This window comes from Cynocephalus volans, chromosome 1, assembly GCF_027409185.1.
Source record: "Cynocephalus volans isolate mCynVol1 chromosome 1, mCynVol1.pri, whole genome shotgun sequence".
Classification (NCBI taxonomy): domain Eukaryota; kingdom Metazoa; phylum Chordata; class Mammalia; order Dermoptera; family Cynocephalidae; genus Cynocephalus; species Cynocephalus volans.
In genome coordinates, this window is record NC_084460.1 from 58,157,424 (window position 1) to 58,401,216 (window position 243,793).

Consider the following 243,793-nt stretch of genomic DNA (forward strand, 5'->3'; position numbering starts at 1 on the left):
GGGTGGACTAGTAAACTGGCCAAAGCCAAGGACCGGACCTACCACAGAGATGCAGAGGAAAAAACAATAAAAAAGTGAATCCCTTTCTTCTATGCTTTAAAATCTCCACATACCTGGTCTTCATGGGATGAGATTATGTATGCATGGGGGAGAGAGAGAGAGAGGAGATAGTATCGATGCATGTTTATTTGCTTAATTGATCTTCAGCTCACAGTGTTCTCAATAGACGGAAGTTGTAGGAAGTTGGAATTTGGCTCTGCTCTGCTACCTCAGACACACACACTCTTACCTTTCCTTGGGAGCTGGTGGGAAGCTACTGAGCAGCCAGGCTAGCGGGACATCCTGGGCCCTGCTTTAGGAGGTGACAGCTCAGGGTGTGGTGGCACTCCATGCCAAAAGGAGGTTCAGCAGAAATTCCTCAGGACCTGGACCTGGGCCCCCAGGAGCTCCACATACCTGAAAATACGATAAATTAATGAAGAAATCTGAACTGACTCTCTTCTCCGTCTCTCCCCAGGCCCTGAATGGCTTCCTCATGGCGGTTACAGAGGATGGCTACGTTTTCTATGTTTCTCCCACAGTCCAGGACTACCTGGGATTTCATCAAGTGAGCGTTTTATTTTTCGTTTCAGGGTTTGAGTTGGGGGTGCGCATGCCCCTCTGTGGGGGGCTGCATGGGGGTCCCAAGCCCCAGCCTCCTGAGCCCACTGTGTGTGTGAAACAAACCTTCCCTAAGTACTGGCTTCCTCCTTTGCTGGCACCTACGGATCCCGGGCCTCTGAGGAGCAGGTGCCAGGGCAGAATGAGATGACAAGGGGTTCCTTGGGGGATCCTGCGAGCAAGGCGGGAGGGGCTGGGGAGGCGGCGGTTCCCAGAGGAATCGGGAGTCCTGGTTCAAAGTCACCATCAGAGGAGCCTGCTCCTCCTGGGGACAGGCCTGCCGGGTGCCCCCCACGTTGTCACAGGCTGGGGGTCCCCGTCACGGATGCCCCTCCCCTGCGCAGCACAGACTCACTTCTGCATGGGTGGGGGAGCAGCTCCTCCTCAGCTCCCCGCGTCCCTGTTCCTGAGGAAAGCTCAAAAGGGAGAGGTCAGCGGGGCCAGCTGCAGCCCCCGTGGTCGCAGTTACTGCAGGGCAGCCGTTGGCACTTGCCCTCCCCGGCTCTCCATGCTTGATCTGTCGCCCTCGCTGCCTCTCGAAGCTGACCTGGGCTGTGACCCAACCTTCATTCCGGAGTGTCTGAGCCCGGAGACGTCAGGGTGGGGAGCTACGGAGACCAGCTCAAGGCTGGCTCACAGCAAGCCCATTGAGTCCCTGGACCCACCCAGTGGTCATTTACCCATTCCCTGAGCTCATCAACGCGATAGATCTGGTTGATAGCTGGAGTAATCTTCAGACTGGGTCCTCGGCCTGCAGGGTGAGAGGTATCAGTGGAAAAGGCCTAGGGAAAATCTGTGAAGCTGCCCCCCAACCCAGCCAAGATGGTAAATTGCATCCCATGGAGGTGGCAGAAAGCAGTGGCACCATCAAAGGTCTGAGCATCCCAGGGCTGGTGGTCCCTTCACGTCCCCATCGAATCATCTGTCTGCCCCCTGGAGAAACAGGTGGAACCCGGTGATGACTCCAAACTGCTCAGATGTAACTACCTACTGGGCCTGATGTCAGCTGCAAGAAGAACCTGGAATCACTGCTGCAGCAGATTAATGCACCCTTGACAACAGGGTCCATGGCCAGCGATTTGGCAAATGCATTTTTATCTGTTGCAGTTAAAAAAAGGGAGAGAGAGAACCAGAAATGAACCACATTCATGGGGGAGAGACAGTATTCATTTAAACATTTGCCTCAGGGCCATGCTAACCTTTCCCCTCTGTCCTAATACAGTCTGAAGAGGTCTGGACACCTGCACATCCCACAGGACACAGCGCTGACCTGCACAGTGACCACACCATACCAACGGGGCAGGCTAGTTAGGTAGAGGCCTTAAGACACATGCTCCCAGTGGGTGGGAGATGACCCCTGTTAAAATGCAGAGAACTGCACATCAAGGATGTTTTTAGGGGTCCAGTGGTGAGGGCCACGTCAAAATATTGCCTGCAACATAAAAGAAGGCTGCCATTGTTCAGGCAGGGCACCATAGCATCAGCTTCATGGAGGAGAAGTGACCCAGGGTGCAAATGTGTGCAGATTCTTGAGCAGTGGCCAATGCTTGTCCATCTGGTCAGAGGCCTGCAAGGAAAAAGACAGGAAGATTGGAGACAAGGACATCTGAAATAGGGCGTATAGCTAGACACAGGGGAGTGGGCACCAGGGGTGAAGACTTCTGTGTTGCACATTAGTGTCCGTCAGAAAGCATCCACTGTAGAAAAGCAGACAGCACAACTGGGCCACACAACACCAGCCAGCCCTCATCACTGGCTGCCCCAGAATGGCACAGTGGGTGTGAATGGAGCAGCTACAGTGGCAAATATGTGCTGTGAGGTTCCCCCAGTCCTTCCCTAAATGTGCCTACGTGTATTACTCAGGTGACCATACCCTGGGTAAAGACTACCCAGACACCCTGTGTCTGCGGCATGGTCACCTGAAGTAAATATCTTGTCATGGTATTGCAGGGCACTTTGCCTAGGGACTCTGCCACCTCTTCAGTCAATGGATTACAGACAAGAAAATTGTCTCAGGCCCATAACTGAGCAAAAGCCCTCAGCCTCCTGACCTCCATTCTTGGTTTTTTTTTTTTTGTAAATGTTAAGCAGCAGCATTATTGGCTGCCCATATACTTTGCCCCTAGGGACATGACGCTCTATTAACTGTCTCCACCACTTCCTGTGGGCCAAGCCCCCATCCATCTCTGTTGCTTTAGCTTGCCTGTTGTCCCTGTGACTGCAGCCTGCAGGCTTCTGATGAACAAGCGTCTGTACTACTTTAGGGACCCATCATCCCCATGGATATCAGTGAGTCCAGCTCTGTGACTTCTCCTTTTAAGGTCATCCATGACCTGCAGAGGAGCGCTTCTACCACCAAACTTCACAGTGACACAGGTGCCCCTTCACGAAGGCACTCCCGATGGCCTTGGTGAGTGGTGTGTCCCAGGGCCCTCCCATGGAACAAAATCTCTGGTGGGTCTTCTGAAACCGTAAAATGCTTTCATTCCAGCACACCCATTTCCCACAGCCTTCCTTTGCCATCTGCCAGGACAACTCGGGTAGGACCACCTCCCTGACCACTGGATTTTTCTGGCTTCTTAGAGCCACCCCAGCAGTGAGTTTCACTATTTCCTGGAGTCCTCACTAGAGTGTGAAATCCTATGTCCTGAGAAATTAAGATCTGACACTTGCAAAGGAGAGACGGAAAGAAGTTTAAATGGGAAAGTCTTTGGTGGTGGCACAGTTCTAAAGAAGTTTGACAAAGCCAAAGGGGAGCCCTTGAGCCAAAGTTCCCATCAGAGAGGTCCTGGGTTTCCCAGGAGCATACCTGCCTTAGAGCCACAGCTGATGGATTTCAGAGTGCAGCTGCCGGGGACGTCTCATAGTTACACTCCCTGCAGTCGGAGATCTGAGGGAAGACGTCCTGTACCTCCTAGTGCTGCTGTGTGGACTGAATGGCAGCGGTGCACGTGCAAGCACATCACACACTGAGTGCTTGTGACAGAAGGATGTGTAAGATGTTGTAGCAATGGAGGGTTTCCTGAAGTCAAGGCAGCGAAAAGACTCAGGACCCCTCCCCCCCATCCTTCACACATTCCCACACCCCCCCACCCATATGTCCTGCAACTTGCCGAACACCTGCACTGGGACTTTTCCCCTCTAACTTGTGATGAGAAGATGTATGTTGAGAAGTTTTACAGTCTTTTCACCTTTCCTTTAGAAAAAAATTCATCTGTCAGTATCACTATGCTGTATCAAGTTTTCAGTTGGGAATCTGAGAAGGGGTTTGATTCGTCAAAGACAGACTTGAGACTGCAGCCCTTGCTGGAACCTGCACCCACACCCTCCGTGGGGCGACAGGCAGTAGACATCAGGAGTGGAGGCGCTTACCTGCCAAGACGCCCTTCTACTCCAGGGCCTCTGGGAGGAGTGAACAGAGCTTGGGGGGGGGAGGACAACAAGAAGGGGGATAAATGGGAGAGAAATCAGGATCACAGGAGAGAGCAGAGAGTGGAGAGCGGTGTGGGGGGTCAGGGAGGAAGTGGCCGCCAGCCCGGACCCTCTGCCCCTATGCATAGCTCCCCATAGTACTGGGTGTGGCTGTCCATCCCTAGGGCTTGGCCCGGCAGAAGCAGGAGCACAGGCGTGCCTGGGGCTGTGCTTGTCAGTGCTCGTGGCACTCCACGTTGTCTTTTCTGTTTTCCCCTGATGGTCCCTCTGAAGCTAAGCTCTGGAGCCCACCCCGTTGGCCTCAGCCCCGCAAGGTCCATTTTATGTTTTCATAGACCCTTCCTGATCCATTACTTCTCCTCAGGCTTTCCCTGCAATTTGCGGGTCTTCCTCGCACCTGCCCTTTCGTCTTGGAACCCCCGTTTGCCAGCCCCTTCAATGTCTTTGTTCTTCCCTGGATTAGCTTCCAAACCTTTTAAAATGTTTATCATCATACTGTGCCCTGGGGTGGAGAAGCTCCTGAAAAGCTAATTTTCCAAGTTCATTGGCAGAAAATGGTTATATACAACAGGATCCTAAAGATCGTGATCTGTGTAGCAGGAGGATAGTTAAATGCAGAAAAAGTGAAGAAGAGTATGACTTATTGGGGATGGAATTTGGTTCAACGAAAATTTTTACTACTGATGGGGAATTTTTGACTGCACATAATTCCTCCCAGAAGGTCAAGAAGAATCCCCAGCCATATCCAAATAAAGTATAACTTAACAATTTACTTACTACGTGCAAGGGTGGAGAGACTTATTATGTTTTAATTAAACTCATTTGATTTACAAATAGTACACTAAGATTTCTCAAGGCAAACTGGCTCAAAAACAATTTAACAGTCTCCTTATGTGTAACATATGCCTTAATTCTTGTTCACGTTCAAGTCACTACTTAGCCAAACCCAGGTTCTTTGAGATTACAGAGAAAACTTACCTCTTTCAACAAATGCCAGAGCACACTTTCATCTCCCTGGAAATGAGACTGTTGTGCTAATTCAGTTTAATTTCATCATGCAGCAGAGCTGATGACTGACTTCCAGGGAAACAACATTCTTCTTCTATACGACTTCAAGCCAACTCTCGAGGGCCATTTCCGTGCCGTCCTGTGGGTGTTCCCCTCTCAGGCATCTCCCTGCTACTGATTTGTGACTTATCTCCTGGGCTGTCATGCTTTCCTTTCCACTGCCCCCAAGAACTGCCACCTGTTTGCTGCAATACACAGGCATGGCCTCCAGCACCACAGGGTGCCCCCCTCATGTGATGTTTTCTGGGTCTGGGGACAGAAACAGCCTGAGAAGATGGGCTGTGCAAGACCGGGAGAGGGAAGCAGCCCCAGCTGGCCCCAGCACGGGGAAGGACAGCATGCCTGGTCCCCTGGGAAGGACATGGGAGGGGCTGGATTGGCTCAGGGATATTTGAGGTGAATGAGTCACACTGGCTTCAGGAAGGTGGGAAGCAGCCTCAGGAGTGTGACGCTGCCCTTGGTTTTTGCAGTCAGACGTCATCTATCAAAGTGTGTTTGAGCTGATCCACAAGGAGGACAGAGCCATGTTCCAGAGCCAGTTACACTGGACTGCAGACACAGCACCTGTCACCAGAGAGGCAGAGCAGGCCACCAGCCGTAAGTCACCAACACTCAGAAGGAAAAGGAACAGAACATGAAATCAACCCTGTACATGTGTTTCAACCCTTAGAGTCCATGAGGAAGAAATTACACAAGGAAGTTAGACTTTGGCCCCAGCCTGAATGTCCACTTCAGTAAGCACTCACGAGCATGCACTAAAGTCTCCTTATGTGAGGGAGGGCAAGCGCGTGAGCTGCACCAGGAGTGAAGTCGCGTGTATTGTCACAGGACTCTGCACCTTTTAGGACCCTCTCAGATCGGACCCTCCTAATAACTGGAAAACAAACATATGCCATGAATTTCTGTTGTTTTTACTCCCAGTAGGATGCAGGAAGGGATTTCTGATTGTCTTGTTCACTGTGTATCCCCAGTGCCTAGAACAGTACCTGAGACAAAGTGAGCACTCCGTAAGTATCAGTTGCTTGAAAGAATGAGTGTACAGATGAGGAGATTGAGGTTCCTCAGGTAGATCCAACAGGTGAGGGGCAGGACTCACACTGGAGGAAATGTCCTGCCTGCTCAGGTAGATGCAACCCTGAAACCACATCCAGGCCTCCAGAAGACTCACGTGTGTATCTGGTGAGTCCACAAGATGGGTGGCTATGGTGCCCTGGGCATGTGCTACTCTACTAGCTGGTGAAAAACACAGACAAAAGGCAATATTCTCATTTACAGGTAAAGGCCATTTTGTAAGCCCAGACACAGGTCCCCTGTCCAAGGATTTAGAATGCATTTAGTGTATCCACACAGGACGCAAGGAATGGCTCTTCACTGTTTTGTTGTGAAAGATGATCAGAAAAGAATGAAATACTCAAAAAATCGAGGCTTGACCTAGAAAAAAATGAAGCCATGTGCCAATATTTGCATGCTAATCATATCATTTTTGTGGTAGGGAGCCTAAAATATTAAACAAAGATAAAATTACAAGACTGACTTAAGGTATAAAATATGGTTGTGTAACTTCTTGAGATCTGCCTTTAATTCAGATCAACTTTGGCTACTGTGATTTTAGTCCATCTTTCTCCAAAGCCTGCTTCCTCTCGAGACACTCCACACAAGACGGTCTCAATCAGCCAGAAGGCCAGCTGGGTAGTTACTTATCACAAAATATATCTTTACTTTTTTCTTTCCCATCAGATTTTCAGCTCCTTGAAGTCAGGACTCTTGTCCTCAGCATTGAGCCTCTGCATGATGACTCTTTCTGTGCCCCTACCCTGTCCATGTTGACTGGCCAGGGGCCGGAGGGAAGGAATAGAAGTCTGAAGTTCAGCCTGGGCTGTGGGAGTGTGGTGGGCATCTACTCCAACCCCTCTGTTTCAGAGCTCTGGACACAAAGGCTCAGAGTGGGATGGGATCTTTCTAAAGCCACCCAGTGGTCTAAGGCCGAGACACACTACCACCAACCCAGCATCTGCCACAGTTGCTAGATCCTGTTCTGCTGCCCCCTCTAACTTAGTGGTTCTTTGTTGTTATTCATTTCCTTCTCAAAGAAACTGGTAACTCCCTGTTCCAACTGTATTTTCATACATAAAATATTTGAGAACACTTTAAAAATTGTCAGTAATGGGCCGACCCCGTGGCTCACTCAGGAGAGTGCGGCGCTGGGAGCACAGCAGTGCTTCCGCCGCGGGTTCGGATCCTATATAGGGATGGCTGGTTCACTCACTGGCTGAACGCTGTCACAAAAAAGGACAAAAAAAAATTGTCAGTAATAACTCAACAGACTTTTTGTTTAATAAGTTGAATATATGCATTAATAGTTCTTGGTACTTGTTCAGAAGATAGTGAGGTCAATAATACTCCAAATTATCTCACTTCATTCATAGCACTTGAGTCAAATAAATATGAAATGATGTCCTCTGAAAGAATTTTTAGTATATTTACATCGCTTTCATTTGTGCCTTATTTTATGTAAGGTATGATAGCATACCTTAAGGTAGCAAACCCTGTGGTGAATTTACAATGTGCCATTATAATCCTTGCTTTTACTTCTTTGGAATTTTCCATTTATTTTTCCAACCCCCGAATAAAACATTGACTGGAATTTTCATGCCCACTGAGGAAATATTGCGGATCTTAAACTGTAGTCAAAATGTATTTGTGAGTGTCACAGCGAGCAGCAGACTTTTGTGCACTTCCTGACACTGGCAAGTTCGAATTATGTCCTTAACAATGGATACTCTGAAATACTACATATAATTTCGTGTTTTTAAATTCTTTTCATACCCTTATGCCCCCACAGTAGCAGAAACCATGGAGTAGCATACCTACATGATTATAAATGTGTGCATGACAATATTCCTCTAAATACAAGTAAAACCTTACTGACTGCTATAAATATGCCATAAAAACATCTAAAGACCACCCCACATAAAACAAATTCAAGTTGATATATACTTTACACACTTTTGTATATTATATATCCTAACATTTACTGGGAGTGTACCATGTGCCAGCCACTGTGCTAGGGGCTTTATTAAATGATATTAAGAAGGAACAGTAGTAAAATCTATCAGATCGTACTATGATTAAGCCCTTCCATTCATTTCTCCCATTAAAACATTTTGGGTTGCTAAGCTATTGCAAGCTGGCTTTCATTTTATTCTTCTGCAGAAATTAAGTCTAGATAGATCAAATTTTCATGTGACACAGGGAAAACCATCAGTGTAAATATAATCTGACTTGTCAGGTTGAGAATTACAGCAAGGCAGAATAGATTTGGCTTTTGCATTCTTGACTTTCCAATGAAGCACAGATGATACTTTTATTAACCCCAAGAGTTTGGATTTCCTCTTATTAATCTCTGAGAGGGCTTCTCTACAATTCCTGGGAACAGAAAGAGAGGAGGCTGAATCAACACTTTACAGAAAGATGAAAGCAGCATCCTCCACAAAAGTGCTTTTCCTGGTAGGTAGGTGAGACCATCCAGTCACTTTTTTGTGCATAACATTTTCTTTTCCTGCCAAAGTGGCAGTAACTGACCCATTGCAACAAACAAGAGAAGATCGTTACTTCTACCATATTTGCTTCAGTCTTTCATTTAACTAATGTTTACTGGGCACCTATTATGTGCCAGGCTATGTTCCAGGTACAGGGTAGTAAGCAAAATAGACAAAGTTCCTATTCTAATGGATATTAAGTTTTAATGGGGTCAAGGGGTCAAAAATGAATAAATATGTAATATTTCTGGTGGGGAATAGTGCCAAGAAGAAACTAAATAAGGAGAGAGAAAAGTTACAGGGTGGGCACACTACCAGTTAAAGAGGTATGGATAACCACAAAAATATAAATATGTGAGGTAATGCACATGTTAAACAGCTTGATTTAGCCATTCCACAGTGTGTGTGTGTGTGTGTGTGTGTGTGTGTGTGTGTGTGTGTGTGTGTGTGTGTGTGTGTGTGTGTGTGTATAAATATGTTGTGTACCATAAACATATACAATTTTTACTTGTCGATTAAAAGTAAATAAAGAGGTATGGATAAATGGGAGAGAGCAATGCAGGCAGAAGGAACAGCAAGGATTTACAGTCCCTGAGGCAGAAGTGCACTTAGCACAGCTGGACAATAACAAGGAGGCCACAGAGAAAGGCAGAGAGAGAGTGAGGAGAAGAATGGCAAGAGATCATGGGTTTGGGGTAGGGGCACATCAGGTAAGCCCTGCAGGCCACTGTAAAGATTCTGAAGTAAGAAATCACTGGAGAGTTCTAAGAGAAATTACATGACCTGACTTACATTTTATTGTCACTCTGGCAGCTGAGTGGAGGACAGATGGTAGTGTGGAAGCAGGAATACCAGTTAGAAGGCTATGGAAAACTTAAGGCAAGAAAAAAAAAAATGATAGTAACAGCCAAGACTTATATAGAGGTTACAGTGTGCCAGGCACTATTCCATGTGCTTTATATAAGTGAAGTTGTTTAATTCTCGTAACAACTTTATGAGGTCAGATGACAAAACTGAGGCCCACAGGGAAGTTAAATATCTTGGCCAGGGCCACACAACAAGTGAGGCTGCAGTTTGGGCTCAGGGTCACCACAGTGTTCTGCTCATGTGATAACAAGGAGACTGGCCAGCATGGTAAAGGTGGAGGCAGTGAGAAGGGTTGGCTCCAAAGTAAATTTCAACAGGGTTGTTGATGGATGGATGGATGTGGTTGTACATCATCTCGCTTTTATCTTGATCCTTGCAACACTGTAAGAGCAGGAAGGCAGGCAGGACTGCTAGCATCGTTTGATGAATGAGAAAGCCAACCTGAGTGGCTGATCAAAGTCATCTTGCTGGTGAAAGCCAAAGTTCACTTGACCACAGGGCTTATGACCTCATATTCTCTCCACCCACCAGCTGCTTCCAGAACTCGATGTTTCAATTCTGTGACGATGACTGTTCTGGTAGAGTCTACTTGGTTTGTCTGTCTTTCCAGATCTGCCTGGGAAGAGGTCCCTCCCACTTTGTGACACCACCACTGACAGCCTGGAACATCTGCCCTTGGAGTACCCCTCGTATCTGGAGAGAAGCTTTGTCTGCCGGTTCCGCTGCCTGCTGGATAACTCTTCCGGATTTCTGGTAATCACACTGTCTTCTCAGGGTCAGAAACTTCCTAAACTGGTGTATGGCTCTGATGAGGTGGAATGCTGCCCAAGAGTTGGGCCAGGCCTCCTCACCACCCCAAGAAGGGTCCTCCGGCCTTCAGCTCACTGCCATTTCAGAGGGTCAGCCTGTTGAAGACTGAGTTGTCTTTTGAAACATCCTCTGCCTAGTTAAGATTTGTAACATGTTTACTCAGGATTTAGTTACACCTGTTACCCTCTGGTACAGCCCTAAGTGTGGGTCCCTGGTGAAATGAGGATGTTAATATCCACATTCTTCACCTGGAATTACACGCCCTCTCACAGCTCATTAGCTTTATATGCTCTGAAGCTCTGTGAAAAGGGATTGTGGCTCAGAGCCCCGAGAGAGGGTTGAGGAGCCATGAAAAATTATCAGGGCCAGTAGGGCAGAGAATAAGAAGGAGGCTCTAGGCCTCTGCACACCTGTGTTGGGGTAGGGGAGGAGTTGTATCCACTGCTTTAGCTACTTATTCTCTTTTCTCTGCTCATTATGTTTGGGGTCTTCTTTTTCCAGGAGTTGAATTTCCAGGGCCATCTTAAATTCATCCCTGGGCAGAACAATAAGTCAGAAGATGGCATCCTCCTGTCTCCTCAGCTCACCCTGTTTGCCATTGCAACACCCTGTCAGCCTCTCACCATCCTGGAGCTCCAAAACAAAACATTTCTTTTCCAAACAAAACACAAACTGGATTTCACACCTGTAGCTTGTGATTCCAGGTATATCCCTCTAACCAAAAATCGTGATTCCTACAGACAAAATAATACTCCAAGACTAGTTGTAGCCCAAGTCCTGAGCCTAGGACCAAATGAAAGGCAAGAACAATTGCCCAATCCTTAAAAATGGGTTCTGTGAAATAAGTCAGTAGAAAACATGCTGTGTTTATGGGGCAGTGTACCAAATCTTCCACGTAGGCTATGGTTTTGGTTAGATTGCAGTACAGACAGCAAATCCTGGGAAATACCTATCTACCTCTTGGAGACTCCCATTAACAGATTATAGTGAAGCCCCAAGAAATCCCACTGTGAAATCTAATTATCTAGGTTTGACCCAATTGTTTCCAAACTCACTTGACCATGGAATCTTTCTTGGGAGAACACCAATTAACATGCTACAATACCAGTGTTTCTTAGAACACATTGTAGAAAACACTGACTTAAGAGGAAGTGACCCAATGTACTGTTAGTAGTATGACTTTCAAGTTTATCTTCTCCTCTAATACACTGGTCCTTAGTATGTTGGGGCATCCCAGAGCACTTTGATGAAAGCTGTGGAACTTCTTAACAAAAACTCCATTTGCTCTTCCACACTTTTGCACAATTTTGTTTAGTTTCAGAGGTTCTCTACACCCTAGGACAGGAGCTCCTCTGCTCTTCAGCACAGGCAAATAAGCACAGGCTTAAAGCAGAATTTTGATTTACATGGTGGCGGAAATGTCTGAGGGGCACCACATTCTTCTCCATGTGGAGGCCCCTTAAAGTTCTTGCCCCAGCCTTGCTGGTAGGAGTGGTGCCCTTCCTGGACCTGGAGTGCCCAGAGGGGGCGCAGGAAAGATTCCCCCTTGACGGAATGAGGTCCGATGGGTAGGTGCAGGGCAGGGCTGAGAGGCCTGCTTCAGAGGAAGCTGTGGGGAGATATGCAAACCGTTGGGGGGGGGGGCAGTGGCTCTCCGTTCTCTTCGGCACTCCACTGAGGGGCTGAAAGACGAGGATGTGCGGCGTCTCCACTGCACAGAGGGAAGGTGATTCTGGGCTACACCGAGAGCGAGCTCTGCAGGAGGGGATCGGGCTACCAGTTCATCCACGCGGCAGACATGATGTACTGCGCTGAGAACCACGTGCGCAGTGAGTGCGGGAGGCGCCTCAGGGCCGGCACCGCCCCTCCCCGCAGCCCTGTCCCCGCAGCCCTGTCCCCGCAGCCCGCCCGCTCCCTCGTCCCTTGTCCCTCCTCCCGCGCGAGCCCGTGTCTCTCTCCGCAGTGATGAGGACTGGCGAGAGCGGCCTCACGGTGTTCCGGCTGCTCACCAAGCGCGCCGGCTGGCTCTGGGTGCAGTCCAACGCGCGCCTGCTCTTCCGCGGCGGCCGGCCGGAGGGCATCGTTGCGCGACAGCGCGTGCTGACGTAAGTGTGGGCGCGAGAGGCGAAGGCCCTGCCGTAAGTCACGAGGACCGTAACTCACGAGGGCCGGATGTGAGAGCCTGCCGGGAGGCGGCTGATGGGAGTGGCTTGTGCAACTCGCTGCTTTCCGCAGTGAGGCCGCCAGCCCGGAGGTCCCTCCGATCCTCTAGGCCCAGCGCCCCAGGGCCACAACTCTCCTCTTGTTTGACATTAGACAAGAGGCTAAACGCCGTGAGCCTCGGTTTCTCTGGCCAGCAAGTAGGGAGGTGTTCCCTTCTGGGGTGCTGGTGCGGGATGAGGCACAGTCCGGGAGGCTGAGTCCCGCACGGGAACCTGTCCATGGCTTTTAGCACTGTATGTACAGGCCTCATCTCTCTGCTGTGCTTTTATCCCAAGCATGTACATGTGCATCACTTCCTCCCTAAAGGGACGTGAGAGTGGCCTTTATCTCCTTCTGCTCTCCCAGATGGGAATCTCCTCATCCTCGTGGTTCATGGAATCTCATCCTCATGTATCGAATTCTCAGGACTGTACCAAATGACTACTAGTATTGAAGCCCTGAAAGCTAATTGCAGAGAACTGAAGACTCCATTTGCCAGAATTCAAATTCTGAATCTAGAATCTTCCATCAATCACCTTTAGAGGAAATTGCTCTGCAGCAATCTGGCCATGGGGCTCTCCTCAGAAATGGCAATCCATTGCACTCTGCAGAAATCTGGCCAGGTGCCTCTCCTCAAAAATGACAGTCTTTCAACCTACCTTCCTCTCTTTTTGCTCATCTGCCTCTGCTGTGAATCCATGCCATGTGGCCTTTTGCGGGAAAGGGAATCAAAACTTTCACTCTGTAGGCTGTTCTCAGTGGGACAGGCTGATAAACAGCTGAGAAAGCCGTGACACTTCCTGGGTAACACAGAGCATCTGATATTCACTTCCAGAAGACCAAGATTTAATGTTTAATTCTTCATGCTAACTTTCTCATTAACCTACGACATTCTCTGTAAACTATAATGTGCAAACAAAAAGTTTTATTGTTAATTCTTTTTACATTTCCAGGGTGTCAGACCACAAAATGTTCTCTTCCAACATTGTCCACTTTTTCTTATGAACCTGCATGGCCCAGCCCCCATGTGGATCTATGGCATGCCTGTATAAAATGTATTATTCAGATTGGAAACATAGGGAATGATCAAAGAGGCCAAAGAAGTTATCTGGCCCAGTTATTATTAGTGCCGTACTCTGAACAGCGACCAGAGAGATAATAACGCCACAATATGCCACATGTAGCAAACTTTTCTGCCTTCTGTGCCTGCAGTCTTGCTGAATAATACTTAGATCATGGAGAAATTACAGAACTGTGTCAAGCAACTTGGATTCTGAGCATGATTCCACCCTGGCCTCAGAAAAGCACCTTATAAAAGTGCTTCAGTTTCCTGCCTTTCAAAAATGAAAGGGCATTAGTATGCATTTTCTATGGCTCTTATCAGCTCTACTATTCTTTGTATTTACTAAGCAAGAGTTCAGAAATCAATGGTTTTGTTGGATGTTTATTTTATTGAGTGTAAAAGTAATACATGCCTACTGCAGAAAATTTAGAATATGATAAACATTGCAACTGTTGACCTAATAGAAACTGAGGCCAAACGTACAGGCATGGAGTTTTATTGAGCCACTGTGTTGACTGCAGCCAGGAAACACATAGATTAGATTTCCCTGATAAATGTGCTCCAGAGAGGGCCAGCATTTTATAATCACAAAAAGGGGAAGAGTTAAAGGAGTGAGAGAAGAGGACAGCTCCCTAATCACTACATCAGTTTTTCTATTGGTCAGTACATATATATATGATTTTGGATTGTGACTAGGTTGCATCCAAATGTAGGAATCTGAGGTTAAGTGTTACAGGAAGAATTGTACGTTATTTTATTATTTTTTCTGGTGCCTGCATATCTGGCTTCTTAAGTTAAAACAGTCTTATGATAGCATGTTCCGGGACATGCGGACATGACTACTGGTTTATCCCAGATTTCCAAGGCACTATCATTTAGCTGACCTGGCCTGCTCAGAACACACATTTTACTTATCACAACAGTGGAATAAAAACCAGCTGTTATTCTATGATATATTTTCTTCAGGTATGTTTTGACATATATTTAAATTTATACTTGAATCATGCATATATAAGTTTTATATTCTGATTTTTCCACATAAGAATAAATTCAAAACAATTTCTCATACCACAAGTACTCATAAAAATAACTATAAGATAGAAAAAATAAAACAACAAAAAAAGTATTCATAAGTACCTGAAGAAACTGTATTATATACTCCTGTATAGATACATCATGGCCTTTCATTAAATATTGAAATTTGGGGTGGCTTTTGTTTTGTTTTCATTACCATGAAGACATTATGATGAACAGATATTTTTATATGTAGATATCTGGCTGCTGTTCTGATTTCTTTAGAAAGATTCTCAAGAGTGGAATCTTTAGGTCAAAGGATTAAAACATTTTGGGCCGAGCCCGTGGCGCACTCGGAAGAGTGCGGCGCTGGGAGCGCAGCGACGCTCCCACTGCGGGTTCGGATCCTATATAGGAATGGCCGGTGCACTCACTGGCTGAGTGCCGGTCACGAAAAAGACAAAAAAAAAAAAAAAAGGATTAAAACATTTTAAAGTTGTTTCATACTATTGTCAAATTGTTCTCTGGAGAAGTTGTACCAAATTACTGTCGGCCCTTCATATCCATGGGTTCTGCATCCGTGAATTCAACCAACCACAGAATGAAAAATTTTTTAAGAATTGTGTCTGCAGTGAACATGTACAGGCTTTTTCTGTTGTCATTATTCCCTAAACAATACAGTATAACAACGATTTACATAGTATTTACATTGTATTAGGTATTATAAATAATTATGTCAAGGGTTCAGATCCCCACACCGGCCAGCCACCAAAAAGAAATAAAAGTAAGTAATTAGAGATGATTAAAAATATCTGAGGGGATGTGTACAGATTATATGCAAACACCACACCATTTTATATCAGGGGCTTGAACATCCATGGATTTTGATACCTGTAGGAAGTCCTGGAACCAATCCTCCATGGATATTGAGGGATAAGTGGTCTTCTCCAGACAGGATTAATGCAACACCAACTTTAGCATAGACTTGTCCTAACACCAGATAGAGCACTGAAGAGGCAGATAGTCAAGAAACATATATAGGTGGATGTGTAAAAAAATAATTGTTAAAGAGGAATTTCAAATCCATAAGGACAGGACAAGGTAGTAAGTAAGACTGGGACAACAGATTAGCCATTTGGAAGGTGGGGAAAGTTAAATTCCTACCTCATATCTTTTACCATGAAAATGTATTCAGGTATGGTGCTCTTTTTGTTAAATTTTCCTGGAACGGTTCTGCTACTGGTAATGGAGAAATGACTCTTTTTGCATCAGTCCTCTTATAAGTAACAGCTATAGTAACTATAACTAAAACCTCTGAACAAATTTTTTTAAAGATGCACTGGAGAATCTTGGAAGAAAAGAATGGCACTGGGTGAGTTTCTTGGTTTTTACTGCTTTTAGTCTGACAAACACTCTACTTGGTGCTGGACAGCTAAAAACTCAAATAGAAAACTCATGGTCTTAATGACTCAAGAACCAGAAAACAGAGTTTGGGTAACTGCAGCAGCTGCAGCAGTTCCACCACAAGTGGGACATAGTTTGCATTTTCAGTCCAGTCCAGTTAAACAAAACAAAACAAAAACCAATCATCTTTGGAAGGACAAAATAGAATCCCAAACCTGCAGTATATCCTTATAATGTCCAGGATAAAATCCAAAATCACTTGACATATGAAGAAATAGGAAAGAAAATCTCAAAAGGAAATCAATGGAGACCAACCCTAAGATGACCCAACTATTGGATAAGTATTTTATAGCAACTATTATAATTATGCTCATAAACATAAAAGAAAATAAACTTATGATGAGTAAAAAGATAAGAAATCTCAGCAGAAAAATAGAAATTATAAAAAAACAATATTTGGAATAATGTCAACAATAAGTAATTTACTAGGTGTACTTAACAACAGTTTGGAGATGACAGGAGAGTTTGTGAACTTGAAGACAGAGCAATGTAATTATTCAATATGGATTACAGAGCGAAAAAAAAAGATTGAAAAAAGAAATAAACAGCTTCAGGGATCTGTGGGACAATATTAAAAGGTATAACATATGGATAAATGGAGTTCCAGAAGAAGAACTGAGAAAGAATGAGGCAGAAAAAACAAAAAATTGAAGAAATAGTGGCTGGAAACTTCCTCAATTTAGTGAAAGTTATAACTATATAGATTCAGGAACCTCAGCAAATTCCAAGCAGGATGAATACAAAGAAAACTACTGCAAGGCATTTCTTGTCAGATGTTCAATACCAAAAATAAAGAGAAAACTTTGAAAGCAACCAAAGAGAAAAAGTGCATTACACATAGGAAACAGTGATTTGAATTATTGTGGACTTCTCATCGGAAACAATGGAGATCAGAAGACATTAGAACAATATATTTAAACTGCTTACAGAATTGTCAACTTCAAATTAAAACACCTTCACTAAACAAAAAAGCTAAGAATTTGTTGCTAGTATAGCTGCACTATAAGAAATGCTAAAAGAAATAGGCTGAAGGGAAATGATACCTGGTGAAACACTGAAACTTGAGACAGGAATAGAGAATATGGGAAATGGTAAACGTGGATAAACATAAAATATTATTTCCCCCTTTTAAAAAAATACATGTGCCTGCTTGAAGCAAAAATATATTTTAAAAAGAATATAAAACATAGTGTGGTATTTATAACATATGTGGATGTAATATATATGGCAACTTTAACATAAAGTACAGGTATTGGGGGACTAAACAGTTGTAAGGTGTATATGTTTGTGTAAAGTGTCACAGTACTTAATTCTAAGTAGACAATGAAAGTTAAATAGTGAAAAGTAATTCCTAGAACAACTATAAAAAATATAATGCAAAAGGAACAGCCAAAAAGTCAGTAGATAACATGAATTTCTTTTAAAAAAAAATATGCATATCTAGGCAGGAAAGGGAGGAACTAAAGAACAAAGAACCAGAGGGGACAAACAGAAAGCAGATGGTAAAACAGAAGATCCAAATCCAACCATATCAATAATTCCATTAAATGTTAATGGACAAAACACTCCAGTTAATAGATACAGATTGTCAGAATGGATTAAAAAACAGGACTCAACTATATACCTTTTACAAGAGATACATTTTAAAATAATGACACAATAGCTTGAAGGAATTGGATGTAAAAAAGATACATGATGCAAACAGTAAGCAAAGGAAGGCCAGAGTGGCTGTATTAATATGAGACAAAGTAGACTTAAAGACAAAGGATATGACCAGAGATATTCAGGTGAGACACTGGCTTCTCTAAAAGTCCCTTCAATGATAGGGTTTCCTGTGCCCATACCATCTTGGTCGGCTTCTAGCAGGCACTTCATTTTAGTTCAGTCTGTTTTCCTGTGTGGGGCTCCAAGCCACATGTGAGATTCCAGACGGGGTCAGGCCACTGAAGGAAGATTCTCACCTTATTGGGCATAGTATTAGTGACTGTCAGAGCAACCCTATAATAGTCATGTTACATGAGTCTGTTGGAAGAGAGGGAGGGAGAAATTATTTTCCCCATTGGTAAACTGTTGTGTGTATCATATTTGTGTAATGCTTTATTCTTTTCAAAGTAAACTTGAAGTTTAGGGAATTACTACATGGATTTTTAGGATACTCAAGCCACAGAAAAATAGTTTTCCCTGAGACTATTTCAGAATCCAAAACAGAAAGTATTGATAAAGAATTTTTTACCCCCCAAAATTCAAGAGAAAAGCAAGTTCAATAACATGACTTTTCTTTCTTCCTTGGCTGAAAAAAACAGAACAGATGATGTCTTGCCCCTTGTTTACCATTTAGCCCCTGGCTGAACAGGACACTCCCTTCCTGATTCATGTGCCCATTCCTAGATGTGATCTTGTGTTTCCTTAACCACAGGAACTCAGAAGGGGAAGAGCACCTGCGCAAGCGGGCCCTGCAGCTGCCGTTCACCTTCACCACAGGGGAGGCCATCCTGTATGAGAGCAGCGTCCCAAGCGCACTGACTGCCCTCCCAGACAGGAAGAGGACCAGGGCACGGAAGGGCCCTCCGACCAGCCAGGACCCTGTGTGCCCAGGCTCTCTCCCAGGAGACATGACGCAGCAAGATGAATCCAAGTGCTTGGCCTATGTTGCCCCCACCCCCCAAGGCTCACCCTTGGAGGGGCGGGCATCTGATGATGGTCGTGAGGACAAGGAAGAGGAGGAGGAGGAAAGCAGCTCACTCCTGGCCCTCATCGAGACCCTGCTGGAAGACAGAGAAGAACAGCCTGACCTCTGCTCCACCCTCCAGCACCTGGGGGTCACCGATCTTGACCAGCGTCTGTGTGAAGAGAAGCTTCTTGGGGCTGATTTGGGCCTTGCAGGGCCTCAGAACTGCCACCTGCTGCCACCCAGCCAGGGAGGGGGCGCTTTTCATGATAGTGGGAATGTGGGCTTGCCCTCACCAGGCAGCACAACTCCTGCACAGACCCTGAAGCCACGGTCTTCTCAGGGCTTGGGCCAGCTAGCCACGGAAGTAACTCCACTACAGAACGTGGGCATGGCGCCCAACTACCTTCAAGCACGTCCTTGGCACTTTCTCACCACTGGTCCTACCACCCCTGACCCCACACTCCAGAGCCCTCCACAGTGGTGGACTTGGCATAGCCAGGCAGAGCCTTTGGATTTCAGGGTATGCCAGAAACCAACAGTATTTGACTTCAGCCCACAGCCCAAGGCCTCCAGCCCCAGCCAGCCTGCCAACATGTGTCAGCCAAGCCACACCCCTTCACTCTCTTTAGGAGAAAATGTCCCTGGACAACTGGTTCAGCGAGGCACTAGTGCTTTGGATTTATGCAAAGTATCTATGCCGTGGACCCCCACCCACAGTGGTCAGTGTCAGGAGTCCCTGATCGCCTCAGACCCCATTTTCTGTGTCAACCCATGTGGCACCCACCCCTTGAGCAGCATTTGGGATTCCACCAACCATGGCCAGCCAGTTGTGGTCCCTGTGGAGGTGGGGGCAGGGCGGGGAGCAGGGCAATCCCAGCCTGACCCCTTCAGCTACCCATGGGTCGTCAACCCCTGCCTTCCATGGGCAGGGCCAGCCAGTGATCTTCCTCCCAGCTTGTGCAGGGGTCAGCCCCCATCTGTGCAGGGGGCACAAGAGACACCAGAGAAAACTCCTAGAGGTCAAGAGTACCCACTCCACTCCCTGGGGATGAGCCAGGTCTCAAGGAGCCCTGCCTGTCCTTCCCAGACACTTCTGCACAGACCCTCGGCTACATGGGGCTCTTACAATGCAGACCCTAGCCCAGCCACCAAGCAGCAGCAATGGGTGCAGATGAGGCTGCAGACCCAGGAGCCTTGCAGGCAGGTGAGAGAAAGGGCACCAAGTGTCCAGCACCCAGCTGGCCACCTGGAAGACACCATTCTCAAGGCCCCTGTGCTGAGCCCCTTTTCCTCCCCTGACGTCGCTAGCAGCTCCCCGTGCATAGGCAGCAGCCGCTGCAGAGGCCCAGCAGGGCCCATGAAGCAGACCAGAGGTAGACCACAGGTGCCGCCCAGCCTGCCCCTGCCTGCCTGCCCTCCTGCCCCTGCTTGGCCACACACATCCATGCAGGGCAGCTATGACATTCGGCTCCAGGTAGGTGTCAGCAATCGGGGTCACAGGCAGCCAGGGCCAGCAGGAAGCGGGGCTCCTCCATGCTGGTCAAGCACAGAGCTGCTGGCCAATCCTGACATGTCAGGGCCTCAGCCCAACTGGCCAGTGTAGAAAGTGGGTGATGGAGTCAGCCCAACCAGGCCTCAGCTCGGAGCTGCTGTGAGGCACCAGAAAGGGACATGTTGGGGGCATTTAGCAAATGCAGCAGGTCCCTGTCATTGCTTGTCGAGTGAGGCCAGTGATGGCAGCAGGAACAGCATCCCCCTCGGGGGACCCAGCTATGCACTGGCGGGCCCTCCAGCTGCCCCTCACTTCCACCCTGGTGTCCCCTGGATCGTTGCTAAGCCACCTGGACACTTGGGTGTAATTTAGCCCAGTCTTGGACACCTGGAGGTTGAACTAGTCATAGATACTTGAATCCAGCATCCACTTCTGCCCTCAGCCCTGCTGTGACTCCTCCTACGGGCGCCACTGCCAAGGCCACAAGCAGGTTCCTGGATGAGCACTTCTCCTCTGCCTGGTGCTGTCAGGGAACAGGGCCCCCATGCACATGGTCTCCGATAATGTAACTTCCTCCCTGAGATGCAGCGGTGGGTGGAGATCACACAGCTCTGTTGCCTCTCCCCCTTTCCTCCAGGGATGCAGAGCTGTTGCCGGGAACCCCCTCCCGAATTCTGCTGGGTTTTCTGCTCCCTCTCATGGTCACACTGCCAACCCTCCGTTGTAGGGCTTCCAGGCCGCCCATTCCTAGGGGCCCTGCTCACACCTCTTTCCAATTTTTTGTTTTCCATGTGTTATAGGTTAGACAATCAGAAGACCAAATTTATTAGACTTACCTGAAACCAAAGCAAACAGATTCCTAATTAAAGCTTCAAACTGGCATCGTTTATAAGTATCAATTTTAGAGTCCTTGAGTACCCCTTTCGTTCTCAATTTGTTCTCACGTAATGTCTCCTGTTTTCCTAATAGCAGGTGTTACCAAATTGGAGTGCTCAGCACCATGGCACTTAGCGTTCTAGGCCCAAAGGGAAGCACATTTGCCTCCAAATTCTGACTTAGAAAAGCAGTGTCATGCTTTGCACTCTATGTCTATATAGATGATCTGGAGCCTCAGATGCTGACATTTTCCCTAGAATTGAAGTATCTAAGCCATTAGATTGTTGGGTGAATATTTAATTTTTTTCTGTGTGTGTAATTACACATATCTGAAAGCTTAATTTCTAGATCCCAACTTCATTTAAGTCAGTGCGCTTTATACTCAAGGAGAAGCATACGGAATTCTCTTTGCTTAAAAAGTAACTGCTGAGTCCACAAAAACAATCATGGGAGAGGCACACCAAGCACACACCACCCACCCAGTCACGTCCGGCTGTTCACCTGGGAGGGGCCCCAGCTGTGTTTCTGGTAACCACACTTCCAAGCTCAGGGCTGAGGCTCAGCATCAGGTGAGTGTGGGGCCACAGGCCTCCTGTTTGCAACCAGGGCCATTCCCTATGCCCAGGCTAGAGGTCACTCGATGCATGGCCCTGACACCACTGTAGGATGTTGGCAGCCAAAGGTGGAGAAAAGGTGAGTGGGCTTTGGCCTGCACACCTAAAAGGGGACCACTCTTCACACAGTACCCTTGACCCAGAACACTGCAGAGTCCATGTGCAGGACTGAGAGGAAGGTGTGGTGACACTGTAGATTGGAAGATCCAGGCAATAGCACACCCTTGAGACAGGGTGCCTGGGGCCTCAGCCTCACAGCAGAGCAAAAGAAGAGAGGTTGGCGAGGCTCTCTCAGCCACTGCCTTCTTTCAAAAAGTATCAGAGAGGTAAAGCCTTCAATAGCACCTTTCATTTACTTCTGTGATTCAGAGCCACAGAACTGACTGGTGGGACTGAAGGGACTCGGGGACTCTGGGTATTATCCAGGGTGACTGCTTCAGTTTGGGGCCTGATGGCCAGGGCTCATCTGTCATGCTCACACTGTCACCCAAAACCAGGCACTCGGTAGGTGCTTAATGAATATTTGTTCTATGCATGAACCAATGAATGAGTGAGCAAATGAATGAGTGAATGAAGTAACCCCAGGACTAAAGCACAGAGAGGCCAGGGGACTTGCCCAGTGCAGAGACCAGCTGGCGTGGTACCTCCGGGTCCACCACCACTTACCAGAAACTTCTGACCTGCACGTGTGGAGCGGGTGGGGTGGAGGGGTGGGTGGTAAGAGGAAAGACACTCATGCTCATCCTTCCACAGAACCCTGGTTTCTGCTTCTGAATGGGAAGCCTGCCATCCTGGACCCTTGAGCCCAAAACACTGAGACACCAAAGGCCCTGCAGCCTGACAAAGAGGGGTGAAAACAGACACAAAAATGTTCACCAGTACTCAATAAATGCATTAAACTTTCTGTCTCAAACCAAAAAATGCAGCCCCATTGTGGGGTAAGGTTGGATTCTCTAACCTCACGTAGACTCTACATGGGCAGCATTGTGTTCCAACAGGTAATGGTGTACTTTTATGTTTTTCTCTGTCCCGCTCTCTGTCCAAAGAAAATAACTTAAAATAATCACAAAACAGTGCATATGCTTGAACACTCAAGCCAGCCTTGATGTAAAGAGCTGTCCTGTGGTATTTTCAACTTGATCATGTGCTTGATAAAACTTCTTTAAAGCATCCCTGTGAAGTGCAGGTTCATTACATGTATATAACAATGTGCACTTCAAATTTCTTTGTGTTTTGGTTACCCACAGAGTGTAATAAAACACTGAGAGTCAGTACACAGCTCACACGAATATATCCGCTGTTTCAAACTGCTGAGTAGCAAACCACCCCAAACCCTAGTGGATTGAAACTGCAATCACCTGTTTGCTCATGAGCCTGCAGGCTGGGCTGGCCTCAGCTGGGAGATTCTTCTGTTGGGCTTGCCAGGGTCTTTCATGTGGTCATACAGCAGCTCTGCTGGGGCTAGTGGGTCTGAAGTGGCCTCACTCACATGTATAGCAGTCTTCTGAGTGTCAGCTGGGACTCCTCAGTTCTCTTACCTGTGGCCTCTCTGTGAGGAGATCTGGAACTTCTTGGCTGAAACATGCTCCAGTGCTTGTCAAGCCTCTGCATGGACAAGTGTGCTGACTCCCACTGGCCAAGCCAAGTCATATGGCCAAGCACAGACTCAAAGTGGAGGGCAGTGCACAGGATGTAAATACTGGGAGGTAGGCTTCCTCGGGACCCCCACCAGCAACACTGATGGGAGTGGTCATCTCCAGGTTAGCAGGTGCGTAGTGTTTGTCACACCCACTTTAACGTGGTTGTTTGTTACAGGGACAAGCCTACAAAAGTCTAACACATGATGTAGCTGGATTGGTCCTCGAGGACAGGGATCATGGAACAGGAGGGCAGGAGAGGAAGACTCTGTCTCTGTCCTGTCTCCAGACACAGACTGGTGAGCTTGGGCGTGGGGCCCTGCTTGCACACCCCCGTCGCCTCTCTCTCTTCCCTTCTCTGCAGGAAAGGGTCCCTCCATCTGCCCCAACCACTGGCACAGCCTTGCTCAGGACCCCCACATCTGGGAAGAGTCAAGAAAAGAGAAGTCACTGGCTGAGCACCTAACTGAATGGAATCCACAAAGGCGCGAAAGGACCTCAGCCCTCCTGAAGTACATGTTTTCAAGGGGATATTTGTAATTTGTTGACATCTCCTTAGGGCAGTTTCCAAAATGCAGCAGAGTAGGAAAGTCTGTGTCATGAGGCAGAAGACGCTAACTCTAACCAGCTTCCCTACACAGCCCTGCCTTTCCCAGAGACTCTCAAAGGATCTCATTGATCTGCGTGTGCTCAGTGGCAGTAAAGATCATGAGGGACATCCGCATGTCCACCACTTGTAGGTCAGCGATCCCCAGCAAGCTAGGGTGGCCTGCAGGCAGCCAGCCTTCCAGGTGAGGAAGCCTGGCTCAGAATGCCTCAGTGCACAATCCCACCGGACCCCAATCTGTACCAGAACAAGAAGAAGGTGGTCAAAAATAACCAGTAGCATATAAACTATTTTTTGAAGTTTGCAACTCCAAGTTCTCTTCAAGAAGAGGGCTTGCCAGCTAATATTGCCAAATAGCCAGCTACACAACTGCCCTAGATGACTTCCAAATTGTGGGTTTGTCCTTTGCCTCCACAGAATGTGCTAATGTTGCCTGAAAGCCTTCAGTTTCTTGTGAAATGCCCTCTTGTCCCAGAAGTTTATGGATTCCCCAGTTAGATGAAGCATAAAGTCCTCCTCATCAGCACCCTCGGTGCAGTCAAATTGTCCCAGAACAATGAATCATTCAAAGGAACAAGATCAGTTTTCCTGACAGATGGGGTGTCCAGTATAATAGATACATTTGGTTTAATTAACACCTTGGAAATCATAACTTGATAATCAAATACGGTATAGCTCATGCCCTCAACAAAATATTATTACTCTTTATTTTTAAAAAAAAAAGTGTTACGTAGTCAATACTGAAACTTCTTACTGATGTAATTCATGACTCAGCATATTAAAGCAGATATGTAAATGTGTGTACATTTATGTGGATGTTTATGATTGTAGGTTTGAATCACCTTTTTTGATAAGTGCAGATTTCCAGAATCCTTTGTATTTGTGGTCTGTGCCAAGCGGTGAGAGTTAAAACAAATGTATATGTGAAAACCAGCCTGACTTGTGAGATCAGATTACTAAACTGTGCTCTTCCTTTCTACTAAGTATGATTTTTAAGTAATTTGATTATTGTTCTTATAAACTGGCACACATGTTGCAGGAGACCATAGACAGTTCCCGAAACATCTCTGGCAGCTACTATAGTTCGGGGATTGTGCCTGTGCTCTGGCAGTGCTGCTTCATTGAAGGTGACCGAGGACCCGGGCACACTCAGCTTCCCAAAGCCAAGGGAAGGACCCAGGCACACTTAGCTTCCCAAAGCCATGACTGCCCCAGGCTGGGACTTGCCAGGAGGGACAGAGTGAAAAGCTGGCATGAAAAAGGGCAGGGAGACTGAGAGGGCTTGTGTGATCACAAGCTAGAGGCCATGGGGGCTGTATTGTACTCTTCTGCCCCTTTCTGGGGTGTGGCACACACCACCCCCTAGTGTGCCAGGCTCCCGCCAGCTAGGGTAATAGAAGGAGCTTCTTGCATTACAACTCAAATACCCAGGGACTCTCCTGGCATAAAAACTAGCAGACAGGTCCCCACTGTTGCAGGGTTTGTATATGTTGAACTGGGAAAGGGACATTCCTGGATTGGAATTCTTCTCATGTGGATAACAACCTGACAGAAGAGAAAAACCCCTGGGTTCAAAGTTTGGAAGGAAAGGGAGGGGTGGGTTAAAAGCACCAAGGGGCTTAAGGAGATGGTGTGAGAAGGGGAGTCCTTGAAGTCTGGAAGGGGTGAACCCCTGCCCCCAAGCAGATGCTTGGAAGCACCCTTGACATCGGAAGGGTGGGGTTGAGCAGCCTTCCACAGAAAAATCTCCTGCTGGTGGGTTGCTGTATGGACTACAACTACGCAGGGGACACCTCACTTGCACCTCAGTGCCAGAGGAGCTCTGTTCCTGATTTGAGCTTGGTGGCAGGACCCCACCGGCCTGGGATCCCTGCAGCCCTCCCTTCCCCCCACAGGCACAGGCCCCAGCCCAAGGGTGTGGGCTACCATGTGTGTCCCTCACCTGCCACCGGCAAGGCCACTCCCATGTTGTTCGATTCCTGCAACAGCCCTTTGAAACACACAGAAAATATGAGTCCCCTCACTGTGACAAAATCGAGGGCAGCCAGGTGCCCCCACCTCCTGCCCCCCCTCAGCCCAATCTGCACTCAGGACGTGGGTCCCGAGCAGCCCCCAAATGGGACTGCAACAGGTGGTCTAGGAGCCAGGACAGCACAGGCCACAGGGGTCAGAGGTCGCTCAATCTCCATCCTCCACCCAGCCCCAATTCAGCCTCAGGCACAGCGATCCTGGGATAGCCAAGGTCTCAGGGTCAGGCCCAAGGCCAGGGTGAGGAGGACTGGTGGCCAGCTCTGTCCCCTGCTGCTCCCCCAACCTCTATCCTCAGGTGTGGCCCTCAACCTTCGCCATGAACAAGGTGACAGTAACTCGCCACACATCCAGGGCTGTGGAGATGACAGTCGTTGTGGATGTTCTCAGTATTTCACTGAATCCACCTGGCGACTTCCTGAGGAAGGTGCACTGTTATTCCTGATTTACACGTGGGGAAACTGAGGTGCAGTGAGGAGGAGCCTCCTACTCAAGGCAGAGTCAGGGCTTTAGCCAGGAAGTCTGGAGCACTCAGGGAACTTGGGGTGCCAATCCTGGGACCATCAGGCTCATGAGTCTGGAACTCAGGAGAGAGGCCTGAGGCCTGTGGGGCTGTCAGTGGGTGTGTGATGAATCTGCAAAAGCTGGCTGTGGGGAAGCAGGGGACCCTCCACAGGGAAGGAGGAAGGAGAGGGGGCTGGGTGTGAGGGTCTGGTGCACTGGGAGGCACCAGTTGAGTCTGGGGGTACAGTTCTGCAGGCAGGGGCCAAAAGTCCTGCCTCCAAAAGTCCAGGGGGGTGAGTACAGAAATTGGGTAGCAGACTCTGGAGACAGGCTTGATGGAAGGCAGCAGTCCCTGGGGAGTGGGACTATGGGGAACTCCTTTCTTCTCTGACATTGCAGTATTTTCCAAGTGGTCTACAGAAGGCATGCCTTGATCGTGCAATAGAAAATGCTTTACTTAATCAAAACAGGCAATACAATGAAGTAATGTTCCACCAATCCATGACATTGTCCTTTCCCGACACTGGACTCCTCACATCTCCCTCCTGCTCCCGCCCAGCCTCTGGCTCCAGCAGCCCTGCACTTCTGTGCTTTTGGCAAGGTTTCACACAATGAGAAAGCTCAGAGAATTGCTGAACACCCCTGCTGGTCCCTGTTAAGCTCCATGACTCGAATTTTGTTGCTCCATCCAGGGGAATTCTAGTGAAGAAAATGAAATCTGAAAGAGGCCCGATAACCCCGTCCATTTCTATGGTGGTGGTGTTTATGCTGTGAGCCTAACCTCCCCCTGCTAGTACATGAAGTGACACTCTTGTTACTCAGCAGGCGATCTAGGGAAGCTGTCTGAAAAGCAAAAGGAAGTAAGCTGTCAAAAATGTTTGTGTACAAGACATGCCTTCCAAAATTTAAAGGAACTCTTCCAATTTTCCTGCTTTTTATATTAACAGATTTGTTTGCCTACTTAAAAATAATGTTTTTCAAGATGCAAATTTATTAATTTGGGTCACATGTATCTTTTTTCTTGTGAACCAAAGGCCATCTAGTAAAGGCAAGGCTGCCATATTTGCACACTTTATGGACCACAATACACTAGTCCCCCCTTATCCTCAGGAGATACGTTGCAGGACTCTCAGTGGATGCTTGAAACCGTAGATAAGACCAAACACAACTGCTGTCTATTGGTACATGTTTCTGTTCATGTCTTTTGCCCACAAATGTAATGCCTTTTTCATCTTAACTAAGTGCTTATTACACACTGTGGCCATGGCTTTTGCAGGTTGTGGTGCAACAGCAAAACTAGCATGAATTTAATTTTCCTTCTTCACAATTTCATGGATAGAAGATTCATTCTTACCATAGATCTTAGCAACCTCAGCATATGATTTTTGTCTTTCTTTTAAGTTGAGAACTTACACCTTTTGACTTAAAGGAAGCACTTTATGGCTTCTCTTTGGCGCGTCCGAATTGCTAGCATCACTACTCTTGCACTTTGGGGTCATTATTAAGTGAAGTAAGGGTTACTTGAATACAAGCACTGCAATACCACGAGAGTCAATCTGATAACCGAGATGACTACTTAATGACCAATGAGCAGGTAGCATATACAGTGTGGATATGCTGGATAAAAGGTAGAATTGATGTCCCAAGCAGGATGGAGCAGGATGGTGTGAGATTTCATCACACTACTCAGAACAGTGTACAATTTAAAACTCATGAATGGTTTATTTCTGGAACTTTCTATTTAATATTTTTGAACCACAGTTGACCACTCCACAGGTGCCATGTTTCGTGGCTCCAAGAGGCCTGGAAGTTGCTGAAACTTCCAAAAGGTCCTTTGATGGCTCTGAAGCTTGAGATAAGAAATTTTCTGAGCAAAAGTTATGTAAATCTCAGAGTATAGGGTGACTTCAGCTGATGTCTGGATTTCAACTTTAAAAATTACTTACAGCCACATAGCACATAAAGCTACATTTTGTTTATATCCTTGAAGATCCCCTGAGGCATGCAGACTCAAGATGGCAGCTTAGAAATGGAAGGGAAGTGTCAAGCTGGGATCATCTCAGAGCCAGAAGGGACTTCCCGCTGCAGGGAAAAGGTAAGTGGAAAATCCCAGCAGTCCACATTCCCACCATGAACATCTGCAATCCTAGCTACAAGAGAGCCCCTCAGCCCTTGCAGTCCCTGAGCTCAGTATAGGGGGCTGCCTAGATTCCATGTGACTTCATTATTCCAGAGAGGAAATTCATACTGTCCCCCACCACCCTCCAGGACCCAGGCTGTCACCATTTTAAGAGCAGAGCCACCATGAGAGTGCATCCTGCCCTGAGGCCCAATAGCCCTGGCATCTCTACATCCATGGGGCTTCAACAACATCCCACCACATCCATCCACAGGGCTGCAGCATCACAACAATAGCTGGTCCCTGTGGTGCAGCCATAAACCTGGCACCTGAAGTCACACAGTGACCTGCACCCTGCAGAACAGGTGATTAAGCACAACAGAGAGGCCACCCCCAAGACAGAGCTGATGTGCACACTCCCCAGAGCCTGGGAGCAGATCACTTAGGGCCTGCCACAGCCACCATGACCAGCAGCCCTGCCCCCTCCCGTGGTGAAACCACTGAGTGTCCGTGACAATCCTCCCAGGGGCCTGACGATTGACCTACCTGGTGCCCCTCACAACTAAAAATACTGCCCACTTCTTTAACATAACCACCTCATGCCAACATAGATCCCCAGGGCCCAAAGACTGATTATCCAGGCCCCCACTGTCAGTGACCCCTCCCAATCTAGCAGTGGGGTCACCATGCACCCACATACCCACTTCCCAAGGAACCAAGGACTGGCCCACTTAGGGTCACCAGCAACACAACCCCTCTGGCCAGCCAAGCTGCCATACACCCATGTATGCCCCTCCAGGTCCCCAGAAATGACGCACCTGCTTGCCCCTACCCCCAGCAAAGCCACACCACAGCCTCCACAAACACCTGCAGCCTAGGTCACTGGGGCACTCAAAGACACTTCTGACATTGAATGCACACAAAGAAATCAAACTAAGCCTGCACTACTGAGCCCACCCAGAACCAAAGCCAAAGCACCCTACCCAACCAACACTATAGGGCACATCTACAGGAAAAAATATTTTCCTACAAAAGCTATTCCATAAAATTAGAAGAATCTGTTTCACCACATGTGCAGACATCAACATAGGGATAAAAGAAACATGGGGGGAAGCAGAAACATGACACCCCCAAAGGAACATCATAATTCATCAGTAATAGATCCCAAAGAAAAGGAAACCCATAAAATGCCTGAAAAGGATAATCTTAAGAAAACTCAGAAAGATACAAAGGAATAGATAGATAATTCATGAAACCAGTCTAAAAATTCATGATCTGAATGATAAGTTCAACAAAGAGAAAGATCTCATAAAAAAAAACCTAGACAGAAATTTTGGACCTGATGAATGAAATAAAAAAAGAAAATACAACTTTGAGCTTCAACAATAGACTAGGTCAAGCAGAAGAAAGAATTTCTTAACTTGAAAACAGGTCTTTGGAAATAAGCCAGTCAGGCAAAAAGAAAATAGAAAAAAAGAATTACAAAGAATAAAGAAAGCCAATGAGACTTATGAGACAATATTAAAGTAAACAAATATTCACATTATGAGAGTTCCAAAAGAAGAAGAGAAGAGAAAATTCACAGAAAATCTATTTAATAAAATAATAGCTGAAAACTCCCCAAGTCTTGGGAGAGATATGGACATCCAAATCCAGGAGGCTCAAAGATGCCCAAATAGATTCAACCCAAAAATGTCCTCTCCAAGGCTCATTATAGTCAAACTGCCAAAAGTCAAAGACAAAGAGAATTCTAAAATTTGCAAGAGAAAAACATCAAGGCACATATAAGGAATTCCCCATCAGACTAATAGCAGATTTTTCAGCAGAAACCTTGCAGGCCAAGAGAGAATGGGGATGATATATTCAAAGTGCTAACAGAAGAAAACTGCCAGCCAAGTATACTATACCTAGCAAAGCTATCCTTGAGAAATGAAAAAGAAATAGTGTTTCCCAGACAAGCAAAAACTGAGGGAATGCATCACCACTAGACTGGCTCTACAAGAAATCCTTACAGAAGTTTTGCACCTGGAAGTAAAATGACAATAACTACCAACATGAAAACACACAGAAGAATAAAACTCATGGGTAGAGCAGATACGCAAGTGAGAAAGAAAAAGGAATCGAACCTAATCACTACAGAAACCACCAAACTGCAAAGATCAACAATAAGAGAGGAAGAATGGAACAAAGGATATACAAAATGACCAAAAACCAATTAACAAAATGACAGGAGTAAGTTTACACCTTTCAATAACAACCTTAAATGCAAACAATTTAAATTCCCTAATTAAAAGACTGCCTGAATGATTTTGTTTAAAAAATGCTGCCTACAGGAAACTCAGTTCGCCTGTAAAGACACACATAGATTGAAAGTGAAGAGATGAAAAAAGATGTCCCATGCAAATGGAAACCAAAAATGGGCAGAGTAGATACTCTTATATCAAATAAAATAGACTTTAAGTCAAAAAATATAAAAAGATCATAGAAGATGATCACATAGAAGATCATTACATAATGATAAAGGGATCAATTCAGCAAAAGGATGTAACAGTTGTTAATATATATGCACTCAACACCAGAGCACCCAGATATACAAAACAAATATTATTATAGCTAAAGGGAGAGATAGACCACAATATAATAATAGTTAAAGACTTCAACACTCTATTCTCAGCATTGGACAAATCACCTAGACAAAAATCAACAAAGAAACTTTGGACTTAAATTGCACTATATACCAATTGAACCTAACATTTACAGAACATTTCATCCAACAGCTGCAAACTACACATTCTTCTCATCACCACATGGAACATTTTCCCATATGTTAGGCTACAATACAAGTCAACAAATTTTTTAAAACCCAAAAGTATATCAAGTATCATTTCAGATCACAATGGAATAAAACTAAAAATCAAGAAGAAGATCTTGGGAAATTGTACAAATACATGGAAATTAAACAACATGCTCCTGAATGATCAATGAGTCAATAAAGAAATTAAGAAGAAAAAGGTTTTAATTTTTTTAAACAAATGAAAATAGAAACTCAACACACCAAAACCCACTAGAAACAGCAAAAGCAATACGAAGAAGAAAGTTTACAGCAATAAATGCTTATATAAAAATTAATAATAATAAAAAATAGAAAGATTGCAAATAAACAACCCAACAATGTACCTCAAGGAACTAGAAAATCAAGAATAAACCAAACCCAAAATTAGTAGATGGAAAGAAATAATAAAGGTCAGTGCAGAGATAAACCAAATTGAGACTAAAAAAGCAATACAAAAGATCCATGAAACAAAAAGCTGGTTTTTGAAAAGATAAACAAAATCAACAAACCATTAGCTAGACTAAGAAAAAAAAGACAGAAGACCCAAATAAACAAAATCAGAAACAAAAAAGGAGACATTACAACTGATACCACAGAAATATAAAGGATTATTACAGACTATTATGAACTATATACCAACAAATTAGAAAGCCTACAGGAAATGGATAAATTCCTGGGCACATATAACTTGCCAGGATTGAACCAAAACGAAATAGAAAACCTAAGAGACCAATAAAAAGTAACAAGATTGACTCAGTAATAAATACCTTCCAACAAAGAAAAGTCCAGGAGCAGACGGTTTCACTACTGAATTCTACCAAACTTTTAAAGAAGAAATAACACCAATTCTTCTCAAACAATTTAAAAAAGTAGAACAGGAGAGAATTTTTCCAAACTCACTTTAAAAGGCCAACATTACTGTGATACTAAAATCAGATAAGAATCCAAGAAAAGTAAATAAAACTACAGGCCAATATCCCTGATGAACACAGATGCAAAAAATCTCAACAAGATACTGGCAATCTGAATCCAACAGCACATCAAAAAGATTATACACCATGATGAAGTGGGATTTATCTCAAGGATGCAAGGATGGTTCAACATATGCAAATCAATAAATGTGATACATCACATTAACAGAAAGAAGGGAAGAAAACAATATGACCATTTCAATGGACCCAGCAAAAACATTTGCTAAAATTCAATATTCCCTCATGATAAAAACTCTCAACAAATTAGGTATAGAAGGAACATACCTCAACACTATAAATGTAGTATAGGACAAACCCACAGATAACATTATATTGAACAGGAAAATGCTGAAAGTTTCTCCTCTACAATTGGAAGAAGACAAGGATGTACACTTTCACCACTCTTATTCAACACAGTACTGGAAGTCCTAGCCAGAGCAATTAGGCAAGAAAAAGAAATAAAGGGCATCCAAATTGGAAAAGATGAAGTCAAACTGTCTTTGTTTGCAGATGACATGATCTTATATGTAGAAAAACTTAAAGACTCCACCAAAAAAAACCTCTTAGAACTGACAAATGAATCCCAGTAAAGTTGCAGGACACAAAATCAACACACAAGAATTAGTAGCATTTCTATACAACAATACCAAACTAGTTGAAAAAGAAATCAAGAAAGCAATTCCATTTACAATAGCTGCATAAACAAAAAAACAACTTAGGAATAAATTTAACTAAGGAGGTGAAAGATCTCTACAAGGAAAACTATAAAACACTGACAAAAGAAAGTGAAGAGGACACACACAAAAAATAAAAAGACATTCTATGTTCATGGATTGGAAGAATTAATATTGCAAAAATGAACATACAACCCAAAGCAATCTACAGATTCAATGCAATCTCTATTAAAATACAAATGACATTTTTCATAAAAACAGAAAAGAATAATCCTAAAATTCATATGGAACCACAAAAGACCCTGAATTTCCAAAGCAATCCTGAGAAAGAAGAAAACCAGAAGCATTCACACTACCTGACTTCAAAAGCTATAGTTACTAAAACAGCATGATACTGGTATAAAAACAGACACATAGGCCAATGAAATAGGATATAGAATTCAGAAAAAATTGACAATTTACAGCCAATTGACTGTCAACAAAGGCACCAAGAACATAATTGGGAAAAGGACAGCCTCTTCAGTAACTGGTGCTGAAAAAACTGGATATGCATATGCAGAAAAATAAAACTAGACCCTTAGATCTCATCATAGGCAAAAAAACAACTCAAAATGGATTAAAGACTTAAATGTAAGACCCTGAACTATAAAACTACTACAAGGAAACATAGGGGAAATGCTCCAAACCATTGGCCAGGGCAAAGATTTCATTGATAAGACTTCAAAAGCACAGGCAATAAAAGCAAAATAGACAAATGAGATTATATCATGCTGAAAGGCTTCTGCACAACAAAGAAAACAATCAACAGAGTGAAGAGGCAGTCTGCAGAATGGGAGAAAATATTTTCAAACTATTCATCTGACAAGGAATAATTATCCATAATATACAAAGAATTCAATCAACTCAACAATGACAACAAAATCTGATTTGAAAATGGATAAATTATGTAAAGACATTTCTCAAAAGAAAACATACAAATGGCCAACAAGTGTATGATAAAATGCTCAACATCACTAATCATCAGGTAAATACAAATCAAAATCAAATCAAATACAGTGAGATATTATCTCATTCAGTGTGAATGACTACTATCAAAGAGACAAAAAATAAATGCTGTTGAGGATGCAGAGAAAAGGGAACTCTTATACACTCTTGATGAGAATGTAAATTATGGAAAACAGCATGAAAGTTCCTCAAAAACATTAAAAATAGAACTACCATATGATCCAGTAATCCCACTACTTGGTATTTATCCAAAGGAAAGGAAATCCATACATTTAAAAGACATCTGCATCCCCATGTTTATGGCAGCACTATTCACAATAGCCAAGATATGGAATCAACCTAAGTGGCTATCAGCAGAAGAAAATGTATATATACACAAGGGAATACCATTCAGCCATAAAAAGAATGAAATCCTGTCATTTGTGGCAACATGGATGAGCCTGGGAGACATTATATTTAGTGAAATAAGTCAGGCACAGAAAGATAAATATTGCATGTTCTTGCTCATATGTTAGAGCTAAAAAAATTGAGCTCATAGAATTAGAGTAGAATTGTGGTTACTAGAGGCTGAGAAGTAAAGGGAGAGGAGAGATTGGGAGAGTTGGTTAATGAATACAAACTCATAGCTAGACAGGAAGAACAAATTCTAGTGTTCTATAGCACTGTAGGGTGAATTTTCTCTCTATTTTCAAATAGCTAGAAGAGGGGTTTTCAAATGTTCCAAACACAAAGAAATGATAAATGTGTGAGGTGATATGTTAATTACCCTGATTTAATATTATGCATAGTACACTGTATCAAAACATCACTCTGTACTACATAAATATGTACAATTATTATATGTCAATTAAAAAATAAACTTTGAAAATTAAAAATAAATAAATAGGTCCATAACTCTTTTAGGAAGTAAAGAATTCCTAAAACACCAGGAGCAAATGGGATATGGATTGAAGTAGGAAACCACAGCCCCAAATGGACATAGGCTAGAACAAAAGGTGAGATAGACCATGTTAGACTGGGGCCAGGAGGTGTCAGGTGTGGGATGGAAGTGGGGCACCTGACATAGTGATCAGTGGGTATCTTAGTAGGAACACCCACACACACCCTCATACACCATACTCACATCACATCATACACACCACATGCAACACATGCATGCGTGCGCGCGCGCACGCGCACGCACACACACACACACACACAAATTCAAAAATGCAGCCAATATTTGGTTCTGGAGAGAATTCTATGAGTTCATGCATAGGGCTAAAACCCTTAGTACTAATATGACCACATCTAGGAAATAATCTCTCATATAACCAGGTTGCTACCAGCTGTACTTGGTGTCTCAACACAGTCATAATTGCTTATAACAGAATACCTGAAACTGGTACAATATTTGGCTAGCAAAAAATACATACATACATGCATGCATAAATATATGAATAAACTATGGTTGTTTCAGAAAGGTGTTTGCTACTTTATCTTGCCTTATGAGACTAATTTTATTTTTTAAAGTTTGGTTTATAAGTTTAGTGATGAGAAACAGAGATAAGTGGGAATGTGCTGCTTCTAATTACTAAGGAAATTACTAAACTAATATTTTCGTGTTGTGAAATAAACCAAATCTGGGGGTGGGTCAGGGTAGTGTAAAAAGTGGTTTTCAAGTACTGTCAGTCAAACAAAATCATCACATATTAATTAGCTTTTGCTGCATAACAAACTTCTCCAAAACTTAATGGGTTAAAACAATAATCATTTATTAGTTCAGGAATCTGTGGTCAGCAATTTTCACTTGGTTAGGTGAGATTCTTTGGTTGGTTTTATCGAGGCTCACTTCCACTTTGACAGTCAGCTGGTGCATAGCTGTGAGGCTGGTGGGTTGAGGTAAGCTGAAAATGGCCCCACAAAATGGCCCCTGTGTATTAGTCCATTTCTGTTGCTTATAACAGAATACCTGAAATTGGGTAATTTATAAAGGAATGGAATTTATGTCTTATGTAAATATATGTCTTACAGTCGTGGAGGCTGGGAAGTCCAAAGTCCAGAGAACACATCTGGTGAGGGTCTTCATGATGGTGGCTCTTGACAGTGATGCAGGGTGTCACATGGCAAGAACAGGTTGAGCAAGAGAAAACTAACCTTCTCACTCACTCTCCTTATAAAGCCATCAGAGCCATGCTCATAACCACCCATCAACTCACTGCTCTGTGAATAGATCAATCCATTCACAAGGGCATGGTCCTTGCAATTAAATCACCTCTTAAAGGCCTCACCTTTCAAATACCAAAATAGGATTTCCCACCCTGTTTACACTGTTACAATGGAGGTCAACAGTCCAATACATGAACTTTTGGGGGACACACTCAACCCATAGTACCCCGAAACCTGTAAATGTTATCTTATGTGAAAAAAATTGCCTTTGCAGGTTATTAGGTAAAGGAGTTTGAGATGGGGAGATTGTCCTTGATACCACTTGCTACCCTGCTCTTCTACATGTGATGACAATCAGGACCAAGACCAAACTCATTAGTTTGGTCTATAGCGTCCTGCATGGGTCTGGTGCTGCCCACCTCTCCCATATGCCCCCTGCTCCCCATGCAACTCTCACTGATGTCCCCTTCATGCCATGATAGTTCGCACCTCAGGTCCTTTGCATGTACTGTGTCTCTGATCTCACCACTTCTCCTAAATGTTCCTAGCATTATGCTGGCCACTAAGGGGTCTGCTCAAGTGTCACCTCCAGAGAAGCCTTACCTGACTGCCCAGGAGTTATACACAGTCCACCCCTGTCCCCACCTCTCTATCTATTACCAGTATCTGAACTTGTCTCATTCACGTTTTAATGTATTTACTGAATCTCTCCTTCACCAGACCCAGGCTCCAGGAGGAAGGGTCCTTTTCATGTTGTTCATGTATGTGTCTCCAGCACCCAGGGCACAGGAGAAGCTCAACATTCATTGGATGAATAAGTGGCAGCAGTTAAGGTATATACCCAAGGCCAAGTCATTGGTCACTAAGAGTGTTGGGGCTCTAAGTCATAGAGTTTGTCATTGAAAGTTCTTTTTTTTTTCCTGAGATTTCCAACTTCATCTGTTTGTTTTTCTTCAAAGCTAGTCAAGTGTGGTTGTGGGGAGAGGAAATGTTAATAGCCTAACAATAACCCACAACCCTTGGACCAGCTCCAACTTCATCTGTTTAAAACACCAGCCTGGGCAAACTGTCTTTCTTATAACCTCATTTTCTAATTGATCATACCATCCCCCCATTAGTGGGTAAATAATCATAACTTTTGGTTTATTTTTTATTTTTTTTTTATTTTTTTTTTTTCCGTGACCGGCGCTCAGCCAGGGAGTGCACCGCTCATCCTTATATAGGATCTGAACCCGCGGCGGCGGGAGCGTCGCCGCGCTGCTAGCGCAGCACGCTACCGAGTGCGCCACGGGCTCAGCCCATAACTTTTGGTTTAAAATTACCAGTTGGTTGGAGTTCTGGTCAAGATGGCAGAATAGACGGTCCCTGGTGTCACTCTCTCCCACAGATCAACCAATTTACAAATATAAAAATGTAACAACAGCCAAGCTGGGGCCACTGGAATTCAGGGGAAGAGGAGGAGAGACCTACAGAGTTCATGAAGGTGGGAGAAACCACAAGGAGAGAAAGAAAAAACTGCTTGGAGCATTTCAGGCCATGGCTGCTTTAAGGCTGGAGCTGCTGAGTGCATGGAGCAAGAGCTGACAGAAGCCACAGCTGTGCCCTTCAGATGGAGTTACTTGGAGGCAGCAGGGGAGAAAAGGGCCTGGGTAGCCCCGAGGACAGCAAGACCACTAATAGAGTTCCTGTGTACCCACACAGGAGTGAGGAGCCAGAACAGCTGAAAAAGGGGAGCCATTCAGAGGCCAGTGAGTCATCACAAGGGACCAGTGCAGGGCCTGACTCATGGGAAGTGTTTGCAGCACAGGCAATGGGAGAGACAGGCCCACTAGGAGAACACTGGGACACAGCAAGGACAGCCAATCTGCCCCCCAATCAGCGCAGGACCATTCAGAGGAGACTGGTCGGGAATGCAGAATTGCATGGGGTGCATTTTGATGAAAATCTCAGGCCCAGATCAGAGTTTCTACACAACCCAGGTACACCAGGTCTCTGGAGAGCCAGAAGTACCTGTAAGGTCAGCCATTAAACCCTGAGCTGCACAAAAAGCCTTTCCTAGGGAAACAGCAAAGCAGCAATTTAGCTCAACCACACAGCAAAAGTAATGGTTCCCTCAGGAAGTTCCCCAGTTGTAGAAGTAAGCAAAGAACAAAAAATTAGTACTGGCCCAGGTACACCACCAGTGCCTCAGGGCCCACCAGGGGACCTGAGGCATGGAACCTGGGACCAGAAATCCCTCCCACAAGCAGGCACACTGCCAGCTTCCTGGGGCCCTGCCAGGGGTCCCAGGGCATACAGCCAGGGACTGGACACCCCCATCCACAACCAGGCACACCGCCAGTGCCTCAGGGTCCACCTGGAGTCCTGAGGCATAGAGCCAAGGACCGGACCCCCGCCACAAGCACTCCACCAGTGCCAAGGAGCATGCCAAAAACATCACGTCCATGCAGGTGGCCCACCACAGTCACCACCATAACCATGGCTGCCGCAAAAGTGGCTAGATGTCACAACCAATACACAGATGGTCTACCAGCCACTGGAATGCATTGACACAAGGAAAGTCACCAGCAGAGACCAAAGAAAAGAAGTCTTTGTCTCTCCACAAAGCCCATTCCTGCGTGACAGATGAAGCATCTGCTCTACGATAATACTGAGTGACATGATCACACCTCTCAGCATTGGACAGATCACCTAGACAACAAATCAACAGAGTAACCATTATTCTTTCAGAAGGAGAGAAGAAATCTAGGGTAATTAGAGGGTGAGAGTGAGGGGTGAGATTGGACAAGGAGCATAAAGAATAAGTACAACCTGTAACAATACACATACCAGTAATATTGAAAAAAAATTAAATTAAATTACTAGTTGAACTGTGTAAAAGCAAACTTTTGGATTCTTGGATAAAAGGCCAACATTGATAGCTTTAGGATGAATAAAATATCAAAGCCTGCAACAAAGAAAAACATGACAGGCAATGAGATATAAAAAGGGACTGATCTCATAAAGCCAAAATATCCCAGTTGGATAAACAGCATTAATCTCTATCATGCTCAGTGTCCTCTACCATGCATAGCTGTACATTTAAGAGTAAAATATTTGGTATGTCAAAATACAAGATAAGCAAATAAAGAAACCAGTACCTGTCATTTAATCATTCAGTGCTTACATAAACCACTTATTTCGCTATAACAAACGTAGAGGACCACAGTACAGCAGCCTAATACACTTGGGAAAGTAGTTTCTTTTCACGAGAACAGCATTACTAGAGATAAGTACCAATAATTAATAACCTAACAGAAAATCTGAGAATTAACAAATCATAGTCTAAAGAGACACAGAAGTTTATCTGATTATTCAAAGTTCACATAATAATTTCCCCATGTACAGGAAAAAAAAAACCAAAAAACAGTTACCTAGAGGAGGAACAAATATAACTGGTTTGCTTTGAAATTCATGACTGCTTTCCTAAGACAGGGAATGTAAGTTGAACGAAAAGTGTGGAGCTAGACAAGAATATTTTTCTTTCAGGGAAAGTAAGATCACCCCTATAAGAAGGTAACTGAAACTCACCCAGAAATTTCCATGCTCCATCTTCCCACTAAGGGAGAACAGCAGCAGTTATGATTTACAAAGTTATGATTTATCTAAGTTATTTTGGAACTGGTATCCCCTCAGTCAATCCTTTCCAATCTCCTCAGTTTATCCCCTAAAATTTGAACCTGGCTACCATTTCAAATGAGACTTAGAGACTGGTCTAACAGCTTGATTTCAGAAGCATATTCTAATGAGTATACCCAATACAATTATGTTTCTAGTGATTAAAACCTGAGATAACTAGAGGACAATATTAAAAAAAAAAAAAAATACTGCACCTGGCCGGTTAGCTCAGTTGGTTGGAGTGCAGTGTTATATCACCAGGATCAAGGATTTGGATTCCCATTACTGGCCAGCTGCTAAAAAAAAAAAAAAAAATCAGACTGAAGAAATTAAAAATTTTAAAATCTAGCATCATGTTCTTTCTGAAAGTTGTTTTTTGTTTTTTTGGACTTTTTTCTTACTTGAAAGAGGAGGGGAAAAAACTGTATTATTCCTAGACCTCCTCTACACCACCAGATCAAGTGAGGAAGAGGACGAAGAACTCGCCACAGCAGCGCCGCCTCCACCGCAGCCGCGGCCTGGACGGAACGGCCTGGCTCTCCAAGGCTCCGCGGCGCCTCTGCGGGGCTGGGCAGAACCGCGTGCTCCCGAAGCAGCCCCGCACTCTCCCCTCACTGTTTCGGAGTCACGGGCTCACTCTGGGCAGTGGTCGGCGTCCCTAGGTCTACACCCGCCTGCGCCACACCACCACGTACAAGCCTGCCGTCGCACCCAGCGGCCTCCGAGGACTGTGGGAGACCGGAAGCGGAAGTTAGCAGAAGCGGTAGTGCCCGTGCTGCAAGGGCCTCTCGGGAGCAGGCGTTCCTGCACTTCTGCCGGGTTCTGGGTGTCACGACGGTCACAGGGCTATCTTAGATCCGAGTGGTGTAGAGGAAGTCTGAGAATAACACAGGTTTTTCCCCCAGAAGAGGGGGCGAGGCGAGGTCACACTGCAGAAGAGCAGGTGGGATGGAGCAGTTGCTGGCAGTTGACCCAGGGAAGGCCTGGCCACTGCAGGGTAAGCCTGAGGGCTACCTCCGCAGCCCGGCTCCTGGGAGGGCAGGGCGAGCCAGAGCTGCCATGGCTGGCTGACTGCTCCATGCAGCCACCGCAGCCCCCTACCTGTGCCCTGCAAGGTTATATGAGCTACTCTGTGGGCCCCTCCAGGCCCAGACTCCATGAGGGGCCTCCTCTTCTCCTTCCCCTATTACTTTCCAGGCTGTGAATCATCCAACACCACATGAAAGTAGAGAAACCAGTTTGAAGTCTTGAAACAGTTGTATATCTCCTCTCCATTTATTTGGTGACTTGAGCTGAATAAGCAATTAACAGCCTAACAGTGTTTCAAACCAAATCACTAGGATCCTCTTCTGTGGGCTAAGAAGCAACCAACAAGGAATTTTGTGGTTCAAAAAATTCCTCTTATCTGCTCTGAAGACAATTTTTATCTAATACTACTTTGGACTTTGCAGCGCATAATTCACTTCTTGAGTTTCCTAAAATGCCACCGTTTTATGAATGAAACAGATGATAAAGACACTCTTAGCAGTAGACCTGCCTAGTCAGGAAGCCAAATTGACTACTCATTACTGAGCCATGTTGTGTGTCAAGTTGTATGACTATCTGTATTTGAGAAAAGTGCAAAATGTTTTAAAATGTTTTCTGCTGTTTCATAAACATGCCTTTAGAGACAATACTGTTAAAAGCAACAATTTAATATGAATTTTATGTAATCTTCTACCAGCGATTTTAATATATGATCATACTATATTATCAGGCTTATCAAATGTATAAATTATCAAAAAGAAATTCTGAAGGAAGAGTACAGAACTGATGCATTATTCACCATTAATTACTGAAAAGTTGAATTAGTTCTTTGCCAGGCTGTGTCATATGGAAACATTATTCAAACTTATGAAATGTTTATGTGCAATGTAGAATATTTCTGGGAAAACGTCACTCATTCATTCAACAAATATGTATGTTCCAGTCATTGCTAGGTGTTGAGGTACATCAGTGAGCAAGCAAACAAACATCTTGCCTCATGAAATTTACATCCTAGTGGAGAAATGAGATTGTGGAGAGAATAGTTGGATTTATTAATGTCATAAACTAGGCAATACATGACTAACTCTTAGAGACAAAGAAAGTATATGATGCAGTTGGATGCCTAAAAGAATTTCAACAAATACAATTATACCAATACAAATTCAAATTGTTATATGTAGAGAGCACCAACGTTTATAAAGCAAATGTATTTCACAGGACCTATTTTCCAAAGCCTTGTAGTCTCAGGTTTAGCCTAACCTTTTGGAATTACATATAGAAATGTTAACCTTGCAAAAGACAGGAAACTTTCCTCAGGCTGAAGTCTTTGTAACACAGCAAAGTTGCTGGCTCAAGGACAGACAAGTTACTTGATTGATATGTAAAAATACTGGGGAAATTGCTGCAGGGAAAAACAGTGTTTGCTAAGATCAAGCTTTTGTTGGTGGATCAACTCAACCTTTTGCAAATTGCATTATGGAATGTCACTTTGCTTGTTTCACTGATGTTACCAGCCTCTGTTGTTTAATTAGCCATAACCCCACCTATGTTCTTTTCCTGTAACTTCCTGGTCTGGAGAATAAATGCGGGGAGAGAACCCGAGTTCGTGGTTAATTTCCCAAGGAAGGAATGCCTCTCTCTTGAGGGTTCTGGGAGATTAACCCCTTTGGGTTCTCTCACTGCTGGGAAGAAATGGGCTTTGAGTAATCCTTTTGTATCTCAGTCACCCAGGGGAAGAAAGGGGATAAATCCATGTGAGGCAAAGCAACAGTTGTATAAGATTTTAATAAGAAAAATCAGTATGGTATTTCAATAGATTTATCAATAACTATGTACTGCATATGAGTATATAAATATGCAAATGTTAATATTTAATAGATTTACTTATTTTATATTTTATTGGTGAAAATTTCCAAACATACACAAAAATGGAAAATGCAATGCACCCCACACACATCACCCAGATTCCACAATCATCAGCATTCTGCTGTACTTGTTTCGATGATCCTCACCTTTCTTTTGGTCAGAGTAATTTCAAAGTAAATCTCAAACATCATGCCATTTCATCAGTAAAAATATCAGTTGCATCTCAAGTAAGCAAATAAAAAGCTGGTTTCTTATTTAGCCACAATGGCATTTTCATATCTGTGAAAATTAACCATGATTTCTTAATATCAGCTTGTGTCTGGTTCACATTCAAACTTACTATATTGTCCAAAAAAGAAAATGTTTATTCACAGTTAGTTTTATTCCTATCAGGACTCAAACAAGGTCAACACATTGTATTTTGTTCCTGTGTCTCTGACTCTCTTCTTACTAACATAGACTCTTCCCCCAGCCCTCTTCCACCCCTGTGTATGGGGATTTGTCCTGTTACCGACATGTTGAGGTGACTGAGTCAGTCATTCCACAGAATTTACATTCAGACCTGGCTACTTTGGATTGCTGTTTAACTAGTCTTTCTGTTCCCTATGCTTTCTGCAGAGTAGAAGTTAGACGTAAATGCTTAATTAGGTGGAAGATCCATTTTTTTAAGAATATTTAAATATCTAAATATGATTTTTTTTCAAATTAAATGAATGGTATTTGTGATGTTTAATTTAATATATCAACATGACTAGGCCATGATACCTAGATATGTAGTCAAACATTATTCTAGCTGTTTCTGTGAAGGTATTTTTTTAAGATGAGGTTAACATTTAGATCAATAGATTTTAAATAAAATAGACTATCCTTCAAAATGTGGTGTCCTCATCTAGTCAATTGAAGACCTTAATAGAAAAAAACTGACTTCCCCCGAGAAAAAGGGAATTCTGCTAGCAGACTGCCTTGGACTCAAACTGCAGAATCAATTTTCTCTGGACTCCAGCCTGCCAGTCTTACCCTGAAGATTTTGAACTTCCCAGCCTCTACAACTGTGTAAGACAATTCCTTGAAAAATCTCTCTATAGGTATAAATATAAAGTATATATATTTTTATGTGTGTGTATACACATACATATACATGTGCATACACACACATGCACACATGCTATTTCTCTAGGAAACTCTGATGTATACAGTACTTTTAAGGGAATTTTGATGGAGAATATTTAAACAAATATATATCTCCAAAATGTGAAAAGGGCAACATGAAACATCAAATTACTAAAAATAATGTTTAAAATGTTGAAGTTATGTTTGCTCCACTTTATCTTCTGTGTTCGGACTTGATCAGCTTTTGTCCTTGGGGGTCAATTTCTGTCCTTGAATGGAAAAGAGAGTAAGTTGTTGAGGGCTATGGCTGCATTTTTCTATTATTTTGGTAGAAGTCATTTAATATTAATTTTGTCCAAGTGTGTTACAGACAAATGCATTTATTCCTATTAGGTCTTCACTGATTCTCCCACTTTTATGTATTTTTCAGTGTGTAACACATTTCCTCATCTGTGAAATTGGCAATAATAATACCTGCTTTAAGATACCTCACACAGAGTCTGGCCCTTAGTAATAAATGGTAGTAACACCATTATCACTATTATCAGCATCATCCTCATCACCACCATCACATCACCATCAGCACCACCACCATTGTCACCATCACCACCATCACCACCACCACCACCACCATTATCATCACCACCATCACCACCACCATTATCATCACCACCATCACCATAATCATCAGCACTATCACCACCATCACCACCATCATCATCACCATCACCATCATCACCACCACCACCACCACCATCATCACCACCACCATTATCATCACCACCATCACCATCATCATCATCACCACCATCATCACCACCACCATCATCACCACCACCATTATCATCACCACCATCACCATCATCACTACCATCACCACCACCATCATCATCACCATCACCATCATCACCACCACCATCACCACCATCATCACCACCACCATTATCATCACCACCATCACCATCATCACTACCATCACCACCATCATCATCACCACCATCACCATCATCACCACCATCACCACCATCATCACCACCACCATTATCATCACCACCATCACCACCATCATCACCACCACCATTTTCATCACCACCACCACCATCATCATCACCACCACCATCACCACCATCACCATCATCACCACCACCATCATCATCACCATCACCATCATCACCACCACCATCACCACCATCATCACCACCACCATTATCATCACCACCATCACCATCATCATCATCACCACCATCATCACCACCACCATTATCATCACCACCATCACCACCATCATCACCACCATCACCACCATCACCATCCACCATCATCCTCATCACCACCATTATCATCGTAACTACCATCACCATCTTTACCATCACCAACATCATTCAATCGACTTTGCTCTGAATCCATGCAGAGCTCCTCACATGGCAGAGAATGCACTCACTTCTAGAGTGAGGTTTAAAAAAATATTTTATTTTAGCTTTTAAAAAATTGGACACGTTGCTCCAGCCACACTTACAGGACTCCCAGCTAATATGGACAGTCTTCCCTGAAAGATGATCCCTCACTCTTGCCCAGCTCCTTCAGCATTACTCATGGCCCAGCTCCTCCAGCATTACTCACGGCCCTCTGGGCTATGTGCAGTGAAGCAGAACAGCTCAATTGAGGTTCATGCATTAGGGAAAAGGGAAAGACTGCAGAGGCAATGAAGAAGCCTGCCAATGCCTGCCCATCCCTACCCCTTTCCCAATCCACAGGGGACCTTCTCTTAACATAACTGAAATCACCATCCATCACTCCAGTGACTGTCACAACCAGTGGTCAGTCTGGTGCCTGCCTGGCGGCTGGGTGACCTTGGGGAAACCTCTTAACCTCTTCAAGCTCCATTTATTAATCTGCACATGAGGAGCAATATGACTTTCAGGGCTCTGTGGGCTTCCATAGGTGTGAATGGGCCTGCATCTAGCAAAGGGCTTAAGAGGGTTCAATAGTGATTTGGCAAATGGATGGACAGGAGGACAGATGGATAGACTGCAGTGTGTCTCTTGTTTTGCACATTCCTAAACATTTCCATATACTTGGTCCTTAACATATTCCTCTGATATAGGAAAGGGAGGAACAGTCCCCTTGCAAATAAGGAAGCTGTCCTAAGACCCTGGAGAAGTGGGTGTGGTACTGGTTTTCATGGCAAAGTGCAGCATATCCTGATTAATATCCACCACACTGCAAAGCTGTGTACCTGTATCCTGGGTCAGGCAAAATCAGCATTTCTTGCATGAAAAATGTATGGACAGTTTCTAAAGAAAAAAAATCTCATAATTACGAATGTCAACCTAAATTACCTTTATTATGTAACAAATACATACTAATATAAACTCAAAATAAATTTACAAATTAAATACCAATAAACCCACTGTGCCTATGACATCAAGCTGCAGCAAGCCCCCCTCTGGAGGGTACCCTCATGTGCTATGCAGCTTCATGGCCCTCCCACGTCTTTCCTTAGGTCCAGTCTGTGGGACACCTATCCCTGAGACAAGGTCCAAGGTCACATGGCCTTTACATTGGGTCTGCTTTGTGCTTTCTTAATTTCCTGTGCAATTAGGGAGGCACCTCTGGGCACCTGAACCATCATGAACACAGATGCTCACACAATGCTGTCACATACCGGATGCTGGGACACAGCAATGATCTCTGACGGGCTTTTGTAGACATTTTAGGTCATCACAGAGATGAGATAATGACATTTATCTTCCCAAGAGGGATCTGTGGGCAGGCATCGGTGCTCTCCTTACCAGTGGTCAACATCGAAAGAGGGAAAGGGCAGCATCTAACCCAACACCCCCAACCCTGGCCACCCCAGTCTTTGCTGGGGCAGAGAGCTCTTACTGTCACCTTCTGACCCCCTCCCCACACCTGCCCCCTGCCCAAGGGCCTCCTTGCTTCCTGAGCAGCCCCTCAGCAGTGAGTTTGCTCTTCACCCACATTATGGGGGATGGGCACAGGCCCTCCTTAGGGCACTGGCCATGCTCTGCCCAGGGACAGCTGCCACCAAGGACTCGGACCCTCCCTGCAGGGGCATGAGTACAGGAGACAGGGCAGAGGGCTGCCCACTCACCCGGGGCTGACGGGGCTGCTCGGCTCCTCCGACCTGTCCTGGGGTGAACTGTAGGGACAGCCTCAGCTGCCTCCCTCACGTCAGCTGTGGTTGGTCCTGTCTAACAGGAGCGAGAAGTTGGAGGCAACTGGCCGTGTCCCTCTCCATCAGGTGGCCCCACAGCCTCCTGCAGGTTCTCATCATAAACCCTTCACAGGACCCATTTGTGGGCCATGATGTCTGCTGGGGCCCTGGCCATCTGGGGGCCCAGAGCCTGGCCCCTCCCTCCTATCCTCTCACCAGCTGCTGGCCAATGCCTGGGTGTCAGCTGAGGGGTCAAGAGACCTCAGAGCCCACCAGACCCTGCTTGTTACACGGGGAGGAGGTGGGAGGAGACGGGTCCAGGTGGACGAGCCCAGCCCCCTACCCCTGGCAGTGAGAGAGGAGCCTGTGAGGGAGAAAGTCTGTGCACCACACAATTAATGGAAGGATATTAAGGCATCTGTGGCTGTACATAGGGTGTCAATCACCAATTTATCTGCCACCCTTAAACTGCTCCAAACATTAGTGGGCAGAAGCTGACGGTCTGGTTTAGCCACAGTGTGGGGCAGGGCCCCCGGAGACCCAAAGAACATCCAGAAAGGGTCGGCCCCAGGTGCACCCAAGCCAACGGCAGGTGTGGTGCAGGCTGAGAATGGGAGATTGATCCAAAGTCAGAGCACTATCTGGTCAACCTCCAAGCTCCATCTCCAGGCTGGGCCAGGATCCAATCACTAAAGCACCTCCAAGAGCCTCCGAGTTAAGGGAAAACTGCACCAAACACTTTCAAAGGCAAAGAACCCACCCACTTCTGTTGACTTAAGAAAAGGTCATGGAGTGGGGGAGACAAACTTTGTACCTAAGGGAGGTTGTCTCTGGGCCCTGGTATCTCCTGGTGATGGACGGGGCCTCCAGATCAATGAGATTTCAGCATGGCTCAGTCTCCCCTCATCACTGCCTGTCTGTCCTATTCACATTTACACCTGTGCTGTGCCTGGGCCCACGCTGGTGGTTTGGTGAGGAGGAAGTTTCTGTCCTTGGTGCCAGTTGTGCAGAAACTCTCGTGTGGAAGGCTGCACCGCACAGGACTAAAAACTTGACCTTGGTCTTGGTGCATCCCCGTCCCTCACCATGGGACTCCACGCCAATGAACAAGGTGTGGGGTTGGCATGTCCCCCACGCTGAGCCCAACCACACCCAGAAAACTCACAGTGAGGGAGCTGACCAAGATGAAGGTGACACCTGAGAGGCTGTCACCTGAGGTGGGGCAGCGATGAAGATCCTGCTGCTGAGAACCCTTTGGGGTAATTTCTCTCGGTCACCCTGCAGAGAGAGTGTGGTGGCTGGAGGTTCCTGGCTGGCTGGGGTTTTATCTGAGTTCATGTGTCTGCACACACATTAGCAAACTCCCTGCTGTGTGAAAAGGCCACTGATGCAGCTGACAGCTGAATTCCAGAGAAAGAGGCCTCGAGTGCACCGTCTGGACCCCTCGGGGCACTGCGAGGCGCACGTCTGCATGTGCGTAGAGAAGTGTATTTTGTAAAGAGCCAGTCAAGTGTGTCTCGGATGAGGCCTTCCTGTCACAATATTGTGATTGCTTTGTGGCCTCTGGGGTCAGACGGTCCAGCTGTCAGCTTGTGGATGTAAAGGACTCAGTGGCACAGAAATCGCACAAGAAGGGTGGAGGCCAGAAAGTCACCTTAACCCAACACTGACCAGGACCAGCGAGCAGCCCCCAGAGCTGGCAGGCATCAGCTGGTCTTCCTGCCAGGGCTCCCCTGAGACAGGAGCTAGTATCTCCCACCCCCTCTGGGTTTTGGTCTGAGACATTCACTGCAAGTTTGATTTTTAAAGATTTCCATAAAAAGAATATCAAAAATGCACCATAAACACCGTCCTCTGTGGACTGAAGCTTTGCTGCTAGGGGCTCACTATGATTTTGACTTTTTCAAGTATTCATATAACATACAATATTTGCCTTTTTGTGGCTGGCTTATTTCACTTAGCATAATGTCCTCAAGGCCTGTGCATGTTGTAGCATATGTCAGAATTTCCTTTTTTAAGGGCTGAATAATATTATATTGTATGTATATACCACATTTCGCTTATGGACACATGGGTTGCTTCCGTGCATTAGCTATTGTGGGCAATGCTACCATAAACATGCTTGTACGAGGTCTCATTGAGACCCTGCTTTCATTTCTTTTGAGTATAATCCAGGAATGGAATTTCTGGGTCATGTGTAATTCTATGTTTAATTTTTTGAGGAACCACCACACTGTTTTCCAAGCGGCTACACCATTTTACATTCCCACCAGCAGTGCGCAGGGTTTCAATTTCACCACATTCTCACCACCACTTGTTATTTTCTGCTTTTTGTTTAGTTTTGTTTTATTTTCATAGTAGCCATTAAAATGGGTGTAAGGCAGTGTCTCATTGTCATTTTGTAGTTTCGACTTGCATTTCCCTAATGGTTACTGATGTTGAACACCCTTCATTATGCTTGTTGGTACATCTCCTCTGGAGAAACGTCCTTTCAAGTCCTTTGCCCATTTTTAAATCAGGTTATTGTTGAGTTTTAGGAGTTTTCTATATATTGTGAACATTAATCCTTATGCGACACGGGACTTGTGAATACTTTCTTCCATTCTGTGGGCTGCTTTTTCACACTTTCATAGTGTCTTTTGATGCACAGCATTTTTTAATTTTTAAGAAGTGCAATTCGTCTATTTCTATTGCTGCCTGTGCTTTTGATGTCATATCCAAGAAATTATAGCCAGATCCAGTGTCGTGAATTTTTGCCCTATGTTTTCTTTTAAGTTTTATAGTTTTAGGTCTTACATTTAGGTCTTTTTTCCATTTAGAGTTAGTTTTTGTAGATGGTATTAGGTAAGTGTCCAACTTCATTCTTTTGCATGTGGATATCCAGTTTTCCCAGCACCATTTGTTGAAAGACTATCTTTTCCACATTAAATGATATTGACCCCATCATTGAAAATCACTTGAACATATATGTAAGAGTTTATCTCTGGACTCTCTATTCTGTTTCATTGGTCTATCTGTCTGTGTGGTATACGTGGTATGTACATATAAAATTCTATCATCTGCAAACAGATAATTTTATTCTTTCTTTCCAATTTGGATGACTTTTATTTGTTTTTCTTGCCTAATTTCTCTGGCTAGAACTTCCACTACTATGTTGAATAGAAGTGGCAAATGCGGGCATTCATGTCTTAAAGGAAAAGCTGTCAGTCTTTCACTGTTGAGTATGACGTTCACTGTGGGTTTTTCATGTACGGCTTTCATTATGTTTAGGTAGTTTTCTTCTATTTCTAGTTTGGTAAGTGCTTATATAATGAAAGGGTGTTAAATTTTGTCAAATGGTTTTTTTTTTTTTTACATCAGTTGAGATGATCATGTTTTTTTCCCTTCATTCTGTTAATAATTTTCATATGTTCAATCATTGTTACATTCCAGGAGAACAAAAATCCCACTTGGTCATGTTGTTGAATCATGTTAATATGCAGTTGAATTAGGTTCACTAGTATTATTTTGAGGATTTTTTCATCAGTGTTCATAAAGGATATTGGTTTGTAGTTTGTTTTTGTTTTGGGGGTTTTTTCGTAGTGTCTTTGTCTACCTTTGGTATCAGGGTAATGCTGATCTCATAGAAAGCATAAAGGAATGTTTTCTCTTCAATTTAAAAAAAAAGTTTGAGAAGGATTTATATTCATTCTTCTTTAAATGTTTGGTAGAATTTGCCAGCGAATCTATCCAGGGCTTTCTCAGGAGATTTTTAATAACTGATTCAATCTCCTTAATTGTTATAGGTCTATTCAGATTTTCTATTTCTTCATGGTTTAGTCTTAGTAGCTGTATTAGTCCATTTCTGTTGCTTATAACAGAAATGCCTGAAACTGGGTAATTTATAAAGAAACAATATTTATTGCTTACAGTTTCAGAAGCTGGGAAGTCAAAGTCCAGTGAGAGCCTTGCTTGTGGGTAGTTACTCTTTACAGGGTGTCACATGGTGGATGGCTGAGCAGAAAGAGAGAGAGCTTCTCAAGTGCTCTCCTTTTAAAGCCATCAGAACTATGCCCATGACTGCCATTATACCATCAAATGGCCGAATCCATTCACTAAATGGTCCTTACAATGTAATCATCTCTTCAAGGCCCCATCTTTCAATTACTGTAGCTGGATTTCCACCCCTAATAGGTACAGTGGGAATTTAGCTTCAGTGACTTTGGGGTGGACATACAATCCACAGCATTAGGTTTTGTGTTTCTAGAAATTTGTCTCTTCATCTACGTTATCCAATTTATTGGCATATAATTATTTATAGTAATTTCTTGTAATCATTTTATTTCTGTGGAAGTGGTAGTAATGTTCCCACTTTCAGTTCTGATTTTAGTAATTTGAGTCTTTCCTATTTTTTTCTCAGTCCATATAGCTAGATATTTGTCAATTGTTTATCTTTTCAAAGAACCAACTTTTACTTTTGTTGATTTAAAAAATTTTTTTTCTAGCTTCTTTTTCATTTATGTCTGGTCTAATCTTTATTATTTCCTTCCTTCTGCTAGTTTTGGCTTTAGTTTGTTCCTCTTTTCTAGCTCTTTAGGTTGTAAAGTCAGGTTGTTGATTTGAGTTATCTCTTGTGTTTAATGTAAGTGTTTAGAGCTGCAAACGCCCCCTCAGGACTTCTTTTGCTACATCCCATGTGTTTTGGTAGGATGCATATTCATTTTCATTTGTCTGTAAGTATTTTCTTCTAATTCTCCCTGTAATTTCTTCTTTGTGCCATTGTTTGTTTAAGAATGTGTTGCTTAATTTCCACAAATTTGTAAATTTTTCAATTTTCATTCTGTTATTGATTCCTAATCTCATCCCATGTGGTCCAAGAAAATACTTTGTATGATACCAATCTTTTTAAATCTATTGAGACTTAATTTGTGGCCTAAGATATGGCCTAAGATCCTGGAAAAAGTCTGTGTGCACTTGAGAAGAATGTGTATTCTGTTGTTGGGTAGAGTTTTCTATATATATCTGTTAGATCTAGTTGGTTTATTGTGTTGTTTAAGTTCTCTGTTTCCTTCTTATCTTCACTCTGGTCTTGATATTCATTATTGAGAGTGGGGTAGTGAAGTCTTCAATTATTACTGTAGACTACCTATTTTTCCCTTCAATTCTGCTCATCTTTGCTTCATATATTTTGAGTGTCTGTTATTAGATGTGAAAATGTTTGTTGTATCTTTTTGCTGTATTGAACTATTTACTAATATACAGTATCATTTTTTGTCTGTTACAATTTTTTAAATTTAAAGTCTATGCTTTTCTGACAGGATAGCCACCCTGCTCTCTTTTGGTTACTATTTGCATGGAAAATTCTTTCCATACCTTCACTTTCAACCTATTTGTGTCTTTGGATCTAAAGCGAGTCTCTTGTGAACAGCATATTGTAGGGTCATGTTTTATCATCAATTCTGCCAATCTCTGCTTTTTAATTGAAGACTTTAATTTATTTTCATTTAAAGTATTTACTTATAAGGAGGTACTTTTGTCATTTTACTCCTTTTTTCCCTATGCATTATAGCATTTTTGTCCCTCATTTCCTTAGTTACTGTATTCTTTTGTGTTTAGTTGACTTTTTTGCAGTGAAATTTTTAAATTCTTTTTTCATTTCCTTTTGTGTATATTCTTTAGCTACTTTCTTGTGGTTATCATAGGGGTTAATTTTAACATCCAAAGCTATCACACTCTAATTTGGATTTATGTCAGCTTAACTTTGATAACATACAAAAGCTTTGCTCCTTTAACAGCTCTGCCCTCACTCCTTTCAGTTGTTGATGTCAAAAAATTACATCTTTATACATTGTATATCCAGAAACATAAACTAGTAATTTTCTTATGCATTAGTCTCTTAAATTATGTAGAAAACAAAATATGGAGTTACATACCATTGTTACACCAACACTAATTTTTATAAATTCCCATGTATTTACCTTTACTGAAATCTTTAGTTCTTTATGTGGATTTGAGTTACTGTCTAGTGTGCTTTCATTTCAACATATAGGACTCTTTTTAGCATTTCTTGCAGGGAAGTTATAGTCCTTAAACTTTGCTTATCTGGGAATGTTTTAATTTCTTCCTCACTTTTGAGAGCAATTTTTCTGGATATGGGATTCTTGGTTGACAGGATTTTTTTTTTCTTTTAGCACTTTGAATATATCAACCCACTGCTTAGTGGGCTCCAAAGTTTCAGATGAGAAATTTACTGCTAATCTTCCTATCCATTGTATGTGACAAGTCACCTCTCTCTTGCTGCTTTCAAAATTCTCACTGTCTTTGGCTTTCAACAGTGTTAATGTGTCTTGGAGCGAGTCTCTTCCAGTTCATCATATCTGGAGTTTGTTGAGCTTCTCGGATGTTTATTTCATATCTTTCATTACATTTGGGAAGTTTTCAGTCATTAGTTCTTTAAATATTCTCTCTGCCCCTTTCTTATTCTTCTGTTTTTGGAACTCCCACCATGTATGTTGGTCCCATTGATGATGTTTCACAGGTCTATTAGGCTCTGTTCAATTTTCTTCAAAATTTTTTCTTTCCATTTCTTAGACTCAATGATTTCCATTGTTCTCTCTTCAAGTTCTCTCATTCTTTCTTCTGCCTACTGAATTCTGCCTTTGAATCCCTCTATTGAATTTTCTATTTCAATTATTATACTTTTCAGCTCCAAAAATGTTTTGTTTCCTTTTCAGCTTTTCATCTCTTTGTTGGATTATCATTATTTGCATACATTATTTTCTTGGATTTCTTCACATCTTCCTTTAGTTCTTTGAGCATCTTTAACACAGTTGTTTTAACATCAAGTCTTTTTCAGGAAGTTTCTGTTGGCTTATATTTTCCCTTGAATAGGCCATACTCTCCTTTTCCTTTCTATGCCTTTTTGTTGTTGTTATTGAAAACTGGACATTTGAATCCAATAATACAGTAACTCTGGAAATCAGATTTTCCTTCTCCCCCAGGGTTTGCTGTGTTTTTGTTTTTCTTTTTGTTTTTATTGATGTAGGATGTCTCTGTGTTAAGGAACATCCTGTGGTATAAACAATGTCTTCTTAGGTCTTTTCTGAGTCTGCACCCTTCCCCTGGGCATGCACAGAGATTTTTAAATTTCCCCATATACGCAGTTGCTTTTGAATGTTCTAGTCTTCAATGTCTTGCTCCCAAGGGGGGAAAAGAAACATAAATAGGAAAAAAAGGTGTGGGACCTTTAAATCCCCAGGAAATCACTTCAACTGAAGAGGGAGGGTCTTGCTACAATGGGGGAAGGTGCAACAGTAATGACTATGTCTCTTTGTTGGCATTCCTGTGCTCAGAAACAACAATCAGGGATTAGAGCACAGATCCCTGATATTTGGAGGACAGGCTCCTTTCTGCCTACCCCAGCACCTGCAAGCTGTGTACAAGCTGCTCCAGGGACACATGCATAGCTGCCTGCCACAGGGCTGAGGAGTGGGAGACAGATAGCTGCTACTGTGCTAAGAACTGAAAATGACCAAAATTAACTGCAGTTTACCATCCAAGATTTCAACAGATGCCAGGGTTTCAAAGTATTAGTATTAGGCAAATTCTGCCAGCACACTCGTTATCTGGGTGGGAGACAGACTCCTGGTGCTTCCTACTCTATCATTTTCCCAGAATCCTCTCTTGAATATAGAATTTTAATGGTATAAATTTTCCTCTAAATTCTGCTTCCCACAAATTTTGATATGTTACATTTTTGTTTTCTTTCAGTTCAAAATACATTCTAATTTCACATTCTTCTTCAACCCTGGGTTTATTTAGAAGTATGTTTTCTACTTTCCAAATATTTGTGCATTTTCCAGAGATTTTTCTGTTACTGTTTTCTTTCTGAATTAATTTCTGCTTTCATTTTTATGTGTACCTTCTTCCTTATTTGCCCATTTCTTGCCTTTCTTTTTCTACATGCTGGTAGAATTGCTTGTTTTGTATTTCCAGCCATTTTATTCAATTTTGGGCTAGGATTGGGCAGAGGCATATGGGGCTCTTAGGGTCACAAAGTCTATTTCTAGTCCTCAGTGGTGGTTACAAGGGGGGGGGTCCTTTTGTAATTATTTGGTAAATAGCACATCTGTTTTATGCCTTTTATCTGCAAATATATTGCATTTCACAACTTTTTAAAAAGATGAACAAAGTTTCTTGCCCTTGGATTGCTTCTTCTTCTCAAAAGCTGCTCTTTTCTGTGGATGCAGCCACTTCTTGAATGCAGACACTCAGAGTTTTTAAAGATTCTTTCCTCTTGCTATAATTGCTCTGTCCATCTTGGTCCTTTGTTGGTTCTGGTTTTCCTCAAGTATTTGGCCATCTTTGCCTACCATTTATGTTTATGAATGAAGGCAAGAGAGATGTTTTCTTTTCTGGCCTCTCCATGTGCAAGAAGGCATTTCAGTGCTGCCGAGTAGCTGGAACATCAGTGCATTGTGTAAGAGAAGAGACAGGCAGGCAAGGTGCCCCTCCTGTCTGAAGAAGAAGGGCTAGCATCTGTACGTGGCCCCCACCAGAAAGCACAGTCCCTTTCAGACAGACAACACGGTGTGCTTAGGGAATTCAATGAGTTCCCCTAGAGAGGAGAGTGACAAGGAGGGGAGGGGAGGGGACAATTTAGGGGCACTGGTGTGTCCCCAGCAGGCCCTTTGCAAAAGTCCTGGAGCCTCCCAACCTCCTCAGTGCAGGGAGTGTGGTTCTGGTGTTTAATGGCACATTTTTAAAGCACGGTCAGCCTGAACATGAGCCAAATACTTCATCTGTGCTGGGCCAGGGGTGCCGTGCTTGGTTCCAAAGCTGGTTAGGACTTACCATGAGGGCTGGAAGCAGCTGCCCAGCAGCATGCCTACAGGAGCTGGGATGTACAAGGCTGCTGTCACTCTGAATGGCATGAGATAGGGCTCTGCAGCCTTCTGCTCTACCTGGAGGCTCTAAGGGGCTGGGGTGCCAGGCACCACACCCCAGAAACCTCACACTGGATTCCTCGCTCCCTTCAGGTGATGCTCGTGTCACCTCCTCGCCTCAGCCTTTTCTGTCCACTGTCTATAACATTACACCTGGACCACCAGCCTCATTGTCCTTGACATAAAACCCTGGCACATTTCTTCACAGCTCTGTCACCAGCTGGCCTGCTGCATTCATTAGTTTGCTGTTTCTCCAGTGTGTGGAAGTTCCCTCATGGCTGCTTAATTTTGATGGTGGAAACAGAAAGCACAGCCTTCAGTTCAGATGGGGGTGGGGGGAGGGGGAGCCCTCAAGGGGCAGGACTGTGTGTGCAGAGATGACCTGAGGCCTTGCCCTGCTGATGGTCCCAGCCCATTCATGCCCCCACTGACCCAGATGACCCCATCAGCATGTTACTAATCTGCTGGGCATGTGGATGTGTGGAATAAGTGAATGGATCCAGAAATATGTTTATTGTAGTTTTAGCATGAATAAAAACCAGATTCTAGAAACATTTGAATATCTAATTTGATGTAGCATAAGTAGACTTCTCTTCTAAGCCTTTTTTTTCTATTCCATTTTTAGAAAAGGAGAATGTTTAGGTTACATCTATTTTTATCTAAAACTTATTATAAAGTAGCAATATATTTGTTCTGTCACCATTTTTAGACTTGTAAATATTTGCACAAATTCTCACTGAGCATAAAAAGAACACTTTAAATCTAGACAGGTAATAACATCTTTAACCAAGAAGGGAGGGAGAGTTTCGTTCAATTACTTTCACAGGGATTGTGGCTGGGCCCTGGGAGTTCACCTCCACATGGTCACTCTGGACTCTGCTGCAGAGATCCCACAGGAGGGCCAAGTGGACCCTGTGCAGGGCCTGACTGCTGCTCTGGTAGAGAGGCTGCAGTGGCCAGTGCCCTAGGAGAGGGGTGTGTGGCTTTACTCTCAGCAGCCCTGGGTCAGGGCATAGAGGTCCCAGTGAGCACCACCCTCAGTTCTAGGGTCATCATCTGCCAAGAAGAGCCTCATGTCACAGGATCAGCAAGAGAAGACTTTCTCTTCACAGCTTCCCAAACAGCTGAAAGTCAGAACAATAAAACTCATTCCACTAGCACCATTATTTTTCTCCATTTAAAACATGATCTATTGGGTGTAGTGAAGGGGTGGGTGGTGAGAGAGGGACCCTCAATCCTTGCTCACATCCCATTCCACCTTCAACACCCACTACTCAGTCCTACCACAGGCCTTACTGCTCCTGCTCCTGGGCTGAGAAAGCCACCCACCCCACCCCACCCCCATTCTCCTTGGCTGTTATGACCTTCATCCACTTCCCAAACTTCCTCTCCAAGCCTACCCCTCCTCACTGTCTGCAGATGATTCACCTCCGATGTCACAGGACAGAGACCTCCCATAGGTCTCCAGCTGACTAACCCTGGCCCACAGTTCTTGTGCATTCTATCACAGATGACAGAGTGCTCCTCAACCCTGCTGGGGCTTGGGATGCAACCCTTCAGAGCTCCAGACCCTATCTTCCTCATGAAGCTTCAACCTCTCTCTCTGGTATATCTCAAAATTCTACAAATATACTCTGGTTGCATCTACCAAGGTGACCTTTTCTTACTGCCATCAACATTCCTCAAATACACACACACACACACACACACACACACACACACACACACACAGAAAGAGAGAGAGAGACAAACACACACACACAGCTGTTGATTCTGCTTCTCTGGAAAACCCTGATGAATACAGATTTTGACACTGAGAAGTGTGGATGCTGCTGTAACAAATACTAAAGATGTGGAACCAGCTTTGAAACTAGGTAATGGGCAGAGGCTGGGATAATTTTAAGATGCATACTAGAAATATGGATATTAGGGCCATTCTGATGAGGTCTTAGGTGGAAATAAAGAATACCTTATTGAAAACTGGAGGAAAGGCCATCCTTGTTATAAAGTGGCAAAGAATTTGGCTGAACTGTGTTTTACTGTTTTGTGGAAGATAGAACTTGCAGGTGATGAAACAGAAAATTTAGCTGAGGAGGTTTCTAAACAAAGTGTTGAAAGGGTAGCTTGGTTACTCCTGACTGCTTATAGTAAAATGTGAAAGGAGATGAAGAAGACACAGTTAAGCAAAAAGGAACCAGAACTTGAAGATTTAGAAAATTCTTAGCCTATCCATATTGCAAAAAAAAAAAAAAAAAAAAAAATGAGAATGCATGTTCTGAAGAGAACACTAAATTTTAGCTGAACAACTATTTGATAAAGAAATCATGGGTGCAATTCATGGACTTAATCAGCCATCTCAGCAGAAACCATGAATAGAGATGGGATTATACCAGCAAAGACACAGCCAGTTTGAACTAAAGGGTACAGAGAAAGCCGGACAGAAGGGAGACAGGCTGTCAGACTTCGTAGAGTCTATAGGACCAAACTGCAGAACTATTTGGCTCTGAACATTCGCTATTCTTTCAGGGAAGAATGACCTCGAAGGTGATGCAGAGATCATCAGGGCTCACATTCCCACCCCAGGCCAGGGGTCAAGGCTATTTCTTCCTAAGTTGCAGAGGGAGGGGTTGCGTCTCCAGTTTCTGCAGGCCAAGATGACCTCACACAGTGCCTCTGGAGTGGGGCTTCCCTTGAAGAGAGCCATGTAGATGGGGCAGCCACACCAAGCTACAGAGGTGATACTGCCATCCCAGTGGCCTGGAGGACAGAGCATTGAGCCAAAGAGGATTATTCTCCAGGCTTAAGAGCTCATGAAATTTGCCTTGCTAGATTTTAGACTTGCTTGGGATCTGTGACCCTTTCTTCTCTCCAATTTTTCTTTTGAAATGAGAAAGTCCATCCTATGCCTATCCTATCATTGTACTTTGGAAGCACATTAACTGTCTGATTTCACAGGTTCACAGCTGGAGAGAAATTTTGCCTTGTGGTGAATTATAGCTTGAGTCTTATTCATATCTGATTTAGATGATATTTAGATGAGACTTTGGACTATAGACTTTAGAGTTGATACTGGAACAAGTTAAGACTTCTGGGGCTGTTGGGGTGAAATGAATATATTTTGCATATAAGAACATGAATTTTCAGGGGCAAGGAGCAGTATACTAAGTACTGAATTGTGTCCCCCCAAATTCATAAGGTAAAGCCCTAACTCCCAATGTGACTATATTTGGAGATATGGCCTTTACAGAAGCACTAAGAGTTACATGAGCTCATAAGGACAGAGCCCTCATCCAATAGGATTAGTGCCTTTATAAGAAGCCTCTGGACAACTCTCTCCCCCTGCCATTTGAGGACACAGCAAGAAGGTGGCCATCTGCAAACCAGGAAAAGAGTCCTCAACAGGAACCATATTGGCCAGTACCTTGGTCTTGGACTTCAGCCTCCAAACTGTGAGAAATAAATTCCTGTCCTTTAAGCCACCTGGTCTATGATATTTTGTTATGGCAGCCTGAGCTAAGAGACCTAAACCTTCCCTCTCTCAGTAGCTGGTACCAAACACGATTACCAAAATTTGATCTAACTGACATGTTTAGAGCCCTGCACTCAATAATAGAATACACATTCTTTTCAAGTACACGTGAATATAGCCGACATACGCTGAGGCATAAAACAAGATTCCACAAATTTCAAAGGACTGAAATTTCAGAGTTTGTTCTCTGGCCACAGTGGAATTAAGCTAGAGATCAATAAAAAAAGGTAACTAGAAAAATCCCACTGTTTGAAATTAAGCTACAGACTTTTCAGTAACCAATGGTGAAACACAAAAAATCATTAAGAAATTAGAAAATATTTAAAACTGCATGATATAAAAAATATATCAAAATCCAATGTTGCATCTAAAGCAGTTTTAGAGGAAAATTCAGTTTTTGATTCACATATTAGAAAAAAGAAAGATGGAAATCAGTGATCTAAGCTTCTATCTCAGGGGAAAACAAACCTTAACCTCTTCTTCATGTGAATGACAGAACTCAATTCTAGGTGGGACATTCATCTAAGTGCAAAAGATAAAACAATACAAGCTATAAAAAATATGTCAGGTTGGGCCACATAAAATTTAACAACTTCTGCTTATCAAAATACTCTTATTACGAGAGTAAAAGGGCTGCTCAGCTAACTCAGTTGGTTAGAGTGCAGCCTTATAACCCCAAGGTCATGGGTTCAGATCCCAATCAATCAATCAACCACACACACACACATACACACACACACACACACACAGAGAATGAAAAATATGCCATAGAATGAGAGAAGATATTTGCAAAAGTATATATCTGATAAAGGACTCCTAGCCAGATTATATCAAGAACACCTACAAAATCACTTAGAAGGAGACAAAGAACCCTAATAGAAAAATGGGTAAAAGACTTGAACAAGTACTTTAAAAAAGAGAATATCAGTGAATATATGAAACTAGTCATCAGGGAAATGCACATTAAACCCACACACCCACCAGAACAGGTAAAATGAAAAACACAATATTCAGTGTTGACGGGAACACATCACAATTCTCATGCACAGCTGGTAGGATATGACTCCTTGACTTTGGAAACCTGTTATTATTTGGTACAGTGTATACACAACAGAAATTTGTACCTACATGCACCAAAAGACAGAAATGTTCACACTGTCACTAATCATAATAACTAAACACTGGGGGGTAGGGGGGAGGGAGGGAGGTTTTGGTGATGGGGAGCATTAATCAGCTACAATGTATATCGACAAAATAAAATTTAAAAAAAAAAATAATAATAATAATAAAAAATAAAAAATAAAAAAATAAAAATAAAAAAAAAAAAAAAAAAAAAAAAAACACTGGGAACAACTAAATGTCCACCAATAGTGGAATAAAGCATAAACTACAGTTCATTCACACAGAAGAATAATGTACAATGATAAGAAAGTAAACCACACTGCCCACAACTCATACACATGATGTTGAACTAAAGAAGGCAGACACAAAAGAACACACACTGTATAATTCCATTCATATAATGTCCAAGACTGCACAAAAGTAATCTGTAGTGCCACAGTCAGGGCACTATCCCAAGAGGGTGAGTGCTGAGCAGAGGGGGTGTTTAGGGGTTTCCCACAGGTTGACATGTCTCAGCTTGAGTGCTGGTTACATGTGTCCAGTTTGTGAAATTTCACCTATCTATACACTCATGACTAGGGCAATTTTCAGTACATACTTTATACTTCAGTAATATTTTACTAAAAATTAAAACAATACAAACAAAAAAACCATGGACATGTATCAACTTGCATGGAAGTTTCTTCATAATACTGAAAAGGTTACAAAATAATGCATATAGTATGATGCCATGCTTGTAAAAAATAATGTATACGCATAGAAATAGGATATACAGAAACATATGTTCAGTAAAAAATATTTATTGAGCATGTACTAAGTGCTACCACATAATTTATTTGAAAGACATCGACACAACTGTACTATCCCATGCAGAGCTCATCACATGCACCGCCACTTGCAGCCCGGACTCCAGGTTGGAGCAGCTCAGCGCCCTACACACTACCTGCACAGTGTGGTGCAGTGCTACATCCTGCATGTTGAGTGGGCAAGCCGACAGCAGCAAGGACACCACTAATACATGATGCATGAACAGTCACTGTCACAGGGGAACACAGGCTGATACACGTGCATCCTAGGAGTTCAGAACTAGACCTAGTTTGGAAACACTGAACCACGACCTACCCACGGGTTGGCACTGTGGGAACCACGGGGTGAACACCAGGAAAACACAGCCTACTTCTATGGGCAGACACTGGGCAGTGAGGGTGGCAATGCAGCTCCTGCCAGCCCAAGCGCATTTGTCTGTGAAAGAGCCTGTCGTCGCTGGCCAGGCGGGGAGGGGCAGTGTGGAGTGGATGGGAGCAGCCAGGTGCATCTTGATTCACTGTGTTCCTCCTGCAAGGTACACACACCACCTCCCAAATGGAACGTCTCTGTTATCTCCAGATCGGAAAGACTTTTTCTCCAACCTGAAAGAAATAAAACAAATCATTCGAATAGTAAATTGTTTCTGTTTGATTAAGGTAGTATCTTCTACTAATTTAATATTGTACAAGAGAATGGCATTTAGGTGCAGAATATTTTTTAAATGACAAACCTTTAAACTTTTAACATAAAATTATCACAAAGCAAAGCACAAAACAGGTATTAAAAAACAAAGGGCAAGCATTGATTATTTTGCTTTTCTTTCCCACATTAACCCTCAATCCAGACAAGAGAAGTGCATTCTCAGCAGCCTCTGAGACAAAGCTGAGGTGAGAACCTCCCCGCCAACCTCCGACAGCCCCGGCCCGCTCGGTGCTCTCCACACATTGTTTCACGTGTGGAATCAAGGATTGTCCAGTGAGCACACCCACGCCACACCGCACCTCTGGGCTAACTATCGAGAAGCCGCAGGGTCTGGGTTGAGGATGCACAGCTAGCTCGGCTATCTCTTCTCTTCTGGACACAGCAGGAGACCAGCTGTGTCATCCCAGGAAATGACTTCCCTCTCTGAACCCTCCATTTCCTATTCTGTAAAATGTGAAAAGCAGCTAATAACAGCATTCACTTCCTGTGTGAGGATTAAATAAAATGATGCAAAAAAGGCATGAGCTGCAGAGCCTGGGCCCCGGCATGCACAAGCATTTGCCCGTCTCCCCAGGACCAGCATCCACAAGACGTAATTTTACAATCCAGTATCTTACTTTTTGAGATGTGGGGTCCTGTCTGGAAGTGACAGCCCAGCTCAGAGCAACCGACATGTGCCTTCTCCATACTGGATTTCTCTGCAACACAACTGAACCTGTGACCACATCTCCTGTGTGGACAGGGACTGGGTCATCCATCATAAACAGTGTCTGCTTCCAGTGTGTGGTGCTGTAAGACAGGGCAGTGCCGTGAGCCTCGGGCAGCCTACAGTCCTCCCTGGGAGCCTGGAAACCCAAGCTTGACTTTTCAGATTAATTTATGGGACGTATGATCTAAATGGTCTTTATGGGACATACTGGGAGCAGTTACAACGAGGCACCACCGCTGACTCCAGACACAACAGTAAGGACGTTTCTCCTGGACACTGCTCTGAATCCAGGAGGTGGTGAGAGCAGCCCACCCTGGATGGCCCAGCGGTCTCAGGGGATCTTGGGGGGAGCCCGGGCCATAGGCAGGGTCCCCGAGCGGTGCCTGACTCCCCAGGCCCCTCGCCGGGGTCCACCTGCCCACACTAAGCGCCTGGTGTGCCTGCTCCTAACATCCTGTCCCTTCATCGCCCCTGACTCTGGCCAAGTCCTCAGCCACTTTGTGGGGTGGGGTCCCTGTTCTCTGGCCTTGCTTTTAGCCTGCCATTCTGCTGCTCTGTGCCCTGCCCCTCACCAGCTACATTGACGTGAGTGGGGGGAAACCCCCACCTCTGCCAGGTGACAGCAGCACCCCCTGGGGACGGGGATCCCTGCGGCCACCACGGGGCACTCTGGGAACAGATCCAGCCCGGGCACTTCTGCAACCGTACTGACCCTGACGCTGGGGAGTTAACAGGGGCGGTTACTGAAAAGGGAACAAAGACAGCCCCCTGGGGAAGGGCGTCAGGACCGTGTCCCCTCCACCCCCCATGAAGAGCTGCTGGATAGCAAACGCGTCGGGAGACTCAACCACCTCCAAAGCAAGTCTGGGTGCAGGTGGGAGCCCCCAAGGTTCTGTCAGTTGTTTCTGTGTCAGCTCATGGGACGTAGGGAGAAGACGAAGCCGTCCCCCAGCAGCCCGGGGTCTGCTCCTCCCGGGTCCCCACGGCTGGGAAGCCCGAGGCAGGCGGCAGGGGTGAGCCCCGGCCTCACCGCCATGCACGGCCTGAGGCTCCTGCCAGGGGCACAGGGACCGCCCGCGCCACCCCCCGCGTCCCCGCTGGCACTCACGGGTGGAAGGGGCCCGTGCTGAGCACCTGCTGCGGCTGGCCCTCCTGCAGGCTCTGGAAGTGCACGCTGAACCAGGCCGTGAAGCCGTGCAGCGTGCCCGCCTTCCGGATGTCGAAGCGCAGGTCACCCCGCAGGGTCTGCAAGCGAAAAATGGAAAGGCTGGACACAGCCGGCGCCCCGCCCCCAGCCCCTGGGGAGGTGCCACCACGTGCCTCACAAAGTCCCCTCTAGGGACAGCAGCTCCTACACTTGCATAGCAAAGTCGGATGCTGCAGACGACCAGAGGACATTTCAAGCAACTGGTTTCATCTGTCCAACTTTTGCCCCCAAATCCCCGCGGGATGCTCTCTGTGCTGGGCGCCCGCCATCCACTGCCCGGGCCGCGCAATCACAGGAAAGATTGCCAAGAATTTTGTCATCAATGGCGTTAAAACACTTGAAAAACTTTAATTCAATTACCATGGTGAAATGGAATATAATTTATTGTATCTTGAAGATGGTGAGAATATTAAACATAAATCTAAAAATAATTCAATATGCTAAAGACATTAACTATAAAGAAAATGATGAAAAATATATGAAAGACAAAATCAGAATAGAACAAAAAAAGAAAAAAGAATGGGAAAAACCAATAGCAAAAAGCTTATAAATTCACTTATTTGCATAATAAAATAGTCACACACACAGACCTCCAGCACTCACTGAAGGTTTGTGATATTCCAGACCCAGTCCTCAGTGTTTTACAGGCATCGATCATTCAGGGTAAGAAGGAAGCAGTTCACCTTTTTCTCACCTCTAGATCAGAGATTTGCACAGTTCTCATGTCCAACTGTAATATAGTGCATGGTTCAGAGAGACAGTCTTCTGGTTTCAAAATGTGGTTATACTTGGGCTTTGAAAAAAACTCCTTAATTGCTAAAGATCTAGGAGAAAAGGTCAAAATAATTGCTCAATGTCATTTCAAACATCTTAGGCTCTAAAACACATGTGAGAGTAGTGCTTTTTCTCTTCTGTATTGGAAGGAATTCTAAACCACTGCCTGCAGCCCTGATGGCTGAGGCAGCTCTGCAGATGAGCTCAGCCTGAGAGCAGCCTGGGTCCCTCCTTCCCTGGAGGCTGCAGCCATCCAGAGCCTGCTCCTGGACAGCACCCGGACAGTGTGAGTAACTGGGGCTTCCAGTCATGTCCCATTCACATGGATCTGAGCACACGGAAACCAACACTCACCCACATAACCTAGAAGAGATGGGGGCTGCAGAATGTCTTCTTTAGTTTTAGAATCGATTTTATTTCAGAATACCTTTTGTGGGTCATCTGTTACATAGCAAATAAAAGATATTCCTGCTGTAGGTCACTCCACACAAAATGCAATGAGTCAGCAGAACCAAAGAGGCCCCCTGGAGCCTGAATCTCAGGAGAAATTCTTGCACTGCTGCTGCTGTGCAAATCCAACACAGAATCAGATCACTGGACCTTCTACCTGGCCCCTGCATGGCCCCTCTGCACACCATCCTGTTTGCTAACCTACTTCACTCCCTGCACTGGTACCTGCCAGAAGGACATCAATTATTTACCACAGAAATGCCAAAAAAATTAAGCACAACAGTAACTTCTGAAGTAGCAAATAAAAGTAAATGTTTTAATACAGATTCTATTACATGTACGTATTTCTAAATATTTTCTGATAACATAATTATGAATTTATAGGAAAGTAAAAAATAGACAAGTATAAAGAAAAAATTTTAATTCCCTATATTCCTGCCTTAGCATTTTTATATGTTATTTTTCTCCCCCAGACATATGTTTATTTATGCAAAATAGGAGCCATTCTGTATAAACTGTTTGTCCTGCCAGTTTTAGTATCACTTAAATGCTTTCTAATTTATTCTCTCTCCATATATATATTCTACAATATTCCTAAAAATCCATGGTTTTTTTTTAGACAGCTGCACTGTACTCCATCAGAGGTATATACAGCAATTTAACCATGTTCCTATAGATAGCCATCTGTTTGCAGAATTTTTTGTGTACACGAGCAAACCACAACACCATGACCTCTCGGGGGGAGGCTGTGGCAGTGACTGCAGGGTATATACCAGTGCCAATCTCTAAGGCCAGGCACCCACGATCTCCAGCTCATCCCTCTCCCACCAGGTCACAGGAGGTGCACATAGCACCTCTGCTGCCACCGGTCAAGCCCCAACTACTATTTCAATTTAATTTTTGCTCATCTAGTGGGCAAAAACAGCATTTGGTTCCATTTTCATTTAAATTACTAAAAGTGTAATTTTTAAAACATTTATTGGTAGTTTTACTTTGTGTGACTTGCCTGTTCCAGCGATGTGGCTGTCATGTCATGTGGATATTCATCTTTTCTAATTGACTCTAAGATCTGTCAGCAAGTAACTTTCTCTAATTAGTTTCTGCCTCTTATAATCGTGCTCAACTGGCTTCTGCACACAGCCTGTCAAGTCTTATAAACTCTAATCCAGTGTCTATTTCATTCTTCACTTGTGCTAATGTCCTCTTTTCCACCTAAGATCTGACACACAGGCCCCCTCAGATTCCTGAAGCTGATGTTGATGTTTTATGTTTTAACACAGAATTCTTAAATCTACACAGAATTAAGTTTTAATGTATGGCATAAGAGAAGAAATTTTCTCCAAAGGGCTAATGGGCTGTCCCAGGATAATCTGCTGACAGCCCTCACCCTCATGTGCAGAAACGTTCTGTTCCGTGCAATGTGTCCTGTCCCATCCTCTGCCTTTTCTTGCTATAGTACCACACTGTTTTAATTGCTCCACTCTATGATAGATTTTACTACCCTGTAACATAAGTATCTCCTCATTGTCCTTTTCAAAACTTTCCTGGCCCTTCTCACCTATTTCTTCCTAGATGAACTATAGAACCACTTTGTAAGGGAACTTTCCTCTCTATTCCCATTGGGATTCTGACTGAGGCTACAATGATTCCATATATTAACTGAGAAAGACTTCGTATCTTTACATTTTCTTTTTTTTTTGAATTTTTTAATAAAAATATAAAAGGCACAAAGACCCCATGCCTTGCCACCAACTCCTGGCCTGTGTGTATCAGCAGGAGTCCAGCCTCACTGAATAAACCACAAGTTTCCTGTCCCTTCTGGCCAATAAGAGGCCCCTTCCCTAATTTCCAGGGCTGATGTGGGTTTTCCCTGCTTCATTTCTACAGCACTCTCAGAGGGTGAAGCAACCCACTTAATCATTCTTCTCAGAACAGGCAATATTTAAAAGGTGAAGGCCTTATCAGGAAATCATTTTATGTTAAAAGCTGAAGCTTGACTGTACAAATACGTCCATATGGTCAAAACCAGGAGGTCACTATTTTGGAGTATTGCTCTGTCTGTAAAACACCAGGAATAGTACCACTAGCACATTTTCTGATCCCCATTAAAAACATATAGCACTCAATGGGAAGACACATTTGTGTTTTAACAGCCCACACATTTTTAAAGGCCTCCTTTTTAAACATAACCTTCTTTTTCCCATTATATTAGGGAACTTAGACTGCAAGATACAATACAATTCCCATCACATCTGTTATCAGTTCAACGGCATCAGAAGTAGAAAAGTTCTGAGGCCTATGGTGAGCTTGGATTAGCTAGCTTCCCGGCATGTCCTACAACACAGAGCAGTTATTCTGTCTTGGGAGCACCTGCAGTTTTCACAGTGGGGCTTTCTCCCCGAGCTCTTCTCACCCAATATCTTCCCTCAGGAGCAGGAGGGGGCCTGGTGGGAATACATCACAGGGCTCCCCTGCAACAACCATCTCACCCACTAGGAACTGAGCCAGGGGGGCAGGGCAACGAAGAGGGGGGATGGTGGGAAAATCTCAGCCAGATTCCCACAGTCATTCCATGTCACTAGGTGCATAGGGAACAATTTTCCTCAAACAAGAATGCCTACATTTCGGGCTGGCCCCGTGGCTCACTCGGGAGAGTGCGGTGCTGGTAGCGCCGAGGCCACGGGTTCGGATCCTATATAGGGATGGCCAGTGCGCTCAATGGCTGAGCGTGGTGCAGACCACACTGTGCCGAGGGTTGCAATCCCCTTAAACATCAAATTAAAAAAACAAACAAGCAACAACGAAAAAAAGAATGCCTACATTTCCACAGATGATTAACAGGATTACCTTCTGAGGACGGGGCAGAGAGATTCACGGAAACACAAAGGCAGCATTCACGTGAGGTCTCCAGGCCCCCAGCCAGAGCCCAGATCGCGGCCACCTGCAGACCATCGACCACGGGGAGGCCCCCAGGACAGCACCCATCTGGCGGTAAACACTTACTTCAGCGCACTGAGGTTGAACTCATAGGCGTTGTCCCAGAAGAGCACCTTGCTGTGGTAGTCCTTGTCTGCGCTGCAGGGCACAAGGTGCAGTGCAGCAGTGGTTGGCCATATGATCCCATCCTCCTTCAGCCAGGCATCCCGGGCGTACAGAATGGACTCGATCATGAATTCGAACTGAACAGGAGGGAGACACACGCAGGAGACATGGCCCTGAGCCCCCGCATCTGCACAGACCTCTCCACGCTACACTCAAAATGTTACAGTCAGTCGGAGGGTTTCACAGTTTTAGACTCAAGAATGTTACTGGGCATGAGAATGTTTTGTGGGATTTCTTTTATACCCACACATTCCTGGTTGCCATTTGTATCAGAGCCTGGGTTTAAGTCACACCATTCCCCACTAGAATTAAGAACTGGAACGTGGCTAAAGGCCAGGAGAAATCTTCACTCTGGCCCAATCTAAGCTACTCAGGAGTTACTAACTTTTAGATTTTGAAAGGGCCCCTAAGTGCTGCAGGGTTCTAACTATTAAATGAAATCAATTTGGTCTGGGTAGTCTCAGAATTTTCACAACCCTTTAAGTTGACTGAAATCACTCCTTAACAATCCTGAAGTCCAGCAGGTGTGCCACGTCGTTCGCGTGGCACTTAAGTTACAAGAGTGGCTGCTCCTCCTCCCACCCACATCCCTCAGAACACCTCGCATCTACGACTGGGCACATGGGGAGCTGGCAGTGAGAGGCCAGCTTTTCTGTGTGAACAGAACTTGCTTCCAATGCAGAAAGGAGAAGGAGCACTAGGGAGTGGGGGCTGGGCCCTCAGATCCACCTGCAGAACTTGCTCCTCATCCTGTAGTTGATGGGAATGACAGAGGGCCTTGCTTCCCTTAAATAATCTCAAGCAGGTTTAACATAGAATACATGTTCGGTATGAAAAATTCAGAAAACTAAGAAAAGCACAAACTAAAAGTCACAAGTAAACACAGTACCCAGGAGGACCACTGCTGTCACTCTGTGGTTTACGTTCCAGTACTTCTACACACACACACACACGCACGCATGCGCACGCACACACACACACACACAATTTTCTAGTATTATTTTTTCAGTTATCATACAGTAAAACTGAACTTTCTTGTTGTGCAGCCTGTGAGCCCCAGCACATGCATCCATCCGTGTGCCCACAACCATAGTCAGCACCACCACCCTAACGCTCATGCCCCTGTGGATGGCCCCATCCTCCCCCACACTCACCCCTGGAAACCACTCATCTGGTCTCCATCCCTCTGGCTCTGTCTTTTCAAGAATGCCGTATAAATAGAATCAGGCAGTATGAAAGCTTTCAAGACTGACTTCTTCACTCAGTGTAACATCTAGGGTTTACTCACGCTACTGTGTTTCGACAGTTTGCTCCTCTCCATTGCTCAGCAGTGTTCCACTGTATGCATGCACCAGTTTATTGACTAACCTGCTCAAGGACACTTGGGTTGTTTCCAGTTTTGTTTTGGGTTTTTTTTGGCAATTCTAAATACAGCTAGTATAATCATTCATGTGCAGGGTTTTGTGTGAAAATAGCTTGTACTTCTGCAGGGTAAACACCAGGAGTGGGACTGTGGGGTCATACAGTGAGTGTTTGTGTTTGTACAACTTTGTAATAAGTTGCCAAACTTTTCCAGAGTGGCGCATTCCCACCAGCAACGGATGAAGCTTAGTTGCTCCGCATCCTTGCCAGCACTTGGTATTACTGCCAGTATTTTTTTAAATTTTAGCCATCTTTCACTAAGTGTGAATGATATCTCACTGTGGTTTTAATGTGAAATCCCTGAAGGCTCACAATGTTGAGCATCTCTGTGTGTGCGTGTGCTGTCTGTGCGCCCACTCTGGGGTGAAATGTCTGATCAGCCTGTTGCTCATCTTTTGATTGGACTGTTTTCTCCCTGGAGAGTTTTGAGAGTTCTTTGTATATTCGGGACACACACTGGATATGTGACTTGCAATATTTTCTCCTAATCTCAGCTCATCTTGTCATTCTCTCAACACTGTCTTTTGCAGCAGACATTTTTAGTTTTGATGAAATCTAAACTATAAACTTTTTCTTTTGGAGTCACACTTAAAAACTCTTTGCCTAACTCCAGGTCATGAATATTTTCTCCTATGATTTATTCTAAAAGTTTTAGGCTGGCTGATTAGCTCAGTTGGTTGGAGCACCATGTTGACAACACCAAAGTCCAGGGTTTGGATTCCCGTACCAGGCAGCCGCTCCCCAAAAATTAAAAAAGTTTTATAGTTTTATATTTTACACTCTTAGATCTGTGATCAATTTTGAGTTAAGTTTTATATGAGGGGTGAGGTTAGGGTGAGGTTCTTTTTTGGGGTTATGAATGCCAACTATTCCAGTATCACTTGCTGAAAAGACTCTTTTCTCCATTGTAGAAACCTATTTCTCTACTCTGCTCCACTGACTTATGTGTCCGTCCCTTCACCAATACTACACTGTCCTGATCACTATAGCTTTAAAATCAAGTAGTGTGATTCCTCCAACTTTATTCTTCTTTTTAAAAACTGTATCAGTTATTCTAGCTCCTTTACACTCCATATAAATTTTTGAATAAGCTTGTCTATATCTACCAAAAAAAGCTGCTTGGATTTTGATTGGAATTGTATTAAGTCTACAGATCAATTTAAGGAGAACAGGCATCTTTATTAGATTGAGCCTTCCAGTCTACGAACACTGTACATCTCTCCATTTATTCAAGTCCTCTGTGATTTCTTCACCAGCATCTTATAATTTTCAACATGCAAGATGTACATGCTTTGTTAGATTTCTAAGTATTTCATATTTTTGGAGCTACTATAAACGGTATTGTTTCTTTAATTGCTGTTTCCACTTTACATCACTAGAACTTATCTTCTGACGAGATATTTTCAACAGGGCTCAAGGCCAATGTCACCTGCTGTCGTCTCCCTCAATCTTTGCAATCGATAAGCACTAGGGGCTCAAGAGTCTCTTGTTTATTATTTAAACAGGATGTTTTGCTGCAAACATCAGTCCTATTCTGCTCCCCTTCACCCAGATGTTATTTTTCTGAATTTTTACACAGAGACTAAATTTCAGGTTGGGATGTTTCACTGTAATGTCTGGTGTCCTGAGATGCTGAGTCCAGGTGTTCCTCCCTGAGAACAGGGCTGGGAAGACAATGTCCAACCACCTGTCACTTTCCCGCTAAGCTGACAGCATTTGTGACAAGGTGCTGCATGGGAGTATCAATGAAGAACCAGAAAACCATCCACTTCCACTTCATGTGAGACTCAGGGAAAGAGGGACCTGGGGAAGGCCACACGCTCACTGGGTTTCACTAGCTAAATCTGGTTTCATGCCATCCCTGGGGCCAGGCAAGTGAAGAGAGGAAACCAGGCCAGTGAGAAGAACAGGGCTCTGCTGGCATCAAAGAAAAGGCTTCTGCGTTCAGCACTGGATGCCTGCAGGTTCCAGAGGAGAACACAGTTTATGTAAATCACTCATGAGAAAGTTATAGTAACTCTGATTTAAATTCCTCATAAAGGCTTTTTTTTAATCACCTAAAAAGACAATGAGCCAATGTTCACATGAGAAATTAATTACATCTCACCTTAGGGAAAAAATCAAAATTAATCATGACTTTTGAAGATTGCTGAGATGGAACCAGCTGTTCTGGGTTCAGAAGCCCCGCAGTCCCTGCTGCCAACAGCATATCCCACCCTTACCAGCAGGCAGGTCCCCATCCACTCAGACACCAGCACGTCCACCTTCTCGGGCAGCACCACGTCCTCCACCTTCTGCTGAAACACGGTGATGGTGTCTGCGAAGCCGTTCTGCAGGACCAGCTGCCCCGTGTGCTGTGCCATCTCGCTGGCCTCCACGGCATATACCTGCCAGCGGTGGGAGCCCCGTCAGTGCATGTCCCAATCCTATGCAGCAGCCTATACCATCCACTCTGTTCCTCACCAGAACAAGAAATCAGAAAAAACAGTCAATGGCAGAAGGAAGCAGGATTCTGGACACGGCAAGAAGTGCAGCACAGCTCTGCACCCTTAGACAGTGCTGGGAAAGGAGCTGTCCCCAATCCTACCACCTCCTACCACCTCCCTCCACCTCCTGCACAAAATGCAGACACAGGGCTGTAGGTGGATAGAGCCTCACGCTGCCCAGGCCCGGCTTCCAAACATGCAGCAAACACAAGCCACAACCCACACAGCAGGCTCTCAGCACCCGAGTAGACAGCTGGACATAAGTGCGTCTGTGGCCTATGTGACGACTTCAAATCTGGGTTCTCAGAGGAGGGTCAGGAGGAAGGTACCCCAGTACTCAGGCGGCCACAGCACTGCACTTTCCACCTGGAAGCCAGGGTTTCATCCAGATGTGCCATGTAGGGGAGAGGAAGGAGCGTGCCATGGAGCAAGCAGCCTGGCAGGTCATCCACACGCGGCCACACACAGACACGTGAATGCTCCTGCTTCTTTATTTAACCACAGTAAATGTCCCACAAAACATCTCCAACCACAAGCACCTCACTCAGATATTTTCTGCTCCGTCCTGTTCCACTCCACACCGCTTGTGAAGCATCGAGCCCGTGTCACAGCCTCTCACGGCTCGGCCTGCGGCTCGTACAGGCTGCCTGTTTCGCTAACACCAGACATTCACCAGGACCAACCGTTGAGCAGAGGGACAATTCACAGACCGTCCATCAGTGAGTCCCTGCCAGCATGACAGCTGCAAGCCAGAACCCGCAGAGGCCACCTCTGACTGCCATCAGCCTCAGCACAGAAGTCACCCACTCACCCGCTCGCACTTCCCACTCACCGCTTTGGGCTGTGCATAATGTGCGCAGAAGAGACTGATGATCCCGGTTCCACAGCCAACGTCCAGGATGACTTTATCCTTCAAGGAATCTTTATTCTGCAGGATAACGTTGTGGTACTTAGTCGTTCGTGGCTGGTCTGCCAACATCTCCAAGTGAAGTTTCTAGAGGAAACACACATTAAGAATCACTGCCTGGGATCTGGAGCTGTGCAAGCTCTGGTCTGAGATGGAGGACTATAGCCAACAAACACCCCCATCCCACACCTAAAAATAGGAGCAACAAACAAGACCAAAATATGTCAACAGTTAAAATGAAAGTGGACAGTGGGATGAAAGGGAAGTTTCTGGAATACTTCCAGCTCAGAACAGCATAACCTGCAGCTTCTCCTTGCACTTCTCCAAGAGCCAGGTGGGCAGAGCAGCAGGTATGAACCACCTGGGTAGAGGCACAGACCCTGCCCACTGACTACTCATGCCTGGGTAAGTTTTCCCCTCGTTTGCTTGGGGAGTTCAGAAGCTGCAGTTCAGGGAGAAGGTGACAGCCCCACAGACCCTCAGGGCTGAACATGAAGCCCCCAGCCATGTCCTGAGGGGGCAAAACACCTCAAACCCTAGGACTCCACATGAGGACCAGCCAATCCCCACCAAGACAGGAAGGGCTCATTCAGGGCTCATTCAGGCCAACAAAGCCACAGACAGTGGTCAGAGCCCCAGCTGCCGGCACAGCTGCACCTGCTCCCCAGATGACAAACAGCATCACTGAGAAAGACAAGTGGCAGGTGGAGCACAGTCTAGGACGGCCGCCCAGACCCTGGGGCACACACAGGGGGTCTGGATGGGGCCTTCCCGACCTAGCATGGCTCCTCACAAGACACCACAGAATGAAAAACAGAGGGACAGACAGAAGGAGGCTGTCTGTGGACAGAGAATTACCACCATCCTGCCTACAGCAATCCACTTTCAATACAAAGACAGAACTAGGTCAGCAGCAGAAGGATGGAGAAGGCACAGCACGCTTATATTAACTGCAGGAAATATGGAGTGGCTGCATTAACATCAGACAAAGCGCATTTCAGATCAAAGAGCATTCCCAGAGCTAAAGAGGGTCAGTTCATAATACACAGGAATCAGTTCATCAAGAGGACATCATAATTCTGACTATTCTTGTACCTAGTAACAGCTCCAAATTACAAAGAGCCAAAGCCAATAGAAATGCAAGAAATAGACATACTCACATTACGGTCAGAGATTTCACACACCCTCCTCTCAGTAACTGACAGAAGCAGACAGAAAATCAGTAAGGCCACAGAAGACCTAAGCAGCACTATCCACCAGCTTAATCTAATTGGTATTTATAGAACACTTCACGCAACCACTTACAACAATAATAATAAAAAATATCTAGTCACTTAACAAGGAAGATACACAATCCTGTGAGATAAAACCTTAAAACTTTGGGATACATAAAACAAGACTTTAGTAATGGGGAGGGTGAGAGCCTATTATGAAGATGTCACATCTCCCTAAATTAACATAAACATTCCATGCAGTACCAACTAAAAGGTCAACCAATTTGGCTTGGGGAGGGGAGTATAACAAAATAATAATAAAATTAGTTTCAAAACAATAAACACCCAAGGCTAGCCAGGAAAATGCTAAAAAACAGAATTGCTAGAGACTTTGCTCTCACAGATCTTACAAAGCTACAATAATAAAAAGAGTTGTGAACTGCAGAAGATAAACAAATCAATGAAACAGCACAGAGATTCCAGAAAAAGACCCATGAGACGTATGGTAAATGTGGCATTTCATAGCAGCGGGAAAAGAAGAGTTGTCCAATAACTGATGCTGGGATAGCTGGATATTTGTGTGGGGAAATTAAGGCAGAATTTTACCTTATTCTTTACAACAAGTAAATACCAGATGGGGATTTAAATATTTCATTGTTTAAAATATCATAACATTTCTAAAAGAAAGTGGTGTATGCTGTGGTCTCAATGTCCCTGCAAATGCTTATGTTGAAACTTAACTGCTGATACCGTGGTACTGGGAGGTGTGACCTTTGGGAGGTGATTAAGTTACGAGGGTGGAGCCATCCTGAATGGGATTAGCACCCTTATGAAAGAGCTTGAGGTGGAAGGGAGCCCACTCTTCCCTTCCACCATGTGAGGACACAGCATCACGGCACCATCCTGGAAGCAGAGAGCAGCCCTCACCAGACACCAATGCTAGAGCCTTGATCTTGGACTTCCAGCCTCCAGACAGTAAAAAATAAATTTCCATTCTTTATAACTTACCCAGTCTCAGGTTTTGTTAGCAGCACAAATGGACTATGACAGTATATAATTAGCAAATCTTTCTAGAGGGCAAATTGGCAAGACCTACCAAAGTAAAAAGTACACACACACACCCCTCCTCCAGAAATTTATCCTAGGAAAGTCTAGCAAAAGTTTAACAGGATTTTTGTAGGAATCCATTACAGCATTATTCGCGATGACAAAAAACTGCTAAATAATCACTATATGTCAATATAATTCTTCTGAAACAACATAATACTCAGCAGCTGTTATAAAGAATTGCAAGTGTCAATATGCGGAGATCTTCAAAATAATACAGCCATGTGAAAAGAGCAAGGTGTAGACCTGTGTGTGTGGAACGATTACTTTTCTATAAATTTTCAAAAATAAGTGTAGCTCAGATGTGGTATCAGCACAGACACTACTACCGAAAGAAACCTCAGTGGGCGGTGGCTATCTTTGGGTTGGCGAAGTGCAGAGCAGGAGGCAGACCCTGGCTTTCCACTGTATATCTTTCCTTAATGGACTGAAAGCTCTAACTATCCGCAGTCATGCACTGCATAGCGACGCTCCCATCAACAAAGGACCCATATGTGACAGTGGTCCCATAAGATTATGGTGGCTGTACCACGCAGCCTAGGTGAGCCAGACCATCTAGGCTCTTGCAAGCACACATTATGACATCCACACTACAACGCACATCAGAACATGTCCCCACCATTAAGCAACACATGACTGTATATACGTCAGGGATTTTTCATTCAACATTTTTAATTGTGAAATATGGCATACTTAAAAAAAGTGCATTAAAAAGTATCTGTACAATTTATCAAATATATAGCAAACACTTGTGTAACCTACAGTAGAACTCTGCCAGCACCCCACCTTTTCATCCCGGCCATGCCAATCACAGACTCTCCCTCTTACAGGTAACTTCCTTCCCCAATTCTCAAGTGAGCCATCTCCCTACCTATTAAAAGGTATCGTTTATGAATGTACACATAAGTGGTAGAGTCTCCTCACTTATGTGTACATTCACAAACAATAACTTTTAATGTTGCTTTTTAACTTTATATAACCGAATCAAATGTTATATGTTCTTTGACATCTTCCTTCTTTCACTCAACATTATCTTCCTAATATTCGTCCTGCAAGTAACTGTCTCTATGCAGCTTTAAAATGTGAACGAGGGTTGTTCACTGGGCCATAGGATTACAGACCTTTCTCCACAGTGGGGAGAAAAACTAATAAGCTGGATGTTTAGAGGTATTACTGTTCATTGATTTATAGAATTTTTTTCTATTTTTATTTTAAAGTAAAATTTATTTACTTTTGTTAAATAGAGAAGCTCATCACCCCATTGCTCAAACAGCTCTAACCCAGGGCACAGCACACTATGATCAGGGGCCACAGCCAGCTCACCACATGTCTTTGTATGGCCCCCAACTAAGAATGGCTTCACATTTTTTAATGGTTTTTAAAAATCAAAAGAAAAAAAATATTTTGTGACACATGAAAACTATAAGAAATTTGAATTTCAGTGTTCGTAATTAAAGTTTTTCTGGAACACAACCACACTCACTTCTGTGTGTCATTCACAGCTACTTGCAAGCTACAATGCTGCAACAGAGACCCTGTGGCCTGCTAAGCTGGAGAGAAGGTTTGCAAGCCCTGCTCTAAATAACGAGTAGCAGCAGCTCAGGAATTATTTCTGAAAGTCTGAACCTGAAACTAGAGAGAAGAACCCACCACCCATCCGACTGCACAGGGAACGGGAGGCAGTACCAGCGTTCCGTAGCTGCCAAAGTACTCCTCATCCTGCCACGTGTCCTCAGGGTCGTACTCCTCCACATGTTTGCCAACGTGGTTCGCTGGTATGTACCCACAGTAGCCCGCACGTTCACCCCACCACCAATCGGCAGTGGTTTGTCTCAGGATAAGAATTTTTTCTCCTCTCAAAAAACTGAGCTGGGAAAAAAAAAAAAAAAGATGACAGTTAAAATTCAATAGGAAAAACAGTCATTGGTATTTCAACTGTGGCTCAGTAACAAATCCCCCATCACTGGTGACCAAACCACAGCAATTTCAAAAAGGAGTCAGTGGGGTAATCACAGCAACTGACAACTCATGAAATTGATGCCAGGATTCAGACATTTTGTGGAACATCCACACAGAAGGGCACAGCTTAACTGGTATTTTTAAAAAGAACAACTGTTTTCAAATGGCTTAAGACAGAATTTCTCAACAGCCTCTTTACCATAACAGCTATGCCATACCCAATTGTTAATGGAGGCTTACTCAGAGAAATTCCTGTCACAAAGTAAAGAAAGCCACATTCAAGCAGGTATTTTTACTTGATAGCCTTACTTTTCAGTAACAGGGTAGGTTTTAAATCAAGGTTTCCAGGCAGAAGTGGAACAGGTGCTTCCTCCCCAGCTGACAATCCCCCTCCTCAACAGGTACCCTCATTCACATCATGCTTGGGGTACGAATTTGTTAGGCTGGGAGGTGAAGGTAGCATGCAGGTCTTGTGTGGCTCTAAACATCTGAATACTTTTAACTTTGGTATGACTTCTGCAAGACTCACACCTAATTTTGCCATTGAACATGCTGAAATCCACAAAGCATGGACAGCTTGATGCTACCTGGGTCTCATCGGTGGCGGAGTAGTCTGCTATGGCCACGAACTCCTCTGGCTGAGCCCCCTCCTGGAGGAGCTCTTCTTCACTGCGCTCGACAGGCTGTTCTTCCTGTTCGAAGCCAAGGAAAGCAGAAGGAAAAGACTATGGAGCTTTTTTTCCTTTCTTTTTTTGGCTAGTTTATTAGGATGATTTCAAATGAAGATTTGTGTGACCAAATATTTATTACACAAACAACTTGCGTCATCTTTACTAGCATGATTGAGGGCTATCCCCTTCATTCATCTTTACTTTACATCTCTAATACAAAATGGTTTGTGAGAATCCTGACGAGAATGTCAAGAAAGAAGCAAGTGAGAGGCACTTTAACGTCTCTGTGGCAACAAAGCCCCAGCCTTCACCTGCAATGCTTCCTGAAAGTGATCATTGATCTCATGAGAAACTATTTGCAGGAGTTGGGCTCGGAGACCTCTTCAGGCCTGAGGACAGAGCTGGGGACCCAGAGCTCCAACAGGGCACAGCCAAGGGCCTATGGCTGGTGCTGGTGACGTGGCTTAAATCTCCACTACATCAGTGGAGCCTAAGCAGCCTCGGCTCAGACCCCGTTGCTGCCCAGAACCCAGATGGTGGCCCTGGGACCTGGAAGGAGTGCTGGCACCCTGCCCCATCTCCACTTTATATTAGAATAAACTTGCTTGGAAGACATCCATTAGAGGTGGCTGAACCTCAAACCACACATTCCCATTCAGTGAAACATTCCTGCCCCAATAAATACATTTTAAAACAAATTTTCCTTAACATAAAAGAAATTCATGTTCACTTTTAAAATGTGTGAAAACATAGAAGTACACAGAAAAAAATTAAATCCTCCTGTAATCTCACTCACTGACAGAGATAATGATGGTTAACACACTGGCATTTATCCTTTCAGATTTTTAAGATGACCGGTAAGGGGATCTTAACCCTAGACTTGGTGTTGTCAGCACCATGCTCTCTCAAGTGAGCTAACCGGCCATCCCTATATAGGGATCCGAACCCGTGGCCTTGGTGTTATCAGCACCACACTCTCCCAAGTGAGCCATGGGCTGGCACTTCCTTTCAGACTTTTAAAAGCATACGTATGTACAACACATACATACAGAGCATCTGTTGGGAGCATACAATACTGCTGTGACCTGATTTTCACTTTTGAAATTCTGAACGTTTTTCATTATTAAACATACTTCTAAACACCACATTTTTAATACCTGTATAGCATTCCAGTCTACAAATTATCATAACTTACTAATCCAATCTCCTAGCTTTTGACATTTAGATTGTTTTCAGCTTTTACTATTATGAATTGTGTTAAGATGAACTTTCTTAAACATAAATCATTCTGTATGTCCCTGATAATTTTCTTAGGATAAATTCCTGAATGTGAAGTTGATGGACCAAGACTGTGCATACTTTCACAACTTTTGATTTTATATCAAATGCCCTCCAGAAAGGCTGTTCCTTAGACTCCTCGGTGAGAGCAGCACTTGGCCACGTAAGAGTGGACTACCAATTTTCCTACATCCTCACCAACAATAGACATTGATCACTTTAATCTCTGCCAACCTAATGGGTAAAATTACCTCTTCATTCCTTCCATTTGCCTTTCTTTGATTATTAGTGTGGTTAAACATGTTTTTTAAGTACTTATTGGCCACAGCTTTTATTTTGCTAAATGCCTATGTGCATCCTGTGCACTTCTGCCTGTTACAGTGACGTGACCAGTTTCAGAGCAGCATTGTTTTCTTTCAGCTTGCCCACCTCCTGGCCCTGGACAACCCACACCATCACCCTCACCACCCTCCCTAGGTAGTCCACATTAACCTCCTGGTGTATACCCTTCTGTACTTTTTCCATGCTTATGTCATATATAAACATCTATGTACCTACATTCTCTCTCTCTTTCTCACACACACACACATACACACACAGAGGCATGCACAGTGTGGAGATTTTTTTTCTTTCTTCATACATGGTTGGGTTTTTTGTGTTTTTCTGTTTTTATTAAGGCTATCATAAACACTTTTTTTGCACTTTTTTCTTATCCACACAATACCTTGTGGAAAAAAAAACCCCACCTGTTAGAACTGCATTATTTTCAATGGCTATCCAATATGCCATAGTAGAAATTCTGCTTGATTTTTCAGCCATATCTACTGGTAGGTTTTCTCTTGATATCCAATATTCTACCATCATAAATGATGCTGCAACAAAAATTCTGTGCACACATATCCTTATGTGATGACATTTTATTTCTACAGGATAGATTGCCAAGGGTGAAAAATAAGCATATTTTTTATTCAAACATATGTCAGATTCTTTCCATAAAAGGCATAACACTTCATACTGCACTAGCAATGCATGGGGTCCCCCATGCATGAATACTCAGCTGCAACAGGCATTATTACTGGCTTTTCGTTTTGCTAGGGTGATGGTGTAAAGTGGTAGCTCACAGTTATTTAATACCAATACCCTGACTATTGTGATTTTGCACGTTTTTTGGCTGCTTGGATTTGTTCTTCTGTAAACTGCCTATTTATTTATTTTGCCCATTATTCTATTTGGCTATTTGTCTTCTGATTATCAGGTTGGAAGAACTCTTTTCATAATATAGACCTTAGGGCCGAGCCCGTGGCGCACTCGGGAGAGTGCAGCGCTGGGAATGCAGGCAGCGACGCTCCCGCCGCGGGTTCGGATCCTATATGGGACTGGCCAGTGCACTCACTGGCTGAGTGCTGGCCACGAAAAAGACAAAAAAAAAAAAAAAAAAAAAACATAATATAGACCTTATTTGAGATCTTAGGCAAACATTTTTTGCAAATATGTTGTTTTTCAAGTTATTTTGTTTAGAATCAGTAAATTCAAAGTCAGATCAATAGAAATTATCCAAACTGAAGCACAAAATGGAAAAAGAATGGGGAAAAAAATGAGAATAGAGTGTGAGATATGTGAGACAACAACAAATTTAACTTATGTATAAGTGGAGTCCCAAAAAAGAGAGAAGATGAGACAGAAGAAATAACTGAAGAGGTAATGGTGGACATACATCAACTCTCAGGTTCAAAAAGCTAAACTAACCCCAAGTAGGATAAATACAAAGAACACTGGTTTACAAAAAAAAAAAAAAAAAAGAGCAAGAGAAAACCTTCAGTGTTGCCTGTTGGGGGGAAATACATTACATTTAGTAGAATAACAGTAAAATACAGCTGACTTCTCACCAGAAACAATGGATGCCAGAAGACAATGAAGTAATATGTTTAAAGTGTTGGAAGAAAAAACCCCCAAGCTTAAAATTCTGTATCAGGCTAAAATATTCTCCAAAACTATAGGCAAAACACATTTTTGTTCAAACCAAGGTTGACATAATTTGGCACAGCAGACCTATACTACTAATACAAAAATAAATAGTTGATTGAAGGGAAATGATCCTACATGGGAACAGAGAATGAAGGAAAAATGGAAAGACCTCAGAAAAAGTAAATATGTGAGAAATAAAGACTTTTGATATTATAAAGCAACAATAATAATTTATTGCAGGGTTTAAAACACATGAAATTAAAATATGTTACAATAGCACAAAAATATGGGAGCTGGTAAATGGAACTAACTTGTGAGATTTTTACATTGTGAACTGCTCAAAAAAAAAAAAAACTGGAACAGGTTAAGAATGCATATCACAGTATCTTGGCAAACAACTAAAAAAATATAAAAAGGTATAGCTAACATACCAATAGAATAGATAACATGGAATTATAGACAATATTTTATCAATCCAAAAGAGGGCAGAAATGCACAAATTTATAAAGAAGAAATGTAGCAAACACAAAACAAAAAGCAAGACATTGGACTGAAAACTATCAGTCACTACATTAAATGTTAATGGACTAAATACTCCAATCAAAGGGCAGAAATTGTCTAACAGAAAAAAAAAAGACCCAAGAGCATTTAAAACAGGGACTTAAGATAAGTTGAGGGGAAAAGATACACATATACACATACACACACACACGCACACACACATAACACACACCCCCCCCATGCTAGCACTAACCATAAGAAAGCTGGTACAGCTATATTACTACAAGAAAAAGTAGGTGCAAGGCAAGCAGTATTGAACAGATAAAGAGATTTCATAAAAATGAAAAGATCAATTAATCTTGAAAATAAAACTATCCTAAACATATGCACCCAATAATAAGGATTCAAATTATATAAAGCCAGTGACAGAACCAGAAAAATAGACAAACCCAAATTCATAGGTGTTATTAACAGGATGAACAGGAAATGTTTTAAACATATCTCTCAGTAATTGACAGAACAAATAGACAAAATTTCAGAGATATGAATACTAATAACCCATTTGACCTTAACAACATTTATAGAACACTACACCCAACAACTGCAGAATACTTAGTTTTTGCAAGCACACATGGAACATACACCATATGAATGTTCCTATGACCAGGCCATAAAAGAGACCCAAATAAATTTCAAAGAATTAAAATTATACAGTATGTGTTATTTTCTCTAACCAAATGTAATCAAACCAAAATTAAATAACAAAAAGATAAGTAAAATTTCTCCAATGTTTTGAAATTAAGAACACACTTCCAAATAGCCCAAAGTTCTAATTTCTATGGTGATATATTAAAAAATTTTTCAACTGAACAATGAAAATACAATGCATTAAAATGTGTGAGGTGCAGCTAAAGCAGTGATTAGAGGAAAATTTATAGCTTTAAAGATATATATTAGAGAAGAAAGATTTAAAATCAATGATCTAAGCTTCCATCTCAAGAGGCTATAAAAAAAAGAGAAAATTAAACTCAAATAGAATAGAATGAATAAAGAAAATCAACAAGACAAAACTGGTTCTTTGAAGAGATAAAATCAATAAAACCATAAAAAGACTGATCAAAGAAAAAAAAAGCGATAAAACATAAATTGCCAGTATCAGGCATATCCTCCGTAATGGAAGGTGTTATTAACAGGATGAACACAAGTATTACTGAAATATTACCATAATTCGTAAGTAATCAGGAAAATTAAAATAACAAGATACCATATCTAGCACATCAGACTGACCACAATTACAAAGTCTGATGCCCTCAAGCATTAGCGAGCACTATCACGGGCTACTGGCAGAACTGTGAACCAGCAGGTACAGTCATTTGGGAGAACAACTGATCATTATCTAGTAAAACTGAAACTATGCGATCCCTTTCACCCTGCGGTACCATTACTGAGACTATACCCTAGAGCATGGAGGCTTGGGGAAGGATGTTCACTGCAGTACTGTTTGAAATAGAGAAAAACTGGAAACAATTTAAGTGTCCAACAAAAGGTAATAAATAAAATGGGGTATATGCCTACTGTATAGCAGTAAGACTACAACATATCTACCTACATATCTATGAAAGAGATATGTTCACAGAAGGAATGGGCTACAGGAGTATCCTATAGTAAGTAGGACTAAACTAGTGCTACACACACATAAACAAGGACAAATCCCCCAAAGTAACATTAAGTGAAAAAGGCAAGCTACAGATGACAGAGTATGACACCACTTGAGTAAATTCTAAAAAGCACACACAATACCATATATTGTTCAAGGATGTCTACATAAAGTATAAAGGTATAAAGAACGGCGCAGGTGCAGAAATGCATACATCAAATTCATAAGACACACTAGTTCTTGAGTGAGAGGAAGAGGAATAGGACTGCAGTTGGGGAACAAACTATTGTGGTGGTGTTTTTTATATATATTCTGAAGCAATTATGACAAAATGTTAACAAGTTTTCAGCTCTGCATAATATGTATTTGATGTTTCCAATATTATTCTGTAAATGTAATATTTTTTAAATTTCTCCAAAGAAAAATAAGATGTCCACGGAATTAAAACATTTCATAATTAATTTTAAGAAACAGATTAATAAAATAAGCTAACTATAAATTCCTATACATAAAAACCCAAACTAAAGTAGACCATTAGAATGAAAGGAAAAAAAAAGAAAATGTTAAAATTGATATCAAAGACATAAGAATGCTTTCTTTTTAAAAATTTATTTATTATTAAAGTATTGATTATTACTTTTACATAATCAACATTCCTCAGTCTTTCACATGACTTTTTTTTACTGCTAACTTGAATGAAACCATATGTGTATTCCACACAGAACAGCATGAATACACAAATCTTTTCTAATATGTCAAACCTGCCTTCAACATTCTGCTGGTATTATGCCTGGGACTTTATTAAACAGCTAAGAAAATATGCTTGCTTCACCAGTTCAGATACCAAAACCGGAACCCTGGATTACTTTGATGTTCTGAGGCATCCTAAGTATTTCCTTAAAAGTATTTACAATGCACAATTCAGAATATTGTTTTATGAACACTTCATTTCCTCTGGTCCAACATTCTTTAAACCTGAGCATCCTACTGTTGGTGGCCACCTCCAGAGGTACAAGCAAAGCTCCATCCCATCTGTGACTTGGGGCTTCACTCTCTGCAATGCTCATGTTCATTAAAAGCAGGTTCTTACATACGAGAGTAGAAATTACCTGTGATTCACTTCTGGGACAGTCGCCTGATGTTGCCATAGTTCTCTTAGGATCTGCCTCATAACTGCTGCTTTTATCATTTCATATTCCCCTCCATTTCTACTTTTAAAAAGAGGGAGAAACACAAAGTGTTTGTTACATCGCTTGATAATTAAGTTCACTTAATGTTTAAGTTCCATGAGAAAGGGCCTCTACCAAATAGAAGTAAAATGTAGATGTGTGAAGAACGGTATAAAAATGGAATTTATCATCACGATTCTTTACAGAAACAATTGAAAGCATTTAAAAATCATAAACTTCAAACAGTGTTTTTTTAACTATGCAATTCTTATTCATCTACCAAAGTCTGTTTAGTTTCAGTTAGATCACTGTGTTGATTTAAAACAATAAATCAATGTCAGTGCTTTCCTTGGAACTCTGATAGCTTTAACTCCAATTAAAAGCAAGGTCTGCATCTTTCAGAATCTTTTCCTTCTCCTTCCCCGTTCTTATTTTTCCAGTGACTACGCTTTGGGATGAATATGTTTTTTCCGTTACACAATTTTTTGTTTAAAATGCGTGCTTCACTTCTAAATCATGACCTGATACTCATTTTTGTGATAGTTGTAGTTACAAATACTGGTTTACACACATTATATTTTCCCTGGAAAACCTTGGGCCGGAACAGACGCAGCTCGGGGCCCACCTAAGGCGCGAGCAGGAGCAGGTGGAGGGGGAGGGAGGGAAAGGAGTGAGACGCGCACTCGGGTGAGGGCTGGCCCGGCGAAGGGGCGTGGCACCGGAGAGGCGTGGCACAGGGGCGTGGCTGGGAGGAAAGAGGCGTGGCTGGATGAACGTGAGGTGAGAAGTGGGTGCGGCACTGGAGGGCGTGGCCCGGGGAAGGGGCGGGGTGCGAGGGTGGAAGGAGCAGGGAGAGGTCGAAGGGGCGTGGCTGAGGATGGATATCGAGGTGAAAAGATGGGCGTGCCCAGGAGGGCGTGTTGGGGAGCGCGGGAAAAGGGCGGGGCGCGCGCCGAGCCGCCCTCAGTCTCCACAGCGCGGCGGAGACCGTGAGGCCGCTCGGAGGTCCCGGAAGGGGGAGGAGGCCTCGGCCGTCACCGATGCACACGCACGGCGAGGACCCCTCACCGGGCATGCCCTGCCTCACGTGCGGCCCGGCCTCCTGCGCTGCCCAGCAGGAAACCTACCTCAGCCGGGAGTCTCCGCCGAGGGCCGCGTCCACACCGCCGGCGCGGAGGGGCCGGCGGACGGTCGCTGCCAGGAGCCTGAGCCGCCGCCCTCGAACCGCGCAGGCGCGGTGCTCTCAGACTGTCCACTGGGAAGGCCCCGCCCAGGGCCCGGCGACCCGCGCAGGCGCAGTCAATGAGCGCCCGGCTTCCTGCAGAACCGCCGCCCTCGACTTGCGCAGGCGCGATGCGCACAGGCCGCCCACAGAAACAGCCCCGCCCTGGGCCGGCGCACTGCGCAGGCGCACTTCGTGGGGCTGTACCTCCCGCCCGGCTCGAGCGCCTCCTGGTGTCCGGGCTGGGCCTCGACGTTCCGGGAGGGGCAGGTGGAAGGGACTCTGGCGGGCTCCGGGTGGGGTCCCTGGCCGTCCTGGCCTGGGGGGCGGGAACCCACGAAGGGCGACAAAACGGCTAAGATTCCTGGCGGGGGACCCCGTTTGTCGTGTTTTTCTTGTGAGAATTCGGTTGACCTTCCCATCCAAGCTGCGAAGTAGGAGCCGTTTGTCATTCTTTCATCCTGACAAAGGGACGCAGAGTGACCGAACTTCTGTGCGGCCAAGAGGGAGTTCGGGGTTGCACGGCGGCCTCGGTGGGCGCGGCCGGGACTCGCGCTCCGCGGGGACGAGGTGAGCTTGCCACAGCTCGAAATCACAACAGCAAACGCAGGTTAAAGACTTTAACTGGCTTTTTAAATCAGTGACTCTAGAATCGGGCAACACCTCATTCTATAAAACAGAATGAATGTTTGAGTGAGCAGAGGAGTTTGGTTTTATAGGAAGAAAAGGGCTAAGGAAAGCAGAAACAGAACAAAAAGCAGACTGCTCATTTTAAACTTAGCTTTCCCCGTAAAGTTAAAGCACAGGGGACTTCCTTACAACGGCTAAAAGTGGCCTGCTGGGGGATTTGGCTATTTCTCTCTCCTGATTTCTTGGAAGGTCATATATAATCAACGTAGTTCTGTCTTGGCGACATTTAATGAGTGACTGCATTTTGATTTGGTCGTTGGGCCTACTGCAGGATGCTCAGTCCAAACCAATAACCTCCTATGAATTCTATTTAACAACCTGAAATGCCAGCCCCTCCTGGCACTCTTGCCGAGGCACACCCCCATACGGTGTTCTCCACCTGCAGATTGTGGGCTCTGGCTGAGGACTCAGCACGGTCCAGGCAGAGGAACTCCACTGCGAGCGAGTGAACCAGAGGAGCTTTGGTGCCATGTGGCAACCATGGTGGATTGGAAATGAGAACCCCAAAGGCAAGAGCAGGATGTTGGCTATTTCTGGGACAAACAGAGGCAGGGGCTGGGCCTGAAAGGCAGAGGAAAATTGCACAGTCTCCCAGCTGCAGACTACCTGCACAAACAACAACCAGTGTTCCCTCAAGACAAAGTTCCATCAGATGAGAAGCTAAAGAGCTAAGCCAGAACCTTCAAAAGGCCAACAGACTGAGTCTCCTGCAGTCTTTCAGGGCCAAGGAAACTAGGTTCTCAACCAACAGCCCAAGAGCAACAGGCTGGAGGACAGCAGAAGTAGACAAGTCTTGCTGAAACTGTTAACTCAGCACCACCCAACTCAATCCCCAGCTGCCTTGAGGTGATCACCCCCTCAGGAACCCTGACTAATAGAGGAAAGGGGGTTCCTTTGGTGGTTAAAATGCCATCTGGAACTTGTGTGGGTCTTTTATGCATAAATCCAACATGCAATAAAAAGTTACTAGACACCGTGAAGAGGCAGGAAAATATAAACCATAAGAGAAAAAAATTTAAGTAGAAATATAGATAACGCAGTTACTAAAATTAGCAGACAAGGACTTTAAAATAGTGAAAATTGATATATTCAAACTTTTTGAGGAAAAGCTGGACAAAATGTATACAAAATGGGAAATTCACGTAAAGAATAGGGATGTATATATATTTTAAATCAAATGGACAACTTATAACTGCAATCATATCGGAAATGATGAATACACTGGATGTCTTTAACAGCAGATCCAACACAATAGAAGGCAGGAACAAAGAACCCGAAAACAGATCTAAATAATTTATCCAAACTGTAGCACAGAAAGAGGAAAAAAGAAAGAACTGAAAAACAAGCAAAAAACCAGGATAGAGTGTAAGAGATTATGTGGGAAAGAGAAAGTGTAACATATATGTTATCAGACACCTAAAAGAGGTAAGAGAGATTGAAGCAAAAGCAATATTTAAAGAGAAAATAGTTGAGAATTGTCCTAAGCTCAGTAAAATCAAAGCAGATTTGTGGGGGGAGGGGGAAATGCAGATATATATATTATATATATATATGAAAATACATGCAAAGAAAACCACACAGTCACGTAGTAAAACTTTGAAAATCAAGAGTCAGTAAGAAAATCGCAAAAGCAGCCAAAAGTAAAAGACACATTACCTAAAAAGATCAGCAGTAAGACATGGCTTATTTAGCAGCAGAAATTATGGGAACCAGAAGACAATAAAAAGCAGTCTTAAAAGTGCTGAAAAGAAACATTTGCTAATGATTAATTCTAAACCCAACAAAAGTATCCATTACAAACGAATTCAAAATAAATTCATTTGCAGATAAACAAAATCTGAGAGAATCATGCACTAAAGAGATGCTGAAAGAAGTACTACAGACTGAAGTAAACTAATATAACTGCAGGAAGGAAAGAAGAGTATTAGAAAGTGTAAGTAAGTGGATAAATATATTTTTAAAATTTTTCCTGACATTGACAATAATTATGACTTGTCAGGTTTATAATGTGTAGAGATAAAATATATGCTAAGAGACAAAATATATGCATAAAGAGCAAGGGGAATAAATGGAATTAACCTGTTGTAAGGTGCCACATCTTTATAGGGAAGTGGAAAAGTATAACTTCAGGTAGGTCAAGGGTGCATATTAGAATCTCACAAAATATACAGTGAGGTATGACTACAAGCGAAATAGAAGATAATAGAAAAATAAAATATTAAATTAATAGAAAATAAAGTGGTAAAGGAGAACTAATGTGACAAAGAACAGACAGGACAAATAGAAAACAAATAGAAAGATGGTGGAATTAAACCCCACTACATATGTAAAAACATTAAATGTAAAGTAGTAAACATGACAATGTTTTTAAAATATGGATTGTTCTGGAGATTTAACTAAATTCTATTTATAAGAAGCATGCTTTAAATATAAAAAAAAATTAATTGAAAGTAAAAGTATAGGAAATGCTATACCATACCATACCAATATTTTTAAAAGGAGACTTTAAGGCAAATAGTATTACTAGAAATAATAGAATTATTTCATAATGATAAAAGGTAAATTTAATAGAAAGATATAGTAGTCCTAAATTTGTGTGTCTATTATAAAGCTTCAAAATATATAAAGCAAAAATTCAAAAATTAATATTTCTCGAAGGAGAAATAAAGTAATTCACAATCATAGCTGGAGAATTTAACATAACTCTTACATAACTCACAGAACAAGAAGACAAAGGAAATAGATTTGAACAACCCAATCAACCACCATGACACACAGCATGTTGGTGTATATCACAAGATTGTGTGCGAGTGTGTGTAACACTATATCTACTATGTCTACCACTAACAGTTCATATTATTTTCAGCACACATGGAACATTTACCAAAATAGCAAAATAGACTTACAGTGGGCCACAAAGCAAAGCAAAGCAAGCATGGCAGACTCAGAGGCCCCATTACCCTACCTCCTGGTGCTCACTCCCTTAATTCAGGATTGACCCCCTGCCAATTAGTAGGGGGGATGTTGAGACTGAGATTGCCGGGAGGAAACACACACCAGGAGGAAATGAAAAAAAAAAAAAAAATGGATTCCCCCATTGTGTGACTTTCTGGGTAGAGCAGAGCTGGTTTGAATGGCCAGAGCAAGAATGGCAAGGGGGTACCTGGTTGTCCAGTGGTTAGGGCACAGGGACAGGGAGGAGTTCACACGTGAGGGGACTTATGTGCTCTGAACCTCGCACTGGCTCCAAGGGAAGGCATGTGGAGGCTTTCTTACCACGTTGCCCAGCTGTGTGCAGAAGGGAAGAGGGAGCTAGGCCTTTGTTACGATGCCTTAGGACTTGCTCTGAACCAACAGAACACCACAGGGGTGAAAGGATGTCAGTGTGTAATATGACACTATGACCTCCATTTTGCAAGGAAACTCTTGCTGGCTTTGAGAAAATAAGTGGCCATGTTGGTGACATCTCCCCAGCAAGCACTGAGTGCAGCCTCGAGGTACTCATTGAAGCCGACAGCCACAAGAAATGAGGACATCAGTCTCATGGCCTCAAGAGAATGAATTCTTCCAGTAACCAGGTATTGGTCAGCTAGAGCAGCCATAACAAAATACCACAGACAGAGCAGCTTGAACAACAGAATTTATTTTCTCATAGTTCTACAAGCTGGAAATCCATAATCAAGGTGCTGGAAACTAGGTTCCTGGTGAGGGCTCTCTTCCTGGCTGGTGGATGACAGGCCACCTTCTCACTGCATCCTCACATGGCCTTTCCTCTGTGTGCACAGAAAGCACTATGGGGTCTCTTCTTCTTATGAGGGCATCAGCCCTATCAGATTAGGATCTCACCATTATGACCTCAGTGAACCTTAATTACCTCCCTAACAGCCCTGTCTCCAAATACTGTCGCATTGTGGATCAACTTCAACATATGAATTTTGAGGGGACACAATTCAGTTCATAACACACCTACCTACCCGATGGCTTAGAAAAACTCCAGGGCATATGTCCAAGAAAAATGAAAATATATGTCAATAAAAGCCTTGCCCAAGAATGTTCCTGGCAACTTTAGTAATAATAGCAAAAAAATTGGTAACTGTATTAGTCTGTTTCTGTTGCTTATAACAAAATACCCAGAACTGGGTAATTTGTAAGGAAACAAAATATATTGCTTACAGTTTCGGAGGCTGGGAAATCCAAAGTCCAGGTAATGTATCTAGTGTATCTAGTGAGGGTCTTCATTGGTGGTGGCTTCAGTAACACAGGGTATCACATTGTGAGATGGTGGAAGGAGGGGGAGAGAGAGAGAGAGAGAGAGAGAGAGAGAGAGAGAGAGAGAGAGAGAGAGGGAGAGAGACTCTCATGTGCTCTCCTTTTAAAGCTCTCAGAACCATGCCCATGACCAACATTATTAATCCATTCATTAGGACATGGCTAATCTAATTACCTGTTCGAGGCCCCACCTTTCAATCATCATAATAGGATTTCCCACCCTCTTAACAGTCACAGTGGGGATTAAGCTCCTAATGCATAAAACTTGAGGGACACAATTCAATCCATATCAGTAGCATTCCAAATGTTAATCAACAGTAAAATAGGCATACAAATTGTGGTATATTCATACAATGGAACACTATTCAGGAAAATTTTTAAGAAATTTATGTTGGCGAGAGCACTACCAGCTTGGACTAAAAGGGACTGAGTTCAGATTGAAACAAGGTCTTCTTGCAAACCTCCAACTTGCTGTGGGCAAGAATCATGCTGAGGAAGCTACTCCGCTGCAATGTGGACTGTTTCTTATGAAAAAGGAAGATCATCTCACAAGGCAGAGCCAAGTTGCCTTGAAGAAAATGAACCATGGTACCACTCCCAGTAAAGAGAAATGGATTGGTGAGCCACTTCTAAAGAGCAGAACTAGGCTCTAATCAGAGAAGATTTACTGCCCTAGACCAGGGGAACCTCAGAATATTCCAGGATCATCATGAGCCAGTGACTCCTATGTGCTCTGCATCTTCCCCTTCGGAATGGGAGTGTCTGTTGTCTCACGACCACACGCTGGGTGTGTGGAGGGAGGGACAGACAACTTGTCTTTCTGGTTCACAAGTCTCTGGAACAAGAAGAGGAGCATTCAAGGGGCCTCCACTGCTTCTGGGCTGACGTAAGTCGTGAGACACTATGCTTCAAGCCTGATGCCATAATTAGATGAGACTTTCAGGGGGGCCTGGGATGGAGTGAGCAAATGTTTTGTGTTCGAGAAATGTAAATATTTTGTGGCTAAGGGATCAACTGTAGGAGATTACAAAATGGCCATACTACCCTTCAACTCTTCCAGCAAGAGGCAGGCCACTTGGGTCTGGCTGGCCTTGTGATATGCTTTAACCTATAGAAGTGGCAAAAGTAACCATGTGCAATTTCCAGTTTAGGATTCAAGTTTAATTTCGAGTTTAGGATTCAAGAGCATGAATTCCCATTCGCATGCTCTTACAACCCACACCACCAAGTGAAAAGGCCTAGGCTAACCTGATGGAATATGAGAGATATATTGCTGAGTCTCTCGTACACATGCATGCACACACGCACACACAAAACACATGCACACAGAAATACATGCATACACATATGCATGCACAGTACCACCAGCCACACCCAGAAGCAGAGCCGCCTAACTGACCGTTATTGACTATAGAGTGAGCCTTGCTGAACAAATCCTAAATAGCAAATACACAGAATTGTGAGCTGAATAAATGACTGTTGTTTTAAAACACTAAATTTCAGGACACTTTGGTATGCAACAAAAGCTAATTGATACATCAAGAAAGTGCTAATTAAAATCACAATGAAATACACCACACACCCACCAGAATGGATAAAATTTAAAAGACTGAGGATACTAAGTGGTGGTGAGTGTGTTGAGCAATTAGAATTTTCATATGTCGCTGGTGAGAGTGTAAACTGGTACAACTGTGTTAGAAAACCATTTGGCACTTTCTAGTCAAATTAAACATATGTCTACCCTATGATTCAACAATTCCACTCATAGGTATATATCCCCCCAAAAATTATATATGTCCATCAAAAGACAAATACAAAAAAGTTTCATAGGAGAGGGATTTGGTATGAAGGAATCTTCTGGAATCCTGGAATGTTCTATATCTTTAAAAAGTTAAAAATTTGTGTAGTATACCACAAGTATATATAAATTATACCTCAATTGAAATTAATTTTACAATATATTTTAAAAGATCTGTGCCCTCTACTGTATGTAAATAATGTGCGGCTAGCAAATAAACCATGGTAGTTTTTTTTAAAAATGCTGCAAACTCTTTAACACCCTGCCCACTAAGAAACAGTGTCCACGTTCCCTCCCCATGAATCTGGGTGGGCTTGTATCTGCTTTAACCAATAGAAGTGGGAGACCTGCAGTGACTTCCGAGGCTACCTCTCAAAAGGCCATGCAGCTTCCTCTGGTTCTCTTGGAATGCTTGCTCTCAGGACCCAGTCACTGTGAAAGCCCAAGCCACACGGAGACACCATGCACAGTGCTGCAGACATCGGTCCCAGCTGAGCTCAGCCTTCAAGTCATCTATCACCAGATGCCAGGCATGTTTGAAGATGCTTCCAGATGGTTCCACCCCAACCACTGGAGCCACTCCAGCTGTTCCAGTCTTCCCAGCTGAGGTCCCAGACATCACAGAGCTAAGCCAAGCCATCCCCACTGGGCCCTGACTCACTGTGCCCAGGAGGATAACAAAATAGCTGAGGTTTTTATGCTATCAAGTGATGGTTCTTATGCAGGAACAGCAACCAGAACAGAATATAGTACTTTCACTTTTATTCATATCGTTCCTAAAAGACTTACTAAAAAAATATTAAATTTGCAAAAAGAACTATCTCCAAAAAGTAACAGAAAAAAATTCTTTTGTTTCTCTGAAGAGTAGGGCTTTTCCACACACCATGGTGTGTGAAGGCAGTGTTTCAATGTGGTTAGATCTTGGACTCTGGAAGTTTTGACACTTATCGCTGATGAAACCTTGGTAAACTATTTCCTTTCTCTGAGCCTCAGTTTCCCCATGATGATGATGAAGTGCGTGTTTCCCAGGCAGGCTGAGCCTGGGGATGCCTGCTCAGCTTCTGTTGCTTTGCCTCCCATGGATTTGTCACTCCTTTTCCCCTGGGTGACGGAACCGCCAAAGATTACTCAAAGCCCATCTCTTCTGAGCAGTGAGAATCCCCAAAAAGCAGTGAGAATCTCCCAGAACCCTCAAGATAAAGGCATTCCTTCCATTTGGGAAATTAACCACAAATTGGGGTTCTCTTCCCGCATTTATTCTCCACACCAGGAAGTTACAGGAAGAGAACATAGGTGGGGTTTTTGCTAAGTATAATTTAACAATAGAAGCTGGTAAATGCAATTTTCAAGAAGTTAAGTTGATCCACCAACTAAAGCTTGATCTTAGCAAACATTCTCTTCTTACAGCAATTTCCCAGTATCTTTACATATCAATCAGTAACCTGTCTGTCTTTGAGCCAGCAACCTTGCTGTGTTACAATTCTTTATCTTACAACAGAGACTATAGCCTGGGGAAAATTTCCTGTCCTTTGCAAGGTCAACATTTTATATGTACTTTGAAGAAGTTAAGCTAAATCTGAAATTACAAGAAACTAGGCCCTGTGAAATATATTTGCTTTATAAATATTGGTATACTCCACAAGCTTCCTCATCTCAAGGATTTCCTTATTCATGCCCACCCCCAGGTCTCCTTTGGGAATGACTTGTCATGTGGGTGATATGGAGCCCTGGCATTGAGGATGACCTCTTTGTAGCAGGGGATAGGCTCAAGAGTGCTCCCATGAACAGGAAAGAGCCCAGGGCTGTGCTTATCAGATCACCATCTGAGGAAACCCATCCACCTCCAGAATTCAGAACTCTGCACCCTTAATTGTCTCCTGGGGTGACCAGAGCACACTGAGGTTTGAGATCTGCTTACCATACAGAACCTGGCAGGAGCACACTGCCCAGTGGAAGCACTGACGACCAGCATGCCCAGGAGCAGGACACTGGGGCTCACAAACCACTGTGCTGGGGTAGGAGTGGCTGTCAGTAGAGTTGCAAAATCTGTCGCTGAAGAATCACTGTGGCCTCACCCCAGGGTGGGCCCAGCAGCCTTACCTGTGTCCTCACCACACTCTGTTGCTGGGAGAGGTCTCCTGAACCTCCCTTGTGGCTGGGGGACCCCACCTGTCCCCACTGAGGGCAGAGCCAGCACAACAGGTGCCTGGGAAACAGGTGTCCTTTTGCTGTTGCTGGTACAGGCAGCAGCAAGGTCAGCAGGTACCTCGGTCTGTCCTTGGAGGGGGCTTGGCACAGGGTGTGCCCTCTCTCATCCCCGGGTGCCTGAGTTTTCTGTTTAAAAACTGTGATCACCAAAATGCTGTGCTTGTCTGCCTCTGTGTCCCATGGTCCCAGCTGGAGGGGTGGGCCCCACAAGGCTACATCAGCCTTGCTTTAGAAAGGGGAGCACGTGCACAGCTCAGGCAGATGGGCCCCTGGCCTCCAGGGCCCCAGAGGCTGAATTCAGAAGCCTGTTGCAAGAGTCCTCCTCAAGAAATCTTGAAAAATGTTTCAATATGTTAAGAATACATTAGTTAAACTGATGAAATAAAAATATTACATGAGACACATTTAGAAGTCTAATAACAGATAATTAATTTTAAATGTTAAACTTAATGTTAATACACATGTTAAAAGAATTATGTCAACTTATGCAAGTTTATTATGGAGGCTACTTTATGTTTAATTCCAAAAATAGTATATCCTTCCAATGATTTTATCTAAGTATCCTTTAATTTTTTATTTATATTAGCACTCAGTTGAGCTAGTAGACACTAAATATACCTGTGGGTATATTTCAGTTATACTACAAATTTAAATATAGCACCATTCTTTCAGTGTCTTTAACTTAAAGTTTGTTTTTCAAAAGCAAAAGATGTCATTGAACTGCAGTAGTAAATCTATTAGGGATTAGACTTCCAGATTTACATGTCTTATCTTTCATATTCTCTCTTTTGTTTGGTTTATTCTTTATTTGAATCTCTAAAATAAATTAACTCATCTCCGCCTGGATCATTCTTGTTGGACATGGTGCGATTCCATAGAGGCATTTTTAAAATCGAGGTATATGACTTCTCATTAGTTAAATAGTTTTAACAATTAATTGATTAGATTTTCATTGTTGTTGTTCATTTAGCTTAATGTAGTTGGATACTGTGGGCTGTTCTGGGCTCACAATGTCCTAAAGGAAGGCACAGAGCCATAAAAATGTGCGATGCTTCTAGAGTGGTTAAATAAAAAATGTTCCCGTTGAGTGAAAAAACAAATAGGCTAATCCTGTGTTTATTTTAACTTTAAACATGACATGATTTTATGGCAAAGCTCCAAGAGTTCTTAAAAGTTATAAAAAGTGTAATCAAAGTAAATATTAGCGGCAGAGTACTACAAAAGGCAAAACTCACAGTCGTCCTTTCGACATCTTTCCCTGGACTCAGTATAAGCACATCACTCACATCTCATGGAGACGCTCCTGAGCAGTGAGCCTCACACATGCAGCAAGCGCCACAAACAGTGGCACTCTGTGTTCCAACCTTCTGTTCCTCCTCAAAACTTAAAAAAAAAAAAAAAAAGCTGAAAAACAAAACCAGAAACAAAAGCCCCGTTGTTCTGAGCTGGGCTCTGACGTTGCCATGGATACACAGCCATGGGGATGTTCCCACCCGCCCCAGGCTCGGCTCACGCTGGGCCCGCTCTTCTGGAAGGCAGCCACAATTTCGGAATGACTGGTTAGAAACCAAATGAATTCATGAAATTTGATGTGGTGCAAAAATAACAAAACGTGATACTCATGAAATACTGATATTCTATCACAATTTGCGCAATTGGGGGCCCCCTGGATTCGCAGTCCTGTATTCTAAATTAGCCAATGAGTTCATTCCGTACTTTTGGAGGACACTAATGCATCTGGCTCAGAAAGAGAATCTCTGTCCTTCAGTTAACTTGCTGTTCTTGGCTTTGTCTTGTCTGCCTTGTGTACCAAGAGTTTGCCTGACAGTTCCAGCTTCTTCTGATAGACAAAACCAGTAACTATTATGATAATAACAATGATCATTAACTGAGTGCATCAGGCACTGCATGCTATACATACATGTGTACGTGTGCACATGTATGCTCTAGTAAATTTCACTTACTCCTCCAACAATCCTCTGTGGGCTACAGACTTTGCCCCCTTTTACTGAGGCTGAGAAAGTTTGCCACTTGCTGAAGGCCTCTCCACAGAGGCAGGACTTGAACCCAACTTGACTCCAGCACCCAAGTCCTTGCCCCACGTCTCCTCTTTGCTGGTGGTAGCATTCTTTAAAACAGGAAAGGCAATTAATTTTCATTGCACCAACACTTGCATTCACTACAACAGAAGCTTTTTGTCTCTTCTCCCACATTCCCTCAGAACACAGACCTCCTTTTCTTCCTGTGGACATCGGCAACCTCGTGAGCAGCTTGGTGGCGGATGGCACTGTCCTTTGTGTGAGAAAACAATGTTGCTTGCGTCCGAAGGCCTTTCTTCCTGGAAAACAGAAGCCAGAATGACCTCTTCCTGACCCCGAGCAGACCGGACTAGGGTGGGGACTGGCTACCTAGTTAATCGGAGTCAGGGATTAAGGATGGATGAAGGGTGGGCTGAAGGGGGAAGGAGATCTGACTGAAGAAGATCTTGGCAGAGGTTTTGTACATCCAGAGAGAGGTACCAATTGATCCCCCAGCTCCCCGTCACTGCCTAGTGGAAAAGAGCCTGGGTAGCAGAGCCCTTCCCCTGTCATGACAAATGTTGGATTCCCTGCCACAGGGGAGCCTGAAAGCCACAGCACCTGACTTCTCTCAGTCAGCAGATCTTCACCATGAGGTCAGAAGAACAGAGAAGTCACACAGGCTGCCCTTGGCACTCGGGTGCTGGTGACTAGACACCGTGGGGTTTGAGCCTCCTTCTGCCCTCTCCCAATCATCCCCAAAGTTTCACAGACAAAAGCGTTGGGCAGTTCTCCATAACGCCATGACCACAATCAAGCAGGTGGCTCTTGGCTGCAGAGTCAGCAAAGCTGTGGTGTTGCTTCGTTGTGACTCACAGTAGGTGCCTTTTCCAGGTGTCATGCCCCAGTTCCTTGTCTCAGCCTCTCGGGAAACACCATAGTGATCAGTATTCAGCAACCAGCTCCTTGTTGGCACTCTGTCCCTATAAGCTTTTTTATTGTTTGGGTGATAGTACATGTTTCTTTTACAGAGGGACTATTTGTATTTGCAATGTCTTATTATATCGGTTTGGGGATTTTATGTATTAAAAAAAATATTCATTTCTGGTTTCCAGCCCAGGACATAAGGAGCTTCGAAGTCTTCACTCCATCCTAACAAGCAAAAAGCTGAACAAACTGAAAAATCAACAATTCTCTTTAGATCCATCAAAGAAGTGAAGTCACAGGACAAACTGTTTTCCCAGAAATTGGAGAGACAGACAGGTGGGGAAGGAGAATCTTGACTTACCTGAGCAGAACCCCGGTGTCAGGAAAACCTGGACTGTAATGGATGAGCTGCGGGAGGCTCCGTGTGGCAAAGCCTGCCAGTAAAAACTCCAGGGGGACCCAGTGATAGCGGGCCCCACACTTTCGTGAGTTTTACCTTCCGGAGCTCTACCAGGTCCTCATGGTGAACACTGGAGAAAAATCCCCACGTGCATCAGCAGGCAGAAGAAGAAAGGAACCATTTTGAAATACAACAGAGCATTCTGTTCTTCTTCACAATGCCTGTCCTGAGGAAAAACTGTTTACCACAGCCTAACCAGCCGGGGTTACCTCAGAGCCTGACCCGTCTGGAGGAAAGGAAATACCTAGCTCCGGCTAGCTCCTGCCTTCCATGTGGGTGAAGGGAAATGCACACTTCCAGCCCCCACCAGCCATCCTGTCCCACCTGGGGGAGGGGGTGAGAAACACTTGTGACGGTCACAGTCCAGGGCACGGGCTCACTGAAACACTAGACTAGTCACAGGACTAGGAATGCTTCCCCTGCCCTCACACCCTATGAGGACACCACTAAAGGCCTATTTACACCTGTTCCTTTTACCCAGTACATTGTGTCAGCTTTCAACAAAAAATTACAAGGTGTACTAAAAAGTGAAAAAAAAAAAAAAAAGAAAAGTTTGAAGAGCCTTACTAAGTATCAGAAGCAGAGTCAGATAAGGCAGGGATGTTGGACTTATCAGACCAGGAATTTCAAAAAGCTGTGATTAATGTGTTAAGGGGTTTCATGGAAAAGTAGATGTTATGCAAGAACAGATAGTCAATGTAAACAGAGAGATGGAAATTCTAAGAATCAAAAAGAAATGCTAGAAATCAAAAACACTGTAACAGAAATGAAGAATGCCTTTGATGGGCTCATTGGCAGACTCACAGCTGAGGAAAGAATCTCTGAACTTGAGAATGTGACCATAGAAACTCCAAAACTAAAAAGCAAAGAGAACAAAAGCCAGAGGGAAAACAGCTTTACCCATAGAAGAAACAGGAAACGAATTACATCCACCTTCTCCTCAGGAACTACACAAGCATGAAGGGAGTGAAGTAAAAATCCACCAATCTAGAAATCTCTACCCTGCAACACTGTCCTTCAAAAGTGAAGGAAATGAAAACTTTCTGAGACAATTGAAAATTATTTCCAGTGTTAAAAGAACCTTTTCAGAGGAAGTAAAAATGACGTGGGTCAGAAACTTGGTTCTACGTAAAGAAAGGCTGTGAAGCAGGAGCAGGACAAAGTGAAACACATTCCACCAGAAGCCAGGAGAAGCTCATTCATGGCCGGTGGTGCAAAACACAGCAACTTAGCATTCACTTGGAGGGGATATTTCAACATATTCCAGACCACTGAACTCCCCAGAAACTTCATTGAGGTGGTGGGCCCATACATTTTTGTGAGGCTTATGTCTAGTTTGCATATGTCTTACTAAGGCATCTGAAGTACCTGCTACCTCCTGTTCATCAGACCCCATCGGCATTATATCATCAATGCAGTGGACCAGTGTGAGGTTCTGTGAACTGTCAAGACGATCAAGATCTCTGCAGACAATGCTACTGCATGGAGCAGGAGTTGACATTCCCCTGAGGAGCACTGGAAGCGTGTAGTGTTTGCCCTGCTGAGTAAGAAAAAACTGCTTCTGGTGGCCCTTGCAAACTGATTTGGAGAAAAAGGCATCAGTCAGACCAATAGCTGCACGCTAAGTGCCAAGGGTTATGTTGATTTTCTCCAGTGGAGATACCTCATCAGGCACAGCAGCTGCAATCGAAGTTGCCAGCTGATTACATCTGCAACAGTCCACTCTCCACAATCCATGTGACTTCTGCACAGGCCCGGGTGGCCATTTAAATGGGTTTGTGATAGGTATCACAACCCCCCTTATTTCGACTCTATGATGGTGTCATTAATCCCTTAAATTCTCTGAGGGATACAATATTGTTTCTTGATAAAGGGATGTTCTAAGGACTTTCACCTAACTTTTCCTGTCGTGGTGGTCCTCACCGCATGTGTAAGAGAGCCAGTGAGAGGATTCAGCCAGTGGCCAAATATGTTTGTTTTAAATATACATTCAAGAACTAAAAAAATAACTATATGGAGAATCCATGCACCAATTTGGCCCACTGTGAGTTGGTCTCAGGTCAGGACCTCTATCAAGTTAAGACCTGACCATCACAAATCCCCACTCTGACCAGTGAGCCACAGTGTCCCTTTGGGTTCCCAGGAATTAGTGTTGATTCAGAGGCAGTATCTGATAATCCCAGAGAGACCCAGCTTATTTCCTTTTCATTAATAAATGGCTGCAGGTCGCTTTGGGGAGGGTGTGGAGGAAGATTTGTGGTATGCACCCCTGCAATAGTGCAGGTCCTCTCTCAAGGGGACCTGGATTTCCCTTCAGTCAAGATGCTTTGGGTCTGGAAACTTGGAGAGGCCGTAATTCTCCATGTGGTGATTCAAGTCAGGTCTTTGGCTACCAGATCTAAAGTTTTTCCTGTTGCATGGATTGAAGACTACTCGGTAGGCTATCTATTTTATTCTTAGTGACACTATGATCAATTAACCACTGCCAGAGATCTCTGTGGACTAAGGCATTCTGATTACTGGCACGTCCCTTCTGTTCTCTACAGTTGACATGACTGCCTTCTTTCTGAGGGTTAAGTTCCATCACTTAGCCTCTGCTACTCTCAAATCCCATCTGAAATTCCCATTGAAATCAGGAAGCCTGTTTCAATGGCAGCCGCCTATATGGTCATATGCAGGCTACAAACTACAGAGCTTTTCAGGTGTCCCACTCAGTAACTTATTTCTCATCGCTTTAGGGACGAGCCCTCCGTGGAGTACAGCTGCAGGGAGGGAGGGAGGGTGCAGGTCATACATGGCTGGACCATGGAGGAGGGAGCCAGGGTGACCTGAAAGCATGAAGGTCAAGGACGAACAACCAGAACAACCCTGTGAGATGGGGAGTATGGTCACCCCTTCACAGAAACGTTTAGTAATTTGTCCAGGTGGAACTACTGTTAAATGGTAGAGCTGAGATTCAAACCCAGCAGCTGTATGAATCTGTGGGAACTTGGTGAGGTCATGTCTATGAGTTCCTGGGAGCCCCACAGCACTTGAAAGCCCTTCTCATCCTGAGAGTAGATCCTCTCCCAGCCTGTAAGCCCCAGCATCCCCATTCCAAAGAGCCTGGAGCAGGCGGATGAACCGCCTGGCTCTCCCAGGAAGCTGTTGTGTCTTGTGTCCAGGGCAGGCCCGCTGGGCCCCAGAGCTCAACGCAGCCCCCGAACATGGGTGTGCGGTAGCCGCATGAGAGGATTCTGCAGGAGCAGGCTGACACTTCCTTTGTGTAACTGAAGGGTGAGCCCAGAGTCCAGGCTGCCACTCTGGAGAAGCAGTTAAGGCCTGCAGGAAAGGCCACTCCGCAGCCTGGCACCCAGCATGGCTGCTCCTTCCTGGGGTTTGGGCAAGTCGTGTGCTTCAGAAAGCAGGCACGTGTCTGATTCATCACCAAGGCAGTGGAGTAGATGAGAAAGCAGGGTCCTGACCACATTGCTCAGACCACCTCACGGGGCCGCAGAGGTGGCTGTGATGACCCAAGCCCCATGCTACATCCAAGGCACGCTATGGATGTTAAGTAGTTAAGAACTTCCCTGTTAAAACAAATGACAGCAAAATAACCACGTGCACGGGCATCTTCCTGTGATTATCTTCCCATGGCCACTGTGGACCTGCCTTGGCAGAAGGACCTGATCTGGTTCAGACATCCTTTTGGGAACTGTAGACTGATCAGCTTGGGCCAGTTACAAATTTCATGTAATTTGTCGAAAGAAATGCCTACTTCTTGACAAGAATCCACAACCTGGTTTCTATGTTTGGAGGCTCAGACAGAGCACCCTTGAAGATGAGTAGGGGAGGTCTGGACTGTGCCCCCTGTGGCTGGCTGAGGGGCCTCGTGAGGGAGGGGTCCCACCTCACCTCTCTGTAAAACACGGCATTTGGACAGGACATTTCTAAAGGATCGTCCAGCTCTGACAAGCTGTGATCTTTCACCCCGTAGTGAAGGGAGAGGCTTTGGGATGCAGCTGGCGTGTCCTCAGTCACATTAAACAAGGATTTTCCCTAAAATCATCAAGTATCCAGTTGACCACACGGTTTAGTCCCTGCAGACGCCGGGCTCAGCAGCTTCTCCGAGGCATCCCTGTTCGCCCCAGAAGAGCCACCCCCGAGCACAGCACCGAGCGCCGCCGCCGGAGCGCCGCTCACAGGGCCTGTCCTGTGACAACGGCGGGAGCCACTTCATCTCCACGTGCAGCCTGTCCTCGGAAGCGTCTGGTTCCGGACGTGCATTTACTCTGTTAGAATCAATGAATCCACATCCCTTTCCTCTCCCCACCCCCAACCTTGCCTTTAGAGGAACGTCAGTGTCCGATCAACAGATAAAAGCAGCACAGAAGGCTGAGCCCCCGCTCCTGCTCCACGGGCCTCGGGACGGGGACGGGGACGGGGGACGGGGGATGGGGAGACGGGGGGACGGGACGGGGGCGGGGACGGGGGAGGGGACGGGGGAGGGGCGGATGCTGGGTCCCCGCGGCTGCGTGCGGCCCCGCCCCGCCCCCGCCCCGCGAGGACCGCATAAGGGCGGCCCGGCCCGGGCTCCGTGGCTCAGGACGCCGAGAGGAGACGACGCGGGAGCCGCCCCGGGTGAGCAGGGCCGGCGGGGTTGGGGGTGGGGGTGGGGGTCGCAGAGGAGGCTTTGCCAGCCCGGGAGGGACTGAGAAGCCGAGGCTGGGTTAGTCCCGTCACAGACACGTCCCCTCCTCCTGTCGCTCCTCGGGGAGGGGCTGCGCGTGGTGGTCCAGTGTCCCTCGGTTCGAGGTGCCAGGGTCCCCACGTCCCCTGGACAGAACCCAGAAGTCAAGTGGGAGCTGAGAAGGTCTTTACAGACAATTTATGAAGCGGGTCAAGGAAAAGCGGGGCTTGGGGCGGGTTTCACGTTCCTCGGTCCTAGTTTCTCAAGGAGGTCGAGACGCTTCCTCACGTCACGGGACGCGTGTCTGAGGAGTTAAAGCCCCAGAATTCTCTTGTTTCCGCTATAAAAAGTGAGGAGACGAAAGTGAGGAGAGGAGTGTAAACTTCCTTTTCTCTTAGAAGGTAAGCGAGGAACCATCAACTGGTTCTTAAGTTAAAGGGAAGAATTTAACAGGAAAAAACTGTACTGTGGTTATGAAGGAAACCACACTGTATGGAGTTTTCTAACATAGGGAAAATATGTTTATTCCTTTGCTCTTCAAAAATCTCATTAGTCAAACTTTACAGAAAAATGTCATCTCCCTCTCCCCAAAGCATCAGGACGAGGCAAGTTTCTTGAGTTTTTTGTTTTGTTTCTTTAAGAAAAGATAATATCAGTAACTGAAAACTTGAGTGCAAAGAATAAGAAAGCATAAAATGTTAAACATTTTAATCCATCCAAATTGATCTATAGGTGATATATCAGACTTTTTAGGGACTTAAAAGCAAAGCAAAGTACACTGATTATTAATAAGATGACTTTAGCAAAGATCAGGCCACAATAAAAATCTTCAATCCTCTTTCCTTTGGAAGATCATAAATAAATAAAATTTTAAACGATTTATTCCTAATTATTTTTAAGATATGATATATTAAACACGGGAATAATTTTCAACAATATTTAATTTTTTAATTGATTTTTAATTATGACAGTGCAGAGGTTCTTATTATAGAACTCAAGGCCAAAAGCTGGTAAATTTCTCTGCCTGATCATCTCAGTTTTGGGAAACAATTGGCAAGCCATGTTTATAAAATATTCCCAGGACTGACCAGATACTTCCCTAGTTTGTAGGCCATGGTACCAGGTGCACGTTGTGGGGGAAGTGGGAAGTTTCTTAGTCTGATTTCTGCATTTGTCCCAGATTTTCACATTAGTACGTAAGCCACCGTTTCTCCCACTTGCTCGAAGTGGCACCTTCCTGAATACTAAATACCTGGGCTGTGTACTCTGTCTAGTGCTGAAGCAGGCCACACCAGTTTAATTGTATAACTTTAGAATACGTTTTGTTTCTAGTAGATCAAGTAACTCTCATTGCTATTTTTCAAAACCAAACCAAACCAAACAAAAACTTGTGATTCTACCACATTTATTTTTCCTCATGGATTTTATAGCTGTTTTTGTCATGTTCCATACCCATCCAAAAAAAAAAAACACAAAAAACCCCCATGAATATTTCTATTAAAATAAATAAATGATTTAAATTTATATATTGATTGAAAAGAAAACCGGTTTATGTTGCATAGAATCTCTTGGAAGAACCTGCATTTTTCTTCCTAAACTTACTCTTAGATATGTGTTATTACTGTATGAATATGACATTTTCTACCATATTTTCTAGTTTATTGATAGAATATAAGAATGCTATTGGTTTCTGTATCTATCCTTATTTTGATCCTAGTCATTTTTCTGCTTTCTGATTAATTCTAATAGCTCACAGCTGATGCTTATTCACCTGAACTCTATCACTTCATCTTGGGGCCCTGCTAGATATGCATGGCAGAAAGGCCTATGGAGAAGGAGCAGGGACCTATCCCCAAATTCCCCACTGCTCTGCTTCTGTGTTTTTGCTGACGTTTCCCATTGGCCAACCCAACCAGAAGCCAGGGGGTATGGGAAATTAACCTGTGGCCCACAGGGAAAGAGAAAGGAGGGGGAGGGTGTTTAATATTGTTTAACATTACACACAAATACTTAATCAACTCTGTACCCCACAAATATGTATCATCAATGATGTTTCAATAAAAGCAGACAAAAAGAACATCAAGCCAGATGTGACAACCAAACGTCCGTAGCAGCCATTATGCCTATTAACCGAAACTGAAAACATAATAGAAAAAAATAAGTAAGAGGCAGATGGGAGAATTGTGACAGATGGGCAAATTCCCAGAATGTCCCTCCAGGCCATGCCCACCTGCTCTAAGCCTGAAAAGAGAGAGGAGCCAAGGTCAGTCTGTCCCTCTTACCTGGGATGGCATGTGCAGAGGTAACACATCACCTGTTCTATGTACAAACAAGGCAAAAGCATGAGAAAGTGTCTCCTTTGCGGACCCCTAGGATGTCTGAGCTAGAGAATGCCGTGGAGGCCCTCATCAGTGTGTTCCATCAATATTCTGGAAGAGAAGGTGACAAGCACAAGCTGAAGAAATCTGAACTTAAGGTGCTCATCAGCAATGAGCTTTCCCACTTTTTAGAGGTGAGTCTTGCTTTTTTAAATCGAGTTTATCTATTCTCCTCACTACTTTTAAAACCACCTGTATGCTTTCTTTTCTGAGCTGCCCTGAAGGTGATTCCAGTTCTGTTTTGGGACTCCTAGGTTGCTTCCGAAAACTTACTTGAAAACTGAGCCCTCATTACGGAGTCTGGCTTAGATGGGCCCCACTGTCTTCATTTTCTTGTTATCTGTCTTGTGTACAGTAGGTGCATCAAGGAAAAGCTGTCTTAAAAGCAAAAGTAAAGGTTCCCCATAATACTGACCTTTTCGGGCCGACCCCGTGGCTCACTCGGGAGAGTGCGGCGCTGGGAGCGCAGCAGCGCTCCCGCCGCAGGTTCGGATCCTATATAGGGATGGCCGGTTGGCTCACTGGCTGAGCGCGGTCACAAAAAAGGACAAAAAAAAAAAAAAATACTGACCTTTTCCAAAAATCTAAGGATTTACAAGCAATAGTGATGCCAGAACAGTATGGAAAAAATACTCATGACTTATCATGGGCCAAAGAGAACGTATAAGGAAACTGTTAAAAGTAAGTTTTGTTTTGGGGACAAGGATATATGTTGGCTTTAATTAGACTTTTAGTATTTACCATGAAGATAAAAGATGCCAGACATTCACTTGTAAATATTTACTGAGCACACAGTAATTCAACACTGTGAGAGATGCAAGCCCAGTGGACATGGCTTCTGCTTGTGGGGCACCCAGCCTGGCACATCAATGAATGACCATGGCCTGCCTGCCTGTGGGCATGGCAGATGTCTGTGTACATCCTCTGGAAGCCCTGTGGCCTTGCAGGGGGCTCCATGGAGTAAAGGGTACTGGTGAGGAACTGTCTTTAGTTTGGGCCCCTAATTTAGGAAGCTGCATGAGGGCTCCTGATGAGTCCTGTCCTCCGGGCAGTCCCTGCTCTGGCCTGTGGTGGATGTATGTCCAGACACTTGCACTGAAGACTCACTTCCCCACCTACTGTCTACACCGCCCTTGGATCAGCACCTATCGTCTCTATTACCCACCTGCCTCGTGTCCTCGTGGAAGTGGACTGTAATCCACCTGGTACCTGATGTTCCCTTAGTGCTCAGAACCAAGGCTGGCTTGTGGCACACCTTGAGCCAGACTGAAGTATTGGTGGTGTGCCCATGTAAGATGTGCTTCCTGCCAACAAGGAGTTTCTGGGGTCATCAAACACAGGAGACCAATCACACACAGCAGAAATGGCCAGACAACAAACCAGTGCACTAGTGTCTGAGCACGTGCTCACTCTGGAGAAATACCAGGGCAGGGCCCTGCCCCGTGGTGATGGGGAGAGAGCTACCCTCTGAGCTAGCTGAGTCTCTTAGTGCAGGACAAGCTCTGAATCCCAGCAGCGAGGCGGTACATACTGTCTGGACGGCTGGCTGGGGTTCTCCTGTCCCCATCCTCACCCAGCACTCCACTGCTGTGGATGCGCCACCAGAGGAGGAAATAGGAATACAGGCTTGCTGGGGCATCGCCAAGTCTGATTCTGGGGTGTTTTCTCAGGCATTCAAGTTCACAGAGTGACAGCTGTCCCACCTGCATGATCAGTTATCTTTATCAGAAGGTAGAAGGCACCAATTCTGCCTTCTGACTTAACAATTTGAAAGTCCCAGTTTCTTCTTAGGTAAAAAGGATTGTTAAAGGAAGAATGAGACAATGTTTGTTGTTTAATGTAAGGTGGAAGCTCAGCAAATAGTAGCTGCTATTGTTAATGATTGATTTTAAAACACAGAAAAAGCACGTGGAAACCACAGCTTATAAATGATAATTTATGGTCAGCATATCAAAGTATCATGAACATTTGTTGGCCTGGTTTTTATCAAGGTAATTTCAGTTTGGAGGCAAATCTGTGTAATTGAAATAAATGCACGGTTCCTGTGCATCTTTCAGCAGGTGTTTACAGATTCCACTCCAACCTCCACTGGAATCACAATCTTTTATGTGTTTTATGTACAAGTCAGCCATTGTTCATTACACTTGACTTCTTCAGACCAAGCTCTCCTGTTCTGGGAATTTGTTATTCTGAACAATCTGCGTTTATGCTCTTCATCAGCATTCAGTGCCCACATTCTTTCCACCACATTTGTAGCCCTGCACTGTGTTTGTTCATCTGAGACTCTGTATGTCATTTAATAACCACACCATTTATTTGGCTTTGGTGTGGGTCAGAACTGTCAGGAAAAAGTCTCATGACACCTAGAAAGCAACTCAAGAGGGAAAAAGAACACAAAGAGCAGGACATGTTCCCAAGAATTATTTCAGCAACAAAGAAATCTTTCAAAACATTAAAATCCACTGGATGCCTCCACTGTAGGGACTTCTACAAAGAGAAACAGATGAAAAACTCAGGAGGGCAAAAAGTTTTGTTTTTTTTCTTTCAAGACATTTGCTCAGGCTGAACTAGACTATATTCTTTTTTTCCGGTATTTTGTTTTATGTATGATGACAGCCTGCAGTTGTTCATGTCTTGGTTGTTCTGTTCAATCTTCTCAAGTAACCCAGGTCCCACTGGACCTAAAGTGAGATGCAAGAGAAGGCACAGACCCCCAGAGACTTCCACCTGGCCAGCAGTACCCCAGCCACAGGAGAAATCTTTTCTGGTATTTTGTATTTTGTATTTTAGGTTATTTCTGGTACATAGTATAAGTCATACAACTTTTAATTATTTTTATGGCCCTAAATTCCATTTAAAAACAAACTGGGCAACTTCTCTTATCTCTCTTAGGAAGTCAAAGAGCAGGAGGCTGTGGACAAAATCATGGAAACACTGGACAATGATGGAGATGGTGAATGTGACTTCCAGGAATTTATGACCTTTGTTGCCATGGTTACCACTGCCTGCCACGAGTTCTTTGAACGTGAATGAGACAGAAAAAGCAGCCAACCTGTTCCTGTATCAGATGAAGGTCACACGAAGAGGCAGAAAGCAAGGGATTGCAGGCTGATTGAAAGTGCGCTTTCCAGACACGTTGTGGCTAATTAGAAAGCTTGATTTGCTTTGTAAGTGAAAAATTGAAAACCTCTTTCCAAAGGCCATTTTAAACAGCCTGCATCATTATTTCTGCTATGTCAGGCATATATGTAAGCTGGCTGGTCCCAGGGACTCTTGGTAGTAATCATTTAGGAAAATCAATTCTCAGTCATAAAGCCTGTGCTGAACAGACAACAATGGCTGTGCAGAATCCTAACCCAGAAAAAACATAACTACCTGAAATTACTCTGGGGCATCTTAAGTCTTCCACTACATTTAAAAACACAAAGCCTTGCTCACCATTATTTGAAAAGGCTGACCTTCTTAAAATTTGTTCATCATTAGAGTAAATAAAATCTAAAGTACTCAGATGGTCAGACTGCCGTCCCACCTTCCCAAAGGAGCATGGTCATGGTTGTTTTCCTACAGTGAACTGTGATTACTGAGTAAACATGTAATGCTAACAGTTCTAAATGGAAAAATATGTCTCATGAACCGATAAGTACTGACATTTTAACTAATCAGAACAGAATCAAAATTCTATATTCAGTAGAACTCTCCGGACAGGATGACGCCTGCTGGATCTGGGGCATGCGTGTGTAGTCGAAGGGATATGGCTGGGCTCAGGACCAGGGCTTAAGCTCTGGCTTTCCAGCTAGTTGTGCCACAAGTAATTTGGTCTCCCTGGACTCCTCTCCTGTCGGTACAGCGATAGCTGACACAGTGGGTCAGATGTGTTACTACAGACTTGAGGGCCTCTTTGATGTGCCTGGTCTGTTGGTGAATGTCACTCCTGACTTGTTTGTGCAGAGAGAGGGTGTGCTCGCCACTGTTGGTGAATCGATGTACGATGTACGTGGGAAGCTGAACTTTATGCTTTTATATCCATGAATTCAAATAAAAGTTTCAAATAATTCAAGTTACAAATACATAAATCAATCAAATAAGCCATGTTACAAATATTAGAATCACTTCCAGGAAAACAAATTAATCTTATTCATCCCTTTTCCTGTTTTGTTTTTTTTAAGGGCATAGACTTAGAAATTCATAAACCAACTGATTGCTTGTATTTGCATTAAATAAAAAGAGCACTGCAGCAATTCTCTGTAGCTGTTGAACATGAAATAGAAACAAAATGCCTGCAAGACTTGGATGGTCAGTGAAAGTCCCAGAAGTGGGGCGTGGTCCTGGCTCCCCTCCCACCAGATACTCCATTCCCCAAGGCCAGGGCGAGAGGCAGCCTCGCAGCACAAGAATCTCTGGGGTCCCTCAGTGCCCTGGGGCAGACCTGGCCTCTGCCCCACGCCAGGCAATGTCATGTGCCCTCCCCCAACCAGTCACCAGGGAGGGGAGCTGCAGTTGGTCTGGCAGTCATGCAACGGCCACAAGAGAAGCCAGGAGGCATCTGAGACTGGAAGTGGAAAAGCTGTGGGCTGTGCTCAGCCTGGGCCAAGGAGCCCAAGGAGGACCTCCCCAAGGTCCTCCCGCCCCATCCCTCCATGTCCCAGCTTCCTAGCCTCATGAACCTTCTAGAAACAATTATGCAACTGCATAATTGCTTCCATTTCAGAAGTGCTTTAGGGAAGACTGCCATGTGGCTAGAGTGGCACAGGACTCAAGCACCAGCATGGCATGTGGGCAGGAGGGCCTGAGCCTGCCCCACGAGACGCAGGTTTTCTCCAGCCTCATCCTTCACACAGGGAGAGCGCCCCCTATGGTGGTCACTATGTGGGACTGCCCCTGCCCCAGTCCCTTCCAAGAAGCCTCAGACAAAACATAGAGTACAGCCAGCAGGGGAGCCCCAGGGAGGAAATTTGTGCCCTCCTGGTGGTGAAGCACCCACACTGCCTGTGCCTGGGAAGGTGCCAAGCAGAGGTCCCAAGGAGCAGCAGCAGCCAGCCAGGGAGTGCCGGGGAGGGCCAAGACAAGGAGCTGCCAGGAGCTGGGTGATGGCTGTGGTGGTGGGAATGCTGTAGCAGCTGACCACCTGGGGCAGATGGGGGGCTCCCAGAGGGGTTTCCCCAGTGGAGGTCTACCGTGTGGGAATCTTCAAGATGGTCTCTGGATGGTGCAAGGCACGAGGGTAGCAGAGCAGAGGCAGGTGCAGCAGTGTGGCCCTGGAGAGATGATGGGGTGGTACCACAAGGGTGGGGGCAGCTGGGGTAGGGAAAGGTGGGCCAGTCTGGGCACAGCTCAGGAGGGTTCCAGTGTCAGTGGACATTGGGGGCACTGGCTGGCCGGCTTCCCTAGGGCCTCACGCTCACTTCATTGCTGTGTTGCTGCTATCTTGAAACTCTTGGTAACTCTTGGAAGGGCCTGGTGTTTTGATTTTGCACTGGGCCCTGCAGATGACTCAGCTGGTCTTGGGCACAGGGGCAATGGTGTGGACACACCGGGGGCTGGGGAACATGAGGGTGGGGGACTTGGGGGCCCAGAGGGCAACAGGGTATGTGGAAGGAGAGGCGCCTGCAGGGATACGAGGCTCTGGCTGCTGTTGGTAGTGTCTGAGCCTCCCTAGCTGCATTTACACGTCTCTACCAGAGGAAGCTCCTGCCACATAACCTGGAGATTGAATCCGTCCCTCCCAGGACCTCCCTTGCCCCCACTGATCTAATAAGAAGCCCAAGGTGACTCAGTCCCTAGAGGTCTGCCCTGCTTCCAAGGCAGACAGGGAGAACACTGACCCTCCAGGGAGCCTGGCTCCAGTGCCGCTACTACTCGTGCCATGCCCAGGTATGTCTGAGCACGTCTGCCCACCCTGTACCCCAAGATGGGAAGCTGCTCCTCGATCTCCTTCACTCAGCCATCCAAGGGGGCTCCCGCAGGTTTCCTTGAACTGACTACAGCTACCTCCATATTGCAAAATGACAATCATCCTCCCCTGACTCAGGAAGAAAGGACCCTCTGACCATCCTTAGGTGACCCTGACCTGCCCTCACCTGGAGGCATCATCCAGTTCCATGAATGGCAGTGTCAGTAACAGTAACTGAGAACGTAACTGTTACTCTTATGGGGGCTCCCTTGTGACAAGTTGTTTTTCTCTTGCTTATCACAAGATTCCCTTTTGTTTTTGACTATCAGTATTTTTACCATATGTGTCTGTGGATCTCTTTGTGTTTGTCCCACCTGAAGTTCATTGAGCTCTCTGATTTGTAGGTTAGTGCTTTTTAATGTATTTGGGGAGTTTTCAGCTGTTATTTCTTCAAATACTTTTTTCTGCTCTTTTCTCTCTCTCCTCTCCTGTGGTACTCCCACGGAATATAATGTTGGCGAGACTGGTGGTGTCCCGCATTTCTCAGAGGCTTTATTTTTCTTCATTCTCCCCCCCTTTCTTTGAATTCCATAATCTTTATCTACCTATCAAGTTCACTAATTCTTTCTTCTGCCAGTTCAAAACTACTATTGAGCCTCTCTACTAAATTTTCATTTCAGTTATTGTGCTTTCCCTATTCCAGAACTTCCATTTGGTTCTTTAAAAAAATATATACATATATATATATTTTTTTTTTTTTTTGAGAATATCTTTATTGATATTCTCTATTTGATGGGGCATTGTGATCATACCTGCCTCTACTTATTCAATTGTGGTTTCTTTTAGTTCTGTGGCATATTTATAATGGCTACTTTCAAGTCTTTGTTAAATCCGACGTGGCTGACCTGACAGGTAGTTCCTGTTGTCTGGTTTTTCCTGGTCATACTTTTTTGCTTTGTTACATATTTCACAAGTTTTTTGTTGAAAACTGGACATTTCAGATAATACATTGTAGCAACTCTGTATTTTTGCTATCCCCCCTCCAGAGCTTCTTGTTATTATTTTTTATTTGTTTAGTGCCTGGCTGGATTATTACAGAGAAGTCCATCTCCCTCTCTCCCTGATGGTAAACTTCCGATGTTGCTCCTCAGAGAGGTACAACTTTTGATATGACCACAGTCACACTGGGATGACAGTGATTTGGGCAGTACTCTCTAGTCTTTCCCTGACCACAGGAGATGTTAAACTTCACTAATTGCCAGCTGATTGCTTTATTATTTTCAACAATGTCCTGGGGTCATAAATTGCTCCACAGACTAATCCTATCTGATTCTGGATCCCTTGAAGGAATACAGTCATGTGCCACATAACAAGCATTATAATGTTTTGGTCGGTGATGGACTGCATATACAGTGGTGGTACCATAAGATTATAATGGCTATTCCATATAGCCTGAGTGTGTAGTAGGATATACCATCTGGGTCTGTATAAGAACACTCTGTCATGTTTGCATGATGACAAAATCATCTAACAATGCATTTTTCAGAATGTATCCCTGTTATTGACACGTGACTGTAGTTTTCAAGGTCAGTGTTTGAGATGTTCTGACCCAATGTCTCTTTCCCTGGTTCTCCTGCAAACAGCTGAGCTACAGGTTAGCCTGTATCTTCCCTGACTCTACTAATCTCCTCCCAGTTGTATTTTACCATAACCTCTACTGTTTTTTTGAGAATGCTCTTACAGTTGAATTTCCTCACATTCTGTTGCAAATGAAGTCATTTCCTTTTCAAAAAGATTGGAAGCTATCTGTTTTACAAGACTGTGCCCTCACCTAGGCAAAATTTCTGATCCAGAACTCTGGACCTGTGGGTGTGGATTATGGCTTACTTCTAAGTGACAACTTCACTTTAGGAGCTGAGCATTTATGGGGGAGAGAGTAGCCTGATGTCTTCTCATCTTGCCTGTCCTTGCATGTAAATACCATCTTTTGAGCTGGGCAAGGGCAATCAGGGCCCCCATATTTTCAGTTGCATTTCCCTAAGGCAGAGTCTTTATTCCACAAGTGGAGGCTGGATGGAAGAAAGAAGACCCAGACTTCTTGGATGCACTCACCCAGAATTTAGCCTCAGCAACAAGTAGCTGGGAGCAAGAGCCTGTGTTCTTGGCTGTACCAGGGTACAGTGGAGTTTCTGCCCTGCTCAGCCAGGAAGTGGGAAGGAAGAAGGAGTCTCAGTTCAAAAACCAGATTCTTCCTTTTATTACGGAATTGTCATGTATGGATGTTTCCTCACTTGCTATATGTTCATCAGATCATTTCCAAAAGCTTTACATGTGTTTCATTGTTTGTTTTAAAAATAATGTCTCCAGTTTCAATGGCTAGTATGTCCACAGAACTTCTCAGGCTTGCATGCCTGAAGTTGATCTTCTGTCCCTACCTTTTTAATTTTATTGTGGTAAAATACGCATAACATAAAATTTACCATATTATCTATTTTTTAAGTGTAGGGCTCAGTATTAAAGACATTCATAATGTTGTGCAACCATCACTACGATCCACCTCCAGAATTATTCATCTTGTAAAATTGAACTCTGTACCCATTAAACAATAACTCACCATGGTCCCCTCCCCCAAGCCCTTGGCAATCACCATTCTACTTTCTATGATTTTGCCTATTCTAAGTGCCTGTATAAGTGGAATTATACAGTATTTTTCTTTTTGTGACTGGTTTATTCTATTTAGCATAATGTCCTCAAGGTTCATCCATGTTGCAGCATATGTCAGAATCTTCTTCCTTTTTGAAGGCCGAATAATATTCCATTGTATGTATATACCACATTTTGCTTATCCATTCATTCATCAGTGGACACTTGGATTGCTTCCACATTTCAGCTATTGTGAACAGTGCTGCTATAAATATAGTTGTACAAATATCTCTTCAAGACTCTGTTTTCAATTCTTTTTGGTATATATCCAGAAGTGCATTTCTGGATCATATAGCAATTCTATTTTTAATTTTTTGAGAAACCTCCGTACTGTTTTTGACAGGGGCTGTACCATTTTGCATTGACAGCAACAAGGCACAAAGGTTACAATCTCTCCATATCTTCACCAACACTTATTTTCTATTTTTTCATTGTAGTCATTCTAATGGGATGATATCTTGTCATTTTGATTTGCATTTCCCTAATGATTAGTAATGTTGAGCATTTTTTCATGTGCTTATTGGCCATTTGTATATCTCTGAAGAAATGTCTGTTCAAGTCCTTTGCCCATTTTCGAACTGGGTTATTTTTGTTATTGAGTTTTAGGAGTTCTCTATATATTCTGAATATTAATCCTCTTTCAGATAGATAATTTGCAAATATTTTCTTGCATTCTGTGAGTTGCCTTTTTAATTCTGTTTGTAGTTTATGATACACAAAATTTTAAAATATTCATGAAGTCGTTTGTCTATTTTTTCTTTTGTTGACTGCGTTTGATATAATATTTTTAAAAATCACTGCCAAATCCAATAGCATGAAGCTTTTGCCCAATGTTTTCTTCTAAGAGTTTTATAGTTTTAGGTCTTACATATAGGTCTTTGATCCATTTAATTTTTACATATGTTGTTAGATAAGGGTCTGACTTTATTCTTTTGCACGTGGATATCCTGTTTTCCCAGCACCATTTATTGAAAAGACTGTCCTTTTCCCTATTGAATAGTCTTGACACTCATGTCAAAAATCGTTTAACCATTTATATGAGGGTTTATTTCTGAGCTCTCTATTCTGTCTCATTGGTCTATAAGTCTGTCCTTATGCCAGTGCCATACTTTTAACTAATGCAGCTTTGCAGTAAGTTTTGAAATCAGGAAGTGTGAGTTCTTCAGCTTGTTTTTCTTTTTCAAGATTGTTTTGACTAATCAAATTTCCTTGGTATTTCATATAAATTTTAGGGTTATTCCATTCCTGCAAAATATGTCATGGGGATTGTGATAGGAATTGCATTGAATCTGTAGATCACTTTAGGTAGTACTGACCTCTTAACAATATAAAACTTCTAATCCATGAACATGAGCTACCTTTCCATTTATTCTGAGCAGTGTTTCCATCTTTGAGCAATGTTTTATAGTTTTCATTGTACAAGTATTTCACCTCCTTGTTTAATTCCTAAATATTTTCTTCTTTTTGATGCTATTGTAAAATAAATGGTATTGTTTTCTTAATTTTCTCTTCAAATTGTTCTTTATTAGTGTATAGAAATGCAACTGGTTTTTGTGTGTTGACTTTGTATCCTGCTTTGCTAAATTCAGTTATAAGGTCTACCAGGTTTTTTTTGCATGTGAAATCTTTAGGATTTTCTACATACAAGATCACATCATCTGCAAACAGAGATAATTTTAATTCTTTCTTTCCAATTTGGATGCCTTTTCTTTCTTTTTCTTGCATAATTGTTCTGGCTAAACCTTCCAGTACTGTGTTGAATAGAAATGACAAAAGCAGTCATCCTTGCCTTGCTCCTGATCTTCAGTCTTTAACTATTGAGTATGATGCTCACTGTGGGGTTTTAATATATGGCCTTTATTTTGTTGAGGTAGTTTCCTTCTATTCCTAGTTTATTGTATGTATCTTGAAAGGATATTGAATTTTGTCAAATGTTTATTCTCCATCAGTTAAGATGATCATGTTTTTTTCTCTTCATTCTGTTAATATGGTGAGTTACATTGATTTTTATATATTGAACCATCCTTACATTTCAGGAACAAATCCCACTTGGCCGTGGTGTATAACTTTTTCTCTAATATGCTGCTGAATTCAGTTTGCTAGTATTTTATCAAGAACTTTTTCATCACTGTCCATATCAAAGGACATGGTCTGTAGTTTTCTTTTCTTGTAATGTCTTTTTCTGGCTCTGGTATCAGGGTAATGCTGGCCTCATAGAAAATTTTCCTTTCTCTTCAGTTTTCTGGAAAAGTTTAAGAAGGATTGGTGTTAGTTCTTTTGTAAATGTTTGGTAGAATTCACCAGTAAAGCCCTCAGGTCCGGAGATCCTTTGCCAGGATATTTTTGATTACTGAATTAATCTCCTGATTAGTTTTATGACTATATTTTCTATTTCTTGGTGATTTAATCTTGGCATGTTTTGTGTTTCTAGAAATTTGTTATTTCATCTAGGTTATCCAATTTGTTGGTGTACAGTTGTTCATAGTACTGTCTTATAATCCTTTTTATTTCTGCAGAATCGGTAGTAATGTCCCCAGTTTCATTTCTGATTTTAGTTATTTGTGTCTTCTTTTTTCCTTGGTCTGTCTAGTTAAAGATTTGTCAATTTTGTTGATCTCTTTGAAGAAACCACATTTGGTTTCATTGATTTTTTTAATTGCTTTTCTATTTTCTATTTCATTTATTTCTGCTCTAATCTTATTTCCTTCCTTCTAGCTTTGGATTTGGTTTCTTCTTTTTCTAGATTAAGTTATAAAGTTAGGTTGCTGATTTGAGATCTTGTTTTTAATGTAAGCATTTCTAGCTCATTTTCCCTTTTAGTACTGCTCGTGCTGGATTTCATAAATTTTGATACACTGTGTTGTTTTCATACACCTCCAAATATTTTCTAATTTTCCTTGTGATTTCTTCTTTGATCCATTGTTTATGAGTGTTAATTCCTGCAAATTTGTGTTTTCCAGTTTTTCTTCTGTTATTGATTTCTAACTTAATTTTATTTCTAACTTCACCCCAAGAAGAGACTTTGTATTTCTATTTCTCAAACATCTATTAAGACTTTAATTTGCACCCAAACATATGGTCTATCCTGGAAAATGTCCCGCGTGCACTCAAGAAGAATGTGTATTCTGTTGTTTTGGGGCAGAGTGTTCTGTATATGTCTGTTAGATCTAGTTGTTTTTTTCTGTTGATTAAGCCCTCTGTTCTTATATATCTTCTGTCTTGTTCTATTCATTATGGAGAGTGAGGTGTTGATGTTTCCAACTATCATTATAGAACTGTCTTATTTCTCCCTTCAGTTCTGTCAATTTTCATTTCATATATTTTGATAGCCTCTCATTAGATGTGTAAATGTTTATAATTGTTATATCTTCTTGGTGTATTGATTGTTTTTTATTAATATATAATGTCCTTTGTCTTTTGTAACCTTTTTGATTTAAAATGTTTTGCCTGATATTAGTATACTTATCCCTGCTCTCTTTTGTTTACTATTTCCATGGAATATCTTTTTCTATCCTTTCACTTTCAATCTATTTGTGTCTTTGGATCTAAAGTGAGTCTCTTCTAGACAGCATATAGATGAACTGTGTTTTTTAAATCTATTCTGCCAATCTCTGTCTTTCAATTGGACATTTTAATCCATTTATATATAAAAATAATTACTGATAAGCAGAGACTTACTTCTTTCCTCTTCCTGTTTGTATTCTGTACACCTTACAGCTTTTTTGTCTCTCATTTCCTGCATTACTGCCTTCTGTGTTTAGTTTTTTTTTGCAGTGAAATATTTAAATTTCTCATTTTCTTTTAGGTAGATTCTATAGCTATTTTCTTTGTGGTTACCATAAGGATTACATTAAATATCCCAAAGTTCTAACACTCTAACTTGAATTTTACAAGCTTAACATCTATAAAAAAACAAAAACTTTGCTCTTCTGACAGTTCCATCCCCACCTCTTTCTGTTGTTGATATCACAAAACTACAACTTTATACATTGTATGGCCTAAAACATAAACTAATAATTCTTTGAAATGCTTCAGCCTCTTAAAGTATGTATAATACAAAATATGGGGTTACAAACTAAAGTTACAATAATAGTAGCTTTTAAATTAATATATATTTTTAATCTATTAGTCTCTTACATCACACAGGAAAGAGAAAATATAGTTATGAACCATTGTTACAATGCCAGCTTTCATAATTGTCCATGCATTCACCTTTACTGAGATCTTTATGTCTTCATATGGCTTCCAGTTACCATCTAGTGTCCTTTCATTTCACCCAGCAGGACTCCCTTTAGCATTTCTTGTAGGGCAGGTCTAGTGGTAATAAACTCCCTCAGCTTTAGTTTATCTGAGAATATCTTAATTTCTCCCTCACTTTTGAAGAACAGTTTTGCTGGGTATAGGATTCTTGGTTGACAGTTTTTTGCTTTTTTTTTTTCTTTTAGCACTTTGAATATAACAGCCCACTATCTTCTGGCCCCCACTTTCTGGTGAGAAATCTACTGATGATCATATCGAGGATCCCGTGTATGTGATAAGTTGCCTCTCTTTTGCTGCCTTCTAGATTCTCCATGTTTTTGGCTTGCAAAAATTTGATTATTATGTGTCTCGGTGTGGCCTCTTTATTACTTGGAGTTTGTAGAGCTTCCTGGATACTTATATTAACGTCTTTCATCAAATTTAGCCAAGTTTTCAGCCACTATTTCTTCTAATATTCTCTCTCTCTCTCTCCCTCTCTTCCTCCCCCCACTCCTTCTGGGACTCCCAAAATGTGAATGTTGATCTGCTTGGTGGTGTCCAACAGGTCCCTTAGGCTCCATTCATATTTCTTCAATCTTTTTTTTTTCTTTCTGCTCCTCAGACTCAATAATTTATATTATCCTATCTTCAAGTTTGCCAGTTTTTTTCTGCCAGCTTAAATCTTTGAATCCCTCTAGTGAATTTCTCATTTCAGCTATTGTACTTTTTAGCTCCAGAATTTTTTTTTTTTAATTTCTTTTTAGGTTTCTGTCTCATACTGATATTGCTATTTTCTTCATACATCAGTTCTTGACTTTCCCCATGTCTTTTTAGTTCCTGAGCATCTTTAAGGCAGTTATTTTCAAATCTTTGTCAAACAGATCTGCCATTGGGTCTTTTTCAGGGACCGTTTCTGTTTATTTTTTTTCCTTTGAATGGGCCATATTTTCTTCTTTCTTTGTATGCTTTGTGATTTTTGTTTTGCTGAAAACTGGGCATATGAATCCAATAATGTGGTAATTCTGAAAACTAGATTCTCCCCCTTTCCCAGGGTTTGTTGGGATTTGTTATTGTTTTTCTATATTATCTTTGTTTTCTTTTATTGTTCTAGGCTGTCTCTGTACCAAAGATCAGAGGCATAAACAAGGTTTTCTCAGGTATTTTCTGAGTCTGTGCCTTTTCCTTGGGCATTTCCTCCATATATGCAGTTGCTAGTCTTCAATGTCTAGCGCCAAAAAGAGGAAAAAGAAGAATGAAATAGGGTGGGGAGAATGGCACTGGACCTTTAAGCTCCCTAGAAGTCACTTAGGCTGGATGGGGAGGGGCTTGCAACATGACAGAGGTGCAACAATGGCTGCTCACCTTTTTAATGGCCACTGCACCTCTGTAATCAGAAGTAGAAATCAGAGCACAGATCTCTGATGTTTGGAAGACAGGATCTTTTATGCCCACCCTGGCTCTAGCAAGCTGGGTGTAAGCTTCTCCAGGAACATGTGCACAGCTGCCGGCCATGGGGCTAGAGGTGGGGGAGCTGCTACTTGACCATAATTAACCCCAATTTGCTATCTGAGCCTTGCTTGCCCTGGAAGCTGCAAGCCTTCAGTGGACTCCAGAGTTCCAAAATGGTCACATCAGACAGATTCTGCCAGTGCAATTTCTGTGTAGGTGGGGAGACAAATTCCTGGTGCTTTCTACTCTGCTGTCTTTCCAGAATCATCTCCCTTCCTTACATTTTAATGTAAAGTAAATGCTAAAATTGCTTGTCCTTGAATTTACCTTCCACTCATCAGAGCATTACATTCAGCCTGTAGATGGCCTTATTTTGCTGCTCTCCCTCTGGACCTCCTATAGCACCTGGGTGTACCCAGACCAGACCTGGGAAGGAAGGATAGCCTAGCCATCTGCTCTAAGAAACAACAATGTATAAACAATTGGTTTTGAAAGTTTCCACGTACAGTTGATGCTTGAACAATGTGGGAGTGCGCAGTCAAATATCTGAATATAACTTTTGAAATACTTTCCCCCAGGTTGTGGTAGAGCTGCTATTTGGGTCCTGAGCCACATGGAGGACTCCGTGTCTTACTTAAGTACTTAACTATTTAACTATTTAACTACTAATAGCCTACTGATAGCCTACTGCTACGCAGGCTACTTAACTGTAAAAATTTTCAAAATTAAAAAAAAATTTCCAATATATTTATTTTAAAAATCCACACAGTTTAAACCCATGTTGTTCAAAGGTTTGCTGTGGTTACCTTTTTAAAGAACTCTCCATTACTGAAACTGAACATTATGCAAGAGGATCAATGCTATCCATGGTGTTATAACACCATTACTGCATCCAGTTTTCTCCCTAACCCTTTAAGACCCCAAACTTATGTAAAAGGATCTCAGATAGAAAGGAAGTGCTTCTCTCTATTCTTTCTGTACACAGCAAATAACATGCACACAATATACTCACAATATTTACTGACAGTGAGATACAGAGGCACCAGCAGGTCTCTCTGCCCTTTTTTTAGAACAATCTGGAAGGCCTGAACCAAGCTCTATGGCAGAAATTGAGCAAACACTAAAGATAAGTTATTTCTCTGCCATGTACTGCCCCATATGCTGACCATTCATATAATATAATGGTCAGGGCTATGCTGACCATTCCAGTAGAACCACTTTGAAATAAATCAGCTATATTCATAATCTGAAATTAAACATATTAAAAAAAACATTTTGAATTAAAACAAATAGATCCAAGATATAAATGACCCATTAGAAAAAGTACGAACTATATGGAGGTTATGATTCCTAATAAAAATGGTTCCTACAAATCAATAAGAAAATAACTGAGCATAAGAACTGCCAAATCTGAACAGAATACATCAAATGAGAAATAAAAATGGCCATAAATACATGAAAACACAATTTAAAATGACTAGGCACAACACTTATTTGCCTATCAAATTGTCAAAGACTTATTTTAATCTCGAGCAAGAGCCAGCATTGTTGGAAAGCTGGAAAGAGGCCTCTTCCACACTGTCATTCTGCCCTTATGGAGGGCAGCAGGTACCCAAAGCCTCACAGCTACCATAAATTCTGACCCATGTACTCTACCTGTAAGAACTGAGGCTGAGGAAGTGTAAACATCCATCTAAGACAGGGTTCACTGCAGCACTGCTGAAACAACACTGATGTCAGCAATAGAGTAAATACTACATTTAGTCATGGCACACCCAGCTGATACAGTCATTAAAACATGTAGAAGAATATATGTAATAGATTAAAGTCTGTAATTTATTAAATACAAAAATTATAAAGTATGATCCTAATTTTGTTAAAATTAAAAAGAGAAAATAATAAATCCCTGAGAGTATTTATGTCGAATACTAATATGCTGCTATTAATCAGAGGTAAGACTGTAAGAGATTTTAATTTTCTTTTTTACACTTTAATGTACTTTCTAGATTTTATGCTGTAAGCGTAATTGCTTATATATTCAGAAAAAAATAATGTATAATAAAATACATTCTACTTGGGGTAATATTAAAAACCTTTTCACATATTTCAAAATGCAGAATTACAAACAGTCAATAACTTTTATTAACATAATAATATAAAAAATTTTAGTGTGATATACAGAATTCCCAGAGAGTAACTTTAAAACATTTTAATGCACTTCTTAAAATCTGAATTTACAAGACACTTTGTCTTATTACTGCCACTGACCTTTCAATACAAAAAGTTTACAATTTTTGTTTGCTATAAAACTATAGCAGTAAGATTGGAGTTTTATGTAGTTTTTTTTCCTTCCCCAGCCATTCTATTGTAAGGAATGTCCATTGGTCCACTGCTAAAACCTCTGTATGTCAAACAATAAGTTACATAGATTCTGTACATAATTACAACAGGACATTAGAATTCCGGGATGTTGCAACATACTATACCGCAGTCTTACACCACTGGCAAACAGGGCTACTATGCACAGTGCTATTTGTAGCCAAATGCAAGTAAGATGTGAGAGCTGGCCCAGTCAGCCAGACTCATTTGTGGAGAATTAATAACAGCTTCATTAGGCACTGATCCAGGCTAATTTCAGGAAAACCTGGTTGTTTCTGTGAAACATGCATGATTAATAAACTTTCCCATCCCCAACACCCCAAAAAACCAACAACTTCATAACATACTCTTAATTAGGTATATAAAAATAATCTGTGTCTTAGATTCGTGCTTGACTTCAAATTCTTAGAAATATCTAAGGGATTTTACATTCTCTTCTTTGATTTAGGTTCAGTATAATATCAGATAACAGCTTAGTCAAGTTTGAATAAAATAACTGAAAACAGTTTGGCCAAATTTATTGGCACACAACTGAAAATGCAAAAGCCAACAATGATTATAACCATCCCCACCTTCCACGTGGGACAAGGCTCTCCTTGCTACTCCTCAGCTGTACTGCAGGACTCTGACCAAACAGCAGTAAACATGTGAAAACCTCACACTTCGCCACCAATTCTTCCAACTCTGTTGACTTGGAATAAAAATAATAATCCAGTACAACTCTATGAGAAGAATTAATATTGTAGTGTTACGAAAACTAGCAATTTAACTAAACAGCATAAAGTTACAAACCAGGAAGGTGATTTAAAACTAAATACTGGTTTACCTTCTGAATAGAGCATCTAACTTGACAGTCCAAAATGGCACTTAATGAGTATTACTGACAACATATGCAGACATGGGGGCACACCTGTTTCAACATGGAAACTCGCAAAGAGGAAGCACCGGTGAGTGCCCACAGTGCAGTCGCAAGGGGGGGTGGGGCGGTGGGACATGCTCCCTTTTCCATCAGCCTCACTGGGCTCAGCTCCACCCTGTGAAACAGAAGCCTGGCAGCTGCTCCAGCAGCCTTAAAGTTCTCTCCAGCATAAATTCTATATATGAACTTGTCATTCGAAGTGGGAATAAATAATTGAATTTTAAAAATCATGAACTATATTTAAGCCTAAAAAAAGTACAAATTCACAGTACAGCAGAGAACAGCCGTGGTGTCTCGTTCCTCATGATGTCCACGCCCGGCCTTCCCTTCCTTTGCCCAGTCTCTCCATCTGTTAAAATACTGACACCCATGTTTTTGTAAATGTACTTGGCAGACTCAAAATATTTCTTTAAATAATTCAGGAAGTGCTTTCTAAAATGAGGTTTGGGGAACTTTTGAGAGGGATCTGTAAAAGCACAGAAGGACGCTGTTGTGAAGACTGCACGCCCTTCTCCTAGTGGTGGAGACACCGCGGCGTCTTCATGCGTTGCACTGGTTCCAACGCTTTGACATCCAGGTCACGCCCATCTCAAGCACTGGGGGCTGGTGTGCTGAGCTTACATGTTGTAGGCAACATAGATTGGGTCCAGCTGGTCAGCCAGGAAGCCGTCTCGAAGGTGCATACGCTGCTTCTCACCCCGAGAGTTGATGGGGATCACGCCCGGGTCCACAATGACTACCACGCCCACAACCAGGTAGTGCTCCTCCAGCACCACGTTGGTCACCAGAGCCACCAGGTCCAGCGCATCCTGCTCCAGCCCATCCAGCTCCACCACTACCACCAGCAGGTTGGTCCAGGTGAACACAGCACTGTGGGGAGAAGACAGACCACAGACTGCACCACATGGCAATAGGCACAGGCTTTGGGGGCCAAAGGACATTTGGGTAAGAGTGCCAAAAAAAAGAGTGAAAAGAACTGGTATATGTTCATTAATGTTACACTACCCTTTAATACCATTAGCAATTTAAAGGTCAGGCTGAACATGTTTTACAGGAGAATCTATTCTAACTAAAGTTCTTGCTGAGAATCAAGAGTATTATTTGATGTTGAAAGCTGTACCTGTCCCAACCCAAGTTCCCTACCAGGTGAAGAAATCATGAGTCACAACCATTTAAATTAAGAAATGTACTAAACAATTAAATCAAGATAATTTAAAGTTTCTGTATTAAAAGTAGAAGCTCTTTAGGATGCAAACTATGAGATCTTAATGTTTTGCATGCACATTTGGGGATGGTCCCGTGGTTTAAAACTGATTAGCAAAAGAAGAAAAGACAAAGACAGCTGGACATGCTGTGGCACCATTTTTCACAGAGCATGTCCAGAGGGAGAAGGACCCCCAAGAAGTCCCGGAGGGTGGGTAGCTGCCAGCATATCCAAGGTGGACAGCATTTGTCTAACATGGCAATCCAGCTCCGCCAAGGGCACAGGTGACCATACAGAAGCCCGTCTCATGACCTGGCACTCCCTGGCTGGCTCTGCCCCAACTGACATAGTGCTCATGCCCAGAGGAAGGGCTGGGTGGACAGTGCAGGAACCGCCCTCCACCTGGGCTCTTACCACTCGGCAATGCTCCTGTGTGCTCGGATCACAGATGTCTCAATGTCGATGGGGTGGTACCGCATGCCTCTCAGCTCGAGCGTTTCATCCAGAGAACCAACAACATACAGTGCATCATGCCGCTCTATGAACAGCACATGTGTCCACATACGCAGAAAGACAGAGTACTCAGTGATTCAGGACCCCCCTGTGTTTGTTTGCATGAGCCCCAATAGGAGCTCTCTGGCACAGGGAGGTCCCACCTCAAATATCATATGGTGTCTGTGCCTTGCACAGAGATGGCTGGCAGAGGTGCTGGCAGCTCAGTCTGTTATCTCTGCAGTGAGTAGCCACCTCAGGAAAGTTACAATTTATCTCTGGAAACAAAACACCTACAGGGGCTACCAAAAGTTCTGACTTGCTCTGGCTGGCCTGCTGTGGCTGCACAGGGGCCTCTGAACACTGGCCACACTGAACAGGTTCAGTGTGGGGAGTGCACGACACATGGCTGGTGAGTCGTGAACATCACCGTTGATGCTGGTGAAAACGTAGCTGCTAAGAAGGCTGGCTCGGCCTGGGGAGGAGCCTGGTGACCTTTTCACCAATAACCACACCTCCCACCTTTACTACATCCTCAGCAGAGGCCAAGGGTCCAGGGACAGTGAGGGAAAGCCATAGAGGCAAAAACAGTAATTGTCAGAGAAAACTGCTATCAAAGTATGTCTTTTTTCCCCACAATGAACAAGATCACAGCAAGGAGTGCGGTGCACCAGCAGCAGGTAACTGAGGGCTCTCACAAAACCCAAGACATCTCAGCATGTGAGTCAGGCTCACAAGCTGCAGCATCACAACTTCCTGTGGGATGCAGCAAGACCCTCCCCCCCCCCCCCACACACACAATGCTGATGGGGCACTTCCCCACAACCTCTCACCTCCACTGGCATCAGTGAGCTCTGTTCTTCGGAGGAAGCCGAGGTAGCCAGTCCTTGCCCAAATGGTCTGCGTGTCTCCAAAACTCAGCCGGGCACTGAAGTGGTCAGCATGAAGTGCCTCCTCCCCATAGACTGTGTAGTATCCAGTGGCGTTGTGCGGGCTGCTCACCCAGATCTGGTGGGGCCCAGAGTACAGGAACATGGGTACATTACAAACCCCCAAGTACAGATTCTGTTGTAATGCTCATGAAAACACTGAACGGGGGCAGGAGGGTAATATGCAGAGTCTCTTACTTTGCGAATTAAGTTAAAATTATATGCACAGAAAGTAAACGTAACTTTTCTCTCCTTAAAGTGTTCCTTCCTTTGACCAGGAATGATGTTTGTTGGACTCTATCCTAAGTGCATGAGTGCAGCAGTAATTCCACAGTCCTCACCTCAGACTACTGTTAACAGTTAAGGGAGAACTGAGAGAAATCTAAATGTGCACAACAGGGACATGCTGAAGGTACGAGGGTCACTCACAGACTGGGGAGTGTACAGCCCTCAGACTCACACTGAAACAGATGATGAACCCACCACACAGGCGACCATCCCAGAGTCCACGTGTGCCCCATGCTTATGTGTTTATGTGCACAAACATGTTTATGTGTCCACATACCTGTGCGCATATACACGTTTATGTTCATGTGTGTATGTGCATCCACATATCTGTGCACATGTGCTTATGTGTCCACATATCTGTGCACACACAAGGGCTTATGATCAAGTGTTTATGTGCACCCACATATTTGCATATGTATGTGTCTACATATCTGTGTGCATGAATGTTTACATTCACGTATTTCTGTGAGTCCGCATATCTGTGCACACACAAGTGCTTATGTTCAAGTGTTTATGTGTGCCCACATAACTATGCATACATTTTTACGTGCGTCCACATATTTGTGCACATGTGCTTATGTTTGTCCACATATTGTGCTCATGTGAGAGTTGATGTACACATGTTTGTGTCCACATATCCATGCACACGTGTTGATGTTCATGTGTTTTTGTCCACATATCTGTGCACACATAAGTGTTTATGTGCACCCACAAATCTGTGCACGAGTGTTGATGTTCATGTGTTTGTGTGTCCACATATCTGCGTACACATAAGTATTGATGTTCAAGTGTTTATGTGCACCCACATATCTGTGCACATGTTTATGTTTGTCCACGTGTGTACATATGTTTATGTGCATCCATATATCCATCACACATAAGTTATGTTCACGTTTATGTGCATCCACATGTCCACATGCACTTGTTTATGTGCACCTGCATATCCGTGCACATGTGAGTGCTTGTGTGCATCCACGCACAGAACAAAGGCTGGAAGACTGTGTCTTCGATACTCAGAGGGTTATGGGACCTGTATTAGTCTGTTTCTGTTGCTTATAACAAAATACCTGGAACTGGGTAATTTGTAAGAAAATGAAATCTACTGCCTACAGTTTCTGAGGCTAGGAAGTCCAAAGCCCAGGGAACACAAACAGTGAAGGTCTTCCTTAGTGATGGCTTCAGTGACACAGGGTATCACATTGCGAGACAGTGGAAGCAGCAAGAGACTCTCATGTGCTCTCCTTCTGAAGCCCTCAGAACCATGCCATTATTCATCCATTCATTAGGTTATGGTCCTCAGAATCTAATTACCTCTTCAAGGCCCCATCTTTCGTCCTTCTTTCCTTCCTTCCTTATTTATTTTTATTTATATATATATACATATAAAAATATCTATCTATCTATCTATCTATCTATCTATCTATCTATCTATCATCTATCTATCTATATCTAATTTTTGTAAAAAGATGACCAGTAAGGGTATCTTAACCCTTGACTTGGTGTTGTCAGCACCACGCTCTCCGAAGTGAGCTAACCGGCCATCCCTACATAGGGATTTGAACTTGTGGCCTTGGTGTTATCAGCACCACACTCTCCCAAGTGAGCCACAGGCTGACCCTAAGGCCCCACCTTTAAATTATCATAATAGGATTTCCCACCCTCTTAACACTGTCACAGTGGGGACCAAACCTCCAACACATTAAACTTTGTGGGGGACACAGTTCGATCCACTACAGCATTCTCCTAAACACAGGCCTGTCCAGAACCCATGGTTAGTTCCCCACACTTAAAATGCCTGGCTCTAAGATGTTCCCACATGGTGGCATCCAAAAGAGGAGGAGGGGTTGGTCAACAGGGGCTTCTCCCCTTCAGCATCTGCCATGAGAGGTGTGTTCCCATACTTGGCTTAGACCCTCCATCTTCTGAAGTCACCCTTACCCTAATGGACCTAGGTTGGACTCACCAAGAAGCAGGACAGCACAGGGAAGGCTCTACCTGCTGTCTGCACTCAGGATTGGGACCTGGGGTGCCTGTCCCATCTGGATGTCCCAGTCAGGTGGAGCTGGCCCAGGTGGCGTCTGTGTGACCCTGGCACTGCTCACCAGAGCCCCAGGCTGGCTTTGCGGCAGAGACCACTTGGCACGTGGACGTTGATTTGATGCCACATTTCCCAGGGGCATGGACTAGGAATGTGAGTTCTCTGCCCCATAGTCACAATCACTCTGGGCATGTAGGGCATGATCTGCACCTTGAACTGCCACCAATGCTTGCAAATAATAGGTCCTACTATCCCAAATTATGGTGAGATGCGTGTGCATGAATGCAAATACATCACCACAACTGATTCCCACACAGCCTCTGTATCCTTGGGACAACAAGGACCCCTCCCTGCCCCCACCCTCTGTGTCCTCAGGACAAGGGTCTTATCAGTGGCCTTGCACTCCCTCAGCCTCCCTGTCATAGGTGGAGTCCCCACATGTCCCCCTATCACCAGTTCCCTCTGGGTCTATGCAGGAACCACTTTTTAAGGAGCAGCTGACATACTCTGCTCGAGGCAGCTGTGGCCTGCTCTGCCACTGGCTCCCATGTGGCTCCTCCAGCCTCCCAGTGCCCTCAAAACGTGAGGCTTCCCTCTGCTGGTGGGGTGGCCCAGGGAGGGGTCAGTTTGTCCTATAGCACTCCTAAATCCTACCCAGGATCCAGATCTGGGAGCATGATGTGCACAGGGAAAGAGACCACAGTTTCTGGTAGATTCCCAAAGACATGTGTAATCGCAAAAGATTTAGAATTCCCAAATCTGAGGCAGAAAGGGAAGGAGGGTGAAGCCGGTGAGGCTCAAGAGCTCCCCCCATCGCTCACACACAGGGCCACTACCCCAGCCCTGGCCTGGGGCCTGGTGCTCACCTCTCCCAGGTGTGAGTCTCCAAGGGGCCCTTTGGTCTCGGTGTGTGCAATGATGACCTTCACTCCAGGGAGGATCTGGAAACAGGAGAGCTGTGTCCCTCATTATAGAAAACATGACATGAGACTCCCTTGACTTAGTGACATTACAACTAATGTTTCTTGGAAGCTGGTCCGCAGGACTGATGTGCCCATGTCAGGTTTGGAGGTTTGGAAGCCACTCCAAATTTGACTTGGAATTTTAAAAGGAGTAAGAGACATTAATAGGTAGAAATAAGTTGTGAATCTTAGCAAAATGACCCCAGATCCTAAGAGTGGACCCTATCTGTGGACGTCAGGAGCAGGCAGAGGGGTCGAGGAAGCATCCTGCTCTACCTTGGGGCCTTTCACTAAGGCTGAAAACACTGCTGGCCAGATGAAGACAACACACCCCCTCCAGGACACCAGGTCACGGGGTGCCCAGCACTGCTGTGCCCCAGCCCTGCAGAAGGCGTGTGTCTGCTAGATCCATCAAGTGCCTGGTTCTTGACCGCGAGCCTGCTTGTGAGGAAGCTCTTCCTGCCCCTGTGGCTTGGAATCAATCTGCCTGCTGAGCGCCAACTGTGCTGACTCCACACTCGCCACCCTATCATCCAGCCTCCCACACCCAGCCCAGAGGCCCGTCACTGGGCCCAGGTCAGACCATCTGGCTGCATAGGGCCAGCACACTTGTTCAGTGTCCTCGGTTTCCCCACAGTTAGCACCAGGCCCCTCGATGTCCTGCCCTGCTGGGACTACCCTGCTCACCTGAACACTGTTGGAACCTCCACCCTCTTCTTGTGTGGCCCACCTGAACCCTGAAACCAGAGCTCTCTTTCCAGAACACAAATCCATCAGGCCCAAGTTACAGTAAGAGCAAAACAGGAGAGGTAAAAAGAGTCCAACAAGAGGAGGTGAGTGAAAGGACTGCAGGGCAGCTGCCCTGGCATGACAGGAATGGGCATGAAGAACCACACTGAGGGCTGATGGTGCAGGGAAAGCACGCAAAGTTTACAGAAAGACAACACAGAACTGAGTGTGGAGTGTGAGTGGCAGCTTAGCAAAGTGCCCTCCTCTCTGTGCTCAGAAAAAGACAGGGCGGAAACCTGGCAGCCACGGGTCCTCCCTCAGACATGTTGTCCTATCAAACCCACCTGATTCTATTCTCAGCTGTCTACTTCTTAGAGTAACTTTTAAAAGGGGACATGGGAGATGAATTTTTCAAGACCTTGCACCTGCGTGTGAGTTCATTCATTCATTCTCTCTCTCATTCATTCTTTCTGCTGCCCCTTCCTCCCTTTGGCTTCCACCCCAGGACCTTTGCACCAGCTGTGCCTCCTGCCCCAGATCTGACCCCACTGCCCTGTAGGAATCCACATGCTGATCATAACATGGCTTGGCTCTGTCCCTCTTTGGGCACCTCCCTGCCTCCCTGAAGGGAGCTACGGCCATGGCAGTGAATGAGCAGAGTCAGAGTGGCCAAACTCCATTTCTAGCCTCTGGAGTTGTAAAGGTGCAGAGAAGAGGCCTCCCAAGTGCCCCCATGGATGCACAGCAGCTGCCATGCACAACCCTTAGGCCCCTGGCCATGCTGGGCATGTGGCATCTGCCATTCACACCAAGCCTGCCCTACTTTTTCACCACTACTACCTAATTGGGCCTTGTGGTTTTCTCTCCTTCCTCTGAACCTTCCCTGGTTCCAAGGATGCTAGTTCTCCTGTGTCTACATCTGCTGACCCCTCATAGCAGCTCATAGCTTCTACCTGGGCATTTTCAGGCAGTCCCATGCGACCCCCAACCCCCAGTTCCCACATGGGGTCCAGGACTCCACCTCCTGCCTGAGGCCAAGGAGTGGGGGGGTCTCTTCCTTGCCATCATTCTGAACCAGGGCACAAGTTTTTCACATCCCCAATCCAAGGCCAGTGGTACCCTCTTGACTCTAGATGTCTGGGTGGTCCAGGCCCCTAGCTTCAAGGCCCTGACCCCAGAGGCCTCACATCTACCAGTGCAAGTTCCTTCTGCTTCTGCATCTGAAGTTCCCCTTTCTTGGTTTTAAGCTCAGATATCTAAAACTTCTACGTGTCTGCAGTAAAGGCAGAGCAGAGGCTTCTGCAGCAGCCCAGCCCACCCTGACCAGAAGTCGACCTGTGCTCATTAGAGAACAGCAGCCCCCAGCACCTTCATAGAGTGATGTTTGAGACAGAAAGAACTCAGACACATTGCAGAATGCATAAGTCTCAGCTTCTACTACCTTTCCAGACTCCATCAATGGCAGACTGTGCGGAGAACCCCGTTCTACCAAACGTACCCTAAAAATTAACAAGGAAAACATTTCAGACTAAAGTTTACTACACAGATAGTAATTTCCAAAAAGGTAAGTTATGAGGTTATTAGAAATTAATTACCACTCTGAGGGTCAGCCTATCAACAACAGCTGGGATGTTAGCCTTTCAGTAACAAACCTGCCTGTGACCATCTTGGGCAATGACTTCGTCTGCTACAGAGAACCCCTGACAATGCTGAGGGTCCTGCAGCGCAGGTGCCATGTACACTCTCTCCATGCTCTGTGGGCTCAGGGCAGGAGCTTGTTCTATGTGTCTTTTGGGTCCCCCCACCCTGGCTCCGGCAGGCCCCTGGCACCCAGTAAGCTGCACCTACTGTTTACATCAAGCTGCAGCATGACCACATTTGAGAATCTGGAATTGGGATCTGAGCTACAAAGCTGAGAGAGACCCTGAATACACATTTGAACACAGACCAGAAGGCACACACTCACTGATGTAAAAACCAAGTCAGATATTAAAATGGCACCAGTAAAAAAGGCTCTTACCATTAGTTGGTTTATTTGTCTTCCACACCTCCCCATAAAAAGGAGATATCCAATGTTTAGTCCCTCTTATCACCCTTCTTGGTTGTGTGAATGATGGATAAAGGGACATGTGCTGCATCCCTGAGGACACAGGGGAGCAGAGAGACAAATACACACTCCCTCCATGGAACATGTCTGAGCAGAGCCCACAGATCTGCTCCCTCGCTTGATGCAAATGGCCCCTGACTCAGTCAGCCCTCCACTAACATCCAGGTGCCTTGGTGCCAGTTGTCTAACGTCTGGATGCGCTGGAGGAGCACAGTCAGTGCAGACCCAGCCTGGGGCTCTTTGCTATGGGGAAGGACAAGGGTGTGCAGGCCAGGGACATTACCTGTCATGGCGCAGTGCCCGCATGTCCACGTAGACAGTTGTAGGGTCTGGGCCAGCCGTGCCCTGGAAAGAGAACAGCAGAGGAACTTCTGTTTGGGGCCCTCACACTCACCTAGTCTTCACAGGCACAGCTGCACAAAAACTCCTCCCGGGCCTTCGGAGACACCCCAGCAGCTCTGCTCCCTGCAGACTGCACCCAGGGGCTCAGGGTCCTTGGGGCAGGGCTGATGCTTTACATCCAAACATCCACATGGCTTGATGATGTTGAGTAGAACGTTCACCAACAATGAATGAAAATGTCAAATCACACAATTTTACATCTCACTTCTGACAACATTCTATTCCCACTGGTCTCTTGCTGTGATGACATCACCATTATGGTTCGGGACATCTGGCCTTTCACCATCTGACCTAATTCTACTGGCGACTGAGCACAGCCAACACTCACTCAGATCGGATGGATGATAGTCCTCACCTCTCTCAGGTCTTTGACACTGACCTGACTGAAGGACACTATATACCTCTTCATTAGATACGGAGCATCAGGTTAAATGAGCATCTGCTTCACTCCCCAATGGTCCCAGACACATAACCTATGTCTGCCCTGGGACTAAACCGAGACTTCTGCACAGAGAGTCAGCACAGTCCTCCCTCCCCTTGGCAATACTAGGAATGTTAAACTTTTTTGAAAACAGGTCTACTTTTAAATTTGGTTACAAGGAATCTTTTATAATATATCAAATAATATCCACTGTGAACAAAGTAAGACAACAAAAGAAACACTTATTTGTCCAGAATTCACAAGAAGGTCACATGAACTTGTGGGGTGGGGGTGGGGAGCACAGAGGCAGCAACAAGGTCAAAGTCAAGGTCATACCTGCTCAGCCAGCTTTCCCAGCCTGTTGGGCTGACAGAGGCCAAGGAGGCCCGCAGAGTGAGACAGTGAGGAGACAGCCACAGGAGACACAAACGGAAGGCCACAGGCCACATGAGAAACACATGATAAGAGAGAGCAAAAGGCATCGCTGTATCTTAGAGCGCAAACATTGAGTATCCCACTAAGATTTTTGCAATCACATGTGGCAGCCGACAAACTGAACAGACAGCTTCCAATATCTGAAGAAAGGCACAGGCTTTCAGATGCAGAGCAGACAGTAGGCTCTTCACTCACAACATATGTGCCAACACCCCATGCCAAGTCACACATTCTGCAACAGGAAGGGAAAATAAGAAAGAACCCGACCCAGTCCCCTGCAACACAACAAGGGTCTGAGGCTCAGAGCAGTCAAGGGTCTTCTCATGGTTGAGTGGTCATAAGCAGAAATGCCAGGAAAAGAGGATGAGGCTGTTGTGACAAACGTGGTCTCTGCAGTCAAGGCCTGCCCCGCACATGCTAACCATGTGAGGACAAGGCACAAGGCCAAGCAAGGGCTTTGGAAACTGAGGAGCAGCCCCATACCTAGGATCTGTTCTGGCACAGGCAGAGGCCTTTTCCTCTCAGCTATTCTGACACTATGTGGGTGAACAAGGCATTTGATATGCAGGCCATCTAATAGGCTATTTGGTTTTAAGATATTCTTAGGAAGAAGTAAAATTGAGATACAGTACAAAATCTGGAAAACAGTTGTGGCCATCTGGAGAACAGTAAACAGCCCTGCAGTGAGCTGCTTAACTCTGAAACTTTCTGTTTTCTTTTAATAAGTAAAACGCCTCATGGTTTGAAAGATAAACAATAATACTTACCTGGCAGGGGAGATACCATGATCATGAAAGATAAACAATACAAAGTATCATACTTATTCATATGTCTCCATTTAAAAGTACCAGATGTCTTAAAATGATAAAATTGATCCTGTTTTTAAAAATTAGCTTTGTATTACATTCAATTTAGAGATTCTTACAGGTAATAGTCACTGTTCAAAAACAATTTGTGATTTTTCCCAAATAAGCCTTTGTTCATTGGTTAAAAATCCTTTATCTTTTAAAATAAAACCCTCATAGCTCACAAAGCTAAAATGCTAGGTGGATATCGTTTGTAGAAACATCAGAGGCTCACAGAAGGAGAAAGAGAATAGGCAGATACAAAACTACACATTATGGACCGGGAAACTTGGTCTCCAGCTACACTAGCAGGAAGCTTCCACAACCCTATGGTCTGCAGCCTTACCTGGAGGCAGATGGCCACATTGACCCTGCACCCAAACGTGGTGCTCACAGCACGCGCAGGCAGGCCCAGGTCCTTGAACAGCTTGGAGAAGGACTGCGTCAGCGTGATCCTGGGCCGCTCCTCGGCGACTACCATGCATGTGCGCACACACGACAGGTTAACTCCCTTCATCTGCAGGAAGACCAGGGAGTCAAGCCCACAGCATAGTTAGGTCCCAGAGCCCTGAACACTGCCTTAAGAAGTTTCCAGGTGGGAACCACGTGTGATTTGGCCCTAGATCTGAGTGCACAAAGTCAAAGTTGAACGCAAACCTCCTGTCTCCTTGGCCTCTGTCTTGGTTCCATGAACTCTTAAGTACGGAAGCACTTGAAGGTACCCATCTGATCTGATCCGCATCCCATACCTGCCCTCCTACACAGCCAGGCCTCTACACAGCAATCTTGAGCTGGCCCCAGGCCCTCAGGGAGCCTCTGGAGTGCTCAGAGCTAGCGCCATACTCTGCCTCTGTCCCTGACCCATCGCCTCTACACCCTACCCCCAACACACAACAAACTCCCAATCCCTGCCCCACTAAGTGTGCAGTGGCTGGAGGGAGGGATGTCATTAGATGCACTTGGAGCTCATGCAGCAGGGGCTCAAAGCTCAGGAGCAGGGGTGTGTACACAGTGGCTCAGTGCAGGGAAAGAATTTTCTCTGTTTCCACAAACTGTGGGTAGGGGTCTCAGGAATCTTTTTTTGCTTTGTTATTTTAAGCTTCCCAGGGGTCTGGGAGCCCCATCCAAGAACTCACCCTGAGGACGCCTGTCTGCGCACCCAGGCCCTTGGTGCACATCTCCATCACCGAGTATGAGCAGAAGGTAACACGGGCCTTGTACTGGCTGACGGCTGAAAGCCACAGGGACACGTTGCTCTCCAGCTCCAGTGGCGGCACCAGCACCGATTGGTGTCCTGAGTAGACACTGTGGGAGCCAGGGCCTCAGGGCTGGGAAGGTTCCAGGTCCCACCTGGCGAACCCAGTGCACCCAGCACCTGCTCTTTCCTTTCCCAAGGACACTTCTTTTTAGCCAGGACAGGGAACATTTGTGTTTTAACATTGAGTGGGAGTTCCAGTAGAAACAGGCTGCAGGGTAGAGATGGGGCAACGACAGGCACAGGGTCCTGGCCTCTGCTCCAAACTTCAAGGTACCCAGGGAGTACCGCCATGGAGGCACTCTGCTAGAGGTGGACTAGTGACACTTTCTCATATTTGAAAGAATCAAGCAGATTCTTCCCAATTATTAATAATGGCTAGTGCTTGTATTTAATAAAAAATGATTTTACTCTTTTACTCAGTTTCAGACCCAGACTCCAACCCACCACATCCCAAAGAAACCATTCAGCTTCTTGGGAACTCAAAAAAGGCATCTTAGAATGTTAAAGTTCCAAAGAACTACAGGAGCAATTCCACACCCAACAGCGGGTGGGCGGACAGCAGGCAGCACCTGTACACTCACCTGCACAGACACCACAGGGCGAAGCCAAGGCCGCAGTAGGGGTCCAGGCAGATGGCAATCTGCCGTGAGGGGTACAACTCACACTGCAGCTTTATGGAGCGGCACAAGGCACTTGTGGCTGCATGTGACATCTTAAGGATAAAATAAAAGGTCTGTTCAGTGATGTGAAGGAGGAGAGAGGGTGAACGGCAACATCTCCTGTCCACGGCTGCTGGAACGTAGCTCCAAACTATCAAATGTCACATTTACTGCCTTTAAAGATGGTTGGCTCAAATCCCCATGCAACCTAAATAATACCCAGGAAATAGCACACTAAAAATCTCTGAAACAAAATTTCAGGACAGTAAAGAATGTTAATTGAGCTCTTAGCTACTAGTAAGGAAACAGACTCATTAAAGCCATGCGCTCCTGCAGGCCAGTAATAAATCAGAACATGTAGACAGTACCATAAAACATCAAAATACGCATTACTCTCAGGTTAATCTATTTTGGGGTAAACTGGCGTTAACACAAACTTTAAGAAACAATACGGTTGCTTTCTGATTTGGATGAGAAGTACCTGCCTAAACCTGCACCTGATGTCCTTTCTGTCCACTCCCTCTGTGTTCCAGGGGCTGTGCCCAGAGGACCTACCTTCACTCCCGCTAATATCCCTGTGGTTGACACGCTGAAGTCCAAGTAGGCAAGCACATCTGGGGAGGGGGGTCGGAAAATACCAGCCACCTTCTTTTTCGGTATGTCATCTGTTAAACAGGAGACATCAGCGATGTTAGTGTTCCTGCATGTGTTGTGCACAAGGTAGAAGCTTCAAGCTTTCACAGATGAGGGAAGAGACACAAGTTTGACTTGGGCATCCTGCAAAAGGCGAGCTCAGACAGAAGTCGGGCTGTGAGAAAGCAGGCTGTGTGTGTTCACGGGAAAGCTTATTTTAATCTTCAAGGAAACATTACCCAGTGCACACCCACCAAAACTGTGCTGAGTGTGTAGTGACAGGAATGGTGGGGTGAGGTGGGGCACAGAAGGGCAGGGACAGGTCATAACAGCCACACGGGAAGTCACTACATTTACAAGTGAGGAAGGTTATAGGATCGAGGACTTGCCAAAGTCCAGAGCCTGTGGCAGAGCCAAGATGGAGCCAAAATCACAACCACAAAAGCCAAAGCAGCCATGGATAGCTCCTGGGTTCTAGGTACTTCTTCAAGTTCCTGCAACCCGGTGAGGGAGACACAACCACTGACCCCATGTAGACTGGACACAGGTTGAGTGAAAGCAGGCACCACCCACCTCAGAGAAGAGTCCAGGAGGCTCCAGCCAGTCTGCCCAAGCCTGCCCTGAGCCTGCCCCCTTGGCCCCATGCCAACTGTCCTGCCACCAGCTGCCCGTGCCCATCACAGGTGGCCACAGACAACACTGTTTCTGACCCCCACTCATAGGTGGCATGGCAGAGTGGAAGGACAGATGCCCCTGTGGTGCGATGGGGAAGGAAGGACTCTGGTCTGCTTATTGGCCAGCACTCAGAGCACGGGGTGCTGCTCGGTTGGGGTGCCCTAGGCTGAGAGAGGTTTGACGGAGCTGACCCAATTGTCAAGGCAGTGGGGGTGGTTTCAGCCCTTTGCACTGGCCCACAAGCACTTCATGGGGCATGACAGCATTCACCAGTGATGGGTACTGGGATACTGGGGGCAGGGGAAGGGGTGGCAACTTCATCCCTGAGAGATCAGCAGAATGCTGCAGACAGCTGCCAACCTGCTGTGCCAGCAGGACAGAGTAGCAAAGGCTGGGGTCGTACTACACAGAGCGCCAGGGCCAGGGGACCGAGTAAGATAGGGGAGCGCTGGCCCCAAACATGATCCTCGGTCCCCACTAGAGCCTTGGAGACACTGCCGTACATGACACGAGAAGTGCCCGTGTTCTACTCCATTCTGCGCAGGCTCTACCAGAAGGACCCAAAGCCCAGCACAGGGGACACGTGCCTGTATCCAGAACGGTGGGCCAGGTCCTGACGTCCACGGCGGCGGCCGCCTCCCTGGACTTGAGCAGCCGCGCAATGGTCTGCGTGGTGAGGACGCACGCGGACTTGCTCACCTGTGCGCACGGGACGGGGCAGAGTCAGCCACCCGCCCGGTGCCCGAGGCTGCCCCGCCTCCCCGTACCCCGCACTGCCCGGGCCCGGCCCGCCAGCGAGCACCTCCACGATCATCTTGACGGTGGGCAGCGTGGTGCCGAGGTTCTGCGGGTGCGGAGGCCGCACGGTGACGGGCACGCAGCCGCAGTACAGGCAGCCGTAGAAGGCGGCGATGAGGTCCACCCCTGCGGGGATACGTGGAGACACGTGGTTGTGCGCAGGGGCGAGAGCGCGCCAATGCGGTTTCCCTGTGACAGAGCCTCTACCGCCCCCAAACCCACTACTGCCAGCGTGGACAGGACCCGGGGGTGCATGGGCTCCAGCTCGGCCCCCGCGTAGCCTCCAGACACGGGCTCCCGCGAGCCCAGGCCCGGCTCCTCCACGGGCAGGAGAACAAGAGTACACGACAACCACGCAGACAGACATTGAGGACCTAACCCACGGAAGGCAGGAGGGACGTGCTCAGAGAAAACGCAAGGGAAGAGAATGCATAGAAAAACTATGAGTCACGAAAATTTTCTTGAAATTAAAAAAAAAGATTCAAAGCTACATGTTTAAAGATACCTGTGCATGAGATTGCTGACCCATAACAACTAACATCAGGACTGTAACACACTGAGCTTTAAAGGAAAAGGAAAAAATCCTTTGGGCATCTAGGCAGAAAAGCAACCAGCGCACCAGAAAAGGAAAATTAGATTATCACCAGACTTGTTGACAGTAATGCTTCCTTCATGCCAGGAGAAATGGAGTGACATATTCAAGATGCCCAAGGAAAAAAAATGCAAATCAAGGATTTTTCATCAAGCAAAAAAGACTTTCAATTATAAGGTACACAGACAAACTATTGTCAACAAGCAGGAACTCAGGGAATAGTTCCCAGGATTCTTCCTGAGGCACCAATTTGAGAATGAGCTTCAAAAAATCAGCATGAGGAGAGGGACATGGACATATGAAGTGATGGTGAGCATTAGATACTAGTTACTTACTAAAACCAAATGAGGATAGAAAAGGAGAGGCTGGAGTATGAAATGCCATCCCTCTGGTAATACAGATAGAACACAGCTAGCAGAGAAAGAGGGGATGGAGTGAGCAGGTGCAAAAATCCTAAGCCGGTTTTCAAGATCACACGGGTGTCGCAGCAGGCCCCTGCTGTTGAGATGTGCGTGGGGGTGGGATGAGGCAGATGAGTGGTCATGAATGTTCCCATCCTTCACCTCCTCTGTCCTAAAGAACCAGGATTCTCAGTGTGGAAAAAGGAGATACAGATACATTGTAGGAGAGGTGTAGTAAGAATCCTACATCCTGGGCCGGCCCCATGGCTCACTTGGGTGAGTGTGGTGCTGTTAGTGCTGAGGCCACAGGTTCAGATCCTATATACGGATGGCCAGTGCGCTCACTGGCTGAGCATGGTGCAGACCACACCAAGCCGAGGGTTGCAATCCCCTTACCAGTCAAAAAAAAAAAAAAGAATCCTACATCCTGAATTTGAATGTAACAGTATGTAACACTAGGACTCATGAGCTACTGCATGTCTAAGAGAGATGAATTATATTGATTTATAATTCCTAGCTCTGCTCACTGAAAATGCCAAAGAACCACCACCAGCCCACTAGCAATGAGTTTCCCAAGTGCTCAGATTTTGATATTTCTGGAATTATCAGACCCGGGGCTCATGGAGAAATGGCTGATTCCAGGTATTGAGAGCCTGGAGCATGTGCCACACCTGGTAAGGAAGCCATCAGGCTCTAGAGGCCACAGGTGCAGGAATCAGGAGCCAGCCACAGAGGCTCCCATTGACCTCTGTGCAGGGTAGGGGTGGGTTCCAGCAGGAATCTCAGCTGAGGGAGGGGCTAATGTTGTAGGGGATTGGAGGGGGAACATCTCCGGTGGCTGGTACACTTACCTGGGGGATAAACCAGAGCCACATGGTCCCCAACACTCAGTCTTCCCTTCTCTGTCAGAGCCGCAGCCACCCTTTCAGCCCTTTTGTGCAGCTGGACACAGGTTGCAGTACTAGTGACTGTGCCCTAGGAGAGTGATCATCTCGTGGTCAGTGTGCCTTCATGTGCAGACAGACACATGGCCTGCATGGGGCTGCACACTGTGCCCCGTCATGAGGAACCACAGCAACATGCTAGTCCCAGACAAACACCACGTGTCTTTTCCAGTAGCGTGACTTCTCTCATCGGCAGTGGAGTGGCAGCATGTGAGCATCTCACGAGCAGCCCCATGGAGAGCTGGGGTACGGGTGCTGCACTTATCCAGGACAGAGCCAGAGACACACAATTAAAGAAAATCTTTTTGGCCTTTTTAATAAAATATTCAAATTTCAAATTTAACAACATTATAAAGAATAATAAACACCCAGGTTCTCTTTATCTAATATTTTTCCATATTGTCTCTACTCCCCCTTTTAAATAAATCATCGTGTTTGAAGCCTCCTGCCATCCACCCCCCATTACGCACCCCTTTCCCCAGAAGCAACTATTATCCTGAGTATAAATGCATATAAATAAGCAATTAGGCGATAAGCAAATATCCCTAAGCTACATTATGCTGCATGCTTATGCCTCCTGTGTCTGTCCACAGCCACTCTCTCAGAGGTGACTGTGCAAGTGCCCCTGTAACCCCACCAGCTCATTTCTTCACCTCATCTCTGCTAAAAGGCAGGCATCTAGGCCATGTGACCCACTTAGTGCAAAGAGAAACACCTTAACCTCCACCTGCTCCATGAACCCATCTTCCCTGATCCCATGCCAGGCAGGCCTCATGGCTTTTCTAGTCTTTACTAAGAAATAAAAAGGCAACTCAGTCTCATAATCATACAACTCCAGGAAAAGGCAGCATAACATCAAAACTCCTCAATTCTTGATTGGTAGCTTCTACTGAAAGCAGACAGCGGAAGAAAGAGACCGTGAACACATTTGTCTGTTGTGCCCTGGTACAAAGGCAAACATCAGGGCTGGGCAGATCCTGAGAGTCCAAATTCCAAGAGCCTTGAAAGTCCCCATGAGTCAGGGCCCCATTAGGACAGGTCCTGAGAGCTAGACAGGGACAGGGTTCAGACGACTCAGAGTCCCCTAAGGCCTGGCAGCTGCCCTGTTGCACAGCTGCCCCGCCTCCCACTGCTGTGGCTGTCCCCCCGCCCTCCCCCGGCACTGCCACAGGCTCCTCCTGGGTCAAAGGCCAGCTTGTCCTCTGGCCCAATGACAATCACACCTGAAGGCTGACAAACCAAAAGGAATGCAAAAACTTCGGAGTGTCTCTGAGCCCAAATCTGGAGAATGGGTTTGGCTGTTCCTCTAGAGATGGTCTGGGCCTCATGGTTCCAAGGAGCACGATCACCTGCCTATGATCGTGCCTGGGCCTGGAGAGCATCTCTATTCAGCCCCACTGTGGCCCCCTTGCCCTTTGTGACATCATCCCCCCCACACACAAAGCACTCAGCCAGATGCCCAGAGTCCAGTTTTCATGTACATGCAGGACACTCTGGGTTATGCAAGTCCTGCCTCAGACCACAGGCCATGCTTGTCCACACTGCCACTGCTCTACTCCTCTCTGAGCTACCATCCACGTTCACGTCCCCCCTTTTCCCCCTGCTCCCACACTCACCCTCTTACAACCCAGATAAATCTCCTGTAATCATAAACCACGTCATGCCCTGGCTGCTCCATCCCACCCAGGGCTTCCCACTGCACCCTCGGGATAAAACCCAGTGTCCTGGCCTCCTCCACATCCCCGCCCTCTTCCTGGCCTACCAGCTCCCACCACTCTACCCAAGCCCACCAGGTGTCATTGCCTCAGAGCCCCTGCTGCACGTGAGCCAGCTCCTGCCCTCTACCTCGAGCCCCGCCTCAGTATCTCCATCACTCTCTCGCTCTATTGGTGAGGTCTTGAAGTTGTCACCATAAGCTGATTGTATCTCAGTCAACTGTTAATCATTGCCAAACTGTATGCTTTAGAAATCAATCAATCATAAAAGAAATGTTGACTGAATACCATTCAGTATGCTGCCAACACACCACTGAACAAGGCAAAATCTCTCCTATGCAACTTGTTTTGTAGCAGGAAAGACTTATTTTAAGCATCCTGGGAGCAGGGATCTTTTTTATCTTATTTAACACTGTGAACACAGTAGACATCAGTGAATATTTTTAAATTAATGAGCAGCACCGAAAGCTCGACCAGCATGTCCTAAGACTGCGGTGACCTTCCTTTCACTGTGTCAAAGTTCATGTGTTCTTAGAGCCTGTATGATACATTTGACAAGGAGTCATGCAGGATTTTTAATGTTATTTAACTTTTTATGTTTAGATATTTTGTATTCCTGCCCATGACCTGGATGTGAGGATTACATCCTAAACATTCCTACCACTATGCAATGCACATTAAAAGGTACAGTAGGTCCTCCCTTATCTGCAGTTTCAGTTACCCTTGGTTAATCATGGTCTGAATATATTAAATGGAAAATTCCAGAAATAATTCATAAGTTTAATATTGTATACCATTCTGAGTAGCGTGATGAAATCTCCCACCACCCCACTGCTCCACTAGGGACATGAATCATCCCTTTGTACCGCTTTCCCACCCTGTAGACGCTGTCTGCTGTCTTGGGTATCAGATCAGCTGTCACAGGATCATGGTGCTTACATTCAAGTAACACTTATTTTCCTTCACAATGGCCCCAAAGCACAAGAGGAGCAATGCTGGTGACACAGATATGCTAAAGAAAAGCTGTAAAGTGCTTCCTTTAAGCAACAAAGTGAAAGTTCTCGACAATAAGGAAAGAAAAAAATCATATGATGAGGTTGCCAAGATCCGTAGTAAGAATGAAGCTTCCATCCATGAAATTGTGAAGAAGAAAAAAGAAATTCATGCATCATATATGTAGGGTTCAGTACTGTCCGTGGTTTCAGATGTCCACTGGGGGTCTTGGAACGTATCCCCTGTGAATAAGGGGGATAACCACTGTATTCAAAACACACGAGTGTTATCTCTGAATCAGCCCAGGATAAGGGCAATGGCAGCAATTGTCATTCTAAAGCTGTAAACAAATGTAGGGAGTCTAAATGCCTAGTTTTTACAAAATAAATGTTTCCTTTTAGCTCACAAACTTAGGAATATTTACATGTACACTGTTCTTAATAAAAAACTGGAGCTGATGAGAATTTTCCTGCTAAATACAAAGTTGATAGAAATACTACTGTGTGAGTTGTGGGAAAAACAAAGGCCCTACAAAGAAAAGCGCAGGCAGAGAGAACTGCGCCAGGCAAGGGCAGCAAATGCCTAAAGGCATGCGATTCTCTGGACATAAAAATAATGAGGATACTGAAATTACAAACTAGAGGAGCAATGGGTTCCACCAGCCCATGTGGTGTTTCCAGGCCTTGCAGGGCAGCAGCCCGGCCCTCACCTTGGCGTTCAGCAGCAGAAACAGTGGGTGGTCAGGGGTAGTGTGGGCCCGCCACTGCAGCACGTCAGCAAGGAACAAGAACTGCGAAGAGAGGGCCGGCTCAGTCCCTGGCAGCCTCGCCCGGCAGCCTAGATGCCCACCCTCCCAGGAACGGGCTTGTCACCTTCCGTGCCTGGTCACTGTCCTCCAGGTGGGCGAGCTCTCTCCCAGAGGCCTGTGCAATTCTCTTCCCAGCAACCAGGTTCCCAACAATCATTGAGGCTGGTCCAACCTCTAGACATGGATGAATTCTGAATGAGAAGCTGATAGCTCCTAATATGTAATCATCATGTGACTTTATTTCCATTACACACTTGACTTCCACATTTAACTCTCCTACTAAGATACAGATATTCAGAAAACCACCTACAACATATATGCTAAGTGACAAAGAGAATTTCTCAAACATAAACTATGCGATACTGAGAAGTTTATGACATGTTGTACAGTTTGGGAGATATAATTTGGCCTCAGCCACAGCCAAATTCTTAATATATTTTATTGTTTTACTGTATTTTATGCTTCCTGATGCATTTTACTTTGTGAATTTTATGTGCTCAGTAATTAGCAAAAGAAAAGTTAACATGTACTAAAAATTTATGTAACCAAAGGAATGAAAAACTGCATATATTTAAACCAGACTTTAAAATTAGTTTTTAAATGTGTTAAATCAGGGAAGGGAAATTAATCTTTTGTTGAGAAACTTCCAAGTTCCCATCACCCCAGTGCTTTGGCAGGTCACAGGGTTGTGGCAAGCAGCTAGCTCCCAGGGACAGGCACAGCTGCCCGCCTCAAGGCGTGGTGGCAGCCAGCAGAAGTTCTTTAGACCCTGGGGATCCAAGTCTGCTCCTGGTCATCATTTCTATTCCAAGCTGTCCAAAGCTAAGACACTGTCTTAAATTTATCATTAAAATTGGTTCCTAACAGGCAGGTGGAAATCACTGCACGGGTGAAGTGGCAAAGTTCTCTCATTCGTGGCTCAGTTGCAGGAAGGCAGGAGGAAGTAACCAACCTCGTGTGCACACACACCCTGGCTCTGAACCTCAGCCCCAAAGACATGGGTGGTTACTGCTGCACAGTTGAGTGGGACTGCCCCCCAAGCATGACTGCAGCTACTGGACAGGAGGTACTGGTAGGCACAACTCACCTGGCTGTTTCTGACGAGGTTTGGGAAGGTTGGTGACACAGGTGTGAGGGCACATCAGCACATTGCATGGGTGCAGCATCCCCTCCAGAAAGCGCTGTTTGGTTTCAGAAATGTGAATCCCTCCAAGAGGAGCCTTGGGCAGGGTGTTGGCAGGAACCAGGGCCAGGCAATACACACCCACCTGGTGAATGCTGTCGACAGCCTGGAAAGGAAGGGCCTCCTGAGCAAACGCCACAACCCAAGGCTGGCGAGAAGCTGGTGGAGAAACCATGCTGGACGTAAACATTAAAGTCCAGAGGTCCAAGAGACAGAGTCATCTCCAGGACATTTTGTTAAATGAGAAAACAAGACAAGGAGAAGTGTGTGCAGTTTTCTACCATTTAACTTAGAAAGGAGAGACAGACACACACATACCACACTCTGTGTGCACATGCATGTAAATCTGTGATGCCTGCATTAGAGATATGAAGCCAAACAAGCCACAAAAGCAGGGCTAAGTGATGTCCTACAGGGAAGGGCATGACAAGCAGGACAGAAGCTTACATCTCTGAACACACCTTGCTTTTTTCAGATTTGACTTTGAAACCATGTGCACATTCTACATACAACAAACAAAATTTTAAAAAGCAATCCCTAGCAACTATAAGTAAAATAAAATAAATGAACCCAAACCCAACTAGAATCAGGTTGGTGGCATAGCCCTACAGAGTCTATCGAAAGTGACTTTAAGCAGTAATCTGACAGTCCATCCCTAGTGGGATATGCCCAACGGGGGAAATAATTGCTAAAACATCTTCAGCTGCTCTCAGATCTCATGTTTTTGAGTACTGTGGAGACCATTCTTTGAGACTTTTCAGGTGTGCAGAGTGGCCTCAAATGAATAATTCTATTGGGGTCATCAGCAGCCACAATTTTTCAGTGTGGGAGAAAGGAGATCAATGAGTTAAGTAAAAACCCTGCAGTCTTGAATTTCAGTTGGAACTAACAGCATAAACAAACCCATGATGTAGGGGATCTTAGAAAAAAAAGACAGACATCATTTTCTACTCTGCCCACTGAAAAAACCCAGAAACAGTGACTAAACCAGTAACATCAAGTGCCCAGATGTTGGTCTCAAATATCATTTCCCCTGAAAGGCAGTAGGGCCCCTGGGGTCCCCGATGTGGCAGGTCTAACATAGGAAAGGTGTCGCCCACCCCGCCTCCGAGCTCCCATTTCTGCTGTGGCCTCAAAGACTCCCACGGTATGTCAAAAGGACTCAAGCACTAACCAGAAGAGCCTCCCACCGACCACTGAAAAATAAAATAATAAATATCATAGACTGAAACACAGCCAATATGTTTAAATCCACTAGTTCATAACAGAACAAACAAAACTCAGGGGTCACTTCTGGAGGGTTCAATAGTCTGAATCCATCCTTCATCTTTTTTTCCTGCAAAACCTGCTCTCCAGGACCCAGGCAGTTAAAAAGGACACGGCACTCTTTGCAGAAGAAATTTCTAAAGCTGCTCCAGTTAATGACAAAGATAGAATGACAGAGCTAAAGTCTCACCACTGTGAAGTCCTAATGAATCAACAGATACAGGCATGCCAAACCACAAAGAGACACCACAGCGACATGCCATCCTCTAGGAAGGCTTTGCGGGAAAACTGGCCGTGAGTCTGATCAAGCCTCTAGATGTAACCAAGAATGCATGGGAACTACAAGGTGACACAGGAACACATTAAATGACAGCATGAAGGTGCAACCATGACAAGCCAGGCTGCAGAAATGCTACTGCACAAACAACATATTGCCTTCAATAAATAAATTGCAAGAAAGACATGACAGAAGAGGAGTTGATAGGTTAAAAAAGCCTTAAAGACCTGTCCCCACCAATCATAATTTATGACCTTATTTTGGTCCTGAGACTAACAAACTAAATAATCATTAGATAATCAGGGAAATTTGAACTGTAATTAGATATTTAGTTATATCAATAAATTTTTGATGGTACAGATGGGACCTGAATTGATCATCTGGAAGCACAGTGATGGGAACATGGAGGTTGTTACACTATTCTCTTTGAGTTTGATGTATTTGAAATATTTCATAATAAAACACTTAAAATATTATTAAAAAATAAATATTGTGAAATATTAGTGGAAAAATAATACTCTGAAGCACAGGGTCCTTCTATCTAACTACCTTTGTCACTCACAAGCTTCCTTTTCCAGGTGGCCGTGGGGCTGTGCTGAACTTCACACAACCGATCCAGAGATGCTCTAAGAAAAGCTGCCAGAACTAAAACTCACCCAAAGATTTTTACACTGTTTTCCACAATAGCTTTATTCATAATAGCCAAAAGTGAGAAACAACTCAAATGTCCATCAAGATGTGGAAAGACAGGCCAACCCTGATGGATCCGCACAATGGGACATTCTCAGCAACAGAAAGGAAACACCGATCACACAACAACATGATGAACCTCAAAAATGCACTGTACTGAGGGAAAGCAGCCGGATGGAAGAGTGCAAACTGCGTGATTCCACTCACACAGAGTCTCCATGAAAGACAAAATGAGTCTGCAGCCACACGAAGCACATCCGTGGTTCTCGGAGCTGGGGCAGAGCTGGGAGCTGGCCGCAGTGGCAGAGGAGAACTTGTTGGGAGGATGGGAACATTCTGCATCCGACTTGTGGTCATTGTTGCCTGGATGCGTTCATTTGCCAAAACCCTTAAAAGGGCTCATTTTACATGTACAAACTGTACACTTAAAAGGGCTCATTTTACATGTGAGTTATATCCAACAAAGTTGACTTTAAAAACACTGAATGTGAGATTTGTGTACTTTACCGCTTGCACATTTTGTCCCACTCTCTGCAAAAGTGAGCACGCTGAACTCTAGTTCTCAATGCAGTTAGAGAAGTGGCACCAGCAGTGTGTATGCACACAGCACTGCTGAAGGTGGACAAAGGCAGACATGTGAGGAGCACACACAACCATGGGCTGTCCACTGCAGAACCCAGCGCTGTCATGAGGAATTCACTACACAATTCTTTCAATTTTGCTGTATGTTTGAAATTTTTCATAATAAAATATTGCAAAAGGAACCAGTACAGCTGCGTACAATTTCTCATTTTTTCACCAGTCCAACCTTAGGGTGTTGGCCTACTCAGAATCTAAGTGATATTTTCATTTTAAATTATTCTAATTGATAACAGCTTTATGGTACTGCTATTTAGAGAACAATGACACACTAACCCTTGCATAGCATCACACAGTTACAAGATGCTGTTCAACGAGTCCTTATGAAGCACACGTTTACTTAGCGCCCACTATGTGCAGCAGCAGGTAGAGGGGATCCTTGGAAGCAGTGAGGTAAGGGTCTCAATAAGTCAACCCAGGGGTCAAGAAGGGGCTACAGGCATCTGGCCTGAGCACAGGTATAAGAAGTTAAAAGTGTTTCCAAAACCAAGCTGGAGACCCAGCAATCCCAGTTCTGGGTATTTACCCAAAAAATCTGAAATGAGTTTGTCAAAGAGACGTCTGCATTCCCACGTTCACTGCAGCACAATGCACAGTAGCCAAGCTGTGGAAGCAACTGAAGTGTCCATTAGCAGATGAGTGGATAAAGAAAACATGGTGCATACACATGATGGAATACTACTCAGCCTTAAAATAGTAAAGAAATTCTCTCATTGGTGACAATATAGATGGAACTAGAGAAAATTATGCTAAGTGAAATAAGCCAGGCACAGAAAGACAAATACCACATGTTCTCACCTACATGTGGCATCTAAAACAACCAAACTCAAACAAGCAGAGAGTAGAAGGGTGGTTACCAGAGGCGGGGGGAGGAGGAGATGATGGTGAAAGGAACAAAGCCTCAACCAGACAGGAGGAATAAGTGTTTCTTCATTGGAATATATTGCACAGCATGGTGAATACAGTAGATAATAAGGTCCTGTACATTTCAACATCTACTGAGAGTAAATTTCAAATGTTCTCATCACAAAAAACAGTAAGTATTTGAGGTGATGTGTATGTTAATTAGCTTGAGTTAATCATTCCACATGAATTCACAAACCATAACATCACTTTGTACCCCATGAATATACACAACTATAATTGGTCAATTTACAATTTAAAAAATTTAATTAAAAAAAAAATCAAGCTGGAGACAGAGCAGATGGGTGGAGCGAACACAGTACTCCATGCAGAATGGAATGGGGACCCCATGTATGTACAACTGCACAACAAGCCCATGAGAGTCACTGGAGCCACACCAGGCCGCGAGTGGGGAGTGCCTATCCCCAGGGCGCTCACCTGCAGCACGCGGCTCATCCACTGGAAGCTGTCCTCCTCTGAGGCATCAGGCCGCTGCTCAGCCACAAGGACAATGCGGTCATCATGCAGCACAGTCACAGAGAATACGGCGATCCTGCGACAGGACAGCAGCACAAATGACCACGCAGAAAGAGGATACCAAACAAGACACATGCAACATGAGGCCCCCTGAAATGCAAGGCATGGATGGACTGGCATTTAAAACCCAGTCCAACAAATGGCCTGCTTGCTGCAAATTCATAAAACAACCAGTCATCTAATCTCCCCAAGTATGGCTGAAATAAGTGTCAGTTAACAAAAACAGAGAGGACTTCAGAGCAAAGGAGAACAACCAGGCACACGTTTTTAAAAGAAAAATTTCCTTAATTCTAATGTTAATATATGCAATACATTTCTTTGTGCACAAATCTTAGTACCATGTCCAAAAGTGTTTTCAATATTGATCTTTTTATGACAAAACTTTTGAAATTTATATACCTGAGGATATTTTTACTATAACTCACACTTAAATGGCAGTCTGGACAAACATAAAATGTAGGTTAAAAACTTTTAAAACTCAGAAGACACAGCCATACTGTCTGTAGCCTTCTCACACCAGCTCTCCTGGGGGCTAGGCTAGTGAGTTCTGCTTGGCTTCCTTGACATTGGTAAACTCGACACCCTGGAGCCCTCTGTGGACCCATTCCCTGGTCCAGAGAACTCCAGCCTCCTGGCCCTCAGACACTCCGGGCTCCGCTCCACACCCCCTTCTCTCTGAGTCTGCTACCTGAACAGCAGCTCACCTCCCCCGTCTCTCTTGATAACTCTTTGAACCTCCTCTTTACTTCTGCTCCTTCACCCGACTGTCCCTCTTCAACTTGTTCTCTAGCTGTGTCCATTCTGTACACGCCTCTATTGCATTCTTTGTCTAAATGATCACTTTGCCGGGATTTCTTGATTTTACTTCATGTTGCTAATATTCTTGGCTGCTCTTCCTCCACAGGGACATACATTCCGTTTCTTGTGGTTTTGCTTCCAGGTCCCTGTATTCCTCAGTTCTTCCCTAGCAGGAACACGCAGGTGACCCCGCCCATGTATGCAGTCCCTCACACCCAGCTAATCACTCAGACTGTCATCACCTCATCAGGTGCCTGTTCAGGGCAGGTTTCACCTCCTGGTACCATCAGGTACAGGTGGCTTAATCTGCCCCAGAAGCAGGGTCTGGGCTACCTTCATGTCTTCCCTATGGACACCTGTACCAAAATGTTGCCAATTTCTGTTGCAAGGGACAGGTCCTCAGTGGAGGTGCCCTCACCCGGGCTGTGGCCACACTTCCCCACACACATGCACTCAACAGCCCTCCCTGCTCGTCTCCCCTGAGTGGGTGTCCCATGTTCCCTGTCATCCATCCTCTGTGGCTTCTTCTGGACTGAACTGAGGGAACGGCCAGCAGCCCCTGATAACCCATTTAGCAGAATTTCTTAATGATTTCTTTAAGGCCTGGCTCGTAGGTACCCTGGTTTGAGTAACAAAAGGCACCCCTTGAGAAGAGTAAAAATTTAAAAGGCGGCTGAGTGGATCAGTTAGGAAGGGCTTTCTCCAGAACAAAGAACTCAGGGAGTGGAAGGAGCTGGATGAAATTCCCCTCTGACCTCTGTGCCTGCTGGGGCAAGAGGCCCAGAGGTCCATTTACTTGCTCAACAGAATGAGAATCTTGAAGGTCCCTGCTTAACACATGCAGGACCCTTGCTAACCAAGAACGAGCCCTTGGTGACTCCACAGAGGAGATGGTGGTCTTCTGTCTTCATCTACTCTTCTGAGGTTATTAGGAGCCTGGGCCTGTTTCTCTGTACATTGTTCTCTCTGTGGTTGATTTGTCCCCTTCTCCAGTCATATATTTGGACCATACTCTCTTAAGGATTTGAGTGAAATCTTTGGATTGGAAGGATATTAACTCTGGTATCATGGCTACAAATATTTTTCCTTATGAGGTATTACTGATGTACAGAAGTTTTCAGTTTTTACAAATTCAAATGTACTAGGCTCTGCTTTCACTGAAAACAAACTTCCCAAACTGTAAATAGAGAAGGGTTCTAACACCCACTGCAGAGATCCGCAGCATATTACCTGCCTCTGTAGACAAACTTCATGGGCTCCACAGCCAGTGCAGTGGCCACGACGTCATCTGCATTATGTCTGCGAACTCCAACGACCATCAGCCCGTCCAGCTTGCCCACGATAAAGACCAGGTTATCCTGCAGACAGGGTTGCCAGTCAGGACTCAGCCCACGCAATAGGTGCTGGGTGCATGACGCACCGTGGGCAGGCCCACAGGGAAACCAAGGGCTTCAGACAGAGGGTCAGTGCCCACAGGCCAACAGGCAGCATGCACACAGCCAAACTCAGGGCAGGGGTGGGCCATGTGGGTGAAGAGTGGTAGGGGGTGTGCACAGGGAGGGAGTCAGCATGAGAAAGGCTCAGAAGTGAGACCAAAGTTGTACAGGACTCTGAACACTACTGGGCGATGGCTGGGTTCCCAAACTCAGCCACAGGGGGGCTCTGGGCTGGCAACACTGCCACAGGAGCTGTCCTGAGCACTGCTGAACTGGCCTCCAGGTGCCCATGGGATGCCAGCAGCACTTGCCTCCCCTGGGTGGTGACAATCAAAAATGTCTTCACAAGGGCCGAGCCCGTGGCGCACTCGGGAGAGTGCTGCGCTGGGAGTGTGGCGACGCTCCCGCCGCGGGTTCGGATCCTACATAGGAATGGCTAGTGCACTCACTGGCTGAGTGCCGGTCACGAAAAAGACCAAAAAAAAAAAAAAAAAAAAAAAAAAATGTCTTCACAAGTTGCCGAACGTCCCCTGGGAGGGAGGGGGCAAAATCGCCCAGCTGAGAACCACTGGGCCAAGATACTACAAACAAAAGTTTTTATTTTAAAATATTTTAGACATCCAAAATAGTAAAGAATGATGTCATGAATAACATGCACCTGCCAGCCCATATAAAAACCAAAACATCCTTATCTCCCCCAGGGACCATCACACAGGGCCTGTGTGGGTCTGCTGACTGGTCCCATTGAAGTGCTGGATAGCCCTGCACAGATGAGATGATGGGACAGCCAGCACGAGAGCCCACCTGAGACAGGGCATCCTTATCCACGTCCCTACCTTCCCCCTGCCTGTCCTGATATGAGAGGACATACTCACAGGCCCGATGAAGCCCAGCAAGCCAGTCCTGGTAAAAGGCCTGTCAGAGACAGGTACTCCTTCTGCAGTGACCGGGACAGTCTGTACAGAGCAGAGAGGGGCATGATCAGGCTTCAGGCAATCAACCAACTGACCAAAAAGACCCAGAGGGCAGGCAGGAGAGCTTGGTACCACAGACACCGCCTGTGATGGATGGTTTGGTTGTCACCAGTGTTTCCGTGGACAGGGAAGAGGCTGCCAAGGGGCAGGAGTCTCTGGGCCCCACCTGGCCCTCCTCAGGCCCGCTTCCTTAGACTTTGCAGCTCCATCTGCTGCAGAAGCCTCCTGAGGCAGGACATGAATGTGCTTTTCATCTCTGTGTTCCTACTGTCTGGCCTCACCAGACTTATCCTGCACAACAGGCATTGCGACAATGTGAGCAGAGCTGAGTGCCAGTTTCCCTGGGGCCACCCTGAGTACCTTCCTGTTGGCGAAAGTCACCAGGCAGCTCCACTCGCCCTTCTCTTATCCAAGGCTGCAGGAAGCAGGCAACCCACGGCTCTCAGCACGTGCCAGCTGCCCTTGTTCTGAGTGAATGGGTGCCAGGGTGTGCAGGCTATGTGCTACAGCAGCCCCTTGCAGCTGGTGTGGGAGGGAGACCCTGCCCCTGAGGACTGCTCTCCCCACAGCGCCCTGCACACCTGGGCCCCATCAGTGCTCACAGGACTCAGTTTCAACACAAAGTACAAACCTCAAATATGTTCTTTGTGATTCCAAGCAATCCATAGTATGCTGTACCAGTTGCACTGGAATTGACACATATTTCCCCAACTTCATCGGTTTTACAAAGATAAGGGGTACCTTCCACCTTCACAACACATACATTAGCTAAAAAGAGGAAATAAACTTCAAAATCATAAACAAAAAATACATTTAAATAGATCATTCACAAAGATCTACTAGCTATTCTATTTGCAGTAAATGGAAAAAAGATGTTATACATGCAGTATGTTCTTATAAGGAGTCTTATGACACGGACAGAACACACCTAGTCATGAGTCTGCATATTTTATATGTGATGCTTTCTACAACCAACGTGAGATGTCTGGAAAGTGCAATGTGCCCTTCATGTGGTGAGCCCAGGCTGACAGAGTGCTTCCTTTCAGACATGCACATCCCACACTCTCTCCTCACACATCCTCTCAATACACAAGGTACCATCATAGCTGCCTGCTGACAACAACCCTCACATGATTGCCTTGAGCTTGACATGCCTAGGGGAGCACATGCCTAGGGCAGTATCATATACACGCCTGGAGGGCACCATACACATGCGTAGGAGAGCCCTGTGCACATGCCTAGGTGAGTACCGCACAAACACCTAGGGAAGCACACACACATCCCTAGGAGAGCAACATACACATGCCTGGGGAGCACATGCACGCACACACCCCTATGGGAGCACGTGCATGCACACATACCCCTGCAGGTGCATGCACACATACACACCCCTGCAGGAGCACGCACACACCCCTAGGGGAGCACACGCATGCACACACTCCTAGGGGAGCATACACACACACACACCCCTAGGGGAGCACATGCACACGCAGTGAGCCTATATGCCTGGGGGACTTCTAATGCAGCTGGGGCAATGAGAATAGAGTGACTGGGCTTAGAGTTGGGGCCCTGCCTCTGTATACCAAGATGGGTCAAGACAGCTGCCCATGAACCCCAGAAAGGCCACCATGGGGAGGAGGAGGAGCCAGAGCAGCTGCAGGGTAGCTATAATGAGGGGTGGTCTCAGAGCAGGGCGAACAGTGTTCTCTCACTTGCGACTGTCACCGGGGGCCTCCTGGTCCAGGTGTGGCCTTAATTTTACACCTACATGGAAACTCAGCCATCGCCCTCTCCTCACTGCACAGCCACAAGGCCGGCAGGAAGCCTCCCGGCACCTGACGGGACCTAGGGGAGTGCACACACACACAGGTGACTCTGCAGGCTCATCTGGCCTTTCAAGAGCCCGTGGGAATTTCTGGGGTGCTTCCACATCAAGTGCCTATACAACATGCACTTGTTACAACTTACACAGATAACCTAATTATCAAGTTATTCACACACATCATCCTTCTACTCAGAGGTATCCACATCACAGGGCTGCTTCATCATGTGTGAAGTATGACGCCTGTGACTGGTGTGCAAGGAGCTATTATCACATTTCCTCAAACACGAAAGAACTGCAAGTCAGCTTCACGAGCCATAAATACTACCTTGTATCTTAGCTCATCTTTAAACTTAATACAAAGAGAGAGAAAAAGCTGGAAAAATATTGTATAAACTAAACGTGTTTACACTGAGAATCATTTCTGAGAAACCCCTTCCTTGCACGCTTGCTTCTAGAGCTCTGAGACAAAGCCTGGAGCATCGCGGTATGAAGATGCACTCTGGCTATACCCCTTACCCCCAGGCATCGCCTGACCGACGTCCTGAACAGTAAGGACTGAGAGCTTTTCCTCGGTGTCAACTCTGATCACACCATAACTTAGACCGTGCATTGATAGGACAGCTTTTCTTGGAGGAGGTCCTCCCAGATCAGGTGGCCTAGAAAACAAAACCACCACTAGGTTAACTGGCCCACCTGGCCTGCAGCATGACTCTGCACCAAAGCCCCTGTTCCATGTCACAGACATGTGTTCCACAGATGCTGTGACAAGGTCTCCATACCATGTGCCCCTCTGCAGTGTGACCTTGACACTCCTCCCATCAGGAGGTGGGCCCATGACTACAATGGAAGTGATGCTATGTGGCTTCCAAGGCAGGTCACGAAAGGTGATTCAGCTTCCCCCTCATTGTCTTGGGACACTTCCCTGGAGCCCTGGGCAGCCAGATAAGCAAAATAACTGTGCAGAGGTCACCATGCTGCAGGGTAGCCCAACCAGCCCAATCTGAGAGACCAGAGCCATCTCAGCCCTGCATAGTTCTAGTCCAGACACCATCTCACTGCAAGACAGAACCACCCTACCCCTTTCCAAGCTCCTGGCCCACAGACAGCATGAGAGATCATAACAAAATGACCACTGCCATTTCAGGCCAATAGGTTTGGGAGTGATTTGTTAGGTAATAATAGTAACTGGAATGCTGAGCATCAAAGGTCAATATTTTCTCCAGTAAGAAAAAATTATACTGTCAAGGGAGAGTGCTGCCTCAGAACAGCAGGGTCAAGGGTTCAGATCCCTGTATTAGCCAGCCGCAAAAAAAAAAAAAAAAAAAAAATCATATTGTCGAGCAAAATAAATCACAGTAGAACAAAGGAAAATAATATAGTTGGTAAAGAATAAGGATGTTATTTTCAATGCTAAGTTATTAAAAGTTTAGGGTTGCTTAATACTTGCATATATGTAAGCACATAGTATTTATGAATACATCAAACCCTTAAACATGGGTTTGAACTGTGCAGTCCACTTACACGCGGATTTTCTTCAACCAACCACAGACCAAAAATATAGCACTCATAGAATGCAAGACCTGAGTACACAGAGGGCGACTTCCCACATAAGCTGTTCCACTTATGTCTGACTGTGCTGCAGTCAGTGCCCCTACTCCTGTGTTGTTCAAGGGTCAACTGTAGTATGAATATCTGTGAATAGAAAACTACAACTGAGATCAATTTTATTATGACTGAGTTGAGGGTGGAAAATTAACACCGAAGACACCCTCGGTTTTCAGCACACTGACCTCTACCCACCCACGATAGTGCTTGGGGACAGGCGGGCAAAAGCAGGCAAGAGATGGCCAGGGCAGGAAAAGTGAACCGAGAGGCCCACTTGTGGCCTGAGGAGCAATGTGGTGTGTGGAAAGGAAACAAGAAAGACCACAAGCCAGGCACCCATGTACGAGGCAACTAGGGGCAGTCTGAGGCCTTCCAGCACTGCCCTCCAAGTTGAAACGGACAACCCAAAGAAAACAGCCATGAAAGCAGCGGGATCTTGGCAGGCCAGGGTGTTTCCCCAGGCAGGTCAGTGGTCCCCCACAGACACACATCCACAGCTGATAGTAACCTACTTTGGAATAAGGAACAGTGGCTAGATTATAGCATTTACCACAGCTAAAAATGAGATGACAAGGTCTTGATTTGGGAAGAAGTGCTTAGGAAAACAACCAGCCAACATATGGCAAGAATCCAGAAGACACGGCCCAGGGAGCCACTATCCAACGCCCAGCACACACCCAGGCTGGCGAGGGGCTGGGGTCCAAGGGGCCACCCTACTGCTGCGCAAACATGCCTGGAATACTGACACAGGAACAGACTACCTCAGGATTCCTACTGCTAAACAGATTAACCAAACTTGGTGCTGTCCACAGGTAACTCAGTTGTATGTGGAAGACCCAATTAAGTACCCATAAGATGTAGCAAGTAATTAAGTTACCTGCGGATGGCAACTGTTAGTGCCTCAGGAGAACTGGCACAAGGACAGATAACCTCTGGCCTCAGACCTCGGGACTGGAAGACGTTGAGGAAGGCATCACAGGATGATATCGACCCTGCAGGAAGCACCAACAGTGGAACAGCAGAGGTAACTGAAGGCCAGCGTAGAGGGGTTGCTGACCCCTGACACCCAGGAACACGGCACACCAGGCTGTGGCCTGGTGGCTGCACATTCTGACCCACCTTTCCATCTTGCGCGTAAACCCCATCCTAACTAACATAAGATTGCTGCTACAACATGGAGGCAAAGTCCTATGGGGCAAGGGTGGGGCTATTTCCATGAAACACATGATGCATTTCCAAATCACCAGCAGATAAGAGGGTGGAAATCTGTCCTAGAAGGTCCATCTTGAACCCTGCGTTTGTCACTGTGGTCCAATCTGCTCTCCCCTGCCTTTCTGTGGACCTGGCAGTGGGAACAACCTCATGTCCTGGGCGAAGTCCGGAGTCTACCAAGTGCCTGAGGAGCATCCCTGGAGCCAAACTTTCCATGCCCCACAGGCCAAGTCAGGGCACTGGATGGCCCCATAGGATAGGGGCTCCCAGCTCCCAAGCGGCCTCAGAGCTATGCAGCCTGTGCCACTGGCTGCAGGGACCAACTCTGCACTCTGTCCCCAAGGCTGTCCCACTTTTCCCAGGATATCTTCTCCTCCAGGGGCTGAGGGGCCATAGTGGTTGGTGCTATAGATATGTAAACTCATCTCCAAGGAGGCTCTGCCTCCTCAGTGCTCGACTCAAGTCAACACAGCCCTGCAACCACCAGGACCCCAGGGCTTCCTCATAAACCTCCTCTGCCCCAGCGGGGTACGCAAAAAGGAAGGGATGTTCACAGGTCCCCTCAGACTTCACGCTTTTCAGGGGAGAGAGTACCCCTTAAGGAAAGAAGACAATCACAGATTGTTCAATGCTACAAGTGCTGCACACAGGCTGAGGTGAGAAGGCTGCGTGGGGAAGCAAGGATTGTGGACTGAGCACAGTGGCTGGGGGCAGGACTGTCAGAGCTCATGCTCATTCCCGGAGGAGGCACAGAGGAAGCAGCTGCTCTGACTCAATCACATGGACTTCAGCAAAGTGGACGAGCAGACAGCCAGGGCCATGGCGGGTTCAGGAAGGCGTGAAGGTGGTTGAGGGGTCAGGGGGCAAAGAGGCAGAGACGTGCACAGCGCCTCAGGACTCAGAGGCAAGGCCCTGGCTCAGGTGTGAACCAAGGGTACAAGAAGCTTTGGTGGTGCTGGGAGGTATGGTGCTCCCCAGAGAGATGGGGTATGCAGGGGGTGTCAGTCACACTGAATAAGGGTAAGATGAAAGGCCAGCTTCTGGTCCAGGGTGGTTTCCAATGTGTAAACAGAGATCTGGGTTTGCTTAACAAATAAGAAAACTACTCCCTGGTCAACAGGTAGGTGCTGTACAAGAAAACCCCTGCTCAATCAATGTCACCTGGGGCTCCCCTGGAAGTCCTGGGCCCCATGAAGCTCACACTTGCAGCCACTGCACGAGCAGTTACCACTCAGAGCACAACACACAGGGTGGGCACTGGGTGCTCAGGCAGCAGGCAGCAGACACAGGAGAGGACACGGGGCTGGCCAGGCCCATGGAAGAAGGACGGTCAGATCCTGGTGAGAGAAGTCAGGGCCAGGAGCCAGCGAGGTCAGGGCACAAGGCCAAAGGGCAGTAGGCTCAGGGTGAGGCCCAGAGAGAAACAGGGACCCCCGTGCCACAGCACAACCTGGCCATTTCTTATGAATGACAGCTCTCATCACAGCCTGTTCCTCTTGTCAACTATGTTAAAACTGCTTTTAAGATTAGTGCCCTAATCAACATGCATGAGACATACCAGGGAGTCACCAACAAGAGGACATAGGTCACAGAACATGACAGGACATTTGTATTTCATGTAACATTGGCAGTGAAAATGCCTTGATTTTGTTTCTTAACATATTCTCTTTCAACAGATTGCCTTGTTCACCTGGCAAGTTGGGGTTTGCAAGAGGAGGCGCTATGCCACCTACGCCCTGACTGCAGGGGCTTACTCACACGGGTTGGCGCCATCGGCCACAATCAGCATGCGCAGAGAGCTCAGGCTGATGTCCCTCTGCCCTCGCTGAGCCAGGAGAGACCAGTGCATGTCACGGGACTTCACTAGCGCGGCCTGGGCTGCAGAGAGAGGGCAGCACAGATGTCCATGCGTCAGGATGAGGGTGGGCACCCTGACACGCTTCATACCACATGGAGGTGCACATGCACAGGGCAGGACACAGCTTACCCTCTAGGGCACAGTCCCTGTGCAGCTGTCTCTCCTGTGCAATCTAACTTGCCCTGAACCCCTTTGAGGCATAATTCAGATATAATAAACTCAGACCCATTTCCAACCTTAACTTTTTCTCTACACTGCCCTTTTCACATCCACCTGTCTTGTCTCACACTGTCTCTCCCCAAGATGCTGGTCCTGGCTTAGTGATGCCCACCGCTCACACAGCTTCTGGCTGCTGTGTGCTGGGAGACTCCAGGTCATGAAGTGGGAGGACCCTGGGATCTGAACGAATGGCCCCCAGTTTGTAGCACCCAGCAAATGCCCCTCCACCCAGGCTTCGGGCTTCCTCCCTAAAATAGGATAAATAGATACTGCTGCTACTCCTATGCTGCTCTGAAGACGCCTAGTGGAGGGCAGCCATCACTGGCAGGAGCACAGGATTCATGGCAGCTCAGGGCAAGTTGGTGCCTCAGGGGCTGTGAAGGCGCTGTGGGGCTGCATCGGGGCAGAGACAGGGGGACGATGGATTGTGCAGGTGTGGCTGTGTGGGGGCCTCCTCTCAGTCCTGGGAGGCGCCTGAACCGTGGGGGGCAGGGGAGGGAGGGGGGCCAAGACACCACCACTACATCTCACCCCATCTGTTGTCGTTTGAGCAAATGGATTTGCTACTAGTGCCTAACTTCAAATTATAAAACCGTCTCTAATACTAAGATTAAGAATACTGATGTCATTGTAAAGGAAATTTCAAGAGAATAAAATCAGTAGTCTGTGGTCCCACAGAAAAGAGCTCAGTCACATCTTTGCAAGTGTCCTCCCAAGCCCCTGATAACCTGCAGGACCACACCAACCCCTCCCCACCTCAGCAGGACCATGCCAGACAGGACCACAAGAGAGGTCCCAGGGCTACTCAGCCCACAGCTGCAGTTGCACACACTGGCTTTATTATTTTTTTTTTTTGGTCTTTTTTGTGACCGGCACTCAGCCAGTGAGTGCACCGGCCATTCCTATATAGGATCCGAACCCATGGCGGGAGCGTCGCCGCGCTCCCAGCGCCGCACTCTCCCGAGTGCGCCACGGGCTCGGCCCACACTGGCTTTATTTTTTATCAGAATCACTTCGAAGAGATTTCTTTAAAGAAGGTGAGTCAAGCGATGGCAGCGTTCTGGTACCTTTGTAGGAGCACACTTTCTGAATCCAGGAGAGTGGGTTGACTTTCATCAGTGCGTATGGGACGCTGACCACATGCATCCTGTTCACCACGCTCTGCAAGAGGAACAACTGCTCAGGGGTGAGAAGGACTGAGCCAGGTCAGAAAAGCAAAACAGAACTGATGCACTCCCACAGCAGTGCTTCAGGCACAGGACTGCACTCTCATCTCTTGGTGTGAAATACCCGCAACCCCTTGTTCCAACCATTAGTCATGAGCAAACAGCACTCACTGTTAAGACTCCATGCCAGAGACCAGCATCCCTCTTGAAATCCAGCACGTTTGTTAAGGTCTCAGCTGAAAGTGCACAAAGAAGTTTAATGGGCTGAGCAACCTCTTCACAGCCCTGCACATTTCCTGGAGAAATTCTGAGATGAGTACAGCACCACCCGCAAGTCTCAGGAAACAGACATGCCGTTTCCAACTACCATGTACCAATTAATCAATAATCTTGGTTATCTATTCAAATTACTGAGAAAACATGAAAGTACAAGGTCATACAATTTTGAATTAAAACAGAGAACTGTGCTGATCACCAATCTGAAAATATCAGGAATATGATATAGTACTTAAGAAACTGTGTAAGGACTTGTCGCATATTTTCATCAGATGTTTGAGTGGACACTGTTCTCAGCATCAAGGAGGCGGTGAGGAACTGTCACGGATGTTCCTGATCCTCCAATTCTCACACTCAGAGGCCATAACCCTGCATCTCCCCTCTGGGAGAGCTGGTGGCTCCATCACCCTTCAGAATGCCACTCCTTCTCCTCTGCGTTTTAGGGAGCTGGAGTGGGTGGGGGTCCCGAGGGTCCCAGCACAGCCCTCTGCTCAGAGCCCCTGCCAAGTCTTCTCTTGGACCTGGCTCCACCTTGCACAGGGCAGAGAGGACAGAGCCATGAGCTGTGGGCAGACCTGGTTCCGCACCAAAGGCCACAGCAACCATAGGGCACCCACAGAGAGAGACCCTAAGGTGAGCAGGAGAGGTGTGATTTGTGTGCCAGGAAACCTGCACATTCTGAATAAATGCTACTGTAGACATCCTTTCTTTGATAGCTAAAGAACCCAAATTATAGGTGATATATGTAAGATTAGCACTGGATTTGAAGAAAAAGAAAACCATGGGACTCGATTTAATAGATCTAACTTTTTAAAATTATTAAAGCTCTTGAAAATACCAAAAAAAATAGTCCTTTTCCAAATCTCCACTAAAGTCTTTAGCCATGCTCTCAAGTTACCCTTGCTTTTAAACACCCATATTTTAATATTCAAACATACCATTCAATTTTACTTTCTAGTTTTGTTCAATTCTAGTATTGCAATGTAAGAAAGTTACCATGACTCCATTTTTATAGTTTTTAAAATAACATTTCTCACATTATACCTCATAAATACATACAATTAGTATCTATCAATTTAAAATAATATTAATTTAAAAATTAATTTAAAAAATTTCTCTAAGTTAAATATCTGATATTTAATAATAAATCAGAGGCTGCCTATACTTTACCAAGAGATAATCTATGACCATAAAGATTCCACTTGTATATTTACACGCATGACAGCTTAAGCCAAAACTATAGTTACAAAAAATTGTTGTAGAAAATATGTCCCTGTAAAAGTGGTTTCCAATTTTTTTAAACACAAAACACACCGCCCTTCAGTACATCAGACTGCGCCAGCCTACCAGGGCCAGCTAGTGAACCTCGCACTGTGCATAAATGAGTCGGAGCTCCGTGAAATCAGCACCCATGTGGACTTATGGAGAACAACCCTGAGTGGGGCTGCCTGGGCTCTGCTGAGAGACAGCTCCTACCCACCAGCCCAGCACAACCACAGAGACCCACAAGCATGCCTGCCTGCACGACCCAACTTAAAGGGTAAAGGCACTACCTAGGGTGGATGCAACACATGTATCGAGTTTCCGGGCATGATCAGGTCTGCCAGGTACCTACAAGGCTGAAGAGCCATGGCCCGCATGCAGGTGAGAGACCTTACCTTCTGAGTACCCGCATGCCTGGGTCAGAGCCCGGCACTGTGCCAGCAGGGAAGCGTGGGACACCGTGACCCCCACTGTGCTGCCTTCTTTGCTGGTTTTATACTGAAAGATTTCAAGGGAGAAAAATGTCATATGGTATTTCTAAAAGCCCCAGCAGACAGATTAGGCAAATGCACTTCACACCCTGGCCTTTGGGGGCAATGGTGACCTCAGGTCCACCATGACTATTCATATCCCCAGGGTAGCCAGTTAGGGGAGAATTAGGTAAGAGTGAAACCTGAAAGGATCTGAGTAAGGTTCTATATACTTTATATTTTCTGGGGCAGAGATGAAACATAAGAACTGTTGGCCTCAAATTTTTTTAAAAAAATAGCGTCTTATTTATACCATCATGAAAAAGAAGACCTAATCCTGTGGGGGCATGTTTTCGCATGCTCTGAGTTAGGAGTGGCCATTACCTCAATGTAGGCAGTCCTGGCCCCTGCATCCTGGGCCAGGGGGTGCCAGTCCTTGGGGGGCTTGGCCAGATGCTTCCCATCAATCACCAGCCAGGTGAGGGGGGGCCAACCTGTATCAGGACAGAACACACAGCACCACCAGTGTCAAAAGGCTTCTGCTCCTCACATGTAGCCACTAGCCACTGAGAAACTGAGAAATTCAAGTTTTAGTCCCATTTCACTTTATTTAATTTAAATAGGTCTGTCTGGCCAGTGTCTACCATTGGGAACACGTGAAGAACTAGATGAAAACTGAGATTCATTCAAGCCTTGAACAAAGTATCAACTTTGATAAAGACCCTTCAGTCTCTGTAATGTTTAACTTCTGGAACACTTTGACTAGAAGGCACAATCTAACAAAGATCACAGTCGGGATACTGATTCTCCTTGCCCTCACCTTTGAAAGTCGCCACCTCTCCAGTCTGTGCCTTGGGAAGACCTTTCTGACAAGCATCTGTGGTCAGGGCCAGGGCGACTCCACAGCTGCCCAACAGAAACCCAACCTGCTGGCTGCCTGCGTCCTACAGAAGACAGTAAGGGCGGTAGGAATGGGGCAGTGATGGAGAACTCTTTTTTTCACCCCTCCTAAAACTTAAGAACAAGTCAGTCCTATTATTGGTATGGAATAGTCATGAAAATAAAACAACGGTTTTTAAATTTAAAAGATATTTTTGGTTTGTTTTGGCAGTGAAATATAAAGTTCTGGTCAGTGGGCTGATTTCTCAAAGTTTATTCCTGCAAATGACAGAAGCATTTTAATAAACTCTAAAAATAATAGCATTAAAATTTCTATTGAATCATGTTTGAAATTTACAAATTAATCTGGGTAGGCTTGATCTTTAAAATACTAATTATTTCCACACAGAAATACATGTTTCCTTTTAGTCAAGTCTTCTTTGATATGTGTCCCTTAGCAAAGATTTGTCATTTTCTTCATAAAAGTTTGACAAATCTCTAGTTTTTTTCCCTAAGAATTGCTGTGTTCAAATATTTGCTCATCAAATATTATCCTTTGAGATATACTGGTTTCATTTGCAAACTTTACTTTTGGTATTCTTGTTTTTTTTTTTTTTTTTAATTTTATTTTGTCGATATACATTGTGGCTGATTATTGCTCCCCATCATCAAAATTGGTATTCTTGAATATTTGTTGTTGATTATGCTCACATTAACAATTGCCTAAAACTCTGATTTCCTAAAATACATGCCTAGTGTACTCCTCAAATGATTTTTTTTTTTTCAATAATCAGGTTATGGATATTTACATCTAAAATGTTACAGCTACACAAAACATCAGCAAGTCCCCCACATTAATAATTTATCAGTAACAAAATCTACCTCCCATCATGTAGGTTAATAGAAATGCAAGAAAATTTCCATCTTATTTATTCATAACTGCCACTGAGAAGTGAGCTATTAATATATCATCGTAATAACATACTTATCTCTAAGAAATGAAAATTACTATAAACAAACATATGGTTTTGAGGAAAAGTTTATCAAAACACAAATTCTATTCATTAGAGGAAAAAAATGCCCATTGCTTCTGTTGGGAAATTCAAATAGGCGATAGCACAGCTCCACCTAACAGGCGCAGCGTAGGACTGTGCCCAACAAGACAGAGGAAGAGTGTCTGTGGACAACACTGGCCAGCCTGATGCTGTCTTTCTCTTTTCTGTCCAAACAGCAGCCTAGAGTGAAGGGAAAGTGAGTTCAGAATAGAACTGCCGAGACAGCTACCTTTCTTGTCAATGGCACTTCTATAGGGACAGGAACCAGCTCTGCCAGGAGACACCCATAAAACGCAACCATGAACATCACAGGGTCACTATTTGGAAACACAAGCGCCACCTACAGCAGTATGGAGAGAAACCATGAAATCTACCTGGAAATGAATCTTTTCAACTTTCAGAATCTCTGTTAATCAGATGGAACTCAGACATTTTAGGTTTTCTTACAGTTTTCCAAATTTAGTTCATAAAGTCTAATTTGAGGATTAATTCGTGGTCCTTAAGTTTCCTTATTCATGTAACTTTTAATAAATAGCTTTTAGGTTGAGGTCTTTACTCCACAGGCAACAAAATAATTTTAAATTTCTGGGCTTAAAGGCAGTCCCACAAAGGTCTGGCTGGGAGATCTAGATCCAGTTCACATCCACACTGACCCCCACCTATCATCAATTAGCCCAAGTGAAAAACACCATTACCAACATGAAAAGTGAATCAGGGCCGAGCCCGTGGTGCACTCGGGAGAGTGCAGCGCTGGGAGCGCGGCGATGCTCCCACCGCGGGTTCGGATCCTATATAGGAATGGCCGGTGCATACACTGCCTGAGTACCGGTCACGAAAAAGACAAAAAAAAAAAAAAAAGTGAATCAAATTATATCTAAAATAATAGCTTCCAAAAGAAAAAATCACAACACCCAAGTTTTCATTGAACAGAGCTTCATTCAAGACTTAAGTGCATCAGCAGGGAGGTGGAGTATACAGAGGAGAACTCACCACAACATCACAGCTACCCTCCCCAAGTCCCCATGGGAGGCCCGCTTGCTGTCACTGCCTGTCACCATGCTGCCACTGTGTCAATTATAAGTCCTACTTTATTTACCTTACATTTTAATTTTTATCAAAATTTTGAAAAACATGGGGGCCAGCCCATGGCTCACTTGGGAGAGTGTGGTGTTGATAACACCAAGGCTATAGGTTTGGATCCCTATATAGGGATGGCCAGTTAGCTCACTTAGGAAAGTACGGTGCTGACAACACCAAGTCAAGGGTTAAGATCCCTTTACCAGTCATCTTTTAAAAAAAAAAATTTTTTTTTTTAAAAACACGGAATTTAAAATGACAAAAGTACTAATGAAAAACAATGGCACCATGCCCCGTCCTTCCCCACTCTCCAAAGCAATCACTTTAAAATATTCTAGATCTTTTTTTGTCATTTATGCTCATATTCTTAAATATTACATTTACACTGCTATATTCTATTTTTTAAAAGAATGTAGGCATATATTTTACCTCCTGTGACTGTGGATGAATATCTGGCCCTCTGGCATTCCTCCCCCTTTGCCTTCTCCCATCATCCCAATTTCCATTTTTTATAATATCTGGTTAAACTGAAAGCTATTTATGGAATAAAATTTTTGTAAGCCCCAAATATTATAATAATTATACTTGAAACCATAAGTAATAAGTCACAATAGTATTTAACTGAGTAGACTGTTAACACAGGGCCTTTGAGATCTCAAAATGATGGATAGCCAATAACCCTCCACCTTCATAAGATAAAATTTAAGCTATACCTATACTTATTTTGTACTTGAGGACTGGAAGTTGAATTTCTAACAAGTCTTTTAAAAAGGGCAACATTCTCTTTCAAAAGTTGGTTTGGGGCTGAGCCAGTGGCGCACTCGGGAGAGTGCGGCGCTGGGAGCGCGGCGACGCTCCCGCCGCGGGTTCGGATCCTATATAGGAATGGCCGGTGCACTCACTGGCTGAGTGCCGGTCACGAAAACGACAAAAAAAAAAAAAAAAAAAAAGTTGGTTTGAATAGTTGTTGCCTCAGAACTGTAACCTATAAACTTGTGACTAGATGTTTGGTATGAAAATATAGTTTTAGGGAAATTGTTATGAAGAGCTGTGCTTGTTCACTTTCATAAAGTATATTATCATAGGAGGTTGAATTTGTCACCAATCTCTGATAATTAGCTCACTCACAGTGACCTCATCAATCTTCTTATTATTAACGTAACTACGTGGGTTCTCTTGCAAGTTAAGAAAGTACCCCCGGAGGTCTTCCTTGCAAGAATTTTCTTCAAGAAAAATAAATGAGTGATTCTTAGATTCATCCTAAAGCATGACATAAAGTCCCATCTGTAAGTACAATGCATCCTTAAGTACTGTTCTCACACTGTTCACATTTTTATAGCCAAGCATCCGTCCCCTCCTTTCAGATGGTAGTGCTATCACTTTTTACTCATTTCACCTTCTGTGTATGCACATCCATCAGATGTGTCAAATACTAATTGATATTATTTTCCAAATAACTAGCGAGTCAAGTTCACCGCAAGTTTTACCTTCAGCTTACCACTCCACGCCATCCTGGGGCCTCGGTCCTCCTAGTCCTGTCTGGGCGGGGACCCCCACTGTGGCCTTCCTGTTTGCTTCCCCTTCCTGCCCTTCCCTCTCCCTCTCCCCCTCCCCTCCCTTCTCCCTCCCCCTCCCCCTCCCTTTCCCCCTCCCTCTCTCTCTTCTCCCTGTGTGCACACTCTCTCCCCTTTTCTTCTCTTTGCCTTTTGGTTCTTTTCTTTCATGTTGAGCTTCCCTCTTAAATGGCTATAGTTCACATTAAAGGGTGAGGCGCTGAGGCACTGACTAGGAACTCTGTCAGCCTGTTAAGTTGCAGTTTCATTGCTGGGGTATCGGACATAGGTGGTTGATTTTCAGCACTTTCTCCAGTTTTCTACCCTAACTTTCTAGTATCTCCGGGGTACTCAAGTCTAGTTCAGCTTGCCTAGATCTGTGCTGTTCAATAGAACTTTCTATGATGGTGGAAATGTTCTATCTCAAAGCTATCAAATACAGTAGCCATTAGCCACATGTGGCTCATGTGACTGAGGAACTAAATTTTTAATTTTAATTTTAGTTAATTTAAATAGCCCATGTGGCAACTGCCAACCATCTAGGGCAGCATAAGATAAGAAAATAAGCCTCTTGTTCCCTCTGTGCTCTATTTTGGTAGATAGGGCAGGAGGGAAACATAAAACATAGAATTTCAAAGTAAAGTCAATGTTAACTCCTAAAATGCAAGCTTTGGAGATTTACCATTTATTAATGCCAGCATATATGAAATCAAACAGAAAATAAGCTGAAGAATCAGTGGAAGGACAATGAGAGAGAATAAGAAGAGCAATCATTTTACTCACAATATTTAATATTTTTTCATTGTTGACTTTAAATCCCTTATATGAATGCTATAATTCTAACTAACTCATAGAACACTGATTTCAGACAGTTTTTTACAGTCTCTGTTTTTGCACTACAATACAGTTATATGCCAGTTACTTACTCTGTCTCCAGGTTTCAGTAGTGGTTCATTCTTACTAGTCAGTTTATTAAGTAAGGTATAAGCCAATTTCAAACTCCGACTCCAAAGTTTGCCTTAAATAAAATAAAAATACTAAGCAATGTGAAATTTAAGAAACTTATAATTAACATTTTAATGTAACAATCAAAATACCTCATAACATACCATTACCCTATTACTGAAAATTCAGGTACTTTCCAAGTGATAAATACTCTGCCCAGTGCAGTAATGAACATTACAGTTGTCTCTAAAAAGCAACTTACAGATTTATTTTTCTTACTGAGAAAATAAAATAGCATATTATAGAAAATTTAGAATATAGAAAAGCCAGCAGAAAAGTCAGTATTCTGTTTGTATGTATACGTATATACATGTGCATGTGTGTATATATACACACACATACATACACACACATGTATACATATATGTGTAAGTTTCAAGAAATTAGATCATACTTCACCCTGCTTTTTAAATGAACATTGCCTTGTAAATGCATTTTCGTAACACTAAATACCCCTCCACTTCATCATGGATAAGTGTAGCACACAATCCATTTAATCTTCACAACAATTCATGAGATGGGTTATATCTTCATCTCCATATTTTACTCAAGAGAGCCAACAGCTGCTAGAGCAGCACATCTGGACCTCATGCCAGGCCCAGTCCCATGACCTGGCCCTCAGCCCTGTGAGGTCCCCAGCACCATGCTCCCTTCCTGGCATGCAGCCTCTACACGGGTGCCCAACCCTGGTGAGTGAGCAACAAGGACAGCATCACAGAGGAAGGCAGGAGACGACACAGAGGAGAAGTAAAGAGGACTGAAGGTGTCAGAGGAGGCAGACAGAGGCAGGGTGATAATGGGGTAGGAAGACTGAAAAACCTCAGTCCACCCCAACACCTAAAGCAGCCTGGTCGCCACACTAATGTTGTGGGGTGAAAGCCAAGCCTCACACTGCAGGAGAAGACATCTGCAGCAAGTCACTGACAAAGAACTGGAATCCAGAACAAAAAAAATTTCTACAAATAATCCTCTGCAAAAAATGTGCAAAAGATTCAACCGGTGCTTAACAAAAGAGAAAATCTAAATGATGGGAAAAAATCTCAACCTATTTAGTCATCAGGAAAATGCAAATTAAAGTAACAATGAAATACCATCATATTCTTACTAGATTAGTTAAAATTAATAAGCCTGACAATACCAAGTGCTGACAATGACAGGAGGCAGGTAGGACTCACACACTTACACGAAGCTACATAGCATCCTGACCTAGTGCTTCCACTCCTAGGTGCTTTCCCACAAGTGTGTATGTTTATGTACCAGGGGGCACACCCCAGACTCTTCCCAGCAGTACTGTTCTTATAGCCCAAACTGGAAATGACCCAAATGTCCATCAACAGTATAATGGACAAGTAAATTCTGGAACAGTCATTCCTTGACAGCAATGAATGAACTAAAACTATACAGAGTAACATGGATGAATTTAAGAAGCAAAATGTAAGAGACTCTGTTTCCAGGTTGGGAGAGAGCACTGAGGGCAGACAAGCACTGCTGCCTAAAGTGAATTTAAAACCTGGGTGAAACGTAGAAATCATATATGGAGGCAGCAAAGAGCTGCTCAACAAAGATGACTGGGAGAGTTAAGAATCCAGAGAGGGGAAACCCTGGGGAGGTGAGCAGACCTCTGCAGCTGTTTCACGCTGCAGGTGTTGATGGGTCCCGTCCTCTATAGGAAGCTGAGCATCTGCCAGGCCTCATGCCATGCAGAGTGCCTCCAGGGCATGGAGAAACCCACAGAGCTTTCAGCAGAGACTGGGAGCCTCAATAGCATAGCCAGCTCCCTTGGGAAGTGTGCTGAATCCTCAGGCTGTGTGCAGCAGGAGGTTAAAAACACACATGGAAAGCCTCTGAAAATCAGAGTGGGGACCTTAAGCAGTCAGATGAGAGCAGCACTATGACTAGGGACCACCAGAGGCAAGAGACATGCAGAAAACACTGGGCACTCGGTGGAAAGCCCAGGAGGTCTACAGGAGGAGCAGAGGTAAGCTGAACCAGCCTCAACTGGGTCATAGTGACCAGCCGCTACTCCACTTGCCTAGTGGAGAGGAGGGAGGACTTCTCTCAAGGAAGATGACATCATCTGGACCCTCCATAATTTATACACAACGCACAACGTTCAAGCAAAAAGTACTAGGCATCCTAAAAGAAAAGTTTACCTGACTAAAACCAAGAGAAAACAGAGAAGAGCAACAGACCCAAAGGTGATCCAGATACTGGAGCTAGCCAACAAAGACTCAACTACTATAATCAATGTGCATATTCAAGGCAACAGAGAAGAGGAGGAAAATGTATAGAATGATAAAAAATTTTCCCAGAGAACTGGAATAGGAATTAGAATAGAGAAATGAAAATTCTAAACTAAAAAGACAATATCTAACATTAAGAACTCATCAGGAGTTTCACAGAAATTTCAGAAGACAAGTTTAAAGGATTTAAATAAAGGAAAATAGAAAATATCCAAACTGAAGTATATATAAAAAAGAACACAGAACGTAAAAAGAACATTAAAGGCACATGGGACTCAGAGAAAAGGTATTACTGTAACTGAAGTGCTAGAAGTAGAAAAAAATGGGGAAAAAGAAATCTATCAAGAGATGATGGTTGTAATTATTGTAAAACTGATGAAAGACACCATTCCACAGATGCAAGAAGTCCTGTAGGCTTCTTGAAAATTTCAGAGAACATCACATCTAAATATATCATAGTAAGACAGCAGCAAGCCAACAAAAGAGAACATTTTTAAAGCAGCCAGAGAGTAAAAAAGACATTACTGTCAAAAAAGCAATAATAGTCTGGCATCTTCTGATAAGCCAATAACAATATCTTCACAGCACTGAAAGAAGATAAATGACCACCAAATATATCCTTCAAGAATGAAGATGAAATAAACTGTTATCAGGTGAATACTGAGGGACGTCCTTGCCAGAAATATGCAGGAAGTTCTGCAGGCTGAAAGGAAATGATTACAGAGAGAAACGGAGAATTGCAGGAAGGAATGTATTGTAAAGGGAAGAATAAAAAATATATGAACTGACTTAAAAAAACTAGCAATGGTATCTTATGCAGCACAAATGAATACTGACTTAAAATACAAGATGAGGACAATGGAAAAACAGAGGCTGGGTTCTTCAAGAAGCAGACACTGAGACAGAGTTATGCATGCAAAAGTATTACTGGAGAATAAAACCCATGAAGAGAAAAGGGAGGTAGCAAGATCAGGCAGGAGTAGCTGTCAGACCACAAGATAAATCTGACAGTCTCCAGAAGCTCAACAGAGAGATCCAGAGCAAAGGCTGTATATAAGGAAAGTTTGTGCTGAGCAGGAATGACTGGGCCCTTGTGCCATACCTTATTAGTCATTGGCCATGGGCTGTCCCACCAACAGCATGATCTACACTAGAAAGCTAAATTTAACAGGTGAAAGCCGTAAGCCAACCCTGTTCCTCCCAGGTGGGCAACAAGATCCTTTCCTAAAGAAATACAGATCAATCTTTCTAACAAACACAGAGGCAAAAACTATAAACAGCACATTGGCAGATCAATTCTAGATATCTATTATCAAAAGATAAGATATTATGGCCAAGTCAGATTTATTCTAGGAATGTAGCATTGCTTAACATCTGAAAATTAATCAATGTAATTCACTAAATTAATGGGGACAGGGGAGAAAAATCTTCTGACAATCTTGCCAGGGCAAAAAAGGCATTTGATGAAATTCAATCCCAACTGACTATAAAAACTTTTAGCAAAATGCCCTTGCTCAGCCCTGCCCCATGAATCCCTGCATTGCCACAGGACTGTAGAGTTCCCACCAAGAAGAAGGCCCTCACCAGATGTGCCCCCTAGACTTTGGACTTCCCAGCTTCCAAAACTCCCATTTTAAAATTTACGATAATCCTTGCAGTAGGTATAAATACGAGAAACTAGGGACTTCCGGTCAAGATGGCAGAATAGACGGTCCCTAGTTTCACTGTCTCCCACAAATCAACTGATTTAAAGTATAAAAACATAACATCAAGTGCATATGGAACGGGGAGACATCCAGTAGGGGAGGCAGAAGCTCCGCGGAGACCATATGCCCTGTGGGGCCGCCGTCACACGATCTGGCAGATAGGCTTCACCGCCGCCACCCGGCTCCATTCCCAGCCCAGCCCAGTGTGCACAGAGTGGGGAGACGTCCGGCAAGGGAGGCGGAGGCTCCGCAGAAACCACACACCATGTGGGGCTGCCACTGCGTGATCCAGCAGGTAGGCTTCACTGCAGGCACCCGGCTCCATTCCCAGCTCGACCTAGTGCGCTCGGAGAAGGGAGACGTCCGGCAGGGGAGGCAGGAACTCCATGGAGACCACACTGCTGCCGCGCGATCCAGCAGCCCGGCCCAATGCGTACAGAGCACAGAGACGTCCAGCAAGGGAGATAGAAGCTTGTAGAGTCCACACACCCTGTGGGGGGGCCGCCACCACGCGATCCAGCAGCAGGTAGGCTTCACTGCCGCCACCCAGCTCCATCCCAAGCCTGGTCTAGAGCGCACAGAGCAGGGAGACATCCTGCAGGGGAAGGGGAAGCTCTGCAGAGACCACACGCTCTGCGGTGCCTCGGCGCATCCCAGCAGCCCGGGCCAGAGTGCACAGAACAGAGAGAAGTACAGCACGGGAGGTGGAAACTCATCAGAGACCACACACCCTGCGGTACCGCCCCATGATCGAGCAGCCTGGCAGAGTCCAAGCTGACAAGAGAGGTGGCTTCCCAGAGAGGACCAAGACCCGAGGCAACCACACACGCAAGGCACTAGTGGCCAACTGAGCAGTCACTGAGGTAGCCATACCAAATTCGCAATCACAGCAACATCTTAGTCAATAGTGTCAAAGCTGTGGACTGTGAAACCCCCTGCCACAATGAATAAACATCAAAAAAGATACCAGAAATATGAAAAATCAAGAAAGTACACCACCAAAGGATAATAACTCTCAAGCTCTAGCTCCTATAGAACAAGAAGCCCTTGAAATGACTGACAATAAATTTTGAGTGGTAATTCTAAGGAAACTGAATGAGATACAAGAAAACTCAGCTAGACATCATGATGAAATGAGGAAAAGTATACAGGACCTGAAAGAGGAAATGTACAAGGAAATCAGTGTCCTGAATAAAAATGTAGCAGAACTTGCCGAACTGAAGAAGTCATTCAGCAAAATAAAAAACACAACGGAGAGTTTAACCAGCAGGCTTGTGGAAGTTGAAGAGAGAACCTCTGAACTTGAAGATGGGCTGTTTGAAATAACACAAGCAGACAAAAAAAAAAAAAAAAAAAAAGAAAAGAAAAGAAAAAAGAATCAAAGGCATTGAAGAAAATCTGAGAGAGATATCAGACAACCTTAAGCGCTCAAATATCCGAGTCATGGCTATTCCAGAAGGGGAAGAAAAAGGAGATTGCATTGAAAACATATTCAACAAAATAGTGGAAGAAAACTTCCCAGGTATAGGAAAAATCACAGATCTTCAGATCCAGGAAGCTCAACGATCTCCAAACGTATTCAACCCAAAAAGGTCTTCTCCAAGACATGTTATAGTCAAATTGGCAAAACTCAAAGACAAAGAGAGAATATTAAAAGCTGCAAGAGAGATGCGTCAAATCACCTATGAGGGAGCCCCAATCAGGATAACATCAGACTTTTCATCACATACCCTAAAAGCCAGAAAGGAATGGGATGATATATTCAAAATATTAAAAGACAGAGACTGTCAGCCAAGAATATTCTGCCCTGCAAGGCTATCCTTCTGAAATGAACGGGAAATAGTATATTTCTCAGACAAACAAAAAATGCGGGAGTTCATGACCACCCTTAAAAGAAATCCTCAAGGGAGTACTGGGTTTGGTTTCTGAAAAATAACTACCACTGCCATAAAAACCCAAGAAAAATCAAAACCCACTAGTATAATAAAAATGGCATTCATAAAGAGAAAACAAAGAAACAAAAAGGTTATCTACAACCTAAGGAACCAACAAACACAGAAAACAAACAGTAAATCAGAAAGCAAGGAACAAAAAAGACACCTAAGACAACCAAACAATAATCAATAAAATGCTAGGAATATATCAACACCTTACAATAACAACTCTTAATGTAAAAGGCTTAAATTCCCCAATCAAAAGACACAGACTGGATGCCTGGATTAAAAAGGAGGACCCAACTATATGCTGCCTTCAAGAGACCCACCTCACCCATAAAGACTCACACAGATTAAGAGTGAAAGGATGGAAAAAGATTTACCATGCAAACAGAAAAGAAAAACGAGCTGGAGTAGCTATTCTTATATCTGACAAAGTAGACTTTAAACTAAAAACCATAAAAAGAGACAATGAGGGACACTACGTAATGATAAAAGGACTGATCCATCAAGAAGACATAACAATCATAAATATGTACGCACCCAATGTTGGAGCAGCCAGATTTATAAAACAAACTCTATTAGACCTAAAGAAGGAAATAGACACTAATACCATAATAGCAGGGGACCTGAACACACCACTGTCAATATTGGACAGATCATCTAGGCAAAGACTCAGCAGAGAAACACAAGATCTAAACAATACTCTAGACCAATTGGAATTGGCAGATATCTACAGAACATTCCATCCAACAACCTCAGAATATTCATTCTTCTCTTCAGCACATGGATCATTCTCCAGGATAGATCACATATTAGGTCACAAATCAAGTCTCAACAAATTCAAAAAAATTGGAATTATCCCATGTATTTTCTCAGACCACAATGGATTAAAATTAGAAATCAATAACAAACGAAATACTGGAAACTATACAAACACATGGAAATTAAACAGCATTCTACTTAATGACATATGGGTCCAAGAAGAAATCAAGCAGGAAATCAAAAAATTTATTGAAACTAATGAAAATAATGATACATCATACCAAAACCTGTGGGATACTGCAAAATTAGTACTAAGTGGGACATTTATCTCATTACAGACTCACTTCAGAAGAATGGAAAGATGGCAAGTGAACAACCTAACACTTCACCTTAAAGATCTAGAAAAAGAAGAACAATCCAAACCTAAAGTTAGCAGACGAAAAGAAATCATTAAGATCAGAGCAGAACTGAATGAAATTGAAACTCAAAAAACAATTCAAAAGATCAATGAATCAAAAAGTTGGTTTTTTGAAAAGATAAATAAAATTGACAAACCATTAGCATGGCTAACAAAAAAAAGAAGAGAGAAGATTCAAATAACAAAAATTAGAAATGAAAAAGGTGATATTACAACTGATTCATCTGAAATACAAGGAATCATTCGAGACTACTATAAACAACTATATGCCAACAAGTTTGAAAATCTGGAGGAAATGGATAAATTTCTGGACACACACAAGCTCCCAAAACTGAGCCATGAAGACGTAGAAAATCTGAACAGACCAATAACAAGAAAGGAGATTAAAGCTGTTATCAGAAGGCTCCCAACAAAGAAAAGCCCAGGGCCAGATGGATTCACAGCAGAATTTTACCAAACATTTAAAGAGAAACACTTCAGGAAATAGGACTGGACACAGACTTCATGAATACGACCCCAAAAGCATGGGCAACCAAAGGAAAAATAAACAAATGGGATTATATCAAACTAAAGAGCTTCTGCACAGCAAAAGAAACAATTAACAGAGTTAAAAGACAACCAACAGAGTGGGAGAAAATATTTGCAAAATATACATCTGACAAAGGATTAATATACAGAATATACAAGGAACTCAAACAACTTTACAAGAAAAAAACAAGCAACCCAATTAAAAAAGGGCAAAAGAGCTAAATAGGCAGTTCTCTAAGGAAGATATACAAATGGCCAACAGATATATGAAAAAATGCTCAACATCACTCAGCATCCAGGAAATGCAAATCAAAACCACATTGAGATACCATCTAACCCCAGTTAGGATGGCTAAAATCCAAAAGACTCTGAACGATAAATGCTGGCGAGGTTGCGGAGAAAAAGGAACTCTCATACATTGTTGGTGGGACTGCAAAATGGTGCAGCCTCTATGGAAAATGGTACGGAGACTCCTCAAACAATTGCAGATAGATCTGCCACATGACCCAGCTATCCCAATGCTGGGAATGTACCCAGAGGAATGGAAATCATCAAGTCGAAGGTATACCTGTTCCCCAATGTTCATCGCAGCACTCTTTACAATAGCCAAGAGTTGGAACCAGCCCAAATGTCCATCATCGGATGAGTGGATACGGAAAATGTGGTATATCTACACAATGGAATACTACTCAGCTATAAAAACGAATGAAATACTGCCATTTGCAACAACATGGATGGACTTTGAGAGAATTATATTAAGTGAAACAAGTCAGGCACAGAAAGAGAAATACCACATGTTCTCACTTATTGGTGGGAGCTAAAAATAAATAAATAAATTCACACACACACACACACACACACACACACACACACACAAAAAAAAACCTGGGGGTGGGGGGGGGAAGAAGACGTAACAACTATAGTTCCTTGAAGTTGATACGACAAGCAAACAGAAAGGACATTGTTGGGTGGGAGGGGGGAGAGGGAAGAGGGAGGGAGGTTTCAGTAATGGGCCACAATAATCAACCACATTGTATATCGAAAAAATAAAATTAAAAAAATAAATAAAATAAATAAATAAATGAAAAATTTTTTAAAAGAGAAAGAAACTAAAAAACCAGGTATTGGCATTCCTAATCATATGCTTGAGTGATTTGCAAGGGATGACCTCTAAGAGGCAGGTGATTTTTCTTAGGAGCTCAAGCTTCTTTTGGAATCCTTCACTGTGGGTAGGCAGAATAATGACCTTCCCACCCCAACATGTCCACATGCTAATCCATGAAACCTATGAATATGTTAAGTTACATGGCAAAAGGAAAGTAAGAGTGCAGATGGAATTAAGGTTGCTAATCAGCTGATTTTGAGATGTGGTTTCTTTTCTGTGGCTTATAACAGAATACATTTTTTTTTTTTTTGGCAGCTGGTGGTACCAGGTTCTGAATCTGTGACCTCGGTGTTACCAAAAATACCTGAAACTGGGTAATTTATACAGAAACAAAATTTATTTCTCACAGTTTCAGAGGCTAGAAAGTTCATGGTCTAGGGGTTGCAACTGTTGAGGGCCTTCAGGGTGGGAACTCTTTACAGTGTCCCATGGAGATGCAGGTAATCATATGGCAAGGATGGCAAGAGCTCTTTCATGTGCTCTCCTTATAAGGCCACCAGTCCACGCCCATGACAACCCTTAAACCACCCACCTTCTTGAATTAATCAATCCATTCACAAGAGCATAGTAGTTACAATCCAATTCTCTTACAGGTCTCACCTCTCAACACTGCCACAGTCAGATTTCCTAGGCTCTTAACACTGTTACAATGGGGATCAAGCTTCAGTGAGCTTTGGGGGGACATACAGCTGGGAGATTAGCCTGGAATATCAGGGTAGGTCTAATGTAACCATGAGGTTCCTTACAAGTGAAAGAGGGAGGCAGAAGAGAGAGAACCAGAGAAATGGAGCAAGAGAAGGCCTCAACCAGGTGTTGCTGGCTTTGAAGATGGAGGAAAGGACCATGAGTCAAAGAATTGGGTGTCCTCTAAAAGTAGGAAAAAGCAAGCAAGTGGTCTTTCCCCTAGAGTGGACCCCTTGATTTTAGCCCAGTAAGACCCCTGTGATTTCTGACTTACAGAAGTGTAAGACAATAATATAACATTGTGTTGTTTTAAGCCACTAAATATGTGGTAATTTGTTATAGCAGCAGAGGAAACTACCTGTATCTGTCCTGATACCTCCTGGAGACCCCACTTACTGTCTTCTGTACTATTCTTATCCTGCTATCAAGAATTGGAGAGGACATTTACATCTCAGTGCATGCTGACTTACCACTCTATACTTGTATTTCAAAGCCTTTGTCTAATAGATTTTAACTGTACAAAGAACATATCCTATGTTAAAGAAATTTAGGAATAAACAAACAGGTGGAGAACAATGTTTGGGGAAGAGGAATGATCACGATTTCCCCTAAATCTCTGGTAACTAAAAAATCCATTCATCCAGCACACGGTCAGCCTTAACCACAATGAATGGTATGGTTTTCTGGGGTTTAGCAATTCTTTTTTCTTCTCTTTCCTTATAATGACTCCCTTTTTCGGAGGTAAAATGAGCTGTATTGCTTAGGGATAAATATGCTGTGCCAACTTTGCCTAACCACACACACAAAACGTACTCGGTTCATTTTTTATTTCCTTTAATTTTTAATTAATTTATTGGTTTTATTCATTAAAAAATTACTTTTTCAAAAAAAAAAAACTTTTAGCAAACAAAGAATAGAAGGAAACTTCCTTAATCTGACAAAGAATTTTTACCAAAAATCAAGCAAACAAAACTTCAAAAAACATCACATTTGATTACCAAAAGCTTTCCCCCAGATGGAGAAGTAGGCAAGAATGCCCATGCTTCAACACTGTTTACCCAGCACTGAATTGGAGGTTCCAGCTGGTGCAAAAAAGGCAAGAAAAAGAATAAAGGTGTAAGTATGGGAAAGGACAAAATTACACTGGTACCGTTCACAGACGACATGATTTACAAAGGAAATCCAAAAGCTATATGGACCAACTACTAATCAGTAAACAATTAATAAGTTAACTTAGCAAGATATCTGGATACAGAGTCATTTAAAAAATCAATTGCACTTCTATATACACACAAGTAGAAAAATTTTAAATTATATCATTTACAATGAGATAAATCAAATGACAGATGCTGAACACTTCTGTACTCAAAAGTATAGAAACATTACTAAGAGAAATTAAAGAAAGCCTTAAAAAGAGGAAAATATTCCACAGTCATGAAATGGAAAATTCCATAATCTATATGAACTATAGATTCAATGCAATGCTGATCAATATCCCAGCAGGAACTTTTATGGAAACTGACAAGTTGATTCTATTGTTTATTTGGAAATATAAAGGGCCAAGAATAGTCAAGGCACTCTTGAGGGGCAGTCACAGAGCTGGAGGATTCGTATGCCAGACATGGAAACTCATAACGCTACAGCAATTCTGAGAGTGTGGATAGACAACAGCCTGATGAATAAGAAAGGAGTCCAGAAACATACCCACAAGTGTATTTTTTCACCTGATATACGACAAAGTAACGATGCAGTACTTTGGGGGAAGGAATGCCTTTTCAGTAAATGACACTGAATCAATCAGATATTTGCAAGGAAAGCAAATGACTCCAACTTCACACCACACACAAAATTAAATTCTAGATGGATCATAACACCTAAATGTGAAAAGTAAAATAAAGTTTTTAGAAGAATATCTAGGAGAATAACTTCATGACCTTAGGTTTGGCATAGACTTTCTAAGGAGGAGAAAAATTAACTACAATAAAGGGAAAAATAGACAAATTAGATTACATTAAATTAAGACTTTTCATTCATTCAAAACACGTATCTGACAAAAGACATGTATCTGAAACACATAAAGAAATAAGAAAACGTTAGCAAGCAAATGAAAAAATAAGTCAAAGATGTGAATAGTTCATAAAAGAGGATATTCAGATATCCAACAAGCACATGAAAAACATCATTAGTCTCAGGCAAATGCAGACAGAATCATAACTTGTAACTTCAACACACCCACCAGAGGGACTAAAATGAAACAGACAGATACCATCAAGTGCTGATGAGGATGTGTAATGAACAGAGCTCTTCACACATGGCTCGTGGGAGTGAAAACTGCTGCAACTCCTTTGGAAAACTGGCAGTAAGTCCTAAAGCCAAACAATCCTACTGCTACGTTTACACCTAGCACAAACGCCTATGTATGCTCACCAAGCGACTCACCTGAGAATGTTCATAGCAGGACTATACACAATAGTCCTAAAATGGAAACAAACCAAATGTCCACCTACTGCAGCATACATAAATGAGTTCTGGTATATTCATGCAATGAAATAACATACATCCATGAGAATGAACTAACTACAATGTCATATAATATTATGCATGAGTCTCACGTGCTGAACAAATGAATGCAGACACAAAGAACATCTTTTATATAATCCTGTTCACATAGAACTTAAAAACAGGTGAAGCCAGTAGACTGAGTAGTCAGGACAATGGTTCCTCACTCCCTAGGCACAGGGGCCTGGGACCTGCAACACTTCTGCTCTGAGTGCTGCTTACAGGAGTGCTGCTTACAGGCGTGCATTTGCTCTGTGAAATGCATCAAGCTGCATATATGCTTATGATTTATGCTACATGAAAACATGATATGGAACCAAAAAGTGCCAAACCCCAAAAAATATATCCTGCATAATTCCATTCTCACAAAGTCCAAAATAGGACACAACTACACTACACTGTTGAGAATGCACACATAGAACACTCAAAACCAGTGCAGTGGTGGTCACCACCAATCAGGGAGTGATACAGTGAGTATGAGTATCAGTAGTGAGGCAATGTTCTTTCCATCTGACAGCTGTGCTGGTTTCTCAGGAATTTGTTTTATAAAATTCACCAAGCTTCATGTCTATGTTGTACTATATCTATAAGATTTTATAGCTAAACCGGAAACACAACTGCTTTCTGTTAACACTTGCCATAGGTGAGGGTGCACATGGCCTTCCCCGTTGTATCCAAGGCGGTCAAACAGGGGGCTTTGGGTTGCGTCGTACCCCACCGCTGCAGGGCAGCCAGCAGTGATGGAGGCCAAGGAGTCCCCAGAGCCAGAGGTTCCCCTTTCAGCACCCCCATCTGATTTCCCTCAGGTTTTGGCTGATTTGGATCTGGTTGTGGAACTATAAGCAAAAGCAAAATTTACAAATCAACATTTCAGAATACCATGCGCATATTCTGTTTTTAAGCACTCATATTTTATAATTTTGTTGTTTAATCCCAACAGTAAAAAGCTTACGATTATTTGTTCAGATTTCTTCATCACTATCATAGTCACAGACCAATTAACCAAAGGACTAAAAGATATTCATGGATAATGATGGTTTTGAAATAGAATTAAAAATAATCCATCATCCTGGTAATCACCGCCTCACACGACAAAGGTGACCTCTGGATGGTGTTTCTACCTTCCCACTCTCTGGACAGGACTGCAGCACCTTTCCTGCCCCACAAGGCCAGGGGAGTAGCTGTAACAGCCAGGCTTTCACAGCCTGGGAAGTGGGGCCTAGTGACCTGCTCACACAGGGTAGAAGCGAGCAGAATCACCACCTCAATATGGCATCGAAACGACCATCACCTTGTTGAAAGAAAAAGAATAAAGTAAAATCTATTTCTAGTGGCTTTGTAACCAAAATTTGCCCAAGCGTTAAGAAAGACTGCTCTAAGAAGTATCATACCATTGAACCCTGAATTTGAAAGACACTGTCTGGTTATAAAGGGGAAACAATGTCCTAAAAATCATGTCTAATACTCAGGTATGAGCAGACACTTGGGCTGGTCTGCTGCCGGTGACAATGGACAAAAGAGGTGATGAGCTGAGGGTTGGGCCAACGCGGTGCCCCTGTGGCTTTAACAACACATTCACATGCTTGTACTGGGCTTCATTTCTGTTCCCTTTCCACAGGTTTAGACAAGGGTACTTCAAAAAGTTCATGGAAAAACACATTGAAAGATAAAAATGAATATTTCCATGAACTTTCTGAAGGACACTCATACTTCTCTCTACTTCTTGCTGGTTTTCTTTTTAAAAAATAAATCTATATTCTTTTTTCCAAGTATGTATTTCATTAATAAACGAGAAACTAAAATTCTCAAAAGGGGCTAAACTATGCTGAAAATTGAGTACTTTAAAGCCATGGGAAGGTAAGTATTTCAGATTTAAAGTGTAAATAAAAATTTAAATAATGTAAGTTTAATGAAACCTTAGAAGTATGTTTATAAAGTACTAGCCACTGGACCAGATATAGAGAGAAATGCTAAGTCATTTTAATATCAGCAAAATTTTCTACCTGCTCAAATTAAGGAAGTAGTCATGTGACTAAATTTACCATTACACATAATGACTACAGAATCTGAAAACAGAAAGAATATTACTTTGCTGTGTTAAAACATAACAGCAAACACGAAAGCTGAAAGTGAGAGAACTCTTACCTCCCAGCAATTCCTCAAAATCGTCCACAAAGAATTCCTTCAGGGGAGGGCGCTTTGGCCTCTTCAGAGTGTTTAGAAGCTGCTGGATTTTGGAGGACACTCTGCTGTTCACTGGGACACCTGTCAAGGGAGGAGCGGAGGAGCACTGAGGGCACAACACATCACACCCTAACGTGGAGATGGGACAGAGATGCAAGGCCCGAGGACAATCCACAGGAATGCATCATACTTTACAAATCCAGGCGCTGGCCCCTGAGACAGTCACTCTGGAATTTATTAATTCATTTAGCAAGGGTTTACTGAATGCCTTCAGGAAACAGGACTTGTTCTAAGCCAGAAGTTTTCAAAGTGGTTCAGGAAGCCCAGGGGCACCAAAGACCCTCCAGGGGTTTCATGAGGTCAAGACTGTTCCATGGTAACATTAAGATACCATTTTGCCTCCTTGGCTCTCCTCCTGTCACGGGTTTTCCAGAGACCACACATGTGTGATATAACAACAAACTGATGTGAACCCAATGTGACAGCCCAGGTGCTCTGTTACGCCAGCCAGGAAAAAGATCAGCAAAAACATAAAGTAAGCCCATTCTTCTCACTAAAATGTTTGTTGTTTTGGAAATTTACTTTCATAAGTATGAGGGTATTTTGAAACATTCATGGAAAGATTCATATTATCTTTTATTCTATTTTTCCACAAACTTTTTAAAGTACCCTTATATGTGCTTTATATTAACATGTAATGAGTTTATTATTTTTTTAAGTGAGTTAATAAATTAAAAAATTTTTAGTTTTAATTTCTAATATGGTAAATATCAAGAGATACAACCCATGCAAACTAAAAGTTCTTTAGTGTTCTCAATAACAGTAAAGAAACTGCTGTAGGAGATGGAAAGTCAGCAAAAAAGACAGAGAAGAGCCTGCCTCAAGTGGCTCACCATTTGTTGGGTTAAAACAAACAAAAATATACACATATGCCAAAAGCAAGAACACTGCACGCAGGGAGCAAACAACCAAGAGCACCTGTCGACACACCACTGTAGAGGAGGAGCAGGTAAGGCCCCTGAGCCCCACACTCACTCCACCAAGGGAGAAATTTAGCTGATCTTCCTCCCAACTGCAAGTATGGAAGTTGATGCCATGATGTCCTCTTACTGCATTTTTTTCTCCAATAAAGATGTCAAGTACTCCACCATTTACTTGTCACGTCTCTCTAGCCTCCTTCAATCTAGGACATTTTCTCAGCCTTTCTTTGTCCCTTGTGACATTGGCATTTTGAAGGAGTACAGTTCTTTCTTTTCATTAAGTAGAGTGTACCTCATTTTGAGTTTGCTTAAGGTTTTCTCATGACTGGATTCAGGTGCTGCATTCCTGGCTGAGATACTGCCAGAATACCATGTCCAGAGCTATGTGATGTCCACCTACCTTGGTGTGGTACTGATTCCACCACCTAGTCAGAGTGCTGTCTGACTCCTCCACTGCTGTGCAACCAAAAAGCAATGTGTGAGAAGATACTTCAAGACCGTGTGAATATCCTGATCCTCATCAAACTCTCTCCCTGGATTTAACAGCCAATTGGATCATTCTTGCCAGAACCAATTTTTACTGAGATGGTTGCAAAACAATTTTCCAGTTCATCACTCCATTTACATCTACCAGTCAGCACCTGGCATTCCATCTGTCTCTTTTTCTATCTATCTGGGATGACTCTCACAGATAGCTATTTTTTACACTGTTTATAAATCATTATGGTTCTTAACTATTTTGATGCACAAATTGTCCCAGATTTAGCCACTGGGAGCCCCTGAAAGTTGACTTGTGGCATGCTCCAATCATTTATCTTAAGCACTGCCTTACATTCTGCCATAAGGATATGTTTCAGTGTCATCCAGTGCTACCCTGCCCCAGCCCTGGAATCAGCCATTTCTCTCAGGAGCCCTGGTCCTCCTGAGCAAAGAAAGACCAAGATGCGGGTCCTGGGTGTGCTCATTGCTATAGCAATGCCTTCACTTCTTTTTGCAGACAGAAGTAAAAAGCACACATGTGTATATATATGTACATATGTATGTAGTCACAGATCCTACCTGTACAATCTACATATGCTCACGGGCCAGCATAAACAGACATATTCATATTTTAGAACTCATCAATCCATACCAATATTCTCATTTCAATCTGCCCCACAGGGTCCTCTCTTGCCTTTCCCCACTCATGCATGGATGTCCCTTCTTCGACACTGAGAACCCCAGCTCCAGCAGCACTGATACCCTTGCTCACTTGCTCGATACTATCTTATGTCTAACATGACTTCTGAATCGCTTCACCCACACGACTACAAAAAACAAGCCAACCAACAAGAGTTCAGAATTTGTCTGCTGTTCCTCCCAACCAATCCCGTCCAAGACTGAGGGTGTACAGTCAAATACCGTGTTTGTAACTTACTTACGTTAATTAGCTCTCTCTCTCCATCGACCCCTTAAGTGTGGCTATGGTATTCATTTGAATTACAACTGGGTTCATTTATTTCCGCTTGCTTTCTGCTTTAGGGGAGTTTCCTTCTCTTCCATCCTTTAAGTCTATGTTTTGAATATATAGAACGTTAACAAACTTCTATAAGTTACAACTACATAAATAGATAAACTCCCTCTGTGCTCCTTCCACCCACTCCACCTCCTCCTGGAAGTAACCACCGTCATTGTGCTCTGATTTACCCTTCCTGGGTTGCCTCCTACAAAGAAAGGCAGCTATATGCATGATTTGTTATTTTCCCTTGTTCCTCACACAAAATGTGGTATACCATAAATGTTCTACTCTTAACAATATCTGTAAAAACACCTCATTACAGTTTATAAAGACCTTTCTCATTCATTTTGAAAGCTGCAAAGTACTCCATGATGTGAATGTATTAGCTTTATTCAACCAATTATTCAACCAACTTGTGACACTTGGATAATTAGGTAGTTTCCAATACAGTCAGCCCTCCTTATCCATGGGATCCACATCCACAGATTCAACCAACTATGAATCAAAAATATTCAGAAAAAAATAAAAAATAAAAAAATAAAAATACAATAAAAAATAATGCAAATAAAAAACTATACAGTATAATATCTGTTTACACAACATTTACTCTGTATTAGGTATTACAAGAAATTTAGAGATGATTTAAAGTAGATGGGAGAATGTGCATAGGTTATATGCAAATATTATGCCATTTTATATAAGGAACTTGAACATCTGTGGATTTTGGTATGGGGTGGGGGTCTGGAACCAGTCCCCGGTGGATACTGAGGGGTGAACTGCATATTGCAATTGAAAACAGTGTTGTGATAAATAATCTAGTAACATAAGTATTTACTTCTTTTTGGAGGTGTGTGCTCAGGGTAAATTCCTAGATTGATCTTTCTCATTCATTTTGAAAGCCGCAAAGTACTCCATGATATGAATGTACTAAGGTACACTGGGTCCAAAGGTAAGTGTTTCACCAATTTCCCCTCCAAAGGGGTTGAACTATTTTACATTCCTACCAACAATTTGTATTTCTCTAATTATGAAAAAGGTTGAACATTAAATTTTAAAACTATCTTTATATGTCTTTTTGTGAATTGCTTGTTCATATTTTTTGCCTATTTTCCTATACCAGGATTTGCAAACTTTTTTTTAAAGGGCTAGATAGTAAATATTTAGTCTTGTGGGCCATACAATTTCTGCTGTAACTATTCAATTCTGCCACTGCAGCATGAAAGCAGCCATATGCAATATGTGAAGGATGGGTGTGGCTATGTTCCAATAAAACTTTATTTACAAAAACAAATGGCCAATCTATGAGCCTAGTTTGCTGACCCCTGATCCATATGATTTGAGGGTATTTTCCTCTTGATTTTTAAGAGTTCTTTTTGTGTTAGAAATATTAGACACTTACCCATCCCATATGTTGTAAATATTTTCTCCCAGTTTGTCAAATCTTCGTTCAGCTTTCTTTATGGCATTATTTTACCATGCAAAAGTCTTTTGTGTAGTTTCAAGTAGTCAAATTCATCTATCTTTACTTTTATTGCATATAGATTTTTAGTCATATTTAGAAAGCCTTTACCTATAAACGGGTTAAAGAGAAATTCACCAACTTTTTCCTTCTATTTTTCATTGCTTACACTGAGATATCTGATTCATTTGGAGTTTTTCCATGTCAACAGTGTAAGAAAAGAATCAAATCTGAAGAAAAAAGGTGGGGAAATTAATACATGAGTAAAATGGAAAAAAATATAAAGGAGTCATAGATTTAAATCCAACAATATCACTAATTACATTGATTTTAAATGGCTCAAATGTTCCAATGAAAAGCCAAAGACTGTCTGCTTAAATAAAAAAGCAAGAATGAACAAAATGCTAAATATAAGAAATACATTTTATTAATTATAAAGACACGCATGGCAAAAGTAAAAGAATGAAAATATTAACATGTAAATACTACAGATACTCCTTAACTTACAATGGGTTATGTCCTGATAAACCCATTGTAAGTTCAAATTATCATAATAAGTCAAAAATGTATTGGGTGGGGAGGAAGGGGATAAAGGGAGGAATTGGTAAAGGGCCATGAAAATCAACTACATTGCAAATATATATATAAATAAATAAATAAGAAAAAGGAAAAAATGTATTCAATACACCTAACCTACAGAACATCATAGCTTAGTCTAGCCTAACTTAAATGTGCTCAGAACATCATAAGTTAAGAAAAAGGAAAAAATGTATTCAATACACCTAACCTACAGAACATCATAGCTTAGTCTAGCCTAACTTAAATGTGCTCAGAACATCATAAGTTAGTCTAGCCTAACTTAAATGTGCTCAGAACACTTACATTAGCCTACAGTTCAGCAAAATCAACATAAACTCTACTTTACAATAAAGCATTGAATATCTCATGCAACTTACTGAATTTACTGTACTGAGAGTGAAAAACAGAATGATTATATGGGTACTTGGAGTATGGTTTCTACTGAATGTGTATCACTTTAACACCACTGATAAAGTAGAAAAATCCTAACTCAAATCATTGTAAGATGGGGACCATTTGGGCTTATAAAATAGCTGCAGGTGCTATAATAATATCAAGAAGATTTCAGAACAAGAAATATCATGCAGGAAAATTTTGTAATAATAAAGGGGTCAATTCATCAAGACATAATAATCTTAAACATGTACAGGCCGAATAACAGAACTTCAAAATACATGAAACAAAAACTGACAGATCTAAATGGACCAATTAAATTGACAGGTCCATAATTATTGTTGGAAACTTCACCTCTCTCTGCAAGTTATAGAACAAGTAGACAAAAAATCAACAAGGATAGAGAAGACTCAAAGAAAATTATCAACCAACTGGATATAACTGTCATTTATAAAAAAATCTCCCAAAAATACTCACCAAAACGGACCATGTGCCCGGCCACTCAAAAGTTTTAATACACTTAAAAGGGCTTAACTTACATATATAACAGAATCATATCTGAATATCTAGAAATCTGTTGAAATTAAACAACACACTTCTAAATAAAAATTGGGTCAAAATAAAGCATAAGGGAAATTTTAAAATACCTGGAACTGAATGTTAAAAATGAAAAGATAACATATCAAAATATGTGGAATGCAGTTAAAACAGCACTTAGAAGGATATTTAGAGCTTTAAGTACTTATATCAGGAAACAAGAAAGGTATAAACTCACCTTAAAAAGGTGGAAAAAGAAGAGCAAAGTAAACCCAAAGTAAGTAGAAGGAAAGAAATAATAAATATAAGAATGCAAATCAACACAACAGAAAAAAACAGAAAACCAATTATACCAAAAGCTAGTTTTTTGAAAGATCAATTCAATTCAATAACCCTATAGCTAGACTGATCAAGATAAAAAGAGAGAAGATATTAACTACCAATGTCAGGAATAAAAGAAGGAATAGTAACACCAATCCTACAAACATAAAATCCCGTGACAATCTGGGTACATCATGAAGAACTTTATGCCTCTAAACTGGACAGCACAGATAAAATGGGAAAATTCCTTCAAAGACATGAAACTGACTCAAGAAGAAATAAAGTCAGTTTTCTCTGACTAGAAAATAGAAGAAGAAATACTTCTCAACTCATTTTGATATGAGCATTACTAGGATCTCAAAGCCTGACAAAGATATTATTACAAGAAAGGAAAACTACATATCAATATCCTTTTTGAAAATAGAAACAAAATCCTTAAAATATTAGCAAATTGAATCTATACAACACACAGATACACATACAACACAGTGGGGTCTATCCTGAGAATATTACTTTGGCTTAACATTCAAAAACCAATCAATGTATAATCCAGATAAAAGACAAATTCCTAGAAATACAAAACATACCAAGACTAAATCATGAAGAGATAGAAAATCTGAGTAGACCTATAACTAGTAAGGAAATTAAAGCCCTGAACCTGATGGCTTCACTGATAAATTCTATCAAACATTTAAATAAAAACTAATGCAAATCTTTCCCAAACTTTTTTTAAAAATTGAAGAGAAAGGAACACTTCCAAACTCATTCTATGAGGCCAGCATTCTCTGCTACCAAACCCTGACAAAGAGATTACAAGAAAAGAAAACTGCACACCAATATCCCTTATGAACTTTGATGCAAAAATCCTCAAAAAAATACTAGCAAACTGAATTCAGCAGCATATTAAAAAAACTACACACCAAGTAAGATTTATTCCTGGAATTAAAGGATAATTCAACATTTGAAAATCAATCAAAATAATACATCACATTAATAGAATGATGGGAAAAACCACATGATCGTTTCAATTGATACAGAAAACGTATTTGACAAAATTCAACATTCACGATAAAAACATTCAACAAACTATGAATATAAGGAAATGACCTCAACGTACTAAAAATCAAAACCCAAAGCAAACATCATACTGAGTGATAAAAGACTGAAAGCCTCCTGCAAGATCAGGAACAAGGCAAGGATGCCCACTTTTGCTACTCCTGTTCAACACAGTGGTAGAAATCCTAGCCAGAGCAACCAGGCAAGGAAGAAAATAAAAGGCATCCAAATTGGAATGGAAGAAATAAAATTATCTCTGTTTGCAGATGATATCTTATAAGCAGAAAACCCTAAAGATTCCACAAAAAATCTTTTAAAACTAATAAATGAATTCAACAAAGTAGCAACATACAAAATCACCACACAAAAGTCAGTTACATCTCTGTATACAAATAATGAACAATCTAAAAAGAAAATTAAAAAACAATTCCATTTACAATAGGATCAAAAGAAATTTACTTACCCAAGGAGGTAAAAGACTTACAAACTGAAAACTACAAAACACTGCTCAAAGAAATTAAATACATAAATAAATGGAAAGGCATCCTATGTTCATGAATTAGAAGTCTTAATGTTAAGATGTCAATACTACCCAAAGTGATCTACAGATTCAATGTAATCTCTATAAAAATCCATCGACACTTTTTGTAGAAATAGAAAAACTCATCCTAAAATTCATATGGAATCTCAAGGAACCCTGAACAGCCAAAACAATCTTGAAAAAGAACAAAGCTGGAGGACTCACATGCCCTGATTCCAAAACTTACTACAAAGCTACAGTAATCAAAATGGTGTGATACTGGCATAAAGACAGACTTGTAGACCAAAGGAATAGAAAAGAGAGCCCAGAAATAGACCCTCACCCATATGGTCAAATGATTTTTGACAAGAGTCCCAAGACCATTCACTGGCAAAAAGACAGCCTTTTCAAGAAATGGTGCTGGGAAAACTGGATATGCATATGCAAAAGAATGAAGTTGGACCCTTACCTAACACCATATACAAAGTTTAAAATAATCAAAGACCTAAATGTGAGACCTAATAGTATGAAACTCTTTAAAAAAACAAAGGGTGGGCCGGCCCGTGGCTCACTCGGGAGAGTGCGGTGCTGATAACACCAAGGCCCCGGGTTCGGATCCCATATAGGGATGGCCGGTTTGCTCACTGGCTGAGCGTGGTGCTGACAACACCAAGTCAAGGGTTAAGAAAAAAAAAAAATAATTAAAAAAAAAAAAAAAGGGTAAAAGCTTCACAACATTGGATTTGGCAATGACTTTTTAAAAATATGATACCAAAGACACAGGCAACAAAAGAAAAGACAGACAAATTAGATTTCTTAAAAATTTTTAAATTTTGTACATCAAAAACCACTATCAACAGAGTAAAAAGGCAGCCCACAGAACGGACAAAAAGTATTTGCAAATTATATATCTGAACAGGGATTAATATTACAATATACAGAGAATTCCTAAAACAACAACAAAAAACCAAACAACCTGACTCAAAAATGGGCAAAGACTTGAATAGACATTTCTCCAAAGAAGACATACAAATTGCCAAAAAGCACATGAAAAGATGCTGAACATCACTAATCATTAGGGAAATGCAAATTGAAATGACAAGATATTATCTTCCACCCATTAGGATAGCTACTATTAAAAAAAAAAAAAAAAAAAATAGGGCCGACCCCGCGGCGCACTCAGGAGAGTGCGGTGCTGGGAGCGCAGCAGCGCTACAGCCACGGGTTCGGATCCTATATAGGGATGGCCGGTGCGCTCGCGGTGCAGCCGGTCACAAAAAAGACCAAAAAAAAAAAAAAAAAAAAGAAAATAAGTGTTGGTGAGGATATGCAGAAACTGGAACACTTGTATGTTGTTGTTGGGAATGTAAAATGGTACAGCCATTGCGGAAAACAGTAGGTTGGTTCCTCAAAAAATTAAAAATAGAATGACATATAATCCAGAAATTCCACTCATGGGTATATGCCCCAAGGAATTAAAAGCAAGGTCTCAAAGAGATATTTGTACACCCATGCTCATAGTAGCATTATTCACAATAGCTACTACATGGAATCAACCCAAGTATCCTCTAACAGAGGAAGAGAAAATCATCATGTGTGGTATATATATATACAGTGGAATATTATTCAGCCTTAAAAAGGAAGGATATTCTGGCATATACTATGACATGGATGAATCTTGAGGACATTATGTGACAGTAAACCAGTCACAAAAAAGACAAATACTGCATAATTCCACGTATACAAGGTACTTAGAGCAGCCAAAATCAGAGACGGAAAGCAGAATGATGGTTGCCAGGGGCTGGGAGGAAGGGAGAATGCTGAGTTAGCACTTAATGAGCATAGAGTTTCAGTTTTACAAGATGAAAAGAGCTAGGGAGACAGATGGTGGTGATGGTTGCACAACATTATGAATGTCTTCAATGCTACTGAACCATACAGTTAAAAATGGTAAAGTTGTTAAATTTTATCTTGTGTGTGTTTTACTATAATAAAAAATACTGGTAAAAAAGCAATCAATGTAATTTACTATATTTAAAAACTACCAAAAAAATACCTTATGATCACTTCATTAGATTCAAAAAAACATCTGACAAAAATCATGATAAAAACTTTCAGAAAACTAAAGAGAAAAAAAGGGAACTTTCTCAACATGATGAAAGAAATCTGTGATAAACCTACAGCTAATATCACAATTAAAAATAAAAACCTGGGGGCTGACCAGTTAGCTCAGTTGGTGCTAATAGCACCAAGGTCGTGGGTTCTATCCCTGTACTGGCTAGCCACCAAAAAAAAAAAAAAGAAAGAAAAGAAAAGAAAAGAAAAGAAAAACTGAATGTTTTCCCCCTAAGATTGGAAACAAGTCAAGAATATCCACTCTCAACATTTCTAATCAATATAGTACTAGAAGTCCAAGACACTGCAATAAAGCAAGAAAATTTAAAACTTCTGTTCTTTGAAAGGCACTGTTAAAAGAATGAAAAAACAAGCCACAGACTGGGAAAAAATACAAATGACAAAACTGATAAGGGGCTGAATATATAAAGAACTTTCAAAACTCCATAGGAAAACAAACACCATGTTTTTTTTTTTTAAAAAAAGGCAAAAAATTGAACAGACAACTTTTCCTAAAAAGATATGCAGATGACAATTAAGCACATGAAAAAAATGCTTAACACATCATCATTCACTAGGGAAATGCAAATTAGAACTATAATAAGATACCTCCATATACCTATTAGGATGATTACAATTTATAAAACACATAATACCAATTGTTGGAGAGGATGCAGAGGAACTGAATCTCTCAGCACTAATGGTGAGAATGTAAAATGGTACCAACCACTTTAGAATTAAACGGTTTCTTAAAAAATTAAGCATACGCCTATAATATGATCCAGCCATTCCACTTCTAGGTATTGGTCCAAAAGAAATGAAAGTATACATCTACACAAAAACTTGTACAAGATTGATTATTCATAGTAGCTTTAGTAATAGCCCCAACCAGAAACAATCAAAATACCCATCAACAGGTGAACAGATAAACAAACTGTGGTACATCCATACAATGAAACACTGCTCATCAATACAAAATGAACTACTGACAAGAACATGGATGAGTCTCAGAATAATTATACAGAGTGACAGAAGCCAAACCATAAAGAGTAAAAACTGTATGATTCAATTTCTATAAAATTCTAGAAAATGCAAACTACAGAGTCCGAAAGTAAATCAGTGGCTGCCTGAAGGATGGGGAGAGCCAGAAAGGGCAGAAGGGTGGGATTACTAAAGAACATGAGCCCGCTGTGGGGAGTGCCGGATACATTCATTATCTTGATTTATAAAACTGTATACACACTTTAAATAAGTGCAGTTCATTATATGTCAATTACCCCTCAATTAAGCTCTTTTTTTTTTTAAATGTAGAGAGTAATAAATCAACTTAAAAACATGTCTAACCAATGTACAGCCTGCTTCATGTTGACTCAGTATTTTTCTTTTGCATCTGAACAAGGAGGTAAGACTTTGACAAAATCTGACATATTGCTTAAGATATAAAAATATACATTAAGGTTCTAGATCTAACATCCTCTGAATTTTTTTTTTTTTTTTTTTTTGTCTATTTCGTGACCGGCACCCAGCCAGTGAGTGCACCGGCCATTCCTATATAGGATCCGAACCCACGGCGGGAGCGTTGCCGCGCTCCCAGCGCCGCACTCTCCCTAGTGCGCCACGGGCTCGGCCCATCCTCTGAATTTTTCTATGATTTAAATTGGTACTTTGGGAAAAAATTTGACATGATTTTGATAAAAGACATTGAAAACTGTTTCAATAATAAATGGTAGACAAGGACATTATGAAAATCACACTGACATCTCCTCGCCTGCATGTCAGAACCATCATTGCTGTTGTACCAATTTCACAGGCTGCTGAGGGTGGAGGGTGCCAGGGACTGTTCTGCTGCAGGTGCGTGCACTCGTGCTGATAAGACCTGCTCCATTCTGCCACACTGAAGCTAAATACAGAAGCTTCCCATAGCTTCTCATTTCCCTACTATATTGTAGATCCAGATTCCTTTTGCAGTCAATCTAAATTTAGAGATTTTTTTCCTCTCTACTCTCTCCATCTGACCAATTCCAAAGATATTTCTGATTACTTTTCCACATGCTTCCTGTAATAACATTCTCTGCACATGCTGGTTTCTGTTTACCTGCACTGATAGATCACACCTGATGCTGGCTTAGACTGTCCAAGGTGAATACGCTAAAGTCAAAACCTGAAGAGAAAACCTGTGCTCTGATGTTTCAAAGGGGAAAAGAGGCATGCTCACCATCTGCCGTTTCCAGGACGCTCCCACTGTACCCCCGAGGAACACCTCTCACAGAAGCCACCTGTGGACGCTCATAATGGGAATGCTCCATGAGGCCTGTGGTGACATCGGGAGGGGCAGAGTGCAGATCTGTTGTTGAAAAACACACCCAAAATGAAAGTGGCAATTAATTAAAACAAGTATTAAGTTGCTGTTCTAACCCATTAGTCTAAGGCTTCACTAGCTGAGCTCTAAGCAGGGAGAATGTGGTATGCTGATTGTTTTCCTGGTTGACCAAAGGAATACTGGGATCCTGTGCACTCCCAGACATATTAGGTAGAGATTGATGTGCATGTGGATGTCTCAACTCTCAAAAAACCTAGACCCAGAACTGCCAACTACAGTACAGACAGGTACAGAGTAAATTTGTCTGTCATCACAACAGCCTAAGAAAACTTTAGTTACAAACTGTCCCTCAAGGAAACAGAAACAAATTTCAAATCAATCGTCATTGAAACATTTTTTGTTACATTATGAAAGAAACAGCCAGGCTTCTATAACCTACCCCCAACTTCCTTTGCAGCCCTCAAAGAATAAAACTACAAAAATTAAAACTGCCTCCACTACCAGTTAAAGTTACAGTTGGTCCTCCGATCCACAGGTTCTGTATCTGCAGATTAAACCAACGGCAAATAAAAAAAAAAAAAAAGTACCACAATAAAAAAACACAAATTAAAAAACAATATAGTATAAAACTATTTACATAGCATCTACATTATATTAGGTATTATAAGTAACCTGGAGATGATTTAAAGTATATAGAGGATATGTGCAAGTTATATGCAAATACTACACTATTTTATATAAGGAACTTCAGCATCCACAGATTTGGGTATCTGTGGGGGTCCTAGAACCAATACTCCACTGATACCGAGAGATGACTGTATCTGCAAAAGTAAGAGACTGTGATCAAGTTCTTAAAGTAGAATGTAATAATGTCACATTTAAAGACAGACTACATCAGGTATAGAAATTATTTAAAAATCACTCCTTCTGTATGAATATACAAGAGTACTTCAAAACATTCATGGAAAAACTGAATTATAGAAAAACAATAGTGAGATAGGACGTGCTCAGTTTCCCTGGGATTGGGTTTCAAGCCACTCCCCTGAGTCTCAAACCACTCCCCTAGGACTCAAGCCCCTCCTCTGGGCCCTGAGTTACTACTGCATGTGGAACCTATTTTCAGCACCAACAAAGGCAGACTGAGACCACAGGAGGCAGGCTTATGTAATTTCAGTGGCCAAGCATGCTCCATAAAAAGGAGTTTATCCTTGAATGACCTTCCACAGCAGGTGCTAGAGAGCACTAAACATATTGTGAGTGTTTTCAGTGTATATATTGGAATGTGACTACTGAGCATGCTCCAAAGAAGGAAACAGATCACTGCAGGGCTAAGTTACATAACCAGTTATGTAACGTGGAACCATCCCTTAGTTAAATATTCATCAGATACCATGAATACGTACAGAATGGCCAACTATAAAGGTGGAATCCAGGAAGAAGGCGGGGCTATGCTCACTCTTGAGCCAGCCCATACTTTGCCTGTGAAGTGTGTATTTCTTATTTTTCACATTAAACCTATTATCTCTTTCTACTCTGACTCTGCTCTTGAATTCTTTCCTGTGGCAGAGGCAAGAACTTGGTAGAGGATGAGTTGCAGCCAGGTATTTGACCTCCCCAGACCCTCTCCTCTGTAGCAACAGAACTACAGATAGAACTGCAATACAATCCAGCAATCCCACTGCCGGGTATTACCCAAAGGAATGGAAATCATGATGTCAAAAGGACACCTGCACTTCTGTGTTTATCACAGCTGTATTTACAATAGCCAAGAGTTGGAATCAACCTAAATGTACATCAACAGATGACTGGATAAGAAAAATGTGGTATATATACACGATGGAATACCACTCAGCTATAAAAAAGAATGAAATTCTGCCATTCACAGCAACATGGGTGAGCTTGGAGAAAAGTATGTTAAGTGAAATAAGCCAGGCACAAAAAGAGAAATACCACATGTCCTCATTCATAAGCGGGAGCTAAAAAATAAAGGAGGAAGGAAGAAGGAAGGAAAGAGAGAGATAACAATCACAATCATACATTGAACTTTCAGAAGGAGAGAACAGAACTGTGGTTACTAGAGGTAGGAAAGGGAGAGGGGGAGAGGGGTTAGTGAGAAATTGGTTAATGGACACAAATACTGATTACGTTTTGTAATGATGAATACGCTAACTATCCTGATTGGATCATCACATATCGTACACAAGTATTGATAGTCAACTCTATACCCCACAAATATGTATAACCAATTATATTTCACTTAAAAAAAAAAGATAATAAGAATCTTTGCATAAACTTTTTGAAGTACCCTCATACATTTTTCTGTTTAATTTTCATGGTGCAGCACATTTATCTGTTCCGAATGCTGGCTAACTATAAATTGCTAAGGGATTTATTATTAGAATTGGGTCTAAAATTAGGAAATGCACCATGTATGTACAACTATCAGAAAATGCTCTACCACAATGAATACACAGATACTTGTTCACTTGTAAGAATCAGTATTGGTCTATGTTGGGTAGAGATTGGTAATAAATGTACTTTAATAAATGTACCTGCCAATCTCATTGTGACACTCTAACACTTTAAAATGTTTAAATTCTGATCATCTACCTACCATTTAATTAACCTAAGGACAATGCAAAGTAAGAAATTTTTAGATATGTAGGAAGCCAAACTTATTTAGAAGCAAAACACAAAGTCACTACAATAACATAGCAGAATGTACCTTTTGGAAAAATCTAAAGCTTTAATGACAGTTTCCACAACCCCTGAAAAAGCTTGATATTGATTAAATTAGCATTTTAAAGTATGTCTATCAGGAGGTTCCTCCAGTTTATTTTTTTATTTTTGTTTGTTTGTTTGTTTTTTTAAAAGATGACCAGTAAGGGAATCTTAACCCTTGGCTTGGTGTTGTCAGCACCACGCTCAGCCAGTGAGAGAACCGGCTATCCCTATATAAGATCCGAACCCATGGCCTTGGTGTTATCAGCACCACACTCCCCCGAGTGAGCCACAGGCCGGCCCTGTTCCTCCGGTTTAAAAAGAAATTTCCCCTGTACTGGCCAGCCAAAAAAAGATAAAAAGAAATTTCTTCACTCTTCCAAATCTAGCAAAAAGAATAAATGATTTTAAAAGTATACATGGAGAAAAAAAGGTATACATGATAACTTATACACTACAAAGTAGTTTTAAAAATAGTTGCATAAAAATAAACTACATTCAGAATAAAAATGAACTACTATAACTAAAAGTACTACTTTTAAATATAGGTATTAAAAACAAAAATACAAATACAGGTATTTATATTTGTGTCACAACGTTTAATGTATTTGATTTCCTTAATCAAAAACTAAAAAAGATATATTTTTTAAATTACCTATACCTGATAGGTCTACCTCAAATATTTTACTTAATATATTCTTCCTCTTTCCATATTTTTTTCCTTAGTTCAAACTGAATAATTATCTAGAGTTAGAAACTAAAACAAAGGAAGATTTTTGTAAATGAGAGGGTAGTTGAATATTTTGAGATTAAAGAATTCAAGTTACCTATGTACAGCAAACATTTACCATATGAAAACTACAATATGCAGTAGGGTATTATATAGAGCCTGAGTTCAGATTTTTTAAAAATTTACTAGAATTACGTGGAGTTGAGGGAGGCTGAAACCACCTGCAACTAGGCAAGCTGCCACCACCACCCTGGGCCCTGCTGGGGTCCTGAGGCATGAAGCCGGGAGAAGCTGAACCCAGCTGCGACCAGGTAAAGAGCACACCAAAAACACCATTTTCCTGCAGATAGCCCACCGTAGCCACAATTGCCATGGCTGCCACAAAAGCAGCCAGTATCTATAGCAGCAGTCACAGCCACTGTGCAGATGACACGCCAGATTCTCAACTGCATTGACACAAGGAGAGGCACCAGCAGAGGCCCCCCCTGCAAAAAAGAGATCCTCTCTCTCCACAAAACACATTCCAGAATAATAGAAGCAGCATCTGATTTATGATAATAGGGGAGGACTTGATCACACCTGTCTCAGCACTGGATAGATCATCTAGGCAACAAACCAACAGAGGAATAGTTAATCTATCAGATGGAGAGAACAAGTCTATGATTATTTGGGGGGGAGGGGGGAGGGGAAGAAAGAAGGGGGAAGAGGAGGGGGAAGGAGGGAGGGGAAGGGTAGAGATTGGATAAGAATAAGTATGATTTGTAACAATGAATATGCTAATAAAAAATAAATTTTAAAAAATTTACTAGCATTAATCACAAAATGTCTATGCTAGGTGAAGCAAATAAGAAAGGAAAGCAGATTTTTACAGGTACATTTGCAGAAGGCAGGAGTCATCATGCATCACCACAGGTGATACCTACGTTATAAATATTTACAGCCTTTTCATAGAATGAAAACACCTAATTCAAACACACATTAGAGTTAAGTACTTTGTTAAAAGACACCCCACAACGACTGGAAAGCTGTGTGGTTAAACATTTTGAAATGTGGCTAATTTTTCATGTTAAATATATTTTTATTGCAGATCCACCAGGCAAACATTTAGACAGCTCTGCAGTGAGAGGCTAACAACCATAAACACTGTTTGCTTTCCTACACCACCTCACCTTGAAAAGAGCTTCAGGAAGCAGAAATAAGGCAACAAAACATTCAAAAACTACTATTTTTCTCACAGTGGAGTTAACTGTGCGCATCTATAAAGTTAAATCACCGCGACTCACAGAGAAGGAAAATAACAGTGTAGAAGATAAGCTGTTTTCAAGCTATCGACTGTAAGCCTCCCTGAGGAAAGGTGGACAGTAGCCACAAGCCATATGTAGGACACCCAGGAAAGTTACAAAAACAATCAGGCAGACTGTCTTCCAAAGGGGCACTTTCTCATGGAAAATGCTGCCTTCTCCTGCTACTCTAATGGTCCTGGCACTTCCTGTGTGAGCTGGAAGCACAATGTGGAGGCAGAGTGAAACATAATGAGTTTTCATCTAAGACTTATGTTGTAGGAGAAAAGCATATATTCAACAGAAATACACAGACTTGGCATACTGACTCAAATAAAAAATGAAGAACAGTGACATGCCTACAGAGGACACTGAGAAGAAGCTGTAGGCCACTTAAAACACCCGATTTACTCCCAATCCAGCCAAATGACCAAGATTTTACATGAAAGTAGCTCAGTACATGAGCCCAGTGCCCACGTACAGTGGCCCGTGGGACCCTCTCCTCAAACAGCGGCCTGTCAGGGGTGCGCTGCAGGTGCTCACCATGTCAGTGTTAGTAGAAAAGCAACAAAAAGCAAAATAAATAAATAGGGATCAAGAAAACTGGGGTCATTCCTGGCATCGCCACTAAGCCAGCTGTATGATCTCAGGCAAGCTATAGTCACCCGACTTTTTGACTTCCTTCCTCCTCTAGAAAAGAATGAGAGGTTAAGATGAGTTTTCCACAATACTGACTGTACTTTAAGGTGCTAGTGCAAGAATGTGTGTGGGCTTCACATGCCAACCACAGACAACTAAGCATGCTACTGTTTTTATTAAAAAACAGGATTTCAAATAATGAAAGATTTGCATTTTTTTCTTTCTAAGATTAATGTAATTCAAAGGACTGCGTGATCTGGAAAAGATCCGTGCATCTTGATGATCAGCTTCAACTGACATTTTGTTTCCAGGTTGAAGGGTTATTTAACCCATTATCTGGAGGAAGAAAGGCCAGACCACAGCTGCGGCCCCAGTCCCTTGCCTCAGAAACCTCCAGCCCAGCGCAGGGACAACTGATGGCCCTGCAGCTGTGTAGACACACCAAAAGGAGAGGCAGAGACAAGAGAGAGACAGCCAGGCCACGGGTTGCCATCATGACCACCAGCAGGTCTGTGTACTGACCATGTGCCCTGTATCTGCCACTTGCTCCAGCCCACGTGTGCCAGCCGCTCCTCAGGAGCAGGAAGGGGTGATACAACATCAAGAAACACCACTCTTCTGGGGGAGCACAGGGGAGGTCCACACGCCACAAGAGTCCAGGACTGCCAAATCGCAAAAGCATCAAGAACTACTTTTGTTCCCAAAAGGACATTTTCCAGATGAAAAAAAGGTGGTGCTTGACAGGAAAAAATTTAGCAACTGAGCCATACTGTTCAAAAGGTTATTAAGGATTTAATCTGGATGATGATTAACCATATATTACTCCCATTTCTTTCAAGTGCAATTATTAAAAGCTCAAAACCAGTTACTGTCTCAGGCAAATGAGCCACCATGTGATACTTGGGCTGCCTGACTTCGGTCACTGGGAGAGAGCTCATGTTTGCAGCTAAGTTTGCAGGGAGGCATCGTGGCTCAGGTGTGCTCCACCTGAACTGCACAGAGGGATGGTGCTGCAGCTGGGGCGCAGCACACCTCTGTCCTGGGCACTCCTGACTCTGCTGGCACATGGGCCATGGCAGCTCGTTACTGACCTATGTGGGTGTGGGCCGCGAGGCCTGTGAGCGCAATGGCGGCGGCAGCCCCTGGCGTGGCAGCAGCACTGGGAGCGGTGGTGGGTCTCCCTCCCGGGTGAGATGAGGTGGAAGATGCAGAGGATGAGGTGGACGAGCCCTGAATGACCCGGTCGAGCCAGGGCTCGACGCTGGAATGGCTCTGGAGCAGAGTGGAGGTGAGTCGCCCAGGTCGCCGAAAAGAGCCCTCATCTTCTGAGGCAGACGATGTGTCTGTGGTTAAAATAACGACGACAGGCATGATGTAGGGATGAGTCAAGAGGACGACGGAGTTCCCACACTCGCACTGGAGCCTCCCAAGCCTGCGCGTAGCATGCTGTTGTGCACGTGGAACAGCTCAGCCCAGAAGAGGCCAAGTGTAACATCAAAGGTCACCCTCAATCAAGAAGGGCATACAAGGAGCCCTATTATGGGAAAAACGGTTCCATGAGCACCCAACTTCCCCAGAAAGGACTTAGCCACATGGGCACCATACACCAGAAGTGAAGATGCCTCTGGTCTCCTAAACAGCTTCAGCATATACCTGGGGTCCCGCATGTCAAAGGAGATCCCCAACAGTTAAGTGCTCTGTAAATGTCCAGTGCTACTACTGCATGTCCAACACAGAGCCCTGACACCACACTCACACAATCGCTCGACACACTCAGGGAGCCTGCACTGGGGCCTACACCTGGGGAGGTAGTGCAGGAGCCTCATCTGCTGGCCTGTGCACAAGTCCCAGAAGCACCATGGTGGCTGCGGGGGGACTGCAGCCCTGTCCTGTGTGTCCTCTTAAGGAAATCACAAGAACCATCTCCAAAAAGAATTTCTTCTCCAAGACAACTGCTTCACTCAATAAAATTAACTGTGAATTAAGGTTCCATCAAGTCAGCACATCTGTGCATTTTATTATGGGTTTTACAACTGTTAAACATTCTTTAACAATTGGATAGTGTCTATAGCTATATTTAGTAGCAACAATAATTTGATAGCCATTACTAAGTCTTGTTTTTAGTAAGGAAGCATTACCAAAGCCACTAAATCATCTTGTCAATCTGGTGTGTTTCATTTTTACTGGGTAGTAATTCCAAATGCATCAAACCGAAAAGAAGCGTTGCCATCTTTGTTACTGAAATAACATGATGGGCAATAGCAGAAGCTTGTGGATCTGACATCATCAAACACTATCTATATCTTAGTGAAGCTGAAGAGGAAGCTTAAAGTATGTTACTACTGAGGAGAGACCCCACACAAAAGTTTTCATTTCTAATAGTAACAACAACAAAATAAACAAAAAAACTCTCCAAACAGACTTATCTGTCTCGTTTAAGTCCTGGTAACAACGTATTAAATAACAGGTAATAAAATAAGAATAATTTTAGAATTCTTAATTCAGGAAACTTTAGCATTCCACTAAGTGTTTCTTTTAGGTTCTAAAAAGATATAAATAGCTTCTTAGTCAAAAACATTAAAATCCACACAAAAAGTCCTATAGAAAGCAAGTATCTGTTTGGGTAAGAACAATACTATATATACCACGGATTTTTAGGTAAGAAATATGCACATATACAAACATTTTTAGTCTCCACATTTTCCAGATCTATGCTACAGGACAGAAGGATATTCCAACTCAATGGAAATAAACATTATAACCTCAGGCCTGTGAAACAGTTCTAAAAGCCACTCCTGACACTGTTTATCAATACCTGGAGGGGTGTAGGTTTCCACGGAGGAATGCACAAGTACAGAACGTCTTTTTGAAGGCATAGGCATCTTCCTCTCCTTGTATCTGGCCAAAGCGGCTTGCACAGCTTCAGTGTGGACATCTACACAGAAAAAATAGCAATAAAAATACTTTTTACAAGATTGATTATGAAGTAACAATTAAGTTTCATGTTTCTGCTTGTATTCCTTGGGTATAAAAGGAATAGAAGTTCTGCCTACCAGTCTGTCTCCACATGTAGGTCCTAGATTTCTTTAAATAGTCTCCTCCTTTGTAGATTTAACTTTGGAACCATGTAAATATTTCCATAGTTATAAATCAAAACTAAATAAAAAAGAAATCCCCCAAATTGAAAATAAAGTGAAACAAATGAGCCTAAATGTGTATCCAGTTGTTAGCTTAAACTATTCCAGCTGACTTTAAAATATTGCAGTTAGACTGCTCAATATGTTCCTCTAGAAATATCTATTAAGAACAAAAAGAATGGCATAAAAATTTTTTAAAGTGAGGGTATTGTTATGCCAGGGTGTTTTGAATGAAGAACATGTGGTGCTGGTGACCTGGATACTCGTGAGGAGAGAAGAGAGGTAGATGAAAGAAGGGAGCTAAAAACCCTGCAGTCCTGGATCCTCATGGGAAATGTCACTGCAACAGAATGTGGTGCTTCATCTTGAAAAATACATCTTACCTCTGTACACTGACAATGTCTGGAAACAATAGCAGTCAGCATCCCCAGTGCCCAGACTGTGGTCATAAACACTACCCTCACTGAAAAAACCTGAGAGATGGCAGATTCTAGAGGAGGGGAGGAGATGCCCAGAAGGAGCCTGGAGCATCTGATCCTACAGCAGCATCAAACAGCCAGACGCCTCAAGCAACTCTGGTGCCAGTTGAAGAGATTCCCCATGGCCAAGGATGGATTCATTTGTATATCAATAATGATAAATGCTAGAATGAGTTGAAACATCAAATATGATGCTTAAAAAAGATAAAAGAAAGGAAAAGAAAAGAGGAAACAAAATGAACTGGTTGCCACTGAAGGATGCCAGTGGCCCAACCTATTACTTTGAAAACTAGTAAAGAAATGGAAAGAATTAAGTACTGATCTTGTCTTTCCTGTACCAAGTAGTAAAGTGAGGGTTAGTTTCTCTTTTACAGAAGTATTCTGGCCCTTGAATGAAGAAGGAATGACAGAATCTGAGTCTCACTATTTTGAAACTCTCAGTAATTAACAGATCCAGGAAGTGAGAGCATCACTGGCTTCCAGCATCAGAGGCAGACAGGACATGCCTCTGGGTGGAGGGACGTGGGGACTCAATCTGCAGCCCGACTCTCACCAAGCCCACAAGAGAAGGAGTACATTAGACCTTGCCCTAGGGGTGCCGTCAGAGGCAGCTTCGGTTCTTCCACAAACTACAGGTTAAGAAAGACGGAAAGCACTATCAGTCCACTGCTATGTGTGTATCTAATTTAGATCCTGGGTCCAAATAAACTGGTTTGTAAAAAGCCATATGGATGTTGGCTGGATATTTCATATTAAAGAATTATTGTTAATTATTTTGTGATAATGGCTTTCTAAAATCTTTTTAAGAAATATATACATTCTTTTTAGATACGGACACCAAGAATATTATGACATCTAAATGAAATAATGCATCTGAGATCTGCTTTAAAATCATATTTTAAAGGAAGGAAGTAGGCAGAAATCAATCCGAGACCTAGCAAGGCTGTGAGCTGCTGGGGCTGGACAAGGGTTCCAGGGGGTTGGACTATAATGTCCATTTCTGTATATATTTAAATTTTTCTCCAACAAAATGTTTTAAAGACATTCAAAAACCTTACATTTAAATGGTTTACATAGTGCTAATCAGGAAAGATGAAAAATTCACACCTAGACACATTAAAATAAAATTTACGCACATCAAAGACAATAAGACAATTCTCAAAGCTTCCAGAGAGAAAGAGCAAATCACCTTGAAGGGTCAAAAAACTGACAATGCTCAATAGCAACACTGCAAGAAGGCAACATACTATTGAAGGAAAGTGTTGAATTTTATATCCAGCCAAATTATCATTTAAACATGAGGACTTAATAAAAATATTCTCAGACATACAAGGCTTCAAAAGCACTGCCACATGGACTCAACCAAAAACACTCATGGAAGAAGGTACTCAATAAAACAGGAAAGAGAGATAGCAAGAAACAAACCCAGGAATCCTGCGACAGATATGGGGGTAACTGTGATCACATGCTTTAAACTTTATTGCTGTCTTAGAAAAAAAGAAAAACATAAGTACAGTCAGCACTCCATATCCACAGGTTCCACATTCATGATTCAATCAACTGCAGGTCAAAAATATTTGAAAGAAAAATAAATAAATAAATAATACAAATTTAAAAAATAATACAGTATAACAATTTACTTCGTACTGGGTATTATAAGTAATCTAGAGATGGTTTAAAGAGAGAATGTGCACAGGTTATAGGCAATCACAATGCCATTATATACAAGGGACCTGAGTATCCATGAATTTTGGTATTGGCAGGGGTCCTGGAATCAATCCCCAGAAGATACCAAGGGACGACTGGATAGGTAAAAACAGCCTAGAACTAAAAATCAGGACAATATCAACATGATAGGGATATAAACCAAAAGATCTAGGAAACACAACAGATCCCAAACACAAGAAACAAAGAAAACAACACCAGGCACATTATAATCAAATCACTCAAAACCAGTGTATCTTAGTCTGCTTGGACTGCCATAACAAAATACCACAGACTGGGCAGCTTAAACAACAGAATTTATTTCTTGCAGTTCTGGAGGCTCGAAGTCCAAGATCAAAGTGCCAGCGTGGCTGGATTCTGGTAAGGGTTCTCTTCCCAGCTTGTGGCAGCTGCCTTCTCCCCGTGTCCTGATATGGCAGGGAGGAGAGAGAACCAGCTCTCTGGTGTCTCTTCTCATAAGGGCACTAATCCCATCATGAGGGCTCCACACTAAGGCCTCAGCTCCAAACACCATCCCATTGGGGGTTAGGGCTTCAACATATGGATTTTTGAAAGGACTCAATTCAGTCCATGGTGATAAAGAGAAAAATCTTAAAAGTGCCAGAGAAAAAAAGACATTACATACAAAGAAACCTGGATATGAAACAAAGTTGGAGAACTAACACTGATTTCAACACATTATTAAGCTACAGTCATTAAGAGAGCATGGTTTTGCCTTAAAGATAGATGAATCCATTAATGGAACAGAACAGAGAGTCCAGAAACAGACACAAGCACACATGCAGAACTGCTTTTAGAAAAAAGTGCAAAAGGATTCACTGGAGAAAATACAGTCTTCTTAACATATGGTATAGGATCAAGTGAACACCTATATGCAAAAAAAAACCTCCCCAAAACATTGATCTATACCCTGTACTTTCACTAAAATTAACTAAAAAATGGATCATAGACCTAAGGGTAAAACCTAAAAACAATAAAATTTCTACAAGAAAACACTAGAGAGAATCTTTGTGACCTTGTGTTAGGCAAGGATTTCTTAGATATAAGAACAAAAGCATAATCCATTTAAAAAGTCGATAATTTAGACTCATCAAAATTAAAAACTCCTGCTCTTCAAAAGATACTTTAAGAAAATGCAAAGATAAGGGCTGGCCTGTTAGTTGGTTAGAGGATGGTGTTGGTAACCAAGGTCAAGGGTTCAGATCCCTGTACCAGCCAGCTGCCAAAAAAAAAAAAAAGAAAAGAAAATGAGAAGACAAACCACAGCCTGAGAGAAAACACTGGCAAGTCATATTTATGATAAAGAACTTGTATTCAGAAGATAAAGAATTAGAACCTAGTACAAAGTTCACAAGGGCAGAAAGAAGTTTATTAAAATCGACTACGTGAGCATAGGGAGGGGAGGGGGAAGAGAATGGGGAGAAGAGGAAAATGAGGAAGGGAAGAAGGGGGGAGGAAGAAAGGAGACTTTTCACACGATCCCACTCGTGGAAAGTGTACATACATGTGCATGTGTCTGCATCCAGGCCCAAAGGAAACGTGCTCAGTAAACGAGGGTGGTTGTCAGGATTCAGCAATTGCAGTGATTTTTACCTCTGTCCTTAAACTTAGGGTAATAGTTTATATATATTTAACACTAAGTATATATTATTTCCATAATCAGAAAAGAAACTATTTTCAGTGTGATGAAGTTTTTTATAAATGTATATTGGTAAGAAATTATCTGGTCAAATATTTCTTTTTTCTTTTTCTTTTTTTTTAAAGATGACCGGTAAGGGGATCTTAACCCTTGACTTGGTGTTGTCAGCACCACGCTCACCCAGTGAGCAAACCGGCCATCCCTATATGGGATCCGAACCCGTGGCCTTGGTGTTATCAGCACCACACTCTCCCGAGTGAGCCACAGGCCAGCCCCAAATATTTCTTAAACCATTTCTTCACACTCCCACATTGAAAAAGCATTTAAAATCTTGCCTCTTTTTAGATATTCTTAAAAAACCATTTCTTTATCCCTGTTGAAAGTTTTTCTGAGAAAGGCTTATCAAAACAGCTTAAATATAAAGGAAATATACAATCATACAAAGGTGAAAGTGTTAAACAGAGTGCTCAAAAGTTTGTAATATATAATCTATAACTGAAAACATAATTTTTTTCAATGGGCATTCTGATCTTTCAAGTAAAATATCAGAGACAAATTTAAATATTGCCAAACAGAGTGGCAATCTAACTAGAAGTAAATCTCCAAAATTAGAAAAAGAAATACTAAAACCTGCACCTGGTAGTAAAGCTACTCCGTAATGCACAAAAATTACTAATACCAACCCCAAAGGTCTAGGTGGAAAAATGGACAAAAACATTTAAAGAAATGACTCCTGTTAGGACAGGAGGAAGATTCCTACAGAGATTTTCATAAGCATCTCCTAAGAAAGCAGCACTTAAGCTACAGGATATCTTAAAACAGACTGTGATTATGTGAAGGTTAAATTATTACTTGAAAAATATTATTTAGAGCATAGTGTTATAACACCAAGGTCAAGGGTTCAGATCCCCATAGCGGCCAAACATCACAAAAAAAAAAAAAAGAAAGAAAGAAATATCTGATGATGTAAATTATCCCTCAACTAACAATAATTTCTTTCACAGACTTTTTGGCAAAGACAAAATAACTGAAAGCCTTAGTAGTCAGAGTCCAAGAGTTCCAGGCCTGACCATCTGCTCCACTTCCTACGTTGTGACCCTACCTGACCGGAAGCGCTCATCCCGCGAGTTGGTAGACCGAGACTTCTGCTGCTGGGGTGCAGAGGCTGTGGTTTGTGAGGGCCCGGGGATTCTACTCTCTGCTTGCAGAGACGGGTCTACTCCTAAAACACAATTTCATGGGAATACCTGTGTAAACAACTTGCTTACTTGTTTTTCCAGTTATGAAAAAATCCATTTAAAACAGCATACATGTCTCAAATATTGCTACACAGCATACACCGCACCAAACCTGCTGCTACCCCGAAGCACAGAAAAGCCTCTCTGACCTGGAAGTTGGTGATGGATGTGTGAATGCTGTGGTGAAGGGCAACGTCTACTTCCACACTCTCCTCTCCCATGCTGCCTAGCCCGCCTCTCATTCATCATCTCCCAGAGGGTAACCAAACAGCTGTCCCTGAGCCCTCACAGCACAACAGGCAGCTTGAGCCACATATGTGAGCCATGGGCCTCTCGGGCAGCAGATTCTCTCAAGAAAGCCCTTTCAAGGCCTATTTCTGCATTGTGAACATTTCCTGATTCTGAAATGGCCTGTGCCACTCATTCCTAGCACAGTGTCATGTCAGCAAACTCTGAGAAACAGTGCACCAAATGATTACTGGGGCCCACCAGTGGCGCTTAGAAACAGAACAAAAAGTGAAAGCCAGGGTAAAGAACAGCAAGAGGAGCACTGTGACGGTGGCATTAGTGTACCAGGACCCAGAGACTGGTGACCCGGCCTCAGCTGTGCCACCCGCTTCCTCTATCTCCATGCCCAGGCTCTGCTTCCATGAAGGACGAGCACGTCCACTGCATTCCACACTCCATCGCCACCGGCTCTTCCAACTGTGGCCGCCTGGCCACAGATGCCCTCGGGACACAGTACGGTGTGTGAAGGAATGCAGGGTCACTAAACAAAATCCCTAGTATTGTTTGAATCCCCATTTGCTGAAATTGCAAACAGCACAAAGCAAAACCTTCAGTTGTGCTATGACAAAAGTAATGTTTCTTTAGCCTTTGTTTCAGAAGAGCTCATAAAACTGGTCAGCAAGGATTCCAGTTACACAGGCTCCTCCAGCCCTCACTACTCCCTGAAAAGAGGCAGATTCCATTCCTGCTTCAAACCCGGGCAGGCCAGTGACCACTCCGACAGGTACAGCACGGTAGAAGTGACACTATGACTTCTGAGACTGGTCACAAAAGGTGACACAGTTGTACCTGGCTCCTTGCAACAATACACGCCAAGTCCTGCACACTGAGCCCCATGTTACAGGAGCCATATGAGAAGACAGAGGGAGACAGAGGCAGGAAAGAGGAGCCCAGAGCTTGGTTATGTCAATCTCCCATGCTGACACCACACCTATCATTGAGAAGCCTTCATGGGACAATGGCTCTGGACTCGAGTGACCTGGCTCTGTGGACAGGGATAAGTTGCCCTCTGAGCCTAGCTGGAACTGCAGATTTGTGAGCAGAACAAACATTGCTGATGTTGTTTAAGTACTATGTACATTTGGAGGTGGTCAGTTATACAGCATTAGAGAACCAGGAATGCCCCCTCCAGAAATCAACTCTTAGCTCTTTCAAATTTGACCAACCATACATACCTACACACACCCACACCTACACACACACACACACACACACACACACACACACATACACACACACACATACACACACGCACATATACGTACATATATAGTGCAATACTAAGCACTATCCCTATTGGCTTTTTGTTTTCTGTGACTGTACAAAACTACTTTAAAGTTCATAATGGAGAATACATAGAATCTTATGCATTATGGATCACAACACACTGCAAAGTGATGTATATGCAAAGGGACATCCTTACACTTATATTCCAAAATATAGGTGATTTTATTCTTTGATAGATTTGACAAAAATGCAAAACCCCATGTGAAATTATTGCATGAAAGAGGAGATATATTTTTAATCTTAACAGCCATCAAGAGATAACTCTCCCAAAAGGTTACAGCAATTCACACTCCCACAAGCAATGTATGAAAGTGTCATTTCCCCACACCTTTGTCAGCACTGGTGCTATAAAAAGTTTTAGAATTTTGCCAATCTGATCAGAGAAAAATGGTTCACTTTAATTTGCATTTCCTACTACTGAGGTTGAACATAATTTAATATTTATTGCCCATCCACATTTCCTCTTCTTGGAATTTCTATTCATTTTACCCAACTAATAAGTCCCCCCAAAAGACCAAGAAACCTCATTCTGCTGGGGACACTACCCTGGACTGTGAATGCATCACAGAACTGTAGCCCAGCTGTAGCAGCTCAGTCATTCTGAAATGTTTTTTCTAGGGAGCCAATCGCACCTGTCTATCTTTTCCTTTCTAGCCACCAGGTCTCTTACTTTGTCTCTGAAGACAACCCCCACGCAAAGATTATTCAAAATTCTCCTGAATTTTGTAATTTTTATAATTAAAAACATAGTAGAGCTTTTCTGACGTTTATGTTCAATAATGGTGGAGAGGCAAAGGGTTCTTGCCTCCAGGAGAATGGCACAAGCTCTCAAGTATGTTCCTCCTCCTACTTACCATCTCAGATCATGTCTGGACACCCTTCTTGTCATTGATTTAACATCCTGAAGGCCAGTTCTTTCTCACTAGACTCTTTCAAAAATTTATTTGCTACTCTCAAAACTTTTCTCCAGGCCAGCCCGCGGCTCACTCGGGAGAGTGTGGTGCTGATAACACCAAAGCCATGGGTTCGGATCCCATATAGGGATGGCTGGTTAGCTCACTGGGTGAACGTGGTGCTGACAACACCAAGTCAAGGGTTAAAATCCCCTTATCAGTCATCTTTTGAAACAACAACAACAAAAAACTTTTCTCCTTCTAAGGGATCATTATTTACAATCTCAGGTTTAGGAAAACACCAGCCACTGGTGTTCAGACTGGACTATATTACATTCACACATTAATTTGGAAGCTGCCAGTTTTAAAGTATTAAGTTTTTCCATTTAGGAAATTTGTATGCATCTTCATATATTAAGGTCTTGGTTATTTCTTTCAAATAGATTTTATGATCCTAACATAGGTTCTCTATCTTGCTAAATGTATTAATAAGCATTTGACAGTTTATTTTCATTATCAGATTTTTTCATGTTTCGTAATAGAAATGTTGCTAGAGAAAAGCCACTGATTCTTGCAATATGTCTTCTATCTCTATACTATGAAAGAAAAGTGACTAACTCTAATAGTTACATAAGCAGTCACCTGAGTTTTAGAGGTGTGAAATAACACCCCTATAAATAAAGACAATAGCCTTTTGCTCTCTAATGCTCACATGGCTTTGTCCTCCCATCCCACTGCATGGCTGTGACCACTAACATAATGTGGAGCGAGAGAGGCCCGGCTAGTGCTCCTCACCACCCTGCTGGGACAGAAATGGCTGTAGCAGGTGATTGTTTACTTTGATGATTGCTGGTGATTTTTGGCAAATGGTCTTTAAAATGCTTTAATAGCTTCCTTCAATTCCAATTTTACTGTTTGTTTTTGTTTTATTTTGAATGAATAAATATCTGTATATAAAGATCTTCCTCAATATTCTTTTTGTTATTGATTGATTATAAAATAAATCATACCAATACAGGCAGTATAAAGTATATGTACAGTTTAAAAAGTATTAAACAAAAAAAATCAATGCAACCACTGCACAGGTTAAGAAATAAAACATTCAGGTGCCTTAGGAGTCGCCGTAGCCCTCTCCAATATCACTTCCACAAGGAAGTGACTTGTAAAACCACTGACTTCTTTCTTTACCAACTACATAGCTAAATAGCTCATTTTGGCTTGTTTTTTAAACTTATATTGATTATTTTCCTTTGTAATTGCTTCTTTCACTCCCAGTTATACTTATGAGATTCATCCTTGCTGATGCACGTAGGTCTTTAGCTTTCCACTGTATGAATTCTGTGGACCCACGTTTGAATTCTTGGCAGTTCAAGGATAAAATAAACATTGCTGAGCATAGAGCAAATGTCAGGGGCAGCACACCAGGAGTTTCTCCAGGCCTGTGCAGCTGAAGGAGAGCTGCCGCACCCCTCCCACTCTGCCACACAGTGCCAGCTGCCTGCACCACACTGTGCATGTCCTCTCCAGTAACAGTATGGTAGGCTGTGGCTTTCACCTGCATTTCTCTGATCACCAGTGAGGTTAAGCATCTTTTTGTTTGCTTGTTGGCTATTAGGATTTCCTTTTATGAAACACCTATTTGAATCTTTGCCCATTTTTCTACTGGGCTTTCTCTTACCATGTTGGGGGACTTTTGAGCTACTTAAGTTTAAATTAATTAAAATAAACTAAAAATTCAGTATCTCAGTCACAGTCGCCAGATTTCAAGGGCTCAATTGCCACACGTGGCTAGTGGCTGGTACAGCAGACAGTGCAGCTACAGAGAGCATGCCCTTACTGCAGCAAGTGCTACTAGACAGCACCACTCTGCATGTTCTGGGCACAAGCTCTTCTTCAGTTATTTGTATTACAACTGTTTTTTCTCACTCTATAGCTTATTTTTCAATCTCTTTATGGTAACTTTTGATAAAAAGAAGTTCTTAATTTTAATGTAGTCCAATTTATCATCCTTTCCTTTCTGGTTGCCACTTTTTGGTATCATTAGTGACTTAGGAAATCTTTCCCATCTAGAGATGACAAGGATTTTCCCATAAGATCGTCTCTATAGTTTTTGCCTTTCACATTTAGGCCTGCTACACCTGGAACTGATTTTTGTGTCCAATGTAGCATGCTTTACATATGAAAAAGGAACTGTGCTAGCACCAGGGCCACCATGCACCTCTCCCCTAGCGCAAGCCCGCTCGTGTGTGTGCACCTGTGTCTAGGCTGGCATCCTGCCCCACTAGTCTAGCTGTGCACCCCTGCACTAAGCCACCCTGTCTTAGTGACAAGAGCTTTCTAATAGCTCTTCATATCCTAGTCAGGCAAATCCTCCTATCTCATTCTTTTTTGAGCTTATCTTGGATCCCTTGACCTTTTACAATTGGATATAAATTTTAGAAGTAGCTTGTTAAGTCCCACAAAAAAAATTTGTTGCGGGCCAGCCCCGTGGCGCATTCGGGAGAGTGCAGCGCTTGGGAGCGCAGCGGAGCTCCCGCCGCGGGTTCGGATCCTATATAGGGCTGGCCAGTGCGCTCACTGGCTGAGCGCGGTGCGGGCGACACCAAGCCAAGGGTTGCGATCCCCTTACCGGTCACAAAAAGGACAAAAAAAAAAAAAAAAGTTTGTTGAAATGATAAATGTCCTGAATCTACAAATCAGTCTAACATGGGAAGAACTGACATCTTCACAATATTGATTCTAATCCTAGTAAGAAAATGTGCCAGGCTGTTCTATAATCATAAAAATAAAATAAATCTTATCTGGGAATGAGATCTATACTAAGCCAGAGCTATAAATGATAATCTACATCTTTAGATTTTATTACTTAATTTTAGACACATTATTTTTCCAGCCCTTAATAAAATATGAAACATATTCAATGTTTAAACTTGGTTTAATATTGTTTACCAATGTTAAACTCTAAAATAAACTTTTTAATCACGTTTTAGGAGACAACATAATCGTCACAAAGTGCCTGAGGTTACTGACCTTACCTTGAATAAGTGGTACATAACGTGCAAGCAGCTTTGCCCTTTTCTTCTCATACCCTTTTTGAGTTATGTCGCCTAAAACAACAAAGGAAAAAGAGAATCAAATTTCTTCTAATGTTCCAAAATTTTTTAATTAAAAATTCATGATCAAAAACTGAAAGAATATTAATGTCCTTCAACTGGGTGATCAGATAAACTATAATGGATCCATATAATGGAATACCAAAATGATACACACAGCAACATGGATAGATCTCATATGCATGTTGCTGAGTAAAAGAAGCCAGACACAAAAGGCTAAATACTGAATTATTCCATGTATATGACATTCTGGAAAAGACAAAACTACAGGGTCAGAGAGTCAGAGACAGTGGTTGCCAGGGGCTAGGAGTGACAGAAGGACTGACTACAAAGGAGGACACAGAATTTTTGGGTGGTGAAGCTATTTTGTGGTGGTGGTTACATGACTGTTCGCATTTGTCAAAAACCCATACAACTGTACACCAGAAATGGTGAATATTACTGTATGTAAATAATATTTCAATTTTTAAAAATTGTGATTAGCATCTCCTGGAAGCTTGTCAAAAATGCAGACTCTGAGGCCATACCCTAAACCGACGAATCTGAATCTGCATTTTGCCAAGACCCTCAAGTGACTCTTGTGCAGGTTCAAGTTCTGAAAGTATTCAAGGGACCAATGAGACACAAGCCCTCCCAGGCCAAGGGGTGTCCTGGATGAAGACTGAGGCAAAAGGACTGCTTTCCAACAAATCACCTTTAAAAAAACCCAGCCTAAAAACAAATTAAACCACTTAGGAATGAGGAAGAAAATGCATCATCTTGGAAACATTTTCTAATCTAGGCATACTATTTGGCTTCCTACACAGAACTGGAAGTGTTAAGAGTGGATCTGTGATGTTTTAAAGGCTTTATTTAGACCAGAAATATACATTATAACAATTTTCACTACTAGTTTGTTCTTTGGGTGAATGAACAATCTTCCATAGAGAGTTTCTTGTGTTTTGTAAGCCACTCTTGTCCCCCTTCCCACCCCCAACAAATAAGCAAAGCGGTAAAGCTGCCAAGAATCAGAAGATACAGGCTGCTATCATTTATGGAGTGCTTAACGAAGTATTTCCTTTAGATGAATTTTTGGATTTACTGTGTGAGAATGCTGACACCTTAGAACATCTGACATCTAAGTTAAGGCTCACTGGATGCCTCTGGGTGGGCTTTAATATCCCATCCTCCAGAAGAATAGCCTGGGGCCAGGGAAGCCAGCTGCTCTGAGTCTAGCCTGGCAACCACAAAGCCCCTGCCCTCTGCACAGGGCCTCTGCTTTGACAGCAGCTCATTCAGTCAGGGTGCTCCCTACCAAGCCTTTCCTGTTTATCCTTCCTTTAATTATTCTCTCTTCCCCACTGTGTTATTCCACCCCTACCACCAGCAACTATGATACTGCATTTAGTGTCTTTCCATTTGAATATGCTCTGCAGAGTGCATAATGCTTTGCATCCATGTACTTTTCCCAGACCTGAATGGCACTGTATTATAAATTCCACTGTCTCCTGTGTACTTCATTAAGCACTCCGTTTTTACACCAACCATCCTCAGTGCAATGAGCACACCACTGCTCTGACTCCGGTGCCCCCAGGGGTGCTTTGTCCTTCTTTCATCCCTCAGTGGACACCAGACCCCAAGCCAGCCCACTCCCAACGCCACTTGGAAGCATATCACCCTTGTCTTACCCACTCACTGAACACTCATAGACCCAGTGCAGCCTGCTGCCCCACCAGCACACTCACTGTGGCAGTGACTTTCCTCGCTAGATCCAGGGATGACCACACAATTGCGCTTGTTAAATCTCAACTTGTGTGCAACTTAAAGGATATGTTTTTTAATGAATCATCTAATAAAAGATTATGTTTCCTCTGGAATATATGAAAATACGTGACAAATCTAAATGAAAAGTAAATATTGCTACACTAAATTAAAACTGAGAAACCCCTATGGAAAAGCAGAGCAATCTATTTTCCAGAATATGTGAAAATTAAGTATTCATTTCTTAGAAACAGTCCTCCTTATATTCCCGTTTCAAATGAATATTACGATGGTGAAGGCACCCAAAAAGCATTGAGAAATGAAACCACTAACTCCCTGTCTGATGCTTATGATATCCCAAAAGCTGACTCATTTTTTTCTTTACTGAAACAACTGAACATAACCAGCTATTTCATTTTCATTTTCATGTGTAACCACTTACCATATTTTTATGTAGCCAACTTAACAGACACTAAGCCCACATGCCATCAAATGCCAAGCTTCCAACCACACAGAGAGCAAGGCAGAATTCCAAAATGGAATCCAGACACAAAGCTAGTAAGCAAGTAGAGAAGGGACTCAAATCCTAAGTTTTCTGACCCCAGCTTCAGTACTATCTCAGAGAACAATGAAACATAAAGCCTAAGGAGACAAACATCAGAGCCAAGCTCCCCAAGCCACTGCACAGAATGGGTGCAGCCCCGACCCAACGGCTGGAGGGAACCTTAGGTAGAGCTCTCCTCCAGCTGAGCATCCAGCCACCTGCAGGACTTTGGAAAAATGCCTAGGCCCATCCTCAGGACACACTTCTCTGGTGGCCCATGGGCTGGCAGCTGTTCTTCAAAGCCCTGCAGGTAGCGTACAATCTATAGCTCTGGCTGACACCCATTGCCACAGAATGATTGCATTTAGGATTATAGGTGCTAAACCTCAAGTAATATCACCAACAGCCTGACTCAGCAACACAGTTTCTAAAAACCCATTCTCAAAAGCACTCAGCAAGGATGGGTAGTGCACACTATATGTGACAGCAAATGACGGGAGACAACCTAACTGCCCGTCAAGTTCACTTTACCTTTTAGAATTTTCTTTTCAACAAAATAATTTTTTAAATAATTTATTTTTTACAATATCTTGTTCTTTTCATTAAATGTTTTCTTTGCAGGCCTAAAATAAAAAAAGAAAAGAAAAAACAAAAACAAAACAAACCAAAAACCAAAACAAAACCAGTCCCTTTCAGGCAAATATTAAATATATAAAATATTGAAAATATCTAAAACTATTGATTTGAATACCAAATCTCTGCATTTGCAATTTATTTCTTCCATTTATAAAGTTAACACCTATAAAGTTTGTAATATAAAGTACTTAAAATACAATAATTTCCTACAAAGGATATTAAACTAAAAACAGAGTAACATAGAAAATATACTATTAATAATATCATAACAAAGAATCAAATTTAGATCAAGCTTTCCGACACTCAAAGCAAAAGGAAAAACATAATGTTATTGTACATTTGATATAAAGAAATATACGTTTTTTGGGCCGAGCCCGTGGCGCACTTGGTAGAGTGCTGCGCTGGGAGCGCGGCGACGCTCCCGCCGCGGGTTCGGATCCTATATAGGACTGACCGGTGCACTCACTGGCTGAGTGCCGGTCACGAAAAAAAAAAAAAAAAAAAAAAAAAAGAAATATACGTTTTTGTTGTTGTTATTGTAATATTCATAAAAACAAGATTTTACTGGCACTAAAAAAAAAAAAAAAAAAAGAAGTAAATATACTGCCACACATCTTTACTATAGAACACTGCCAGTTGTAAAAAAAAAATACCCTGGTATTTGAGGGGTCTGAGGGTGGGTATCACTTGCATGGATTCATGATATCCTACTGAGTAAAAACAGCAAGATGAAAAACTATCTATCGATCGATCGATCGATCTATCTATACACACACATATAGGATGATCCTGTTCTGGTAAAAGTAAATAAATAAAATGATACATTCAGTACTTATATGTAGATGTATTTGTGTATGCGCAGAAAATATCTGGAGGAATGCACAACAAATTCTTAATAGTGGTCCCCATGGGGAGTAATTTATTCATCTATTTGCCTTTGGATAGGGTGCGAGACAGATTTCATTTTTTATTTCACACAATTTGAACTCTTCAAACTTTTTATCACAATAATCACATAAACATTTGTAAGAATGTATGGAAGATGATTTTGACAATGTGGTATGGTTACATAAGATGTTATTGAGAGAAACTAGATGAATTCTATGTAGTATTTTGTAACTTCTTATGAATCTAAAATTATTTCAAAGTAAAACGTTTAAAAATATATGAGAGAGATTGTGCAGAATTGGTGTTGTTTCTTTTTCAAATGTTTGATAAAATTTGCCAGCAAAACCATATGGGCTCACAGATTTATTTTCCAGGATGTTTTTAAACTACGAATTTAATTCATTTAATAGTTATACAACTAGTCAGGTTATTATTGCTTCATTATGGATGAGTTTCAGTGGTTTTCAAGGAATTGTTCCTATTTCATCCAAGTTGTTGAAAGTTAAGTTGTGGACAGAGTTGTTCATAGTATTCCCTATCATCCTTTTCAAATCTGTGGGGTCTAGAGAAATAAGGCCTCTTTCAATTCCTGATTTTGGTAACTGTGCCTTTTGTGTCTATGGTAATTTGTATTTTTTGTCAATCTTGTTAGAAGTTTATCAATTTTGTTATCTTTTCAAAGAATCGGGTTTTGATTCCATTGATTTTTTTTCTATTTTCAATTTAATTGATTACTGAACTTATCCTTTTCCTTCTAGCAGGGAAGCACGAAGTCAAACCATGATGGGATACCACTCACTACATACCTATTAGAATGGCTAAAATAAAAAATACTGACAATATCTAGTGCTGAGGATTGTGGAGCAATAGAAACTCTCATACATTGCTGATGGGCATGCAAAATGGTACAACCACTCTGGAAAACAGTTTGGAAGTTTTTTATACAGTTAAACATACACTCACCAGATGACCCAGCAACTCCAATCATGATTATCTACCCTAGAGAAATAAAAACTTATGTTCACATAAAAACCTATACACAAACATTTACAGCAGATTTATTCATAATCACCAAGAATTGGGGACAGCTCAGATATCAAGTGAATGGATATACAGACTGTGGTATAACCACACCACGGAAAACTACTCGACAATAAAAAGAAACGGACTACTGATACATGCAAAAACGTGTATGAGTCTCAAAGACATTACACTGCATGAAAGAAGCTATCCTCAAAAAGTTACATACTGTATGCCTGTACTTATATGACATCCTCGAAAAGACAAAACCATAAGGATAGAGAACAGATCCACAGTTGCCAGAGTTAGGAGCTGGGAAGAAAGATGACTGCAAAGAGACGGCATGAGGAATGTTTTGCGGGATGGTGCAGTTCTGTATCCCGATTATGACAGCAGTCACAAGAATCTATACATGTGTTAAAATTCATAGATCTGTACACCAAAAGAAAAAAATCTATTTGATTGTAAAATAACTTAAAAAATGAAATTAAAAGTATGTATGTATCAGAGGAGGAGCTGTGGAGGTGGAGGTGATCAACAGGGGAGAGCAGCCCTCGGGAGGGGCAATGGAGGCACAGATAGCAAGACAGTGAGGTGGGCGCTCCTCAGGCACCTCCGAGTAAGGTAGGCAAACAGAGCAGTCACTTGTTGCAAATCAGCCCCCCAGTCTGAAAGAAGTGTCTGACAAGGAAGTACTTCAGGCAGTCAGCAGCTGGGTGACCCCAACATGGACCAAGAGTGGCCAAGGAAGGAGCAGCCCCACAGGGCTGGAACAGGAACCCCACAGGCCCAGGCAGGATCCAGCCCACTGCAGTCTGCCTTTGGGCAGATCACCACGACCACCTCCATGACAGGCACAAGCCAGAGATCAGATGCTCACCAGAAATCTGGGACCCAAGTGAGCTGGATAGAGCTACCAGTGTTCATTCCCTCACTTCATTCCCAATGAAGAGGTCCAAGAGTACACTGGGTTCCAGTATGGGTCACACAAGCCCACCCAGGTCCCCAAGGAAAGCCTCGGGGCCACAGCAGCTGTGCATGTCCCCAACTGCTGCTGGACTGGACGGGTCCTGCTGGAGGTGCTTGGAAAGAAGAGGAAGGGAGGCAATAAAAGAGGATGGAGGGTCACACAGGGACCCATACCTGACCACTGTCAAACTTCAAGACAGAGCACCACAAAGAAAAGCAGCAGGGCACAAGCCTGTGGTGCAGAATAAAAGGTAAAGAAAAATCTGTGAAGATTAGTATTTTGCAGGGTGGCACCATTCGCAGGTAATGGTGATTCTTGTACTTAACATAAGCAGGTGGAAATTTCACTTTCCAAGTCTTAAAATTTCCAAACACAAGGGTCTTAAATATACAAATCTAATACATAAAAGCACGACACACCTGACTGCAGAAAGTTAAGTTATTCATGCTTTACACTGAAGAGTGTACAGTAGGGTTTGAATGTCTATTGTCTCATTCGTTTGTAATTAAAAGTAGACTTTCTAAATGTTAAGTTTAAATATTTTCTTTTACCTCAAAAATTTTAAGAAAATAGGGAAAATATGTTCATTAACCTGAATACACAAACACACAGAGAAATTCCATATATAGCAATGGCAGTATTAGGAGGCTCAAATGAACTCTCCCGATGGAAATAGCTAAGAAGACTGCATAAATTTCTTTAATCTGAAGACATTACCAAACTAACAAAGAAGTGAAGAAATGGGGGCCAGTTTTCCCCTAGAAAGGTCTGCCAAGTCTAAAAGTAACAACGAGGGCCGAGCCGTGGCACACTTGGGAGAGTGCAGCGCTGGGAGCGCGGCGACGCTCCCGCCGCGGGTTCGGATCCTATATAGGAATGGCTGGTGCACTCACTGGCTGAGTGCGGGTCACGAAAAGGACAAAAAATAAATAAATAAATAAATAAATAAAAGTAACAACAAAGTAGCTGAGCTGAGGGGAATTCTGACAGATTCGTGGAGCTGGTAGCTCACCAAGGAGGAGGGGCCTGGAAAGCAGTCACACTGTTTGCTGAAACTCGGAAGGACCACATCCTGGGTATGAACTGAAAACAGAGCATCCCTCACAGGAACTGGAGTCAGTTTCAAATCACTTTCTCCATAAGTGGATTGAGGTGATTTTGGACTGCATGTGGCCCAGCCCATCCACCTGCCAGAAGCAAAAGAAAACCCCTAATGGAGGCACACAGCACCATGTAGGGTCACAAATCATTACCATCTAAACAATATCTAGCACTTGATCAGAAATAACATGGCTTATAGGGCAGCAAGAAGCTATGATTAAAAACCATGAGAAACGATAATAGAAAGATACACATAATGGAACTTTAAAGTAGAATTGTGAGTAAAAAAAAAATTCTAGAACTGAAAAATACTGTATCTCGAATCCAAGAACAAATTTAATGAAAGGTGTGCAGGACCACTACCCAAAAGCTAAAAACATTACTCAGATAAATTAAAGAAGACCTAAACAAATGAAGACTCAATTCTATAGAGATATAATTTCTCTCTAAATGAATGCTGAGTGAGTCTGAGTCCAATCAAAATTCTTGCAGGTTTTCTGCATGGAAACTGACGTATTAAGCTACACTGCAGAATGGAATAGGTGCTAAAACAGACATGTCGAGCAACAGCAGAAATCAGTTCAGAGCCATGGGTGAGAGAAGGACTCTTCCAGAAATGTTCTGGGTCAACTGAATAGCCACACAGAATAGAAATGAAATGACTCTTCTCTCACACCATGCACAAAATTCAATTCCATGTGGATTATGCATCTGAAAGTGAAAGATAAAACAACACAGCTTCTAAAAAATAATACAGGAGAATATCTTCATGACCATGAGGTAGGGAAAGATCTCTTAAATACGACTCAAAGAGCACTAACCATAAAGGAAAAGACAAAAATACTTCAGGCCTCTGATATAATTCACAATCTAAGAGGTAATAAAGAATGAATAATGAATGAAAATACTTTCTCCTCTAAGAATGTCACAGACCTTAAGGTGGGTGGATTCGTTTCCTGTGATTTTACAAGAGAAATTTATTCTCTCACAGTTCTGGGAGAATAAAAGCCAGAGTCCAAAAAGTAGTTTCAGTTAGCCAAAATCAAGGTGACAGCAGCTTTACACTCCCTCCAAACCTCTAGGGGAGAATCCCCTCCTTGACTCTTCCAGCTTCTGGTGTCTGCCAACATTCTTTGACTTGTGGCCACGACACTTCAGTCTCTGCTTTGGTGCTAACAGCCTCCTCCCTCTTCTCTGTGTGTCTAATCTTCCTCTGCCTCTCTCTTCTAAAGATACTTGTGATAGCATTTAGGGTACTCAGAAAAACCAGGATAATTCTTCTCATCCTGATCCTTAATTTAATCATGCCTGCAAAGACTCTTTTTGCAAATAAGGTAACATTCACTCACAGGTTCCTGGGATTAGGATCTGGTATCTTTGGGGCCACTACTGAACATACTATATTAGGCAACCATTATACATACATATAAATCTTTAATCTTCTATGCCGTTAAGAAAAAAAGCATGTGCTTCCTTGACTTAGATTGGAAAGGGTAAACCTCTCTAGGTCAATGTTGCCAGATTTACCCTAACCAAATGGCTACACAGAGAAATTAAATGATCGTTTTTATATGTCCATGGTCTAGCAGGGTCATTACAGAGTAACAGTGATGTTACGGCCAGAATATGCCGTTACTGAGATTCATCCCACACCTGCCTTGACCCACGGTGGATCTGCTCCCTCCAATATCGAGCCCACTTTGACTCCTACACTTCCTGCCAGCTCCTGGCACTTGGGCCTGACCTGTCTGATGGCTACTCCATCTCCCTCTTTTCCCTGAGCTCTTCCCCCTGGTCTACAGCCCAGCACCTCCCCTAGGCACTCTCCTCCAAGTGGACTGGGAGTGATGCTGGTACCAACTCTGCAGATTGCTCATCCTCTATATACACTTGGGAGAAAAAAATTAATACACCATGGTATAATTATATAAGACAATACCACATACAGTTAGTTAGAATGAGCCACAGCTACAGGTATTAACATAATTGTCATAATTTTAAAAACATAATATTGAGATAAAAAGATTCAGAAGAATCTTTTTCCTAGAGTAGATCATTTACATAGAGTTTTTAAGCATGCAAAACAGCACTACAGATTGTTAAAGATATATGGAAATGCAACAAAATGATAAAATACCAAATTCAGGAGAGAAGTTTGGGGAATGGGAGATGGGCTCAGAGAGTGAGTGGGGTTTCAACTCTCTATAATGGTCCTCTGAAAAAAGATCTGAAGATAATGTGGCAAAATTTTAATTTTTCAAAAAGTTGGGTGGTGGGTAAATGGGTGTGTGTATTATGATTCTCACAGGTTTTTTGTATTTTTGAAATATTTCACAATTAGAGAAAACATTAAATAAGAAGCAGTCGTCCACATTCAACAGTTTCTAACTATTAAAAGACTTTCAAACTGAAGCCTGTGGTCAGCTAGGACCGAAGAGTACATGCTCTACATGAATGTCTGCCATATTTTCTACAGAACTCATGAGCTCATTTAAATTACCCCATTTAACTAAAGTAAGGCCCTGAACGTGCATTCAGGACATACTGGTAGATAACAATATCACAGAGAAGGGTAATGAGGATCTTCCATAAAACTATGGCTCTTGGTTAACAAGTTTGTATTATATAAATATGTAAACAGATAATAAACCTTTTAAAATAGCAAACATTTAGTGGAAGAATACCCTTAACCACCACTTGGTGAGCTAAAGCCACACTATGGTACAATTCTTACTGGACACTCAAGATTAGAACTGACCACTGCTCTACAACTGTGAAGAGAATTTAAATATCTACTCCAGTGTTTTTCTAACTTTTCAGCTGCGCACCTTCCATTCAAATGAAGTCTTGGGAGGAATATAAGCGGAAAAGCTGCTCTGGCTGAGACCATCTGCTTCCCCTTTCCCCACATAGCTGGTGTCGTCTCCTAAGGGAATGTTCGGCAGACTCTGGAAACCCAGTGAAACCTACGTCCTCTCCTCAGCACCGCCTCCCACTCCTGCCCCTCCCAACTCAGCTCAAAGGACGTATGGTCCATCTGTTCCTGATCTGCCCTACTCTTGTACTCCCTAATCTGAGAGTTCTCACTGTTCTAATCTATCTTTTTCACTTCCCAGAATCCAGACTACTGTAAATTTTTCAACTTTTAAAACCTCTTCAACCATTTCCATGAGATTTGGAAAAGAACAGTCATCTTTCTTTACCTGATGGTTGGTCATAAATATCAATCCCCAAAATCCTCCACTCCCACAAACATTCCTTTTTCTTAAAACCCTCTCCTGCCTTGGCACAGATGCCACACTCCTATTCTATGCCCTCCTGTGGACACCTTCCTCATTCAGTCTTCCCTGTAGACTCTCTCCCCTGCCTTTCCCTTATGGGTTTGGGTTCCTCAGGGTTTTATCCTAGACCCTCTTTGCATTATTCAGTTCTCCCTACAGGACAATCATATCCACTTCAATTATTATTAATGTGCCGATGACACCCAAATTTCTACCTCTAGCCTAGCCCTTTCTAGAAGCTCCAGACCCACCTGCCCAAATGCCCCTTGGATACTGCCACTCAGCCCTCCCTGAACACCCCAAACTCTCTGGGTTCCATATCTTTGTGGGCAGCACCACTATCTCCCAGTCATTCGTTTTGGAAACTCCAGAGTCACCCTGGACCCCCCTCCTTCCATATCCACTTCTTCGTACAGAAGCTGGTTCTGTTCTGGTTGTTCTCTGGTTGTTCTATCTTGCCCTGGACGACTACAAATAGGTTCTTTGTAGGAATATTTAGATAGGAATAGACAAGATAGGAATATTTTAATTGCTGCTTAATACCTCTTTTTAAAAAAGGAACTGCTTGCTCTATCACTTAATAAAGCATCCAAGAAAAACCACCCCCATGGTTTTTAAAATTGGCCATCTCTGTTTACAAGAGTTCCTGAGTTCTTGAATGCACACGCATATATTTTCATCTTTCCCATTTTCTTCCCATTTTCAAGAGCAGGGGCAGAAAACTGCATAAGATACATTTTGATGATATTTCTAATACAATGCTTTTAAGCAGAGCATACATTGCTGTTTTGTCCAACAGAGTAGCCACTAGCCATATGCAGTTATTTACATTTTAATTAATTAAAATTAAGTTGAATTGAACATTCAGTTCACCAGTCCCACTAGCCACATTTCAAGTGTTCAATAGCCACATGTGGCTAGTGACTACCATGTTGGACAACAAAAAAAATTACCAACACTGCCGACAGCTCTAGACAGTGCCACTCTAGAACTGACAGGTGCCAACCCTCCCTCCTGCCTTACTCCTGGTCACCTCACACATACACAACACCCAACTGGCTACAGGAGGCATCTGACTCCAAAGGATCCAATCCAAATACCTTACTAGGATGCATGAATCCTGCTGTGAGCTAGCCTCTGCCTTTCCCAGCCTACTCCCTCCACTCATCTGCCTGTGGAACACTGTCTGGAATTCCCCTGACCCTCTCAGCTTTGGCTTTCCTACTTCACCCTCCTTACATGCACTTTCAAAACAAAGCTGGAGGAAACTTTATTTTCTCCATTGGCCCTGCTCACCCAGTACTGATAATCACTCCCCTTCTTGGGCTGCTGGGTCCTGCACACATTTCATAACAGTGCCACTATTTACATGTCTTTGGGCCTCCACTGGGCCATAAGCGTCATGGCACTCAGTCTGTTGGATGTTGCTGAAGACAGGAAGACACACTGCGTGCCTTAGTCTGCTAGGGCTGCCATAACAAAGCACAGACTGGATGGCTCAAACAATAGACACTCATTTTCTCACAGTTCTTGAAAATGGAAGTCCAAGATCAAGGTGCTGGCAGGGTTCCTCTCTGGTGAGGGCTCTCTCCTTGGCTTGCAGACTGCTGCCTTCTTGCTGTGTCCTCATGTGGCCTTTCTTCTGTGCACACACATCCCTGGTATCTTCTTATAAAGACACCAGTCCTACTGGATTAGGGCCCTACCCTTATGATTTTATTTAACCTTAATTACCTCCTTAAAGGTCCTATCTTCAAACATAACCCATGAGAGGTTAGGGCTTCAACATATGAACAAATGTATCCTTTTGAGTTTCAGACTCGATTTAAAGGTTCTTTACTGAAGATACTGTAGAAAAAGTTCTGAAATCAGAAAGGGAGTAAAAGTTATTTTTCCCGTTTCCAAAAAGGTACTCTTAAATCATGAATAGTGTAGACTGAAAAAGAAACAGGATTTTCTTTTTTTTTCCCTTACAGCTGACTAAAACAAAGCCAAGGTCTGAAAGGAAATCCTCGCATGATCACTATCCCCAGCTACAGTTTCAGCTGTTGCCCTCAAGAACCCAGGCCATCTCCAGAACAGAGGCCATTCATTTCTTGTGTGAAAAAGGGAAGGGAGAACCGCAGATATATTACTCTAAGTGATTATTTATTAATAAATAGTAGAGGTAACAATTATTTTTAAGGACCAGCCCGTGGCTCACTTGGGAGAGTGTGGTGCTGAAAACATCAAGGCCACGGGTTCAGATCCCTATGTAAGGATGGCCAGTTAGCTCACTTGGAAGAGCATGGTGCTGACAACACTGAGTCAAGGGTTAAGATCCCCTTACCAGTCATCTTTAAAAAAAAAAAATTATTTTTAAGTACTGTGTCTTTACTGACTAGTTTTTCTTTGCCAAGTAGTTTAAGGGTACTTTAAAAAACCTCATGGAAAGATTCATATCTTTTAATTCTATTTTTCCACAAACTTTTTGAAACACCCTGGTATATAATTTCCTAATCTTTTTAATAGAGAAGAACAATACCAGAAATGCTGGATAACTTAAGGGTATAAAGACTGAACCACAAGGATTATGTTAGTCCTACCCAGAAGCAAGCTCACTGCAAACAAAATGCTACAGCAAGAATTAGTTTTAAAATATTTATTGGGATGTTGATAATGGGAGCGGCTATACACGTGTGGAGGCAGGGGGCATAGGAGGTATCTCTGTACCTTTCTCTCAATTTTGCTGTCAACCTAAAACTGCTCTAAAAAATTGCCCTTAAAAATAAAAGTAAATAATAATAAAAAAAAAGATTTACCAGCAAAATAAAGTAAGTTTTCCCTTTAACTTAACTCTACTTTATTTCCACCATTTCTTCAGCTATAGCAGAGTGACCAAATACTTGGTATAAATTCATTTTTATATTAAATAAATGTATCCCACATCAGACAAAAGAATACATTAAAAGATTAAATAAATATGTCTTCAAAAATAAAACTATAGCTCTTTAGTTCCAACTTTATCTTTAATTTTCAAAAAGATAGACTACTTATCCTGGCCCCTGCTCTGCCCCTGATGACAAGAGAAGAGTCACAGCAGCAAGAGTTTGCTAATGCTCACTGAGAAAACATTACATGAAAGGTAGGTGCCAGGCATCAGGCATGGGAGTGATTCCACTCTCCCATGCTCATGTCTCATGAGGACACTTCATCAGACAAAGACTCTTCACTCTAGCAGACCAGTGCCCCCACCCCGAATCTCTTTTCAAACTTCTAAGTCCAGGATGTATATTCACTGCACTTTGTGAGATTAAAGGTTAAAGGACAGAAGGGAAGTAAATGACCGATTGGAGGATGGCCTCAGAGCGCACAACCCTGACCCACAAATACCCCACACACCTTTGCTGAGAGCCTGCCCTGGGGAGAAGGGCAGGTGCTCTTCCTAAAGAAGGGTGGCCTCGAGACAGCACATTCCTTCCTCCCTGCCAACAACTGCCTGATCCAGGTGGTTTACAGGCCTGGCCAACACTGAGCAGAAAAGCAGTTCCACTCCCTTCGAGGTCCTCGGGGCTGCCAAGTGCAGAAGACAAACATGAGATGCAGAATTCTCCAGAAGTACCCCCTACGACAGATGCTCCTAAAGAAAAGCAGATGGTGCCATGAGTCGCATGAGGAAGACCCATCAAGCTAGAGGAGTTGGTGGCCATTCTTCAATGAAAGCTCTACACTTGGTAGTCAGGTTAGGCTACAAATGGCCATTAAACAATGAAGGTGAAACGACATTAGGATAGCAAATTCGTTAACATTCATGGTGCCTGCTACATGCATGGGGCATTTGATATACATTAACTGGATGCAGTAATAGATACATTTCTCAAAGTCATCTTGAAACAGCAAAAGGATTGAGCCAACTAGGCAGTATCTCTGTCCTTGCTCTGCACCTCACTCTCTGCACCTCACTCTCTGCCCCCAGCCTCTTCCTGCTCTATCAATGACATCATGGGGACAGAGTCCCTGCACAAGCCATCGATCAGACAACAGCCCCCCTCCGCAGCTCCCTTCTCCAGTGGAGTCAACACCAATCTTTGGCAGATAGGCAGGGCCCTGTGGGATCTCTTCTACTCCCTTTGACTCCCTCTACTCCAGGATGCTTCTCATATAGAACAGGCACTCACCTGCCTAGGGGCCTCACCACCTGCAGAGCTCTCCACCCAGATAAATTTCCCAAAAACACACGTTTTCTCATCTTGACTTAAATGTTGCTTCTCAAGGAGGCCTTTCTTGAGCACCCTCGTGAAAACTGCAGCCTCCCATCCTAGACATGTCCATGCATCCTCACCTGACTCCCATCCCTCTTCACTTCTATATTTCTCAATAGCACTTATCACAACCTAATATTCCATATATTTTTATTCATATTATCATCTTCCCCCACCCACAGAGTGTAGGTCTGTAAGGGCAGAAATTTCTGTTCTGTGTATTGCGGTATCCCTCAACACATATTCGAAGACAACAATGAATGAAATGTCCATCTCTGGCTCAGACCTCTCCCCAAAGTCCAGACTTGCATATCATATTGCCAACTCAAAATTTCCACATGGCTACTCAGACACACATCACAGTTAATGTGTTCAGACAAATTCTTCCTTGAAACTCTCTCAAATCCTTCCTTGCCTTTTCCCTCAAACCCAGTTATCCCCTTTTCTTCCCCATCTCACCACTGCAGAATCTCAAGTCAAAAACCTAGGATTAAATTCTTCATTCCTCACTGCCCTCCACCCAAAGCATCCAGGCCATCAGCAAATCCCCTCAGTTCTACATTCAGAATGTACCTCAGATCCAACGACTTCTCCCCTTCCCCTGCAGACACCACCCTAGAACAAAAACAATGCGTGAATAAGTGTAAGAAAATAATTGCTTATCAGCAGCATACAAACTCAGTGTCAGGAATGATGGTGCTGTGGATTGATTGAATTGTGTCCCCCAGAGTTCATATATTAGAAGCTTAATTCCCACTGTGTATTAATCTGTTTGTGTTGCTATAACAAAAATACCTGAGACTGGGTAATTTATAAAAAACAGAGGTTTATTTGGCTTACGATCCTGGGACAGCACGGGCCTCAGGCAGCTTCTACTCATGGCAGAAAGAGGCAGGCAGACAGCGGGTACAAGCAGATCACATGGCAAGAGGAAGTAAGAGAAGTCAGAGAGGAGGTGCCAGGGTGTTTAAAACAACCAGCTCTTGGGCCGGCCCGTGGCTCACTCGGGAGAGTGTGGTGCTGATAAAACAACCAGCTCTTGCGGGAACTGATAGAGAGAGAACTCACTCATTAATCCCCCCACCTAGGGAGAGCATTAATCCATTCGTGAGGGACCCGCCCCCACGACTCAAACAGTTTCCAACACTGTCACACTGGGGATCAGATTTCCACATGAGTTTTGAGGGGAGAACATATCCAAACTCTATCACACTGTAACTCTTGAGGGTGGGAAATCTTATAATGGTAATTGAAAGGTGGGGCCTTGAAGAGGTAATTAGATGGTGGGACCATGCCTCAGTGAACGGATTAATAATCATGGTCAGAGGCAAGGTTAGGAGGGCTTTACAAGAAGAGCACATGAGAGGTTACTCTCTCTCTGCTCTGCCATTTTCTGCTATGTAAGACCCCTGGGTCACTGTCGCCACCACCAAGACCCTCATCAGATGTGTTCCCTGGACTTTGGACTTCCCAGCCTCAGAAACCGTAAGCAATAAATTGTTTTCTTACTAATTATCCAGTTCCAAGAATTTTATTATAAGCAACAGAAATGGACTAATACAGATGGTGATGCCAAACAACCACAGACTGTCCACATGGGTGGCTGGGATAGTGACATCTTTGCCTTCTGTTCAATGTACAAACTTTGCTTCATGCATAAAATCATTAAAAATACCATACAAAATTACCTTTAAGTTATGTGTATAAGGTGCATTTGAAACATAAGTGAATTCTGTGTTTAGACTTGGGTCCCATCCCCAGGATATCTCATTACATATGGGCAAATATTCTGAAATCTGAAACACTTCTGGTCCCAAGCACTTTGGATAAAGGATATTCAACCTGTGTATGTAACCGGCCAGTGAACGTGAACAGCACAACAGCTTGCTTGGGTGCTGGGGCTCAGAGGGGAACAAGGCAGGCACAGCCTGTCCTCTCATGAAGCTTCGAAATGAACAACTAAACCAGAGTCAGCAACAGGGTCCTGAGATGAGTGAATAATTCAATTCAATATACACTGACCAACAATGTGTGCCAGGTACAACCTCAAAGGGCAAGCTCTCAATAAGGGAGACAGACTTTTAAACCAACAACCTTACATAAATCAGCCCTTCTAATGTGGTAACCAGTGACCACCTGCAGCAGTTTATGTCCTCTGAGAAGCAGACACTATCACAGGATTCGATGTGCAAGAAATTTATGTGGGAAAATGCCTGTGAGGGAAAATGGGAGGGAGTCGGTGTATCCTTGCCAAGGGGAGAGGAAAGGAAGGCAGGTTGGGCAGGAAAAGTCTTAGATTGTGGGCAACCCTAAGAAAGTTTTGGCCAGGCCAGTGAGGAGTCCTTAAGCCAAAGTCCCCATCAGGATTCCCAGGAATGAGCCTTTGTATTCCTGCTATAGGAAGGGTAGCCTCAGCTTGAAGGTGATATGGACCCAAAGTGTAGCAGCTGAGGCCATCAGTGGATCCTACCCTCACAGGGCCTGGAACAACCTGCTGGATTCCATGTCAGTTCTTGAGCTCCACACCAGCAGGACTTCTCCAGCTCAGCCTGGACTCCTGGAAGAGGACAAGAGCAGCAGCACACTCATCTCAGCTAAATTTTTTTCTTCCTAGTAGCTTAGAGCAACATCCTGGTTCAATTGCTCCCTGAGATACAGGTCTACCCTGCTGATAGCTTCACTGAATCTGAAAAACTGTTACAAAAAATCTAAGTATTTAACCACTTACACTTATCTGAAACTGAGAATAAGCACCATGTAAAATTTCACTCTTTTTATTGATTCAAAAAACAGTCATTAAAATGCCTAAAAAGTGCAAGGTGCTGGGGACACAAAGATGAACAGATCAAAACTTCCTCTTGTTTTTCCTGTGAAACGGCAGAGAAAAGACAAGCAAACAAAGTCATGTACCCATAACAATGTTTTGGTCAATAACAGACCGCATATATCACAATGGTACTACAAGATTATAATGAAGATGAAAAATTCCTATTGCCTATTGATGTTATAGTCATCTTAATGTTCTAGCACAAGGCATTACCTTCTTTTCTCTATTTAGATATGATTAGATGCACAAATACTTACCATTATGTTGCAACTACCTACAGTATTCAGTACAGTAACATGCTGTGCAGGTTTGTGCCTAGGAGCAATAGGCTATATATACCATGTAGCCTAAGTATGTAGTAGGCTATACCATCTAGGTTTGTGGAAGCACACTCTATGATGTTCACACAAAATTGCCTACTGATGCATTTCTCAGAACGTATTCCTGTTGTTAAGCAATGCATGACTGTAATTACAATATTGTGATAAATTCTACAAGAGTGATACAGTGAGTTTTAAAGGGACACAGAGCAGCAGGCACTTAACTCTGCAGGATGGGGGGATATTAGCAGAAGGCAGAGCTTCAACGAGAAAGTGATGCTTAAACCTAAGTTGTAAAAGAAAGGCAGGCATTGAACATGTAGAGAACAGTTGGCAATGAAGCTTGTATAAAGTTTTAGGATATTGAAATTGAAATCATGGTACTGACATATATTTTTTTTTAATTGAGGTATGATTGACCTACAAAAACTTTACATATTTAACGTATACATCTTGATGTGTTTGAAGATAAGTGTACACCCATGAAACCTTCACCATAGACAATGCAATAAGCATAACCACCACCTCTAAACGTCTCCTCTCTCCCTTTTTTTTGGGTGTGATAAAAACATTTAACATACGATCTACTCTCTTCCCAGAGGTGGGAAGGGGGATGGTTTAGCAAGAAACTGGTAAAGGGCCACAAAATATGATTACATTGTGCAATGTTGAATATACTAATTATCCTGATTTGAGCATCATATATATTGCACACATGTATTGATATTCAACTATATCCCATAGATACATACAATCATGTTTCAATTAAAAAAAAAAAGAAAAAAATCTACTCAATAAATTTTTAAGTATACAATAGAGCATTGTTAATTATATGCACTACGCTATACAGAAGATCTCTAGGAGTTACTCATCTTGCATAACTGAAACGATTTATCCTTTGACCAACACCTACCAGATTCTCCCTCTCCCAGCCCCTGGTAACCACCATTCTGTTCTCTGCTTCTATGTGTTTGACTATTTTAGATTCCTGATATAAGTGGGATCATGTAGTACTTGTTCTGGTACTAAACTGTCTTTAAGACATATAGATCAAAATTCTGTAAAGAGACAATTACACAGGAATGATTTGCTATGAAAAGAAAAAAATTCTAAAGGAAGTATTCCTGAATCTTGAATAATAAATTTTGCTAAAATGGTATATACAAGCAACTAGTCAGAAAGCATAATTTTTAAAGATTTTTCAAACATGCTTTATAAATTGAAACACCTGATTGTTCTTACTTATATAAACAGAAATCTTTATTATACCAGGCAATGGCTAAGAAATATTACAAAAAAATTAAGAAATGCACAATGACATCTAGGTATTTCACTAAAAGTTCTGTGACAGTTGCATGAACCAGCAGTTCTGAAATATTTTGGACTCAGGATCCCTCAACATGCTTAAAAATTATTGAGGACCCAAAGAGCTTTTGTTTACATGGGCTATATCAACCATATTAAAAATTAAAACTGTGAAAGTTTTTAAACATTTAACTAATTTAAAACTTTTTATAATAAACCTACTAGATGTTAACATAAATAAAATTTTTATAAAAAATAAATTCTAAAAACAAAAACATTTAGTGAGGAGAGGTATTGTTTTACATTTTTGCAAGTCTCCTTAATGGCTAGCTTCATAGAAGACAGTGGATTCTCATATCTGCTTCAGCATTCCATCTGTTGCAATATGTGGTTTTGATGAAGCAAATCCAGCCTCACAGAGACATGTAGTTGGAAAAGGGGGGAGTATTTCCGCAGCCTTTTCATATCTTGCGGACATTCTTCTTCGATACTACACTAAAACTAGGCAAGTGGTAGTTTCTTAAAAATAACTACAATGTAGAATCTAAACACTTATCAATAAACTTTTCGTACAGTTACATTCAAATGCATTAGTCTGTCTTTTGAATGGATCTATATCATCCACGCACAATTTTGTAACATGGTACATTGGTCATTTGGAAAATACTGATTTATACTCAATTATGCAGATCTCCCAGTACATTTCATTACATGATCAAAAACACATATTCATTAATATTACTACCAATCTCATCAAAAGTCTTTGAGAACTAGGACATTGTCAAGCTCATGGTAGCAGATAAAGGTTTTCCAAAATTTTAATTTTTACTTGAAAGCACAAATATTATCATTGGCCACAAATTGTCAGTTACTTTTCAGAAAATATCCACCAAATACCTAAATCTGAATAACTGCAGTTTGTCTACCAACCACTTTTTCAAGTAAAAATGGCGTTTCATAACAAAAGTGGCTAGTTCACTCTGTAATTCAAACTGTACAATTTCTGTTCCTCAAAATAGGCACTGTCCCTCTTTGCACAGCAGAAACACTTTACGTGTACTTCCCGTTTCCTCACATAGATTATTAAAAAGATAAGAATTCAAGTAACAGATTTTTAAAAATTAGTTTTTACTGCTTTATCAGGGTATGTTTACATGAAAGCAGCACTTTTTTACTGCAAGTGGGGTGGTGGTGAATAATACAATGACTATTAGTACCATTTGGAGTCCCTGCCTCGATTCATGCTAATGTGGCAGCAGTTTTCCTTACCATTGCTCTTGGACCATCAGTAGAAATGCCAACACAGTGAAAACAGAAATGGCATCTTAGTATTATTATGAAAACAGTCTTCCCTCATAGTCTCAGAAAAAAATTCAGGAACCCTGAGAAGTCTGTGAACCATGGTTTGCGACCACTGTGCAAAGCCTTATGATCGATGGAAAAACAGAACTAAACCTGACCTCTGACAGCTGAAACATTATCTAGCACCCCGTAGGCATTCAATAATTACTGAATGAGTGAATATATATAAATAACAAATGCAAAACCAAAAAGTGGCAAGAACTCCAAAGGAGGAACAAGAGCAATGGGAGTTCTAAGAAAGTCATATCAGAGATGACCAGGGAAGGCTCAAAATAAGAGGGTGCTATGGTTTGGGGTGCTTTGTACCCCAAAGTTAATGTGTTGGAAACTTAATCCCCAATGCAACAGCGCTGAGAGGTTTGAACCTTTAAGAAGAGATTTAGTCATGAGGGATCTGCCTTCATGAATGGATTAATGCCATTATCACAGGAGTGGGTTAGTTCATCACAGTAGTGGGCTCACAATAAAAGGACGAGTGCAACCCCTTCCTCTCTCTCCCTCTCCAGAGCATGCATGTTCTTTCTCTCTCACCTTCCACCATGAGATGACACAGCAAAAAGGCCCTTATCAGAGGTCAGCACCATGATATTAGACTTCCCAGCCTCTGGAACTGTGAGAAATAAACTTTTCTCTATAAATTACCCAGTCTGTGGTATTCAGTTATAGCAATGCAAAATGGACTAAAACAGAGGGCATTTGGGCTGGGCCCTGACAGATGAGCAGAATTTGGACATGAGATCTTTTACATACCAGAAAATAGGACGCACAACAAATGTTTACCAACATAAAGGCAATGGCAGGCTGTTATTTTGAAAACTAAGAATTGTATCACAGATTTTAGAAATTAAAGAAAATTAAATAGGAAAAAATTTTTGCTAAAGCAGTCCCTTCCAGTATGGACAGTTCCCAACTTACAATGGTTTGACTTACGATAGTTTAACTTATGATTTTTTGATTTTACAATTGTGAGAAAGCAATATGCATTCAACAGAAACCATACTTTGAGTACCTGTACAACTATTTTGTTTTTCATTTTCAGTACAATATTCAATAAATTATATGAGATATGCAACACTTTATTATAAATAGATTTTATGTTAAATGATGTCAGCCAACTGTAATAAGCTAAAGTAAGTGTTCTGAGCACATCTAAGGTAGTCTACATTAAGCTAAGCTATGATGTTCAGTAGGTTACATGTATTAAATGCAATTTCAACTTATTGAAATTTTCAGTATATAATGGGTTTATCAAGATGTAAACCCATCATAAGTCTAGCTTTTCCCCCTTTTCATTTGACTCCATACAGGTTGGAGTCCCCTCATTATCAGAATGCAGGAAAACAAGAAAAAGACTAAAGTTAAAGCTATGGAATAGACCTATCAGCCAGAATAAAGTAATAGGAGTGGGACAAATGTAGCCTATTGTGTAGGAATTTCCTCTCTAACCCACCACAGACCATTAAAACAAAGAACAAACCTTACACCATTGTTTATGTTTTTAAAGCAGTTCAGCAGCAATAGCTCCAAGATACTGTACGGCATTGGTGTGCCAAAATCAGCTGTGAGATATGTCCAAAGTAATTTGTTACAATAATAGGTAAGGCACAAAGGCTTAGGAATTTTCTTTTTAAAAATCATGGTTATACCTTTAATGATTTCTCTTTTATCCATGAGCATTCTGATATGCTTTCAGGAGCCACATGTACAAATTATTCTCTGTTTGTTCAAGGGTGAGTTTGAGGGGTGAGTCTAATAAAAGTGGGGTTCTGCACAGTTCCACCCTTCATCTTCAATTTATTCTGAAAGAGATCCTTAAATCAGGAAGGGCAAAATAACCAGAAAATTTAGGCAGCAACAACACAGCTAAGCCTTATTTCCCTTTTGGAAATCCATAACAGAAATTCAGCAAACCTGCACTATGGGAAGAAATTGGTACACTCTAGGTCCAGAACCTTCCCTGAGGGCCAACCCCAAACACAATTGTTGATGATGAGAATCCAGTGAGGATGTTAAAGAATAAGGCCACATGTGAGCTCTGAATGAAGGCAAAGGGACACTTTCAACTAGTCACTGCTGGTATGCAGGCTGAGGGGTAGATACAGCATATTCTGATTATCCAGATAACACTCACTACCAGTTTCCATGAAAGCAACATCTTGTCTGTGTGTATTCATCCATTTCTGTTGCTTATAACAGAATACCCAAAACTGTGTAATTTATAAAGGAATGAAATTTATTTATTCCAGTTCTGGAAGTTCAAAGTCCAGGGAACACATCTGGTGAGTTCCTTCTTCTGGGTGATTCTCTACAGCAACACAGGTAATCACATGGCAAGAATGGGCTGAGCAAGAAAGAACTTTCTCGCTCACTCTCCTTATAAAGCCATCAGAACCACTCCCATTACTCCATGAATGGACCAATCCACTCGTGAGGGCACAATCCTTACAATCTAATCACTTCTTAAAGGCCCCACCTTTTTAAATACCATAATTGGATTTCCCACCCTCTTAGCACTGTTACAATGGAGATCGAGTTTCCAATACATGAAACTCTGGGGGACACATATGACTCAAAGCATTGTGTTAAGCTTCTTCTTCCTTCCAACCAACTAGCACAGTGATAACTCTAAGTTTTAAGCATTTTCTCACTCAGGCAAATGTGACTGCTATGAAGAAGTTATCCTATTTTAACATTACTTTACTTTGAATTAGAAGTTTATCTTCCCCCTGAATGGTGCGGGGGGAAGGGGGCACACCACAGGACAGGCAAAGAGTGTCCCACTTTCTACAACTTCTGCTCGACCTAAATATAAAAATAATGATAATGACAATGAAACACTATGGTTGTTTTAGGAAAATGATTCATTAGCATTACTTTCCTCTAATTATGTAAATAAGACACCTTACCAATTTCAAGGCATATTCCTATATACTATCTGACAATCTTTACAAGAACCCTGGAACATCAATAAAGCTGGTGTTCACCTCTTTTTTCAGCTGACCAAACCCAAGTTTAGAGATGTAATAAATCAGTGTACCCTTACCAGATGCCAGCCACTGTGGGAAGATGCCAAAAATCTGTCTAAGACATAGTCCTATCACTAAGCATTGCCAAGTCCAACCGAGAGGACCCATGTCAACAACAATCACAACATAAACTGTAGAAGCCAGCACTAAAAGTGTGGAAGTACCCTGGGAGGAGGGCCAAGTGTGACCGTTCCCAAGTAATTACTGACCTATTTTGGCCAAAAGGTGTCAGGTCAGCCTAGGAGCCGGAAAAGAAGTCAGGGCTCCCTCTTCTTTGGCTACTGCTGCATTCTATCTCTTCCCCTTACCACTTTTTGTCCACCCCCTTTCCCATCCTAAACTACTTTTCCAGTTTCCTCTGCATGTTGCAGAACCTTATACCCTTTAATTACCTATACACATCCTATATATGCCTAAAATGACAACAGTATAAATGGATTCAATAGATAAGAAACATTTCTTTCATTGAAGTACTTATGTGTCACAGAACTTATGAAATTCCTTGAAGAAAGGATACAACTTATTTAACTGTCAACTCCAGGCAAGCATACAAAAACAAGATAACAAGGATTTGAGAGAATACTACACTGGAGCAGAAATTAGAAGCGATGTACAAAAACATATTTGAAATGTGTTAAAATCTAAACTTTATCTATGTGATTTTCCCAGGTTAAAGAGCCTTAACACACGAAGATCAAGGGTTCACATTCCCATACTGGCCAGCCACCACAAAAAAGAAAAAAAAAAAGCAGATCCTATCACAACCATTCCTTAGTTAAGTCTTTCAGACTTCCCAAGAGCATCTAATCACCAAGAATTCTCAAATCACCCATTTCTTATTGAACTTCCTTCTTTAAAATGTGCTGTACATTACAGAATTTTTAAAAATTTGAAAGTTGAATTCAAAAGTTACAAGTAGTTGTATTATGTGTAAAAGATAACAGCACCTACCTCCCTAAGGTTGGTGAGGATTAAATGAGGTATTGCACGCCAGTGCATGTTTATTAGATGTTGTTTCAAGGATTCACTACGCAAGCCCCAGCAAAACATATTAATCTGAAACTTAATGTACAAATAATAAGATTATGGGGCTGGCCAGTTAGCTCAGCTGGTTAAAGCCTGGTGCTGATAACACCAAGGTCCAGGGTTTGATCCCTGTCTGGCCAGAGGGAGGGAGAGAGGGAGGAAGTAGGGAAGGATTATGAAAAAAATTAATTCTAAAAGCTGAGAATGCATTTAAGTCTCAAAAACAGAGTTAAGAAACATTTAGATAGTTTTCTTCAAGGACTGTAAGGACTTCCTGATACTGGGGAGCACTTACTCTTTTCCCTACGACAGCTGAACAGAACATCAGGACACAGGCCTTGGAAAGCCATAACATCCAAATGGGGAATACCACCCATCACTCTGAAAGCCAAATTACTCCAGTCTCTTTAACAATCAACCATTTATTGGACTTCCTTTTTAACTTAAAAAAAAAAATCCATATATGAGGCTAAGAGCCTCCTTATTTATGTATTAAGTGCTTTGCTTATATTAAGGTATCCTCATAACAATCCGGAAAGTGCTGCTATAATCCCATTCTACAGATAAGGAAACTGAAGCACGTGGTGCAGTGCCTTGACCTGAGTCTCAGGGGTGGGTAGGGCTGGGGCTTGCAGGGCCACGACAGCGCGGGAAGCAGCTGCCTGCGTACAAAGGCGGACACAGCCACGCTCTTGAAGCCCAGACCTGCAGCCTCGACGCTCGGGACAAGCACTGCTCACAGCTTGGGCAAAAATGATAATTCTCAAATTTCAAGCGCCTGTGGCCAAACGACCCAATCAAAGTCAGCTATCGGCCAAGACTCCGCTGGACCCCGCGGCATGCGCAAGGGCTGGGAGTCGAGATAAGATCTCAAAAAACTGGGCTGGGGGTCCCGGTGTGAGGGGCGGGGTCCCGCGTGTGAGGGGCCGGGCGGGCGCGGTCTCGGGTGTGAGGGGCCGGGGCGGGGGTCCCGTGTGTGAGAGGCCGGGGCGGGAGTCCCGGATTGAGGGGCAGGGCGGGGATCCCAGGTGTGAGGGGCCGGGGCGGGGGTCCCATGTGTGAGGTGCGGGGGTCCCTGATTGAGGGGCAGGGCGGGGGTCCCGTGTGTGAGGGGCGGGGATCCCGGTTGTGATGGGGGGGTCCCAGTGTGAGGGGCTGGGCGGGGGTCCCGAGCCGCTCACCTTCCGACAGCTCCAGCTCCAGCTCGGCCAGGCTCTCTCGCACCTCGGCGGGCAGCGGCGCCGCCTCCAGCGGGCACCCGCGGTCGGCCATGGCCAGGCCGGCTCGCGTCCGGGCGGGGCCCCGGCGGCAGCAGGGCGGACGGCGGCTACGTCGCTCTTCTCAGGCCGAGGACCCGCATCCGCCCGGCTGGGAACGCGAGGTAGCTGGGAAGGGGCGCGGCCCGGGAGGCAACGCACCAGCGCGGGCACAGGCACGGGCACGAGCGCGGGCGGCTGCTCCGCGCCGCCGCCCCGCGCGCCCCTACCTCCCGGCCGGGAGCGTGTGCGCGGCCGGAAGGGCGGGTGGGGAGCGCGCGTGCGCGGCGGTACCTGGGCCCGGGCTGGTACTCCGGCCCCGCCCAGCAACACTGAAGGTTCGCTTCCATTGGTCCAGAGGACGCGTCCAGGCCGCTCCGGTTTCCTATTGGGAGAGGCGGGGAGAGCGTCACTCCCGACTGGCTGTGCGCAGGTTCGGGCGTCGGCCGGCGTGAAGGCGGCGGGCCCGAGGGGAGGTGAACCTGTGGACTGTGGGCTACGCTGAGTTCGTGCTGCGCGGGACGAAGTTGGGCGTGTTCGCCTCTTGGGACTTCTGCTTGATTCCCGGTAGCCTTGCTGGCATACTTTTACCTGCGTTTGTATTCCTGCTGTGGTAAGAGCGAAAATCTCCAATAGCCTGTGGTAAGGGCTTGGCATTCTTCTCAGGCTTTTATATGTGTTGACTCATTTGCTTTCAAAATAGCCTCAGAGAGAGTGCTACCGTTGGCCAGGCAGGCGCTCCAGCAGCCCTCTCAGACCATGAGGTGACCCTGGAAGGTGGGAGGACAGACATAGGGAAACAACAAGACATTTAGAGCCTGGGGGCCTGGTGGAGCTAAACTGATAGACTCCGGAATCTTGCAGGAGCTCCTCCCCACTGTATGTGGGAGGTGCAGCTGAGGGCGCAAGGGTGGACTGTGGTGGGCGTGAGGAGCACATCCATCCACAGCCACCTTGCCGCCGAGGTCATATCCTGGAGCATTCCAAATGATGACTGCGTGAGGCAGGAGGATAAAGATATGGCTGTTTGGGCTCACCCGAAGGCCTCTGATGAGCATACCTTGCTTACTTGCATTTTTTACAAATTGAAGTTTTGTGGCAACCCTGAGAGGAGCAAGTCTCTCGGCGCCATTTTTGCAGTAGCATGTGCTCACTTTGTGTCTGTGTCCCATTTTGGTAATTCTCACACTATTTCACATTTTCTCCTTGTTGTAATATCTGGCTGGTATGGTGATCAGCGAGTGATCTTTGATGTTCCTATTGTAATTGTTTTAACACCAACGGCAATTTATAAGAAGTTTATTCTGTCCCTCACAGATGATTTTAGGGATTCAAGACGTCAGTGGAGGGGGCACTCTGCTACCTTCCTCAGCGGGAGCCCCCAAGTCCAGCTCACAAGCCCGGTGAGCATCCAGGGCTTCCCCTCACCACCTTTGCACTCGTCTCACACTTGGGTGATCCCTAACTCCCTCCTTCATGGCGTTGTTTCTGTGCTGTGGGCCAAAGCTGGCCCCCTGTGACATCATCCTCAGCATGTGGGTAATGATCTTGTTGATAGTGCTCAGAATATTTTTCAATGTCCATTCCGCCGTGTTAATTGAGGAGTTAATTGAGGACGTTCCCTTCCCTGAGAAAGATTTTAAGAATGACCCCCAGAATATATACAACCAGTTGTAGCAAGTCAGGTACAACTGGGCCTTTACCTCCCCCTTGGAGTTTCTCTTACTGCTAAGTGCATGGTGTGTTAGAGCACTGTCCTGTTTCCCCTCTCCAGCCCCCTCCTCTATTTAAAGACTCTCCATCCTCTTACCCGTCTAGATACTGAATTCCCTGTCCTCTAATCTTTGGTGTCAGGCCCCAGGGCTAAGCTGACAGCTCCCCTCTCTACAGCCCCCTTGCCTTGTCCTGCCATACTACAATAAAGAGAAACTGCTCTCTTAAAGGAAAAAAAAAAAAAAAAGACTTCACTAAATGCAAGAAGTAACCACAGATGTGATGGAAATACCAAGAGAACTAGAATTAGAAGTAGATCCTGAAGATATGACTGAATTGCTGCAATCTCATGATAAAACTTGAGCAGGTGAGGAGTTGCTTCTTATGGTTGAGCAAAGAAAATAGTTTCTTGAGATGGAATCTACCCTGATGAAGATGCTGTGAACATTGTTGAAATGACAGCAAAGGATTTAGAATATTACATAAACTATGATAAAGCAGCGGCAGGGTTTGAGAGGACTGACTGCAGTTTTGAAAGAAGTTCTACTGTGGGTAAAATGCTATCAAACAGCATTGCATGCTATGAAGAACACTTTGTGAAGGAAAGAGTCAATCAAAGCGGCAGACTTCATTGTTGTCTCACTTTAAGAAATTGTCACAGCCACCCCAGCCTTCAGCAACCACCACCTTGACCAGTCAGCAGCCATCAACATCAAGGCAAGAACTTCCACAAGCAAAAAGATTATGACTCCCTGAAGATTCAGGTGATCGTTAGCATTTTTTAGCAATAAAACATTTTGTAATTAAGATATGTACTTTTTTTTTTAGACATAATGCTATTGCACACTTAATAGACTACAGTATAGTATAAACATAACTTTTATATGCATTGGGAAACCAAAAAATTCGTGTGACTAGCTTTATTGCAATATTCACTTTATTGCAGTGGTCTGGAACTGAACCCACAGTATCTCTAAGATGTACCTATATGTGTGGACACCAGGCTAGTCCAAAGCATTGTAGGGCCTGCATACACTTCTGCTTCTTCCTCTACCCAATCCCACTTCCTTCCCCTTCCTTTCACATATATTGATACCAGATAAACATCTTATATCATCTCAGAATCTGCGTCTGGAGAAACCATTCTTCAACACTTAAAGCAGGTGATAAGATGGGGTTTGAGGCTTGTAGTGGATTGAATTGTCCCCCCAAAACTCACTGAAGCTTGAATTGTGTCCCCCAAGTTTTATGTATTAGAAACTTAGCCCCCACTGTGACTGTAAAGAGGGTGGGAAGTCTTATTATGGTAATTGTAAGGTGGGGCCTTGAACAGGTGATTGGATTGTAAGACCGTGCAGTAGTGAGTGGATTAAAAATGGTGGTCAGGGGTGTGGTTCTGAGGACTTTAACAGAAGAGGAGAGTCTGTCTTTCTCTTGCTCCCTCTGCTTCCACCATCTTGTAATGTGAGACTCTTGGGTCACTGTCACGGCCACCACCAGATGGACTTTGGACTTCCCAGCCTCAGAAACTGTAAGCGATAGATTTCATTTTTTTTTATAAATTACCCAGTTCCATGTATTTTGTTATTAGCAACAAAAACGGACTAATACAAGGCTGAATCACTTGTCCAGTGGTGAAGTAGGAGGGTGAGCTAGTAAAATGGAGTACAGTAGGGGGCAAAGTATCAGGCATTTCACATATGGTGAAAATAGTAGCTATAAAGAAGGATAAAGGGGGCCGGCCCGTGGCTCACTCGGGAGAGTGTGGTGCTGATAACACCAAGGCCACAGGTTCGGATCCCATATAGGGATGGCTGGTTCACTCACTGGCTGAGCGTGGTGCTGACAACACCAAGTCAAGGGTTAGAATCCCCTTACCAGTCATCTTTTAAAAAAAAGAAGGAAAAAGGGATTGGATGGCTATTGATTAGCACCACTGAGGCTCTTAAGAAAAATAATGGACAGGTGATAGTCAATAACAGGCAACTGGAAGCCAGGGAGTCTATCTGGTTGCATACAAAGAAACCCTCATCTCCTGCAGCAGGATGACAAAGACAAGGGACAGGCCCAGGAATTAATATCCCTGATTGACTGAACTGCAAAAACAGAAAAACAAGACAATTCTCATACACTAAGTTTAGAGCCCTGGTTGGGAAAAACTCGGCCCATGACACATGGAGATATTTGGGTAGATGCTTTTGAAGGTTTTGACTCCCCAAACCACCTTGAAACTTCAGAGCCTGCTCATGTGGCTCACCTCTCCCTATTAACCTAGCACTCTGCCTCCTTCCCCCCAACCCCATAATTACGGTTATTTCTTAGCATAATTCAGCTGGAAACATAATGACAGAGAAAAGGGACTATAGTCTCCTCCTCCTCAAAAAAGCAGTGTATTAGTTTGCTAGGGCTGCAGTAACAAAGTACCACAAATTGAGCAGCTTAACAAATTTATTGTCTCAAAGCTCTGAAGGCTAGAAGTCTGAGATCAAGGTGTTGGCAGAGTTGGTTCCATCTGAGGGCTGGTGAGGGAGAATATGCCTGTCTCCTAAATTCTGGTAGTTTGCTGCAGTCTTTGGTGTTCTTTGGCTTGTAGATGCATCACCCCAGTCTCTGCCTTCATGTTCATATGGTGATCTTCCTCTGTGGGTGTCTGCCTCTGTCCAAATTTTCGCTTTTTATAAGGACACCAGTCAAGGGCTGGCCCATGGCTGACTTAGGAGAGTGTGATGCTGATAACACCAAGGCCACGGGTTCGGATCCCTATATAGGGATGGCTGGTTAGCTCTCATGGGAGAGTGTGGTGCTGACAACACCAAGTCAAGGGTGAAGATTCCCTTACCGGTCATCTTTAAAAAAAAAAAAAAAAAAGACACCAGTCATACTGGATTGGGGCCCGCCGTAATGAACTCATTTTAACTGGATCTTCTGCAAAAACCCATTTCCAAACTAGGTCACATTGACAGGTAGTGAGGGTTAGGACTTAAGCATCTTTCCAGGGGAACAATTCAACCCATAACAAGCTGTAATACCCAGCCGACATGTGCTGGCAGGAGCTAGGAAAGTTTGTGTGGAGCTGGATTATGAGGGTGCTTGACAAAGGGAGCTGGAATGTAAAATTGAATAGAAGAGTTTATTGACATGAGAAATCTTCCAAGGTATGAGATTTAACACCCTGGCAAAGACTGGGTGCAAACTTGCTGAAAGGGTGGCTCCCAGAATGATGATGTTTCTAATTGCTACATAACAAATCATAACACACTTAGTGGCTTAAAATAATAACCATTTGTTATCTCTCTAGGTTACTGTGGGTCAGGGCATAGTGGGGATGGCTTATCTCTGCTCCACAGTATCTGGGGCCTCAGCTGGAGCAGCTCAAAGGCTGGAGGTTGAAATGATGTGAAGGTTCATTTATTCACATATCTGATAGTTGATGCTGGAGTTCAGATTGGGGATGTCAGCCAGCACACCCCTACATGGCCACACTGTGTGGCCTAGGCTTCCTCTAAAATATTATGGCTGGATTCCAAGAGCAATCCAAAGACAAAGGACAAAGGAAAGCTGTATCCTTTTTGTGAACTAGCCTCAGAAGTCACATACCATCACTTCTGCCATTTCCTATTTGTTAGAAATGCGTTGCTAAATCACTCATATTCAAGGGGAGAGGAATTAGGCCTCATCATCTGAAGGGGCAGATATATTTTTAAAACACCACACACAGAAAGAGCTATGGGCCACAATAAGCAAAGTTGAAATGGCAGAATTGTTGTAGTAGAAAGTGGTGGAAGGGAGTAAAAGGCTCAAGAATGTGGATATGCTGAAATTTATATACTCCATGCTTCTGGAAAACTGAACAGATTATTATATTCCACGTGAAGGCATAAATAACATCATTTAC

At 43.2% G+C, this 243,793-nt stretch overlaps 3 protein-coding genes across 16 annotated transcripts; 1 reads left to right on the forward strand and 2 right to left on the reverse strand.

The window, feature by feature from the left end:
• Nucleotides 1-61,499: 61,499 nt before the first annotated feature.
• PRMT2 (protein arginine methyltransferase 2) lies at nucleotides 61,500-86,043 on the reverse strand. Its single transcript, XM_063099670.1, has 11 exons — nucleotides 85,925-86,043; nucleotides 84,738-84,836; nucleotides 78,144-78,248; nucleotides 77,284-77,466; nucleotides 73,202-73,363; nucleotides 72,106-72,270; nucleotides 68,363-68,538; nucleotides 64,830-64,959; nucleotides 64,037-64,173; nucleotides 62,837-63,008; nucleotides 61,500-62,119 (listed from the first exon to the last, which is right to left on the reverse strand). Exons 2-11 carry the CDS (start codon nucleotides 84,774-84,776, stop codon nucleotides 62,087-62,089), a joined length of 1,302 nt encoding a protein of 433 aa, XP_062955740.1. The 5' UTR covers nucleotides 84,777-84,836; nucleotides 85,925-86,043; the 3' UTR covers nucleotides 61,500-62,086.
• A 16,828-nt stretch (nucleotides 86,044-102,871) lies between these two features.
• S100B (S100 calcium binding protein B) lies at nucleotides 102,872-109,568 on the forward strand. Of its 2 annotated transcripts, none has more exons than XM_063114355.1 (3): nucleotides 102,872-103,009; nucleotides 105,432-105,570; nucleotides 108,329-109,568. In XM_063114355.1, exons 2-3 carry the CDS (start codon nucleotides 105,433-105,435, stop codon nucleotides 108,467-108,469), a joined length of 279 nt encoding a protein of 92 aa, XP_062970425.1. In that variant the 5' UTR covers nucleotides 102,872-103,009; nucleotide 105,432; the 3' UTR covers nucleotides 108,470-109,568. The 2 variants fall into 2 exon arrangements, with proteins under 2 accessions (XP_062970425.1, XP_062970435.1); XM_063114365.1 differs by lacking the exon at nucleotides 102,872-103,009 and adding an exon at nucleotides 103,431-103,459.
• A 12,329-nt stretch (nucleotides 109,569-121,897) lies between these two features.
• Nucleotides 121,898-238,405, reverse strand: DIP2A (disco interacting protein 2 homolog A). Of its 13 annotated transcripts, XM_063092327.1 has the most exons (40): nucleotides 238,111-238,405; nucleotides 212,565-212,636; nucleotides 206,926-207,045; nucleotides 201,659-201,778; nucleotides 199,935-200,186; nucleotides 193,369-193,497; nucleotides 181,657-181,776; nucleotides 180,150-180,347; nucleotides 167,431-167,522; nucleotides 164,104-164,214; nucleotides 162,761-162,884; nucleotides 162,325-162,434; nucleotides 161,866-161,968; nucleotides 160,103-160,167; nucleotides 159,833-159,926; nucleotides 158,447-158,566; nucleotides 156,354-156,468; nucleotides 154,388-154,527; nucleotides 152,678-152,814; nucleotides 151,948-152,028; nucleotides 150,867-150,994; nucleotides 148,740-148,854; nucleotides 144,612-144,632; nucleotides 144,431-144,524; nucleotides 143,408-143,517; nucleotides 143,245-143,325; nucleotides 139,735-139,858; nucleotides 137,895-138,016; nucleotides 137,680-137,791; nucleotides 136,340-136,449; nucleotides 135,707-135,837; nucleotides 135,004-135,172; nucleotides 134,214-134,384; nucleotides 132,924-132,953; nucleotides 132,048-132,109; nucleotides 131,099-131,156; nucleotides 128,833-128,907; nucleotides 125,545-125,719; nucleotides 124,634-124,757; nucleotides 121,898-123,885 (listed from the first exon to the last, which is right to left on the reverse strand). In XM_063092327.1, the coding sequence occupies exons 1-40, from the start codon at nucleotides 238,199-238,201 to the stop codon at nucleotides 123,633-123,635; spliced, it is 4,659 nt and encodes a 1,552-aa protein (XP_062948397.1). In that variant the 5' UTR covers nucleotides 238,202-238,405; the 3' UTR covers nucleotides 121,898-123,632. The 13 variants fall into 13 exon arrangements, with proteins under 13 accessions (XP_062948397.1, XP_062948391.1, XP_062948393.1 ...); XM_063092321.1 differs by having other exon boundaries at nucleotides 144,431-144,632; XM_063092323.1 differs by lacking the exon at nucleotides 212,565-212,636 and having other exon boundaries at nucleotides 144,431-144,632.
• Between the last annotated feature and the right edge of the window lie 5,388 nt (nucleotides 238,406-243,793).

Excerpts from the sequence above, each read along its gene's own strand:
- PRMT2 (XM_063099670.1), bottom strand. The coding sequence starts at position 84,776 with ATGGCAACATCAGGCGACTGTCCCAGAAGTGAATCACAG. Across the intron at positions 78,249-84,737 it reads GTCCCAGAAGTGAATCACAG|GAAGAACAGCCTGTCGAGCG; the intron begins GTAATTTCTACT and ends GGCTTCGAACAG. Across the intron at positions 68,539-72,105 it reads GGATGGGGACCTGCCTGCTG|TTCGAATTCATGATCGAGTC; the intron begins GTAAGGGTGGGA and ends CCTCCTGTTCAG.
- S100B (XM_063114355.1), top strand. The coding sequence starts at position 105,433 with ATGTCTGAGCTAGAGAATGCCGTGGAGGCCCTCATCAGTGTGTTCCAT. Across the intron at positions 105,571-108,328 it reads AGCTTTCCCACTTTTTAGAG|GAAGTCAAAGAGCAGGAGGC; the intron begins GTGAGTCTTGCT and ends TATCTCTCTTAG.
- DIP2A (XM_063092321.1), bottom strand. The coding sequence starts at position 238,201 with ATGGCCGACCGCGGGTGCCCGCTGGAGGCGGCGCCGCTGCCCGCCGAG. Across the intron at positions 207,046-212,564 it reads TTATGTACCACTTATTCAAG|GAGTAGACCCGTCTCTGCAA; the intron begins GTAAGGTCAGTA and ends ATTGTGTTTTAG. Across the intron at positions 132,110-132,923 it reads TGGGAAAGCTGGCTGAGCAG|GGCACGGCTGGCCCAGACCC; the intron begins GTATGACCTTGA and ends TTCTCTTTCCAG.